Here is a 288,358-nt window from a genome sequence, read left to right as displayed (position 1 = left end):
GAGGCTGCATCAGCCCATGACTCTGTGCAAAGGGAGAGTGGATGACACACATGGGAACGTCCACATAGGAATCCATCTTCCTAATCTTCACGGTCATCCTCATCTTCTTCTGTTCCTTCTCTGGAAGGTCACTGGTCCAAGCGATCAGCAGACTCGGAACAAATGGAGAGGCTCTGGGCAGCAGTTTCCCAGCAAGGAACTGTCCTCACAGAGTTGCTGCACGAATGTTCAGCACCGCCTACCCAGTCTGTCCCTTTGGCATCCCAGGGGGCTATGAGTGCAGATTGGCAGCAGGATGACGCACTTCCCATACTTTCCGGATTTTCTGTTTGAGATCCAGTCACCCTGGGGACACCCGGCTACAGCTCTTGCTGTTTCCTGGTCTATGAATACCCTATATAGGGTACACAAAGCAGAGAAGCTGGGCCTGGCCCAGTTTCCACCAGTGGAGGCTTCTTTTGCTGCATTGGTACAGATGCGTAATTTATCGATCCTCTACAAGGACGCAATCTACCCCAACAAGCAGTGTTGGGTCCCGGAGGGGATCCTGAAGCTTGCCTATTCAGCCACTGCATTCGCCGCATGGCTGGGCAACTTAAACAGCATTCTGGTAGCCTACCAGTCACATTTGCTGAGGTCCCTCTCCGACAACCACAGGCCATCACCACAACAGCTGGATGAGTTGCGCCTGATCAATAAGACCCTGCTCCGACTTATTTCTATATCCCCATAAAAGCAGCACACAGGAAGTACCTGCTGTTTTTCTTTCAGGGAACAGTGTACGAGTTCTGGGTCTCGCCATTTGGCCTCTCTCTAGCTCCCCGTGCCTTTTGTGTGTGGAAGCTATCCTGGCCCCATTGAGACTCAGAGGCATCAGAGTACTCAATTATTTGAATGACTGGCTCATTTGTGCCCAGTATCCAGCTCAGGCAGACGCCCACACAGAACTTGTCACCGACCACCTTCTACGGTTGGGTCTTGCTGTGAATCATGCGACGAGCCAGCTCACGCCTTCTCAGACAACCTTCTATCCAGAAACTTCTGGGCTTGATGGCAGCAGCTTTTCAGCCCACATTGAACTGCAACCACCTATTGACAGTGTTTCGTCACTGTCTAAAGGCACTCTCTTGGTGGAAACAGCCTGCCTATCTACGCCTTGGCTTAGAGCTGGGAAGTGTCACCAAAAGGGAGGTCGTCAACACGGACGCGTCCAGCCTGGACTGGGGTGCTGTGTGGAATGGCAGAGGCGCACAGGGGGTGTGGAACCCCCCTTGGCAGGGACTCCACATAAAAGTCTTTGGAGCTGTATGGCAAATAACCTAGCCTTGCAGCATTTTTTGCTGAAGGTTCAAGGGAGACACGTACAGACAACACAACAGTGGTGGCTTACATCAACCACCAGGGCAGCCTCAGGTCGCCCAGTTTCCATCGCATGGCCTGCAAGCTTTTCCGCATGAGAATCTCCTCTCACTGCAAGTAGTACACCTGCCCTGGGTGACAAACTGGGTGGTGGACCGCCTCTAAAGGGGAGTCCCCAGTGCCTCAGAGGTGTTGAGCCTCATTTGGGAGAGAAGAGATAGATCTCTTTGCCTCCCAGGAATCGACCCACTGTCCACTTTGGTTCTGCATAACAGGAGGCGGGGACCCACTGGTGATAGATGCCTTGGCACACCAGTGGCAGAGACTGTTATATGCCTTCCCACCGCTCGACATGCTCCCTCTGTGTCTAGAGAAAATCAAGCAGGACTGGGGCAAGATGCTCTTAGTAGCCACTCAAAGGCCCAGGAGGATCTGGTTTTCAGCCCTGCAGCTCCTGAACAGACAACAGTGGAGACTGCCCAAGCACCATGACCTACTCAGTTAGGCGCGGGGGGACCTTATGGCATCCCGACCCATTGAGACTGCATTTTTTGTAAATAAAATGAAATACTATGTATGTACTTTAGATAGTTAATTGTTTCCTGCGGTATCTCCAACTCTTCTCAATGTCTTCACAGATAGATAGGGATTTTTGCATGGAACGCAATTGGATAATAGTCAACTAGTGATTTTGATATCTCGTTCCCGACTTCAAAACACATATTACATTACTAACACTGCCTTAGGGTATTATGACAAAGAGGTGGAACCTGAGCTGCAAATCTCAGTACAAAGGGGACGCAACAGGAGCCCTGTGATTTAGTTTGTTTATTTGTCTAGCAGAGGACTAGCGAGTCGGAAGCTGCAGCCATGGAGCCAGCATGGACCCCACAGCACGGCTAGCACGGCAGAACAAAGCACAACAGAGCACCACTACTACAACTGGAGCACTTTCCCGTACACTTCTGGATTGCTGTACTGTTATTATTTTGTGAAACATTTTTGTTTGGGACTGAAAACCCACTATTTTACCCCTATATCAGCAAAGGTATGGCAGTAAAACAGCTGGTTTTCAGTAACACAGTACAGTGATTATTATTAATTAAATTCAGACTATTTTGGTAATTATAAGACTGTTTGGACATTCACTTTGTCACTGACACCACTCACCTCCTGACAGGCATTTATATAAAGAGATCAGATTGAAAAAAAAAACAGAATAAATGGCAAACCTTTACCTACGCAGGCACGGCATGGTACTGCAAGTGTTCTTCATTTTTCATTTGACATGCATACGCCCTGGAGCTCAAGTAGTTAAAGGTCTATCTGGCAGCTGTTTCAGCTTTCCATGTTGAATTTTATTCGGTCACCCCAGGAGCTCACTTTCTGGCAGGGCAATTTTTGAAAGGTGCTTGGCTGCTTCGGCAGCCTATGAAGGATATTGTTCCTAACTAGAGGCTTAACGTGGTGCTTGAAGCACTCATGAAGCCTCCATTTGAGCCCTTGCATTCAGCCGAGCTGAAATATTATCGCTCAAATTGGCTTTCTTGATTGCTATCACCTTCGCAAAGTGGGTTAGTGAGATGCATGTTTAAGTTTTATAGAGGCCAGGACAAAGTTACTCTCGGTACCAATCCTGCCTTTTGCCGAAGGCTATCTCGGCATTCCATGTCAACCAGTCTGTGGAACTAGAGGCTTCCTTCCACCTCCTTCCAGTCTGACAGGGAGCTGCAGCACCATATGCTCTGCCCAGCGCGGGCCCTGGCATACTACGTTGACAGGACAAAAAGTTGGAGGCAGTCTGTTTTGTCTGCTCTTCAAGCCCTGTCTAAGCAGAGGCTGTCCAAATGGATAGCAGACACAGTTGTTAGGACTGCCTGTGAGCTGGCCAACTTGCCCCCTCCAGAAAGCTCACTGCCCATTCCTCCAGGGGCATGGCAACTTCGTGGGCTTTATTCTAGGGTGCATCTGTCAAGGTAATTTGCAATACATCGGTGTGTGCTACTCTCCATACCTTTACTAGGTTCTACAGACTTAGGTTGTGGATCCTCAAAACCCTGGTTTTGGTTCTATATTTAAGGGCGGCTTCTCAGTCGACCGTTATAACACAGGCATAGAGGTGAGTTTCTCCCTCAGTTTTTTAGCCCTAGCTACTTGTTACTGGGGTACCTAATGGTAACGCCTTGTAGCATCCGAGTCGTTGTGCAATCTTGCCCTTGCTACGGCTTGGGTATACTCACCCATTAGGTAATGGTTACATTTCGTACTTGAAAGGGATAGTTAGGTTATTATCATAACCCTGGTTCCCTGAAATAGAAATGAAGGAAAAATGACGATGACAGCGTCACAGGCTCTGTGAGCAGCTTTGTTATAGCTCATTCAGATTTCAGGTCTTAAATAGGTTAATACCCATTAGGTAATGGTTACATTTCTATTTCAGGGAACCAGGGTTATGATAATGACCTGGAAGTTAGCTCAGTGGCGAAATATAATTGCTCTACCCAACGGGTACCAGATATGGTGTAAGGGAGGGTGTATAGGCATTTTAAAACATCCACATTGGGTGTTTCTAAAAACCATTTGGAAGCTAATTTTTTCCTCTCATCCAGGACACAGACATTTTTTTACTGCTGTACTACCGTACCAAGGCTGTAAACTGACAATGAAAATATGTTGCAAAACTAGGTTGAAAGCTGAAGGTGAGATCTGAGTTTGGTAGTGAAGGCAGACCAGCCTGTGCAGGAGGAGCAGGTGGATAGAGCGATAGCAGTCTTGAGCTGAAGCTCAGACGAGGGCATCGGGTGTGTAAATTTGAGTGGACGTGAGGAAATTGTCTCTTTCCTTGTGTGAACAAGGAAAGAGACTTTCTTACATCACTTAGAATGTGGACAGGCTCCTAGAACGAACAGGAGACAACCCGGTAGTAGTCGCCCACATCGGTACAAACAACATTGGAAGAGACAGACCAAGATCCCTGCAAAACAAATTCAAAGAGCTAGGAAGGAGATTAAAAACACAAGACTAAAACTGGGGTATTTTCTAGGATACTGCCAGCACCTTGCAAAGTAGCATATGGACAGCTGGAAATACATAATCAAAATGCATGGCTGAAATCGTGGTGCACACAGGAAGGCGTCATCTTTCTTGAACATTGGACCACATTCTACAACAAGGACTATCTATATAGGCAGGACGGACTGCACTTAAACAAAAAGGGAACCAATCTACTAGGAGAAAGGATCCTTGAGGAGGTTCAGAAGCATTTAAACTAGAAAGGAAGGGGGGAGAAAACAAAAAAAAACAGAAGGGAGACCACATCAAAACAAGGGCAACAAGGGCAACCATTAAATGTATTTATCTAAATGCTAGAAGTCTCAGAAACAAAATGTTAGAACTTGAAGTTACTGCACTAACAAGTAACTACGATGTGATAGGTGTTACAGAAACTTGGTTGTCTGAGAGTGATGGAGACGAATATAATATTAGAGGGTACACACTGTATAGGAAAGACAGGCAGGACAGAAGAGTCAGAGGGGTAGCGCTATACATAAGAAATAGTCTTGAAGCCCAGGTGTTAAATCTGGACGAAGAAAACAATGCTGAATCAATATAGGTCAAAATAATGGACAAAAATTCAAAGGGAATAATAATAGGATCATGCTATAGACCGCCAAATTGAGACGCCAAGCAATATAATCTGTTATACAATGACATTAGAAATGCATGTAGCAAAGAAGAAGCCATACTAATAGGGGATTTCAACTTCCCCCATATAAAATGGGAAAACCCAGTGGGGAGCATGAAATTGAAATGGTGGAAATGACAAATGACTGCTTCTTAACGCAATTTGTCAAGGCACCGACTAGAGGGGAGGCATGCCTTGATTTAGTCTTTTCAAATAACAAAGACAGAATAGTAAAACAGAGGTCAGAGAACCATTGGCAAATTCAGACCACAACATGGTCTCATTTGAAGTGATCTTTAAAACCCCAAAAGTAATGACTAAAGATAAGGTTTACAATTTTAGAAAGGCAAACTATGAAGGTATGAAAGAGAGACTAACAGAAGTAAATTGGAGTAAAATAAAGAAAACATCCACAGAAAAAGGATGGCTGTTTTTTAAAAAATGTAGTACTAGAGGCGCAGAACAATTACATGCCAAAAGTAGATAAATCAAAATCTAAAACAAAATGGTTTAATAGAACCATTTTAAAAATATTCAGTGTTTAAAAGGGACCAAAAACAAAGTACACAGAAAGAGTACTTGGAACTGCAAACGCAAGTCAAAAAGGAAGTTAGAATGTTATTAGAAATAAACATTGCTAAGGGGGCTAAAACCAATTCCAAAATGTTTTTCCAATATTATAACATCAAGTGAACATTCAAATAGGAGGTTAAATGTCTAAGAGATACAAATGGCAAAATCATAGACGAAGACAAAAAAATAGCAAATATATTAAATAATTACTTTTCACAAGTTTTTATAAAGGAGGATACGGACAACATGCCCCACATGTCGACCTGTTCCTATCCTGTTTTAAATAACTTTAGCATAACCGAGGAAGAAGTGCTAAAGGGACTAGGAACTCTTAAAATAAACAAATCCCCTGGGCCGGATGAAATCCTCCCAATAGTACTCAAAGAAATGAAAGAAGTTACTTCCAAACCACTAACCAAGATCATGCAACAGTCTCTTGACACAGGGGTTGTACCGACAGACTGGAGAACTGCAAACGTAATCGATCCACAAAAAGGGTAACAAAACCGAACCAGGTAACTACAGACCAATAAGCCTGACTTCTATTATATGTAAATTTATAGAAACTATAATAAGATCCAAAATGGAAAATTACCTATATGGTAACAATATCCTGGGACACAGTCAGCATGGTTTTAGGAAAGGGAGGTCGTGTCTAACTAACCTGCTTGATTTTGTTGAGGATGCAACATTAACAATGGATAATTTCAAAGCATATGACATGGTTTATTTAGATTTCCAGAAAGCTTTTGACAAAGTCCCACATAAATGATTAATTCTCAAACTGAACGCAGTAGGGATTCAAGGAAATGCATGCACATGGATTGCACAGGGAGTGGTTAACATGTAGAAAACAGAAAGTACTAATTAGAGGAGAAACCTTAAAATGGAGCGAGGAAACCAGTGGTGTATTAGGTTCTCTGCTATTCCTAATCTACATTAATGACTTAATGATTCTGGTAAAGTAAGCAAACTTGTTAAATTTGCAGACAACACAAAAATAGGAGGAGTGGCAAACACTGTTGCAGCAGCGAAGGTCATTCAAAATTATCTAGACAGCATTCAGAACTGGGCTGCACGCAGGCAATAAAAATGTGCATTATAAATATATGGGAGTGTGGCAATGTGGTTTGCAGTGCTCAGGTGTACAGGTGATTCAGGTGCTCCAGACAAAGGATAAACACAAAGTTCACAGTTCAGGTTCTTTAATATCCTTGAAAAAGGTTTTAAATAATAAAGCTGGCTTTACCCAGCAATGGGTATTGCCAGCGAAAACTGGATTCAAATAATAAAGCTGGCTCTACCCAGCAATGGATATTGCCAGCGCCAAAATAAGGGGTTGCAGTCCTGAAATAATAATGCAAACACAAAACACGTAACACAGATACAAAAACACGTCTCCAGACTGTGTGTGCTCTGGTGCAGGTGTGGTGCTCTGAGAGGTGGTGGTTTGTGCGTTCAGGTCCAGGCTGGCTTCTGGCTGCAGCTCCCGGCTTCGTATCAGCCGTCTGGCAAAGACAAATACAGGCTTTTTATCAACGGGACAACACTTCATTCACGTTTCCCGTCCTTGTTTCCTCCCATTAACCACAACAAAGGAACCGATTACGGCGTCACGTCCCCCTAAATTATCCTAAGCCCCGTCCCCTCTGATAGCTAGTTCAATCACGTCTCCTCCAATTCATGATTGAAACTTTGCTCACCGTACTAGGGCGATGACTGCAGGTACCGTAACGCCTGAATGGCCGGCTTCCGACTGCCCCTGGAATTAACTGCCCAACCATTCAGTATGAAGCCCGCAGTTCCTGTTGTACGGTGCCCTCACCGGTCGAGAGGGATATTGTTGATTCAGATTCATTCGCTCTTCATCACAGGTAGATACAGAAATTGAAGAAGGAATCTATGAAAAAGACCTAGGAGTTTATGTTGACTCAGAAATGTCTTCATCTAGACAATGTGGGGAAGCTATAAAAAAGGCCAACAAGATGCTCGAATATATTGTGAAAAGTGTTGAATTTAAATCAAGGGAAGTAATGTTAAAACTTTACAATGCATTAGTAAGACCTCATCTACAATATTGTGTTCAGTTCTGGTCACCTCGCTACAAAAAGGATATTGCTGCTCTAGAAAGAGTGTAAAGAAGAGTGACCTGAATTATTCCAGGTTTAAAAGGCATGTCATATTCAGACAGGCTAAAATAATTGAATCTATTCAGTCTTGAACAAAGAAGACTACGCGCCGATCTGATTCAAGTATTCAAAATTCTAAAAGGTATTGACAAGTCGACTCAGGGGACTTTTTCGACCTGACTTTTTCGGCATTCAGAAAAGAAAATAGGAGGCACTTTTTTCCACAGAGAATTGTGAGGGTCTGGAACCAACTCCCCAGTAATGTTGTTGGAAGCCGACACCCTGAGAACCTTCAAGAAGCTGCTTGATGAGATTCTGGGATCAATAAGCTACTAACAACCAAACAAGTAAGATGGGCCAAATGGCCTCTATTTTGTAAACTTTCTTTTGTTCTTATGTTCTTAAATCCTGCTTGAAGGGTGCAGGGCAGATACAACCTTGCTTGCACAAGGTTGTGAAGGCATACCAGCCGAATGCATTCTGGTGACATTCATTTTGTAGTACAGAACATATTAGGGCTAAACTGCAATTTTTACCACCCAATATAGACTAGACTTACATCACACATGCAACAATGTTACCTGTACATACTGTGGCATAGCCTACTGATGTTATTGCCAGGCATTAGATTTTGCTTAAAAATACTTCTTTTGTACTGTAAAATATAATGTAACTGTATACATTAGGATCCTAAGCCGAAAGACCACCTTTTTCTGTTCTAGTATTGTTGCTGAATATTTGTTTGTAAAGGCTTAATAGCATAGGCGCTGGGCTTGTAAAAATGTTGGTGATGCCCAGGGGTCAAGGGGCAGATTCTCCTACACTTGGGGCTAATAATCTCTTTAAAGCCTTGTTTTTAAACATCTTTAATTTTTGTCCTGGGCAGCTAGAAGGGTGATACAACCAAGAGTGACAGACAGCTTGCACAGATGAATGCGGTATGCAGCGTGCTTGTACTGCGGGGGCAGGACTTCTGGTGGCTGGTTTCAGCGTTGTGCTGGATGGAGGAGACACAATGGCGTAGATGAAGTAGATTGATAACATGAAGACATATACAATATCTATGACTGCATGTATCCATGTCCTTCTTGAGTTCATTACAACTAATAAGTAGTACTCTATAGTATTTTTCTTGTGTACAATAAATGCAGACACTTAGGGTTTTTTGAATGATACCTACCTGTGTCTTATTAATTTCTGACACGTTAGTACAAAGTGACAAGGTGTTATCGGTAGAGTTTTATTTCCCAATGTATTGGAATGTATGTCTACCATGATTATTCCAGCAGCCAGGAGATCAGTGGCAAAAATCAGACCTGAAACAGTTCCTCACAGGTGGCTGATTTAATAACACCTTCAAAAATAAAATCCATGTTGTCTTTTCAGAATGCCTAGTAATGGAACATTCAATTGTATTTATTGAGTTCTGAAAACATAAAGGAAGTTAATAGTTAATAATTCCAAATATTATCTTATTCCCTACTCTAGAATTTCACAGAAATGTGACCCTTCAAGCATACGTGGTTTTGTGATATGGACTGAGAGGAAAAACATTATTTCACTCATGACGTAAGAAAACCAAAGTTTTTCAGAGGTGAAAGGCTCATGAATTTTAGAAATGTAATCAGATTGTGTTGTGATCATCTGAGGACCATGTCCATGTGCTCTGCCATACAATTAGCATTCCACTCGACCAATTTAAACTCCTCTGGGCATGAAAAGAGAGGACTTCAGAGGCAGTCTCTCTCACCCTTTCTTCTAGGCAGTGTATCTAAACAATCAGGTGTGTGACGTTGCCTAGCAACATAACACTATTTGAGGATTCATATATTGCAGGTTATTTTAATTTACAGTGTTGGGAATGTAAGGTAAAATGGGGATCTAAATTGAGCTTAAGCATGACAAAATAATAATGTAATAAACCTCCTGTCAAAGGGACCATTCCCATAATAGATTTGGAAACTAAACAGCAAATAACCAAGTAAAGTAGTCAACAATTTAGGATTGTCACTAATGTATGCCTAAATGTGAAAGTTTGGACAAGTTACATTCCTCAACAGTACAGGCTTTTCAAACAGTCTCTTTATGATCAATTCCTTCTGGTTATACATTGATAGAACAGTATCAAAAACCACAGTTACCATCAGGTTTTCTCCCCTGTGCCAGTCTGAGACCGGTACGAAACTGGAACTAAGGTAAATGCGTATTGCTTAAGGTTAGTATATTGGATTTAGTCAGATGAACCAATTTTGGTGACTCAAAGTTCTATGAATAACATGCAATGCCTATTTGCATAATTTAACTTTATCTGAATCTCCCACTATTGCATTCAAAAGAAAAATAACATGCAAGAGAATTTCATTTTCCACTGAAACCAGAATCAGAATCAATGGACAGTTGTAGCCGAGAAGACAACTGACACTACTGACAGTTTACCAACTTATATGCCACCACAGACAATTTTCTGTATTATTTTCAGGGATTCAGTGATGTGGCCTGCAGGTCCACCTAGGTTTTAAAAATGTGGAAATGATTGCAACAAGTGTGCAAGTGTCACCCCATTTAGGAGTTTGTTTACTTCATGTACAAGACGTCACAGAAAGGACAGCTATGATCGAGAACCTTCTCAAAGAGTAAAGGCATGAAGTTTCCAACCACAAAAATGTATACTTAACATGACTGCTTCTTTCCGAGAATTAGATAAAGACCTGCAGAACCAAGCCATTTTTAGAACCTGTAAAAGACTGTAAAACCAAGCCAGAAGAGTATGAGGCTATCAATCCCTGAAAACCCAAAGGTGGCGCTCCTTGACTGAAGAAAATCATGAAACATCCCTCAGCTGCAGATGCTATACAGAGAAGAAGTGGTGACAGCCTGAGAGACTAAGAGTTGTGGTGAAAGAACCAGAGAGACCATGACAGGACGAGATATATACCTGCCATATATAAAAGAGAACTACTCGGACAAACACAACTACATCTACTATACTGCAAGAGAACCACAGTTGTGGTTGAAGAATTAAACCAGAGGGAAATGCATATAAAGACTGTTTTGATCTCTTTAGGGATTGAAGAATCATCATGGGGAAGACTTCATACAATAATTCAGCAATGCAAGTTTCATAACCAAGCAGCGAATGAGTCAGTGTTGCCTGGGACTGTTGAGTATAATCTATGTTACATTCTCAACATGAAACAATCTAAATGCCTGAACTAGATGAAACAGGTGTAACGAGGACTTCAGTAAATTGTTTAACAAGGTGTTCATTGTTTCTATTAACATGGACATCTCTAGATGATAAAGCTGCGTAAAATCAAACATTACAGAGACAGATAGACACAGACACTGCCTCATAGCACGCACAGACCTTCAGGGAAGAGAATCTAGCTGTGTGCATTTTTTTCTTCTTTCTATCTCTCTACATGTTCAGGATTGCCTTTACCCTGAACATTTAACCCTTTGCAGTCCATTTATTCAGCGCGCCTCAGGTCCAATTTATTTTCACACGCGAGTTTATTTTAGACGCGCTGTTTAAAAGTATTTTTTTCACAGTAAAACAGGTTTAAAAGGCACTGCATATCAACAGGACACTCAGTACTGCATCTCCAGCCCCGCCACACCCCTTGTTCGATGTATTTTTCACATACAGTGCCTTGCGAAAGTATTCGGCCCCCTTGAACTTTGCGACCTTTTGCCACATTTCAGGCTTCAAACATAAAGATATGAAACTGTAATTTTTTGTGAAGAATCAACAACAAGTGGGACACAATCATGAAGTGGAACGAAATTTATTGGATATTTCAAACTTTTTTAACAAATAAAAAACTGAAAAATTGGGCGTGCAAAATTATTCAGCCCCCTTAAGTTAATACTTTGTAGCGCCACCTTTTGCTGCGATTACAGCTGTAAGTCGCTTGGGGTATGTCTCTATCAGTTTTGCACATCGAGAGACTGAAATTTTTGCCCATTCCTCCTTGCAAAACAGCTCGAGCTCAGTGAGGTTGGATGGAGAGCATTTGTGAACAGCAGTTTTCAGTTCTTTCCACAGATTCTCGATTGGATTCAGGTCTGGACTTTGACTTGGCCATTCTAACACCTGGATATGTTTATTTGTGAACCATTCCATTGTAGATTTTGCTTTATGTTTTGGATCATTGTCTTGTTAAAAGACAAATCTCTGTCCCAGTCTGAGGTCTTTTGCAGACTCCATCAGGTTTTCTTCCAGAATGGTCCTGTATTTGGCTCCATCCATCTTCCCATCAATTTTAACCATCTTCCCTGTCCCTGCTGAAGAAAAGCAGGCCCAAACCATGATGCTGCCACCACCATGTTTGACAGTGGGGATGGTGTGTTCAGGGTGATGAGCTGTGTTGCTTTTACGCCAAACATAACGTTTTGCATTGTTGCCCAAAAGTTCGATTTTGGTTTCATCTGACCAGAGCACCTTCTTCCACATGTTTGGTGTGTCTCCCAGGTGGCTTGTGGCAAACTGTAAACGACACTTTTTATGGATATCTTTAAGAAATGGCTTTCTTCTTGCCACTCTTCTATAAAGGCCAGATTTGTGCAGTATACGACTGATTGTTGTCCTATGGACAGAGTCTCCCACCTCAGCTGTAGATCTCTGCAGTTCATCCAGAGTGATCATGGGCCTCTTGGCTGCATCTCTGATCAGTCTTCTCCTTGTATGAGCTGAAAGTTTAGAGGGACGGCCAGGTCTTGGTAGATTTGCAGTGGTCTGATACTCCTTCCATTTCAATATTATCGCTTGCACAGTGCTCCTTGGGATGTTTAAAGCTTTGGAAATCTTTTTGTATCCAAATCCGGCTTTAAACTTCTCCACAACAGTATCTCGGACCTGCCTGGTGTGTTCCTTGTTCTTCATGATGCTCTCTGCGCTTTAAACGGACCTCTGAGACTATCACAGTGCAGGTGCATTTATACGGAGACTTGATTACACACAGGTGGATTCTATTTATCATCATTAGTCATTTAGGTCAACATTGGATCATTCAGAGATCCTCACTGAACTTCTGGAGAGAGTTTGCTGCACTGAAAGTAAAGGGGCTGAATAATTTTGCACGCCCAATTTTTCAGTTTTTTATTTGTTAAAAAAGTTTGAAATATCCAATAAATTTCGTTCCACTTCATGGTTGTGTCCCACTTGTTGTTGATTCTTCACAAAAAATTACAGTTTCATATCTTTATGTTTGAAGCCTGAAATGTGGCAAAAGGTCGCAAAGTTCAAGGGGGCCGAATACTTTCGCAAGGCACTGTACCTCTACATAGTAGTGCATACCAATAAATCATCTCCTGATCACTCGTTTTATCACCAAACTCCTCAATAATGCGATCCAAATCATTATTTTATTACTATAACATCTAAAAAAAGCTCTGCAAATGTCTGTGATATTCTTTGAGTGCTGGATGCTGAAGCAGCTATCTTGTTTGTTTATGTCAGTGTTATCTATGTGGTGTTGGGACTATCTGTATTCATGAGATACGCCCCTTTTTTTCGGCTTCTCTCGGCGCCTATCAGTCTCACTCGACCATTGAATAGTTTTCTCGGCTATTTCCGGATAAAAAACAACTAGAGACCTGTTTTTACGTCTTTTTTGATGATGTCGGACAGGGTCTGACATTGGACCGACATTGGACCGGAAAGGGAAAATTGCAATGTTGGACCAGGTCCGACATAGGACCGCAAAGGGTTAATAAAAGTTTAGCTCTGTGAGCAGTTTGCATTTTACACCATGTGTACTTGTTAAAGGGGAAACCATCAATTTGGGGTTTGGTTAATTTAAGGGTCCCTCTTCACATATTATAACAATAACTGGGTGGCATAGTCAAATAGCAAGAGTGGGTGACACTACATAGTTACATACTTTGCAGTAAGTAACTTAATGAACCATGATGAGCAACTAAAAAAGTTAGAATTACGTCATGTTATTTACATGAAGAGATTTTAAGTAAACTTGCTATTTCTAGACTAGTATATTTAGATTTGTTAGATTGATGATTTGATGCCATCGATTATCTTTGATGCATAGTACACATTTAAGTTATGTAATAATGTGTTGTTTTATTATAAAGCTGAATCTCTACTTTAATTTATATCTTTTAATAGAACAATTAGAAATTACAGAAATCACTTTCTTTGTTTTTTCTCATTTTTTTTAACTGTCCAAATACCTTTGTCTGCGACTGTGTGTGTGTGTGTGTGTGTGTGTGTGTGTATACAGTATATATAAATATATATATATATATATATATATATACACACACACACACACACGCACACATGTTAGTGCTGTTTTCCTTCAGGATTTATTCATGATTCTTTTAGGGCAAGTAACGTCACAGTCCCCCTACAATAACGGGTTTAAACCCAATATGGGTCATTCGTTTGTGCTGCGTTAGTGCTGCAAAATTAACGTTATGCTGCTTTCCTTCAATATGTATTGACACTTCTTTGATAAGAATATGTCACTCGGTAAGCGACGCTGCTTACACAAGTGAATACTAACAAAATAAATATGAATAGCAATGGAAGAAAGTCCAGTCTTTCTTTTATCACTGGCATAGCTTTATTCTGGTCAGAGCGAGACCCTAACACAATTTTTAGGAAAGTATAGAAAAAGTGTGTCCTCTTATTCACTTACTGTTACATGGTGCAATTAATCTGAAACATTACATTATTGAGGATGCATAGACAATGTTGCGATTTTTTTTTTGCTTTTTTGTGCATCTGAAATTTTCTGAAATTTTCAAGTTCTACTTAATATTATTCAGTCCTCTTGCCTTAAGTGTATGTACATTACGAACACTGATATTCCGTGAAAAAAACCCAATATGTAAGTCATTAAAAAATGGGAAATATACAGGTGGGACGATTCTGTTATTGTAAGGGGGCTGTGACGTTGTCACGCGAAAAATCGTCCGCTCTGGAAAATGGTCCCCCTGAACTTTTTTCTTAGATTATTTTATGAAAAATAGTACGGGAGGAGATGGGGGCATTTTACATAGGCTATCATGGGTTATCGTATGAACAAATGGTCCCACCGGCCAGATTAATTTTCACACACATTCCTTATGAAATGTTCCTCAATTATTATACTGAATAATTATTAGCCTTTATATAGTCTTACCAAAATACTACAGATAACTAAAAGAAACGGGTGTGATAACTGTTTCTACATCCATCATCTTATCATTGTAACACAAAGAAGACTGTTAAACTTGAAACTTTGTTTCCATTGTTTCCATTTTCTGACTGAGTGCTTAGCCTGCTGTGCCTCAGATGTCTAAATGCTTTTAAATAACACTAAAGCAAAGTGGAAACTATCTAAAAGCTTATGTTTTCTATAATAATAATAATAATAATAATAATAATAATAATAATAATAATAATAATAATATCATATTTTTCCCCATGATGATGATGATATCAATTCTATTAAAAGACAAAAATAAATGTTTGGCAACGAGACAGAGGTTTGACTATTTTTTTTTTCTGTTGTAATCGCAGCCATTACCAATGACTTCATTTTTTTAAACTTTATGCTCGTACAGTTGTGTGATTTCCTGTAACTAAATACATCATCACAGTGGCGTTTTTTCAATTATTTGCCTATAAAGTTCGTTATTAGCAACAGCAGAGCAAAAGCAATAGTTGATTTGACTTTTTAACACAACTGCAAACTAAAAGGCAGATAAAAAGAGAGGTAGGCTAGATGGGATGCGGTAGTGAAATACTTAAACCCCACATATCACATTCTGACGTGTTTCCAAATTAGCGATTCACTTCAGACTACATTTTGCCGCAACAAAGCTCGTTTTGTTGCATTCCTGGATAATTCTGTATTACGATATGCATCAAGTAGCCCATTATATTTTGCGGTGGTATACCAACATCTGTACAAACAAACACATACATATGTATTTCTCGTGTGTTGTTGCTTACTCATGACAACATAACTCCCCTACAAAATAATCGTTAATATCTTAAAAACCATAGCTGCACAAACATTTGTTTCAACGGCACAAACAAATGAGACAAATTTTGTTCAATTCCATTATCGTAGGGGGGGGCTGAGTGACGTCACTCCCCTTTCAATTAGAAGACAACCACCAATGACATTACGCATGGGATATGCATTCCCATTGGGTAGGTATCGCTGAGCTCTCTATACCAGAGCTGCCGATAGGCCCCTTCCTGGGATGATGCACTCGGTCCCGCCCACTGAGGGAATAAAACTGTCATCCCGAGGAAGCCATTTCTCTGTTTCCTTCTCAAGACGGTACAGTAAGACCTCTGAGCTGACTGTATTGATAGAAAAGAGCTCCTCGAGTCGAATCGAATCAATTGTATTTCCCTTGCATTCGTGCTGAAAGCTGGCTCGCCGCTTTCCCGAAATCAACGACTTTGAAAAGACAGAGCCTTTTTGCCTTTCTGTTTTTCAGTGGCCTCCTCGCTTCCGTTGTAGGCTGCTCTTTGTATCTATCTGTCGTGTGTGAGTGACTGCCTGTGCAGTCATCCGTGAGTGGTTGTCTATTCTGTCTGAGAGTACACAGTTCCTCCACGGGGCTAAACCTTGCCGTATCCCCGCTGTTGAGTGACTCTTCCAGCCACGTACTCCTCCACGGGGCTAGGCCTTGCCGCATCCCCGCTGTCGTAGACCCTGCCCGCTGCGTAGGCCCGCCCACCACGGTGAGTCGGGCCTAGTAAACAAACAGTGTGCTCTCCCCTATACTATCTTTCTACCATGTTCTTGCTGTCTGCTTCAACTCGCCCACCACGGCTTCGGCCTTGTGTCCCCTTGGTACACGCTATGCGCTGACCAGGTGTGTGTGACCGTACGGTTAGGGTAGGCACATTTGCATAGCGGGCCCCCCCTCAGTGCTTCGGTACAGCGCACACGCATAGCCCTTGATACTTGGGTATCTCAGTGTACAAGTGCTCAGTGCATACGGCACACGGTGCCCAGCTCCTCAGCGTCAGTGCACAGTCACAGTGCTGCATGGTACATGGTGCACATAGTGCTCTTGGTACTCGGTGCACGGTACGCACAGTGCACACGGTGCTTGGTGCCCACTGCAAAAGCGCAAGTGTACAAACGCACGGTGCTACATTGTACGTGGTGCACACAGTGCACGGTACGTGGTGCGCACGGTGCTCAGTACGCACAGTGCACACAGTGCACACAGTGCTTGGTGCCACTGCTACACTAGTGCACAGACATACGGTGCTGCACTACCTGTCCCAGGACCACCTGCTGGTTATCCCCAATGTGCAGGCCTCCCGTAGTCACTCCCCATCTCCGCAGGTGAGAAGGGTGAAGCATTCCAGGCAGGCGAGGGACACTATGGACCTCAAAGCCCAGATTGCCCAGGTCATGGATTTCTTGGCCAAACAACCACCTGCGGCCCCGGCCGCAGTCCCAGCTCTGTTGCAGCCCCAATTGCCATACCCCCCCTCCCCCAGGTGAGTTCAGGGTGGATGGGAAGAGGCGTCCCAGCTGGTGCAAGAGGACACGCTTTCTATAGCGGCCTCTGGGGAGGGGGCCTCCTTCTCCTCTGACATGCAGGTAGATGAACCCCCTGCTGAGGAAGAACCTAGCTTCGAGGAAGGCTTGAAAGCCAGTGGTCCCCAGTTGTCTAGCTCAGTTTCGGAACTTATGGGATGCGCTGAAGTCTCCCTGCAGGTCCCCTCGACGCCAGCGGCAGAACCACGCCGGTCCGTTTTCCGGACGCAGGCGATGGCTCCTCACCCTCAAAAGTTCCTGGCCTTCCCAGATTTCATGGATGAGGTACGATCCTCCTGGGATCGTCCGGCCTCAGGTCCTAGTGTGCTAAAACAGGCCACACCGCTTGCCTCTCTAGAAGGCGTGGAAAAGCTTGGCCTAGCAGGGTTCCGTCCCGGTAGACTGTACCATCGAAGCCCTGGTTAAGGCCTTTCTGGTGGGTGGGTTGGCTAGAGACCCGGCGTGCCCTAACCCTCAATGCAAGGTGACAGAAACGCATCTCAAGTGGGCATATGCAGCAGAGGCGCAAGCAGATCGCCTGTCAAACACGGCGAGTGTGCTCACAGCTTATATGGATGGTGTACTGCGCGAGGCCCTGGAGCTACGTCTCCTATCCAGCACGCTACTGCAGATCTCCGGTCTCCAAGGGCAAGCTCTTGTCCGGAGCCTGGCTAGCTTGATTGTGGCTAGTAGACAGCTGTGGTAGATAAGGCCACGCTGTGACAGATAAGGCCACGCTGCTAGACACGCCTATATCCCCAGGACATACCTTTGGGACAGCCGTGGAGGAGATCTTACAGAGATCCCACCGGGAACACGAGGGATCCGGGCAGGTGGCCGCGTTACTCCCTCCTCACGGGGGGCAGGTCGAACCGCTGGCGAGCTCCTCAGCTGCAGACTGTCACCAGGAAGGTTCCAGTCCCCACGGCTCTGCTGGGTGACCTAAGGCATTGCCTACAGGGCACATCAGCAGCAAACAACCGAGCCCATCCAGCAGGCAGAGGGAATGCAGGATGTGGCCAGCCCACACACCAGTGTCACAGGAGGCATTTCCAGGGCCAGCACCCTAAACAGCCACCCCAGACTGCCCCGCCGCACCCTCAGCAGCCCGAGCAGGGCCCCTGAAGGCTGGGAGCACAACAACTGAAGTACTGGGTACTCGCCACCGTGCAAACCAGTTACGCACTTCAGTTCTGCTTGGGACCTCCTCCCTTTCGAGGTATCAAGAATACTTTCGTGAGAGACCCTCTCCAGGCCTCAGTACTTCAGAAGAAAGTGGCCACCTTGCTGTGCAAGCGAGCCATTCGTCTCGTAGTATTATTATTATTATTATTATTATTATTATTATTATTATTATTATTATTATTATTGTTTATTTCTTACCAGACGCCCTTATCCAGGGCGACTTACAATTGTGTTACAAGATATCACATTATTTTTACATACAATTACTCATTTATACAGTTGGGTTCTTTACTGGAGCAATCTAGGTAAAGTACCTTGCTCAAGGGTACAGCAGCACTGTCCCCCACCTAGGATTTAACCCACAACCCTCCGGTCAAGAGTCCAGAGCCCTAACCACTACTCCACACTGCTGCCCCGGCCATGGAGAGGGGTACTACTCGAGGTATTTTCTGGTACCCAAAAATTCCTAGACCTGAGGCTCCTCAATGGGTTCTTAAAAGAAAGGAGGTTCCAGATGCTGACGCACCGGCACATTCTCCAGTCCGTCTGGCTGGGCAACTGGTTCACCACCGTGGACTTACAGGACGTGTACTTTCACGTTCCCATTTGTCCAGAGCACAGGAAGTATCTCCACTTCTCTTTACAAGGAAGCATTTACAAGTTTGCTGCGCTGCCATTCGGCCTCTCCCTAGCTCCTCGTATGTTTTCAAAGTGAATGGACGCTATCCTGGCCCCTCTGTGGCTGCAGGGGATCAGAGTAATAAACTATCTCGATGACTGGTTGACCTGTTCCCAGTTGCGAGAGGGAGCAGTGGCCCACACGGCGGTCGTGACAGAGCATCTGGTGAGGCTGGGCCTCACTATCAACGATGCAAAGAGTCGGCTTACACCGGTGCAGTGCACGACGTACTTGGGGCTCAGGCTGGACTCCAGTATGATGTGCGCATACCTGTCAGATGACAGAGTTGCAGCTATCCAGGGTTGCCTCTCCCTGTTTCAACAGGGATCGCAGGTCACCCTCCTATTGTGCCAGAAACTATTGGGTCTGATGGCCGCAGCCATATCGGCCATTCAGCTGGGTCTGCTTCGCATGCGCCCGCTACAAGCGTGGCTCACTGTGTTCCACCAAACACGACAGAGACTATCGGCTGACTGTGTCTCACGCGTGCTTAGCAGCCCTACGCTGGTGGAGGATGAATGGTAGTAGTGTTAAACCGCCAAGTGGTGACGATAGACGCTAAGGCAGAGGAATATGCAGATCCTGGCCGGACCGCTGGACATCCCTGCACATAAATATGCTGGAGTTGGAAGCGGTCTCCCTTGCTCGCCACCACTTCCTCCCAGTGCTAATCCGGATGGACAACATGACAGTGGTGGCATATGTCAAACACTAGAGTGGCCTACGGTCCCAGGGATTGCATCGCATCGTCTTCAGGCTATTGACATGGGCTCAGAGGAACTTGCTGTCCCTATGGGTGATACACATTCCCGGAGTGGTGAACTGGGCAGCGGACCTCCTTTCTTGGAGCGGTCCACATCAGAGTGGCGACTCCACCCTCAGATAGTGGAGCGCATTTGGGAACGGTTCGGGAAGGGTCAGGTCGATCTCTTCACCTCGGCAGAGAACGACGCATTGCCCCACGTGGCACTCCCTCCACTGCTTAGGTGGTCCACTCGGCGTAGACGCCCTAGCGCACAAATGGCCCAAAGCGTATTTGTACGCTTTCCCGCCTATACCGCTGCTCCCAGCCTTTCTCGAAAAGGTCCGGTTAGAGGAAGGGTCAGTTCTACTAGTGGCCCCTAAGTGGCCCAGGAGAATGTGGTTTTTGACCCTGTGCCAGCTGTTACACGGCCATCCCTGGGAGATCCCACTGCGCATGGATCTCCTCAGTCAGATGAGAGGTACTTTTTGGCACCTGGAACTGGGCAGGTTCATGCTATGGGTCTGGCCCCTGAAAGGGACCGCTGGTTAACCCTAGGGCTAGCAGATGCGGTTGTGGGTACGTTGCAGAGCTGGAAGATCTTGCCCTATGCCAGTCATTTTACAGTTTCTGTAAGAACTGCTTTATGCTGGTAGGTCACCTTCTACTTTGAAGGTGTATTTAGCGGCTATCTCTGCATGCCGTGCCCAAGTAGAATCGTCGTCTCCGGGTGCGCATTTCTTGGCTACCCGATTTCTTAAAAGGTGCTCGGCGGTTACGCCCTCCGAGGAGGACTGTTCTCCCCGAATGGAGCCTTCATATTGTACTGGAGGCTCTCATAAAGGCCCCGTTTGAGCCCATACACTCCATAGAGTTGAAGTACCTGTCTATGAAGACAGCCTTCCTCATGGCTATCACCTCCGCTAAGCGGGTCAGTGAGCTGCAGGTGCTGTCTGTACACAGCTCCTGCATGCGTATGTGTCTCTGTGCACCAACCCTGCTTTCCTCCCCAAGATGATCACAGCCTTCCACATTAATCAGTCTGTGGAACTGGAGTCCTTCCATCCACCTCTGTTTGCTTCAACGGAGGATGAGAGATTGAATTTACTCTGCCCAGTGCGGGCATTGAGATGCTACGTGCATAGGACTAGAGCTCTGCGTCAATCTGACCAGCGCTGGTATAGAGAGCTCAGCAATACCTACCCAATGGGCAGGCATATCCCATACGTAATGTTATTAGTGGTCGTCTTCTCTTTCAGGGAACGGGGTTACGGTAGGTAACCTAATGTTAATATCTCAGAAACCATAATAGTACAAATGTTTGTTTCAACGGCACAAACCGGCACAAACTTAGCACAAACGAATGATATATGACTCAAAGTGTGTGCTGTTTGTAGGGGGGGCCAACTTCACAGAGCTTTACATCCGTAACCTATCGTTCCCTTTCAATTTGAAGATGACCGCCAATGATACTTTTGGAAAAGTATACCATAGGAGGCAATTTCTGCCTGCAGGACGTGCACGGGTGGAAATTCAACATTTCAGTCATGTATCACCGCGGCACTGAAAAACCCAGAGGGGATCGAGTGTGCTGGGTAATGTGCCACAGGCGTCGAAGCACCAAGGCGGCGAGTCCTCGAGGCACCGAGGGTGTCAAAGCACAGAGGTACTGAGGCTATGGAGCACCAGAGGCTAGAAAGACCTCGAAACATCAAAGCGCCCTCGAAACATCAATGCGCAGAGCTGAAAAGCCTTGAGATCGTCGAAGCGCCAAGGTGTGGAGTCCTTGAGGCACAGAGGGCGTCGAAGTGCCGAGGTACCGGAGGCTCTGGGGTAGCATGGCACTGAAGGCGGCGCTGCACAGGCTCAAAAGCCTGTTGAAAAATGTTTTTTTTTTTAAACGAAACGCAGTTGTGTAGCATTAGCTCAGCCTTCAGTTGCCGAGTTTCTGATTCCGGGGAAGTGGCAAGCCTACTTACAGCAATTAATTGGAACTCACAAAACTCGAAGAAGGAGCTCTAAAAGAGTCAATCACAACTGGAAAAGGTTAGGGTTATACTCACCTACCTTACCTATCTGTCTGTGAAAGGCAAAAGAGACTGACGTCTCCACGCAGTGACTATTTATTCCCTCGGTGAGGCGGGACCGAGGATGTCACTCCACGGAGGGGCCTATCAGCAGCTTTGATATAAAATGCTCAGCAAATACCTGACAAGCAGGCATATCCCAAAAGTATTATTGGCGGCCATCTTCGACTCCTCTTCACTCCAATACTTGTTGATTTCAAAGGCATTTACGATGTGCCTTAGTTCGTGCCGTTCTTGTTTTGGTCCTTGCTTGACTACTATGTGAGCTTTTGGACCAGAAAGCAGAATAAGCTATTTGCTGAAAAAATCACATCTGTGTGTATAATCTAACCTTCGCATTGCTTTTAGAGGAATAGCATTTCTGCTTTTCCGCACAGAACTCCTGGTATAGTGAAACTGTGGAGTGCTTCCTCGTGAAAACAGGCTTCTCACTTCACTTTCCCTAGTGGCCCTAGCTGAAGTGGGACCTAAATCATTCCCAGCGACAGGGATTTGAGATCGCTGTTCCTGGTTTTCTCCCTCATCCTGCCTTCCAAAATCCAGCTTGTTTAGTGTATCTGGCTTTGACAGCAAAGTATGTATTAAGTCACACACTGCTTTTGATTGGTTGTTCATTTCTTTTTCCTATAAATAAAACATTGAATCATAAATACATTTTAACGATAATCTTAAAAATCAACAAGATAATCTTATTTCAAATAGGCCTGTGGTTCCCAACCTGGTCCATGGGAAAACAAAATAAAAATTGCCTCCTCGCATCGGCAAGTCCAATTTCACAAGGCAAATCATCTTCGCCAGAACGTAGCGCCTGCCACTGTATTACACTAGTTGCAGCGTGTGATGTGTTTAACCTGGTGACTAAATCACGTCACACGCTCCAACTCGCCGCACATTAGAAGCAACCCCACGTGCTTCATCCCGCTGTGGGAGGTATCAGCAATTGGTCACTGGATAAAAACAGAGTCTTTGAACAGGAAAGCGAGTGAAAATGAAGCAAGTGGCATTGGAGCACAGAGGCGGCTTGTCAGCTGAGGCAAGTGCGGTATGGCCTCACCAATAATTCCCAATGGCTAAAAAAACATTTCGCATATTCTTTTTTATTTAATTGAGAAACACATTTAAGCACAGTTAAGCATGCATATATTAAATAAATTTAAGGCCACAGAAGCACTTGTGACATTATTTAAAAGTCATAACTCGCTTTCACCTGTAGAGAAAGCGCAACGCCAGAAAGCTGGAACAATGTAGTACTGCTGCACTGTTGCGTGACACACAAACCTTGAGTGCCTCACAAAGCTGCTTGTTACCATGGCAACTAACCACTGGGGTCCCTTTATGAAGGTGTTGCTATGGTAACCACAGCTTGGTTAGACGGCACCTACTGGATTTGGAGTAGTTAGAATTTGTGCAATTTATTTTTTTTAAGTAATGGCTTTAGTGGAATCTTATATTATATAGAGAAAAATACGTTCTCTTTCAAGTCGTAGATGACCACCAACATTAAGTTTGGGATATTCCCTGCCCTAGAGGTAGGTAATACTGAGCTCTCTATATCAGAGCTGCCAAAGGCCCCCTCCTGTGATGACACACTCGGTCTCGCCTACCGAGGGTACAAAACCGTCACTCACCGGAAGATCTCCCTCTTTTTCCTTCTCAAGACGGTAAGGTAGGACCTCTGTGTCTAGAACTGAGCGTGTTGATAGGAAGAGCCCTCGAGTCGATTTGGGTCGGTTGTGGTTCCTAGCATTCATGCTGAGAGCTGGCTTGCCGCTTTCCTGGAATCAACGACTCTTGAAAAAGAACAAGTTTTTTGTCTTTCTGTCTTTCAGCGGCCCCCCTTGGTGGGCCGCTCTCTCTTTGCTGTCTGTTGTATGTGAGCGGCTGTCTGTGCAACCACCCGCGAGTGAGTTGTCTTTTCCTATAGAGTGCTACACAAGTATCCTCCTCAGGGCTAGGCCTGCCGTATCCCCGCTGTCGAGTGACCCAGCCGCGCTCTCTTCCTCGGGGCTAGGTACTACCGTACCCCCGTCCGAGCGGAGTCGCCGGCCGAACCTGACCGCTGCGGTGTGTCAGTTCATGTGCGTTCGGTGTGCTCTATCTCCTTTTCTTCCTTCTTATAAACTGTAATTTTTGCTTGACAAAAACTTCGACGCCAGCGTAGGAGCTTAACACACACGGTACTTGGTTCCCAGTACGCAGTGTACGCAGAACTATATTCACAGCGCAACGCGCAGGTGTTCGTTGCTCCTTCCCAAAAGTTACGCACAGAGCGCAGAGTACGCAGTTTACGCTCCCGCTGCGCAAGGCGTCTGGAACATTTGAGGCGAGCAGTGCTGTGCACGTTGCTCTCATTGCGTAGGCACTGCGCTGCTAGTGCATACCTAGTGGTACCGCACGGAACAGTGCAGGCCTAGTAACTGTTGCGCATTAGTTCCTATAAAAAAAAAAAAAAAAGGGGAACTATGCTAAACAAGAACAGACCCATGCCGGGGTTCCATGCCTGTACGGCTTGTAACGCCAGTATCCCACAAGAGGATAACCATACCCTCTGTGTGCGGTGCTTGGGTGTCCCGCATGCCACCATGGCCCTCGAGAGGGATGTGGCTTGCAGCGTCTGTGCGGCTTTTCAGCCTAGGGTGAAAGAGGCTCGTCTGGAGAGAGCCAGAAAGGAGAGCTCCGCGTCCTACGCGGCGGGGTCATCGGCGGCCTTTGGTTCCCCCAACGACGCGCCCCTGGACTCCCTGCCTGACATTCCGAGTGCGCAGCGTAACCGCTCCCCGTCTCCAGCCGCAAAGCGGGTAAAACGCTCTAAGCAGGCAAGGGACATTATGGACCTGAAGGCCCAGATGGCCCAGGTCCTGGAGCTATTGTCCAAACAGGCCACAGCATCGGCCCTGCCAAGACTCCGCTGCAGCCCCAAGCACCACATCCCCCCTCCCCGCAGTGTGCGCAAGGAGGGTGGGAAGGCTCACCCCAACTGGCACAGGAGGACGTGCTGTCCATAGCCGCCTCCGGTGATGCAGCTTCATTCTCCTCCAATATGCAGGTGGGGGACACCCTTACAGAGGAGGAACCCGGCTCTGAGTGTGTGTCAGAAGCCAATTCCACCCCGTTGCCTAGCTCGGTCTCGGCTCATATGGAACGTGCTGCAGCGTTCCTGCAGGTTCCCTGGACACCGGCAGCACAGCTGCGCCGTTCCGTGTTCCGGACGCAGGTGCTGCCTCCCCACCTGCAGTGTTTCCCAGCCTTCCCAGACTTTGTGGAGGAAGTGCGCTCCTCCTGGGATAGACCAGCTTCGGACCCTAGTATCTCCAAGCAGGCTACACCTCTCTCCTCCTCGGAGGGTGTGGATAAGCTTGGCCTGGCAGGGTTTCCACCAGTAGACTCCACTATCGCAGCCCTGGTGAGGGCCCCGCCGGTGGGGGGGCTCGCTAGAGACCTAATGTGTCCTAACCCTCAGTGCAGAGTGACAGAGACACATCTAAAGCGAGCGTACGCAGCAGGGGTGCAGGCAACCCACTTGGCTAACACAGCGAGTGTGCTGACTGCGTATTTGGATGGAGTGTTGCGCGAGGCCCCGCTCCCGGAATCGGTGGCTTCGGAGCTGCGTCTCCTGTCGGATACACTGCTGCAGATCTCTGGCCTGCAGGGGCAAGCCCTGGGCCGAAACCTGGCGGGCTTAGTTGTGGCGCGTAGACAGCTGTGGCTGTCGCAAGCCAGGGTCCCTGATGCAGATAAAGCTGCGCTGATGGATGCGCCCATATCCCCGGGGCATACGTTTGGGCCAGCTGTGGAAGAGATTCTGCAGAAATCTCTTCAAGACGAGAGGCTTCCCGTCAGGTGGCTGCGCTGCTCCCTCCCCGCGCTCCGTCGTGGAGTAGGTCGAGCCGTTGGCGGGCTCCCCAGACTCGAACTGTCACCAGAACGGTTCCAGTCCCCACAGCCACACGGGGTGACATAAGACATCGCCTTCAGGGTAACAGGGAGGACTTTAAAAAGTCATTGTGTGTCTGGAATTCAAGCTAGAAAGTGTTTTTTTTTTTAAATATAATAATTTCTATTATGTTCAGGGATCTTATAAATGGGCAATTGTATGTAAAATAATGTGATATCTTGCAACAATTGTAAGTCGCCCTGGATAAGGCCGTCTGCTAAGAAATATAATAAAAATAAGAAGAAGAAATGAACAGCAATAAAGAGATGTGCAGCATTACAATAATTAACTGATTAACTCGCTTTTCATTAGCGTTGCATATTTCAGAAAATTAAATTGTCAATCCATAACTGTTTCTTTCCAGGAATTGTCTTTATCATTAAGTAAGACAATGATAAAATGGGAATATATTTCTATTTTAATATAAACATTAGGTTTTATTAATCGAATATCAAGTATTGTACATTAAACTGTGTTTTTTCCGTAGATAAGACTTGTCTACTTTTGAAAGTGAATGAACCAATCAAATGAGAAAGGGGAGGTACCAAATTTTCAGTTGCAGCTAGTGACAGTTATAGTGCATTACACCACTATTCATGAAGGAAGCATTCAGACAGAGGGTACACATCTGCTTTGATTTTAGTTTCATACAACTATTTTTCTTACAACAGTTTGGTTATTATAAATATTAATATAAAACTGTGCATTGCTTTTTTTTCAAATTTTCAAATTTTCCATATTAATAGGTTATTGCATGCATTGTGCAAAGTCTTAGGTACATTTAACACATTTTGTTTAGACTTGGGTTTTTTTTGGGGGGGGGTAGTTTAAATACACAGATTTGTTTTAGCTATATTCTCATCTAGTTCCACTGTGTTTGTTTTCTGCTAACATTTAGCTGTTTGTGCTGTTTATTGGTTTCAAGCTATTTTTTTGGAAAATACTTGGAATCAGCAAAGCAAGTAGTAGCTGTCTTTAAGAACTATTACAGATATTCTGGGTTGGCTTGTTCACAGAAAAATAAGTTAATATATTTTTGTTTTACTAACGTTTAAGCTTAAGATTGCTGGTTTCCAATTTAAGTGATTAGAAAAAAATCACACCACAAAATAACAATAAAAGTTATATATCACATTAAAAAATCCCTCAACAGGATTATTTACATTTTACATTGTACTTTTTATTGGTGCATTTCTATAGTGTAAAGTTTGTGAAGTACTAGCGCAAAATATACAATATGACGTCTTTTAATACTCCATATATGTTCAACCAAGACAAGGATCTGTCTATGGAACAGGTGCATTGCATTCTTACTACAACAGATTATAATGATGCTAGAATCATAAATCTGCCTCCCGTGCAACCAAAGGGAGGAGAAGTGTATGTGTATTGTTCAGTATCCTCTTCTACTGAGAATGCATTTAACCAGTATAGATGGGCATCCAAAGGATCAGCACCAGCTGTGTTGAAACAGTACTATTATTTAAAAGGCAGTAAAGGAAAAGATTCAATTTTTGGTTTTCGGCGTCATAGCTACTGTTTACAAGAGTCACAAAACAGACAAATGTATGTCACACATTATTTGGGAAACAAGGCTTTGTATAAACCATCACCACATGGTTTACAAAAACATTCTGAAAAACCATTCATCCCTACCAAGAAGTCTACCCTGATGCATATTAAGGAGGCAGCAAAATCACAGGGGGAACCTCTTAAAATACTGTATATCAAAAAGTTCTCCGTACACAGTTCAACACAGGCTCTGACAACCACATAGCTGTGGATCGCCCACGAAACTTGAAGCAAGTGAAAAATGTTATTTACCAAGAAACAAAAAAACAGCGAATTTCCAATGACGACATTTTCAGCTTGTTTGAACTTGCAGCTCTTCCTCAGCTGATGTCATATGATGTTGTATCATATGACAACATTTAACCTTGGCGATTTCTACATATCACCCTTTGTAATTCACAATGTATCATTGATTGGGGATCCAGTGTTTCCAGTTGCCTTCCTGAATGGTGACAAAATACATGCCATTCCTTGTGTTAGTGACCAAGAAAGAGGAATTGTGGATTCCATTCAGCAAGGTCACCCAAACCTCCCACACATCATCTGTTCTAATCACATCATTTCAGATGCAGACAATTGTATCAAACAGCATGGAGGGTTAAAGGATGACACAAAAGTTTTAAAAGATCATGTAAAACAACTCATCAATAGCTCGTCACTGGATTATTTTCAAGAGCTGTATGGCCATTTTCGTCTGGAATGAAGCATTCCCTTTCAAGAGTATTTTGACCAACAAATCAAGGATCCCATTGCACAGCATGCTGCAAAATTTGTTACAGCGAGGTTTGCTGCCTTCCAGAACAACATGACTGCGACAAACAATATCAGTGAAAGCATGCATAACGTGATAAAGCAGCAAACTGATTGGAAAACCATGCCTGTCGACAGCATGGTACTGGCAGTGTTCTACATGCAGATGTATTACACCCATGAGTTCAGACGTGCAGACTGTGGGCTTGGAAACTCAATAAGAAGTTTCAATACCTGGGAGAGTCCTGTTTACATGTCACCACCACTGTTTTATCCTGTGGAAACAATCATTGAACAGATTAAAAGTAGTACTGCAACACAAGTGGCATGTGTGGAGAAAATACAACAGTACTGGATGTCACAAAAGTCTATGGCCAGATACTGTGTAGATTCTGGACACTTTTCATTCTGTACAAAAAAGCACTTGTAGTAAAAAGCATAGATGGAACACATTTTCATGCAGTAATCTTCTACCTGAGCCTTCTACTTGCTCTTGTCCAAGTACTGGTAAATGCTACCACATTTTGGCTGCACATATGGCAATTGGGTACAGAGAAGCTGAAGATAAGCACACATATTCTCAGTGCTGCACAATTGAAAACGTGGAAGAGCAAACCAATCTGGGGAAAAAAAAGCCCAGGAAAGATGACTGTGATTATGATGTGGAACCAGCACCAGACTCTTCAAAGGGTGCAATGAAGAGATGAAACCTAAGCAGAATAAAAATGAGTATAGGTACAGCATAGGAAATGCACTACATTCTGCTTGCTTGACTCCATGAAATGGCACTGAAATAGCTGAATGTGCATCACATACCAGCTTCTTTGGAGAAGAAACTAGACACTTTGATTTCAGTGATGAAGATGAAAATCCAGTTGTCAAACATTCCACACCAAAGTCAAGCAACAAAGTGAATAGCTTTCCATGGCACATGCCTGAAATTGAAATTAAATATCAGGGAATTCCAGAAAGTACTGACATGCAAGCATTAGACCCTGGAAATTTGCTTAATTCATCAGTTTCTGTGACTTATTGCATTATGACTTTTGTTGTATTGTATACCTTTTCAAAATAGTGTCAGTAATACCAGATTTGTGTTAAATTATTTGTTTTAACATTTGATTGTAACAAAACAATGACATGTTTCTTACAGGTACACGCCGTATGCTCCCTGTTGAGAAGGAAGGCACAGTTGTTTGTGGACATTGTACATGTAAGGCAGGCTTTTTGTCCTAGAGTCAGCAGTGCGCAATGTACAAGACGAGAGCTGTACAGATGAGCCACGGCAGTGGGGACAGACTGCTGCTATCAGACTTGGTAAAGAACTATTTGCTATGGGATCAAATATAGACTTCTCAAAACCAGCAAAAAAGCAATGTTCCAGTCCCTGTCAGCACGATAACTCCAAAAAGCAGCAATGCAGTAGCAACACTGTTCCACCAGTCAGACCAAATGAAGCAAGGGAGATCTGTGAGGCATTGGACAAGTCTGGTGTTAAGTGTGTGTTGCTCTCGGTGCTCCAAGGCTACTGCAGGAATTTCATTCCAAAATCAGTTTCTCTTAATCTTCCCAAGCCATTGACATTACAGAAAACATCAAAATAGAACCAGAACAGGTATATAGTATCAAAGCTATGATTCATTCTCATGTCTAATTAACTACTATTATTAATTATTGTTTGTTTCATTCATGATATACACATAAACATTTTACAGCAAGATAATTAACCAAAAGAATACCAGATTGCTAGTTCATTTTGTTGCTTACAGGCTACTGCTGTTGAAAGAGAGACCAGACCCCAGGTTAAGTCCAGGCTATGGCTCGACCTGAGAGCTGAAAGGATCACTGCCTCTCGCTTTATGGCCCTCATCAGACATATATGCTACCCCGATGTATTCAAGTTCTCAACAAAAGCAACAAGGTAAATATACATGTAATTAGTCTTAATATAAAAGCATGTTCTTTATTTGGCTTTGATTAATTTAAATAAAATCAACACATTGCTCGCATCTGTTTTACATTTTGTACTGTGATATGAATTATTGTACATTACTTTCTATGTTACTGAAAGACTGGTTGTATTTTATGGCAGGATGTCCTTAATGGACACATTACAAAGGTATGGTTTGTTATATGGAAGACAAATGCTAGGGCTGTATGTGTGGATACGAGCATAAATTAATGTAATTTACCTAATTCCATATTTGCTATTTTACTGTGTAACAGAAACAATGTATTTTGTGCAATACATAAAGCATTTCATGTAAACTGCATAAAATCATGCCACAAAACTTTACTTGACTAGTATGTTAATATGTACTGTTTTGAGGTGGGGATGTGACGATGAGGACACTTCTAAGCAAGCCTATGTGGAACTGGCCAAGCCACAGCACCAGGACCTCAAGGTGGAAGTTTCAGGGCTTCACATCAATCCACTCTACCCCAATCTCGGAGCATCCCCAGATAGTCTTGTGTCTGGTAGCTGCTGTGGCGATGGACTACTTGAGATACAGTGCCCTTACTGTGCGGGGGAAGGCGACCTAGTGGCAGCTTGCCAAGATAAATACATTTGTCTAAAAGCAAATGATGGTGTCATGACATGACAAAAATATAATTCTTTCTATTACCAGGTCCAGGCTCAGCTCTTTGTCACCTAGGGAGCAACACATCAGAGTTTTTTTTTTACAAAGAATTGAACCTGAAAATAAAATGTTTTTAACAGCTTTAGAGAATGTAACAGCTTTTTTTAAACTTGACATTTTACCAGAATTGTTAGCAAAGAAATACACTAGTGTACATTTTCAACATGAGCCAGTTCCAGGCACCAGTCAGACTGAACCTGGATGGTGCTACTGCAGGGCAACTTAGAAAGCACCTGTAACAGGGCAAGGAGCCCTGTACATGATTATTTGTTTATTTTTAGAAAGGGGTACCCCTCCGCCCCTGTGCGATTTATTATTTTGTACTTGTTTTGTTGTATTAATATTATTTATTTATTTATTTATTTATATATAAATGTGGTGGCGAAGCCATATGTTTTTGTTATTGTTTTCATTTAAATGTGTTCCTGCAGAGGTGAGGTCGGCAGCTCGTCCTCTGCCAGTAGTATTGAAAAACCTTGTGGTAATGTGTGGCTGTCAGCTAGTGCATTGTTAAACTATTAGGCAGTTACACGTAATTAATAAACTCGTGCAGATTGTGGCCGAGGGGTAATAGAACAATTACTAGCTAGCTAGGGAGAGCGAGAGGAGAAAGGAGAAAAGTTAAAAATTATACAGGATCAGTGACAGCATCTGCCCAGCCTGACCTGTGTGTTTTGTGTTCGTGATTTGTTTTAGTTTATCTTTTTATTTTGCTCTGTGAGCAGTGTGTTTTTTTGTTAAACCTTTTATTTTTGTTATTGTTTAAATAAACAGCGCACGCTGCGCCTTTTGCCCTGCAGTACTGCGTTTGTTTTCTTCCTGCATCTGGCCTGACGTCACCACTCAGCCATCCCTGTCACACCACCTGATATGCTTTTTTGTCAGTCTGAACAGTGCAAGATCAAATACTTCCATTTAAAATGTCTAGGACTCAAGAACATTCCTAAATGAAGTACATTTAGTACATTTCTAAATGAAAAAAAAACAACTATAATTAGCATTACAAGTTTGGTGGTTATCAAGCATGCTATTTAGTATCAATATAAGATCAAAAAACATTTAATTGGAAAAGATGGAAAGTGTGTTTACATAGTTTACATGTTTCTTAACTACCAACTACTATATGTAGCTAATGTTACGGGTATTAGTTCCCACATGCATTAAAATAGCTTTCATGTGCAGAAGATTATTTTTTAACAGAAACCATTTTATCTGAAAAGATGGAAATTGTATTTACATTGTTTACATGTTTCTTAACTACCAACTACTGATGTGTAGCTAATACGATGGCTATCAGTTTCCACATGCATTAAAATAACATTTCTATGCAGTGAATCCTTGCTCTTATTATTCATGCATGTAAAATGTATCAGTAACGTGATAATTTATAATTCATACAAGATGTTTACACTGGCCAATAATAAAAAAGGCAAAACCATGATGTAATAGAGTATAATCATTTATTGACATAACAGAACAAGATATATATTGCAATAATTAAGAAATAGTCGCACAGGAAAAATGTGATTTTGACATATGCACTTATTTTGTAAATGAACTGTATTGAATCATTTTATTACAGAAACATTACTGCATAATTACATCCCATGAGTAATTTTAATATTGTGACAAAATGCATTTACATGATTTACTGGGGTGCAAGGATGACAGCAACAAATCAATCAAATGGCACAAATGAAGCACAGGTATTGGTCAGAGCACATGCAACCCTTACAATTTTATACAAAGTTGTGAAATCAGTGTCTTCATCATTTGGGAGGAGAGTTATTAGCACAGGCCCCTGTAACATAATGTATTTCTGGCGAGCTAATCCTATTACACGTTCGACATGAATACGGACTGCTGCAAGTTGTCTCGTGTCCTCCAGCTCCACAACACCTAACTGTTTTTTCCCTTTAGTGAATGTTGGAATCTCTATTACAGACCAACCTGACCTTATATAGTAAAACCTCTGTCAGCCAGTACTAGGTCTGGGCAGCAGTGTGGAGTAGTGGTTAGGGATCTGGACTCTTGACCGGAGGGTTGTGGGTTCAGTCCCCAGTGGGGGACACTGCTGTTGTACCCTTGAGCAAGGTACTTTACCTAGATTGCTCCAGAAAAAAACCCAACTGTATAAATGGGTAATTGTATGTAAAATAATGTGATATCTGTATGATGTGAAATAATTTATATGTGATATCTTGTAATAATTGTAAGTCGCCCTGGATAAGGGCGTCTGCTAAGAAATAAATAATAATAATAATAATAATAATAATAATAATAATAATAATAATAATAATAATAATAATAATAATAATAGGTCACCCGGTAATAGATTATCCAAGAAAGCACTATTTGCTGTGATATGGGCATCTGTGGTTCGGCCTCCCCATCCTTTAGAAATAAAAGAATGACTCCCAGGGTATAATGCCAATGAGGTACTTCATTGTGTTATGGAACTTGTACTGTGAATATGTTTGTACCTTAGCTTTAAAGTCTTTGGGCTTATGTACAAAGATTTCAATCAATCAATGATACTAATATAGTTAGGACAATTTTTCCTGAACCACATTGGTAGTAAAGTCCTAATATGTTCTCTTTCAGGCCAAAGTACAGAGAGAGGAGCAAATTGTTCATTTAGCAAAGTTATAACAGTTATAACTCTGGATACATGTTCGCCAAACAAGTATGCTAAAAACTGCATTGTTAGATTAAATCTCAACCGCATACATGTTTCAACCGCAGAAATTGTTAAAAGTAATTTTGACAATATTGAAAAAGCATTACAAAATAGTTTGGCAGACCTGTAAAGGATTTAACTTTTTCGTCATTGTCCTTAAAGGTTTCTCCCTTTGAAAGATCAAGTCTAAATTAAACTTCAGTTCCAGATTTTCAGTTTGCAGGCGCTGACACGCTTCCTGCAGTGCAGAAATGTCGGTGGCAGCCATGTTTGTCTGACAGGTTTCAGTTTTCTTCATTTCAACATGGTCGTCATCAGCACTGCTTATACTACTGGTAGTTGGTTCATCCTCACTGTCAACATGCTGGTCATCATAATGTTGGGGGTCTGATGGGCCTGCAAGTGCAATAAGCGCCTTGGCTGCTACCTGCCGCTCCTCTTCTTCAGCGCTTGGCGCTTGTGAAACTTCACAAGACTGGTCACAGCCTCTCTCTTTTGAGGTGAGCTAGTGTGAGTGAATTCACTGGGCACATTGTCAGGAGACAATGGATGATCACTCTTTTCCCCAGTAACAGAAATAGACAACAGGTTATTTACACTATTATTAAAATTAGTAGAATTTGTACATAGATCATCTACCTGAGACTACTGCTACAGAAGTGTTAATAAAAAAAGCAGTCATGTAGTCTATAAACTTTGTCTTTTTTTATTAATACTGGTGAAACAACTTAGTATGAGCAATGCATGCTCATGATCGACTCATGTGACATGTGCATGCCACTGTTTATGCCACTGGTTCTCAACTCTGGTCCTGGAGGACCCCTGTGTCTGCTGGTTTTTATTCTAGCTGTGCTCTCAATTTCAAATAAAGCCCTTAATTAAACTAATAATTGGCTTTTTTAGACTTTTTAAATTATTTTAAGCTCTTAAACAGGTGGAGATAGTTCAGAAAAGTGTTCAATTATCATTTACAGAAAAGTTTACTGAGTATAACTCAATGCAAATATTTCCACAAACAAAGGAAAGCAATTTAAACCAATTGTATTGTTTTATTACATTTCCTTTCTTAACTCTGTGTGATGGAGTCAGGCTCGTAAGAGTACAGTAACTCTGGCCAGTGCTGCAGCTCTAGCTGCTGTATGCAGGTTCCCCCTCACACATTCATTCATGTGGAACCCAGACCAGGTTTTATGAGGAGCAGGAGTGCATTCATTTATTTATTTTCCCTTATACTGTAAGTATACTTTGGTCAAAATAGTACAACATATTGTACTAATAACATACTAAACCATACTATTTTGACCCAAGTATATACAAATTACCAGATTTTCCAGTGACAAAAACATATTTTGATCATGATTATGACAAATATAATGCTGAATTGGAATGATAACATAATAAACTCTTATATGATATCGGGGGGAAAAAATGAAATCTTACCTGCCACAAAGTGTTCACTACATAAACTGCTGTGAGTTGTTGGCTCCCAGCCATTCCTATCTACTGCAGAAATCCATTTTTTTCGTCTTTCAAGATCCTTTGGGAAATGATAAAGACCTGGCTTTTGGCCTTGCCTGTTGATGCATCCAACAGCACAACACGAAATAACCATCTTCAAAACTTACACCGGCAAGCACTGTGTGAATATTCCATCCAAGGCAGGCATTCCAGGGAGCTTTACAAAATTAATATAAAAAATCCTGTCTAATATATAATCCAACTATAAATAAACAGACCCAAACAAATATGTTTTCAAACAGGAGTTAAGATTCAATTATGCAAGCATTCCTGATATGAATCGGAAGCATGTTCCAAAGACCAGAGGAATTACAACTAAATAACCTGGCTCCGATAGCGTTCAAACAAATTTTAGGGACTGTCAGAAAATCAGCATTTTCCGATCTCAGGGAAGGACCAGGGACATATGGGGTCAGCAGATCTTGAAGAGATAAGAAGGTCCAAGACCATGTAAGACCTAATAAGAACTAAATAATAATAATAATAATAACAATAACAATAACAATAACAATAATAATAATAATAATAATAACATCAGCAATAAAACAAATGAATGAGATGGATGCAGTAATTGTATCAATTAAATATGTGATTAAAACCAAGATTAACTAAGATTTAAATTTGTAATCGCGAGATTAATCGTGATAGACCTAAAAAAAAAAAAAAAAAAAATACTGATCTACAGAGAGTTCTGTGGTGTAATGCTTTGCTGATATTATCTTTATTTGCTAATGTAAGCGGGTGCTCTAGAGGCTTACAGGATTGTGTTCCTCTTATAAATTACAGTTTATAACACTGAAATTAACCTAAATTAGCCTAAACCATAATTCATGCACAGATGGGTTTCCAAGTACTGCATTGAAATTAGAATTGGGGGTTGGGGATTTGTTTATAAACTACAGAATCATGAAGATGGTGATTTTAAATACTGGTGAATGCCAACATGTCTTGTTTGAAGTACATTGGAGTGTTTTAAACATATGTTTAAAATACAAAGATACAGATTCCATTATTCATTAACATTAAAACTAATATTTGAATGCACTATATACCTACAGTATATAGTTAATAAAATAAAATGAATAAGTAAATAACTTTCAAATTGCAATCCACACTTCACTTAAAATCTCCCACTCCCAGTACACCCCTGTATTGAAAACCACTGTGATCAGTGTCTAAAAACATCTGATCCCTGATTCAGATTTCCATATGGTTTTCCAGGTTTGAGTACAGGGTTCATTTCTTTATTTTCACTCTGTTATGCAAAGCATTCTGTGGGATAGTTTTACAGTTCCTATTAAACACTATTTCCTGTCTGTATTAAATGCTATTTAGATTGAAATGCTGTTAAGGGGATGTGTTTTATTTATGTATTTTCAAACTTAGATTCTGTCTGTCCCATTGCTACAACATGTAAAAAAAGGAGGGGGGAGAATGAACGGACAGGGGATTATTATATATATTTTGCATCCCATCCATCAGATACTAAACGATCAGTTGTTAACACAAAGGCTAATAAATTCCAGGGATGTGCATTTTGGTACATTTTTATGAACGTTTAAACGCAATGCTATATCATAGTTTAAACAATCTCTGTCTATGTATAGATACAGTGCCTTGCATAAGTATTCACCCCCCTTGGACTTTTCCACATTTTGTAGTGTTACAACCTGGAATTAAAGTAGATTTAATTAGGATTTTTTGTCACTGATCTACACAAAATAGTCCATAATGTCGAAGTGGGGAAAAAAAAATTCATATTTTTCAAAATTATTTACAAATAAAAAACTGAAAAGTCTTGATTGCATAAGTATTCACCCCCTTTGCTGTGACACCCCTTAATAAGTTCTGGTGCAACCAATTGCCTTCAGAAGTCACATAATTAGTTGAATGGAGTCCACCTGTGTGCAACTAAAGTGTCACATGATCTCAGATTAAATACACCTGTTTCTGGAAGGCCCCAGAGTTTGTTAGAGAGCATATCTAAACAAACAGCATCATGAAGACCAAGGAGCTATCAAAACAAGTCCGGGATAAAGTTCTGGAGAAGCACAAATCAGGGTTGGGTTATATAAAAATATCCCCCGGATGTTCAAAGAATATTGCACAACCGTGACTCTGCCTAGTGAAGGCCGTCCACCAAAACTCAGTGACCAGGTAAGGAGGGTATTAGTCAGAGAAGCAACCAAGAGGCCAATGGTAACGCTGAAGGAGCTGGAGTGATCCACAGCTGAGATGGGAGAAACTGTCAATGCGACAACTATAACCCAGACACTCCACAAAGCTGGGCTTTATGGAAGAGTGGCGAGAAGAAAGCCATTGCTGAAAAAAACCCATATCAAATCCCGTTTGGATTTTGCCAAAAGGCATGTGGGAGACACAGCAAACATGTGGAAAAAGGTTCTCTGGTCTGATGAGACCAAAATTGAGCTTTTTGGCCTTAGCGCAAAACGCTATGTGTGGCGCAAAGCCAACACTGCTCATCACCCTGAGAACACCATCCCCATGGTGAAGCAGGGAAATTCTAGAGGAAAACCTGTTTCAGTCTGCAAGAGACCTGGGACTGGGGCGGAGGTTCACCTTCCAGCAGGACAATGACCCTAAACACACAGCCAAAGCTACACTGGAGTGGTTTAAAAACAAGAACCTGAATGTCTTAGAATGGCCCAGTCAAAGCCCAGGCCTCAATCTGATTGAGAATCTGTGGCAAGACTTGAAAATTGCTGTTCACTAACGGTCCCCATCCAACTTGACAGAGCTTGAGCAATTTTGCCAAGAAGAATGGGCAAAAATTGTAGGATCCAGATGTGCAAAGCTGGTAGAGACTTACCCAAAAAGACTCACAGCTGTAATTGCTGCCAAAGGTGCTTCTACCAAGTATTGACTCAGGGGGTGAATACTTATGCAACCAACAAATGTCGTTTAATTAACTTGTGTCACAATAAAAAATATTTTGCACCTTCAAAGTGTTAAGTATGTTGTGTAAATCAAATGGTTAAAATCCCAATTAAATCCATTTTAATTCCAGGTTGTAACACTACAAAATGTGGAAAAGTCCAAGGGGGGTGAATACTTATGCAAGGTGAATACCAGTATAACAGTAGACCGTTCCCATGACAAGACGGGATTCTAAGCAGTGTTTGTTGCCTTCATCTTCATGTGTTTTCATCTTTTTCTGCATTCCAATAATAGCATCGCCATGTCTGTGTCTTTTAAATGAAGATTCTTAAAATTTTTTACATCTGCGTGTATATGCATTTTTTTCACCCAGCAGCTTTTTCACACACACTACAGTTCATCTTGCCGTCTAGATAAACAACCTATGGGTACTTCATCTCCCATTCATAATTATAAGAACGTGTTTTTGGTTTGCGTTTTTCTGAATTACTACTGCTTGCAACTGCTTTCTGTCACAGAGCTGCAGTGAATGGCAAACACACTTGATGTACACAATTTTAGGATTCACCTCACGAAACTTTGTTAGTACCGAATTATTTTTCCCACACATTGTATTGCAACCAACTGTTGTCAGACCAATGCATCTTTCCACTTCCAATTTGTTTTCTTTTAAGAATTTAAACAAGGCTGTTGCAATGCAGTGAGAATCACCGTCTGGCAAGTTAATAACCCCTGCAAACGATGTCGCGATACGTACAAGTTTTCTGCAAAGTACCTTAACACTAAACAGAACGCTTGTTTGTCTCTGCTTTCGTCCACAATTAGGGAGTATGTCTCTTTGCCGATGTCTTAAAGCATCTCCTGATGAACAGGCCCAGTGACAGATTTTATAAGTGCGGAGCATTTTGTTCTATGAACACTAATATCCTTCTGTGCAACTTCTCTGACTATGCATCCCAAATGATCTACGGTGAGGATGCTGGAATGGCAAGCAATGTGGGCTGCCAGCTTCAACGCACATATCTTAACTGAATTGTCAATTTGTAATTATCAAATAAGCTTCTTGAATTTGAAAAGGGAGCCGCATTTCTAGTATGTTTCTCTATCTTGCTGTGTGTTGGAAAACATGGAACAAATATTGAATAGCAGTTTGCTACGCATGAGGAATGACGGCTGTATTCATGTCATTTTTCTGAAAAGTGATTTAACATTGGATAGAAAAAACTGTTAGTTCCAAAAATGCAAGCACTGCTGTAATAGATGAAGGCTGGCTATATACTCTGGGTATATAGATACTTGCACTGCATTGACTCCGAGCAAGCAAGACATAATAGCAGCTTCATTGAGCAATGGATGGTAGCAGAGAGCTGAGAAAAACACCAAGTTAACATATATTTAACTATATTTAAACAACTGCACATTAGAAGTAAATTGAAGGCAATATGGTAGAGAAGTTACCCTGAAGTTATGACAACTGAAAATGATTATTTTGTGTCAAAGCAAATGACTGGCCAGCAGCACAAGGCTGTACAAACAAGTCCTTTGACCTCCAGCCCTGACATGAAAGACGTTCGGGGAGTCCACTGGGGTATAAAACTAATTCTTAGAATATACAGCTGGTTTATGAAGGGGTCATAAAGCTAGTCTTCAAGGGGACCAGAAGGGGACAGGCTCTAAGACTTCAGAGAGATCCAAAGAGTTAATGCCACTGGACTCAAAGGGTCTCAGGCAAAACGGAGAGATAGGAACAAGGAAGATGACAAAAAACAGATGTATGGACCTTTTTTGGGGCACCACCAGGGGTCTGAAGAATGCACTGAGTTCAGAGGTCGTCACACTAGATTACACACACACAGACACACACACACACACACACACACACACACACACACACACTCACACTAAATGAAATATATGGTAACAGGATAATGAGTTGTACCTTTTCTATTGGTTAAGTGTCAGAGAAAGAGGAGGTGGACCATCTATACAGAGGGGTATTTAATGTCATGCAAAAGATTGTAAGAACGAGTATTCTGTTTGTCCTGTACCTGGGACCAGGCTCCCTGCATATTTCAATAAACCTAACAACGGATTGAAGAAAAGGACTCTGTGCAGTTTCTTGAATCTACTTACTCACCATTCTTTTTTTTTAAGTTACATCACTGTGAGCTAACAGATCGCTATGATGTGCTCGGACTTCATTTACAGTACCTGCGTGCTGCTTTTGAGTCATCGCCAGGTACACTCTTTATCCATTCTTTTATCCCGTTTTCTTTCTCCCAGTGTTTGCAATATTTGTTTCTATATTTAGCCCACTTACCCTGTGGCATCTTTGGTTCAAATTCCCCCCTACTTTTTAGTGGTTTCTACTGGTTCCTTCAAATTTCTGCGCTGCTTTTCACTAAAAATCGTTAGTCTCCCTCACTTAAGTTCTCGTCATGTGCTGTGGTGGTTGTGGTCATGCTCAATGTGATTGGGACCCACAGTTTTAAATAAAGTTTGTGTGCACTGCCGCGGGTTCGCTGCAAAAGTTGTGGACAGGGATAATGTGTTCATTTAAATAGTTTTGTGATTAGGTTATTAATTTGTAATAAAGTAGATTAAACTAGCCCAAAAAACTGTGAGACTTAGAAGTAGCCCAAAAAGTAGCAACCTGCAACTCCTAAATATTTCCTAAATATTAGTAGCCCAATTCCACGGGAAAACCGCGGACCTCGCAACACTGTGCTTAAGCCAAATATAAGGTTTATTGCTGCCACCTACACGACTGGAGTGTTCCTCAAATCAAGGCTGTTATACTGCAGAACAGTTTTTTTTTTTTAAACAAGCAAGTATTTTACAGTCATTTTGCTGCAGTGTAATAAATTACCACGAATATGCATGTCTGTGTCCCTTTCCCATTCTGTACATCCCATGAATGCAAGACAAAATATTTTTCTGTCTGTGGGTGTGGGAATTCACTGGACACAAGACTGAAGTGTAGTTGGAAACATCACTTGGCGCACAGATTTATTTATGCCACAAGGTGGCACTGTAGTACTGGCTCCAGAGCACAACCAAACACCAGCAATGGTAAAAGGTTGACCGTTCACTAGCGGTGCACACGCAGGTGCTCAAAATAATAGTACAAGCAAAAGGGCGAAAGTAAAAAGGAAAATAAAACACTGTAACAAAACTACAAAATAAAAGGTGCTGCTCTTGCAGCGTTCCCCCACCGTCGCTACCCGCACGGCTCGGTTCTTCAGCCTGCTCTTTGTTATTCCCTACTATACATAGGGGGTTGCCCAGGGTTTCTCTGTTAAACTACACACGTTCTGATATACAGGTACGTGAATACAAATTATTTTATTTATATTCTTCTCCGGGTTGGCTGTCTTCCTCAACCTTGTTTGCCTGTCCTTTTCGTAGTTTTTCCAGACCCTCACGACCAGGACTGTCACTCTTATTCTTCCTAGATGGGCGAGGCTGAGGAACAAAGCACACTTTTTATAGGTCAGGTACCCCCAGAAGGCCTGCCTCCTGACCACTCAGAGAGAGGGAGAGAACACACCCTCACCCAACCTCTCTGTGTCATCGATTGACAGTTGGATCCTACAGAGCTCCCGACCCCTCCCCTACAGGATCATGCATACGCCAGATAGCCAGTACAGATCTCGCCCCGTTACACTGTCCAATGGATTTATTTTGCCTCTAGGACGCAAAATTTTGCGTTAACGCGACCTCTGTGCATGTGTGTGTGTATATATATATATATATATATATATATACACACACACACACACACACACAGTTGTATTTAAAAGTTTACATACCACAATGGAAATTTATAATTTCTAGAAATTTCTTGAAAACAAAGAATTTTAGGAAACATCTTTTGTAGCAAAAGTTTTGCTTTTGTGGATGAGGAAAAAAGTTACAAGAAATAGATTTAGATACAATTATTTATTTCAGCATTTTTTTTTGGCAAAACTCAAAAAATGCTCATTCAGAAGTATTCTTCCCCTTTGATGCTATGATCATATTGTCTACAAGGTGCTAGAAATTTCAATATGATAATGCAGAACCTAATTCTAGAAAAGTCTAGAAAATGCTGGATTGTAGGTGAACATTCTTAGAGAGTATAAAGGGTGAGGGTGATTGCTGTCATTACCAATAAGTCAATATGGGAAAAAGTATAGAGCTATCTGAAATTATTTATTGTCATAAAGCTGGAGAAGGATACAAGAAGATTTCCAAGCATTTGAGTATCCCAATTTCAACTACTGTTTCTATTATCAAGAAGTACAACACTCATGGTACTGTCACAACACTACCTTGGTCTGGAAGAAAGAAGGTTCTTTCACCAAGAATAAGTAGAAGAATTCTAAGGAAGGTTAACAATAATCCGAGATATTCAAAGTGAATTAGCTGCAAGTGGGATTGGGGTTTCCATTTCAACCATAGGTCGAGTATTGCATGGTGATGGTCTCAATGGTAGGAAAAAGCCACACTTAGGAAAACGTCACAAGGACAATCGCTTAAAGTTTGCAAAATGGCATTTGAATAATGGATATGAGTTCTGGTCAAAGGTTTTGTGGAGTGATGAAACAAAAATCTAGCTATTTGGTCACGCTGATAATCGTTATGTGGAGAAAGTCTGGTGAGGCGTACAAAGAAAAGAACACCATACCTTCTGACAAGCATGGCGGTGGTATGTGGTCGAGCAGCTGTTGCAGTGACGTGTGAGTAGTGATGTCACGGACCAGGAAGTAACAGTAAACAAAGGCAATGGATGGTGGTGGAACTGAACGCTACGGCGCTCAGCGTTTTATTAAATAATAAAAAAAAACAAAAGGTTTAAACCAACAACAAAACAACAAAGGCGTGTTGGCCAAACAAATAGAAATAAACAAATAAGCTTTCTGGTTTTACCACCAGCACGATACTTAGCAGTTGTTTTTAATTTGTTTTCTCTCTCCTCGCTCTCTCCGCTCCCCGTACTCTCCTCTGCACACTCTCCACCCTAGTGCGGACAGCTGGAGGCTTTTATATTCTGGCCGAGGGGTTAACTAGCTGTTAATTATCTTATTACCCCTCGGCCACAGTCTGCATGAGTTTAGTAAGGATGCGTGACTGTCAGCTAGTTAAATAACTAGCCTCACGAGATTTTTAAAATATAAATACAAAACAATAACAAATACGCGGCACTTTGATCTGCGCCGCAAACAAAAATACAAATAATAATACAAATATATATATATATATATATATATATATATATATATAGGGGCGGGAACTCCGCCACATGGTAATATCCTTCTATGGGGCTGTTGTTGCTCTAATGGCTCAGGAAATATAGTTCCAATACATTGTAAAATGGATTCCATAGCATACTAAAAGATATTGGGCAATCATCTGAAACCCTCTGCTACAAAACTTGGTTTAAAGCACAACTGGATTGCTTAAATAAATAAATAAATAAACTGTAAACATGTATTTCTTTTTTTATTTGATTTTTTATAAATGTAGTCATTGTCAATTGTTTTTACCCTGGTTTTCTCCCCAATTTGGAATGCCCAATTATCCCGGTTCACCACTGCAACCCCCCGGTGACTCGGGAAATGGAGGCTGAAACATACGTCCTCAAACGTGTTCCTACCAATCCGTCATTTTTCGACCTATAGTGCTGGAGGACAACACAGATCTGAATGGCTCCACTGCAGATCCACAGGCACCCTATCAGCCACAGGGGTCGCTTATGCGCAGTGAACCATGGATTGCCCTGCTAACCTAATCCCTTCCTACCCGGGCGGCGCTCAACCAATTGTGCACCGCCCCCTAGGAACCCCCAGTCACGGTCGGCAATGACATAGCCTGGATTCAAACCTGCGATCTCCATGCTATAGGGCGCATCCTGCACTCCTCGTGGAATGCCTTTACTGGATGTGCCACTCAGGAACCCTGTAAACATATATATTTTGTTTTTCCTTTCGTAGTCAATCAACAAATACAGAGTTGACTGCTGTACCGGGGACATTTTCCATGGGACCCACTGTAAATGAATAAAATAAAAAAATATGCCTATATATATATATATAACATCATCCCCTACTTTTTACATTTTATTATTACATTATATGTTCGTCCACAATACAGATTTAGAAGTACAAAAAAAGATAGCTTTTTTCTATCTGCATTTAAACTTTGTTACTATCGCACATAACAAAAAAAAATTCAGTATGAAACTGTGGCGGGATCCCCTGCCCCTGTGCGTATTTTTTTGTGTTTTGTGTTTTATGTGGCGTGTATGTATTGGTGCACGGGGTATAAACTGGGCTATGTAGCACAGGTGATTTAAAATGTATATTTGTATTTAGGCACAGGGATTGCACAAATTAGTTCACATGCCAGGATTCAAGTGAATGATTAATTAGCAATTGATTCCCGGCACAACTGTATATACAGAGGCACAAATCACTCACTCGGGGTTGTTTGCTTACCTTGTCTTCCAGGAATTCTGTTACTGCTTTACTTCCTTGGTCATTTCACCACAGCAGTGTATTCTGGGTCAAAGATTGTTACTGGCTGAAAGCATGTCAGTCACTAGTGGTAGCCAGTGATTGGTTATTGACAGGAAAGAAGTCAGTGAATGGGGTTTGGACAATTCACCTTTCAGCCTAAAAGCAAGTCTTGCAAACAGAAATTACTTTGTGTGGTACCAGATATGTTTTAAAATGAAAATACTTGTTTGCTAAATCATGTGTTTCTTTCAAAAATTCACATTTGAGACCAATATAATAAGCTGTGCATGACAGAGAGAATTTGTGGAACTATTTTGTCAGCTACAATTACTTTAATGATCCATTTGATCAAGTTTGTCTTGCTGAAATTTATCAGAAACAATATGCATGTGAATGCTTTGTCATGAAAAAGTAATCTGTTTCTATAACTAAATTACAGATGTAGAAGAAACTATTGTTCTTACTTTTCTGGTGGTTAACTATACTCGGCACAGTAGTGTAGCATGCATTTAAAATAATAAATTGAACAATAGTTAAATACAGTAAAAGATAGAATACTGGGTATAACTTATATATAATATAACTTAGGATCAAGTACTCTCCTCTCTGCATCGAATGAAAAGGATCCTGACCTGTTTATAAAAAACTAAAAAAGCCATATAAAATTGAATTCCCAGGGAAAATAAAAAGGTTGGGAGATGAAAGACAGATAAGCATTAATAGACTGTGACTGACATGATACCCTCCCCTTGTGGAATGACACAAAATGACATATTCCTTCTATAGCATGTCAGTCTTGGAATACCAAATGCCAATTAAATTTGATAGGAGGCAGAAGATTGACGTTTTGTTTATAATGTTTCTCTGAGTATGGGAAACTGTCCACACCATGTGGCAAGAAAAGAAAAGCATAGGCCCTCTGTATTATAATATAGAAAAAATAGAAACCTCACTGGGTGGTACATATTTAGATCTAATGTTACAGGGCATGATCCTACTCATTTACTTTTTTTTTTACTGCTGCCATGCTATATTAGAAGAGCTGTGACATGGTATGAAAGATCTGGGTCTGCCATGAAAGACTACCAATTTTGCAGAATTGTCAAGGTTTTGTGATGTTGTCTACTGATTTAAAGCTATATTACAGTTAGGTAGGGAGGATTGTACACACTCACAGGATTTAAAGCTGTATTACAGTTAGGTAGGGAGGATTGTAGGCTCCCGAGTGGTGCATCCAGTAAAAGCACTTTCGTAGAGTGCAGGATGCGCCCTATAGTCTGGACATCGCGAGTTTGAGTCCAGGCTATTCCTTTACCGCTCGAGGACGGGAGCTCCCAGGGGGCGGCTCTCAATTGGCCGAGCGCCGCCCGGGGGGGAGGGAGGGTTAGGTCGGTCAGGGTGTCCTCGGCTCACCGCGCACCAGCGACCCCTGTAGTCTGGCCGGGCACCTGCGGACTTGCCTGTAAGCTGCCCAAGAGCTGCGTTGTTCTCCGACGCTGTAGCTCTTGGGTGGCTGTGCAGGGGTGGTAGCGGTGAGCTGAGCATAATAAAATAATTGGCCATTCTAAATTGGGAGAAAATAATAAATTTATAAAAAAAAATAAATAAAGGATGATTGTACATGCTCACAGGATTTAACCAAATTGGTTTTCATTTTCCAGACTGAAACCCAAGCCTACAGAGACAAACAACGTCCAGAGATGAGCAACACAGTGATAGTTAAAGCTGGGACAGTCCGTTTCAGAAAGGCTTTCCCGGTGTCCCGATGCATTTATGAATATCGTGATTTTATCCTGGTTTCAAATTTTAATTTCGGACGCTGGCTGGGCTGATGGAACTATTTTCCCAGCGGAGGAATCTTGTTTTTGCTGTTCTGGACTTCCTTATGAGTACCACATGCTTCTACCAGCGTAAGTATATTTCGGTGGTTTAACACCAGCTGACTGGCACAGGAGCAGACACATATGCTACACTTGGAAAAAGAAACAAAAATTGCGATGTCTAAACGCAAGTGTGTTTTTTGTGAAGCCCAAACAGCCAGTCACAGACGAAGCTTCAACATGCACCGATAAAGAGTAGAGCAGAAGCAGGAACAAGACTATTATAATAATTTCTTGAGTATGTACCATTCACATTGCACAGAATATATAAGAGATTACCTTTCCTGGAAATCGCAGTAGTCCCTCACTAATACTGAAAAAAAAATGACTTTTATACTGACACCAAAGTCAGGACAAAAATAAACAGAAGAATAGATACAAGTAGCTACTAAATCACTAAAATGAGTTTCATGATCTAAAGAGGGCATATAAACTCATACTCTACAAAGTTTAAACTAACTGCGATCGGTTGGAGAAGGGGGTGATAAGCTTTCAGAAATACTGAAAGATGTGGACTACATTAATAAAAATTCTGAATTTTAAGTCTTTAATTGTTTTTGCAAAGAGAGTCTGACTCATACCAATAAAAAAAAAATAAAGTAGCAGGTAGGCTATGTGTTTTACTTGCAGCCACACTGTAAAATGTTCTATGTACATTTCAAAAGTGTGCAGTATATATAAGGTACTGTAGTATCATAACGTGTCAATGCTATTCCATTGTATTGTGTACTAAGTAGGCTACAGTAAAAAAGAGAATGCACTAAAATCATTTAGTTTAAATTTAAAATAATGTTGTATTATGTTTGCATCGTGCAGTAATGTGTACAATGCAGCAGCATGATTTATTTTGTGTTACCAGTAGCCCAGTGTAATAAACCCAACAATGACTTGTTCATACTGTACGTGCATGTGAGATTCAGGTTCTTTCTGCCAGCATTCAGGTTCTCTGTTGCTTTTAAGCAAGCATCTTCTCTTTTCAGAATGTCTGAAACGGTTTGTGATTTTGAATTTTTTATTTAGCTTTTTGGTAAATGTTCAGCTTTTTTGGTAAGTACACATTTTCTTTCAACTCTGTTGTGTGGATATTTAGACATTCGCTGTTCAACAACTGCGCAATTCAGAATTGGGCTGGCAAGACGTGAGTATATACGTAAATTATTACTTAGAAAAGAAAAATCACATGATCCAGTGCCGGATTGCAGAGTCAGATTTACATAGATTTTAGGCCAAAGAGACTTAAAATGCATGCCAGATTCCAGAATATACAGGTTCTGGATTGTAGAGGGTATCACACCATTCATTTCAATAGGAATTTGATTGGGAACCAAAAACCATGCCGAATTATACAAAATGGTGGTATGTAGAGGGGCTGGATTAGAGATTTTTTACTGTAAACTAAACATTTGTGGTTTTAACTATTTAATTACTAGGAGCAGATAATTAATATTAAAATATTGGAGAGTAGATTTAAAGATTTCTGTCAGTGCTACAATTTGGACTTGCGTGACTACAGATTTTGTGCAGCTTTCTTAAACTGGGTTTACAAGAAGTTTTTAGGTTGTGTTGAAGAACCGCGAGTGCAGCTTGCTTTATTTGGTGACCAAAATTGTTTAATAAAAAAGCAAGGTAAACAAATAAAAAACCCAGACATAGTGGTACACAAATACCAAGAAAAACCTACATTCCATAAGAGAAAGCTTTGCACTATCCATATATTTGCTGAACATTTTTGACTGCATATATACAGTATTTATATACATATAATTTATATACAGTATAGTGGTAGAACAGAAGCTCTGCACATGTGTTTGTGAAGTGGTGAAAATGTAGTCCCAGAGTTAAAACTAGAGTGCAAGACTACATTTCCCAATTTGCATTGGGGCTGACTGGCAATAATGAAGAGCATCTGGTCCTAATTAAGACTGGTATTTAAGAGGTCTAATGGCGTGTGGAGTGGTTTGTTCGTCTCACTGTGTGTGAGGCCGGAGGGTTTTTTGATAAGGAAGACCATGGAAAACTAAAGCAAAACTAAAAGGTAAAAAGACCTTAAAATAACGGTTTAGCCACCTGACCTGTAGATAGAACCTTTGTGTTTCAAGTTTAGTTAATACTCCAAAGAGGGAGTTAGGTTTTTGTTTTGCTCATTTTGTGTTGAATTTGTAAATAAATATCCAGGCACTGACTTTACTTTCTGTTGTGTTTGACTTACTGTCCCGAATGTGGCAAAGCAACCCACACATATATAATATATACAATGTTTCCTACAGAAGGGTAGCTTCAGTAATTCTGATCCCTATGTAGGTTCATTATCTGAAAATATCCAGTCAAAATGTTTAGTACAGTACATTTTCAAAATACTGTTCGTAAATCTACAATTGGCTACCCTACTCTCCCACATTTCTTCTAATAATAATAGATACATGAATCAAAATTTCGTAATGACAGCACAAGGGTCTGGCCAGCAGAATGTAGTTTTATTTTGTGTTACTGGAGATCCATTATAATGGTAGTCCATACAAGTTTAACAAATTCTGCAATAGACGCTAATCCACCCAGGCATTTTTGTAACTTTTTGCAACTTTGTTCTGTAAGTCTTGCAGCAAGACCCATATTTGTCTTTTTGAACAAATTTGTGGAAACCACACTTTCTTTTTCATGTTTTTTTTCTTGTGAAACAGATCTTACCTATGAATTAGACTTAAGAGATTTTACTTGAACTCAATGCAAGTTCGCTCAGGCCTGGAGCTGATGAGTTCGGTAGCCCACAGTAATAGCATACGAGACCACAGCCACAAATTCCCAGCCATACATTTTGGGGTATAGGCTTTTTTTGTTCATGGTATCCATGATAGATGGTACTTAAAACTAATAACATTATTTGCTTTCTGCTAAGGGACTGGACATTCTAAGCTTAAAGCAATGAGCTATCCAATCACCAAAAGTCAGGAGTTTAGGAGTCACCTACAAATGGCAGCAATTTGAAAGGTTGAATAAATGGTGTCAGATTTAAAATAATAATAATAATATTAATAAAACTTGCTAAATAAAGAGGTCTCTATTTTTTTAATTTGGTCAAACAAGCTTGCCAAGGCTACTTTCTGCAGATCTCTGTTGTTGTTAATAAATAATTGCTTGCTACGGCCGTTAGTTGTAGTAGAAAGTTGCACAAGATTACGTCACAAACAGTCTCTTCACTGCTGAAGTCTTGTGAACATATGGTACGGCTTTCAAACTTGTTTCCATGCAAAAAAAAATATTAGTGTGAGAAGGCAGTATACCCACCTCTGTGTGATAGGTGCGTACTACATCACATTCTCATCACAATGGAGAGAGAATTTGGAGTTTCTAAACTGCATGGAAATCAAGCCAGTGTTATGTATTACATTTTGTGCATCTGTCTATTGGTACTATTATTATGTTGCACTATTGGTTGCCATGGACTCCTATGAGACAACAAGCTTTCAGAATTGAAAGCCTTTTATGTTACAAGAAAGTTTCATGATTAAATAAAAAATAATAATAATAATAATAATAATAATAATAATAATAATAATAAAACACTTTATCAATAGTTCTCCTGTAACATAAAACCAAAAAGCTGTTTATTATTTTCTGGTCTGCCCTTTCTTTCCTATAGTATTCAGGAGAGACAAAGCTTTCCACCATGTATACCTTTATTGCACAATATAAAAAATATCCTGGATCCGTTCTATTAGTGCCTCAGGACCATAAATAGCCTTTTCAGGGCCTGCATCGGGGGGGCATGAGGGATGCGACTGCACCCGGGTCCAGCCTCTGCTGGGGCCCATACCTGTCCATACCAATCCTTTTTTACTGAAGTCAGACAAAAAAAAAAAAGTTTTTCTGGTAGTTCAAAAATAAACTGTGGCAAAGTTAAAGAAAGTGGTTAAAGAAAATGATGCTGAATTCCTGAAAAATACTGCTGGTTGCCATTTTACAGCTGCAAATTACAAGCGTAAAGTGGGATCCACAAGACCTTGGTTAGTTTGCTCTAAATCTGCAGACGCTGTATTTTGTTTTTGCTGTAAGCTTGCACATGGAGAATTACTGCAAGTGGAAACGTCTAGAAATCGGGTTACAAAATGAAACTACAATAGACAGACATTTTCAAGAAAAGCTAAACAAGGAAAAGGGACGATGGCATGCTGTGCTTTGTAGAATTCTGGACTGTGTTTTATACTTAGCATCACAAAATTTAGCCTTTCGTGGTTCAGTAGACCATCTGTACACAGAGACCAACTGAATTTTTTTTTTAATTGCTGGAACTGTTATCTAACTATGACCCTGTCATAGCTGATCATTTGCAACGCGTTTAGCAAGTCACTAATGTTCATTATTTAAGCAAGGATAGCCAAAACTAATTTTTTAAGCTGTTAACTGAGGCTGTGACTGGAAAGGTTCTGGACAAAATACAGAAAGCCCGGTACTACAGTGTGCTGATGGACTCCACTCCAGGTATTCCTCACAAGGAGCAATTATCAATACTGATTAGATACGTTTAAATTACTGGAAGCCAAGTTGAAGTGCAGGAGAGCTTTCTGGAATTTCTCCATGTTGAAAATACAACGGGGGAGGCTTTGGCTGATTTGCTACTAAACCGACTTACTCAGCATGAAATAAAAATTGAAGACTGCAGAGGGCAGTCTTACTATAACGGGGCTAACATGATAGGAGTCCATCGAGGAGTTCAAGCAAGAATACGACAGGTCAATGAACGTGCATTGTATGTGCCCTGCTGTCCCCATAACTGGAATCTTGCATTGGAACATGCAGCAGAATCGTCCATAGAAGCAAAAAATTTCTTTGGGGTACTGCAGCGTCTTTACAGGATCTTTTCAGGGTCCACTAAACGTTGGGACATCCTCGTTAAGCACCTGAAACGCTACACACTGAAGTCACTTTCAGAGACCCGCTGAAGTCGGGAAGGCAGTCTTTGAACAACTGCCAGAATTGTTTAATGCTTTGCTCAAAGTATCAGAAAGTGGCAACATTGACAGTGAAACCCTGTCTGAGCTCACAGGCCTTGTGAAACAATTATAATCGTTTTCATTTATTGTAGGTCTGGTTGTGTGGAATGAAGTACTTAGCACCATCAATCACGTGACAGTGATTTTACAGTCCCCCAATTTAAATCTAAGAAATGCAATAGACGTGGTGTCGGCAATCAAGAAACAATTGTCGGATTATCGAAAAAATGGCATCAGCAAAGAGTTGGAGGAAGCAAAGGTCCTAGCCCAAAAACTGGACATTGATCCGACTTTCAGAAAAACGCACAAGACGTCAAAAGCACCTGACAGGAGAGCTTTCTGAGGATGAACCCTGAAGTGAAGTCAGTTTTTTTAATTGCCTGTTAGATAGGATCCTGATGGAAATTGAGGAACGCTTCAATTTTTTTGCACGAATTTGAATTGCTTTTTGTTTTTTTGTTCCACAAGCAAGCGATGAGCTGGCCCGATTTCTTGGGGACATAGATGACCCAGACATGGCCAGAGAAATAGCCTTACTTGCTCATCTCTTACCTGATGATGTTAACTCTCCATTTCAAGTGCTGCAGTACCTGGTATAGAAAGACTTGAGCATAGCATTCCACAACACCCAAATTGGACTGGAAGTACTGCTTACAATTGCAATTACAGTTGCAAGCGCTGAACGGCCCTTCAGTAAACTGTCTTTGATAATTACCTGCGCTCAACAGTGTCGCAGGAGAGATTGAATCGCAATGTAATCAAAAAATTTGCTGCAGCCAAAGTTTGCCGTGTACAACACCTTTAAACGGTAAGACATACATTTTATTATTTGACATTAATGACAAACAATATTTAGTTATTGTAGCTTTTTTATGAATTTCAGTTCATAAATTGGGAATATAAATTTCTTTATAGAGTAGTACAATGTTGTTTTAACACATGATTTATATAAATTTAATCTGCACAGGTGTAATTATTCATGGTTATTTAAATTAAAGTTAAAATTGTAGGAACAAATAATTTAAATATAGCTGCTAATGACTTTCATGAGATTTATTTTAGGTTTAGTGGTTTTATTTTTTTTGTTTTTTTTGTTTTTTTTGAGAATTGGTCTATTTCACACTCTTGCACCAGGGCCCAGTAAATTCTAGCACCAGCCTTTTGGTAATAGTATTGTACTAAGGTGTTTTTTATATATTTTTTTTTGTCAAAAGCCTCACTTAATTAATCTGTCCTTAAATTACAAGAGAGAAATACAAAAACTGATTTATTTTCTAAAATGTAACTACAAGGATGGTTTAGTTTTGTTATAATATCCTTCACATTTATATTTGCACATGTTACAATCTTCAGATGTGTATCATTGTAGCTACTGATGCCAGTAATTAAGTTTTTATACTTCCTTGTTTCAACTGAGGGGTGGGGGGAGTCCACCACTGTTTCAAGGTCAAATGAGTCATCAAATATAACTTTTTTGGAAGTCATCATTAATGCTGTGACTAATTTTGAAAAACTTCAGGTTTCAGGACCAAACACATTTTAACCAGTTTGTATTGGTAGGTATATGGTGCTCTATACTGTGTCTTTTTCTGAACTGATTCCTTCATGGTTTACATTTGGTAAAACTTCTCAGCTTCCCTTCTTTGCCATGATTAAAGAAAACATAGTCACTGTACCATGGATGTTTTTTTTGTCTTTTTTTTTTTTACTTGGGAAAGAAATTTGTATTTGTCATATCAAGCCGTCTGCCTTATATAAGATTTATAATTCACCCTGCATCCTGCAGTTATCAAGCAAAAGAAACAGGACAGTCCTCTATTCATAATATATGAAGTTTGTAACGTAATACAAGTAAGTTCATTGCATCAAGATCTGTGTGAACAGAAAATAAAAGTTTGAACAAAGCAACACACTCAAAACACTAAAAATAAAGGGCACAATGGCCAAACGAACATAGACAAAACAGACTGGACGAACAGACAAATACGATGAGTCGAAATAAACAAACAAGTATCGTGCACGCAATAACAATTGGGTCACGTTTTTAATGGGGCACGAACCCAAAGGTATGGCCAGCTTGGTCGCACCACATATAACTGACAACATAAAACACACCACATACAACATAATACACACAGGTGCGGGGCACACTGCCATAGTCGTATAGTGTGAAAAAGGTACTGTGTAAAAGCCAAACCTACGTTTGGTTTATGTGCGTTTGTTTAAAAGTGTTTTTGTTTGTATGTCAGGAAAACGGCTTCGCCATCCTGCGAGTTAGTCAGGGACCTGTACATGCTGGACAAACGCCTTCACTGGTTGTTCATCTTGTCCAGGCTAGGTAAACGCCTTCACTGGACTTCCCCGACTGAAGCACCTCCAGTCGATACTCTGTGGACTGTAGCACCTCCGATCCACCACTCTCCCCTTCTACTACTGCTAGTTTCCTTTTAAACTCCAACAATCCCCGCGGACAGGTCACCTGACTTTTAACCAGCAGCATTCTAGTAGTTGAAGTCCATAGTTGTGCGGGGCTTTCTAGTATTGGACAGGCTACTTCCTTCGGCTTTGGCCATTCTGGCAGCGGCCATACTAGCAGCGACGTAGTGCACCAACAAGGAAATTTCTGGCAGTAACGCTAGCCCCTCCGGGTAGCTCTGGATAGTGGTAGCTCTTCTGCCCCCGGCGGCGGAAACTGGAGTAGCAAGTCATCTACCTTTAATTCTAGCAACTGGAGGAGATCCCCCACAGTCTCCAGGGTCCGGAGGCGATCCACACCAGTCTCCAGTGACCGAGGGAGAGCCGCACCAGTCTCCAGAGATAGAGGGGCACTACCTGCCGCTCCCACCTCCACCACTAGAGGAAGACTACCTGCCGCTCCCACCTCCACCACTAGTGAGAGACGACTGGCAGTTCCCACCTGCGCCACATAAGGGAAAAGACCCACTACCCCCAGCACAAGAGGGAGAAGCCCCAATGTCTCCAGAGCAAGAGGGAATAGCAACAGAAGGGGGAGGAGGTGAGAAGCACACCTCCACCACAGCCTCAACCACCAGCCCCACAAACCAGTCCGGTGCTTTTGGACGTGGTCCCTTGCTCCGCGCTTGTCTGTCCCCTGTCGGAATGCCCAACCCTCCCTCCACTTGACCTTGCTCCCAGGGCGCAGCACTGCCAGGCACTCCACTCCCCCTGGAGCTCCAGACATCGCTGCGCAGGTCCACAGCCACGCACTGCCTGTCATTCCTTGATCCCGGTCACCGGCCTGCGCTGCGGTCACCCTGGTCAAGCCGTCTGGGTTCCTCCTTGCCGGTTCGCGTTCCCTTGCCAGAAGCACTGGAGGGACCAGCCCATCCTCAAGCTTGCCCGCAGGAAAGGGTGAAAAATTGAATTTGTGGACTTGAGGGTGGGTGGTTATGTTTTGGGGGGGAGGTGGCCTTGGTATGGCCGGTGTCTTGAAAAGACAAGGGGGAGGATGTATGGCAGGGCAGGAGCCCTACAAAAAAATATATATATATATATATAAAAAAATTAGGGCTGTCAATTAATCGCAGTTAACTTCTGCGATTAACGGGTACATTTTTGGGGAGATTAATGTTTTGAACGCACGTTAATCACACTCCTGTTTTGTTCCTCTTTTCATACCGTTATTCATTTCCTGCAGCACCATGTTATGTCACAGAACCGCATTATGTAGCAAAGCACTCAAACTGAAGGACTTGTGAATGGGGCAATTATTTTTTAGAAGCTTTATGACGGTTCATTGGATAGAAAGAGGTTTACTTGTATCTACTGTCAAAGGGAATTCTAGTATCACAGAACTGCATCTAGTCTGCTGTACCACCTGCGTGCTAAACATGCTTTCACTTCTCAAAATACAATCTAGTAGTTTTTCTGCTACAGACAACAACAATACAACAAATGAAACCAGTCAGTTTCGACAGAGTACTGTTTTAGAAATCCAGGATTGCTGCAAACCCATGAATCAAGTTGTATTACATTGTAGTTTTGTTTTATTTCTATAACCACTTTTATTTTTAAACAATATTATTTACAATTATGGAGGATATAACTGTTACTCAGTGAATGTTTTGTTTTATTTAGGTACTTTCAAGTTATTAATAAAAGAGAATTTTAAATTATTATTATTATTTAAATGGCAGTGAAAAATATTAGTTTGAGTAAAGGAAAGTGTAAAGAAAACTGATCATTGTAAATGCAGTAAGGTGAGTAATAAACTTACTCCATTGTGATTTAGAGGTTGGTTCAAACAATTTTACAACAATGCTGGATTATAAATAAATATAAAACTATAAAGAGAATCCAGAAATAGGAAAACAGGGTTTTTATGCTGGGTTGTTTTTTGGATGATGATGATGATAATAATAATAATAATAATAATAATATTAATAATAATCTGTTCTCTTCAGAGGAGCCGGCCAGGTTCGTGAAGTGTATAAACAATGTCCAAATGCAATTTTTCCATTCAATATTCTTTATTTCCTTGGCACAGGTTTGTTGCTTTTAGTTACAGCATTAGAATACAGAGCTCACTGAAACTTGCTCTAAGTACCCTATGGTTACGATCTCTGTTCATAAGGTCTTCCAATTAAAGTTAATGGTCATGAATCCTCAAGACACTATTTTAGTGTCTCAGGAGGTATTGGCCCTGCTGCAGAAACAGGCCATTTCAATTATTCACCCTCTCAAAGTAAAAGAAGGGTTTTACTCTAGGTACTTCCTGGTGCCAAAACCGGATGGTGGCCTCAGATCGATCCTCGACCTCAGACATCTCAGTCTGTACTTGAAGGAATGAAGGTTCAAGATGCTGACCATGCAACAGCTGTTGCAGTCGATCAGGCCAGGTGACTGGTTCACTAAAGTGGAACTCAAGGACGCCTACTTTCATATCCCTGTGAGACGCGGCCACAGAAAGTACTTGATTCACCTTTCAAGGGACTGTGTACAAGTTCCGTGTACTGCCATTCGGCCTCTTTTTCTAGCTCCTCACACTTTCTCAGAGTGCATGGACGCTATACTGGCTCCTCTAAGATGCAAAGACATCAGAGTACTCAGTTACCTGGATGACTGGCTGATATGTGCCGAGTCACCAGCACAGGCAATGTTGCACATGGAGCTGGTCACCAGCCACCTCCAATGGCTAGGTGTGAGCCTTGATTCTGTGATGATGATCGACACTTTGTCGGATGACAGAATTCAGAATTTAACTGCCTGCTTGGAGCTTTTTCAGCACAATGTGATGAGGAAGGTAATGACCTTCCAGAGGCTTCTTGGCCTGATGGCAGCAGGTTCTCAGATCCTCCCCTTAGGCCTCCTACACATGCGCCCTCTCCATGCCTGGTTCAACCAAAGGGGAACGCCTGCTCACAGTGTCTCGTCACTGTATGGAGACTCTCGTGGTGGAAACATTCAGCTCATCTGTGCTTTGGCACAGCTCTGGGCAGTGTCACGTGAAGAGAAGGGGTGACCACAGATGCTTCAAATCTAGGTCGGGGCGCTGTCTGGAATGACCTGGGCGTGTGGGGAAACACCATGGGAGCTGCGGGCAGTTCATCTGGCCCTGCAGCATTTTTCCCGGGAGATACAGGGGAGACACGCATTGATCCGCATGGACAACACCACAGTGGTGTCTTATATGAACCACCAGTGCGGTGTCCGGTCTCCCAGTCTCAATCGTGTTGTCCGGAAGCTTTTGCTATGGGCTCACGAACACCTGCTTTCAGTGAGAGCAGTTCACCTGCCTGGGGTGAGGAACTGGGCAGCTGACCTCTCAAGAAGAGGCCACCACAGTTCAGAGTGGCGACTTCACCCGGAGGTTGTGAACCTCACCTGGGAGAAGTTTGGGTGCAGGAGTGCAGGCCCCATTGTCCCCCACTGGCATTCCCTACTGGAGGGCGGTCACCTGCTCGGCATAGATGCACTGGCCCACAGATGGCCCAAGACTCTGCTCTATATCTTTCCACCATTGCCACTGCTTCCATTGTGCTTGGAGAAGATCAGGTAAGACCGGGCTCGGGTGTTCCTAGTAGCCCCGAAGTGGCCCAGGAGGACCTGGTTCTTGGCACTGGCACAGCTCCTGTACGGTCAACCGCAAAAGCCTCTTTTTTTCTGCAGAGGCCAGGACTAAGGTTATGCTCTGCATCCAGGGTTGGCAGCAAACCGAGAAATTGTTTGTTTGCTTAGGGTCTAAGTTCCACGGACAAGCCCTGTCTAAGCAGCGGCTGTCGAGGTGGATTGTAGACATGGTCAGGATTGCATACAATCTAGCCAACCTGCCCCCACCCGAGAAGGTCACTGGTCACTCCACAAGAGGCCTCGCAACCTCTTGGGTGTTATTCCAGGGTGCATCTGTCTCAGCCATTTGCAACGCTGCAGTAGGGGGCCATGCCTCATACTTTTACCGGATTCTACCGACTGCTTGTCGTAGCTCAGCAGAGCCTTGGTTTTGGGACCAGTGTTAAGGGCACCTATTCACTCTGCCCTTTAACACACTTTTTCATTATGTTCCACATTAAGACCTGGGGTAGTTAGCTGTTCACCTTAATTGGACTTCTGGTGTTTGAATATTAAGATTACTCAGTTTAACATTGGAGCATATACACTGTAATGAGGGCCCCTCCCTCACTGTGCTGTGGACCATATGCCATGGACCCTCAATCGGTCTTTGGGCCAGAATGCTAAAGGCAGTTTTTAACTTCCTTTTTAGCCAATCTGCCACTGCTGCAAGTCCTTCACTTGCGACGGCTTGGTTATTGCATTTCATTCGGTAATGGTTACATTTCGTAATTGAAAAATAAATGTAACCATTACCCTTCAAGGTTGCTGCATTCACTCCAACACAGCAGGCCTGAATAGAAAATGGCACTAATACCTCTGCAAAAGTCTTTGATTTCTCCTGGGGGCGCAGTCAACGTCTGATGCAGACAGGGCTTCTTAAAGGAGTTTCTTTGATGGAAGTACTTAGGCAATTCTGGTTGCACAAAGTACATCCAATGCGGTAATGGTTCTATTTCAGGGAACCAGGGTATGATAATAACTTAATGTTTCCTTGATGTTTCTGTAACCAGTGCACTGTGTTACCATTGTTGGTATCACAGACGCTTTTCTTTTTGTAGTTGCAAAGTATTTTGTGAAAGCATGTAAATCAACCTGGTCGCCTAAGCAGCATTTCAAATAAACCTCTGTGGATCCCGATGCTCTTTCTAAACATATTTATTTAGATTTTGAATTTTTATCAGTAAATATTTTAAAATATAAAAAAATCCTATACATCTTTAATGAACTAGTTTTAAATCATTTTCAATTAAAAAAAATCATTTTTGCTAATTTAGCAATTTGTGAACATTATTGTGAAACATTTCCCTGTTAAAAAATGTCACTTGTCAGATGTAATAAAATCATACCAGGTTAATGAATCTGAGCTGAGCTTGCCTGACCTAGATATTATTCTGATTTTAGCATGGCAAGCAAGTGAGGTATGAGAGTGTGTGCTGCCACTGTGGAATGCAGGCTTTTCAGATTATGGTTGATTTTGTGATCCATCTTACTATGTGACCATTGTATCCTATATCACTGTATGTTGTACAACATTGTACTGCATTTCATTATGTATGTGTTTATTCATTGATTACAAAACCAAGGCAAAGCAACAAGATTGGAAACTTAATAAATACAAAAAAAAACATTTCAACAAGCTTCTTCAAACCACAATGACTGATTTGCTGTGGCCTATCACCATGTGCATGAGGGAATAATAAAGCTTCTTCCTCTGGAAGTATTACACTGTTAAAGCCATTTGCTACTTCTTTGTCTATTTGAGATTACAACGTTAAGTAAAACCGAATGCCTCTGTTACACGGACAAGGCATTTCTCTAATCTTTGTAGCTTTTGTTTTAATGCTTTATATGCCAAAAAAGAAGTGGAGGAGTAAAAAATGGGACTGTACTCATGCAGAAAGTTTGGTTTACATCATGAACCATGTATTGCCCAATATTTTTACAATTATGTAATTAGAACCTGTTCATTATATCCCCAAAAAATTAAAGATTAAAGATGTGGCCAGAAAGACACAACATGCATATAAAACAGTTTGCTTTGGGGCCTAATTGTAAACACAATATGGTGCAAAGGGTGTAACTATACATAAATGATGTACAGCAATGGGCATTACATGGTTAAAATACTTTCATCTTGTGATTTTGAATGACAGCTGAGTACATTTAAAGTTTTCATCCATAAAACTGCTTTGCAACCAGGGGTGGTGTGGGCTAGCCTGCCACTTTTAAGGTTGCATTAATGCTACAGCGGTATGGGGTGGGCATGGCTAAGTGAGTCCTTTGTTTATGAGAGAACCTGAGAGCATACATGCCAATAGTCCCTATATGGTAGGGACAGTCCCGATTTCCTAGCAAATGTCCCGCGTCCTGATTCATAGGAAAAAAGTCCCGATATTTACCCATAGAAAAAAAATTCTGCACAGTACAGTTAGTGACAAGCACATGCTGTGGCTTTTGGCAAATATGTGAGAGAGCCACACCAGTCATTCAAGCCTATGTATCCTTCTTTGTCGAAGCATCAGCTAATGCTGTTCGAGATTAGGTTTAGGCAACTGTAATCTCCCATTACGTTTCTCTCACATTTGCTTGGCCCAGGTTACTTAAAAAGCTATTGAATGTAATTAGCATCTTTACCACACAAACTTTTAAAGCAATTGCATACAGAGATCATTAAGGAGGAGATCGGCAAGGTTAATGGTATCTAGGAATTAGCTCAATCGCAGGATAATTACAATGATAGATTGAATTAAAGAGTATAAATGTCTGCAGTCAATTAAGTTAATAATTGTTTCTTGATTGTTTCCAGATTAGTATGGTAACAGTGTAATAGCTCTAAGAAAAAAAAAAAAAAAAAACACCACTGTTGCTGTGCAAAGTTTGCTTATGTGCAACTCATGACATTTCTTTGAGTTGTTATAACATTAAAATGCTTTAGCTTTGCAGACTTGCAGTGTATGGTGAACTTGGGGACTTTGCCAAAGGCTAAATCATAAGATCACCATACTGAACTTTACAATAAACAAAATCAGGAATGAGATAATAATCTTTCTTTTTTTAATGCATAGTCTTCAATATTATCATCTATAATACTGTAGCGTGTCCGTGGTACAATGACACAACAGAAGACATAAATTCCATTTTAGGTACCACAGCTGCACTGCCCCTGATCATCACACCATACATCAAATGATTAGCTATAATCAAGTAAGCCCAGTGCTCCTGATAAGGTTTTGGGTCATTAAGTCATTTACTCTCCAATTTAGACACTATGGGCTCACTTGGTTTCCGTGCTATTTACATGCTAAAAGAAGGGTTTACATACTCTCTGAACTGCTACGCGCTTTCTCGGCTCATTTCAGAGCTCGCGTAGAGAGGCATGTCAGGGTGTGGCGGAGTGTCCCGCCCCTATTTATTATTATTTGTATTTTTGTTTGCGGCGCGGGTAAAAGCGCCGCGTCTTTTATTATTATTTAAAAACCCCGTGAGGATGCATGGCTGATCAGCTACTGATTACTTAAATAGCTGACAGTCATGCATCCTTACCAAACGCGTGCAGACTCTGGCCGGGGGATAATAAGATAATTACCAACTAGTTAATCCCTCGGCCAGAGTATATAAACCTGCAGCTCTCTGCACTTGATGTTGGGGTGTTGGAGTAGAGAGTACGGGGAGCGGAGAGAGGAGAGAAGGAATAACGAATAACATTTAAAAACAATTGCTAATACGTGCTGGATTATCCAGCACGGCACTTACTTGTTTGTTTATTTATTCGTTTGGCCCTCGTGCCCTTTTGTTTGTATTTTGTTTAAATATTTTGTTTGTTTGTTATTAAATACGCTGAGTGCTTTTGCACTCAGTTTCACCCGCCCATCCACTGTTTTGGAGTCAGTTACTTCCTGGTCCGTGACGTCATCCACCACACCACTGCGAGCCAGACTGTCACATATGGTGTCCTGCGTGGGACAAAACAAACGCCTCCAATAGCCGGACCAGGAAAGAAAAGCTCGTTTTTTTGTTCGTTTTTTTTTTCAAAGTGTTTTTGTGTGTTTTTGGGAAAAAAAAAAAAAAAAAAAAAAAATATGGGAAGAAGCGGACGGAGGAAGCAGCAGCTACAGCAGCGTGGGGCCGGTCGCAGGTCCCACTGTAGCTCAACCATGCTGGACGTCTGCCCCACCTGCTTGAAAGGTGAGGAGTGGTGCTTCGGGGGAGGAGGGTCACATAGCACCCGACCAACCCCCTCCATGGCAGGAGAAAGAGGAGCCAGAGCGTCCAGTGAGGGAGGACCTGCATCCTCCAAAGAGGACGAATGCACTCTCCTCTGAGGGAGTCTGGGACTGGCTGGTGGAGCCGGGGAGGGATTATGAGGAAGCCCTCCCTGCAGTGATCAACCTCCTGTGGGCAAGAGATGGGGAGCGCTGGGAGGCCTGGGAACAGCAACACCACCCAGCTTCCCTCCCAGACATCGCAGCCATGGTGTTCAACTACCTGGCTGCGGATATGGGAGAGACCCTGCTGCTGCCATCTCCAGCACAAAAGGGAGAGGAGCCATCGCTACCGTCTCCACCAGCAGAGGGAGAGGAGCCATCGCTGCCGTCTCCAGCGCCAGAGGGAGAGGAGCCATCGCTGCCGTCTCCAGCGCCAGAGGGAGAGGAGCCATCGCTGCCGTCTCCAGCGCCAGAGGGAGAGGAGCCATCGCTGCCGTCTCCAGCGCCAGAGGGAGAGGAGCCATCGCTGCCGTCTCCAGCGCCAGAGGGAGAGGAGCCATCGCTGCCGTCTCCAGCGCCAGAGGGAGAGGAGCCATCGCTACCGTCTCCAGCATCAGAGGGAGAGGAGCCATCGCTGCCATCTCCAGCATCAGAGGGAGAGGAGCCATCGCTACCGTCTCCAGCATCAGAGGGAGAGGAGCCATCGCTACCGTCTCCACCAGCAGAGGGAGAATGCCTGCTGGTTTCGCCTCCACAGCCTGGGGAGGAGCCCGAACGTCCTACGCCCGAGTGGGAGGAGCCCGAACGTCCTACGCCCGAGTGGGAGGAGCCCGAACGTCCTACGCCCGAGTGGGAGGAGCCCGAACGTCCTACGCCCGAGTGGGAGGAGCCCGAACGTCCTACGCCCAAGAGGGGGGAGTCGGTGCGTCCACAGCCCAAGAGGGAGGAGTCGGCGCGTCCACAGCCCAAAGAGGGGGGAGTCGGTGCGTCCATAGCCCAAGAGGTGGAAGTCTGCGCTTCCACAGCCTTAGGACCCAAGCTGCAGTCCCAAGAGCCAGAAGGGGAGGAGTTACAGGCTCAACCCCCTGAATTTTTCTGGGGGGGAGAAGGGCAGGATGCTGGTGTTCCCCAGCAGCCTCTATTTATGCTGCTGAAGGGAGCACGGCACACACCAGCCCAGCCGCCACAGCAGAGGGAGCCAGCACCGCCACAGCCTCCCTCTGAGTGGCCAGCATCCGCCCCATCGCCTCTGCCTCCACCACCACCAGGAGCAGAGCAGCAGGAGCTGCCTCTGTCTCCACCACCACCAGGAGCAGAGCAGCAGGAGCTGCTTCTGTCTCCACCATCACCAGGAGCAGAGCAGCAAGAGCTGCCTCTGCCTCCGCCACCTCCACCAGCAGAGGGTGAATGCCTGCTGGTTCCACATCCACCGTCGTGGGAGGACTGCTTGCCCCTCCCACCTCCACCAGCAGAGGGTGAATGCCTGCTGGTTCCGCCTCCACCGTCGTGGGAGGACTGCTTGCCCCTCCCACCTCCACCAGCAGAGGGTGAATGCCTGCTGGTTCTGCCTCAACCGTCGTGGGAGGACTGCTTGCCCCTCCCACCTCCACCAGCAGAGGGTGAATACCTGCTGGTTCCGCCTCAGCCGCCGTGGGAGGACTGCTTGCCACTCCCAGCTCCACCAGCAGAGGGTAAATACCTGCTGGTTCCGTCTCAGCCGCTGTGGGAGGACTGCTTTCCCCTCCCACCATCGCCATTGCCTGGGGATGGCTGTTCTGCATCGCCTGGGGCTGCCTTTTGTTCTCCACAGGACACAGGGTACGAGGGAGAAGTGGAGCTCCCGCTGCCGCCTCCATGGCCAGGGGCTCCCCTCCCGAGTTCGCCTTTCGGGGGTCCGCTGCTGCTGCCGTCGCCTTCCGAGGGTCCGCTGCTGCTGCCGTCGCCTTCCGAGGGTCCGCTGCTGCTGCCGTCGCCTTCCGAGGGTCCGCTGCTGCTGCCGTCGCCTTCCGAGGGTCCGCTGCTGCTGCCGTCGCCTGGGGTCGTCGAGGGTCCGGCTTCGCCTAGGGTCACCGGGGATCCTGCTTCGCCTGGGGTCGTCGAGGGTCCGGCTGTGCCTGGGGTCGCCAGGGATCCTGCTTCGCCTGGGGTCGTCGAGGGTCCGGCTTCACCTGGGGTCGCCAGGGATCCTGCTTCGCCTGGGGTCGCTACACGATGGCCGGAGCTCCATGAAAGGGAGCTGCCAGAAATGAAGAAAGGGGGGGAGGTCAGGAGACCAGCTCCCCCAGCCGCACTTTCGCGGCTGGAGATCATGTGGTCGGAGCCCCACGGAGGGGAACTGCCGGCCATGAAGAAGGGGGGAGAGGTCAGGAGACCAGCTCCCCCAGCCGCACTTTCGCGGCAGGATAGAGTGTGGCGGGAGCCCCGGAAGAGGGAGCTGCCGGCCACGAAGAATGGGGGGGTGCCAGAGATTCCACCATGGCCACCCCCCAGAAGTAACTTGCTTCCCCCTCTTCCGGGACTTTAAGACTGAGGGGGGAGGTGGCCGTTGGGGCCATGTGTGCTGCGCACAAGGGGGGGCATGTGTGGCGGAGTGTCCCGCCCCTATTTATTATTATTTGTATTTTTGTTTGCGGCGCGGGTAAAAGCGCCGCGTCTTTTATTATTATTTAAAAACCCCGTGAGGATGCATGGCTGATCAGCTACTGATTACTTAAATAGCTGACAGTCATGCATCCTTACCAAACGCGTGCAGACTCTGGCCGGGGGATAATAAGATAATTACCAACTAGTTAATCCCTCGGCCAGAGTATATAAACCTGCAGCTCTCTGCACTTGATGTTGGGGTGTTGGAGTAGAGAGTACGGGGAGCGGAGAGAGGAGAGAAGGAATAACGAATAACATTTAAAAACAATTGCTAATACGTGCTGGATTATCCAGCACGGCACTTACTTGTTTGTTTATTTATTCGTTTGGCCCTCGTGCCCTTTTGTTTGTATTTTGTTTAAATATTTTGTTTGTTTGTTATTAAATACGCTGAGTGCTTTTGCACTCAGTTTCACCCGCCCATCCACTGTTTTGGAGTCAGTTACTTCCTGGTCCGTGACGTCATCCACCACACCACTGCGAGCCAGACTGTCACACAGGGTTATGCGCTTCAGAGGGAATGGCGGTGTGGTTTAGCTAAATGTGGGCATTTCCGTAAGTACATAGTATAAAAGGTGTAATAAGAGTTGCATAGAGCTTCACCCAGCCAGTGATCAATGGTAAACACATGCATTGAGGCAGTGGAAGTTTTTATTTTTCTGCGATTGTTTTTACTTACCTGTCTGTCTATCTATATCGTGTTATTATATATTGTGATGACGTTGACCACTGTACCTATTGTTCCAGATGTCCGATCACACCAGCCCAGTCTTCTTGTAACCAATAAAGCACTCACAATACAACCAAATAAAATAAACAAAACAAAACCTAACTCCTCTCCGGAGAGCTAACTAAACTTTTCTTTTAACTATGCCAGACGGCTAAGCGTTTACCGGTCTCCAAACAAAACAATTCTCTTAGTTTTATTTCACCTCTTTCTCCTTTGCTCACCCACCAACTGTGTCTCCAACCAGAACACTCACTGTGATCTTTTTATTCATCGACTTAATTAGTTGCAGCTGATAAGCATTTTATCATTATCCTTAAATCAACATATTATTCCATTTAGGAGGCCTTTACCAAGATGGCCACCTGGTCACTTTACCTTTACTAAGATGAAGTGTCCTCTCCTAACCCCCAGGGTCCTAAAGCCGCCAATTAGTGTCCAGAACATACAATCCATCACTATATATATATATATATATATATATATATATATATATATATATATATATATATATATATATATGAATTCATAAATTATTTTGTTGTAAGACTCAAAGCAACTCCATAATACGAAACCTGGCATACTATATTTAAATGGTGAAAAAATTGGATGGGTGGATGACAGATATGGTTCGGCATCCCATCATTGCTAAACAAACTTAGCTTTAATTCACAATCACAGTACATTACTAAACTGTCCTAACCAGTAATGAGTTCATCCCAGTCAAACAGCGAGGATCTTTCACCATATAATTGCTGCGTTGATCGTGGGTCTACAAAGAATTAAGATATATATATACAACATATATATATATATATATATGTACATATATATATATATATATATGTACAACATATCGAAACGTTAGGGCAGCTGGCTCTTTGAGCTAAAATATATATATATCCATTTAACATTTAGAAAAAATGTAAATACTATACATATCTTCTTTATTTTATTTAAATATTGCATTTCCATGGCATTATAAGATAATTTAGGGGCAATTGCTATGGCTTATTATTAAAGAGTAAGTTGAAAGGTTCCAAAAAAATATAGCGTTATACGTTCCAGTGTGTTGCTACAACTATTTAAATGACGTACCTGTAATTTAAATGACGTACCTGTAATTTTTCTTTTCATTGTTAACATCCTGACAACGTTTTACACTTAAGTCAAACGTCTGTTTCAAAGTTATTTTCAAGATGTCAGCTCTACTGCACTCGGGTTTCAGAAATACAACAGCTCTGGCTTTGTGTTCCATCATGGGTCCTTATTACTCTGTTACATGTTTGGCAATGTGGGCATTAATCCTTACTCTATCGCTATAATAGTAGTTATAACAATAATAATAATAATTATTGTTATCATTAATTTCTTTGTTTACTGTACAGATATGACGGTGAAAAATGCAAAACCAGGTTTCTGTTAAATATATATGCAAAACTTATAAATGCGTTCGGTTTACCTGAACATTATAGACTGAAACGCATCAGATACGGAGATTTTTTAAACGCTGCTTCAGTACCGGTAACTAAAGCAAAGTGAAGTGCTTGAACTGTTAAAAACTTCATAAAATATACAAACGTTTTTACTAGCTCTACAGCTTTTTGACATGGAAAGGACATATGCTGAAAACATTGCACATATTATTTCTGCAGGGATGGGATTTTAATGCCATCCCTGCCAAACTTACATTCAAAATATACAAACCTTTATTTATAACATTGTGACCCGGTTGGCTTGCTGTGACGTCAAACCAGGAAGAGACAGACAACAATACTGGGGTATGAAAGCGCTAATGCGCATGTTTAATAATAAAATAAAAGATTTAAACAAACAAAAACCTGCAAAAAGAAAACGGCACGGTGGCCAAAACAAACAGCCAGCACGAGTAGCAATTGTTTTTATTCTTACTTTCTTTATCTCACAAGTCACGTCACTTCTTCTCCACTCTGAACACCAACCTCATTCAGCCAAAGCTGCAGGTTTTTATACATGTGACCATCTCCAGATTACCAATAAATCAATCATCTGGAGACGGTCACATTCTGCACGAATTTAGCATGGATGGGGAATTTTAAACCCATCCATGCTGCAAAACAACAACAAAACATTGTGTTTTTAAAACACCAAACCATACATTTAAATAATAACACAACACAAATACAAAATAATACATATGCACACAGGGGCAGGGTGTACCACATCACACTTGTCCCCCTTTGTCCGTAGCACACATGGCCTCAAAGGCCACCTCCCCGCTTAAAAACCCAACAGTCTCAGTCATAGTTCTGGGCCAGGAACGGAGGCATCAATGGGCCCTCAGACGGCAATGTTGCCAGTGACAATGCTGTCAGCGGAAATGCTGACAGAAGCAAGGCTGACTTCTACAACTGGGGCAATCCTGGCAGCGGAAATGCTGCTAGTGGCACCGTTGGCCGCTACAATACTGACAGTGGCAATGTTGTCAGTGGAAATGCTGACAACAATGCTTTTACTGACAGCACACCGGCTGACTCTTTCAGCCGGGCCATCCTGGCAGTGGAAATTATGCCATTGGCAATGTTGGCAGCTGCAATGCCGTCAGCGGAAATGCTGACGGCATTTCCGCGTTGTGGTGCTCTCTGGAAGTGACGGTGGCGTGGGCAATGGTAATGCTGCCCTCAGCACGGGACACTCCAGCAGTAGCAGTGGCGCTGGGAACTCCGGCAGTGCAACTACTGCGGGTGGAGGTGGTCTCCTCACCTCTCCCCTTTCTCTGTAGCCAACGGTTCCCTTTTCTTGGGCTTCGGCCCCAGAATTTCCATACATGCATCCCCGGGCGATGGCGAACTGACCTCCCCGGGAGAAGGAGAACTGGCCTCCCCGGGCGAAGGTGAACTGGCCTCCCCGGGCGAAGAGGCGAACTGGCCTCCCCGGGTGAAGGCGAACTGGCCTCCCCGGGTGAAGGCAACTGGCCTCCCCGGGTGAAGGCGAACTGACCTCCCCGGGAGAAGGCGAACTGGCCTCCCCGGGCGAAGGTGAACTGGCCTCCCCGGGCGAAGAGGCGAACTGGCCTCCCCGGGTGAAGGCGAACTGGCGAACTGGCCTCCCCGGGTGAAGGCGAACTGGCCTCCCCGGGCGAAGGCGAACTGGCCTCCCCGGGCGAAGAGGCGAACTGGCCTCCCCGGGTGAAGGCGAACTGGCCTCCCCGGGCGATGGCGAACTGGCCTCCCCGGGCGATGGCGAACTGGCCTCCCCGGGCGATGGCGAACTGGACTCCCCAGTTGATGCGGGACAGGCCCCCTCAGACATTGCAGGCTTGACCTACCAAGGCATGGCAGGCTTAGCAGCCCTAGGTGGTGCAGGTTCGGCAGCCCTAGGTGTTGCAGGTGTTGCAGCCCATTTCATTTATATGATCGATTTTGGAGTTGATAATCCATTAGTAACCATAAGCAAAAACAAATAGTTGTTACCATGTTAGTAAGCTATGTACACAGTTAATAAACTTAAAAAGTGCCCCTTAAAATAAAGTGTGACCTTTTTGTTTTACCTGCATTTATTTATAACATTTTACGTTTATAAAATGAATAACTGCATTTTTAAATTGAGCCTTTCAGCATTTTCTTTCTGCTTTAATTTACACTGAAATACATTAATTTTGTATTTGATTGAAAAAAGTAAAACACTTTTCAAGGAACATTGCACAGCACTTAACTAACTTAGTTCTAAATTCACACCAAAAGTTGTACTCATTAAGCATTTGCATGGAAACAAAAGATTGGAATCTAATGATGTATAAATATGGTCCAAATATGTTTAATCAAATACAATAATACATGGGATTACAATTACACAGAAAACATGTGTTTTATATCATCGTCTGATGTCTCTTTTCCAGTCAGTATTCAGATCTGTTCAGGTCTATTCATTATACAAGGCCAGCACTGGTGAATGTTATAAATGACCTTTTGTAAAAATGAGTTGTGGTCATGACACTCCATTTGCTCTTCTCCCACTTGAAAGCTCTACTTCCTTAGATACAGTTGGCTATTCCATCCTTTATCCTGTCTTTAATCAAATACTGGTGTAGGTTTGTCATTTTTGTCAAATATGTTATACTCTATTTGTTAGAATAATTAATTGCAAACTGCTTTGCCAGATAGTTGTGGCGTTCAACGGGGTTCAGTCCACACTCCAATTTATAAAATGTTTTTATTTACATTATTGTCTCTAGGGAACTTTAAATCAAGACAAAATGCAATCAATATGCTGCCAGCGCTATGCTTCACTAAGACAATAAATATTAATAATGCTGAAAATTAACTAAAGGTAGATTTGTGCTATCAGAACATAGATAAAAAAAGATGTCTATTAACATTTCTTACCCTACTGTGTGTGGTTTTGGCAGGGACTATAAATACTGTGTACTTTCTCTTCCATTTGAGCAGATCAAGCATGTAAAAATTATGAGACCAGATTGAATAATTGATTGCCAATTAATCTAGTATGGCCACATATATAAAGGAGGAGTTGCGAGGATAGCTCCTCAGTGGTTAGTTTAGGGATTTGAGAGTATCAGGTGCTCCTTTGCATTTTATAAATAAAAGTGTGCATACAAGTGATTAACTGCAATCTCCTGACTCATTCCTGCTGCTCATCAGCCTTGGCCACCTTTTTACACCCTAAGAAATACTTACTTGACAGTATGGACAAAATGGTTATGAAATACACCATGTTTGAGAATTCCACCTTAAACTGAGTCACTCTCTGTGTCCAGAATAAACATTCATTGAATTTAATCATTATCCTAGTTTAACAGACAGCTGACATTAGGGAAATGTTTAAAGGCACAACTAAATGGAGAATCACCCTGGTTACTTGGTGTTGAATCACAAGAGAATGGTAAGTAAGCCCTTCTGACCCATGGCATCATGTATGGCACTACTGAGTTACTACATGTTTGACACAGTATGTGGTCCAGTACCCACTAGTAGTGTACCAACCTTAGTGTATCCCATACTGATCAAGCAGGTTTGCACATATACATGCCTTATGAAAAAGATAAGGGCGTCTGCTAAGAAATGAATAATAATAATAAGGAGGCTGTGTGGTGCAGTGGTTAAAGAAATAGGCTTGTAACCAGGAGGTCCCCGGTTAAATCCCACCTCAGTCACTGGCTCATTGTGTGATCCTGAGCAAGTCACTTACCCTCCTTGTGCTCCGTCTTTCGGGTGAGACGTAATTGTAAGCGACTTTGCAGCTGATGCATAGTTCACACACCCTAGTCTCTGTAAGTCGCCTTGGGTAAAGGCGTCTACTAAATAAACAAATAATAATATGTACTTGATTTGCATACCAATCAAATTATTATCACAAAAGGCGAATGAAATTACCCCTTTATGGAATAACTACATGTACTGTGTTTTGCATTGTGTACAGAGAGATAATCTATGTGTGGACTGGCTTTCCCAAATGATAGCTGAATAGATACAATATGCATCCAGTACCCACAATATATTTTTTATATGGCATTTGATATCCAATTGAAATATGAGCTTCTTTATAAATAAATATAGATTTTTATTTCTGTCTCATAATTTCAATTGATTGTTTAAATGTGTTGTGTTAAAAATAACTTGCCTGAATATGCCTGTTAAATGTGATTTTTCTTATTTTTTTTAATACTGTGGATAGATATATTCAATTAGTAATGAAATAAATGGTTGGTTCTCAATCATTTTTAATTAAAGTTTTAAGAAAATCAGTTTTCCTATTTTAAAAATCTGAAAAAAATGTACATTGATGCAATATTTTTTGCCACTACTTTAACACAGAAAACACACTACAATGTTTTACAGGCAATACTGCCACCTGCTGACCAAAATCAAGAAACTCTTAAACCACTCTGATTCTGCAGAAGCCCCCCTGGCACATACAGCATAATAGGCCTGACCCCACTTAACTCATGGTCAGGAATGTTTAGGGTGGTATTGCATTAGACATGAATTACTTTATTAGTACTGTACATTCCTAAGCACAGAATTTAACATCTTATTTCTTTTTTCTTTTTAAATATCACTTTGAACAAAAATACATGTATAACAAAAATTCTGCAAAGAGCTGCCTTCTCTGACTCCAATTTGCAAGGCATAAAAACCAAAAAGATGGTGCGTGCTTTAAGGCATTACAGAAGATTACCACCTGCATCATACCAGAAAGAAATCCAACAGCACATTTTATTCCTATATAGGGTTTTTGGCCATACCGTTCAAAGACAAAAACATAATCCATTTCAATATCGCCTTGTTTCAAGGTTGCTATGTTTGGTGCATTCTGGTGTTGTACAAAAAATAAAAGCCGCTGCACCTTGCGCTATTTGGACACACTGCTTTTGAGCTGCATATTCGCAAGAAATTGATAATTCTAAACATGTTTACCTAGAAGCCAAAATCGGTCATTTTAACAGGTTATTTCAATACATATTTATTTATCAATTATAGCCTATAATCCTGCCTGTCCTTTTCAATACAATCAGTCCCGTGATCAAGTGGCGTCTACTTGTCTGCATTCTGGGTCATAGGTACCCCCCTGTGTATAGCATTGCAGGTTCATTCTTACAACTATACTGATATAAACTAATATATTTAGTGGGCATACTGAGAGTGATACACCGAAAATAGAAATGGCTCAGAGACGGAGAATGACCAGAGAGCATGTTCTAAATGCTACACGCTGTGAATGAAGATGACTCTGATGCAGGGGTCATCAGTGACACTGGGAATGACAGCGGCCATTTGTGGGTTCAAGAAATGAGCCACTCTGAACAACAGTGAGGACAGTGCATACAGGGGCAATAGTGTTCACCTGGAGATCTTGTGGTTCAAGCACTGGGGATTTCCTTTTTTTCCTCATGGCACGCAATTGGTTCAGAGAAATAAAGAGATATATTCATTTTGCTGTGAAAGCAACAAGAGTCACATGCCTTCTGACTGATAAATTTGCCCTGGCATTGTACATTTGGAACGGTTTCATTACAAACAGTAGTGCCTATTACAAGCCAGGCCAAAACATCACAGTGATGAGCAGCTGTTTCCTACAAAATCACGCTGTCCATTCACCCAGCATATGGCTAACAAACCTGACAAGTTTGGCATCAAGTTCTGGCTGGCAGTGGACGTTGTTTCAAAATATCTCGTCAATGGTTTCCCCTAGCTGGGCAGGGATGACACTCGCCCTGCTGGCCAGAGACTGGGAGACAGCGTGGTGCTGAGGCTGACAGAGCTGTACTTCGACAAAGGGAGGAATGTGACCATGGACAATTTTTTCACATCACTGCATTTGGCCAGAGAATTGAAGAAAAAAAAAACCCAAACTGTAAATAAGGCGAGACGCGAACTACCCCCTTCAGCTTCAGGCATGCGAGCACCCTTGGACTCGACTACACTGTTCAGGTACAGCGACTGTGCCACCATCAGTGTTTACAAGTGCAAGAATAAAAAAAACAGTGATTATTCTCAGCCCTATGCACAAGACAGTGGCGATCGGAACCGATAGCAAAAAAGACAGTGGAATACTACAATGCCACAAAGTTATGTTATGTAAATAGTTTATTGTATTATAGTTATTTATGTTTTGAAGTAGTGCATTATATACTATTTTTGAAAAAAAGACCCTTTGATGTTATTTTTACAAATAAAAAAAACTTTTGAGTTTTAGACCATCGTTTGTCTGTCATTGTCATATTACAGCTGTTTAAAAAGCTACCGGTTAAAATGACCGGTTTGGCACTTTTAGGTAGTTCAAAATTCCGGCGCTTCTAGTGTTAAGAAACATGAATCATGTAAATATCATTTAGACAATGCAATAAAGCTGGCAATGTTAGGAAGTACAAATATTGCAACACAATTGGACGAAAGCTATCATGTCGGAATAAGTGCATAACGAGGAAGTTGAAATGAACCGGTGTAACGTAAATTTTTGCTATTTCCTCAAAATTTGCTAACGGTAGCAAAATATGACATGCACAAATGTCACATTTTGCTACCTTGTCAAAATCTGCAACCATACATGTACAAAAATGTCATCTGTAGCTATAAACATTATTTTTTTTTGGTCTAGTTAAAACAATTTATCTTGGCGGTTATATAATATTCTAAAAGTTACATAGCATAACTAAAATCATGTAATAGAATTAACATTACTTATTTTCAAACTAATATCAACAACATACAAATAGTATCAGAACTCACACAAGCCAAATATCTATAATAATAATAATAAAAATAATAATAATAATATCTTTGCAAAACAATTTTACAAATGTGTACTTGAGGTTGTTTATTATACAGCTTCAATGTAGAAAATTTGCAGTCAGCATATTGGTGCATTTTTTTTTCTTTTTTCTTTAAAAAAATGTAACTCCCTCTGTAGTACACTTTAATGTTCCTTAACAGCAGCTGTCTGTGCTTAATATAAAACCAATTAGTTACATGTGGAATAAAATGTCTACAAAACACGTATTTCATATCCAAAGACTGATAGTGGTCTTTGATGGGTGTCCTCGGTCTGCAAGGAAAAAAAATCTGGGCATGCGTAGTGCAAGGGGAAAATAGTCTGGGCATGTGCAGTACGCAAAGTAGGAACATTTGATAGGTAGCATAAATTGACATGACACCGGTACAGTCTTTGTAAATTAACTGATTGTGAGTCAACTTTGAATCCAGGAGTGTTCAGGGTCAAGTGGATTTTGTATCCAGTATAGACAATGCAATGGATAAGCATGTGAAAACTGCAACAGTGTTTAAGGGCACTTTACCAAACCATTCAGAGTGAACTGCTCCACTGTGTGCTAGTCGTGACTAGGGAGTACATTGTCCAGCAGCTGAGAAGCACCGGATATGTGGCTATACAAGCTGATGTGTCGACAAAGTGTCAGTCAGGACTGGTTTATCGGGACAGTGATGGAAACTGTAAAGATATTGAAAGGTTTTACACATTTAAAAGACTTTGCTTGATCAGCTGAATTTGGTTTTCTCTGAGCACAAACAGAAATGTATTGCTTAAGCTACAATGGTGCCAGTGTGATACATGGAGAAACTGGCAGGGTCCAAAGGAAGGTGAAGGACAGATACCAAAATGAGTATTATGTTCATTGCTATGCTCACCAGCTAAACCTAATGATGGCGCAAGATGTATCTAAAATCTCACAAGTAAGAATTTTTTTTGTGATTTGTCTGGCTTTCCTGCATTCTTTTCACGTTCTCCAAAAAAGACTGAGATTCTGAATACCATAGTAGGCAGAAGACTTCTGAGAGGGCCAGCAACGCGCTGGAACTTCAATATTCGGACAGTTAATATCGTCTATGAGCACTGAGAGAATCTCCTTGAATGCTTTAATACAGTCGAAAGTTTGGTTTCCCAGACAAGTGGCACAAGAAGCGTGTGACATAATAATGGCCAATGCAAAGGAATGCTTTGCATTCAAAAAACATCTGGTTAGTGCAAAGTTAATTGCAAAGTGACTTGTTTGAAAGACACAACCAATGCAAGAATTAACTGACACAGTGCATGTATATCCAATGCTAAACAAAGAAAGATTGCACACTGAACTTTCTGTTAGTAATTCTAATCACAACACCCATGACTATGGCACAATCAGAGATATGTTTCTCTACTCTCAAGAAGATAAAAAACGTTTTTAAGAAACACGATGAAACAGGATCGATTGAATGCATTAGCGATGCTGTATAGAAACAGCTCCATGAGATACCAGACTTCAGAGAACCATTGAGAAGTTTGATGCTCTTAAAGATCGCCAGGCAAAATCCTGTATAAGTAGGTGAGTTTATTTAATCGCTTTACTTTAAGTAATTATACATATGATGTTCCTATTTTTATTCATTAAAATATAATTTTATTAATATACATTGTGCATAGAGCTAGTGTAGATACATTTTATCTTATTAAATTGCACAGTAAACCAAATAAATAAATAAATAAATAAATAAATAAATAAATAAAAAATGAAGCCGTTGCAGTGGAGGAGCAGCATAGCGGAGGAGGAAAGGAGGACGATGGAGAATAAAGCTGCATCCACACTGGACTCGAGCGAAGTCGCCGAATGTCAATCCACACCAGACACGACTTGGAAACAATCCAAAAGACTGGAAATAAATACATGACCCCGCCCATGCATTCCTATTGGACATACTAGACATGGGCTGTCCCATTACAAAATAGGTCTTGTTTTGATAAAAGGTTACCACTCTGACCTCCAGCAGCTCCATTGTAAAATACAGGTTGGACTTGTAAAATCTATAGATCGGAGTTATTGAACATCCCTATATATCCAACAGTTTCATTGTTATCATTATTACACTTTATCACTCTTCCTTAATGTGCTTTACTTGCACTTATCTGCTCCCTATTTTACTTCATTTAATCCTGTACTTTACAGAGTACTGTACTGTAATCTGCCACTAGTGTTATTCAATCTGTAGTATTTTGCATTTAATCGTATCCTGATGTAACTATCACTGACACGGTTATCTGCTCTGATATTGATTCGTATTTTGTAATATACTTGTACTTACTAGAACTGAAGTCATTATATGTTATCTTGCTCTTAATTGTATTAATACTTGTACTGTGATTCTTGAAATGTATTTTTTGTTTACGACTGTAAGTCACCCTGGATAAGGGTGTCTGCTAAGAAATAAATAATAATAACAATAATATTAGTAGTAGTAATTGTACAGATGTAGTCATAGTATTTTTTTTTTCTTTGTGGTACCAGTCGTAGTAATCTGATTTGAAGCCTGGTACATCTCGAGCTGTCAGCAGACAATAGTTGTATATTTGAACTGATATTTTCAACAAAATTATTTTATTGTTATACATTTATATATCCAACTTGCTGAAATCTCAATTGTGTTTCTTTACAAATTCCTTCTTGAATCCTTTTTGTTTATTAACTTTAAGTATTTTAAAGTGCAACATTTTTTATTATTACTATTATTATTATTACGTTGTTGTTAAGCACTACATAATCACCATCTTTATTATTATTATTATTATTATTATTATTATTATTATTATTATTATTTATTTCTTAGCAGACGCCCTTACCCAGGGCGACTTACAGTCGTAAACAAAAATACATTTCAAGAATCACAGTACAAGTATAAATACAATTAATACAAAACATTGGGGCGAGGGGGGATTTAAAATCATAAACACAAAATACATTTTTATAAATGGAGTAAGTTTGCGTATGTAAAGACCATCTTCTTGTCACAGATTTGTGCCACAGAACAATTTAGTGAACAAAATGATATTTACCGTAAAAAACAAACAAACCAAAAAAAACCCAAAAAACTTAAAATTAGGTCACATGTTCAAGTTGTGTGAATGCGGGACCTTTTTTGTGTCATTTTTAAAAGCCTGCAAAAGTGCACATTTTTCATTAAAATGCTGGATATGTAGACTGTCCGGTTTATTTTTGCTTATTAATAAACCTATTTTTATGCAACTTGCTTAAGAACCTGCAAGCCACCCAGGCATTGTCTTTATTCAATTTGCAATCATATAATAATGGATACTGCTGCACCTTATAAAATAACTTTTCTGTTTTGAGGTGTGACGTGTTTTGAGGCATATGTTTGACATGTCAAGGATGTTAACCTTGCTTCTGATTGGTCAGTTTCATTCCAGTCGCACGACGAAAAAAAATAGAAACAGGTTCTATTTTAGCAAAGCAAAATTTTCTCAAAGTGACGTCACTCGCGTCTGGTGTGGATACTCTCATTAGACTGCAGTGACTTCTAAATTATTCGCTCGCATCGCTCACGTCCAGTGTGGATGTGGCACTCAAGGTTACAATTAAAGTTCAGTACACAGCAACTGCTACCTTTTTCTGATAGCAGAAACCAGAAATGCAAATTCTGTCCTTTGTTTTAGTGTTTGAGACCAATATAATTGCTAATTTTATATTTATAATTTAAATAAAATGTATGGGGCACTGTGGTTCTGGAGTGCATGTATCCCTTTATGGAAGCAGCTGGGACACGCAACAGGAGACGCATTGCATTGTGTCTGCCTCATTATTATTCAGTGACGACCCACACATGTAACAAACCCATGTTACATATGGTGTCAGAGTGGGATGTCACTTGTCCTGCTGAGACAAGGCAGAATAGGCACAGAGCAGTTGGCTGCTAGGATTCGCAGTCAGAAGAACCAGCCTGTGCTCCGGTCTTCCTGTCCACGCCGACTGGGTCCCCTGTCGCCATTTCTCGGGCCCTTTGAGATGGTGCCGAAGACAACCGGGGACCCAAGCCCAATCAGAAGAGGAACCAGCCGGAGGTAGCAAATGGACCGGTGATGCCATTCTGAGGGGGAGGATATATGATAAGGAGACCCTGTCACTGGTTCTTGAGTGCATGTGTGCCTTTATGGAAGTAGCTGGGACGCGCAACAAATTGCTAAGGAACAAATTGAGCAGGTAGGCTCGCCCGGTGTTGAGTTTATCGGGAGGTCCTGATTGGCTGGGAGCGTGCCCGGGGAGGCTGGGTGGAGCTAAAAAAACTCAAAAGGTGACTGCACCACCATGCTACACAATCAGGTGCTGTGTTTACAGCGAGAAGGAGAGTGTATACTGCTTGCTGGTGATCGTAAAGGCATTGCCCAGCCAAGGCTGTTTGAAAAGGCCGTGTGAAGAGGCAGGAGTCTCTGAGAAGGCTGGGACTCCAAGAGCCCAGAAGTAAGTCAGTTTAGGGGATGTTGATCCCAAAAAGTGTAGAGAGGGTTTGCATAGAGTAGTAGGTTCCTGGAGCGGGACGTTCCTTTTAGTGGGACTGGTGCGCACCTTGTGTGGCAAACCTTTATTTTTAAGCAGTGTGGAGTAGTGGTTAGGGCTTTGGACTCTTGACCGGAGGGTTGTGGGTTCAATCCCCAGTGGGGGACACTGCTGTTGTACCCTTGAGCAAGGTACTTTACCTAGATTGCTCCAGTAAAAACCCAACTGTATAAATGGGTAATTGTATGTAAAAATAATGTGATATCTTGTAACAATTGTAAGTCGCCCTGGATAAGGGCGTCTGCTAAGAAATAATTATTAATAATAATAATAATAATAATATTAAATGTAACACTAGGACTACCATTGCTGGTACTCGTGTCAGCACTTGTGTTTATTAAATCTGCGTACCTGTGAGGCGTGTCAACACCCAAGGCTCTGTGCCTGCCTCATTATTATTCAGTGATGACCCACACACATAACAAACTCCCCTGTTACAGGCACTACAAGAGGTTTATACATTTGGTTGCCTGCCCTGTAGTTATATTGGGGTATATAGTGTGGTCTAGTGAGGTGTTCTGTTCGCAAATGTAAACAATAAACCAAATGTACAGAATAAAGTTTTTATTACTCAATGAAGTTGCTCCTTTTCTGAAATTTACTTTGTTGTTCAAATTGATTTCCAGCTTTAGCTCAGTATCATATGCAGTCGTGAAGCCCTGTTTCCACACACTTGCTTGCATGACCACATTGCTCACACCTGCCTAACACTAAAACCCAAGTTATTATTTTTTTTTATTTGAAACCAAGGCTAGTCCCCCCACAAATCTACAGTATATTACTATTAATATACTATTAATATAGGCAGTGTTGGGATAAAGAACCTGTAATATACTTTATAGCATTTTGAAATAAATCTAATATTCTGATTGGCTAATGACGATATGATTTATAAAACCTTTACAAAATTAGTACAGATTTATTAATACAAACCTCTACATTACTTATAATTCCCAATATAGGTTCCCATATGTTATTCCAATTTCAACCTTAACCCTGAGAATTTGATATTTTACTTTTTGAAAAGGGATTTTTTTTGTTTTAAATGCAGTACCATTAAAAATCCAGATGGTGGCAATAGTGCTTGCATTTATAGATTAAATCTAGCTGCTACAAAAAGGATAGTCCATGTATGTCTTAGTATGACTGTGAATTATACATAAACCTAGAAAAGTAAGGTTTATGTGTTCTTATAAAAAAAAAGAATTTAAAAAAAAGAAAAAAATACATTACAACTGTTAAGCTACATGTCATGTTTTAAAGTATGTATGTCTTATTTATAAATGCCTATGGGAGTTATATGTTTTTATGACACTATTTCTATGGTATGTTATTACTATCGATAACAATTTAGTATTGTTTATTACAACCTTTATAGCATAAATGCATTGTGCATTGTTATAAAATAACAAACTATCCACATCCTCATTCAGTACTTGGGTTCACTTCAGTTAATCCAACACATTTGATTTGGCTACAATGTAGAATTCGTAACACTTCCACAAGGCTAGATTCGAGGGGGGATTGTCATAAAATGTGTTACAGTTAAGATCCAAGAATGATATTATTTAAAGAATTACAGAAAAAAAGTGTTAATAGCTACCAGTGACTGAAATGCACTCGAAATGCTGAACCTTTTACATCTTTTACAGACAGCTTGGCTCTATCCTATTGGACTGTTCTAATTATATTGAAAATAGCTGAAAATAGTTTATTATACATTTCACAGGTAATGACAAAACAGAGCAAATGTAATACTCATATTTCATGCAGAATCGCAGTTATTTGCTAGAACTAACACCTGTCATCTAATCTTAACATATTTTGACGGTGAATTCAGAAGAGTGTCAGTAGCAATCTACCTGAATGGTTATCAAATCACATTTTGTTTTGGACAGTGTACTATAATCTGCTCACTCTAATCTTCTTATTGTGTCTAGGATCAACACTACAATAGGAACATCAACTTAATTAAAGCACCCCTTAGAATATATATATATATATATATATATATATATATATATATACACACACCATAGTTTTCATATTATAACACGCAACATTTGCATATTACTGGGGAGGATGAAAAGGGATATGCACAGTGCATCAAAATGTGTTATCTATAATTTGTTTCCCAACAAACATGGCAGCACACATGATATGTGCATAGTTGTGTGCTCACACACATGTTGCAGAGCACAGCCGAGATGAAAGCAGAACAGCACACCACTAAAACTTAAATAATATTGCGTGCGAGAGCTGCTGGTAGTGGAAACCAGTATCTAATGAATGAGACTGTAGAAGAATTTCTGCACCCCCAAATAAATCTGAATGTAAACACTGAACTTGGACCCTCGTTGTCTCCAGCGTTTTGTATTGTTACATTGTAATAATGACGACAAAGTACTGTTTGAACATGCAAATGTTTGGATTTTTTTCTTAAAGTTTGCAAATGTTAGAAGCTACATAGTAATTCATAACTAAGGCTGGGTGCAAGTTGAAAGTGGCCTGGTAGCTTTTTCACTCACCAATAAAGTGTCTATGTATCAGTTTATAGTTTTTAGGGCGAGGTTTGGGGGGGCTACTTCAAGGTTCTGAAACATTCCATACTATATGAAGCTCACAGAAGACACGACATTATAATACTAAATGGGACACAAAAACTAAAGTCTGGGATGTGATGGAAGGATGATACTAAGCAAACTAATTTTGAGTGAATTTACTCAATTGAGCCAGTAAAACATGGCTATAATGGTATAAGTTTTATTGGATCTAATACTTACTGTATTGATTCTATGTATACTTATTTAACTGTTTAAGATGTGCAATGCCAGCCACCTAGTCTATATTACACGAAAGAGAAGACTGACAATTGGAGTGGAAAAACAAGTGGAAAAATGCTGACACAAATTGTGGTTAGCTGATGTATCTAAATGTTCCTGGTGTTGACCCTGATCCAGACATGCAGGCACAGCATGTTAATATAGTTAAGGATGGCCTTGATAAGAAAAAGCTTGCAATACGATGAAGCATATATGGGACACGTTAGAAAAAGCCTCAGTTCGTCGGGGCATGGACTCTACAAGGTGTCGAAAGCATTCCACAGGGATGCTGGCCCATGTTGACTCCAATGCTTCCCACAGTTGTGTCAAGTTGGCTGGTAGTGGATCTCTACTCCGAATAGCTTGTTCCATCTCATCCCACAGATGCTCAATTGGATAGAGATCTGGTGACTGGGCAGGCCACTGCAGTAAGCTGAATTCACTGTCATGTTCATGGAACCATTCCTGGACAATCCTAGCCTTGGGGAATGGGGCATTATCCTGCTGAAGAAATCCATTAGCAGATGGATACACTGCTGCCATGATGGGATGCACGTGATTGGCAATGATGTTCAGATATCCTGTGGCATTCAAACGTTGCTCCACTTTTATCAAGGGGCCCAATGTGTGCCATGAAAACACACCCCACATCATCACACCACCACCACCAGCCTGCAATGTTGACACACGGCATGATAGATGCATGTACTCATGTGGTTTTCTCCATACCCTAGTCCTCCCATCAGCATGTAACAGCAGGATCTGGGATTCATCAGACCAGGCAATGTTTTTCCAATCCTCCAGTGTCCAGTGTTTTCGTTCCTCAGCCCACTGCAACCGCAGTTTCTTGTGTTTTGCTGAAAGAAGTGGAACTCTGTTAGGTCGTCGGCTGCCATACCCCATTTGTGTCAAGGTACGACGAGTTGTGCATTCTTTTATGGGTCTTTCTTACATGTTGTACTGGACTGTCAGTTGACTAACTGTAGCCTGTCTGTTGCTCTGCACAAAGACCCCACCTGCTCTTGGTACAGCCTGTCTTTCCCATGCTACTTTCATCAATTTCCACAGGATTCGTAGAACACCAGGAGCACTCTTGATGAAGTCTTTTCCTTTTTCACAGCTTGCTATATTTCTTTCCACTTAGGTGCACAGTCCTCTATTTGGTGTTCTGGTGGATTGATAGGTGGGATGTCTGAAGGAATCAACATAGGCTCCTGCCTTTTTTAATCTGTGTGCGTTTCCTTGAGATATCTCTCCAGCTCAGACTTAGTTGCTTTTAATGTGCCATTTGTCTCCCTGGTGAATAACTTCTTTGCAAATTTGAATGGGTCTTTATAAAAGTTAGTTCTTGCACGCTCCTTCTTTTTGCAGTGTTTCCGTAGGCGCTCAGTTCTGCGCAGTGTTGCAAGCTTATCTTTTATGACCCTTTGTAATAAATTGAGTGCCTCCTTCTGTTTGTTCTGCTCTCCTTCATTGCTTCCTCAACTGCCTCCTTTCTCTAACTAAGCACTCAATCTCCTGCTGCCGTCTAGACAATACAGGAATAGTTTGTACTTTCTTGTGGCAAAGTGGCTTGTAGTGCGCAGGTGTAGAGGTGATGCAGTGCTCAAACAACGACAAAAAACAGTGTTCATGGTCCAAACAGTTTGGCACCGTTAAATAGTAATGCTGGCAACTACACAGCAATGTGTAGTTGCACAGCTAAGCATGTAACCCTGTTACATAAATAATGTTATTGTCAGAATAGGTTGGCAATGGTCGCAGGCTTTGATATAGGCTTTCTAGTAGCATGCAAAGTTAATTGAAGTCAGGTATGTTCTAAATTGCTTAATTAGCTTGAATTCACTGCAGGTGTTTGTTCCTAATTGTTTTAGGCACCAGTTTCATTTGATGAGAGCGCGGGGGGGGTGAATCTGGGTGAAATAAAATCCCTTTTTTGCTATTGGTTTATCCTACTGCCTGGGAGTGGTAAGAACATAAGAACATAAGAAAGTTTACAAATGAGGAGGCCATTCGGCCCATCTTGCTCATTTGGTTGTTAGTAGCTTATTGATCCCAGAATCTCGTCAAGCAGCATCTTGAAGGATCCCAGGGTGTCAGCTTCAACAACATTACTGGGGAGTTGGTTCCAGACCCTCACAATTCTCTGTGTAAAAAAGTGCCTCCTATTTTCTGTTCTGAATGCCCCTTTATCTAATCTCCATTTGTGACCCCTGGTCCTTGTTTCTTTTTTCAGGTCGAAAAAGTCCCCTGAGTCGACATTGTCAATACCTTTTAGAATTTTGAATGCTTGAAACAGATCACCACATAGTCTTCTTTGTTCAAGACTAAATAGATTCAATTCTTTTAGCCTGCCTGCATAAAACATTCCTTTTAAACCAAGGATAATTCTGGTCGCTCTTCTTTGCACTCTTTCTACAGCAGCAATATCCTTTTTGTAACGAGGTGACCAGAACGGAACACAATATTCTAGATGAGGTCTTACTAATGCATTTTAACATTACTTCCCTTAATTTAAATTCAACACTTTTCACAATATATCCAAGCAGTCCGAGACCAGTTGAGACTGTAGAACCAAAATGAGACTGTTAATCTCATTTTGGTTCTACATTTTGAGAGATTGTTTTCTTTACACAATGCAGAGACTGAACTTTAAAGTTATTAACTGTTGTGCTCAAAATAAATTATAAGTGGTTGGGCAAGCAACAGTGGCAATTATTTTTGGGAATATATGTGTTTCTCTGGTTATTGTTGGTTGGTTTGCTGCAGTGTCAGTATTTGTCTGTGTTTGAGAGTTCTATGTCATTTGTATGTCTGTATGTTACAATACACTTGAATTTGATGAATTTAATTTTTCCCTCTAATGTAGTTTTTTATACTTTCTAATTTGGGGAGGTTGTTACAAGCAAAACAGGGTTTCAGTCCCGAAATAATAACACAAGAATACAGGCACGGCTCTGCGTCTTTTCTCATGGTGCTTCAGTGCTGGTGGTAAATACACAGTTATTTCATGACTAGTGCAATATTTGGCTGTCTGGAACAGTGACAGCTTCCGGTTGTTAGCCATCTGCTAAATACAAATAAACAGTGATTAACAAAACAAATACAAACACTCACAGGTTTTGTTTTATGGTTCTTTCAGTGCTCGGTTTCGCAACCATAATAAAGGAACAGATTGCTTTGTCACATCCCCTGAAATACCCTTAGTCACTCCCCCACGGTAGCTAGTGCAATCACGTATCCTCCAATCCATGACTGACACATCGCTTATCGTATTAAGGCAATGACTTCTGGTATTGTGACTCCGCCCCCTTCTTGGATGGCCGATTTCTGACTGACCCTGGAATGAACTGCCAAACCATCCAGTACGGGGCACACTGCTGCTGTTATATAGCGCCCTCACAGGTCGGGAGGGAGATTGTTGACTAGGATTCATTTGCTCTGTCACATTTTCTCCTTTCTATTTTCAACTCCAAACCTCTCGCTTCCATATGCGTAGATGGTAGCAAGCATTTCATTCTCCCTTGATGAATCTTCAAACCCCTAACCGTTGTCACTTTGCTCCAGCCACAGACACAAACCTGGAGCTTCCCGTCTTTGCTAACTGTAGGTACTAATTACATTAACAAACCTGTAGTTCCTTCTTAATTAAACAAAAAGGTGTACATTAGTAATTTAGTTAGTAGGTCTACATATTTATTATGTACATTATTCATTATCCTTAAACAATGTTTTCAATACTTTTAATTCTAGGCATTGGAGGGCAAGAAGGCAGACCTGAGATTTTAGAATTTTTTTCACTTTGTTTACTGTTAATGATAAAAGATGTTATGATTTGGGGTTATATGTGCATTTTATTATTGTAAGATAATTGTATTCATAGTTTTAATATGTTATTGTAATCATGGACATTAACATTCACTTATCCACATACACTCTGTATTACATATCTATGGCCTACATATAATTAATTGGATGAAATGTACCATATACGCCAGTGATACTCAGTTAGATCCACCCGCGGGCCAATTTAGTTGACAAAAAAATAGAAACTCCCAACACGCAAAATAACTTAAACTGCAAAGATATATATTAGTTGCAAACTAAGTACAGTATTAGTGTCTATAATTTAACTAAGTTTAATAAATTGTAAATAAAATTACATTCTTACCTGTGTTTGTGTCGATCTCATGGGAGAGGTGGCATTGTCGTTCTCTGGCAAGTTTTGTGAAGACTGGTTTGTAGGAAGTTAGGGCAAGGCGCATGCACTGATGGAGATGCTCATTTGTGAGGCGACTGCGGTGTTGGTTTTTTATAATGTTCATCGAGGAAAACCCTGATTCACACAGGAACGTCGATCCAAACATCGTTAAAAGAAAGATGGCTAAGTTCTGGCTATTCTGAAATTGGTCAGCATATTGAGTCCAGAAATCACAAGGTCCCACTTCTCTGAATTTTGCTTTCAAGACGTCTGAACTCTGGAGCCTTACAATTTCTAATTGAAAGGCACCTTCATCAATTGAATGAAAAATGTTCTTCGCTTCAGAAGGGCAAGGTCCGTCAGCACAGACAACAAACGGATCCCGAACAAATAAAAGCACATCCTTTGGAATTTTAAAGTTCTCAAATCGCATTTGAAAGTTTTTGATGAGATTGTTCATGGATTCTTGCATCATTTTCATCGAGGTGTCATCTGTAGCAACAACACGCAATGTGGGAAAGTGCAACATTTTTCCTGTTAAGTCAGTGTTAAAGATTTCAAGGTTCCTCTGAAACGCGCACACCTTCTCAAACAGATCACAGACACTGCTTGCACGGCCTTGCAGCTGCAGGTTGAGGGAATTCAAGTGACCAGTAATATCACACAGAAAAGCTACCCGGGACATTGTAGGAACATCATTCATAAATTCCAGTAATTCAACAGCCTTGCTGGTCTTCTGATTTGAAAGAAATTCTATTATTTCTTTCAAACGTCACTATGCAGCAACAGATCATTGTATTCGGCTGAAACGTCCTGCAAAAGTGCTTGAAAAAGACGATGTTGCAAGCTAGAAGTTGAGCGTATGTAGTTCACTAATCTCATCATAAAATCCATTGTTTTTTTCAATTCACCAGACAACTTACCGCACAGGACAGTTTGGTGAATGATGCAGTGAAGAGTGTTTAATGAAGGGTGTATCACTGTCAAACGGGAAGCAAAGCCTTTCGCTTTCCCTGTCATGGAGGAGGCTCCGTCTGTAACAAGCAGGTTTACTTTCTGCAGATCTAATCCATGCTGATTAAAAAAGACTTTTACCTTTTCAAAAACTATCTCTCCTGTAGTGTAGGTTTCTATTGGTATTAAGCACAGAAATTTTTCCTTGAAGATTTCACCATCATAAAATCTAACAAACAACGATAGCTGGGCAGTGTCAGTAAAATCGCATGATTCGTCAACTGCAAGAGACATGTATTTGGTATTTTTCAATTCGGAAAGCAGTGCTGACAGACAATCCTCGCCAATAATCTCCACTGTTCGTGCTGCTGTGGAATCAGACAGTGGAACTTGCTTCACGTGGTTCAGAATGTCGTCTTTGTTTTTATCTCCAGCCAACAGCTTGTCCAGCAATTCCAACGTGCACTCCTTCACAAGCTCAGAGTCCAGAAAAGGCTTTTTCTTTTTAGCTAGTGCCCACATTACCCAAAGAGAAGCAGCTGTTGTTTTTTCCTGTACATTCGCTGATGTTGTGAGAATCAAATTTGACATGTGATATGAAGACTTCAGACTTTCAATTTTGTCACGTCTTAAGACACTGCCAGGAGAATAGGCCGTGTTGAAATTACTGTGCTTTGATTCAAAGTGCCGTTTCAGGTTGGCGACCTTGCAGACTGCTACAGTGGTTTGGCATATTAAACACAAAGGTTTTGCATTTAAATGAGTTGGCATAATAAACAGAAAACCTGCCGTCCAGTTTGGATTAAATGCACGGTTTTCGCTGTCAACTTTGCGACGTTTACTCCCGCTTGCACTCATTTTTGGCTCCATTTCCATCACACTAATAATGAAAAAAATGGGCGGTGTCCTAGCTGAACGTACTGTCTGATGCAATCGCGAGAGCATAAGATCCATAAGAGCAAATTGATAGGCAGCGCATTATACTGCTTGTAAACTGTATATACTTACTGCTAGACGAGACGTGAATGATGTATTATCATAGCAATTTTTTATTTTTTGTTCATTTTTAAGGTGAGCTGGCGGGCCGCGCAGGAAGCCTTGGCTGGCCGTATTTGGCCCGCGGGCCGCCTATTGAGAACCACTGATATACGCTGTCTGTCTCTTTATGGTCTATATCAGTGGTGTCAAATTTTGGTCCTGGAGGGCCGGTGTCGCACCTGGTTTTTGTCCCAACTGTGTCCTAAATTACTTAATTGGACCAATTATTGTTCTAATTAAGTACTTTAGGGCACATTTGGAACAACAACCAGGAGGGACACCAGCCCTCCAGGACCAGGATTGGACACCCCTGGTCTATATCATTATTATCATGTGACAATACTATCAAATATGATTGGCTGGTATTGAAAACGTTGCCCTCCTGTTTCCTGAAAAATAGAACATCGTCCTAAAGTGGTTGTTGCCAGGGTGTTGACCAGGGTGGTCACACGAGGCGACAAGCTGGCAACATCTGTTGCCATCGACAAAAGTCGCCATCGACAAAAGTCGCCACTTCATTAAGGGTGTAAACAGTACGTGGGGGATTAGTGCTTGGCAACAGGTCATACCATGTTGCAGGGGGACAGGTTAATGTTTACACTCTGGTGTACCTGATACACTACTTAGATTTTAGGCATGATTCTGAGCTCCAGTGAGGCAACAGGGATGCTAAAAAATATCCAGAATGTGAAGACTGAAACAGAAAATGATCTAATAATAAGGATGATCTGTTAATGTGTTTCTAGCAATTCCTAAAAAAAGCCTGTAATTAACTATTTCAGGTATCTACTGAAAGAAACAAACATGGTTATATGGGAACCATTTGTCAATTAGACATGGAATGACCCAAATAAATAATTTCATGTTCATCAGCCTGCTACTTTGCTGTAGGCCGACAAGCATGCTTGCCGGTATTTAACCAACAAGAGATATTATCACAGTTATTTTGTAAATTAATGTCTAAAAACAATTTGTTGTTGGCCAAGAGCATGTTAAGATAACATTTGAAGTTATCAATGTAGTCTAATGCGACCATTATCAAAGTAACCGACAAATTAAAATAACTTTGAAAAAACATTCTGTAACATAACTCATGAGTTATAGCATTGTGAATATTGCCCAATGCAATGTGTGATGACAGAAATCATGTGGGAAATACAGAACTAACTTTATGGGGGTCGGGGGGCAAGGGACAACTAACTGACGAGCGTAACAAGGCGATTTTTTTAAAACGATTAAGAAGCTTTGAGAAACTAAGTGTAGCAGGGTTAAGCTATCTTTGCACTTTATTTTGTATTTATCATTTAAGATGTGTCATTTTTCTATTGTACTTTGATTATTTCATATTGATGTTTTTTTAAAGCACATGTGAATGTGTGTAAGAAAATCGCGTTGTAATTGATTAATTAGTCCATTTTTTTAGCTGAATACTTTATAAAGCTTTAAGAAGAGTGAGGGAGAGCTGGGAGAACGTTCAGGATAATGTGCAGTTTGTGTGAGCATGGATGCCGGGCTGGGAAGTAGGAGCGGCGGTAGGGGTTTTGAGAAACTGCTACTTTGTGTGTGCAGTTTATGAACTGTAACGTATACTGGCGGTGGTGTGTATCCGGATATAGCAATTATAGCTTATGTGTTGGCTCCTCCTATGTGATTATTTAACCTGTAAAATGATTATTTAGTCAATGGAATACGTGCACGATAGGCTACTCGGTATCTGAACTCCATTGGAGATGAGATTGAGGACTCGCTAGGTTTTGTTTTTGTTTAGTTGGAGCACCGAGTTATTTTGATTTGAATACATTTTGTTGACTGACTGAGTCCTCAACCACATCTGCAATTCACCAATGCAATAAATTGTGGATTGTTTTATTCTGCTTAAGTGCCCTTCAGTGCTTTACAAACTGTGATGCTGACATGTTAACTACTGTGTCTAATGGGTGTATCTGATAGCTAATAAGCCTCTGTTTTTATGAAACCCTGAAAAAAGGATCCGATTGATATATTTTATTTTTGTAAATGTGAAAAGCATATTTTATCTTATAAATAAAAACAGTGACCTATTTTTTGCTTGTCCTCTACTTTCCTTGCATTGCTCCTTACCAATAAAATAATCTGTGCTGTTAAACTAGGGCAAAATGTCATGTTTAAGCACTTCTTTAATTCTCTAGTAGAATAAGGGGAGGCAAACAGGAGGACAACTCAGATTGCATAAACTCCTATAGTGCTTTGTTCGTATATTGGTTCACAGATTTTCACATACCCAGACAACAGTTAATCAAGAATAATCATACAGACTCGGTTATTCAAAGTTTAACGAATCAGAGTATATTAGTACTCCTTCAGTTATTAACGCTTAATGGTTCGGATGATCGCAGATCTACATCGAATCCTAGCTTATAGACAATCCAGGCAGTCTAGTCTAGCAAACTAATAGCATTAAGATATATTGTTACAACTCGTCCCTTACGCAGTCTAAGACACCCAATACACTTTCTAATACATACAATATAACAACATCGCTAAAGCTAAATAATAATAGTCCTATCCTAATAACATCATGCTTCAATATATGTAGTATTTCTTAAATAAATCAGGAAAAGATGAGGAGAGTCTTTCCGTACAAATGGTTTGAGTCAGCTTGCAAAGTGGTGCTCTTCAAAAGATGGATCAGCCAGCCCGAGTTACCAGGTTTGACTGATACCAAACTGTAATTCTGCTCCCATATTTATAGGGCTTTCTTCTCCTTATCGTGCGTCAAGAGGCATCAATTCCTAAGCTAAAACACCTGTTGTATCAGGGAGCTTTATCCCTGAAACTGAAACATACTTTTCTGTGCCAGGGGACTCCCTTCCTCCGAAGATAAGCATGTCCTGTGGCAGGCCGAAGTTAAAACAGGTGCAGATAATTCAAGAGGCCCTGTCACAAAGACGGCCGGAGTGGGTGGCGTCAGACCAGAAGCAGGAAGTAAACAGACAGAGACTTGGGGTTTTGGTGAGGCTGAGCGCGTGATCGCGCTCAGCATTTAATAAACAGAACAGAAAATAAAAGGTTTGAACAGACAAAAACACTGGACACGGCACTTGCGCCAAAATAAATAGACAAACAAAACGTACTAAACACTTAACAAACGGTGCACGGAGAGACAAACAAACACGGTGAGTACAAACACTTCTAGATTATTTCACTTTATATTTACTTTCCTCCTTCTCCTCACCCGTTCTCCACTCTCGAACACCCAACCCCGACTGAATGAAAATGTGCATCTATATATACTGTTGTGCTGGGATTCAATTACTAATTAATTATTCACTTGAATCCCAGCACGTGAATTCATTACGTGCAACCCCGTGCCACACATTATACACATTTTATCTGCACGTGAAGTAATGTGCCATCCTCATGCCTAAATATAATTATACACTTTAAACACACGTGAAACACAGACCCGTTTATATCCCGTGTACCAATCTATACACCAACATTAACACACGCAACATACAACACATAACACACAAAATACACACAGGGGCGGGCACTTTGCCACATATACCCCCCCCCCTGTGCAAAGCACACATGGCCTCAACGGCCACCTCCCCCCTTAAATACCCAGCAGTCCAGGCCAAAGTCTCGGGCTGGGAAGGGAGGCTTCAGTGGGCCCATGGCTGGAAATGCTGTCAGCTCCCCTGCCGGTAGTGGCACGGCTGACAGCATGCTGGTCCCGTCCTGCAGCGAAAAAGCTGCGGGGGCAGGTGGTCCCCCGACCTCCCCCTTCTTCGTAGCCGGCAGCTCCCTCCTGTGGGGCTCCGGCCACAAGAACTCCTGCAGCGAAACTGCTGCTGGGGAAAGTGGTCTCAAGACCTCGTCCCCCTTCTTCGTGGCCGGCAGCTCCCCTTTCTGGGGCTCCGGCCACCGTACTCCCTGTGGAGGTACGGGCAGCAGAGGCAGCTCCTGCTCCTCTGCTCCGGGCGGAGGGCGGAAGCAGAGGCAGCTCCAGCTCCTCTGCTCCTGGCGGTGGTGGAGGCAGAGGCAGCTCCAGCTCCTCTGCTCCTGGCGGTGGTGGAGGCAGAGGCAGCTCCAGCTCCTCTGCTCCTGGCGGTGGTGGAGGCAGAGGCAGCTCCAGCTCCTCTGCTCCTGGCGGCGCTGGCTCCCTCCGCTGTGGCGGCTGGGCTGGTGCGCGCCGTGCTGCCCTCATCAGCATGAATAGAGGCTGCTGGGGGACACCAGCCTCCTGCCCCTCTCCCCCCCAAAAATTTTCAGGGGGTTGAGCCTGTAACTCCTCCCCTTCCGGCTCTTGGGGCTGAACCAGCAGGCATTTTCCCTCTGCTGGTGGCTTGGGTCCCAGGGCTGTGGAAGCCCCGACTTGCCTCCCTTTGGGCTGTGGACGCACCGACTCCTCCCTTTTGGGCTGTGGATGCACCGACTCCTCCCTTTTGGGCTGTGGACGTTCGGGCTCCCCCCACTCAGGCCTAGGACGTTCGGGCTCCTCCCACTCAGGTGTAGGACATTCGGGCTCCTTCCACTCAGGCGTAGGACGTTCAGGCTCCTTCCGCTTGGGCTGTGGACGCTCAGGCTCCTCCCGTTTGGGCTGTGGACGCTCAGGCTCCTCCCGCTTGGGCTGTGGACGCTCAGGCTCCTCCCACTTGGGCTGTGGACGCTCAGGCTCCTCCCGCTTGGGCTGTGGACGCTCAGGCTCCTCCCGTTTGGGCTGTGGACGCTCAGGCTCCTCCCATTTGGGCTGTGGACGCTCAGGCTCCTCCCGCTTGGGCTGTGGATGCTCAGGCTCCTCCCATTTGGGCTGTGGACGCTCAGGCTCCTCCCGCTTGGGCTGTGGACGCTCGGGCTCCTCCCGCTTGGGCTGTGGACGCTCTGGCTCCTCCCCATAACTGCGGAAGGGACAGTGGGCGAACAGGTGATCCTGGTCGCAGAGGAGGCACCCCGGCGATGGCTTGTTACATCGCCGTGGATGCCTGGCCCTTAGGCGGCACTCCTCCTCCCTGTCCTTCACCTCTTTATCTTTCTGTGCCTCCCGCTTGGGCTGTGGAGGCAAAACCAGCAGGCATTCACCCTCTGCTGGTGGAGATGGGGACAGCAGGTACTCCTCTGCTGGTGGTCCTGCTACCTGGGCTGCTGTTCCGTTTATGGTTGCCTCCAGGTAGCTGAGGACAAACTCCACACCTTCCTCCAAGGTGTTTGGGGTGTGTTCCTGCTGATATGCCTCCCATCTCTCACTGTCCATCATCCACAGGGCGCGGACGACTATGGGCAGAGACTGGGCCTCCAGCCCAGCATTCTCCAGGAACCAGTCCCGCCACTTTGTGGCGTCTTCTGCCATTATATTATTTATTTATTTATTTTTTTTTATATATTTTATTTTTATTTTTTTATTTTTTTTTTTTTTAAACAAAACCCCTCCTGGTCTGACGCTTGGAGGCGCGGCTATCCCACGATGACACCACGTGTCACAAAGACGGCCGGAGTGGGTGGCGTCAGACCAGAAGCAGGAAGTAAACAGACAGAGACTTGGGGTTTTGGTGAGGCTGAGCGCGTGATCGCGCTCAGCATTTAATAAACAGAACAGAAAATAAAAGGTTTGAACAGACAAAAACACTGGACACGGCACTTGCGCCAAAATAAATAGACAAACAAAACGTACTAAACACTTAACAAACGGTGCACGGAGAGACAAACAAACACGGTGAGTACAAACACTTCTAGATTATTTCACTTTATATTTACTTTCCTCCTTCTCCTCACCCGTTCTCCACTCTCGAACACCCAACCCCGACTGAATGAAAATGTGCATCTATATATACTGTTGTGCTGGGATTCAATTACTAATTAATTATTCACTTGAATCCCAGCACGTGACTTCATTACGTGCAACCCCGTGCCACACATTATACACATTTTATCTGCACGTGAAGTGATGTGCCATCCTCGTGCCTAAATATAATTATACACTTTAAAACACACGTGAAACACAGACCCGTTTATATCCCGTGTACCAATCTATACACCAACATTAACACACGCAACATACAACACATAACACACAAAATACACACAGGGGCGGGCACTTTGCCACAGGCCCCTATAGGGTATTTAATTATGTCAGCTCTTTTTCAGTTTTAATCATTCTCTAAATTAACAGTGTTTCAAAATAACATTCTTGCTTCTGAAAGTTACTTTTCCTTCAGTGTTCTCCTGACCATAGTACAGTGCTCCCCCTTTATAACACTGTAGTCAGGATCCATAGTTAAGAGACCGTGCTATTTCTGTACTGTCTTATAACAAGAATACTAGTGTTAGTGTAATGGCATTATGGGGCAAATGGGAGCCATGACTGTAACGCCTTATAACCTGTTCCGCAGTATAACGGGCCGCATTATAAAGGGGGAGCACTGTACTGTTTGCTTCCAGGAGACTGGAGGGCACGTGAAGTGCCTTGTGATACCTTTCTGAAATACCTTTTTGCAGTTTCCTGGCAATGGGTTAGGGATCCAAAGCTGAGCATCACAAGTGTGTTTTACTAAATCAGTTACCTGGTATCTACAGGATACCTTAACCCTTGTACCAGGTTTCCCATATTTACATTCTAGTTTTCCCAAATGAGCCCATTTAACCTCCTCATATCTTCTGGTTCAACATTTAAATGAGAAAAGGATAATCCTTGTGGGTCATTAGGGGCATATTCAAACATTATTCTACAATGCTTTACCATGTGAGAGCATGCAGGGCAAGGCACCGGTTGCTTGTGGCAGCCCAGTTCTACACTTTTGACATCCACACATTCATCTGGGCAAAATTCACTATTTTTCTTATCAGAGGCTTCCCAAGCCTCAGTCTCTTCTTTATCATTGGTGGGGAACCCCGTGAGAGATTAAGTTGTTTCCACCAAAGGACCACACTCCAGCATTCCCTCTGATACGCACATTTTTCGCAGTAACTGGCAACAACCTTCGCACTCAGTTTACTAACTTTTGCAAGTTATTATCATAAATATCAACCTCAATCAAGACTCCAGCCTCTCGAGGTAAACCTATTATTTTGAGACCATTCTTACAAAGCATTAACATAAGCATATTTGTGTCTGTCTTGCAGCTGATTCTCTGATTTCCGTCTGTAAAAATGCACGTCACATTAGTGCAGAGCTCGCTCGGGCGCCAGCGAATCTACTGGGACAGGGTGGGCGAAGCAGGCAAGTGGTGGAAGTGGTGTACTGAGTGCAGCTGCCACCCAGGGGACAGATAGTGGTGCTGCACCGTGACCGACTCGCCCCATACAGAGGGTGGAACAGTTACCTCCCCGACCCTGAAGTGTCCATCTCTTCCTTGCCCGAGAGCACTTCACTGGTCGGACTCGACAGCCCTCAGCCTGAGGGAACTGTCAACCCTGGGGCTACCCTTCCTGCATGCCCTCAGCGCCAATGCTGCTTGCCCTGCTGTTTTCGGGACTTTCTTTGCCCCCTCTGGGACAAGGAGGACTAAGGGGGGGGGGGCTGTGTAACAACGAGGCAGATGAACCTCTCACACGACAGCCAGCCCAGGTTATTGAGTTAAATGTCCCCTTCTCGTGGACAACGGGACTGCAGCCAATCGCAGACATGCATTTGCAGGAGAGCCCCCATGGGGATTGATGGACTATGTGGGTGCATTGAGATAATGGGTGGGGGGACGGGAATGCATGCCTGCAATTGGGGTGGGGTGGGGTGGGGTGGGGTGGGGGTGGGGGTGGGGGCGGGGCTATTTAAGCCTGGCAGAGGGAGGTGCTGGGTGGAGATTGTGAGTGTTACAGCTGTGGGAGATAACCTGTTGTTTTGAGTTAGAGTCAGACACGCAGAGACTGTTAGCTTTGTGTGTGTTACCTGCCTGTTTGTTAAACCCTTTTATTTATCAAGTGTTCGTTATTGTTTATTGCATTTATTTTATTGAACTGCTCGTTCTTGTAAATAAAACGTGCATTTGAGAACAGAACACCTGCCTGGATTGCTTCCTTTACCTCCACGTTACAATATTATCCTGTACACTGTACAACATGTCTGAGCATTTTATTTTTGGAAGTATCTAATTAGTAATGTAATGACACATCTTTCACTCATTTATCTACACATGTATTGACTCATAGGCAGTTTTTTTTTTTTCTTTGCATAATACTATTGTAATTACCACTTAATTAAAATCCAGGTTATTCATTACATTATTTATGAACTAAGTGACACAATGGTTTATATAACCCTTTCATGAATAATTTGAATATACTATATAAACATTTTTGTTTTTGCTGTAGGATATTTTTTAATGAAAAAAAAACAAACAAACATGAATGCAGTCATTGGGGACAACTAAGGTGCCCTTTATTTTACCAGACAATTAATAAAAACGTTTTTACTTTAATTCTATTTTGACAAAACAGTTACATGTGTCCAGTAGTTAAATAAATAATTGTGGTACACCGATGGGAATTAAACAGCAGCTCTCCTCGTAGAGACGAAGGAACAGCGCTGCAGACCTGACCCTTCTCCCGGCACTTTGTGTGTGGCAGTAAAAACGGCATGCTTGGGAGCACTAAAGAGGAGGAACCAGAGAAACTGATTATGCAAAGAAATTGATTGCGATTGGCTGTAGCTGTCTTGTACCCAGAAAGAGGCAGAAGGATGAAAAAAGGGGGGTGTTGTGTGCAGCGCAATACTGTATTAGGATCTGTTGTTTGTGCAGGAATATAGTGCGTCAATGGCTATAGGCTTTGTGCGGCGTTACTACACCTAGCCATGAGAGTCACGTTTGGGATATAAGATGGCCAGTGGAGTATGATTCACACACAGGTGATATTGTTCCAGGTAATGTACTTTAGCTATGCATGTATTTTTATAATTATACTAAAATCTGAATGGGAATACATCGTCCCCTGTAGTGCAGTGTAGCGATAGCACCAGGTACATTAATTCATCACTCTCAGCTGCGGCAAGCGCAAGATTCAGTTCTTTGTGTGTTTATGTGGAAGTTGGATTTTATAATACAAGTATTCATACGTCCGTCAGCCAGTAAACTATATAATATTTATGAGTCGGATATCCTATGTTTTTGTCTTTGTACTATGCTTTTGATACCTCTAATCCTGTTGAAGAAATTGCTCCTCTTGGTGTGTTTAAATGGTTCATAAAAAAATGCAATGATGAGTCGGGCTGTAATAATATTTGCAGATATATTCACGCGCACACAGCATATATATATATATATATATATATATATATATATATATATATATATATATATATATATATATATATACACACAAACATGCCATAAAATGTATTTGATGCCTGTTAATGTTAGAAACACTGTAGAATAATAAAATACAATTCCCATCTTCAGTGCTATATGTGAAACAGCAGTATAATATAAAGTAATGCTAGGAACTGCAGTAGTGCTTTTCTGCTGCGTTCAGCAAGTGCTGCTTTTGTGGACTGTACTGTCCACTAATGGAATAAATGCAGGCTGGAGCCCCCACAGCACCACCCCCAGCCTACCCTACCCTTACCCCTATTCCCCAGCAACATCCAATACAGAAGGGACTGCATTGTTCATCAGCGCTTTAATTGTGTTGCTGATAATTCAGTAAGACAAACCATTCTGAAAGAGACAGCAATTACACAAATCTAGTGAAGCACTTTTGATGTCACATAGCAGGTGGCTAGTTGACTCATTCAGATCAAGGTGGGATTGCAGTTATTGTAGCTACTGGTCTTAGCTGGGAAATTGCTTTTTATATTCATTTATTTTCAGTAAGAAGGGATTATCATCATTCCCCTGAACTTTGTAGTACATCTCTCTCTCCCTTATAGGATTGTTTTTGATCTGAAATTCAATATGGAATTCTCCCATGTCTGTTCTGTTTTCTGTTTCTTGAAATTATGAATAAAAAGTTAATTTAAGCTTAGTTTAGGAAGAATAAATATCTACCATACTGTAGCGTAGACCTTGTCTTAATAGTTTGGTTATATGGGAGTCCTAGGAATACAATGTTTCTTTTCTTTTTATATTGTAATTTGTTCAGACTCCATCGTAACCTCCTAAACTAGTTAAACTGACACTATACCTATACACCATGCTTTAAGTCTTGCCTATTTCCACTTGCCTCATTTAAATGTGATGAAGAAGAGGTTTCAAGAATACTGTACCTGTTGGAAATGTAATTTGTAGAATAGGGATAGAGTAGACTTCTTGTTCTTAAGGTGCTCATAAATACTGGCAACCTCATGATGACAAAAACAAACATGGTTTTCTTTTCATTAAAGCACATTCTAATACAAACAGATAATTTCAGTGTTTGCTTAATACACTGTAAATGTATATTCCATGCATTCAGATGTTTTTTGGAACTTTTAAGCTTTATATTGACTTTCCACTGGACTTGGCCACAGAGATTTTTCCAGCTCTATTGAGCACGTAAACTGCATAAAACCATTTCAATACGTGCAGTACACATATATTTTATACTAGATTTTCCAATACCCCACTTTCTTAAATACAGTAAGTGTATATCTTTTTCAAAAGTGATACTGTTAAAGAATAGGAAAATGTGTCTTCTAAATCTGGTATGTAAATCTGTTATTTCTTACATAAAACTGATTAAAACTTAAGTTGCAAACAACCAAAAGAGAACCAGACATGCACTACACAAATCCAGTGAAATCGTAATGCAGCTTGATCTGACTGACATTATAATTTTTTGTTTTGTTAAGACATCCTACCTAGAAATAAACCACAGAAGGCTTGCAGTAAATAGCAGTACATGTATTTTTTTCTCGAAAAAATTACTAGGAAGCTTGTCCAGATGTAAATGCCTAATGAATAAGACTAATTCATATGTACTGTAGATAGTGTTTCTGAATTTGTTCCTTATATATTTGTGTTGCTTAATATAATATAATATAATATACCATTAGCCAAAACACAATAGTGGTAGAATAGCCTGCTGTAGTACACCAGATGTCCAGGCTTGTTTAATTGTGTCTGGGTAACTAGCTTGTGTGTCTGCTCTGTAATGTAATGTGTGTTTTGCTAAATAACTACAGTCAAGTCTAAATGTGTAAAAATTGAATTGAAACTTTGTAAGTGTTATTTTTAATCTCCTAGTTCTTCAGTATCTCTGTATTGTGTAATTTGGTCTACGGCATGTCTTTGTATGGAGTTATGTTTAAAACATCACTATGAGGCAGCAATTTAAGTGTGTTTGCGAGCTGAGACAACATAGAATCTAGAAAATGGTGTTCTATATTTTTGTAAGTTTCTGTCATGTTTAATTAATTATGTATCGCTTGATGGCATTGCAACAGGAACAACAGAAGCCTGAAAACAACACACAGGTATTGCTGCATAGTGTTGTGGTTTATCTGACGTGGTCTGGAAACTATATTGTGAACCCTACCTACACTCACACCAGCTATATAGTAGTATTATTATTTATTTCTTAGCAGACGCCCTTATCCTGGGCGACTTACAGTTGTTACAAGATATCACCTTATTTTTACATAAAATTACATTATTTTTTTACACATTATTTTTACATACAATTATCCATTCATACAGTTGTTTTTTTACTGGAGCAATCTAGGTAAAGTACCTTGCTCAAGGGTACAGCAGCAGTGTCCCCCACCTGGGATTGAACCCACGACCCTACGGTCAAGAGTCTTGAATCTTGGTAGAGAGCTTTTGTTATTCAAGCCCCCTATCTGTGTGTTTCTTCAGTGATTTCAGAAAATTTGGCCTTTTTGGCACAATTTCAATGTATTGTCTAGTTTTTTGCAGTAAAACATTCTGCTACTCCTAAAGTGCTTCCAACTGAATTTGCAGAGCTCCTACAAAATTTGTGTTGCTATGGCAACAAGATAAACATTATAATCCCTTAAGAAATGTCAACTTGGTCACACATAAACTTATTAAAAAATATAATATATATTTTTTAATGCATACCAATTTCATAGTGACTTTAAAAAATGTTGATCTTATTAATGATTGCAAAAATAAGACATTTCTCAATTCTGCCTAGAAATGTTTAGAATTTAATTAATTCAATTTTTTCTGTATTTTTGTTTTTATTTTACAATTTAATCATATGACCAAGTTGACAATACCGTCACCAAGTTGGCATTAAGACACAGAAGCTAGTGTGCAAGAGTTTTTTCAGGAGGATTGCTTAGTAAGTACTGAGTATGAAGATTTATTAGAGTATCTTGTAATGTCACTTGCTGTTGTTATCCTTCTTCCTTGTTATGGTGTTATTTTTGTCAGTGGTGATCCATTAGTTTTGTTCCAGAAACATTTTTCCAGCAGCTTCATTCTTGTAGATTTTTTTACATGTAGTTCGATCTCATAACCTTACTTTTCAGCCCAATTTCTTGAGGTTTTTTCATCACTTTACAGGATCTTTTCTTCTATCTTGTTTTTTTGAAGTCCATCAATCTTCAATTCTTTAGTAAGATATTTATGGTAAATTAGAGTTATTACAACTTGTGGATTCTTTATTTTACTCCCTTTCAGCAGCATCTTAGTTGATGATGTTGAAGAGTTGAGATGTTCTCTTAGTTGATAGAGAGTTGAGATGCTCTCTTAGTTGATAAAGAGTTGAGATGCTCTCTTAGTTGATAATGTTGGAGAGTTGAGATGCTATCTTAGTTGAGATGTTGGAGAGTTGAGATGTTCTCTTAGTTGATGATGGTGGAGAGTTGAGATTATTATTATTTTATTTATTTATTTATTAGCAGACACCCTTATTCAGGGCGACTTACGATTGTTACAAGATATCACATTATTTTTACATACAATTACATTATTTTTTACACACAATTACCCTTTTATACAGTTGGTTGGTTTTTACTGGAGCAATCTAGATAAAGTACCTTGCTCAAGGGTACAGCAGCAGTGTCGCCCACCTGGAATTGAACCCACGACCCTCTGGTCAAGAGTCCAGAGCACTAACCACTACTTCAAACTGCTGCCCTAGATGCTCTCTTACTTAATGATGAAGAGTTGAGATGCTTTCTTAGTTGATGATGTTGAAGAGTTGAGATGCTCTCTTAGTTGATGATGTTGAAGAGTTGAGATGCTCTCTTAGTTGATGATGAAGAGTTGAGATGCTCTCTTAGTTGATATGTTGGAGAGTTGAGATGCTGTCATAGTTGATTATGAAGAGTTGAGATGCTCTCTTAGTTGATCATGAAGAGTTGAGGTGCTCTCTTAGTTGATAGAGAATTGAGATGCTCTCTTAGTTGATAATGTTTGAGAGTTGAGATACTTTCTTAGTTGATGATGTTGGAGAGTTGAGATGCTCACATTTGTTTTGTTGGATCTTTTCCAGTACTTTTTTTGGCTGTTTCTTATCTCAAGTTTCCCATTTTATGTTTATTTTTATTTCTTATTTTTTCTCCTGGAGTTTTTTGTCTTGGTGGTGCACATCCAAAGCATCTGGTGTTGAGAAGGTATTTACCAATACCTGAGGTATTGCTTGGAGCGCATTAGAATTTTCTGGGCTTTCTGGTGGTGATATAGGTAATACATTGTTCTGTTTCCTTTTTCTCCTGGATTCTTGTTGTTTTAGTTTTCAATATTGTTGCTTAGAACTGACTTTCCTAATTGTGACAGACTTCTTTATCTTTCCTTCTAACATATCATTTCTCCATTGTTCTCGGTTTCATATGCTGCTTTTCTGATTTTTGCCCATCTTTATCGTTCTGTGTCTTCTTTTTTGCTCAATTGATGTTTTTCTTATTTATTGTATTGCCTTCAAAAACAAATAATTAATAGAATTATTGTTTAGTTTACAATGATTTTAAAAAAACATAACTTAAGCTTTTCTGGGGTGTGGGGAGGTCTAACAGTCGGCATACCTGCACAATTGCATTGTATATGCACAACACAAGATTACAGGAGTTAATTGAATGCTCCTTAAACTCTTAGGCTACCCTTCTGCTCCCCCTCTAGAAATGTTTAAGGCTTCTGGAACAGTAAACTTTCTCCCCCGTTCTTCAAGCTCCCCAAAACATACTTCCCTCACCTCCCTTCACCCCACTGTTGCTTTACACTTACTAATATTTCATGTACTAATTGCATAAATACATGTAAATCCATGTGCAAGACTAATTCCTTAATAACTGATATGGTTTAATTAAGAGAAGTTAGAACAGGTCAACGTGGTTACAAGGCATGTCAACCTGGTCACACAGATTTGCATGATGAGCTGTGATCAAGTTGACATTTTTAAAGTTTCCCGCCAAAAAATGCTGATTGCAGGAAAGATTCCACATTGCTGTAATTCCAGGTCAGAATATACAGATAACCTTTCACTTTTTCTGTACACTGAATATTAAAAAGATTCTGGTCATGTGCCAAGTTGACATGTTATGGCTATCAATACCACCTACATTACATAGACATAAAAAAAAAAAACATACCAAACCTGTTTCACCTTCATACTGTCAGCAGGAAGGTAGGACCCCTCTGAGGACCCCAAGAATATACCTGTCTTCTTAAATGCATTACTTAAATTGGTGAAAATCATAAACAGTGACTAAGTTGACAATTTTGTGGCACATGATATTTTTCAAATTTAGATGCATTTATATCTAATTTAAAGTTTATTTTTAATTTTGGATTATTGGTAATTTAAATCATATACAAATGTATCATCAGGGAGGTTTAATTGCCTAACAACCTCTAGAATTGCATTTTTATAAGATTTTGAAATGTAAGCATTCTAGCTTGGGTCATATCATTTTAGCCATGTTGTGACTTTGGTGCAAATTTCTACAAATGAGAATTGTATTTTTTTCAAAATAATCTTAGATAATATGTCATACATTGATCATAGTTTAAAGTAGAAACAGTGAATTAAATGTCAATTTTGGATGGAATGAGACATTTTTTATTTAAATGTTAAGGACAGCAAAAGTCCCCATTTTCTGAAATCACTGTCCTGAGACTTGTCTAGATGGACCAGCTTTAAGCAAGGAGTCCATGATTTGTCAAAATCAATTGTAACTGTATATAGCACTGTTGATGTTTTTGTATTTTTTAATTTATTTGATTGTCATTTGTTTATGATTGATTGAGATGTACATCTCAGTGGGCTTTCCTCCTGGTTAAATAATAAATAATTAATTTGAAAGGAATTACTCAGTGAACAAATTCAACTTCTTAGGAGAAATTCAAAGCATATGGTTGCTGTCATTCCCCTTGGCTGCCAGACACAGAAGGACATGTTTGAACACCCCCATGCATTAACAAAGATCTCAGTATGTAATGTTAATATTCAGTAACTCACTGTTTTGAATACTGGCTATGTTTCCATTCGACCAATATAATGCCATTTTAAAGTGCGGAATTTCAATTGGCTCCCCATTTTAGTAAATGTACATCACAATTGTTTTTGTATGTTTTTTGTTTTTTTTCATAGGGTAGCACTACTGAGCTATAGATTAGATAACACAACTATTCTTATTTAAAATTGTAAGGCTTTTTTCAAAGTGGCATATACATTATGCATTTGAGAGTTGTATAATGCAAAGAACTAATGTGAAATAAACAACACTAGTAAAATGATTTTACACAAGACTTTAGTAGGATATAAACCACTCAGCTGACCTTGTAATTCATCCAAATAAACCAATATTCTGCAGGTTCTTCAGGTGTTTCATAATTCACACAGTACTTCCTATTTTATAATATCACATTTTTTGGTAATCCTGATGATCATCTGCATCACCATTATAGATATATTATCTAATATCACACACAATCAAAGAAAGGCAATAGTGAACAAGTCTTTGTTCTATCCCACTACACTGCATGATGATGCACAGTGCTGTGCCAGGCCCATAGCAACAAGCTTGCACGTTTCTCTTTTTCATCTTGAAGCATGTAATATCTAAAACAAAACTGCAGTGAATTAATTCACCACATGTTGAAATATTTGCAGTTGCAAAATATGAATACAATGTCAATAATCTGTCAGGTAGACAGATATTTGAATGTCTGCCAAGTTTCTTAAGCTTTTACGATTTGAATATTCAAAGTGGTGGATAAATTGTTTTGTGATTTGGAAACTTGCTGCATTCTATTCCTTTTTTGGACTTGTAGCACAAGAGGCTCAACTCACATGCATTCTGAGTGCCTCAGGCCTTTCACTTCTCGGAAAACACATGGGCAACCATGATGTGAATAAGAGCGAATGTATTAGGAGAATATTCTTGCCACAGTGTGTAATAGGTGTTTATTAATATTAATGTGGGGGCTGTATTTAGACTATAGTACATAATATACTTCACATGCTTCTGAGAGCATATCTAGTTATGATTTAAAAACAGATCTATAAAGAATCTGAGCACTGGTTCCTTGATGGTGTCAAATGCTGACAAAATGTCAGCCTTAATAGCCAAGGCAACTTTCTAGTCTCGTATGCCAATGTGTACAAAGCTCTTTATAGATTAGTGTTGGCACCAAAAGGAATCAGATTGTGTTTGTCTGTTCAATCAGTGTTTTTTTTTTTGTTTTTTTTTATTGAAACAGAAAGTGCATATAGTAGGTAGGGGGTGACATTTTTGTGGAGTGAATTATGTCACACATCAAGAACCAGATATTTATTTGACAAAGTTATTGGAGACTTATTCTCAAAAAAACAATGCTGGTTCCAGGTCCCACACCTAAGATAATAAACATCTTAACAAACAATAATAAAAGTCATTGCTTAGGATTCTGAGTGTCACATTGGCTCTGGCGCTTCCGTGGGTTAGGGATGCAAAACTGTCAGGGACTGTTTTGAGCCCAGTGAGCTCAAAAGTGGACATTTGCAGGGCTGGCCTTCCATAGGTCGGTAGCTCGCTGACACCCGCTCTCGAATTCCTAGGTGTAAAAGAGGAAGCTGGCTCGGCCATGGGATCGGAAGATTAAAATAGGGGTAAAATAACTGGGCACACTAAATAAAACAATTAAAATAAAAAAAGGAAAAGTATAGGGCTGCAACGAATTATACGTTTTGACCTTCGAAGGTTCGGAACACATTACCGAAGGAAGGTTCGAACTTCGATGGTACTCATTTGCATAATTTACTGGTGACGTCACCATAGCTACTTGTTTATTTTATAGGTAATCCATATAAATGGAATAAACATTCACATGTAGCTTAAAAATACGTTATATAGAACAGTAGTCATGTTTTTATAATTTAAATAAAAATACACATAGTTTATTTACACATAATTCATGCTGCTAGCGATATATACAGTAAGCTTGTATTGCAGAAGCACTAACTGCAGCAGAGCTTTATTTAACAGTCGCCGTTCCAAGCAGGTTATCAGTCACAGTCACATTTTACTACTAGTAAAAATAAAAATAATTACAATAATATGAGCTTACGCTTGTCAAGTGACCCTGGAGATTGGATGTGCCTCCATGATACATCAACAGTCGCTTGCACAGTTTGCAGTCAACTTTTTTTTTGGTCTTTGGGGATTTAACAAAAAAATACCCAAACAGCAGGTGGGTTTCGAGACATTTCTTTCAATACAGCTTACGCTATACAACGCTTTGCTGTCGAGATGGCGATTGAAAAAATGAAAGGTTTGCCTCTGGATAACACGAGATGGAGGGGGGAGGGGCGAACGGTGCTCAGTTTTAGAAATTAAAATTATTAGTGTTACCGTATATTTTGTGTGTTTTAAACATATTCTACCATAGCACTTATCTTACACTGTCTTGTACACTAGGCATTCAGTACATATTTTATTGAAGCACTACAACCGCTATAGGTACCCCCCAGTGCTTTGACATATGCCCAGCTCCATACACACATACACGGCAACAGCACCATATAGAGTTGCTATGTATAACGATTTGGTAGTGGATTTTAATACAACAACTTTTGTTTAAGTAATATGAATTATAGAAATCAAAAGATCAAATTTTGCATGTGAGTGACATTTACTGTATGATTTATAGTATTCACACATTGTCAAACGGTTTCTGTTAACAGAAAAAAAACCAAAAACCACAAAAAAAATACATACAGTGCGTGAATGTCACCTGACGAACCTTCAGAGGTTTAAAACTATCTTCGAATTCCTAGCTAGCGAATGAACATTCGAACACAGCCTTAGAAAAGTAACAGATTGGGACCCAAGTGGCTCGTCTGGTAAGAGCACAGCTGCGTGGTGTGCAGAGTGAGTCATACAGCAAGGGGAGATTTGCATTCTGGCTGAGTGAAGTCATTGGTTTTTGATTGGGAATTCCAGAGGAATTGTCTCCCTGGCACTCCCATAAGCTAGGGTGGCAAAACCAGCAGGGACTACTTCTTCTCTTCCCGATACAGCTGACCCTGCTGGCCAGACACCTGGTTAGCTCAAATGGACACCTGCAGGATTGGCTTTTGTCCTCTGGTAACTTGCTGACATCTGCTCTCAAGTTCCTAGGTGTAAAAAGGCATTTGGCTGGTTGTGGGATCAGAGGACAAACCTTCAGTTCTCCTGAGCTGTTGTGGGGAATTGCTGCAGTAAGGGAATGTAATTGGACATTCTAAATTGGAGAGACAATCACATATAAAATAATTGGGCACACAAAATGTATAATAAAAAAAGCAGTTTGTACCAGTTTTTTATCATTGTGTTTGCACCTTTTAATAGTGTCGCCTTGTTTACAAACTTCTTTTAAGGGAAAGTGTGAGAGGGGAGGACGATGCTGACTGTCAGGCACATTTAAATCAACTGCAGCGCTCTGTCGGAGCCGATGTAAACAAACTGCGTGAGAATGCAAGGAGCATGTGTGATTTTTTATAATACAATTACAGTTGTGACTTTGTGTGTTTTTGAGTAGGCAACAAGGTCAATAAAGCGGAAAAAAGAAAAAAAAAAGATAATACATTATTTTCTTTCTGTGTGTCTTGCAGTTAAAACCTATAACTTTCCCATAGTAAAAGCAAAGTGTAATAAAGCATAGCGAAACTGGAAAACAGTAAGTAAACACTGTAAAGCCCAGAGAGGTAGGTAATGGATGTTAAAAAACATGGCGAACCAAACTATGGTAAACACCATTACCATGGGAAAACTGCAAATTACTGTGCAAATACTTCTCTTTATTTTGTGTGTCATAAATACACCTCCACAGTAATATGTGTCTTTCAGTCATCCACATGCATTAAGGATTATAGGTTGTTTGATTTTCTGTTCCTACAGTTTTCTATATTTGTATATTTGTTTACCTAGGAGTATTGTACTTCACTTGCTGTAAAGAAGTAAGTTCTCGTAGCAATCCGCTGGACACAAGGCTTGAAACAGCTGCACGTGTAATTCAGATGACAAGTTTAAATGTAATGGCCTATCGTATCTTGGTTTGTTGAAATGTTAATCTTTTGGTAATGTCTGATCTTTACTGATTTTGGAATTGCAGATGCTACTGCCTTAATTTCTAATCAGTTATTTGTAGGGTGATAGGTGGGGGGTGTGGAGAAAATATATACTGTATGCAGCAAACTGCAGTCTCTTTTACAATACTTTTCACCAGAGTGAACAGGAAAATGTATTTCGCTACCCCAGATTTACTGTACTGTGGCTGAATTATTTCAATATAACTGCTTCTGTGTCTCGCGCTTTATTACAAAAATCCATGGTTGTATTGTATTATTGATGTGCAGCGTACTATTCCTGCATCCTTTATGGGTCTGTAGAATCCAAACTGGGCTGATTCATTGACTTCTCCAATGCATGATTGCTTTTTTTTATACAGGTTATTTATGAGTAACTGGATTTTTCCTACTAAGATTTGCGGAAGCTAGTGCAGACTCATTCTTGCATTTCAAGAGATTTGGTTGAGGAAACTGGAACTGTTTGAATGATCAATAGGGAGTAAACCAGAAGCACAATGCATTAACCTCTTGCGAGATCTTTATGTGCTTGTTTGACCTATACATTTTAAGAGCATGCATCCAGGAAATGGAATGCTGTACATTTCCTTCAGCTGTATCTGCTGTCTTGATAACACACATGCTCGCTGTGGCACAGGTTCAGAGGAGTGGAAACAGGTTTATAAATATGCAGGACAAGCTGCATATAATCACAGCATCTGCTTTACAGACCCCAGTCCGGCTACAGCGAAGATGCAAGATCAGCCATATAATGTTTATGTTTGTGCTCAAAATGTGTATAAGACGTTGGCAGTGAAATCTGCTGCCAGTCTAAACGCTGTTGTGTTGCTTAGCATGTAAAGTTCTCAATTAAGGTTTATTACTGTTTCTTATTCCACCCTAATCCACCAAAATAAAAGATTTATTTAGTTGTTGCCATTATATGGGGCTTGTTATGCATATTCATAAACCTGTTCCCGCCGCTCTGAACCGGTGGTGGAGCAAGCAATCAAAATGCTGAACATTGTGAGAGACGATGGGAACCAATGAAATGTTTCTGATTCGATTGAAGAAAACGATATTGCAGGAACACGTAGCAAAAAGGAAATACCTTAGAGATTCTGTGAACTGCCAGCTCTGTCAGTTCACCGCTAGCTCAGAGGACATTTTAATTTTGATGACACAAACGTGAGATGAGGATATTGACACTTTGTAAATGTTAATGCTGAGCATTTAGAGTGAGTCACTTGTAAATGAGTAAAGTTGCTTTCATGCTATGGTCACAATTTAAAGATTTAATAAAATACCAGAATGAGCTGTCTGAAGCTGGCTTTGCTGACCTAATTATTAAGTAAGTAACTGTGTTGCCATTTCTGCTGTTCTACGTGCTTCATATGTCCATTTTCTTTGGTCTTACAGATGGTTTAGGTTTGTTTCTTCAGTAGTGTCCATGATGACTTTTGCCATGTTAAGTCTGTATTAAAAATTCTTGGGCTACCTATGATATTCATTGTTTTGTTAATGTACATTATAATATGCCCAAATTCAATTTAGCATAGTAAGTAAATAAGGGTATTGTGGATTGAATGAATTAGTCCATTCAGTAAATGTTACAAATTAAGTGTGCCATGTGTGTGTACAGGTGCATCCACTATATCCAGTTGATACCCTTTAAAATAACACCTGCATTTCGTCTGGGAGCTACCTGTATGTGTATATGTGTATTGCAATTGCAAGTTATTTAATTTGTAGTAGATAAAATGCAATGTCGTTTTCCATGTGTGTTTATATTATAGACGGCAACTGCTAAAACAACATAAGCACTGAAACCCAGTGATTGTACTGCATGACACTATAACGTTAATTTACAGCTAAAAAGGCTCAGAATAGAAATTATTATGTGCAGAACAATATGAATAAGGTTTCCCTTTTTCCCCAAAGGATTGTGAATAATTATACATGACAGCCATGGAAGGATTAGTGCTTTGCATCGTCTCCTGAGATTCTGTGCATCTGAAACCGGATTTGTAACCTTTCTCAATGTATGAGCTCTACTTAAGGAACTGCCCTGGTAAAATTGTCTTATTTTCTGCTCCTATCAATAAACTAAAGTATGGCTTTGGCGTGTTTATAAAATTATTTTTTGTGCTAGGACCAATATCCGAATATCTGAATGAAGGTTTATTTGCATGTATTTGAAGGCAAAAAACATGTTTGTGTCTTCCAGAAATTATACAATGAATAGAAATGAGAAATATGTATCACAACATGTTTGGCCTTGCACCAATTTACCAGTGTTTATACAATTTTATACAATAGCCTATTGTATAAAATCAATCTGTGGAGAATGGTTGATCGTGAGAGAATCAGTCGACGGACCCACTCAGGACTCTGGCAAGAAGTAAAATAGCTCAGTCTGTTTGAGAAAAAATGATCTGTAAATACACGTGAAGTTCCTGGTGTCTCTTCAGTTCATCGGGGGTGTTTCTGTCTACCAGATCAGGTACACTACTACACAAGGCCTCACATTTTCCAGTACTGGCCCAAAAGATAGGTCTCATATAGTAATCAGCGTTTTGTTTTTCTTTTATGATGCAATCCTACTGCCTGTTATGTGGATTGCAATTAAAGAAAAACAAAACAGTAAGTAATTTGCTTTATTGTACAATGCCCCCTTTTCTACATTTATTTGATTTGAAGTGTTTATCCAAGCAAAAATGAATTGTCTACTTTATGCACAGTTTTTACCTGAAACACACACAAGATATTTGCTTTAACTATAACTACTGTATGACATCCTTTTTTGCCGTTAATTCACTAGGGTAAAGTAAGGGCTTCACAACCTATTATTACTTTTGCGATATTTTTTCAACTTTGATACATTGTTACATATAATGGCTTTATTGATAAAGTTTTACAAATGCACACATATTCAAATACCTATCTGAATCGGGAATTGATATCCAAACATGAAAACACCATGTCTGTTCCAGAACTCATTATTTTGGTTCACAGTTATCTTAAAATAATTCTTCATAATTTGTTCTTCTATCAAGAAAAAAAAAAACAGAATTGAATCAACCTGTGGTAACCAGTAAATTGGTGGAAATGGTTACATTATAAATATAGTTCAATAAAGAGGAGATGCTTTTCTTAACTGGAAATCAAACCCCAATTTAGAAATGATTGTTATAATATATTGATATCATTGGTCAGTTAAAGCACTGTGAATCGAAAAGTGCAGTGCCGGAAATCACATTTGAAATTTACTCTTCATTCATTGTTAGTTGTTATTATTTATTTATTTATTTATTTAGTAGACTCCTTTATCCAAGACATATAGAGACTAGGGTGTGTGAACTATGCATCAGCTGCAGAGTCACTTACAACAACATCTCACCTGAAAGACAGAGCACAAGGCTAAGTGACTTGCTCAGGGTCACACAATCAGTCATAGTGAGTGAGCCGGGATTTGAACCGGGGACCTTCTGGTTACAAGCCCTTTTCTTTAACCACTGGACGACTCTGGTGAAATGTGCGTGCATACTTTTTTTCTGTAATACTTTTTTTTTACTGTTTCATCTGAAAACCTCTGACTCCTAATCTGAATTGCATTGACATTAACTGTCAGGCAACTGACCATGTTTACTGCTCTTTAAACCAAACACAACAGAAAATGTAACTACTATATAGTAAAAAAATGAATTTGTCATGTTTGTCTCGTGGATTATATCCACATCAGATGATATTAGCTGGGCCCTTGTCTGCAGGGTTCAATAATTTGGTAACATCTGTTTCTCAGGATAGCAGATGACAAACAGTGATTGGCTTGACAGTAATAACAGAAGTTGTCTGTTGATCCTCAGTCCTGATTGGTAAGTGGGATGCATTTGGCATTTTAACAAACAAATACATTTAAAAGGCAGAGATCATACCCGTATCTATAACTAGTCACCTGCATCACAGGTATATTATTCTCTTCTTCGCATTCTTAAAAGGCTATTTTTAAATCATTTTTGTTACTGATGAATATGCCGTTGTACAGTATGGGTGTTATTTTCTTTACTGTGTAAAGGTGAAGAAAGCTTAAACCAACATCCTAAACACCTACAAAAGTTTTGAAAGCTACAGTACTAAATCATGTAGAATCAGTGGAATAGCTCAGTCATGTATATTACAATTACACTTCTATAATAAAACAGTGACCTGGAACAGACTAGTGCATTCCATTCCTCTGTTGACTATCCATGTCAGCTACCTCATTTCAAAAGAATATTTGCTGTATTCAAGTACTGTACTGTATTTATTTATAGATGACTTTTACAAATATTAGGAGATAATATCCCTAGCATGAAGGGTGCAAAATGTTTTGTCACTACACATTACTTACAGTATTAATCAATTCTTTTTTTTTATTTCACCTAATATAAATCCAAGTGACAACTTTTGATAACCAAAAAAAAGTTTTTCAGTGATGGCTTTTGAAGCTTTTAAATAGAACTGCTGGTTGTTTCCAATAAATACATGTTTGTCCTGCACTTCAATAAAGAAGTTCAACAATGTATTTAGTGTAATCTCATTTCTGTTTAAAAAGTCTGAAGGTTGTGGGCCTGTTGGTGGTGACTGAATTCCTCAAAGAGAGAAAACCGTTCTTTATATTGCACACCGGTGAGCACAACTGAAGCAGTTTATAGGGTCATTTCATACCAACTCAACCCAGAGCCGTTCCCCGACCGTCTTAGATTTTGCTAGAAAAATTCACCTGGGGGTTTTCAGGCCCGCTGAGTTCATTTTTTTATTTCCCCTTTGAACTGTGACCTGGCAAAGGTCAACCACAAGTGAAAAAGCGACCCTGACTACAAAAATCACCCTGGGCTCAACTTAGATGCTATCGTCATGTGTAGCACCTCATTCGACTCTTAATGAATAGGGCTTTCGAGAAAAAATACCAGGAGCACCTAACTCTTTACCCTGTAGGGGATGCAGGTCCTAAAATGTTAGTATTGCTGTAAGAACCTTAGGGACCACTTTTCCAAATTTTGTGAGACACTTTTAGTTTCAAGTCCCCTGACTGGTCATTAACCCCCTCTGAAATTTGAATTTTTGGTATTTCTACCAAGTTTAGGCAGAAATAACTTGCGTGAGGGGGCTCCAAAGATATTTTTGGATAGATGTTGATGAGATCTACAAGAATCAAGCAAAACATTTTGGTATCCATGGATTTTGGAATTTTGGCAGATTTCTTAAGTTGCATTTGTCATGCATTAGAGCACTGCTTATGGCCACTTTGGTGAGGCTAAAGTACCACATAGTCCTAACCAAACTGGTGTTATTCTTCAGTTTTGCCTTGTCTGGTGTTAGATCTAGAGTAAAAAGTGACAGGGTGTGCTTCCAGTGGCACTAGCTTGGAGCTGAGGGGTTTTTAACTTGCGTATGGAACTTAGATTTTGTTGTTACAGTGACACATTTGAAACTACCAAAACCTCACTTAGGTGCGTTTTAAAAACTTCCTGAGGTGCCTGAAAGAAGACCTGAAAGAGGACCATGCCATGTGTCTGCTCAATTTTGCAGAAAATTATGTTTTGTGATCCAAGACGCTGCCCAAGGATTTCATTGGGACAATTCTCAGGCAACATGCCACCCGTTTATGTTCTACTTCCGTCGCAACAGTGAACTTAAGCACATGAATGTTGCAGTGATGAGTAATGAAATGCAACACTCCACGTTGACATTGTAGGCATTTCAGAAGGAGGTCATTCCTTTGATCAAGAGGGAGGTCCCTAAACTTCCGGTTGAGCCCTTCTAAGATGGTGGCGTAAAGCTTTTTGTGCACGCACTCGTTCCCATTATTATTAAAATATTATACTGTTGCACTAACTCAACAACAGATTAATTGCCTTTATATATACATGGAAACACCGGAGAAAAGACTGGCGTCAAATATGGACCCACAGACCCCTTCTCCCATGAGCAAGACCAAGAGGAAAAAAATCAAAAAGCAACTCATCCCGGACCCTGAACCACGTGCAGACACTGCTTTGGTATTGTATGACTCTCAGTTACTAACGCTCAAAAGTTTTTTTCCCGAAGCTGTACAAGAGTTTAAGAATGCATTATCTGAGCTTACTAACAAAGTTAAGGCAATTCGGGCAGACATGAAACTCGTTAAGTCTAGACTTCAGGAGACAGATGACTAAATGTCCACCCTCTCGTCAACTACTCAAACTCTCATTAAACATCGATATCTTACAAGCAGCGGAAAGGCAAAATAGACCCTCCATCAAAGACTCAGCTTCAGATATTACATCTTTCCAAACTCGTCTGGCACAATTAGAAGACAGAAATAGACTCTCCAATGTACGCATTGTTGGATTACCTCAAAATGCAGAGGGGGGAGACGCGATCGCTTTCTTACAGGCACAGCTCCCGATTTGGTTTCCTTCGATCTCCAGCATCCAGTTGAGGCCGAGAGAGCACATCGGATATATAGCGGATCCAAGGTACAGGAAGACAGGCCCTGCATGTTTATTTTTAAAACTTCTTTGCTATGGGGACAAACTAGCAATTCTAAAAGCCTCCAGACAACCAGAAGCAAGTATCCTGCATGGAAATGCCAAGCTCCGCTTTTTTGCTCAGACTACTCAGACTTTACAGCACAAAACAGGAAAGCCTTTGCTCCGGCTCAGTCCTTACTTCTCCAAAAGGGAATTCAGAATTTTTTGATCTACCAAGCAAAGCTATGAGTTATTTAGAAAGGTGAGTCTTTGATGTTCAGCTCTCCCCAGGCGGCAAGTAAATGCTTTGCTAATGAGACCGGCTGAGCGATGCTTACTTTCCCCAGCTATGCATGGATCCTTGCCTAAGTTACCTTATTTTAGTGTTCTGTTTTGTTCTACAGTTGTCTATTTGGAACTACACTGTCCGATTACTAAATACTAGTATGTATATATGTACATATATGTATGTGTGTGTGTGTGTGTGTATGTATGTATATATATATATATGTGTGACCTCGTTCCCTGCTCATAACACTGACTGGATGGGCTTCCCCTCCTGTAACTGTCCTATTTTGACCTTCTCCTATTTATTTCAATTTATTCTTGTATTTTTCTCTATCAATGGATCACAGCAAACGCATGTGTTCATTGGACTATGCTGCAGTTGCAGAAGCAGGGACTCTTGTTGGTCTACAGAACGGAAGTTATCTGTTCGGACAAAAACTGCAAGTACACTCTTTTCAAGCAGTTCTGTCCCTTGTTTTCTTTATATACAGTCTATTCTTTCTTTATAAACAATCTATTGAAATATGACTACACATAAAAAATTCTGTTTTATTTTTCAAAGGGATGTGATTATTATAAGTGACTTAAATCAGGACATTTTTTATACTTTGATACGGTATTGTTATCATTTGTGTATATACAGTACTTGCCCTGAGTGTTTTTTTTCCCTCTCTTTCAGGGTGACTCTTAATCATTTATAGCAATATAACTATAATTCATTTTCTTATTTGCAAGTTCACGATATAAACAAGTGCGTGTATGTTCGCCAATTTAGTTTAAACGCAACTGAAGCTAGTACGTTTTTTGCCAGTTAAATCAAGGTAATAGCGCATGCCTCTGCTGTATCCTCGGCTACTGGTTGACAAGTCTCTTCATGTTTTTATATTTGTGTTTTTATTTTATTTTTGTTTTCCTTATCACTGAACGTCTTTATTTTTAGGTAATAAGTTAGGGTTTCGTGCGCTTACTCTCTTGCGCTCTCCCAAAACAGTCAGTGTATTTATTAATAATAATTATAATAATAATAATAATAATAATAATAATAATAATAATAATAATAATACAAATAATCCGCCCCTTTACCAACAGTGGTATTGGGGGGTACACGGCAGGTTTTCAGTCCACAAACAAAATTAAACAAACGGGACTTTGTCCATCCCCCCATCCTCTGTGCACGGCAGTGTGCGCGCTCTGGTCCTGGGAAGCGTAGGGCCAGTGAGTGTGGTGCGGTGTGGTGCTGTGCTGTGCAGGGAAATGCTCGTGTCTGCCAGTCCGCGGCTCACTCCTCCTTTGGTACAAAAAAAACACAAACCACAAAACAAAAGGTAAACAGTAGAGGCTCCGGCCATCTGTACACGTCAGTGCAAGGCGATGTACTGACGTAGCTGCTTCCCCTTTGTACCCACAAAGCCCTCCCTGCAATCAACTCGTCGCCATGGTTTCTCCAATAGAGGGCCGTCCCGCATCTGATTGCAATAGAGTCTTTCCGGGTACGTGCAAATATGCGCTCCCCCTAATATGGTCAGCTTCCAGTTTCCGCCTACCGTCAAGGCAGTCCATCTAGGAGGCAGCATACCACCATCCATACACAGCGTCCTTTCTGATCGGGATGGAGATTTACATCGATCCTTTCTCTCTTTATCACAGGCTACCAGCATTATCTTTATCTGTCTGTGCAGAATTATATCCATTTTATTACGCTGGATTTCTTCATTCACACTGATGTATGCTGTTGTCTACTATAGTTTTGTTTCTGTGATATCTATTGCCTTGTGGATTTTCACCGCTCCGTGTTTCCAGTTGCTCTGTTCCTTGATGTTGCAGTATATAAGGGGCGATTGCTTGGGGAGTGAATCGGCCTACGTTTTAAATTTACTTATCCTTCATGATTAATGCGAATATTGTGTCATGGAACGTGCGACATAATACTCCTATCAAGAGAGCATAATGCCTTGATTTTCTGCACCGCAAACTTGTAGCGATTGCTCTCGTACAGGAAACTCACCTAAGATCCGGTGATATACATTGATTTCAAAATAAACATTTTAAAATTATTTCCCACTCATGTGCCTCAACTAAGATGAAAGGGGTGATTATTTTAGCTGAAAGGAAACTAACTATTACCATTGAAGGACACGGGGGCGACTCAGAGGGTAGATTCTGTTTTCACTCCTGATAGGGGGAGACTTTAAAGCACCTTATAGTAGACTTATAGTACAGCCACCGCTTTATCTTCTGCATCCAGATCTCGTCAGAAATTCACACAAGAATTGAATCTATGGGATCCATGGCGAATCAATAACCCGAGAGTCAAAGACTTTACTTTTTTCTCTCACAGACACAAAACGTACTCCCGCATTGACTACATGTTTATTTCTCCAAATATATTTCAATTTATTAATTCTACCGATATTCTACCAATACTGATCTCATTTTTCCAATTATGTATTCATTTAATTTGACCCCTAATGCAACCGGGGCCACAAGGTCATGCTTCAGTACCTATTTATTACAGAATGATGGTATCTTAAAACATTTGTCTACAGGGCTAAAAGATTTCTTAGAATGTAATTCTAAACCTGATGTAAATCCACATTCCTTATGGGAAGTTACTTAGTGTTTCATTAGAAGGAGCGGCACTCCCTTTGCTTCCAATATAAATAGACAACAAACAAAAAATAGTGTAACAAACAGATGTCTCAATTAGAGACTAGCGTACTGCGGTTGGAGATGGAGCAAAAAAATGATTACTCGGAAACCAGGTCCAGACAGCTTGCTGCTTTAAAAGCTGATCATAAAAATGTATCCTGAACTAAAGCTGAGTTCCTGCTGCATAGATCCAGGCACTTCTACTACGAACACGCAGAAAGGCCCAGTACACTATTGGCTCTAAGACTCAAACAGTCTGAAAGCTTGGCCTCTATAAATGCAATGAATGACTAGTGGCATAATTTTTTCCAGCCCCAACCAGATCAATACAGTTTTAAAAAGCTTTTATTCTCAACTTTATCAGTCTGAGGCTACTACAGATCCAAACAAAATCTCTGAATTCTTGAATACGGTAGAGCTGCCCAGTCTTACGGCAGAACAAGGAGAATTACTACTTTATAGAAGCTGAAATCTGCTGCAATTGCCATGCAAAAGCTTAAATCTCCCGGCTTAGATGGCATACCCCCTGAATTATTGTTGGCAGTATGGGATCAAATCAGCCCCATATTACTAGATTCCATCAGTTATTCGTTAAAAATTGGCTCACCAGTACACACCATGTGCAGTTTTTTCTCTGGATGCAGAGAAGGCCTTTGACCGCCTGGAATGGAACTATCTGTGGGCAGTTTTAGAGCGTTTTGGTTTTGGCCATTCAATATCAATATGATTCGTACTCTGTACAATAATCCTACTGCATGTGTTCAAACCGGTTCTGTTATATCCTCTCAGATTCCGCTTGAAAGAGGAACACGGCAAGGGTGTCCTCTCTCCCCTTTATTGTTTGCCATCTTGGAGCCGTTTGCTCAGGCCATCAGACAAAGTACTGACATAACTCCCATCGACATACAGGGATCTAAACACCATATTTCCCTTTATGCTGACGATATACTGATGTTCATCACAAAATCGCTTCCCCAAGCCCTCAAGCCGTTCAATCGCCGGTTATAAAGTAAATCTGTTTCATTGTCTTTGAATTCTGCATTGAAAACTCTTCATCTCCCCCTCTTATCCCTCTCCAACCTCAGTCTGCTGGCTTCACATATCTGGGAATTAAGATATATCACGATATCCAATAGATTCGCAAAGACAATTTTTTAGGTGCTCTAACCAAGATTAAATCTGATTTGACTAGATGGTCTCCCCTACAGCTCACCCTCCATGGTAGAATATCGGTAATAAAAATTAATGTTTTCCCTTGTATCATTTTTTTATATCTCTTCCCCCAAAATACTTGGAAGGACTTAATTCTATGTGCTCTTTCATCATTTGGAATAATAAGCGCCCAGGAATCAGGCTAAAGACACTGCAATGTCCCAAAAAGCTTGGTGGCTTAGCATTGCCTAACTTTAAATTATATTATTGGACCTTCCAATTAAGAACACTTAAGACATGACTGAACCCAGAGACTTTGGTCTCTTGCCTTCCCATCGAAGAATCCTGAGTTAAACCGATCCGACTTCAAGACCTCCTGTTCTGTGGCCTCAAACAACCTGCCCTCTCTCTTCGCATGGGTGCCATTATTGCAAATACAATAGATATATGGAGGAAAGCAAGCAAATTCCTAGGTATATCTCTCAACTTCCACAAACTTTCCCCTATTTGGAACAATTCGCTCCTGCTATCAGATTCTCAACCATTTACATACCCACCCTGGTCCACAAATAATATTCATATTCTTGATGATGTTTACGCTGATAAGGGCCTACGCACGTTCCAGGACCTCAGAGAGGTTATTCACTCCCTGGGTTTTCCGGCTCCGTTCAGCTCTTTGTGCTTATGGTGTCCCATGGGATACTGCTCTGACCACTCACCACTGTGTCCCGGGCATCTCCTACTTGCTGATGACTCCCAACTGGCCCTTTCTTTGCAATCAAGGTGACTCTTCCTAGCGGGACTGACAGCAGCCAAAAAAAACAATTTTGAGGGGCTGGGTAGAGCCTGGTCTGACTGTAGAGCCTGGTCTTTCCAACAGAATTATTGTCTGATATAATTCTGTTGGAAAGATTCACAGCGAGGCTCCACCTTGCTAGCCCAGCCACATTAAGTGCTTGGTCAACAGCAGCAAATACTGTAAATGCTTTTATTCTTAATGAGAAACCCTGCACTTTGTAATTATCATATCACAGCCATTTTGCTATTATAATATATTTCTTTTCTTTTCTTAGGCATTTCATTATTATTATTATTATTATTATTATTATTATTATTATTATTATTATTATTATTATTATTATTATGACTCTGCTATTTACTTAAATAAATGTTTTTATAATTTATTTTTATTTGTTTGTTTACACTGTTATAGATTCTTCTTTTTCCTTTTATGTTTCTGTTATATTATTATAACTAAAATATAATGTAATTGTTCACAAAAAAAAGAGGGAGGTCCCTGACTTGAAACAGATACATTACTTCAGTGACGGAGCTGCAAGGCAGTACAAGAATCGCAAAAACTTTGCCAACCTTAGCTAGCAGCACGAGCTAGTCTTCAAGGCAACATCCTTCTTACCCCTTACCAGCTGTATGAATGGGCGAAAGGACACATAACCGGTGTGCAGGTCATGTTCATCTCTCAAGAACAGGTTGAAGAGAACCACCCTCTCCTTAATGCCAGGTATGATGATGCCCTAGCCATCACCGGCTCCAGGGAAGCACACCACTTTGTACCTGATACCCCAGGCAAGATAAAGGTCTCATTTACCAGTCAAAGTACAGAATTACATGTGGTGACAGTGTTGAAAGGCGCAGTTGTCCAGGAAGGTTCAGCTCAGCTACGTCTACAAGTTGGTGACTGGATGAAGGTGTTGTATGATAATAAAATGTCCCCTGGAGAAGTTGAGAACGTTTCTGATGATGGAGCACAAGTGAAGGTTATTCATCCTGCTGGGCCGAACACCTTCAAGTGGACCTTCTGAGGACAGACTGTTCTATGAATGGAAGAACATTGTGAAGAAAATCTCGCTCCCTGTTTCAGTTCACACCTGCAATAATTTTAAATTTGATGATTACTGAACTTTGTGATGTGTGGTTTCTATAGCAGTTGCTAACCAACCACATTCTGCATGCAACTTTTAAAATGTTTAAGATCCTTTCCTTTTTTGAGTAGTTATATACTTCATCGATTTTTAGTTTGATTCCAATAGCAGTAGACGTAGTGATTCTGGAAGTTGTTAACCCCTCAAGTTCCTTTAGTTTACCATGGTAATCTATTTTTTGTGTTTTCTGTTAGTTTGTGGTTTTTAAAACACAACTAATTGAGGTTTTGGAAGTTTCAAATGTGTCACTGTAACAACGAAATCTAAGTTCAACATGCAAGTTCATAACCCCTCAGCTCCAAGCTAATGCCACTGGAAGCATACCCTGTCACTTTTTACTCTAGATCTAACCCCAGAGAATGCAAAATTGAAGAGTAACACCAGTTCGGTTAGGACTATGTGATACTATAGCCTCGCCAAAGTGGCCATAAGCAATGCTCGACTGGATGACAAATGAAACTTAAAAAATCTGCCAAAAATCCATGGATACCAAAAAGTTTGATTCTTGTACATCTCATCAACATCTATCCAAAAATATCTTTGGATGATATTTCGGACCCCCCCCCCCACGTGAGTTATTTCGGCCTAAACTTGGTAGAAATACCCCTCATCTGGCAACTTGCCAAAAGTAAGTTAGGTGCTCCTGGTATTTGTTTCTCGAAAGCCCTATTCATTACGAGTTGAACGAGGTGCTGCACATGATGGTAGCGTCTAAGTTGAACCCAGGGTGATTTTTCCAGTCAGGGTCACTTTTTCACTTTAGGTTGACCTTTGCCAGGTCACAGCTCAAAGGGGAAATAAAAAAAAAATGATTAGCATTTCTGAACTCGGTGGGCCCGAAAACCCCCAGGCGAATTTTTCTAGCAAAATCTGAGACGGTCGGGCAACAAAATGCCCCTTTTCTGGTTGAGTTGGCTTGGAATGACCCTATTTTATTGTTTCTATTCCAATTTTTGTTTACGACTGTAAGTCGCCCTGGATAAGGGCGTCTGCTAAGAAATAAATAATAATAACTGAATCTGTTATTCCAGCTGGTGGTTGAGTACAGTGTAAAAAAAGATGGCTGATCATTGAACTGATTTATTTACTTAAAAAAATGAAAGGATGTTGGTTTAATAGGATACATTGTGTTTCCCAAATTTAACTTAAATCTTTTTGACTGGCGGCCTGATAGACCATTCAGTTAGTAGTTAGAGACCCAATGGCTATTGTAAATATCAAACAAAATGTTTATTCAAACACATTAAAAGCAATATATTGTCATATTTCATTGTGTAACAAGAACCCCATGTATTGTTCCAGAACCATTGGTCTGCTTGACCTCAGTCCACCAATACAGTATATTCTTGATTAAGAACATAAGAACATAAGAAAGTTTACAAACGAGAGGAGCCCATTCAGCCCATCTTGCTCATTTGGTTGTTAGTAGCTTATTGATCCCAGAATCTCATCAAGCAGCTTCTTGAAGGATCCCAGGGTGTCAGCTTCAACAACATTACCTGGGGAGTTGGTTCCAGACCCTCACAACTCTCTGTGTAAAAAAGTGTCTCCTATTTTCTGTTCTGAATGCCCCTTTATCTAATTTCCATTTGTGACCCCTGGTCCTTGTTTCTTTTTTCAGGTCGAAAAAGTCCCCTGGGTCGACATTGTCTATACCTTTTAGGATTTTGAATGTTTGAATCAGATCGCAGCGTAGTCTTCTTTGTTCAAGACTGAATAGATTCAATTCTTTTAGCCTGTCTGCATACGACATGCCTTTTAAACCCGGGATAATTCTAGTTGCTCTTCTTTGCACTCTTTCTAGAGCAGCAATATCCTTTTTGTAATGAGGTGACCAGAACTGAACACAATATTCTAGGTGAGGTCTTACTAATGCATTGTAAAGTTCTAACATTACTTCCCTTAATTTAAATTCAACACTTCTCACAATATATCCGAGCATCTTGTTGGCCTTTTTTATAGCTTCCCCACATTGTCTAGATGAAGACATTTTTGAGTCAACATAAACTCCTAGGTCTTTTTCATAGTTCCCTTCTTCAATTTCAGTATCTCCCATATGATATTTATAATGCACATTTTTATTTCCTGCATGCAATACTTTACACTTTTCTCTATTAAATTTCATTTGCCATGTGTCTGCCCAGTTCTGAATGCTGTCTAAATCATTTTGAATGACCTTTGCTGCTGCAACAGTGTTTGCCACTCCTCCTATTTTTGTTTCATCTGCAAATTTAACGAGTTTGCTTACTATACCAGAATTTAAATCATTAATGTAGATTAGGAATACCTAGGAGGACCGAATACATTAGGAGGACCTAATACTGATCCCTGTGGTACACCACTGGTTACCTCGCTCCATTTTGAGGTTTCTCCTCTAATCAGTACTTTCTGTTTTCTACCTGTTAACCACTCCCTAATCCATGTGCATGCATTTCCTTGAATCCCTACTGCGTTCAGTTTGAGAATTAATCTTTTATGCGGGACTTTGTCAAAAGCTTTCTGGAAATCTACATAAACCATGTCGTATGCTTTGCAATTATCCATTTTCAATGTTGCATCCTCAAAAAAGTCAAGCAGGTTAGTTAGACACGATCTCCCTTTCCTAAAACCATGCTGACTGTCTCCCAGGATATTGTTACCATATTGGTAATTTTCCATTTTGGATCTTATTATAGTTTCCATAAGTTTACATATAATAGAAGTCAGACTTATTGGTCTGTAGTTACCTGGTTCGGTTTTGTCTCCCTTTTTGTGGATCGGTATTACGTTTGCTATTCTCCAGTTTGTCGGTACAACCCCTGTGTCAAGAGACTGTTGCATGATCTTGGTTAGCAGTTTGTAAATAACTTATTTAATTTCTTTGAGTACTATTGGGAGGATCTCATCCGGCCCAGGGGATTTATTTATTTTAAGAGCTCCTAGTCCCTTTAACACTTCTGCCTCTGTTATGCTAAAGTTATTTAAAACTGGATAGGAACAGGTCGACATGTGGGGCATGTTGTCTGTGTCCTCCTTTGTAAAAACCTGTGAAAAGTAATCATTTAATATATTTGCTGTTTTTTTTTTCTTCATCTATGATTTTGCCAGTTGTGTCTCTTAGACATTTAACCTCCTCTTTGAATGTTCTCTTGCTGTTATAATATTGGAAAAACATTTTAGAATTGGTTTTAGCCCCCTTAGCAATACTGATTTCTATCTCTCTCTTGGCCTTTCTAACTTCCTTTTTGACTTGTGTTTGCAGTTCCAAGTACTCTTTTGGTCCCTTTTAAACACTCTGTAAAGTGCCTTTTTTCTCTGAATATTTTTTTTAATTGATCTATTAAACCATTTTAGCCATTTTGTTTTAGATTTAGATTTGTCTCCTTTTGGGATGTAATTGTTTTGCGCCTCTAGTACTACATTTTTAAAAAACAGCCATCCTTTTTCTGTGGATGTTTTCTCTGTTCTGTGGATGTTTTCTCTCAATATGGAGTCCCCAACAATCATGACCTCCCTTCTTTTTGCTGCCTGGCCAGCAATGTTTACAGGGTCTTGGATGTTGTTTCTTTCATTCTTTTGATGTTGGTTTTGGTCATCTAAATGTTGAAGTGGTGCAAATTTGTTGGATGTCTGGATTTCTGGTGGTTGTGTTTGATGAAGTTTCTTTTTTTCCCTGCTTCTGCCTATCTGAACCCAGCTGTTTCGACTCTCTTCCATCTCCCTGGTGGCTTTCAGTCTGCTAGGGGTACAGACTTCCATGAATTGTGAGTTTGTCAGCTCCTCAAGCTCCTGTTGCTGTCTCATTTCCTCTAGCTCCTTTTCTAGCAGGCTTACTCGTTGAAGCAAGTCCTGGATCGTGAGGCACTTTACACAAACTTGGTTGAGCTCTGTTGGGTTCTCTCGGATTTCCCACATCATGCAGTTGTCACAGATTACTGGCTTGAAGACCATTTTTGTTTTTGTTTTTTGGAAGTTTAGTTTAGCTTCTGCAGCTGTCAACCTACTTTCAAACTGCTTCTAACTGCGTTGTACTTGTCCACAACCGTACTTCTCCCACGATGTCGCTTCCACACTTTTGTTTGTTTGTGCTGCGGGCTCCGCCCCTCCCCCGTGTCTCAGAACGCCGCGGAATTTGAATCAGCAGCTCCGAGTTTCAGCTTGTTACCAGAAAAATACACGCAGCTGTAAGGCTTTAAGCTGCAGTGTTTTCTGATTAAAGCAACTCCAGATTTAAATATGTATTCCTCCTTTCTGCTTCTAACTGCGTTGTACTTGTCCACGACTGTACTTCTCCCACGATGTCGCTTCCACACGCTGTCGCTGGGAAGACTGCCTGCCTTTTTGGAAGACTGTCTGCCTTTTTCTTTGCTGTGTGTTCGTTTACAATTAGGCCTAATATGTCAAGCTGTGTTGCCAGATATGGTAAATACTAAAACATTGTATAGTGTTTAATTATCATGCTTTTTTACAATTAGGTCACATGTATTTTCCTGTTGTTGTGCTACTGTATTAAATAGTAGGGATAACATAATATAGCAACATGTTTTCCTCAAACAACGGTACATATACCACAAGTTTGGGCATATCTAGCGTGGGATACATTTTTGTTATGTGTCATTTGTGTCTTTGTTTACGTTCCAATCCAGTGGTATGCTGCTGAAATTCAGGACAGAGCTGCACTTGCGTAGTTCAAACAATACTGCCACCGATACGTGTTTTATAACAATTTTAAAATGTCTGAAATAATTGCAGATGTCTATTGTTGTTTTGATATGGACTCCAATTTCCTTGAGAATGTGTTTAGTCAAAAAATGCCAGTTACCGATCCTGCGTCTGACTTGCCCGAACACCGGTAACGGTAGAAAACAACAGGGAGGCTGCTAATTGACAGACTGATGAGCTCAAGGTTCTGTCTAAAAAGACAGTTGCGAAGAGGCCATAAACAGGGATTGAAATTAATCCGCGTTGAAGCATACAGTAGTCTGTTGACAATGAAAATAAATATCCGGCAAGTAAAATGTATACATGTTATTGCTGTTTATTTGAAAAATATACTATTGAATGATCGTTCTTGATATACAGTTTTTATTCACCTTATTACGAGGATGTCCTTACATAAACCACTCACCCCTGTTGGGATATCCTCTATATCAATATTTTGTATGAGAAAGGGACACAATTCATAATATTATGAAATCATTCAAAACATTAATATTTGACCAAAAAATACAATACATTCACAGAGGATTCAGCTGCATCTGATGTGAATGTGACATTGGTGGAGTTTACATGTGTGTACTAATTTAACTCGAGACAGTTTGCTCAAGCCAAAGAAGAAATGACCCTATCCCTCTTGCGGTTTACATGGGCTCCGTATATTTTACTCGACAAGAGTAGCTGTCAACCCGACGTCATACAAATGAAGGGGAAAGGACGGAGTTCATATGCAAATTAGCCATGCTCACAGTTCTTGTGCTGTTTCGCATGGAAATGCCAGAAAAGGTGGTTTACATGCACAGAGAACATGAACACGAGATAATCTCATTGCAAAATCCATGGTTGTGTGCCATTTGACATCTTGTTTTAAAAGTGTTAAATTAGTGTGATAAAGCTGTGGTTTGAATATAATTTAAAATACTTTATCTCCCGTTTCATTAATTGAAAATATAATTAGAGAATTAACTTGGAGGTGTATAAAATTAAGCTGTCCACAAACCTGATTCTCCCGAGTTTTCCTCCCAAACTTGCACGCGCATCACTACTTCACGTGTCAATAATAACACATGTAAACTCAGCTAAATGAACACATATGCTGGTTCAGTTGCACGAGGTAATAATACATTTTCTGAGGGGATTTTCTTTTTCATTCATTTTTACTGTTGTTACATGCTTGTCAAAGGCTTTCTGCTGCTAGTTCCAAGACTCTATATACCTATATCAATAGCCAACTGAATTTATTTTGAGATTTTCCAAGAACATGAATTGGATAGTGCTGTATTTCTAACATAATTACATTTTTTAAACTTTTCTTGAAAAACTCACATAAAGGGTGAAGCAAGTCAAACTGTTCAGCACAAGTTATTCTGCACGTCTGTCTGTCAAACTTTTCTATGCATACAATGGATGTAAAAGTGACTGAACATGTCTGCAGGGGACTGGGTCAGCTGGAAGTTGCGTCACTGCTAAATTGAATCAGAAGATTTAGTTTTGTTATTCAGTTGCTTTAGGTCAGTCACATGAGGGCACAAATGGGTTTGGTTTAGGATCTGTTGCTGCAAGGGGCTGTGTCTGTGACCCCATTCAATTTTAGACAAGTAGAATAAAAAGTACTAACTAATATGTAATAGAAAAAAAAATAGAAATAGATACTGGTACTAGTTCCCTCTAACAGTAGAAACATGTTGGTGGTGGTGCCATTGTATACAGTAAATTAAAGGATAGTAGGAATCTTATAAAATATCACAATGGTGTGTCTTATGATATTTAATTACCTTGAAATTCCAGCAAGGTGTAAAAACTAAAGTAATGAAGGTATAAACCGTGTTGTTCAGTGGAGTGCCTCTCTTCATTTGTAGTTGAAAGACGAGCTCTTGAGGAGTCCATTGCTCGGTTATTGATATGCTTTGTCACCGCTGCACTGCAATAACAACCAGGAACGGTGACTTGAATGGCAAACAGTAAACAGCCTCATGCACTGTTGCAATGCGATGCATCTGAATGCACTCTGTGTGCCCAATTGTTTTGCCCTCAAATGTTGCTATATTAACAGGTAAGTACTTAGATTGAAAAAGTATGAGGATGCAAGAATACTTCTAGTATGACAGAATGAAGTGCACACAAACTGCAACATTCAGAATCGGTTGTAAAATCCCATTATAAATATGAATAGTTGCTTATTCACTGTATTTGATCTGTCTTTGCTGCCTCTTAAAATATTATTTATTTTAATAATATTGCTGAACTGGATAGGAGAATTAAATATCTCACTGTAATCTCATGCTTTTTTTTTCCCTAAAACATGCCTTATAATAATTCAGAATTATAAAAAATGGATAATGGGTTTTATATGATGCTGTAATGCTTCAAATATAATATAGCTGAGGCAATAAAAGTCTTTCTTGATCAGGAATTAAATACAAGTTTGACTACTTGCAGTACAATACATTATCTACCTACCCTCATTTTTGGTGCCATGTTCTGTAACCAGAAACCTTTTTTTATTTTTTATTTGACCTTACAATACTAGATATAAACTGTCAAACTGTTTGTCATACATGTGTGGCCAATTTTACACAACTGAAAATAAAGCATAGATACTTAAATAGAGCATAGACATTCAACTTCACTGTGGCCGCCCTACATTGTAGATTGATATAATGACACTGAGTGCATCTGCAATATGCAATACATTGATGTATTCTATGCATGGCCATGTCTAAAAGCTTTTTGAGTGATTGAATTGGTTCTAGGGATGGTATTTGCTTTGAATAATTGGTCTCTAGTCTGTGGATTTAGGTCTGAATAGTCTATCCTTGGAGTGCTTTGTCTATTAAACACAAGTGCTGAAAAAAGCCGTTTTTAGTCCCATACATTTCTTTTAAATCATGATGTGGACTGCACAAAAACAGTGCTCATCAATAAGAACAACTTCAGATCAAATAAAAACTAATAAAACAACAGCTTAAAGGTGTGGTCAACCATACTTTGTTGTCTGTAATATGCTCACATTATAAGAATAAAAAGCCTTTTAAATCTTTTTTTTTCATGAGTGTGAGATTATGTATGTAATTTGTAACGTTGTGATGTCTTTGGACATGTATTACTTTTATTTTAAAATGTAACTACACAAAGAATAAAGCTGTGACAACATTAGAAAAGTCAAAGACAATTATGATATTGAAAACAAACAGTTGAAAAAATGATGAATGGATACCTACTTTTAGGGAACTGGCAGGGCAGAAGCCATGGGAATCTACATGTAAATGTATATAGTTGGCAGGGACAGGGTTAAGAAAAACTACCCCTAGTAGTAGGTTGTCTTCAGTTCTTATCACTTAGAACTGGGGAACCATCTAACCTCCAGGAACAAGTTTTTTTTTTTTTTTTTTTTTTTAACCCTGTTGCAATTGGTCTCACTCAAATTGATTGGCCAGTTAGGCCCCAGTTTCACATGGGGACTTTTAACATCTACCAAATATTTGTTACAGTATGTGCACAGTTTTTGCTCTTGGTCACAAACATATTCATTGGAGGTTCTGTATACAGTGGTTTGCAGAAGTATTCACCCCCTATCAATAATGTCACATTTTGTTGAATTACAAATAATTTATGCACAGATTTTCAAACAAACTTTTTTTTATTCAATGCTGTAGTGGTTAAACTGAACACTGTTATACGAGGAGGAGGTTAAATGTCAGCAAAACTTGCAAAAAAAATGTACAAAATGAAATTTACTGGTTGCATAAGTATTCAGCCCCTTAAGTCAGTACTTGGTAGAAGCACCTTTTGCAGCAATTACTGCTATGAGTCTTTTTTATTATTATTATTATTATTATTATTTATTTCTTAGCAGACGCCCTTATCCAGAGCGACTTACAATCGTAAGCAAATACATTTCAAGTGTTACAATACAAGTAATACAATAAGAGCAAGAAATACAATAACTTTTGTTCAAGCAAAGTACAAGTGTGACAAACCACAATTCAATAATACAGCAGATAATAGTGATAGTTACATCAGGATATGATTAAATAGTGATAGTTACATCAGGATATGATTAAATACAAAGTACTACAGGTTAAACACTTGGCAGATTACAGTATTCTGAAGTACAGGATTAAATGCAGTAAAATAGGGGGCAGATAAGAGCGAAATAAAGCACATTTAAATGAAGGGTGATAGTGTCCCAGGATACAAACAGAGGAGTTCTACAGGTGCTGTTTGAAGAGGTGAGTCTTAAGGAGGCGCCGGAATGTGGTCAGGGACTGGGCAGTCCTGACATCTGTAGGAAGGTCATTCCACCACTGCGGAGCAAGGGTGGAGAAGGAGCGGGCTCTGGAGGCAGGGGAGCATAGCGGAGGTAAAGCTAGTCTTCTAGTGTAGGCAGAGCGGAGAGGTCGAGTGGGGGTGTAGGGAGAGATGAGGGTCTGGAGGTAGCTGGGTGCAGTCTGGTCAAGGCATCTGTAGGCTAGTACAAGAGTCTTGAACTGGATGCGAGCGGTGATCGGGAGCCAGTGGAGCGAGCGGAGTAGTGGAGTAGCGTGGGCAAAGCAAGGCAGAGAGAACAGCAGGCGGGCAGCAGAATTCTGGATGAGCTGGAGCGGACGGGTGGCGGACGCAGGGAGGCCAGCCAGGAGGGAGTTGCAGTAGTCTAGGCGGGAGAGTACCAGGGCCTGGACCAGGAGCTGGGTAGCATAGTTTTTGGATAGGTCTACTACATTTACACAGTAAGATGGTGAAATTTTTGCCCATTCTTCACTGGAAATTTTCCCCAGTTGTGATAAGTTTGTTGGGGATTGTCGATGGACTGCAATCTTCAAGTCTCGCCATAAATGTTCTATTGGATTCAAGTCAGGACTTTGACTGGGCCACTCAAGAACATTAATTCTCTTCTTGTTCAACCACTCAAGTGTGGCTTTGGCTTGTGCTTCGGGTCATTGTCCTGCTGAAATGTGAATTTCCTCCCCAGTTTCAGAGTCATGGCTGACTCAAACAGGTTTTCCTCAAGGATTCGCCTGTACTTTGCACCATCCGTTCTCCCCTCTATCCTGACAAGCTTCCCAGTCCCTGCTGAAGAGAAGCATCCCCATAACATGATGCTGCCACCACCATGCTTGACAGTTGGGATGGTGTTGACTGGGTGGTGTACAGTGTTGGGCTTGCACCAGACGTAACGCTTGGAATTTAGACCATAAAGTTCAATTTTTGTATCGTCTGACCACAACACTTTTGTCTTTTTTGCAAACTCCATACGTGCTTTAAGATGAGGCTTTTTGAGTAATGGCTTCTTTCTTGCCTACCGTCCATACAGGCCAGCTTTATGTAGGGACCGGCTTATTGTTGATGTGTGAACACTGACTCCCATCTCAGACACAGAACTTTGCAGATCTCTAAAGGTCATTGTTGGCTTCAGAGTGACATCCTGAACCAGTTTCCTGCTTGTCTGGCTGCTCAGTTTGGGAGGGCGACCTGATCTGGGTAGTGTCTGGGTGGTATGATGCATCTTTTACTTCTTAATGATGGACTTCACTGTGCTGAGAGGGATATATATATATATATATATACATATATATATCAGTTAACTCAAGGATATATATATATATACATATACATATGCACAGTATATATATATATATATATATATACATATACACAGTATATATATATATATATATATATATATATATATATATATATATATATATATATATATATATAATTTGCCCCCTGTCTGATTTTCTGCATTTTTGCATATTTTTGACACTGAATGTTATCAGATCTTCAACCAAAACCTAATATTAGATAAAAGGGACCCTGAGTGAACAAATAACACAAAAATGTGATACATATTTCATTTATTTATTAAAGAAAGTTATGCAACACCCAGTGCCCCCGTGTGAAAAAGTAATCGCCCCCTTAGACTCAATAACTGGTTACGCCACCTTTAGCAGCAATAACTGCAACCAAACGCTTCTTGTAGTTATTGATTAGTCTCTCACAGCACCGTGGAGGAATTTTGGCCCACTCCTCCATGCAGAACTGCTTCAACTCGGTGACATTTGTGGGTTTTCGAGCATGAACTGCTCGTTTCAGGTCCTACCACAACATCTCAATGGGGTAGGGGTCTGGAGTTTGACTAGGCCATTCCAAAACCTTAAATTTCTTGTTCTTCAACCATTCTGATGTAGACTTGATTGTGTGTTTGGGGTCATTGTCTTGCTGCATGACCCAGCTGCGCTTCATGGACTGATGGCCTGACATTCTCCTGTAGAATTCTCTGATACAGAGCAGAATTCATGGGTTCCTTCAATGATGGCAAGGCGTCCAGGTCCTGATGCAGCAAACCATCCCCAAACCATGACACTACCACCACCATGCTTGACCGTTGGTATGAGGTTCTTACTGTGGAATGCAGTGTTTGGTTTTCGCCAGACATAACAGGGCCCAGTTGGCCAAAATGTTCCACTCTTGACTCATCTGTCCATAGAACATTGTTCCAGAACTCTTGAGGATCATGCAGGTGCTTTTTGGCAAACTTGAGATGAGCATTCATGTTCTTCTTAGTGAGCAATGGTTTCCGCCTTGCTACTCTGCCATGAATCCCATTTTTGCCCAGTGTTTTTCTGATGGTGGAGTCATGAACACTGACCTTAGCCGAGGCGAGAGAGGCCTGCAGATCCCTGGATGTTGTTCTAGGGTTCTTTGTGACTTCCTGGACGATTTTACGCCTTGCTGTTGGAGAGATTTTGGCAGGACGGCCACTCCTGGGAAGATTCACTACTGTCCCAAACTTTCTCCATTCGGTGGAGCCCCAGAGCCTTAGAAATGGCTTTGTAACCCTTTCCAGACTGATAGGCATCAACAACTTTTTTCTGGAGGTCTTCAGGAATTTCTTTTGTGCGTGGCATGATGTGCCTCTAGAACCTATGTGCTGACAACTTCACTCTGATGGTAAGGGCCAAAGTTAGTCAGATTTATATTGGGCAGGGCTGGCCCAAATCAGGCCTGGTTGTTAACCAAAGTACTCAAACAGTTGACCCTAATTATTTCTTTAATTGGGTTGAGTTAACTAGGGGGGGCAATAACTTTTTCACACCTGAAGATTGCATGTTTGATTACCTTGCACACCAAACAAATGAAAGAAGCACCAAACTTTGGTGTCATTTATTCTCTCAGACTCCCTCTATATACTACTACAACCCACAAAAAAATCTGACCAAATACAATGTGAAAAATGTGCAAAAATGCAGAAAATCAGACAGGGGGCAAATACTTTTTCACAGCACTGTATATATATATATATATATATTTTATATTAGTGCTGGGACAAATCTCAGAATATTCAAACAAATAAAGTATTCGGATACAAAAGAATGATGTCCGTATTCTCTAAAAATACCTTGCACTTATTTACCATCTCACCAGAAATTGTGCAACAGTTTAAAAAATGGCAAATGTAAAATAGCTCTGTGTGATATGTGATCAACACAACAGCTCAAGCCTCTATTTAAAAGTTTTAGACAGCAAAAAGTAAACAAACCAGATTATGCGCATGCACACATAGTGATCTTTATGGAAAGCCATCAGGGTCAAAAAAGCATTGTGCTGCTTTAGAGCGAGTCAGAATCTCATGCGACTGAAAAAAGGCAAACACGTAATTCTGAAATGCCTAGCTTAAACAGTGCCCAACTTGCTGGAAATGTTGTGTAGTGATTTTTATATCGATTGTATATATTATATATTTTTTTGTTGTGACTTTCTGTTATGTGGAATGTAATAAACGAGAACCAAAACGGTGAGTTTTTTCCCCCTTCCTTTTACAACGTCATTTCCATGTTTGTTTTATTTGAAGTGTTTAAAGTAAAATGTCAGTTTGTGTTTGTTTGTTCAGCTACAAAAAGGCACAAGTAAACCTCATATTATTACATTATGAAAACGTGTCTATGGCCACTGTTTACTGTAAAGAAACTGCAATGGCAAGGAACTAGAAAAAGTAAAAAATAAACAAAATGTGGTGTAACTTTATGTGCTATTTATTTTGGGAATAAACAAAACAACGTTTAACTTGAACTGCTATTTAGTATCCTTTGTTTTTTAGTTAATTCACTGGGGTAAAGTAAGGCCTACACAACATATTGTTTACTCCTGGGATATTTTTTTTTAATTTACCGTGTTACATTGTGTAAAGTCTTGCTATAAAATAAAGTAACACACACGGGCCACGACCCCCTGGCCCTGCTGCTATGCTGTCTCTTCCTGCGTTCTGAGCAACCTTTTGAAAACAAACATATATCCAAGCAAATATTTATATTATGAGCGAATATCCGAACATGAAAATCCTGTGTTCATCCCAGAACTAATATATATTATTATTATTAGAGGTCGGCATGGGTACCCGTTGGGTTTTAAATTACCTGACCTGAACCGGGTCTCTTTTTACTACCCGGGTTCATTTGAGAATTTAAAGAAAATGTAGCAAATATGACAATGCGGTTGTAACGCGGGTCTCTGGCCGACATAATAAAGACAATGTTAAAACAAGCTTTGCATTAGCGGCAAGTACACCTCAATAATAATAACTGCAGTGACTATTCTTCTTAGAAACTAAATTGGAAAGAAAACAACATAACAGCATCCTTTGTTAGTGATAATTATCCATAAAATAATAATCGTGTGGCTTCCAATACAGAATGCTTTATCTACATTTATTGCACAGGTATAGTTTCTTACCAAAAACCTGATGCGCGTCACTTAATCCAACTCATATAATTTATAAAACTATACTTGATAGGATAATCATTCAAAGAGGTATGTCTTCCTGACACACAGCACTAACCAATAATGTACATTTTTGTCAATTGGTAGGCGGTTACGGCTTCGAAATACCTCCTCGAAATATTTAAATGATTTTTTTTTATTGTTTTGTGTGCCTGAGTTTTTGTACGTGTAATATGAAGTGGGCCATGCATGTGGCCAGGTCAGAATAGGGAGACCAAAACTGAAAATGGCGGTGCAGCAGATGTGAGTCCCAAAATTGACTGTGACGCTTGTCTAAAAAACTGTTATATCATAAAAATCACTTGAGCCGAATGTAACTCTGTTTGTCAGTGATGCTGCTCTGTTTTCCAGCAGACCTCTACACTCTAGACATTCAGTCCATGTTGCATATATAACACATGTACATAAACTGGTTGAAAATAAGCCCAGATAAAACTGAGGTTTTGTTAATTGGTTCTCAATGTCACATCTTCTCCTGTTTTGTTGGCTTAAAACCTGTAATATAAAATATATTTGTTTATTTACTGATTTGTTTATTTTATTTATTTAATTTCTGTGACACACAAATGCTAGCCTATATTGGGAATAATATAATATTAATCATGTCACAGTGATAAATAATTCCATAAATCTTGCCTTTTGCATTTCCAATCATTTTATTTGTCTCCAATATGCAAATGTAATAATGTGTTATAGTAAATTAAAATATTTTAAAACATGATATCTGGTACTACACTAGCTAAAATAGATACATGGAGGGTGACATTTTCCCCACCCTTTCAATGTCTTTTTTCTTATCATTAACCAACCAGCTGCTTCCCTTACTGACTGACATGCTTTCACCCTGTTAGATGCTTTGATCAAGAAGACACTGAGGTGAAATGACCCAGGAAGTGCAAATGTAACAGATTTCCTGAGAATAAGGCATAGAAACTGAGAACTTATTTTACCTAAATTAGTACCAGATATCATGTTTCAAAATGACAATACAGTGTGGTATAACATTTCTTTCTTTAGAACCTGTTTAGCTAATGGCAGCGCACAACAGATCAGGGTTATGGATTTTTTACAAGACAATTTTTATGATATTCTGTTTTATGATGTCCCACTATACACTACAATGTATGCTATATTTGTTAATACTGTGTCAAACTGTCTTTAAGCTGTGTTGGAGTAATTTGATTAACTCTTTCTTAGGAATTGATGTGCTTTCAATTGACGGGTCAATATGCTGCTGCACCTGTGCAGTGTTAAGGTCAGTCCTTCTTCTAAATTCTAAAATCACCCATCCCATTCCATTAGAAAATCATAGCCATTTGTGATGGAATGTAGCTTTGTAAGCAGACTATAGTGCACCTTTTACACCATGGGCCTGATTTCTTAAGGTCATTATACTGCATGCAGTTTTTTCTAAAGGTCCCTGAGTTCAATGTCCTGGCTGTGCACAATATTGGTGATCTTTGCTGGGGATTCCACAGGAAGCAATGCATTAGCTCTGGCAATCCCGCTGGTTAGGGAGGCACAATTGGCAGTGATGTTTCACCTCATTGCACTACAGCGGACCCTAATAGACAGGCACCCAATGAGCTGAAGCACACTTGCAGGGCTGGGCTTTGTCCCCACTGACATCCACTCTTGAATTTCTGGGACACCCACTGACCTTCAATTCTCTGAAACTGTTGCGGTGAGGGACCGTAATTGGATATTCTAAATTGAGAAAATTAGGGCTAAAATAATAATTAAAAAATGTTACAAAACTAAAAACAAACAATGTACAGTAGGCGATTTACATCTGATTTGTGAACACCTCTGGAGTCATAAAGTATATTGGGTTTTGGACAAAACTGGGAAGTGGGCTATGACAAGAACAAGTCTTAACCCTTTGCGGTCCATTTATTCAGTGCCTGTCAGGCGTGTCAGGTCTAATTTATTTTCACACAAGCTGTTTATTTTACATGCGTTGTTTAAAAGTAATTTTATTCACAGTAAAACAGGTTTAAAAGGCACTGCATATCAACCTGACACTCAGTATTGCATCTCCAGCCCTGCCCCACTCCTTGTTCGCTGTATTTATCATATATCTCTTCATAGTTGTTTATACTGATAAATCATCTCCTGATCACTCGATCTATCACCAAACTCCTCAACAATGCTCTCCAAATCATTATTTTATTATTATAACGTCTCAAAAAGCTTGGCAAATGTCTGCGATTTTCTTTTTTTTCAGCTTCTCTCTACCTCCCTTTACCATAGTGATCACTTAACAAAATGGTTGCTTACAAAATTTACAACCCAGTTTTCCTTTTAAAATCTCCATCAGGAATCCATTTGTAAATCTGTGATTTTTCTCAACACAACCCATTACATCACACAACCAAAGGCTTAAGATTGGCTCAGTGGTTGTTTTCTTTAAGGACCCCCAATCACTGACTGGTGTGAGCCATCGACAAACATCGAATTATATTTCCTTTTCTACAGCAGCTAAATAGTAAGCCTTTAACCTAGGCTCGAAAGAAGGTCACATACAATATTATTTCATCCGATTCTTGTAGATATCAAAATGTTGTTATCGTTTAGTATATATATATATATATATATATATATATATATATATATATAAAAGATCATTAGTTACAGTACAATTTATGATGCACCTGGTTGTTTTAAACCTTCCACCCCCAAAGATCACTTAAAGCTAACATGCAAATAAGACCACACCCCTTAAGTTATGCCGACCACTGGCACTAATGCAGACGGAAAAGGACAATGCAAAGTATGTCACCAAAATCGCATCAAAATTAGGGGCAAGTGCATTTTGCCCTTACATTAGAGGGTTGCCCCGTCATTAAAATCAGGCTCTTTGACTTTTTGTGATCAAGTTAGTACAGTATTGAAAATCTCTAGCAGTAACTTTTCATATTAACAAATTTGCATTTCAATTTTATTGGATATGTTTAGAGGAAACATATGTTACTTAGACTAAAACCTGATGGTGGTTTACTGTTTCTGCAGATGCATAGTAAAGTACATACAGTGCAGAAATGTTGGGAGTATCTCAGGAATAAATGCCAATTTTCAGCACAATACATTTTATTATTTACAGTTGTAGCAAGTGCAATGTCATAGACAGAATAACTGGTTTATATTAACTGTTTAAAGTTGTAAACATTTGGACTTTCAGTGCTATTGGTAGGAAACATTTTTGATGTAATTTGCATTCACATTCATTCTCCAGATGGTCACTACAAATTCCAGTACCAACCTAACATTCTAATGCAATCCTTTGATTGAGAGACTAGGTACTTTAAATGCACTGTGCACCTCAGTGCCATCACATCATGTGGGAACAAATCATTTAGTTTTTCATCTGCCGACTCACCTTAAATAAAATACATATATTTCCACACCTATATATTTTTTTCTAAACTCCTCTACATACTATATCTTGACAAAGTATCATCATTTGTTCATTTATTTCACTACATGCTATATATGTGTGCATTTTGAACAAGTTATTATACATTTCCTAGGAAATTAAACTGAAAATATTGCATCTGTGACTTTTTTTTAAGACATTGAGCCCCCCTTTTCTTTAGCTCAATGTGGTTAAAAATTAAGGTCAAAGGTCAATACATCAAGACATTTTTGTAAAAATTAAAAGTCATGAATATATATAGTTTTTCTTTTTTTGTAATTACATTTTTATTAAACAAGTTTATACAAGTATTGAAGAGAGCAAACACTGTCCCATCCCATCCCTGAAGTCATCATTCAAGAGAAAGAAGGCAGGGTCCTGCGGGAAATGTCTCCCGATAAGAGAGGCAAGGGTGTCAACTACCTGTACCCAAAAACTGCACGTCCGGACAGTCCCACAGCACATGTATCAAAGTTCTGGGTATCCCCAGGTTACACAGATCAATAAAGGGATGGAGGGCTAGCCCAAAACAATGTCTCTTGTGAGGCATCATGTAGGTTCTGTGATAGATTTTGTAGGGTATAAACTGATGGTTAGGATTCTTTGACGCTCCAAAAATATGTAGAATTATTCCATATGGGTGAGCGTCTGTGCCATTTAACCTTGAGACCCAAGAATTTTTCCACTACAAGAAATGTTTGCAAAGTATACGTGATTATGGGCCCAAAGAGCAGAGAGCACTTTCTGTAAGTGAGACCAGAGAACAATACACCTTGTAGTCTAATGGGTGATGTTAATCCCTGCTCTATTTCTTTCCATGAAGAATGCACAGTTGAGTTCATCCAATAGTTTAGTGCCTGTAATTGAAAAGACCAGTAGTATAATTTTATAAAGTTTGGGCAAGCCCAACCGCCTTATGGCTTCTTACATTGTAATACAGACCATTTAATATGAGAGTTTGTCATTCCAGACAAACTTTCTCAATAAAGAGTCAAGTTTTAACCAATAGTTCCCCAGATGAGGCAGTGGGAGCATTGAGCTAATAAAATTAATACACAGGAGGATATTCATTTTAATCATTATTATTATTATTTATTTATTAGCATTTCTTATTTCTAATTGAGGCAATACGGGCAGGAACCGATGCTGGTTGTAACATCCATCTGCTTAAGTCACTCTCAATTTTTTTTAGTACGTTCGTATAATTATTTTTGGCAATTGCAGAAATACAGGGACGTATCTCAATACCCAAATAGGTCACTTGCGGTGCGATCAGAATAATTGGAGGGATATTAATTCTGACTGCCTCAGCATTGAGTAACATTAACATCGATTTTCAGGATCTAAACGTTTCGTTAATATCTTTTGGGTTGGAAATAAGACCCTTTACAGGGGAGTTAATCGATTGGATATTGAGTCTACTTTCCTGACGGCTTGATTGACTGCCATCAGAATAATACTTACGTTTAGTGATATGCATAAGAAACTCAACTCGCTGTCTTAATAGATTGTTCAATTCCGTCTTTTCCGCTTTTAGTTTAAGTTCGGCATCTCTACTGCAATTAGATTTCAGAGCCTGTTCCAGTTTACTGCAACTCAGCTCTAACTGGGAGACCAAATTCTATTGTCATGCACAAAACCTTTGACCACGACCCAAAACAGTGGTGGATCCGACACCGAATCCTTGTTAATATTAATGAATTCTGTCAGTTTTGTTTTAAGCTGTGAGAGAAATTCATTGTTCTGGAGAAGCATAGTATTGAACCTCCACCTGGATGGTTTGCCCTGGATAGTAGATAAGTTAAGTACAGCTAAAATTGCATTATGATCTGAGAGAAACTCTACATTCCCTGCCGAAAAGTTTAGCTCAAGGGAAGAAAGGATATAATCACTCCTTGAAAATGTTTTATGGTGTGGTGAAAAATATGTATAGACCCTGGCAGTTGGATTTTGTGTACGCCATAGATCAATCAAATTTAGACCCTTAGAAAAATGTCGGAGTGCTTTAGAGGCTGAAGTTTGTGCATTAGTGATACACATGTTGGATATATCTAGTATACAATCAAAGCATGTGTTCATATCAGCCCCAATAACCAGTATATACTTTGTCAACAACAATAACTTTTTGGTTAGCCATTGAAAGAATACAGGGTTGAATATGGTGGGTGCGTATATACTAACAAACGCAACATTTTTACCTTGAATGGAGGCTCAGCAGAAAGTCAGTCTTCCAGTTTGATCAGAGCTGACTCTCTCTCAATTGTTAAATTTATATTATTTTTCATCGGTATGAACACTCCCTTTGTTCGTGAGCCATCCCCAGAAGCAACAATTAGTTTATAACGATTATTTTGAAGTCAGAGCGCATCCTTGGGCATTAAATGTGTCTCCTGTAGTGACGCTACATCAATATTTTTCCTGTGCAGGAGATCCAGGACCCGTGCACGTTTATGTGGTGAATTCAACCCTATAACATTAAGGGACAATACCTTAATATTAGCCATTATCAAAACACCCCAAGCACAGTGAGAGAATCTGAAATATTCGAACCCAGGCACAGCATGAGATGAGAGTTTCCAAGTATGTAAAAGCACAAGGACATTTAAGGTCAAACAAGAAAAAACCAAAGGCCCATGTATCTACCCTAGTTATACGTCCAGTAATGTTGTATTATTAATAAACAAGACTGATAGAAGTGGTATTGTTAAAGCAGAAAATAGAAAATAAAGTTACATGACCTGTAGAATTATGGTATTGATTAACAGCAAGTACTATACAATACTAGTCCCCTTTTGAGTTCAATATAGCACGGTTGATGATGCTGCAAATGCAGAAGGAAAGTTACATGCCCTGCATAGTCTTTCTCAGAGACAGTAGGTTGAAATTGGATAGACTTTCTAGCAGATGTCACCAGCGCCAAGGAATCCAATCCAGACAAAAAGTTCTCCACTTCTCCAGGGGAATCAAAAGAAAGCTTCTCACCCACATGAGAAACCTTCAAGACTGCCTGGTAAATTAAGAAGGATTCCATGTCCTTCTGCCGAAGTTTGGCTCAAACCGCCATAAAGGCCTTCCTGCTCTGGGCTGTTACCGGGCAGTAGTCAGTGTAGAAGCCCAAGCGACGGCCCCCTGCAAGGGTTGGTTATACTTGCCAAGCCCCCAGAACAACATGGTGCGGGGTCTATCTGAGCTGTTTGAGGGACTTGAATAGACTCGATGGGCTCTGTTGACCTCAATATTAGCCATGGAAATTGAAGCGAGGGCTGAGATCCAGCGAGGTAGCATTTTTTGTAGGAAACCGATGGGGTCATCACCTTCAAGGCGTAATGGTGAGTTTACCAATCTAATATTGTTTTATGGTGGGATCTGTTTTCCAGGTGGTTAATTTTAGATTGGAATTTGTCAATCAGAGTAAGACAATGGTTAGTGTCTTTTTTTATTTGGCGCACATTGCCTTGCAAAGTATCCACTTTAGCAGTCACCTTCTCCATAGTTTTAACATGGGCTTTGAGATCCTCCTTAAGTGATCGAAGCATGGTTCAATTTTCAGCGATGTAATCCCTGATCGGGCCTAGCGCTGTTCCCAAAGCCTCTGATAACATGTCGGAAACCATACTGCTATCACCGGGGCTAGATCAACAAGCATATTGGAGGATTTAAAACGTTTGCCCTCGGGAGTTTTTAAAGGGGACACTGAATTCTTTTTGTGCGCTGCCATCGGTATAAAGGGATTAGACAATGTAGTAAACGCAGATAAGCAAATCACTTACAAAATGAACTAAAGTAGGGGGTAACAGACAGGAGCCTAGTGTAGTATGACCATCTCAGATTTAATTTTCTTGATTTAATGTAAATTGCATATTTTTTCCTAGATTTAACCATCCAGATTTTTTTCCTAGATTTAACAGTCCAGATTTAGCTGAATACATAAATGTTTGAAAATTGATCTTATTGTCATAGAGAAATACTGTCCTCCAAAGAGGGAGTTCATGACAGAAAACCCTCCAATCTGTATGAAATGAACACCGCTCGCAACCCCCCCGCCGACTCGGGAAACGGCGGCTGGAACACGCGCCCTCCGAAACGTGCTCCTGCCAAGCCGTCATTTTTCGCACTGCAGATCCACAGCAATGCCATCAGACCTATAGTGCCGGAGGACAACACAGATCTGGCGGCTCCACTGCAGAACCACAGGCGCCCTATCGGCCACAGGGGTCGCTGATGCGCGGTGAGCCGTGGATTCCCCTGCCGACCTAAGCCCTCTCTACCCGGGCAGCGCTCAGCCAATTGTGCGCCACCCCCTAGGAACTCCCGGTCATGGTCGGCTGTGACATAGCCTGGATTCGTACCTGCGATCTCCAGGCTATAAGGCACAACCTGCACTCCACACGGAGCGCCTTTTACTGGATGTGCCACTCGGGAGCCCGAACATTTATTTTTAACATCATTACTATCCCCAGCTACAAAACCTGTTCTCTTCAATTTTGAAACCAAGGTTACGCCACTGGCCTCAACTAATTTGTTAACAGGCAACCAAAAAAAGCAGAGCTATTATTGACGTAAAATTTGAGGCTAGCAGTCTGGTATAGCTACATGTTCTAAACTAATGTTAATGAGTCTGTTGTGGATTGAAATACTGTGGCATCACTATTCCAAACAAAGCCCAGTTAAAGTGTGTGGTTTAGATCTTAGCTCTTGACATTCATCATTCTGTATTCTGTTATGATCACTTAGATTTTCAAACTCCATCCTGTTTTGAAAACTAAACATGAATTTTCCCATCTTTTTTGTTTCAGAACTTGTACCAAAACAGGTTTCTAGGCCTGGCTGCTATGGCATCACCATCCAGGAGTTCTCAGAACAGACGTCGATGTAAAGAGCCAATGCGATATAGCTACAACCCTGAGCAGTTTCATAATGTTGGTGTCCGGAATCAAACCCATGAAGCCATCACCATGCCAAGATCTAACAGTGACACAGACCTGGTTACCTCAGATAGCCGCTCAACGCTGATGGTCAGCAATTCTTACTATGCCATTGGGCAGTCTCAGAACATTGTAATTTGTTGGGACATTAAAGAAGAGGTAGATGCCGGAGACTGGATCGGAATGTATCTCGTAGGTGAGTGTTACTGTGAATGTTGCCATTTATTGGTATTTAATTCCTCAACAGCTTTTTTTTAGTTAATTTTGTTAAGTTCTTTACAATACAGAATAGTATGCTTATGTTCTTGTGATTTGTAGTTGTCTTTTGTTACATGCATTGTTCATCAATAAAATGTGTTTTGCTCAGACAGCAGATTGAAAATGTTCTCCAGGGTTAGAAACTTTAAAGTCTTCGTGAAGTTCCTGAGTCAGAAGCAACAACAGCTGTTGGCATCCTTAAAATATTAGGCTTATTTTTTATTTTCCTAAAAAAATGAACACTTATAAATTTAGATTTTCTTTTACTGTATTTAAAAAAACCCAGATACAATAAACATTAATCCTCATTCCCAGATACATTGATTGGGTTTTTGGATCTGCCTTCCCCAAATTCCGAACCCCAATAAAGTCTGTGTGGACAGTACCGTTGACAGCATACTTCACATAGCATATCACTGCTTCAGTAATGGAACTATCTGTAGAACCATCCAAGATAACTGACAAATATTTAGCAGAGCCATTCTGGTTAACTGGGCTGGACGCTGGGTCCTTGCAATAGCGTGTATACACTCCTGTGCCTGTTTAGAATTATTATTTTATTTTATTATTTTATTTTAAATTTAGTCGTCGCCAATGGGTTTTACCCTGGTTGTTTTCTCTCCAATGTATTGTTTTTATCCCGGTTCAATTGTGTGCCGCCCCCTTTGAACCCCCGGTCACGGTCGGCAATGACATAGCCAGGATTCAAACCTGCGATCTCCAGGCTATAGGTCGCATCCTGTACTCCACGAGGAGCACCTTTACTGGATGCGCCACTCAGGAACCCCCTAGAATTTCTATAGGTTTTCCCCACATTTAATCCTTTTGCCTCATCCCAGTCACACCTCCATTCAAAATCAGAATACGGTCGTGCTTGCTTTGAAAGGGTGTGAGGTGTTCTAAAAAGCACTTTTAGCTTTAAAATCACAGAGGTGTTTATGGTGTGTAGTAATTGTTACACTTTTGATGTGCCTTGTTTGGCAGTCTTTGCCTTCATCAGTTTCACACAGTTATAATGATTACTTGATTTTTCATGCACTTTTTTTTTCTTTTGTGGTGGGTGGTCGCAACCCGGTATAAATCGCCACATTTTTGTAAAATTACTTTACACTTACTTCAAAGATTCAGTATTATAAACTAAATCTACTTTTTAGACATCAAAACAGTATAAAAACGTTAAAACACAAAATAGCTCAAGTGAATAGCCATTTCCTCACATATTCGCATATCTCAAAATAATGAAAAATTTGGCATGACAAGGGGAGATGAAGGGATATTTCAGTTCTGAGTGACTTTTTGTAAGTATTAGGAATGTTTGTTCACCACTGCTACACCCCGTTAGAAAACTGACTTTACCTGCATTTTACAAACGCAAGCCTGTGGAGTATATCTGTACACTTTTTAAAGCACTTGTCCATAGGACTACTGAGACACTGACATCAACTAGTCCTCATCAGTTTTAATTCGCCTCAGGCCAACGGGCGAGTGTTAGTTTCTAACCCTGTTCTCAAATGAAAAATCTGGATTTCAGATATGGTTTTAGATATATAATTGTTGGGTCACAGTGTCAAGGGTTATGATAATAACCTAACATGTTCTATATACTTAAAGAAAAACTGACAAAAACTGAAAAATTTGACATTTCGAAATCTAACATGAAATACTGTACTACTATTATGAATAGTAATCCATGACATGTCTGTATATAAGATAGTTTTTTTTTTTTTTTTTTTCGTTTGACGTCACTGAGAGGGGCATTTAGTGTCTAAAGGGCGGAGAAAGTTTTGGCAACGCACATGACAGCCTGCTTCAGAGAAACTTGTAAGAAAGACATGGAAAAACGCTGTAAATCCAATGTATCTGACATAGTTATATTAGAACATTTATTCCATCTCATGTTTTATTATATAGATGTATATGTTTTTACAACATTTATAAATATCAAGAAAGAGATGAGCAGATACTATTTCATTAACTAAATGTGTCAGGTATCTTTTTTGATTATTGATAATAATGGAATGAATAACTAATATTTTATTTATACATATTTATTTTGAGAAAATAATCGAGAGTAGTGTCCATTGTTGCTTATGAAGACCCTGAGAATAAACGTGTATTATGTCATTGCAATCTCTCAGGTGAAACAATGTCTTCTGATTTGCAATATTTTTCAACAAAACTTTCAGGAAGTATTGTAAGGTCCCTCCGTTCATAGACTAACCTGTTTTTATACATGTATCTCTAAGCAGAATACATTATATATATATATATATATATATATATATATATATATATATATATATATATATATATATATATATATATATTGTGTTGAAAAAAAAACCAAAAAGTTTGTATGGTTTCTGAAGTACTTTATAATGTTCCCCAGAGTGTTCTGAAAAAAGGACACAATTTCTAAGATGCTATTATAAGAAATAGATTTTTAGTGATTTTTTATAGCAATAGAGTCAACTACAGCCAAAAAAGCGCCTGGTCCTGGGGGAGCATCCCACTGAAAAATGCTTGGTCCTGAAAGGGTTAAACAAAACAGAACTTGAACTTGCTTACTGACATTCATGAAACTTTTAATAACTTACTGTTATTTTTTCTATAGTGTTAGCAGAACATACACTTTGAATTATCTTTAACAGCTGAGAAATGTAGCAAACTACATTTATTACATTAAAAAATGCTTTAAAAGACATTATTTATGTACAGCACAAGTTCAGTTCCAGTCAGCTCTCTGCTTCACATATACAGGCTTTTAGCTACATAAACATTATATCAAAGTGAGTTAAGTAATACCGTACGAAAGTAAGAAAGATAATTAATGTCAAAATAATCAGTACATTAGGTTTAGCAATGGATAATATTCAGTTAATAGCAAACACTCATCAATCATCTATATTTGCCTTTCTATAATAATAGCAATGTTCTTAAATCAATAAGCAAATCATAAAAATATAGTATATCAGTAGGATAACTGTTTGAATATATATGAGTCAGGAAAATATAAAAATACAAACTCAGTAAATTCTAATTAATAGGATATTACGAAATCACTATTAGTTCATTAGCAATCTGTTGTTTAATTATATATCCCTTAATTAGAATCTACAGCACCTAAATTTAACACCCCTTGCATTTGTTCTTATTCATTCTATATTTACAGCACCAGTTACTCAGTTAAGTAGATCGCTTCAATGAATGCACTCTGATTGTTAAATTGTTTCCAGCAGATCTTACACTGGCTCCTGGTTTATATAGTACAGAAACTTAAGGCCACACCCTGTTATACTTTATAACTCCATGACACATGTGCATGACATGAGCTTTCCTAGCATAACAGTCAGTTGTGCAGAATTGCAGATGTTCAATGGCATAACACAGTCTTTTGCAAGGGAGCAAGGGGTGATGGGCTGGCATTAGCATCCACAGTAACATGGATAGGGGGAATGGGAGCACTTTAAGAACAGGACACCCATGCGACAGACGTAAGACACAATGATATTGTCACCTGCAAAATTTGAAGTGTATGAGGTACGCTGTTATGAAACTGTGTTTACAATGGCGAGTGGAATGTGCTGTGTCATGTCAGTTGGAGAGGGCAGCACCAACAACATGGATCAACCAAGAGTTTTTCAGTGTCATATTGGATGAGCAACAGAATACAGTTTAATGGGAGGGATGTATACATTGGGCTGTAATACCAGTATGTTCTGCAACTATATATATATATATTTTTATTTTATTATATTTTATTATTTATGTCTTAATCCTAAAATTTTAGTTGACTTTTGGCCTTACCTGCAGTGCATGACTGCTCGGTTATGCACATTTTAGAATTGTGTTTTCTTTTGCTATTATAATAAAAACCCTTTATGTGATACACAGGTTAATCAAGAGGTATTTTCTTAGTAGTATCCAAGGTGATTTATCAAATATTTGTTGCTTTGTTTGATCCTACATGAGAAAGACAAACCAGTAAAGTTGAGGCAGTAGCTACTTTAGGTCTGTTAGAAAAGAATGCAGAATTGTCCTTTTTTTTACGTTTTATACCATGGGATTGCTGGGTGTGACAGGGATGGCTGTGTGGTGACGTCAGGCCAGATGCAGGAAGAAAACAAAGAAGCAAGTACTGCCGGGCAAAGGCGCTTGCGTCGTTTTATTTTAACACAAAATAAAATAAAAGATTCAACAAAAACACTTTGCTCACAGAGCGAAATGAAAGGATCAAACAAAAACAAGTCACGAACACAAAATACAACACGATCCTAGGTCAGGCTGGGCAGTTGCTTGCACTGTTCCTAGAATGGTTGATTTTACTTTTGATTTCCTTTGTCCTCTCGCTCTCCCGTACTCTCCTCTGTACTCCCACCATGAGTGCAGAGAGCTGAAAGGCTTATATGCAGGTGACCATCTCCCGATTAGCAACAATTAAACAATTAATTAACTCAAAAATGTGGTAAATAGGGGCAGGACACAGCCCTGCTTGTGATAAATGTATTGTGGTGATTTGTCTTGAATGTATGGTAGGATTTAAATGCGATATTTTGGGTTTATTTAAAAGAATGGGTTGCTGGTGTTGTATTTAAATGTATTTTGTCTTTATTTAAAAACGTGATATTTTTGTATTTTTTTGTTTGTTATTGTTTGGCAGCGTGGATGGGGTTAACGCCCCATCCCTCTAAACTCATGTGGAATGTGACCATCTCCGGATTTATTAATTTATTGCTAATCCGGAGATGGTCACATGTATTAAAACCCACAGCTTTTGTTGTTAAAGGTGGGTGTTTGGAAGGAAGAACGTGTGTAAGAGAGAGACGGGAAAAAAAGATAGCAATTGCTACGTGCTTGTTTGGCAGAGGTCTATTATTTTGTTGTGTGCTAGACTGTTTTGTTACATCTTTTTATTTTGCTCGGTGAGCGTTGTTTTTGTTTAATTATTTTATTTTGAATAAAAACACATTGCAGCGTATTAACCCGCAAGTACCTGCCTGTCTGTATCTGTGTCAAATTCCTGGTCTGGGTACGTCACGACTCGAGCCAACCTGTCACAGCCTGCTAAGTAGATTCAGGGATGTAATTATGACTTTATGTTAAACGTTTAAACTATGTATGAAGAAATATAAAACATGTTATATTTAGAATATATATTTAGCCAAAAGTTGCAGTAAATACACCAATGTATGCCCTGCTGTAATACTTTTTGAAATTACACCTGTTGGAAAACACGGAACAAGTATTGAACAGCAGTTTGCTACGCATGAGGAATGACGGCTGTATTCATGTTATTTTTCTGAAAAGTGATTTAACATTGGATAGAAAAAACTGTTAGTTCCAAAAATGCAAGCACTGCTGTAATAGATGAAGGCTGGTTATATACTCTGGGTATATAGATACTTGCACTGCATTGACTCCGAGCAAGCAAGAAATAATAGCAGCTTCATTGAGCAATGGATGGTAGCAGAGAGCTGAGAAAAACACCAAGTTAACGTATATTTAACTATATTTAAACAACTGCACATTAGAAGTAAATTGAAGGCAATATGGTAGAGAAGTTACCCTGAAGTTATGACAACTGAAAAGGATTCTTTTGTGTCAAAGCAAATGACTGGCCAGCAGCACAAGGTTGTACAAACAAGTCATTTGACCTCCAGCCCTGACATGAACGACGTTTGCCCTTCGGGGAGTCCACTGTGGGGTATAAAACTAATTAAACAGGTTTTTGCTTAGAATATACAGCTGGTTTATGAGGGGGTCATAAAGCTAGTCTTCAGGGGGATCTGGAAGGAGCCAGACACTTCAGAGGGGCTGATAAGAGATTTGTAGATTTGTATAAACTAATCAAGAGAAACTTGTTTTTTCCTGATTGGAGTGCACACGGTACATAGTGACCGGAATAATGCATTGTCCCTTTGCCATTGGTTGAGTGTTATAGGAAGAGGAGGAGAGAGACACCTATGCAGAAGGGTATTTAATGTCATGTAAAAGATGTAACAACTGGTAATCGGTTCTATACTTGGACTGGTTTCCCTGCATGTATGAAATAAACTTAACACTGATTAAGAAATGGCGTCTGTGCAGTTTCTTAAGAAACATCGATACTCACGTTTTAAGTTACATCAACACCTGATTCACATAATCTTTTTAATAATGTTAAGGTATTAAACTACATTTATTTTCATTTTGTGCTTCCATAATCTGGGCAGTTTAATTTAATTAAACAAAGAAGAACATTGGACATATCTAGTGTGAAAGATTGCACCACTTACGGGTTTGTGCCCTTTTAAAATTACGACCCAAGACAGAGAAATTGAGTTTTAAGCGCGGTTGCGCTACTTTTAATTCAACACAAAAACAAACAAATACAAAACAAAAACCTAACTCAGTTTGGAGCGCTTACTAAACAGGTACTTTCCCTGACTAACTTGCAGGACAGCTATGCCGTTTACCTGGCACCACACACAAAACAAACCACGCAGGTCTCCAGCACTTACTTTTATATGACTGCTCGGAAGCAGAGCACCTCTCTTCTGCTTCCTTCTACTCAGCAGTTTTCAGCAGACTGACTGCTCCTCTTAAATACCCTGCACCTGGTCCCAATTCTCAATTACTGCCCAGGTGCAGGGGATAATTAAATAATAAAACAGTTAAATTAAACAAAAGAACACTTAACAAAACTGATTAACTGAAAAACAAAACAATTAAATACATAAGGTGCATTTTTTTTTTCTTTTTTCTTCTTCAGGGAGGTTTTAACCCCCTCCCTGCTGTCTCACACAACATGCTGCCTTACACTAGTTAAGATGAAAAATCCAGTCCTAAGTATAAAATTATTTAGAAAGAAAAAATGTATCAACGACGGCTCAAACACCAGTGTGTTTCGTCACAAACTAGAAACTAGATGACTAAAAGCAAACATTATTTTCTTGCTGTATTTAGAATGCTGCTCAAAGACGGCACGTTTTCGGTGAGTACATGCTATAGACAACAATAGTATGTATACAATATAGTGACTATTTTAGTGTTCCTATATACAATGTTGTTATTGTAATTATGCCTGGGTGCTGTAACTAGCATTTAATAATTTAAACTATAGGTGCACAAAAAGTATAAACAAATTCATACTTAAACTACACTGAGTGTACAAAACATTAGGAACACCTGTTCTTTCCATGAAATAGACTGACGAGGTGAATCCAGGTGAAAGCTATGATCCCTTATTGATGTAACCTGTTAAATCCACTTCAATCAGTGTAGATGAAGGGGAGACAGGTTAAAGAAGGATTTTAAAGCCTTGACACAATTGAGACATGGATTGTGTATGTGTGCCATTCAGAGGGTAAATGGGCAAGACAAAAGAGTTAAGTGCCTTTGAACGGGGTATGGTAGTAGGTGCCAGGCGTGCCGGTCTGAGTGTGTCAAGAACTGCAACGCTGCTGGGTTTTTCACGCTCAACAGTTTCCCGTGTGTATCAGGGATGGTCCACCACCCAAAGGACCTCCAGCCAATGGCGAAAACGGCTCATTGATGAAAGAGGCCAAAGGAGGCTGACACGATTTGTGCAGAGCAACAGACGGGCTACAGTTAGTCAACTGACAGTCCAGTACAACATTGGTGCCGAAAGACCCATAAAAGAATGCACAACTCGTCGTACCTTGACATGAATGGGGTATGGCAGCCGACGACCTAACAGAGCTTCTTTCAGCAAAACACAAGAAATTGCATGAAAACACTGGACACTGGAGGATTGGAAAAACATTGCCTGGTCTGATGAATCCCGGTTCCTGCTGTTTCACGCTGATGGGAGGACTAGGGTATGGAGAAAACCACATGAGTACATGCATCCATCATGCCGCGTGTCAACATTGCAGGCTGGTGGTGGTGGTGTGATGATGTGGGGTGTGTTTTCATGGCACACATTGGGCCCCTTGATAAAAGTGGAGCAACGTTTGAATGCCACAGGATATCTGAACATTATTGCCAATCAGGTGCATCCCTTCATGGCAGCAGTGTATCCATCTGCTAATGGATTTCTTCAGCAGGATAATGCCCCATGCCACAAGGCTAGGATTGTCCAGGAATGGTTCCACGAACATGATAGTGAATTCAGCTTACTGCAGTGGCCTGCCCAGTCACCAGATCTCTATCCAATTGAGCATCTGTGGGATGAGATGGAACAAGCTATTCGGAATAGAGATCCACTACCAGCCAACTTGACACAACTGTGGGAAGCATTGGAGTCAACATGGGCCAGCATCCCTGTGGAACGCTTTCGACACCTTTTAGAGTCCATGCCCTGAAGAATTGAGGCTGTTCTGAGGGCAAAAGGGGGTGCAACTCAATATTAGGAAGGTGTTCCTAATGTTTTATACACTCAGTGTATATTGACATGCCTAATGTAATTGTATTGGCATTCCAAGTGTAAATTCAGATCTTGGAACATTTTTAGATTTCTGCACTGGGTCTGAATACCACCTGTGTAAAACCAAACAGAACAATACAATACATCAGAGCTTATTGAGTCTTTTACTGTCTGGAAAACCTGGCCAGAGTTGGGAATCACTGGTTTCGATTAATAGAATATACCACATTGGAACTGGCCATCTGAAGATGTTTGGAGGATAGTGTATAATCTTAAAGCTTGCTGTTCTCAGTATGGTCAATGCTCTGCGCCTTCTATGCAATCTGTCAATAGCTGTATCACTGAATACTGCCACCCATTAACACGTACAATAAGATGTGTATCTATGGATAGGTGGAACATGGCTGCAAGAGGAGCTCTGACATATCAGTTATCTAATGGTATCTGCAATAATCCAAGAATGTACTTCTGCTGTCAGGTTTATCTTCCGTAAAGGTTAATGAGAGCTTGTGAATCATGCATTATAAATCTTTTGCCAATTTCATTCAACAAACTTGTAAGCCACTCTTTTACTGAAGGCAATTGTAAACCATGATAAGATTAATGTTTGTTTTTTAGTTTGTAGATAGTGCAATTTAAATCACTGTGGTATAAACTATTAAATGCATTTAATGGAAGGGGTGAAAAGCACATTCAACTGATTTTATAGGCAACATATTGTTTGTGTAAGAAATTATTTGTGGAAAAGATTAATTGAATTAAGCAAGACAAAAAATAGAAGCATATGGATTTCTGAATTCATGGTGGGGACGACAACAAGCGGTGAAGCTTTTGACAGCTTATACACTGTATGAAGATTTACTAGGACTGCTATTTGTATTTTCAATCCCAAAAGACAATAAAAAGGCATGGCTATTGACAATATCTACAAAGAATGTTATCTGGTAAGATACCAATGAGCTGATCCTTTGTACTAAACGAAAAGACTACTAAACAGAACCCAATAACAACAATAAAAAAAACATTATCTTGTTTTTGCAGATGAGGTGCTTTCTGAAAACTTTCTGGACTATAAGAACCGAGGAGTCAATGGCTCCCACAAAGGTCAGATTGTCTGGAAAATTGTTGCCAGCTCGTACTTTGTGGAACGTAAGTACTCCTGTTTAAATATTGATAATTATTCAGATATTGAGAGAATTGAGGATCCGTTTGTGTATTGAACAACAAGAAAACAAAAACAAATCTATATTTTATTACTTGACGCATTTTGCATTAGTAAAATTCCCTAGCTTTGGACAGTTGGAAGCAAACACGTCTGAATTTTATAATTTACAGCAATGTCTCATTGGTATGAGAGAAAATATTAACCTCCGAGTCCACCAAACCCTGTCCATATGGTGCCCAAAATCATTTTAGACATCATGTGGACATCTGCCCTCTAGTATCTGAACTGTATAATGAAATGTCATTTCAATACTTATTATTATTATTATTATTTGTTTATTTAGCAGACGCCTTTATCCAAGGCGACTTACAGAGACTAGGGTGTGTGAACTATGCATCAGCTGCAGAGTCACTTACAATTACGTCTCACCCGAAAGACGGAGCACAAGGAGGTTAAGTGACTTGCTCAGGGTCACACAATGAGTCAGTGGCTGAGCTGGGATTTGAACCGGGGACCTCCTGGTTATAAGCCCTTTTCTTTAACCACTGGACCACACAGCCTAATACTTGCTAATTGGTTTGATGTTATCAGGCTAAAGAGATTGTGATTCCCTTGGAGCAGATGTTGCAGTGTAGATACACAGATAAAATCAAAACTGTGAACTTTATTGGTAGTGATTTCAAAAGTCAACTGGCTTGAGCAGTTTGTCAGAGGAAAAAAAAGCACACATTATTATTATTATTATTATTATTATTATTATTATTATTATTATTTATTTCTTAGCAGACGCCCTTATCCAGGGCGACTTACAATTGTTACAAGATATCACATTATTTTTTACACACAATTACCCATTTATACAGTTGGGTTTTTACTGGAGCAATCTAGGTAAAGTACCTTGCTCAAGGGTACAGCAGCACTCCGGTCAAGAGTCCAGAGCCCTAACCACTGCTCCACACTGCTGCCCCACACTGTTTTACAATTAAGTTCAAATAACATTGGGATTGCCTTTCTTAAGTCTCAGGGGTGTGCAATTTTTGAAAAAAACTTCTTGTCCAAGGGACAAAATGCTAGAAAACTCTACATGTCCTTCTTAAAAATCTACTTACCCCCTCCCCGTCGCACAAAACACACACAAAAAAGTAGAATGATAACTTGAAGGATTTTGGTAGGATTTTTATTTAACAGTGAACAATCACAATCACAACCCCACCTCACCTCAACAAATGTATAACATACTTTATAGAAATGTTCCTTTCAGTGCAGTTTGGAACATATTTGCTAGTAAATTTAAGTAACATACCAAGAGTACAACTATAATAAGCAATAATTGGGAGTTATTCAAATATAAAAATAGCTTATGTCTGTTTTTTTTTTCCCACTCTCTCTGAAAGCTGAATCCAACTCCTAATATACAGATGTTTTAGTTTGTTGCATCCCAGATACGAAATCATTGCCAACTATTATTGCTGCTTTGTGGAATTCTGATTTTTCTTGACGTTTGCCGCGGAGGCCGGTCTGCAATGTGGTTCTTTGCACACGTACAGTGAGAGCAGCTGCTGGCCTCAGCAGCACTGCGCAGGACCAAGATAAATGCTTCGGGTGTTGATTGCTTGCAGTCTCATCCACAGTATCTTCATGCCGTTTTGGTAACTGCTTTTAGCATCACCATTACGAAGGCTGTTAGTACAGTCTAACAAGCAGGCTTCTCGTGTGTGTACTGACAGTGGTTTTGCTAGTGGCTTGCACAGGGGGGCATCCCTGTACGTTGCTACCCGTGGAGACTGCGAACCAGAACCGAGGTTACCACACCAGTGCTGACCTGGTACCGTGCCCGTACTGTACCATACCGTACCGACCCGGTGCTAAAGTCCCTGAACCATCCAGTATCGTCCAGGTTCCAACCTGCTACCATACTGTACCAACCCCGTGCTAAAGTCACCGATCCGGTACCATCCCGGTTTCTACCCGGTCCTACACGGCCCACTACTGACTGGTGCTCACGCCCCCAGTTCCCTGCCAAACCGGTCTTGTTCAGGTCTTGACCCGCCTGGTTGCTATTTATAAGCAGATTCAGGCAGCACCTGTACATCTGTTTACTGTACACTGCATTGCTTGCTTCTTGCATCATGCCTGGGTTTTATCCCTGTGAGACATGCAAGGCCAGTCTACCTATTGAGGACAAGCATGACGGATGCTCTTCCTGCCTGGGTCCAGAGCACGCCAAGGAGGCACTGGTGAACCGCAGTTTCTATGAGTTTTGTGCACATTTCTATAAGCGCACCCTGGCAAAACGTCTATCCTGTAGCTCTACAGCGCGCTCTGTGTCCCTTACTCCTGCACAGCGCTCTTTTGCCACCACCCTCTGTTAAAGAGGTGAATGCATCTTCACCCCATGGCTCTGTGCCAGGGGAGACCGGACGACACATCCGGGAAAGTAGCCCATGCAGGTAATTGTCTTCACAGTCTTCCTCATCTTCCTCTACTCCTTCTCCTCCCCTGAGGAAGAAGAATAGTCGCCGTTCCAAGCGGTGGACTCAGAGCAGATGGAAAAGCTCTGGGCAGCTGTTTCCCACCAAGGAACGGTTCTAGCAGAATTACTGCGTGAACGTTCGGTACACCTGCCCCGTCTGTCCCCAGGGGGCCACAGGAGGACATACTGTCCATCGCTGCCTCTGAGGACTTGGAGTCCAACGGCACGTCCCCTGCGGTTAAGCTCTCCCTGTTGGCAAAGCTTATACTGCTGATCAAGAGGGCCACTGCAATATTGCAGCTGCCCTGGCCTGCAGAAGGCAAAACAAGGCAGTCCATCTTTGATGATGAGCCTACCATCTCTCCCGTATGGAAATACAAAAGAGCTTTCTTTTGATTTCCCTATTAATTCTGTTATCAAAATAGCTTTTTATCATTCGAGAAATGTTGCCAAATTAAAATCTATATTGGATGTGAGGGATTCTGAGATGTTGATACATGCATTTATAACTTCTTGTCTTGATTATTGCAATTCTTTGTTTGCTGGTATACCTGCCACTAAACTCGGAAGGCTTCAGCTTGTTCAGAACGCAGCTGCCAGACTGCTTTCTCATACTCATTGTTCTCAACACATTACTCCAAGAACTACTAACTATGTATGTTCCTAGTCATTCTTTTGAGATCAGAAAATGCAGAACTTTTAATTGTTCCAAAAAGTTGTCTTAAAACAGCTGGAGCCAGAGCTTTGTGCTGTTGTGCTCCTTGGTTGTGGAACTCTATTCTGATTACCATTAGGCAGGCTGAAACTCTGGAATCTAAATTGATAACATACTTTTTTTAATGTGCTTTTAAATAATTGGCTGTAACTGGAGTGTATTGTAAACATGAGCTATTTTGTTTTATTTTTAACTTTGTACAGAGCTCTGGGATGCCTTGGCATGAAGCGCCCTACATAAAAATACATTTGTATTGTATTGTATTGTATTGTATTGTATTGTGTCGTATTGTATTGTATTGTGTCCCCCCAAGTGCACCCAGATTTTTTTTTTTAAATCCAGTCGTCCTGGGAACATCTGGCTAAAACTCCTGCTGTTTCTGATGGACGCCCTCTACAGGGTGCATGATGCAAAGAATCTAGGCCTGGTCAATTGCCATCTTGGTACAGGTGCCTAATTTAGTCCTCCTGTCCAAAGACACTACCTGCCTCAACAAGCAGTGCAGGGTCGGAGGTGAACCTCAAGTGTACATATTCAGCCAGTGTGTTCACCGCATGCCTAGTCAATTATAATAGTATTCTGCAAAGGTTTGGTCCAGAGATGGACTAGATGCTGCAGCGCTCTTACCGCGGGAATCCACGAAGGAGCTGGTTCCCTTGCTTCCCAAGCAACCACCTCCAGTGTGTAAACCAGAGGCTCCCAGCAGCCTCAAAGACCAACACAGCTGGCTGTGTCTGCTGCCAGAAGGCCACAAGCCAAGCAGCAGCCCTAGGAGTTTCAGGGAACCCCATGGAGTATTGGCATCAGTGCACCACAGACATCTGGATGCTTACTTCAGACCGGCTACTCGCTGCACTTCAAGCACGGTCGTCTGCCCGTTCACCCCCCCCCCCCACACACCTTTTCGGGGTGTGACTACATTAGTCACAGAACCACAGGATGCCGTGGTGGTGTCTCAGGAGGCTGCAAAAACAGGCTATTCGCGTGATAGACCCCCTCTATGGTTCTACTCCAGGTACTTCCTAGTGCCCAAGCGGGATAGTGGCCTCAGACCGATCCTCAACCTCAGAGAATTAGGCCAGGCGACTGGTTCACCATGATGGACCTCAAAGACGCCTATTTCCACATCCCCACAAAATCAGCGCGCAGAAAGTACCTGCGGTTCGCTTTTCAGGGAACAGCGTACAAGTTCCTTATCTTGGCATTTGGCCTCTCCCTAGCCCCCCGTGCCTTCTCGAAGTGCATGGAAGCTATCCTGGCTCCTTTTGAGACTGAAAGACATCAGAGTGCCCAATTATCTGGATGATTGGCTCATTTGTGCCCAGTCTCCAGCACAGGCAGAGGCCCACACAGAACTTGTCACCAGCCACCTTCAACGGTTGGGCCTTACAGTGAATAATGCTAAGAGCCAGCTCACGCCTTCTCAGACAGCCTATCTATGAGTGTGCTTGGACTCCTGCTCCATGCTGTCCACTCAGAGAATAGAACCTGTTTAGAGCTCTGTCAGCTCAACAGAGCTCACAGTTGTGACATTCCAGAGACTTCTGGACTTGATGGCAGCAGCTTCCCAGACCCTTCCATTGGGTCTCTTGCGCATGCGCCCTCTACAGACCTGGCTCAACAGCAGGGTTTTTTTAGCCCGCGTTGAACCACGACCGTCTATTGACAGTGTTCACTGTCTAAATGCAGTCTCTTGGTGGAAACAACCTGCCTGTCTATGCCTCTGCGTAGCGCTGGGCAGTGTCACCACGGATGCGTCCAGCCTGGGCTGGGGTGCTTTGAGGAATGGCAGTGGAGCGGAAGGTGTGTGGAACCCCCCATGGCAGGTTCTCTACATCAGTGTTTTGGAGCTGCAGGCAGTTTACCTGGCCTTGCAGAATTTTTTGCAGGTCGTTCAAGGGAGACAAGTGCTTGTCCGTACAGACAACACAACAGTGGTGGCTTACATCAGCCAGAGAGATATATTATAAAGACAGATATATTGCAAGTACATGTACAAAGAAAACCTATAATATAAAGTAGCCAGCGATTAAATATAATCTTTGTAAACTACGTAGCCTAAAGTTAACCTGTTATTAAATAATAATATGAAAAACATGTTACTATTACAACAGCGTGTTTTCGATTTTTACCACATATAATGTAGCTTTTGATAAAGATCCTGACAACATTAAAAACAATGTACTAGACACATTGGAAAGATCGTAATAACAGTCTGTTATGAATTAAAGTTCACAGACAGAAAATGGTGACGGCTTAACCTTGCCTTTAAGTTCCAAGTGTTAAGTTATTTCCTGTGACACCGTAACACTGGCATTATTAATATTTTGTTTAAATACCCTAGTAGTATTATTGAATTTGTATCACTATACTACCATTATTTTCATCTGCGCTTATAGTATACTGCAAATTCTGGTTACCATACAGTGTTTCAATTGAATTACATTGCATTATATATGGGTTATTACTGAATTTGGGGCTTGTATTTATTTGTCCTGGGTAATTGCTATAGGGCACTGTGACAGGGTGACTGAGCGGTGACGTCACGGCAGAAGCAGGAACAAAAACTGACACCAGGGCAAGTACTGCAGTTAAGGTGGCGTTTGCCGTTTTTATTAAGCAAACAAAAAATAAATAAAATATTTAAACCAAAAACACACTGTGCTCACCGAGCAAAATAAAAGGGTTAAACAAAACAAACTCACGAACACAAAATAAATAACAAAACCCAGGTCAGGCTGAGCAAATGCCCTCACTGTTCCTGGAGTTAAGTTTCGTTTCATTTACGCTCTTCAATCGCCGTCTCTCTCCTTCCAACACCCACCTCGAGTGCCGAGAGCTGCAGTCTTTTTATATTCAGGTGACCTTCTCCCGATTAGCAACAAAATTAATCACTTAACTAATTCGGGAGATGGCCACCTTCTGCACGAGTTTATCAATTACTGTGGATGGGGTTTCCCATCCACGCTACTAACCAAAATAAACAAACATTCGGCTACGCCGTCATTTAAACAAAACAATAACAAAACATACGGCGCTCGCCGTCATATAAATACAATAAAATAAACAATACAAAATAACACAGGGGCGGAGGGGGGCCCCATTCTAAAATAAAACAAACAAATCAATGTACAGGGCTGCTCGTCCTGTTACAGGCACCTTTGGTAAGTGTGTTGGCATCATCCAGGTGGAGGCATCGCATCAAAAGAACCAATTCATTTAATTGAAAACAACATCAATAGGTTACGCAAAGGAGCTTTCAGCCAGTTCAGCATTCTACAGCTGAGAACCAGGATCATCTTGTTTAACTTTATCAACCTATTTAACACTGGGGTAGTTTACAAGCAAAAACTGAAACGTGTGACAACAGATCTCTCGCGCTTTTTTGGTCATGACAGTTCTGCTTCCAAGTTTACATGAGAGTTTATTTTAGAGAGAGAATTTAGTCATCCAAATGCAAACAACCTCATTAATAATAAAATAATGGGAGGGTTTATTTAAAAATCACCAAACGCGTTGAAAAGAGATGCTGCGCGATAAAGGATATCGTTCAAATAATGCATAGGGGTTCTCCTTCAGTCCCATGCAATGGGTTTGCAGGAAAGGAATCGTGCATCTATTGCTTTCTTATCTAGAGCTTTCTTTCCAGCAGACACCCTCATCCACTTCGTCCTTATGTACAGACCTCTATTTTTGTATCGGCAGGATAGATGAATGTGGGCGCTTCATCGTCCCTCTGTTTGGTGGGAGGAGGCTGTGCTTCACGAGTCTTTCTCTGACAAACAATGGATTGAAATATTTCGGGTAATCCGAGCTACGTTTGACCAACTGGTGGAACTTGTACGGGTGGACATGGAGCCGTCACCAATACATGTCCGTACACCTGTGCGCTGCAGAAGCGAGTGGGTATTGTTCTGTACAAACTTGTCGGACCGCTGATTCAGCAGCACTGCGCACAGTAGCACGGGTGCCCATCTCAGCGAGAGCTGGGGTAGGCACCTGCAGTTCTCTTGTTATTGTGTGCAGAAATTCGGCGTGCAACGCAACCACCTCTTGGTGCTGTTGATCAGCGTGGTCCAGCCTTTCCAAAAGGTGGCTGTATTGCCGATCCTGCCTGGCAGCGGTGCGTGCAATCAGACGATACATCCTTCTGTACTCCAGGCGCATCAGACGATGCTCCTGGATCAGCAGCTACAGCGTTCAAACCAACTTTAATTTAAAGAAGACCAGTTGTGAATTGCTTCACAGCTTTTGTCTGACATGCGTAAAATGGCTTGATATCCCCAACCATTTGTTTTTTCACAAATTATTATTAGGATTCCCATGTAAAACAGAAGTTGTGAAGCAATTCACAACTGGTCTTCTTTAAATTAAAGTTGGTTTGAACGCTGTAGCTGCTGATCCAGGAGCATCGTCTGATGCGCCTGGAGTACAGAAGGATGTACCGTCTGTACATTTCACAACAGGTCTTCTTTAAATTAAAGTTGTTTTGAAAATGCTACCTGCTGTGGTTGGGGATATCAAACACTTTTAATTGACGCTGGGACGGTGGTGTGTATATGCGATATGTTATCGTATTCACAAATTATTCTTGGGCTTCACAGGTAAAACACAGACTGTGAAACAATTCACATTTGGCATCCTTTAAATTAAAGTTGGTTTGAGCGATGTAGCTGATGTGGTTGAGGAGATAAGTCAATTTTACGCATGTCAGGTAGGCTGTGTGCGTATATGCGGTATGTTATTGTTTTTCACAATTTATTTGTTTGATTCACATATAAAGGAGAGCTTGTGAAACAATTCACAATTGGTCTTCTTCACATAAAGTTGCTTTGGACGCTCTAGCTACTGTGGTTGGGGAGATAAAGCCCTTTTACGTGTGGCTGAGGCTAACTGTGCGTATGTGCGGTATGTTATTATTTTCCAGAAATTATTCTTAGGATTCACATGTTAAACAGAGACTGTGAAACAATTCACAATTGGTCAATCTGGTGTTGCGTGCTGTCAGAAGGGGAGGAAGCTTGAAACCTCCTGCGGGAAAAAAGCTACATTATTCGTAGTATTATTATTATGATAATAATGCTGGTCATAACGATCTAGTAGTTTTCATGCATCATTCATAATATGCTGAAATGAATAAATAATGGTATAAATCAACATCTCTATATGCAATTTATATATAATTTAGCCACGACCCTCATCAGGAGAAGCGGATTGATAATAATGGATGGATGGATATTTAATTGATTTGTATTAGTAAAACTGGGATAAGGAAAATCTTATGCTACAGAGGAGGACAGAAAGACTGTATCCCAGAGAAGAGCGTTCTTTTACATAGGGGAAGTGGAGGAGGTATCGTTTTATTTCATGAAAGTCTATCGTTAAGTATTTTGCACGACTGTGGAGTTTGTTGCTATGGGACTAATTAGGCCAATTAGCGCACACTTTACCGTGCTTTACCAAAGTGTAATGACACTTGAGTCACACACTTTTTTTGCCGTGCACTTTTTGAACGAGCACAATCATGCGTCATTTGTGCATGACACGTCATGAATGCACTATAGTAGCGCGATTAAAACTTGCATGTAAACACCGCCATTCAGTGTTAATTCCCATTCAATTACATCTGGACTGCAGCAAACAAATTAATTTTAGGCCTTGTTTGTCTGTGCTCTGCAGGCAGAGCGACCAGGGTGGGGTTACATATATATATATGGTACATATATGGTACATTGAAATTTCGTTCTGTTTGATATTTTATTTTAAAACACTGAAACTCAAAATCAATTATTGTAAGGGCACACTGGTTTTATGTTGGGAAATATTTTTAAGAAAAATAAAAAACTGAAATATCTTGCTTGCATAAGTATTCAACCCCTGTGCTGTGGAAGCTCCCAGTTTACACCGATGAAAGAAATTGCCCTAACGAGGACACAATTACCTTACCATTGGCCTCCACCTGTGAACCATTAAAGTTGCTGTCACATTTTCTGGATAAAAACCCCACTGTTGAAGGATCATTGGTCAGGCTGTGAATCTGAAGGAAAATGAAGACCAAAGAGCATTCTACAGAAGTTAGAGATAAAGTGATACAAATGCATAGATTAGGGAAAGGGTACAAAATAATATCCAAGTGTTTGGATATCCCAGTGAGCACAGTTGGATCAATAATCAGGAAGTGTAAGCTGCATCACACCACCCAGGCACTACCAAGAAAAGGCCGTCCCTCAAAACTCAGCGCTCAAACAAGAAGGAAACTTGTGAGAGAAGCCACAGAGAGGCCAACAATCACTTTGAAGGAGCTACAGAGGTCAGTGGCTGGGAGTGGAGTAATGGTGCACCAGTCAACCATATCAAGAGCTCTGCATAACACTGGCCTGTATGGGAGGGTGGCAAGAAAGAAGCCGTTACTCAAAAAGTACCATCTGAAAGCACGTCTGGGGTTTGCCAGAAAGCATGAGAGTGACCCAACTGCGATGTGGGAGAAGGTTTTCTGGTCAGATGAGACCAAGATAGAGCTTTTTGGCCAAAACTCAAAGCGCTATGTGTGGCGCAAACCTAACACTGCCCATGCCTCAAGACACACCATCCCTACAGTGAAGTATGGTGGTGGCAGCATCATGCTGTAGGGATGCTTCTCATCAGCAGGGACTGGGCATCTTGTTAAAATTGAAGGAAGAATGGATGGAGCAAAATACAGGGCAATACTGCAAGAGAACCTGCTTCAGTCCGCTAAAAAACTGAAGCTTGGGAGGAAATTCACCTTTCAGCAGGACAATGATCCCAAGCACAAGGCCAAAGCAACATTGGAGTGGCTCAAGAACAAAAAGGTGAATGTCCTACAGTGGCTCAGTCAAAGTCCTGATCTCAATCCCATTGAGAATCTGTGGCACTATTTGAAAATTGTGGTCCACAAGCGTCGTCCAACCAACCTGAACAACCTGGAGCAAATCTGCCAAGAAGAATGGGCCAAAATCACTCCGACACTGTGTGCAAAGCTGGTACATACTTACCCCAAAAGACTTAAAGCTGTTATTACAGCGAAAGGTGGCTCTACCAAATATTAATGTGTGGGGGTTGAATACTTATGCAAGCAAGATATTTCAGTTTTTTATTTTTCTTAAAAATATTTCCCAACATAAAACCAATGTCACCTTACAATAATTGATTTTGAGTTTCAGTGTTTTAAAATAAAATATCAAACAGAACGAAATTTCAATGTACCATTTGTAATTCAGTAATATGAGAGAATTGGTCAGGGGTCTGAATACTTTTGCAAGGCACTGTATATATATGTATAAATAAATAAATAAAGCAACATACCTAAAGAAAATCAAACAACCCTCTGGTGGCCAAGGTGCGTCACAAAGATAATTCTTCCTTTGCATATGATTCTCCACGTACCTTACAGGTTTTGCGATTCTCTGACAATGTTGTATAAATTATGAATCATGTACCTATTTCCCTGGTCTCTCTCATTCATTTTACATTGTGAGAATATTCCTAATGGCTCCTGCACAACCGGTAAAAACTAAAATAGCTTTGTCTGCTGGTGGTTTCTCACAGCTAAAACATAAGCATAATACAACTCGCCAGACACAGCAACACAAATAGAAGGATATCCTATTTATTGATTTTGTTTAAAGATTTAAAAATGTTTTAAAAATGTGAAGAAATCTTTTTTTTTATACAAATTCTAGATGTAATAATCATTTGTAAAAGCAATGGAAGCTTACTTGTGCGATGTCATGTGAAGTGTAGACATAAATCTTAAAATAGCTCATGCCTTCTAATAATACAGTGGGGCACTTAAGCTCTTAACTGAGACCTGGAACACCCTGTAACTAAACTAATTACTGGAAGTGTTCAGTGCTGGAAGAAATACAGTTATTGATGAAGCACAGGCTAAGGAAAGCAATTGATTGTTTCTTGACTACTAGAGATTAAAAGGTTGCATGTGCTACTAAAGCTTAACCACAGAGATGAAAGCATTTTCATTTTCCACCCTGACTTGATAGAAAGAATTACGTTATCCTGCATGAGAACATCAAGAAATAGGCTTCTGTACAAGGAATTGAGGTATGGAATCGGAATTGCCTGCTGACCCCAGAGACACATAGCTCTTAAAGTATTTTGCTGCTGGGTTCTCTTTCACTAAATCTGCAGCACACCAACGAGGCCATTTTTGGCTCTACCAAATATTAATGTGTGGGGGTTGAATACTTATGCAAGCAAGATATTTCAGTTTTTTATTTTTCTTAAAAATATTTCCCAACATAAAACCAATGTCACCTTACAATAATTGATTTTGAGTTTCAGTGTTTTAAAATAAAATATTAAACAGAACGAAATTTCAGTGTACCATTTGTAATTCAGTAATATGAGAGAATTGGTCAGGGGTCTGAATACTTTTGCAAGGCACTGTATATATATATATATACAGTATATATATATATATATATATATATAGAATATTGCAGGTTATATTCAAAATAAAAACATGTATTGTAAAAGGCAGTCAAGATGAATGCTTTGGCAGTTCTAGGTGGGCGGGATTATAACTATTTTCATGATCCTGCCTTTCAAACGCCGTTAGTATTTAATATATGTGTTTTGGAAAAGTCGTAAACGGACAACCGTGTAACTTTCAGACACGCAGAGTAATTTAAACTTGAAAACCTCAAACCGTAAAAATGACTGCCATGGCGGTTCTAGTGTTAATGCACTCATGAAGCCTCCATTTGAGCCGATGCATTCAACTGAGCTGAAATTTTTATCGATCAAAGCGGCTTTCTTGGTTGTTTTCACTGCAAAGTGGGTGAGATGCAGGCATTTCAGGACAAAGGTTACGCTCCATATCAATCCTGCTTTTTTGCCGAAGACTATCTCGGCATTTCATGTCAACCAGTCTGTGGAATTGGAGGCTTTCCATCCACCTCCTTTCCAGTTTGACAGAGAGCGGCAGCTTCATACTCTCTGTCCAGTGCGGGCCCTGACAGGACAGAGGCAGTCTGAACAATTTTTGGTCTGCTATGGGGACAAGTCCCATGGTCAAGCCTTGTCTAAGCAGAGGCTGTCCAAATGGATAGCAGACAGAGTCAGGACTGCCTATGAGCGAGCCAACTTGACCCCTCCAGAAAAGATCACTGCCCATTCCACCAGGGGCATGGCAACGTCATGGGCTTTATTCCAGGGTGCATCTGTCATTGACATTTGTAATGCAGCGGTGTGGGCTACTCCCCATACCTTTACTAGGTTCTACAGACTTAATGTCGTGGATCCTCAAAACCCTAGTTTTGGAACTAGAGTGTTAAGGGTGGCTTCTCAGTCGACCCTTACAACACAGGCATAGAGGTAAGTTTCTCCCTCAATTTTTTAGCCCTAGCTTTGTTACTGGGGTTCCTAATGGTAACGCACAGGGCTGCCTCGGTCTAGCCTTGTAACATTCCGGTCGTGCAGCAATCTTGCCCTTGCGACGATTTGAGTATACTGACCCATTCGGTAATGGTTACATTTCATACTTGAAAGGGAACATTGGGTTATTATCATAACCCTGGTTCCCTGAAATAGAAATGTAACGTTTTGAGCTATTCTTAAAATGCAGTCTAAAGAGTGGTTCAGAAGTATGGAACCAAAGGCCAAGAAAATACTGAAAAATATATACAAACATAAAGTCTTTTATTTGATTGGAAAAGTATTGGGAATGTTCAGAAAACAATTACTGATGCTTCCTCTTTAAATGTGTGTTTCTTAATTGTAATTGTAATGTTTTTTATTACTTTGTGCATAGTGCATGCATAATTATTTAAAGGGAATTGTTGTTACTGTTAAAAGGAAAGTAAAATCCTCTATCATGATTAAACCTAGCAGACTATGGTACCTTTCATACTGGCATGCTCCACCTGGGTGGCAACCTGGTGTTATGCGGGTTGGCTACGCAATTTCACAGTGCTTTGTGAAGAAGCAGGGTTGATCTGGGTGACAGAAGCAAGTACACAATGTGCATATGCAATGCCCTGGAAGCAGCAATGTTCACATGACCACCCTTTAATCTCTTCAGGCTTTCAAGATGGCGTGCTTGTTACGGACGCTTCCATCCAAGCTTCTCTGGATTGAAACGTCGGCCAAAGTGTTGATTAGAGCAAATGTTTCTTCATCGCTACACACCATCCCTGCGCATTCTGAATCTGGCTCATGGTGTGTCTCAATCAACATATGGCTCGAAATATGGCTTGCAATTTCCCCTGGGAAGTGAAACCTTCACACAGGTGTGGCTGTTACTTCGTATGCTTACGAATGGCCATCATGCATTTTGTCTCGCTCGACCCGGGTCAAAGCGTGTTGTGCCACATCTTGAGGTGGGTCATTGCTGACCTGTGGTTTCACACTACGTGGGATTACCCTTATACCCTTGATAATGCACAAAAAAGCATCCTGAAAAACATTGGATTTGTACCTAGTGTGTTTTATTCGCCAAAGGTTTTTGAATGTAACATTCAAGAATTAAAAGAAATTCTGTAAGCCTGTGAAGGAATTAGAATTGTAGTGGATGAAACTACTGATGCTGAAGACAGGTATGTGCTTAATATTCTTACTGTAACGCTAACATCATGCACCAATGATGCTGCCGCTACTTGTACTGCAGAAGACAAACACAACAAGCTGGATGTTTTTTGTTAAGCAGTGAATTTTAAAGCCAGGAAATACAGGAAACTATTGAGGCATTTTGAAATACCATTTGATCGTATACAGCATTTGTGACAGATAATGTTGCGTAAATGGGAAAGGCTTGGGCCCAAGGTTTGAAACTTTATTTTTTAAATGTTGTCTACCTGACATACATGGCACATCTGCTTAACCTTGTTGGCGATTTGTGGAGAAAATGACTTTAAGTAAACAAAGTGTTTGTGGCTATAAAACACTTTCACTGCATACCCCGCCATAAAAGCACGATTCCATATGTCTCTACAAGAAAGAGGGAAAAAACAGATAAGACCAGTTAGTCATCTCTTTTAACTTAAAAAGTTTGCCCTTAATTGAACTGGTTCCATAGCGTGATTACCTTAAATGAAAAACTACAAACGTGCTTTTCTGACATTTAAGATTCATGTGATGCATTATTTTAGTAACCAGCCAATTCTTTGACCAGAAATATAATTAAGCAATGTTGAAATTGAGGACAGTGGGTCATAACTGTTGTAATTCGCTCATGAAACTCTAACTTGAACTTAATCTTTTTTTTCTCTCTCTTTCCTTTTTGTAGCGGAAACAAAAATCTGCTTTAAGTATTATCACGGAGTGAGTGGAGCTCTACGGGCCACAACTCCCAGTGTGACTGTGAAGAACCCCTCTGCTCCTGTGAGTTACTTGATTTTCTTAAGACTTCTTGTATTATTATTATTATTATTATTATTATTATTATTATTATTATTATTATTATTATTATTATTATTATTATTATTATTATTTATTTCTTAGCAGACACCCTTATCCAGGGCGACTTACAATTGTTACAAGATATAACGATATTTTCACATATGTATTCCGTACTTTCCTGGGTCAACCTGTCCTAATATACAAGAGGTGCTGATATAAAGATACAGGAAATTATGGATATTCAAGGAGCGTGATAATTGTGTTAAATATATAAAAAGCTGTACAAAATGTATCCAATAGTTAAGAACATGATGGTCTGCCACTCTTGAAGGTAACAATATAAATGTAATTTCAAGTTGTGTTAAAGTTGGATATATTGTATTCTATGGTTAAGAATAGCTAGGTCTTAAAATAACTTTTGTAGATCAAGATTTTTTTGAAAAGTAAAACAAATACATTATTGCTTAAACTTCCACTGGTGGCAAAATACATCATACACTCCCAGGTGTTTTTGTTTTGTTTTTATTTACTGTATCTGACATTTCATTTGCATTTAATAAAAATGTATACAATAATACATAATATATTTTTATACCGGTATTCACAAAATAATGTAACCACTACATAGTAACTGCCTGCTGTGCTACGATCATATACTATAGTAATTCCATATCCCTACCACAAAAGTGCACACATATAAACACTTTTAATTTTGTGAATATATATATATATATATATATATATATATATATATATATGTATATATATATACACAGTAGTGTATAAAAGTTTTACGCAGGTGTGAAAAAATGCTGTAAAGTAAGAATGCTTTCAAAAATAGACATGTTAATAGTTTATATTTATCAATTAACAAAATGCAAAGTGAGTGAACAGAAGAAAAATCTACATCAAATCAATATTTGGTGTGACCACCCTTTGCCTTCAAAACAGCATCAATTCTTCTAGGCAGAACAGCTGTAAGTTGTTAACCCATTTGAAAAAGGCCTTTTTGTATAACTCTGAAATGTACATTATTTTTCAGTTTTTGGTAACCTAAACTTTTTTTTTTTAACCTCTGGCAGTTTACTACTTACCTTTGTACCATTTCAGGTTATTCACTGGACTTGAACTGCTTAAATTTCAATAAAAACTGGAAAAATTGGGGTGTTCTAAAACTTTTGACCGGTAGTGTATGTATATATACCTATATAACTATTTCGTAGCCTATTTGATATGTGTTACACACACAGCGCATTTAAATCAACGTGGGTTTTATTTCACAGGGAGATTCAGGTCACTCATCATGGTAATTTTTTCCTCATAGCTTTCTCAGATCAGGTGGCACAGGTTGAAACGTCATTAAAGAAAATAGTGGGTTATGGCAAAGATGTAAAGGTAAACTGTTCTGTATTTTGACGTTTCTGTTGTGGGGCGAGGGGGCTAGCAGTAAACTGTGTAAGTTTCAAACTGAAATCTTATTCAGGGATATGTTTCCATTCAGTAATAAAAATACTATTAACTAAAAGGCTCAAAACTATCGATTGTGCATGTCCCTTGTTAGTAGCTGCCAGTCTGTTTTTCATTCAACAGTTTCCTTCAGTTTTCTTGACGGTTTTGTAGATTCGGTATTCGGTTCGGTATTTGGACGAATCTTTTGAGATGGATTTGGTATTCGGCCCAATCCCAAAAACTTGGATTCGGTGCGTCCCTAGTTGAAACGCATACCCAGCCTGGCTGGGAATAATCCAGAAGGAAATAGCCTGTGCCGTTCCACTGAGACACCACCACCCATAACACAATACTTTCGCCATCATTCTTCTATTTTTAATAATCTACCTCTTATCTCATTAGTTTTACTGTGATGTTAAGGGGTTGCTTAACTGTTTTGTGAGAGAAATATTTAAATGGGGTGTAATTAAACACCCTTGTTCACTAAAGGTGCATGTGAATCGTGTCCTTTTACCCAAACCTTGAAACTGAGACCAAATGAGTAATGTTTCATTTCAGAGTTGTATGCTGTGAATTTCAATTTTAAGGGGTCACTTGAGGTATAATTTCAGGAAACACAGTGCTTATTTTAAGGATATAGTAGATGTGTTTATACATACAAACTCAAACAAAAAAGATCTGCCTGTTGAAACAAACAATTCTACTTAGTGATAAAGTAGTGTTCACAGAAGGATAACTTCTGGAACACTGGAAGACTAAGTAAACAGAAGGATGTTGGGCCAGGGATGGATTAATGATTGAATAGTTAAATTAATTAACTGTTTAATCTATTGCTTCATCAGAATTTTTATTTATTTATTTACATGTGATTGTTGTTTAGATAAACATTAACAAATACGATATGATGCAAGTTATTGAATTCAACACAGTAGTGTTGGCATGAATGGATTGATGACATGTAATCCACCTTTGCATATGGGTTGAGGGTTTGGTTGTACAGCGACATAGTAAATTATAGTCAATAGATGGCGCTGTAGTACAGTAGAGAGAAATGACACACTGTACTTAATCACAATGGATTGCTGTAATTACAGGGTTATCAGGTGTTGAGAGGAAGCCCAGTAAACACGTTTCAAGCTCTTATTTAAATATGATGCTGTTCTACAAGTCTAATGGCATTATTGTGACATAGGATAGTACAGCAGAAGGCAATGTACAGTATAAGGACCACATATTTATTTATTTTTTTTTTAAATTTGTCGTCGCCAATTTTTTACCCTGGTTTTCTCCCCAATTTAGTATGCCCAATTATTATCTGTATCCTCGGCTCACCGCTCGCAACCCCCCCCCCCCCCCGTCGACTGGAACACGCGTCCTCCGAAACATGCTCCTGCCAAACCGTCATTTTTCGCACTGCAGATCCACATCGATGCCACCAGACCTATAGTGCCGGAGCACAACACAGATCTGGCGGCTCCGCTGCAGAGCCACAGGCGCCCTATCGGCCACAGGGGTCGCTGATGCGCGGTGAGCAGTGGATTCCCCTGCCGACCTAAGCCCTCCCTACCCGGGCAGCGCTCAGCCAATTGTGCGCCGCCCCCTAGGAACTCCCGGTCACGGTCGGCTGTAGGGCACATCCTGCACTCCGCGCGGAGTGCCTTTACTGGATGCGCAAGGAGAGGAACAGAGTCACAAAGAAGACGGGTGGGGGGGAACTACATGTAGAACTGGATCTTTATCTTTTCATCATCCACAAAATCCACTCAGGCACACAAAGCAAACCCTATTAGTCTTGCTCTTTCGCAGCATCCTGTGTCTGTGGAAATGTTCTACTGCCAAATAGTGCAATTTTTACGTTCTGTGAACAAATCTGCTTGGGTAAGCAAACATGCTGCATGTTTTTTCCATCAGGTTCATTTCCAAGAGATGATAGACATTAGAAATACTTACAAATATGCATTATAATATAACGAAATAAACACCAGAAAAAAGATAACAATGATAATTTCATGTGTCACTTCATAATGAGTGTCCATTTATTAGAATACAAATTTGAATGCTGTTTTAATATTTTATAATATTGTGACAAGATGGCGCAAGGGATGAGGCCCAGAGACAGACTGCAGTTCAAACAAAATACTTTTATTAAATAAAAGACACAAAATAAACAAGCACAAGGGCCAAACAAAAAGGTTCTTAAACACAAACAATAAACACAAAGTAAAACTTTGTAAAGGCTTCTAGGCTGAGCTTTGCCTTCACTAGATTGCAAGATTTCCAAAAAATTGGCACACAATGAAAAATCACACTTGCTTCCTCGGCTACCTCTCTCTACTGAGGAGCTGAGGCCTCCTTTTATGTCAGGTGACTGGGTGTTAATTGATTGCTAATTATTCCCACCTGACACAATAAACCTTGGCAGGGAGGTGAATTTAACCCCATCATTGCCAATATTTCCAAGGGCAGAGCCGTGCTCTGCCACAAATATAAATGAGGTTTTTCATTTTCAGTGTTTATTTTTGATGATGTTTAATATGTGAGTTGCTGGGTTTCTTTTACTTTATTTTTGAGGAATGCACAACATTAGAGCTGCAGCAGAATTTGAACAGCCTCGAACAATCCTTTTGGAGCTTGTACAATGTTTTCGTGCTTTTGGACTGTTCGTAAAAAAAAAAGTCTTGGATGGAGCTTGCATCTCAAATTAAAACATTTTATTTTTCTACATCCAGGACGTTTTAGATTGGTTTAAGCTTGTTGTCATGGTAACCATCTTATTTCGAATGGGGGGCCAATGGAAGCAGCATTGTTTTCATTATGGCCCGTTGAACCAATACAAACAGAAACAAATTTAATAAAATAAATAAATAAATAAAACTAACAAAAAACAATGAAAGAAAATATAAGTGTGTATTTTGTATATAGACACAAGTAGATCCTGTAAACACACATTAACATGTGTTTATTTTAGTTTTCTTGATAGCAAACTCAAGTGACTTATTTCTCTAAAATACTGGCAAAGAATTAGGCTTCTTAACGTTTTATAGGCACGTTTTCAACTTTGCTTTATGTCAGTGCCGTTTTAATAAATAAAAAAGATATTGTCTCAGATTAAATGGATTACATCTATGTTGTGTATGAAGATATTTAGGTTGAAATGCATGACGACTGTCAAGGTATAAAAAAGGTTTTGTAGTATTTTTTCATTATTCCTCACAAGTGTAAAATAATAAGTGAGTTGTGTGGTATTCAGTAGATTTTTTATTTAAGTAGGCTTAAGTAACTTCACCTCTGTTAGCAATGGAAACAGTTTGTGGTTAGGGCGACAAGTGGTATTGGTTAGTTGTATGTTGTAACTTGTATGCAGTGAGAAAAGTAGTCGTTATGGAGTTGGAGGCGCTGAAAAACACTGCAGTGGAAAGAATGGTGCAGGTGCTTTTTGTCTGTTTTGTCTGTTTGTGAATGGTATCAAGCTTTTTAGGTTTTGTTGTCTGAAAGAGCACCTGCTCAAAGAAATGCCAGTTATACATAATAATTTGTCAGTGTAGCATTGATTGTATCTATGTCTATTTAATGCTAACTTAAATGGCTGCTGATTGTGTGAAACAGAAAACTGATAGTCCATCTATTTTAAGTAGGCTATGTCCTTGTGGATGCTGCCACAATGTGTTAGTACAGTAAACACGCTGTAGCAGCATGCATGTGCCAAGTATGTGGCAAGTGAATTCATTCCTAATACAGATAGAGATGCCAAACTTTGGACCTCTCAAAGGTACTGCAACAGTGCGAACAATTCAGATTTAGCAAGGGGCATATTTATAATTACATTTACGAACCATGAATATTAAGCGAAAAGACGACAGATGTGAAAGTATCAATTCCTTCACTGCGCATACACAATGCAAGATCGTACACAAATAAGTAACACGAAGTGAGGTATTTATGAACAGAAAACTTTTAGAAAGCCCATTGTCCTAATGTTTGGTACGTAACTGTGTTTTCTTTGTTAAGTTCCATTATCAGTATTGTCTACTGAAAACTAACCATTTCACTGACCCCTCTGGTTATCAGTGATAAAGACCTCACACTTTCTACTGTCTTTAACGTTGGCATGGAGCTGTTTTGTATAATTCTATCAGTTAGTTCTATTACAGGTGTTGTCGAGGAAAATTAACTGTTTCACTGCTACATTATTTTAACCTCAGGACATCGACAATACAGTGTTTTTATAATCCTTTCGATCTTATATGAAATAATGAAAAGTGTATTCTATGATAAGACACTTACAGCAAGAAAAGATGTATGATATGATTATTCATGGATGACTGACCTAGTTATTTTAAGAAGAACTGGATGATAAATAACCTAAAATGCTATGTTCTGGGAAACATATTTTTGGCTTTTTGGATTGGCACTCCTGGGAAACCAATATGTAAAAAAAAATTATTTAACTTCTGGATGCACTGTAGCTAAAAGTGACCTTTCTGGGAAGCTCACAGCATAGACGTAGAGCTCACAACATAGAAAAGTTTGAAAAGTATGAGGTGTAGCTTTTACTCTTGTAATTGTTTTCTGTGGTATGCCATGGCACTATGCATAGCAAAGTGTAGGAGCAGAAGCATTACAACTAAACAGGTGACCACGATGCACAGTATATGCATTGGTGAAGAATGGTAAACTGAAAAACCACTTTGCAAATGCACTATGCTAAATCATTATCAGGGAAATGTAAATGTTATTTTTTCAGGAATTGCATACTGGTTTGCAAACAAAAATGGCCTCGTTGCTGTGCTGCAGATTTAGTGAAAGAGAACCCAGCAGCAAAATACTTTAAGAGCTATGTGTCTCTGGGGTCAGCAGGCAATTCCGATTCCATACCTCAATTCCTTGTACAGAAGCCTATTTCTTGATGTTCTCATGCAGGATAACGTAATTCTTTCTATCAAGTCAGGGTGGAAAATGAAAATGCTTTCATCTCTGTGGTTAAGCTTTAGTAGCACATGCAACCTTTTAATCTCTAGTAGTCAAGAAACAATCAATTGCTTTCCTTAGCCTGTGCTTCATCAATAACTGTATTTCTTCCAGCACTGAACACTTCCAGTAATTAGTTTAGTTACAGGGTGTTCCAGGTCTCAGTTAAGAGCTTAAGTGCCCCACTGTATTATTAGAAGGCATGAGCTATTTTAAGATTTATGTCTACACTTCACATGACATCGCACAAGTAAGCTTCCATTGCTTTTACAAATGATTATTACATCTAGAATTTGTATAAAAAAAAAAAGATTTCTTCACATTTTTAAAACATTTTTAAATCTTTAAACAAAATCAATAAATAGGATATCCTTCTATTTGTGTTGCTGTGTCTGGCGAGTTGTATTATGCTTATGTTTTAGCTGTGAGAAACCACTAGCAGACAAAGCTATTTTAGTTTTTACCGGTTATGCAGGAGCCATTAGGAATATTCTCACAATGTAAAATGAATGAGAGAGACCAGGGAAATAGATACATGATTCATAATTTATACAACATTGTCAGAGAATCGCAAAACCTGTAAGGTACGTGGAGAATCATATGCAAAGGAAGAATTATCTTTGTGACGCACCTTGGCCACCAGAGGGTTGTTTGATTTTCTTTAGGTATGTTGCTTTATTTATTTATTTATCTATATTATATATATATATATATATATATATATATATATATATATATATATATATATATATATATACAGTGCCTTGCAAAAGTATTCAGACCCCTGACCAATTCTCTCATATTACTGAATTACAAATGGTACATTGAAATTTCGTTCTGTTTGATATTTTATTTTAAAACACTGAAACTCAAAATCAATTTTTGTAAGGTGACATTGGCTTTATGTTGGGAAATATTTTTAAGAAAAATAAAACGACGGCGACGGCTTTGGTACACTCACACATTCGGTAATGGTTACATTTCGTACTTCATAGGGAACGTTGGGTTATTATCATAACCATGGTTCTCTGAAATAAAATTGGAATCATTAACCTTCAGTCCTCTTAGGCTCTCATAAGAACATAAGAAAACGAGAGGTGGCCATTCGGCCCATCTTGCTTGTTTGGTTGTTAGTAGCTTATTGATCCCAGAATCTCAGCAGCTTCTTGAAGCATTTTACACGAGACATTTTTCTCGAACTAAAAAAAAAACATGCATGGAATCCACCCCTGAAAAAAGAAACAAGGACCAGGGGTCACAAACTGACGGTATGCATTTGGCTTTAGATTCCTGATAATATGATAATACTGATGACACTTGTTTTGCTTGTGCCTTCAAATTCATATTAACAGGAATTGACTGTATTTTATGTTTATAAGAAAATCTAATCGATGGCAATAAAATATATCAATGCAAAAAAAAAAAAAAACAGACAAATAAAAACACAAGTATACCTGAGCTGTTTTGAAAGAATAACAGTTTGATTTTCCTTTAACCAAAAATTAGCAAAGTGCATTTTGGTGTAAATACCTTGATAAATACAGCTCTATGTCATTTTGCCTATTGACAGAATGTACAACATCTATTAATCTTTATCTTTATTGAACATAAATGTTACTGAATTTTTAGATCCAGTCTGTAAGTCTGCTAAATGAACAAATAATAATAGATGTGTTTTGTGCAATATAAGTCAATATATTGGACAGACTTAACTAATTATACACTAAAGATTAAAGCATGAGTTTTGCTTCACACGTGTTTATGTGAACATGATCTTACTTATAAAGGTAAGAAAGAGTCTCCACTTGTCCATGAGTAAAGGCATACTTTATGCATGCGGACAGAGTGAGCTTACAGTTTGATGGATTCCCCTTATCTTCGTTCCAGAAATATATGCAAAATATAATTGTTGAGTGGTGTGCAAGCTCAAACCAGTTGTGTTCTTTCTGTGCCAGAGGTTACTGCTCTTTACTGTTTGCTCAGTGATTCTGTTGTACAGTTTATGTAAAGTGCTGTGTGAAGGTGCAATACAAATACAATTTCTAAATTCACTGGGAGACATTCAGAAAGTAATTGGACCTTTTTGTCTAATTCCCTGCTCCATCTCAAATAGGCCGTCAACGTAACCTAGATGTAATTGAGTGGTGTCCCCAACAGGGAATTTTGAAATCAATAAATAAGTAGTTGAACACTCAAGCATACCTTTTTTTTAATTAATCAAAAAATAAATAAATTAAATAAAAGCCTTTTAAAAAAGCAAATTAAAAGCAAAAGGACTACATTTGTAAACAGATTCCACAGAGCAGTGAGTTGTAAATAACAGTAATATGTTTCAGTCTCTAGTGATCTGTAAGGGATTCCTGGGCCAGATGTGATTTACAGTGCTGCTGCGTAAGCTCTAAATCTGTTGAGCTCCAGGGTGTGGATGCCAGCAACAGCCAGTATCTGCACTGCAGCGAGATGCAAGAGGCTCTAAAATTAACTGAAACATTAATCTAATTCATTTATATTTTTGCTTTAAGTGCAAATCATAAATCTGATTCTGACAGATGTCATTGGTTACAGACCAATCTGTATTCCAGCCAGTATCACAATTTCAAGGAAAAGCAACCCTTTTTACGTGTGATAAACTCTGTTTTAAAAAAATCTATGATGTTTTCTACAGTTTTGTTTCACAAGTCATCATCTTTGATATTGCAAAATGCCTAGTCTGCATGCTCAATATCACTGAGGCCTGGAAAATTCTCAAGTGTATACAAATTGCTGACATACCAACTATGTAAAGGGACATAGCTGTGTAATGGAACATGATTAACCAAGTGTGGAAAATAAGAACTGCTATGCAAAATGATTGGGACTATATGAAATAGTTCAAGGATATCGATTGGTTCACAAAGGTGTATATATATATATATATATATATATATATATATATATATATATATATATATAATGTGACACAGTAACTCCTATAGTATTACATAGAAGACATTCTCTAAAATAGCTTTGCTTAATTATTTCTTGAACAGCTTTTAACTAACATTACACAGAAAGATATTTGTTGTCTAATCACATGCACATATATATTTCAACTCAATATCATGGCTTACCTCTCTTTTTATGTAGCCTTAATATGCATTAATCGTATGCAATACTTGCAGGAAGTTTCTGTGTGTAGTTAGTCTCATTTTAGGTAAAGCAGTAAGGACTCACAGCAAATCCTGAAAAATGTTATGTCGGCTTAGCTGAGGCTCACTATTTAGGTTATGTGGTGGGTAATGGTTTAGCAAACCCCAAATAAATCAAGTCAAGGCCATTAGGAACTGACCCCGACCTGTTAACAAAAAACAGGTGCAGGCTTTTTTAGGTATCGTAGGATACTACAGAAGATTAATTCCAGCTTTCGCCACAATAGCTTCCCCCCTAACAGAACTGATCCGTAATAAAAAGCCAAATACGGTTAGGTGGACAGAGCAAGCTGAACAAGCCTTCAGGACTCTCGGTAACATTTTGTGTAGTGACCCGGTGTTAATTGTGCCTGACTTTAAAGACAAGTTTGTTCTACAGATGGATCCCTTTTACATCGGCATAGGGGCAGACCTGTCACAAGTAGTTGAAGGGGAGGAGCACCCAGTGGTTCCTTTCGTTGTAGCCGTACATGTTCACCATTGAACACCACAGTGGTAAAAAACAATGGGAATGCGGACGGATTGTCCAGGGTACATGCTGGATAAACTGTTACGCTCCAACCCGTGGTTAAAAGCAGAGGGGAGGGGTATGTGGTGAAGTGGTTCAAAATGCATACATAAGTTTAAGAATGAAAAGAGCTCTGTTTCCTGACTGGGTAAATGGGTTCTAAGTATAATGTTCTGTTTCTCCACTAGATGCCACTAACTCCAGTTAATCTGGGTGTGCGTAAAAGTACTTGTTTACCTAATGAGACAATGATCAATTGTAATCAGATGTTAAATAAATCTGGGATGGTTTAATTGCTTGTTAAGTCGATTGACATCTGTGTAAAAAGGGCTGGTATGTGAGCCTCATAGAGGGTGTAGTGCAGGGGTGGGGAACCCATGTTCCTGGAGGGTCGGTGTCCCTCCTGGTTTTTGTTCCAACTGTGCCCTAAATACTTAATTAGACCAAGAATTGGTTAATAATTGGTCCAATTAAGTAATTTAGGGCACAGTTGGAACAAAAAGCAGGAGGGACACCAGCCCTCCAGGACCAGGGTTCCCCACCCCTGGTGTAGTGGAAGCGTGTTTGACATCGCTGAAGAGAGTTGAAACGAACGAGTAAGACCTGTGTTCTACACATACACTGTGTAATACCATCTGTCGGGGATTACTGTGTGTGTCACGACCACTGTGAAATTGTTTTCTTGTCAGGTAAACCCTTAGCCGTCCTGTAGGCAGGAACAAGAAAAAACATAGTTAGGTTTAAAAAGCGCTAGGTTTATTTTGTTTGTTTATTCATTTATTTTGGTATTTGTTTCTTTACTCCTGTGTGGGGAAAATAAAAGGAACCGCTTGATTTGCAAATGCAAACAGAGTCTCCAGCCTGTTTCTTCACTGCAAGCTGGTCACACTATCACAAATCCACTCACAATCTGAAAGTGAATGATAGGTTTACACTTTTACCATTAATACAATTTGTACATTGTTTCAAATATGATCATAGCAATTGCGTTATATGGCTAACACAGTCACATGTTGTTATTTTTTCAATGCTGCAGTCGTGCTGTGCATTCTTAAGGAGAGGAGGCTGCTATCTGTATTGTCAGTTAATAATCAATTACGTTTACTGTAGATCCCCACGTAACTTGAGTCACTTCTGACCTCTCTTTACAGCATGTTTTGTGCACACACATTAGGAGGATACGGCATAAAGTGCTGATGTAATGCTTTTGGACTGCTTTAGGTGAGAAAGTGAATGAGTGCATGTACATTCATATAAATTGAAAGTTTATTGGATTATAGCCAGATTCAATCCGAAACATCCAATATAAGACTATAGACACCCAGGAAGCCCACAAGTTTATATTATCTATAACATATTCTGTAAGGTACTGTATGATACAAGCTGATATCAACCCCAGTCTCAGAGTGACAAATACATTTGTGGGGTTTCTGGTTCTCTGACCTTTAGGGTGAAAAGCTTACCCAGGATATTCACACAAAAATACAGTATTGTTTTTTAGGCAGTATTTTCCCATTGTAACACATAGTGAGGTCTTTCAAAATGATTGAAATACCCCACTGAGATTATATAAATGTGTGTACCACAGTTTAAAATTCAATATCTACCAATCCAGTACTGCATCTCTGTCACAATATATCATTTGTCAGTGTGGCGGAGTGTCCTGCCCCTATATATTTATTTATTATTATTTGTATTTTTGTTTGCAGCACAGATAAAAGCGCTGCGTATTTGTTATTGTTTTTATAATTTAAAACCTTGTGAGGATGCGTGACTGATCAGCTACTGATTATTTAACTAGCTGACAGTCATGCATCCTTACTAAACTCGTGCAGACTGTGGCCGAGGGGTAATAAGATAATTAACAGCTAGTTAACCCCTCGGCCAGAGTATAAGAACCTGCAGCTGTCCGTGCTGCGGGGTTGAGTGTACAGAGGAGAGTACGGGGAGCGGAGCGAGCGAGGCGAATAAGAGAAACAACTGCTAAATATCTGCCGATTTGTTTATTTTTATTTGTTTGGCCAATGTGCCCTTTTGTTTTGTGGTGTTTTGTTTGTTTAAATATTTTGGTTTATGATTTAATAAAAGCAGCTGAACGCCGTAGCGTTTCAGCTTTCACCCGCCCATCCACTGTTTTGGTTCTGTTACTTCCTGGTCCGTGACGTCACCACACCTCACCACTGCAAGCCATCCTGCCACAGTCAGGGAGGGTTTTTTTTAGTGAGTTAAAGGACTACAGTATTTAGATCTGCCACAATCTACTGAATACTATATATCCCAGATGTTACAACAAGCAGCGTTTACACTCTAGATGGTAACATTTTTCTGTTAAATAGAATTCCTGCAAGTGATTCATCTAATATTACACTATGTAACACAATTTTTGTTCCTGGGTAGTAAGTGTTATTTCCTAATTGCTTATGTCTCAAAAGTATAGAAAATGGCTATTATTCCCCACAAACTTTGCTTTTGTGACCAGGACAGTGATATTTTGAAATGTACCTATTTCCAATGAGAAAACGGGCGAATTTGTGTCTTTTCGTTCACATAAAGTCAGAAAAAAACAACATATGAATCCAAATTAACATGTATTTATACTAAAGTAATACAAAAATGACTACAGAAGATTTAGAAGTGAGTAGTTTTTCGAGATTTACGATTATACTGTAAATCACTTTCACGAATCAGCCCCCAAATGTAGTCTCCCATCATGTTCTCGTTATACTGTCCTTGGTAGCGGTGTTCAAAGTCCAGTATATCCTGGTGGAAGCGCTCGCCTTGCTCCTCCGAGTACGCTCCCATGTTCTCCTTGAATTTATCAAGATGAGCATCAAGGATATGGACTTTGAGGGACATCTTACAGCCCATTGTGCCGTAGTTCTTCACCAGAGTCTCAACCAGCTCCACATAGTTTTCGGCCTTGTGATTGCCCAGGAAGCCCCGAACCACTGCGACAAAGCTGTTCCAAGCCGCTTTCTCCTTACTAGTGAGCTTCTTCGGGAATTCATTGCACTCCAGGATCTTCTTTATCTGTGGTCCGACGAAGACACCGGCTTTGACCTTTGCCTCAGACAGCTTAGGGAAGAAGTCTTGAAGGCTCCCACTTGACGTTGTTCCTCCCCACAGAGAACTCGGTCCGCTGTGGCCAGTCCCGCCTGTGGTAGTGCGCCTTGGTGTCCCTGCTGTCCCAAAGGCAAAGATAGCAGGGAAACTTGGTAAAACCGCCTCGGAGACCCATCAGGAATGCCACCATTTTTAAGTCTCCTATGACCTTGATGCCATCTCAGAAAAATGCAGATATGTATCTACTTAGGCAGCTGGAACTAAACTGAACTGGTGGGCTTAAGGCCCCTGTATTTATACTACTATTTATATTACTGGAAAGTTCTAGAAGTTACTCCAAGTTTACTCAGCACTGAATCTATCTGGAATGTTCTGGAAAATAGGTAAATTTCAAAATATCGCTGTCCTGGTCACAAAAGCAAAGTTTGTGGGGAATAATAGCCATTTTCTATACTTTTGAGGCATAAGCAATTAGGAAATAACACTTACTACCCAGGAACAAAAAAATAATAATAATTGTTACACTGTGTTATCGTAGCCTGGTTTACTTTTTTTAAATACATTAACACGATCATAGTATTCAGGTAACAAAGAGAGGTTATTTGCTGAATCTTCTTTGTGTACAGAGCATTATTCCACGAATAGTAACCTCCCTTAGCACTGATTGGGTTGTTTAAGACCTCCGGCTCATAAGTGGTAGATCTGTCTCTACGGCCAGCTGTAGGAGTTGAAAATTGGAATGTTATGATGAAACAGATGGAAGTAGTTCTTTTTTTTTTGCAAATGTAGACTAGTATTTTTTTTTAATGCTATACTGAGAAAGATGCACATTTTTTTAGCTGTAGAAATGTTCAGTAGTGGTATAAAAGAAGATACAGAATAACTGGGTTTCTTGTGGTACAGCTACTGAAGCAAATACATTGCTGCTGTTGTTAATTTCAAAAACACTCGTATTGATAGTGCTGAAAATGCAATCACCAGCACATCTGTCTGGCTTGTCTTTCATTGCAAGGTTGTATCATGAATACAAGATGTTGCAATCTGCAAGTATGTTTTCAACGCATCACATAAGCGTTTAATTGCTTCCGGATAATAATGTGTCGATCTTACAGTGTAAGCCTTGTAAATGGAAGTGTAAATCTAAAAATGTGCAAGATGCCCTCTTAAAAATGTTGTGTCATTCACCATTTGTAATTCCATAACCATTCCAACATGATGCTTATATGCACAGGGAGAAAGCAGCACATTTATTGCACTTAAAGAATCTGAAAGCTCTGAAAGCAAAGTGCTAAGATGGCTCTGGGGAAGATTAAGCTGGTAAAAGCCTTTTCCAAATAATGTTTTTGATTAGATTAACAAAAAAACATACAGATTTTTTCAATATGGGTAGTAACAGAATTATGTGACAAGTGATGTTAAATCTGTATGGGACAAGACACCTTTACCAATATTGGTATTTTTGAACCATCTATAACAGGGGTATGCACACATGCTGCCCCCCCAACGGTCAGCCTGTGGTCCCTATATATAACCCATCCTACAGTGATGCCTTATTGGGCAAACAGGGAAGATAAGATTGTTTAGTTTCTGCTTATGTTTAAAAGAAAAATATGAAAATAGCAAATGTATTATCAAAATACAAGATTTTCAACTTTTTATTGTCAAGCTGTGTAATAAGGATTAAGGTCACCATATTCAAATAATTACCATATTCCTTTGTATTTAAAACACACTTTTTAAACCATTGTTTTCTTCTCAAAAATAGCCTGCGTCTTAAATTCGAGTACAGTATAGTGACGTGTGTATTAAAATCGTCAACAAAAGACGTGACTACCTGAGTACACAAACAGCAACGTGACTTACTGCCGATAAAAGACGAACAAAGCCGTCACTGCCCGAATACACAAGCAGCAACGTGACTTACTGCCGAGAAAAGACGAACAAAGCCATCACTGCCTGAATACACAAGCAGCAACGTGACTTACTGCCGAGAAAAGACGAACAAAGCCATCACTGCCCTAATACACAAGCAGCAACGTGACTTACTGCCAAGAAAAGACGAACAAAGCCGTCACTGCCCAAATACACAAGCAGCAATGTGACTTACTGCTGAGAAAATACGAACAAAGCCGTCACTGCCCGAATACACAAGCAGCAACGTGACTTACTGCTGAGAAAAGACGAACAAAGCCATCACTGCCCTAATACACAAGCAGCAACGTGACTTACTGCTGAGAAAAGACGAACAAAGCCGTCACTGCCCGAATACACAAGCAGCAACGTGACTTACTGCCCAGAAAAGATGAACAAAGCGTTACTGCCCAATTTCAAATCATTCTTGACATGCAGGCAGCCATTTTCAAAGAAGCGTCATTAGCTTCCTGAGGAATTCAAAGAGAAAGTTTTACAATTTCAGCGTTTCTAACAAACAGCACCAGCTCGGACATATTGGAAATGCTGATCAGACCCCCATATTTTTCGACATTGCAAGCAATACCACAGTTCACAAATTGGGAGAAAACTATAATGCTCTTTGTGATAGCAGACGGCCCCAAACTGCCTCCGTATGCGTAACTGAGGTTGTATCTTTATTTGATGATTTATTTTTTCCTCAAATTGAGGGTGGGAAATTTGGGCTGCGTCTTAAATTCGAGGGCATCTTAAATTTGAAGAAATACACGGTAGATTACATTTTCAGGTTATGTTACTAGAAGTAAATAACTTTGTGATTTTATTTTAAATAACCAATGGATTAAAGGTGAATCTTTCACATTTGTACAAACACACTTCTTAATAATATATATATAAAACATACTACTCCTGTCTCACAAGACATTTGATCAATTATTTAAACAAGCACCTTCTTTCTGTACGAGAGCTTTTGAGCATTATCTTTCTAATTGCCCTCTAAAGTAGATGACACGTTAGTACTTTTTATAGAAGGGACTTCCAATTACTAAGATCCACTGACGCATACAGTAAATACATTCATTCAACTTTGTTAATTGAATAGATCATAAGCATAAATATGTTCTCCATTAGAGGGCATTATTATTTAAACACTGGAGTGTTTTGAGGTACTTCTGTCTACCTGCTGATAATTCTCTTTACAATATGGTCATTTATAAGCCTCAGTTAAAGATTACAAACTCCTTTGTAAAATAATCTGTCCTTATGTAGCATTTTTATACCCAATCCAAACATGGATTTTGATTTATGTATACAAGTAATCAAAAAGAAAGGAGATCTGCATGGCTGGGTTTCTGTTATTTTTGAAAAACAAGCGATTTGCATCTAATTTTTTTGCAGCTAATTTGAACAATCCTGATCACTGAACTGCGCTGTAAAAATGGCACATGCTGCTTACTTGTTTCTGTTGATTAATTCATTAATAGCAATTTAAGCCTTCGTTAAAATATTCTCTGCTTTTGCAAAAAAAAAAAGGACATGATGAAATCAACTACCAAAAGGTGCTCCTGGGGGGAGGATCCAGTTCTTCAGCAAGGCCATTTCCTGTATGTTTTGATCAATAGTGCTCTAATGGATGCATGGTATTGATTCAGGCATTTGCTGTATGACCGTAATGGATTCTTATGTACTTGTTTGGAGAGGGAGGCATCTCATAAGCCAAACTGATATTCTCCCTTTTCTATGCAGGTCTTTAAACCCATCACCAGTGAAGAAGTGGCACAGAGTCAAGGGAGTCGAAGACTGATCAGTTTTTCTCTGTCAGGTAAGCACACTGCAGGATGTTTCATTAAACAGATATCTGCATGTATCTTATTATGGCTGAAATTTGTATGATTTATTGTAATCTGTTATGCTGTCTGTGTACTGATGTGTCTAAAGATGATTCAGAAGCTAGACCCTTCTTTTGGCTATGCAATGTGTTTTTGTGGAATTTAGTGGTAATTAATCATTTTTTAGCAATTAGTCTAATATTTAGCAGCTTTTTTAATTTTTTTTTTTTCATTTAAATGTGTTTTGTGTTTTAACATCCTTGCAATTTAGGCAGTAAATATAGAACATTACGAAAATACACCCTTATTTTAAGTCCCCTACAGTAGTATCTGTTGCATCCACTCTATCGTGAATCAGCCGTGGAGCATCTCACCATGGGCACCTTCATTGCAGGGCACGGCAGAAATCACAACTGGAGCACAGGCTTGGTTCTCTACTCTTCCCGAGCAGGCCAAATGAGAGAGCACCCCGACCAGAACTAATGCAATCCCATGCCACACCCTGATAATGTATATTTGCTGTCGTCTACTCTAAAACTCTCTCCCCTGCCATGCTCCAGTATAACTCCTAAACTCCCTCCTCTTGACTAATGTCAGAAATTATTTCTTACATTATGATAATATGTATTGTTTATTTGCTTTCAGAGGAGGGACAGTTTATTTTCATTCTGTCCTAAATAAAATAAACTGCAACTAAAAACCAAAACAGTACAAATTATGAATTACTAAATGGGAATAAATATCAATTGTGCCAGCAGTGGTGTATTTAATGTGTTTTCAGATTCAAACACTGCCAACTGTTTTCAACAGACACCTACTGTTTGTTTTATATGTCATGTCAAGTATTTATTGAACTCAAGGAAAATGTCATGCTTTTCAACTAGCAATTAGGTTTGTTTTTATTTAGTTTTTTGAATTATGGATCAATAGCAGTGTTCTATGTACCATAACCCGCTGTCAGGTACTGGGTACATCCCTGAAGAAAGGAGGCATCTTAAGAGAGACTGATGCTATTGTTCACCCTTTTCAGTTTTTAAATATATTCTAGAATGATGCATTGCTCTGACTTTTTCAATGTAAAGGACTAAGCATTTAATTACACCATATCAATGTTCAACATTAACCATGGTCTGGCGGCCCAGGGCCAGTAGAGATCGCAGTTTGGCCTGTTGTTACACATGGCTTCCGTTTCATGAATCCAGGAAAATGGGCCAGTGTGCCAAAAAGCTGAAAACTAATTTACAAACCATTTTTTAAAAACATAACTACAAACTAATCCTAACTTTCCCGCCACACGTCATATTTGTACAGTCAGAATCTGAGACTAAGCACCAAAGTGCTGTGTTGGTGGTTCCTGTGACATGGCAAATCTTTTACAAATTAGGTTTTCTACAACTAAGCAACCAATGAGCCAAAAGGAAAGCGCTGAAATCAATAAATCATAAAGAAAGTAATTATGAAAGAAAATGAAGACGAACATTTAGAGTGGAGGCTTCATGTGGCTCTATTATGACAGTGAAAAAAAAGTAATGTTCTGCCTTGTTTGGCGTCAATTTCCCAGACTTGCAGATAAAACAGCAGCTATATTTGTTGTGAATTCAACATTTCGTTTACATCATGTCCAGTCTCACAGTAAGATGTCCCAATCGACACCCAGATACGCGATCGAATTGTCTAACTTTTTGATCTGGGATCCGATGAGTTCAGGTCAAAAATGCCATTCACAATTTTTCCAGGACTCGTTGGTATCACTCATCAAGATTGCCGCTGATTTGGAAGAGGCTACACAAGCGACAACGCTCGGAGAAGGATTGTCATTATTTAGTATTATGAATATTGTTTTAATAGTATTTATTATCAGGATTAGGGATGGGAATTTTGAATAGTTTCCTATTTGAATACACAGGGTGCAACATTTTTGTGTATTTGATTACCTGAACTCTGGTCCCTTACGCTCCCAAGAATAAAAGGCAAATGCGTGTGTAACTAGCCATCAAGTACTGACATCAGATGAGGCTTAGTCATGTTACTTTGTTTATTCAATAACCTGTAAATAATTCAAAACAAGGATACCTGGTTGTACTTTTAATGGTCAATGCAAATGTTGACTCCATCCATTCACAGAATGTCAGCAGTAGATGTTTTACATTGTACTGCAGTCCAGAGTTAAAAAATAACTCCTTTCCAACTCCAAGTATTTTGCCTTTTCTTATTAGTCACTGCGTTGTTCTGTTTAACATTTATATGTCTTTATATTCATCATAACGTTGTATTACCTTTCTAATTTCAATGTTACCCAGTTTGGATTACTTCTTTTAGCACTTACTATATACATTATTTTATTTTATTTCAGTTCACACATTCAAAGTTCGCCAGTGCAATGCTCCCAGAAGCTGTTTCACGACTGGCTAGCAACAGCTGCAGAAGCTGCTGTGTACAGTCATTACAGAGTAACTCAAGCAGGGATCTGGTAACATTAGCTAAAAACAAGGCAATAAAATTGGCAACAATTTCAAACAGAATACGATTACTGTAGAATCTTGCTATTACAAGCATTGCATAATTAATTAGGGTCCTTACGTTTAATATGCAAATAACAAAGGGTTTAAGACGGACATAACATTTGTTAAGCATCAGCATTAAAAAATAAATGAAAGAAAGACGCGTTTGCTTCTACTAGTAGCTAATGTATTTGTTTTTTTAATTGTTTTATTTTTGTGTAGTCGTGTATTCGACTACACTGACCCACCCCTAATTTGGATTATTATAATTCAGTTTTAGTGTTGCTGTGACCATATGGTAACGGCTCGGTTACATGTTTACTTGTGAAAAAAAATGAGTATCATTTGTACACATACATTTTCAAATCTTAATAGTATTTTCATTTTCTGACAAGCACACAAATGTGTGCATGTTAAATGGCTGAAGTAACATATATTGAAAGGCTTTGTTTAGCCACTTTCTTTTGAGACTTGGGCTTTGGTTACCATACACTGTTAGAAACATACTGAAAATAAAAACCATCATGAAAAAATATATAAATATATTGGGCCAGATAAAATTGCATCCGGGCCACTAAAAACAGTAGCTCAGTGGCACAAGGGGCCAGTAGTTTAAAATCTAAACGTAGAGCCCTGCATATTCTGAATATGCCGCCAAATAAGATGCTGACCTTGGTATTGTATGTTATGTGCTAGTGCTAACATGTTCACGCATAGGTTTTTTAAGTGCTACAATAAGGGTGCACCATACATCACTGGGCTAATTGTACCAATCTGTATCCTTCACAGCAACGCTCCAGTTGTCTAGGCTGTCAGTGATTTAAAGTCCTGTACTGACAATGTGTTTTAGTAGACCTGGGAGGCAATTGTTCTTCCTGTGCTGGTGGTCCTGTCTAATAAACTGCATTTGCTACAGGCATGTGGCTCTTTGGCATTAGATTTTTCATTCAAATACATTTCCTATTGTGCCTTTCAGTGGGTATGTCAAAGCTAGATTTAAGGACTTTGTTTAACCCTTAACTGTTTTTTTTACCACCCACTGTACCAAAACCTGTGTAAATGTCATTATTCAAAATACAGCACAAGTTATTAACTGTGTCAAATAATACTTGTTTTTCTTTCATATGTAATTTATCAGTCTAAAACAACAATGACAAGTATCACCTCTTGGTTGTGTCAGACAAGTTCTGAAAGTGTGTGTGGGGGGGGGGGGGGGTCATACAACTTTAATAAAACGTGAGAATGATGAGAAAACTATTCTGGAAATTGACCACTTTATTCTGCATTCAGCAAACATTTGTGTTAATAATTGTCAAATCTAACTTATCTTCCTTTTTAATATTTGGTTTTAAGTGGTGAATAGTCTGCAATATATTGTCCTTTTATGACTAAGCAAAATAAAATAATGATTCACCAATAATATAGAAAGTAAAATTACCAACCCATTGGTAACAAGTTTTCATGTTCCTATATCCTTAACTTAGGGTTTTAAACCCCTATTTATAAACTGGATATTGCCTGAGAATTGAACGAAGCAATTACTGAACAGTCCATGTACAATGGAGTCTGAACTGCTTGTTATTGCAGCGTCATTTTAGCTCAGAGGGAGTGGATTGGCTGGTGCGGTAGTGACAGGAACAGGATTCACTGCTTGATTGGTTGGTTTTGAGTCTTGTTTAGAGAATTCAGCCGAGGATAGTATTGTAGACCAATGGTGTTTTTGCTGAACATTTGCTGAATCTAGCGACTTTAAGGCCTGACTTGTCGACACTTTTTGTCAAAAGCGACTAGCTACAAATCCAGTGATTTCAAGGACATTGGAGAATTGCAGAGATATAAAATAGCAAAAATGTTTAGATTATCCTGTATTAGCAACATCCTTTTAGTATCATTGTCAGTTCTTTTAGAATCATTGTCAGGGTTATTAAAATGAAATCCAATAATACCCTGCCCCATTTGAATACGCAAGGAAAGTCAATGCGTCTAGGGTTGCCACCCCGCCGGTATTTTACCGGACTGTCTGGTATTTTTACTTTGACCCCCTGTCTGTTTTTTTTTTTTTTTTGGAAGATGTCCGGTAATTCTAAGCATTCTAATCTATTGGATATGTTCTTAAAAAATGTGTTACAATAAACAATTTAGTATAACATGTTGTGTTTGTATGAGTGAAATTCAAATACTATAACACAGCGGTGTGTAAATGCACCAGAAAGAATCGAGGTAACAACGTAAGCCACCAAAACCCTGTACCATTATGTTTTTCTTGTGTGCTCACTGCTGTGTTATCTGGTATGAGCGTGTGCGCTACTCTTAAGTTTGTCAGCCCTTTGAATGAAGAAGCGTGAAACTATTAAGTAGCATACTGTAACGTTAGTCACAATGGCAGAGACAAATGAAGAAATAGACAATAGGAGGGGATGGGGCGTCCGGTATTTTCGTATCTCAAAGGTGGCAACCCTAAATGCGTCATTTGTTTAGCACTGAGCTTAACATCTACGAACCTGGTTCTAAACAAACCAACATGGCGTCGCCAGTGGTAAAGTTGCTTTGAAATTCGATATTCATTCGATATTCGCAACCATATCACCTAGATGTTTCAAACCAACTTTAAGTATGAAACTGAGTGTTTAACCTTTCCTTTAACTGTAAATCATATAAATAATAATGATTAAAATGTAATTTTGTAAAGCTAAATATTTCTTTTCAATGTATGAAATTTAGTCCGGGCTGAGGGAGCAATTTCACATAACACTGGCACACTCGCTCTCTATCACCCACCCCTAGCGTTCCGGTACTTTTAGATTTAGGACTACACCACTGCATACTATGTGTAGTTGTTGGTGTGTCTATGTACTATGATTGTTTGGAGACTTTTGCTTTAAAATAGCAACTTTCTAAAGCCGATCTGGCAACTTTCAGATTTGAAAAGTTGGCAACACTGGTTTGCAGGCAGCTCTCGCAGACCACCTCTGCCACAACGGGCAAAGTGTAACTGTATATTAAACCTTAATACAGAAGCCTCCTTGGTTCACTGATATTTAAGATGCCAGATGATTTAAGTTTCTCTAGATTAGATTTCGAAATAAATTCATGCTTTTCAGATTTGTCTTTCCCTTCCCAGCACATTTTAAATCAATCTGATAAAAACGATAAATTGTTTGAAGTAAAATCAGTATTGTGCAAGGTATTTATGTTTCTACTGTGAGGAGTATTATTAAGATGCCTATTTATGCAAGCTCTGATATAGATGTAACTTTGCACATTGTACTTGTTTCTTTTTGCATTTCTTACAGAGGCATACAACTGTCTAAGTCGCTTGTTCAGTACATTCGCACTAGCAGTTTCAAATTCTGTATCAAAATGCTTTTCAGTTAACCAATTCTTAAAAACAGATACTGGGGGGCTCCTGTGTGGCACATCCAGTAAAAGCATTTGCGTAGAGTGCAGGATGCTCCCTATAGTCTGGACATCGCCGGTTCGAGTCCAGGCTATTCCATTGCTGACCGAGGACCTGGAGCTCCCAGGGGGCGGCGCACAATTGGCTGAGCGCCGCCTGGGGAGGGAGGGCTAGGCCGGCCAGGGTGTCCTCAGCTCACCGCGCACCAGCAACCCCTGTGGTCTGGCCGGGCGCCTGCAGGCTTGCATGTAAGCTGCCCAGGGCTGCGTTGTCCTCCGACACTGTAGCTCTGGGTGGCTGCATATAAGTCTGCAGTGTGTAAAAAAAGCGGGGAGAAAATAATAAAAAACTAATTAGCCACTATTTAAAAAAAAAAAAAAAAGATACTAACCATTTGGTTTGTTGCCTTGTTCTTGGTTCATTTCTTTGCAGTTCTAGGTTTTCAAGCTAATTTGCCGCGTTTATATGCCTTTCTGTATTATTACTCGTAGTACTAGGGTTTTGCAGCAGATTTTGGATAGGGTGTTATAGGTGAGGATGGTAAATTTACCGTATTGATACATGCCAAATAAATCAATTTACATAAATACACTCAGAGTTTAGGTAGTTTGTCATGTTGTCAATTTAGCTATACGCAGGAATGTAATTTTAAAAAAGCCGATATCCATGCGAATTGTTTTTAAATTTGATTCACAGTTGGTGAGACGTTCCAGCGGGCATCTACCGTCTGTTAGAAGCCGCTAGAGCTGGAAGCTGATTGCCTGACGGTACTGAATCGTTTTCTATAATTAATAGTTAATAAACATAATATGGAGAAAGTGGTGATTTTTCCTAAAGATAAATATTAAAATTAAGCTTCTGTGTGCTGTTTTTGGGAGGAAATTATTAATGGTAGTCATTTATTTTAAATATCATAGTTTTAATGTGATTTTTTTTTCCCTACTCTAGTCATAATCTGCACTAATTCTGTTGCTATCGCAGCAGCACTAGTGGACCTCAATGGAACTGCCTCCGGGTATCGCATTGCATAATCTTCCACTACTAATATATGCGTATACCCAGAGTCAGAAGGTAGCAAAGAGCCCACTATGTCCATTGCAATGCGTTCAAAAGGAGTGGAAATAATCGGCAGTGGAACCAAAGGGGCGGGACGCACTCGACCCGGCGCTACTCGCTGGCAGTCTGGGCATGCGGCTACATATTTCAGTACATCAGTATGAAGACCTACCCAATAGAATTTAGCCAATATCCGCTCCCTTGTCTTGTCAGCTCCAAGGCGCCCCGCAAAAGGGATATCATGCGCCAGCCTCATGACCTCGGTCCGACAAGACGGGGGAACCAATAATTGTGTTACAGGCTGTCCTGCGCCCGCTGCTAGGTTTACCCTATATAGTAATTGCCTCTTGATACTGAAGTATGGATATACTAGCGCCCCAGCGCCATCAACATCCTTGCCTTCAATAGACCGTACCTGCCCCCAAGCGTGCACTAGTGACGGGTCATTATGTTGGTCCCACACTATGTCCGCGCTTGAGTACCACATGTCCGGTATATTGAGAGGGGCGGGAGTAGCATCTGCCCTAGATGGCCCAGTAACCTCGCCCTCTCGGTCACACTGTGTTCCGACTCCTTTTGACTGGCATTTGTTACCATCCGAGCGCTTTCTGACTGGACCCCAGCTTTGTCTTAGTGATGCTCCCTCCCATTTTGCAGTACTTCTCTCTTTATTCGATTTTCTAGGACGGAAAATGGGGGAAAACATTTTGGCTTGAAAAGGAAACACTTCACCAATTCGTTCCTTTTCCTTTTTGTCTGCCACGTTTACATGTGCGGTCAAGACTGCCATTAATTTAACCAATTCTCTATAATTTGGCCAGTCTCGACCCAGAATTATTGGGTATGGTAGCCTTTCCGCCACACCAACTACTAGGTCACGTTTTATCGGTCCTACCGATAAATATACTTTTAGGGTGGGGCATGGAGGCAGGAGATCGTCGCCTGGCCTTGTGGCTGCCACGACACACCGGCCAAGAGAGATGCTTTAATCAAGGTCTGCTCACAGCCGGTGTCCACTAATGCGTGGGTTGTCACCTTGCCTAAAACTGAATTAACAATACAAGGCCCCTCCCAACCATTTTCCCCATGCTTACCCGCTCCAGATGCCCAATTGCACGCCGCCACGTCACACTCCATTGCTGATGGGCATGACCTGGCCTGGTGCTCCTGTTGGTTCCATCTAAAACAGATAGGGGAGAAGGAGGGAACATTGGTTAAATTCATGTCTTGTTGCTGGTATGGCAATGAGGCCGGGGTAGCAGCTATACCCCCGCTGGGGGTCAACCTTGTTCTCCATGGAGAGGAGGCAAGGTTACCCATAGGGGCCAGAGATATGGGAGGTCTGCATTCCGGTGTTGAGGGTGGTGGTGGTGACGGAGGAGAGAGAGGAGGGCCTTGACTGCTCCGAAGAGCGGGCACCGACAGTATCCCTGTCCAGGCGGAGACCAGGGAGTCCTCATAATCCTCGGCCAGTTTCACGACGCCTTCCAGGGTGTGGGGGTTGCAGCACCGTATCCAAGCTTGGGTATCAGTGCCAACCACATGGCAGAATTGCTCCACAACCACTGCTCCCCCCATTTGCAGGTTGGTTTTCTTCTCGGGGGTCAGTGAGTGTACCATGTGGTCACGCAACTGCTCCGCAACCACCCTGGGGCGTGTCTCCGGGGATCTTCGGTACTCCCTGAACCGTACCCGGTGAGTCTCTGCCGTAATTTTGAGGCGACAGAGAATGGCCAGCTTGACCAGGTCGTAACTGGCGGCGTTGAGGTCACTCATAGCCTGGTAGGTTGCCTGAGCCTCCCCAATCAGGCAGGGTCCCACCTGGCTTGCCCAGAACTCCCGCGGCTGTGACACGGTGGTGGCCATCTGCTCAAACACAACCAGTCTACCTGTTCAATGAGCGCAGTGTAGTTCTCCTCCCTCTTTCTCTCCTCTGTCTCCCGCCTGCTATCCAGCGCCTCCAGCAGCTCTGCCAGTGCGTTGCGGTCCATGATCCTATTATATGACACCACGTGCGGCAAAGTGGTTTATTGTAGACAGGTGCAGGGGTGATGCAGTGCGTGAAAGAAGTAGACAGAGATAATTGTAATCCAGTGTTTAGAAATGTGTTTTATTTTATTTCCAGGTCTGGGGACCAAACAATAGTTCCCTGGCAGTACACGCCAATGTGTACAGCCCAGGGTATATAATAACAGACTATAAACCAAATTATAAACAATATCCGTCCCACAATAATACCTACACTGTCACCAGTCCTGGGTGTGTGCAGTAGTGCTTGTGGTGGGTGATTGAGGTTTATATTTGTGACAATGTGCCACTTCGCTCCAAATATGGCTCATCTGTGTTTGAAGCATTTCTTACTACTGTTAATTAACTGAAATCATTGAGGACTTAGCTTCAAATTTTGTGGTTTGGGTATTTTAAAAGGGTAATAACCAAGGCTAAAATGACACCTCTTATGCAGCCTTAAAAGTATGAGATTGAGATGCTGATGCTGTCACAAAGCTGCACAAATAACATTTGGAAAACTAAATGATTCACTGCTACTATAAATAATAAGATTTTTTAATGTCTGTATATTGCATCTTTAAGAGTAGATGTATTTAATTATAGCTGTGTAATGTGTGTTTTTTGTGAAGACATCGTTTTCTAGTGTTGTGTAGAGATATTGAGGTCTTGTATTGATATTCTTTTTTTGCTCTCGGGGATAAAGCTCTTGAAAAGCAATGTTTTATTGACAAGGGGTTACACAGAAATATCTGACATAGCCAAAGAGCTAGAAATATGTATTTAAAATGTTTAACCAGGTAAATCCTGTTGAGAAGCAACTTGTAAATATAAGCCTGCTATTCTTATGTTGAAAAAAAAATAAAAACCACTGTCAGCAGGACTATTGCAATTAAACTGTCATGGGAAGAAAATGAAAGTGCAGTTATTGCACAGCAGCCCTTTTCACACAGATGAGTTATTACAGCTCAAGCATTGAAGCGGCATGTTGGGCTATGTGAATTGCCTACACCGGCACAGAGCCGACATATTTAATGACATCTCCGAACCACCTCGCATGGCAGTTCAGAAACGGCACAGACCCGTCTTAATGGCTTACAAGACAACATCCCAGGCATACATATAGAGGATACTGTGTGACAAATCATGACATATCTTGTTTATACCACAAATGCTGACATCAATAAAAGCATTCTGAATATACACATTTAATTTTGTTTTAAACACATGCCATTGCACTAATTAGTTATTTATTGTGGTTATATTAGCACTTCCAGGACATACGAGAGGCCAGGGAGTCTGGATCATTATCAGATTTGCCAAGAGGTCTTCCTTTGCAGCAAAGGTGTTCAGGCTTACTGCTTACACTGGTGTTATTTTTGTTTAGATCCTGATTACCTTGATTACGTATCTGTCAGTATTGTTAAAACAAGACAATATGATGTACAGGAATATTGCCCAAACAATGAATGTATTGAAGTGTGAGCTTTTAGTAATGGGTGCACAGAAATGTATTGCAAAGGATTTTCCCCAGCAACAATTACAACTTATTGGTGTCTTGTTTACGCCACAAATGTATTGTTATATCAGTAACAATACTGTTGCTCCCTGAACTCATCTGAAGGTACTATACAGTAATCTGTCACTTTTTACACAAGGCAATAGTACATAGTAGGCATTATAAAACGGATTGTTACAATGCTGCATGCTGATTGGCCAATCAGTGGTTCTAAATCGTGATATAATCCCCGGTATAGTAACTGTTGGGTAAATCACTAGACCCGTATCACTATTATATATATTTAAAAAAAAAAAAAAAAAAAAACTGTCAAAATACCTGACAGTCATGGAATATACCACTGAAGGCATCGCTTTTGAGCTGTTTGCACCGACGACAATCAATAAATGGGTAGAAATAGAAGCTGCATCGGCTCATATTTGCAAGTCTCCCAAAAGCGAAAAGTTAAACCGTCACCGAGGTACAGAACTCTAACATTGATGTGCTAGAAAAAACTAGAAATGAATACCACCAAACAAACCAGTTGGGCTGTTAAATGCTTTAATGACTGGCTGTCTGAAAAAAAAATACATATTGAATTCACACAACTAACAAAAGAAGAACTAAATAATATCCTTAGAGATTTTTATTGCACAGTCCGAAACTGTAAAGGTGAGCAATACGGAATCAGCAGCTATGTTGGGCTCGGTGCTGGACTGAACAGGCATTTAAATGACCCCCCGTTAAGTTTATCCTGGTGTCTAATGAGCGACACAATTCACAAGTTCAAACAACGTGTTTGTGGGTACAATTAAAAAACTTAGACGAGAAGGCCGGGATAAAACACAACATCATCATGCAATAACTGAAATATATTTTCAAATAATCAAACATTCTAAAGCCCTGAACCCTGACACAGCTGTTGGTCTTGTGAGTAAAGTTTGGTGTGACATCCAGTTACATTTTGGACGCAGTGGAAAAGAAGGAAACAGATTCTTTTATTATAAAAACAGATGAAAACAGAGTTAAGAATGCCACCATGACCTTTAATGAAAGTACAAAAAAATCACAAAAATCCCTACACAGAACAAAGAATGTCACTGCAGATTCATGTTTGAAGTGCCCGGAAATCACTTGTGTCCAGTAGCATCACTAGAGAAGTACTTGTCAAAACTTCCAGCAAATCCACCTGCCTTTAATCTTCACCCTAACAAAGGAAAACAAAACACGTTTAATTATCGCGGTGTATGGTATAGTGTAGAGCCAATGGGAGTGAATTACCTAGCAACAATGTTGCCCAGAATATGCAGAAAGGCAGGCACCAAACAAATATTCACCAATCATTGCAAGCGAGAGAAAATGTCTGTCAGCAGTCACAGATCGGAGAGCTCCCTGCAGAGTTATTGGGAACCGTTGTTAGAAAATTGAAAGCTCTGGAGCAACATCTTGATGGAGGAAAACTCCACAGCATCGCCAAACAAAAAAATAAGATCAGATGTCAGATGCCTGCACTTCAATGTCAATTGACAGTCACTTTAAGAATTGTACAGTTAACAGCAACATTCAAATTAATGTCTATGAACACAAAATTGCAACTCAAATAAAGAAAAATCTTACCTGAGTATCAATAGTTCATAGGAACTCTTTTCTGTTGCGGAAGGTTACCCTTCAAATTTCTATCTATTTCTCTTGTATTTGTTTATTTACGTTAGTAAATCCGTTTTATAGAAGCATTAAGCTACTTGAGGGTGTGGGTTGCCATGGATATTGTCACTGCTTGGTTGGTTGCACCAAGCAGTGATAATATCCACGATAACCCACGCCCTCTGGTACCTTAATGCTTAAGTATAGAACATGTTCCTTCAGACTGGTGGGCTGAGTGTAGAGAAGACCTGTTGTCTTTTTTTTAATTCCTCTCTTAAAATAACTTTGTAAGTAAAAAAATAGATTACCTCCATCTTAAAATATTTTGTGATTATTAGTGTTTTGTAAACAGTGTTGTTTTTAAATGATCTGCAATATGCTTAGCAATAGAATGTATTTGCGGTGCAGTGTGTCACAATGAAAAAAAATAAAGGAAAAAAAGATCTGGTCACTAACTTTTAATGAGATATCATAAAAACCACATCAGTGGTATAAATAAAAATACATTACCCTGTTAGCATTCGATCCCTTAGCCAAGTCGAGCATCCTTTTATGTAAAGCAAATAGCCACAATATTCTGCTGTTGCCTGAACAGCTGGAATCTCTCTTGTTTTTAATGATACTGTATCGCCTTCTTTGGGGAAAAAAATGCAAGACCTACAGCTGTGGCCAAACGTTTTGCATCACCCTAGAATTACCTAATTTTGCTTCAGAAAATTGAATGAAACCTGCTGAACCATGGTAGGTTAACATATTAAATTAAATTACCGCTTTGTAGTTTTCCATATAAATGAGAAACTGAAAAAAATTGAAAAATGTGACATTTCTAAATCTAACATGAAAACACATGATTTCCAAAAAGATGTCACAAATCTAGACATGTGTTGCTCAATTTTGTGCTGTGTGAATGGGTCTTTTGTAAGAATTTTTTAGACTTCTCCAAGATGGCTCAGTACCGGCATTTGTGTATGAAAATGGCTCACTTTATATGATCTTAGCTTTCCTGATGAATGATTTAAAAGCGTAGCTTATCCTGCAAACTACAAACCACAGCTATTACCCAACATGTCCCTGCTGCTGTTGTCAACAAAGTGATCTCTCACCCACTATAGTGAAATAAAATGTGTCACACAACATGCATCTGTGGCGCTAAATTTTTTATGAGTAACGCACATAGTTTTGTTTCATGGGGGATATCTAAAGATAATAAGCTCTCAGGGGATTTTCATTCTACATACCATACGTTTCCTCTGCCTTACACAGTAGCCTATTGCCAAATACACTTAAAATCATCCCCCAAGTACCAGTAGGATCAATTGAATGTATTATTTGCTCAAATGTTTTCTCTGACATTATCAATTTCTCCAAAAAAGGAGGACTTCATATTAAACAGTAATAAACCTCTGGTGTGTTGCATTAGCTTAATTTTTAGACAGCCTTCCACTTGATGCATCAACATCTCGGACAGTTCAAGGACAGATCCTTTTATTGTTTCCATAGCTGTAATCCTTAAGATCTACATAATACTATATTCAATCTAATTAATTTTTATTATTTTTTTGGTTTTGTTTGTTTTCTTTTTGCAAACACAAAAGTCCAAGTTTATTAGGTATTTTAGGGTGCCCTGATTTCCAAAGCTCAGAACCGGGACACATATTTAATATAGTTTTAAAACTCAACAGTGTTTCTTTAAGAAGGCTTCTTATTTCTTCTTAGTGTTTTTATCACTATTATTGTTTTCAAATAAATCTAACAAAAAACAACAACCCCTGACTGCTGCACAAACACTGCACCCCCCCTTTCCAATTCATGGCCATGTTTATATATTGTGGGGCAGTGAGGGCTAATAAGTATGTCAGTCTGAGGCTGACAAGATCTATGTTCCCCTGTTAAGGTGAAAAACTTGTAGTTCATGATAGGCGTCATGGCCGAAGTAGCTGGGGAAACTACATTTCCCAGAAGCCTTTAGGGCTGATGGTATTCAGCCAGAAAAGGGAAACACCTGGCTAATTGGGTAGATAGGGTGTTGATTGTCTGAGTGTTTGCAATTATCTGTGCTATATAAACTGTCCTTTTGTTCTTAGTGTAAGAAGGAGGTGGCAGGAGTGTTGAATGTGGAGAACGTAAGTGCAGAGTGATTAAAATAATTGATAAACTAGATTTAAGACAGGGAAACAGCTTAGCTGTCCTGTGTGAGTTAGGGACTTCAATATAGTGAAGTTAGTATCTTCAAGTGAAGATAGGCTTTTGGTTTGTTCTGTTTGTAAAAGGGTTTATAGTATTTTGGTTCAAATATTTACTTTGTTCCTGTGTTTTGTTTTATTTGGTGAGAATAAAAGTGCGCCAAGGCGCTGAACAATAACTCTGTCTGTGGGTGTTTGCTGTTCCTGCCGCTAGTCAGTCTTGACTGCCCGCCACGCTACCACAATATATATATATATATATATATATATATATATATATATATATATATATATATATATATATATATATATATAGTTATTTGTACCCTTTGACTTTATCATTTACATACTTTTTATTTAGTAAAGTAATCCATATGAAAAATATTATTCTGGAACATATCATTTTACTGTTTTCTTTAATGAGAATTAAATTAAACAGGATTGGTGGCACACAGTCGATAGGATTTATAGCATTTTGGTTAAATATGACAGCGTCAAGAACAGACTGTACACATTATTTCCAGAAGTAGTGTTAATAGAATTTCCTTTTGGCATATAATCTTGTGAGATATTAAACCCGGCTGAATAAACCCATATAATAACATGGAGCTGAAATCGATCATTCACACTACAGTACAGTTCACAAGTCAAGCTACAAATATAGCCTCTTTTTGTTTCACATTAACTTCTGTTACTATATGCAGCTAACCTCCAAAAACGTATGGAATCAATAGGTCTATTCCTATATCCCTAGCAACACTGTAGCACATATATTATATCGTTGAAAATGAAAAGTACTAAAATTGTGTTTTTTATGTTTATTTTATTGTTTTATTTAGTGTTTCCAACAGAGTTTATTCAATGCAGTGCGCTATTTTCATGTGGAGCAAAAAGGCTGGGACAGCCAGATTACATTTTTCCCTGAACAATGAACACAAGCAGTAAAATAAGCACAGATTACAAAGATGTGCATTTACATAAATGCTAGATGTAATTTTTTTTTTAATAATGCTGGCTATAAAAAAGAAGTCTGTAATTTGGACAAGACAAATGTGCCTTCATAATGTGTAATTTATTTAGCTAGTATTTGTTTCTCATTAGAAATCTGTTTCAGTTAATGGTGGCTTTGAAGGCGATGCTTGGTATTGCATCCAAGGGAGCTGTAATATATATATTGTATTGTATAAATTTATACACACCTGTAATAAAAGAAAACAGATAAAGGGGAAAAATGCAGATTGCATACATATCTTATAATTATATATGACGTGGTTGAAGCTTTTTGTTGCTTAGTATCACAATGTGTGATTGTGTAGAAATTGTTTTTTGCAAGAACTGCATAACAGAATTTGGGGAGTTGTTTGCGGACCTCCTGGTGTTTGCTCACGGAACCATGGCCTAAGGTATTTCCCCAGTGCAAACTTTAGATAAAATGAAAGCATTTTCTTTTTTTTAATTTTGAGGAGTCAGTGCCCAGAGGGTTCCTTCAAACTGAATGAAGGAAAAACCTGTCAACTTCCTGATGTATACCTACAGCTTTCCCTGCCTCTTGTACAGAAGAACGATAAAAGTTAGTCCATATGGCCCTCAAGGAAATAATAACTCAACCTACTTCATATAGACAGAAATGGGTGGAGTTATTGTAATAACCTTTTTCATCGCTTATTTAAAAAAAAAGAAACATTGTGTAATGAGTTTTGTAACTTTAGTTCTGTACCAATAAAAAAATAATAGCACCACAGCATGAATTTTGTCATTTAATTCTGCTATCTTCAGCTAACCAAAATGGAAAGCTCTGTTACTCAGCTCTGTTGCATGTTGTTTACAGATTTTCAAGCTGTGGGACTGAAAAAGGGAATGTTCTTCAATCCAGACCCTTACCTGAAGATTGCCATCCAGCCTGGGAAACACAGCATCTTCCCAGCTTTGCCTCACCACGGACAAGAGAAGAGATCTGGGATAGTCTACAACACCATCAACCCTGTCTGGCAAGGACAGGTACATTGCATTGCAAGGCAGTCCAATTTACAGTTTTAGAAAAAATATTTCAAAGTGTTATACTGTGTATACAGGATATACTGCCATTAACAGGAACTCATGTTTTGTGATTTTGGACCGCAAATTCGAACGGTCTCTGCTCAGATAACAGGCTTTGAAACTTCCAGCAGGTGTGTCAAGCTTCAAGCTAGTGATCCAACCTGAAAAATCTTCACCACTACCACATTTTTTTTATAAAGCTGTAAACTACTGTAACGCCCCTGCTAGCCTATTCAAAGGTGTGCTTTGTGCTTACCTGGGTCCGGGTTCATCTGCAGGCCCAAGCAAGCTTATTGCCTCGTCTATTATTTTTGGACTCACTGGTAGTAATGTATGCAGTGCCTCTACCTAGCTGTGTGTTACCCAATAGTAATTTGCCTCTCACTAGGAATATTTTATTTATTTTTACTTATTTACATTTTTATAGCGCCTTTAGCCAATGCACTTTACAAATTTATAACAAAAATGGTACAATCAGGAAAAGTGGGTGAAGAAAGAGGGTACGTTTATTGGGCTAGGGTGGTGTGATATATGTAAGTTATACTCCATTTAAATAACCTGCACGACATAACAACACTTGACTACTGGTAAATTTAAAAGTAAGATGCTTTCTTTGAATTAGTTTAGAGTTACCAAGAAATAAGGATTTACAATAATAACAATAATGTGTGACAAAATCCAGTAGTACTCACGAGCAGCTCTGTCCTAGCGTCTCTCCTACAAACGGTGCAGTCAGTTAAGTTTCGTTCTTACTTTCACGTAGTTTTGCTTTAGTCCTTTTTTCTTTTTTTCAGTCTGGTTAAGGCCATAGGTCCTGAGAGCATTAGCTCTACGTGCTGTCTGGTTGAAATCCTCTTCTGGAAACAGTGTATTTTAACACTATGAAAAGCTTATACTAACTTCTCCTTTCCTTCACTAGAATGTACACGGCATACCTAAACATACACCCATGTAGTTGTGTACTAAATAGTTCCTTAAATCATATTACAGCAGATTTTTCTCCCAGTCCTTCTAGAGTCAGTTGATCAGACTAAAACGTACTATTAATTAAATTGGTTTGATTTGATAATGCTATTGTTAGGGGTTTCCTAATTTATTGCATCTCCTCTTACATCTTGTTTCTCAGACCCCTCGCGCTCCTCTCTCCTAGTCCCTCCCCAACCTCCAGCATTAAATCCCTGATTGGAGAACAGTAACATTCAAATAATGGGTGGGGCCTACTCCAGAAAAAATACAGTTATATTAAAAAAACAAAGTACTTCTCTACTAAGCAGTACACAATGCACTCTTTGCATGAACATATGAACATAAATCAGTTATTTAATGGAAAGTTATTTGCACATGTATGTAGTGGTGTACAGAGTATTCTGATAAACACATGGCTAATTTGCATCGACCACAGTGTTAAACACACAAAGTGCAGGCTCTTAATGATCATCTGCCATTCTGCAAATCTGCACAACACAAGCAAACTGACACTTAAACAGCTATAAACACACATGTTTTAAATAAAACTCATTTAGATTCACAAACAAGGGCCCTTTGCATTATAATGGGATTGTATCATGAAAGGTGGGCTTTTTATTTCGTCATTTGAATCAACAACGTTTAATTAAACTTCACTTACCTTTTTCCTGCAGCAGCTCTTGTTCCAAATAGAAAGGAGAAATAAATCATTCCTTTAAATTTATTGACGTTTGCAATGCAATATAAAAAAAAAAAAACATTTGAATTTGTATTGAAAAAAGCAACAAAATTATTTGATTGCAATTAGGGTAATAAGAACCACAGACAGAGTTTAGAGGAATAAACGTATTAAATCAAGAATCTATTGATGAAAGTTATGATGTGTCTAGATGTTTAGCTATGTTAACAGCATTGTGAATTAATTTGATGTTGGTTATGATAAATTACATGCTGTTTCAGTGTGGCTTCAAGCAGATTGTTCATGTGAAAAAGATCAAGACCTGAAGGTATTTTGCCACACTTCTTTCTGCAGCCTGGTTGCTTTTTTGCTCACAGAGTTATCATTTAAGCTACCTAATTAACATAACAATCTTGGTAACAAGTTAAAATTTGGTACATGCTCACAAAAGTTGCAACAACAAAGTTACAAATGTATCATGAAGGTGTATCACTCATTTTATTTCATTACTGTTAACAGCCTCAGATTAATTACATGGTGAATTTGTGATCAAGAAAATGGTGATACATTTGTATTTGAAATTTGGAAATGTACATTAAAAACTTTCAAGACCACATAAGTGCCCTTTTCAGTTGAATACAAGAAGTAGTACAGATACAATACTTACAACTCTATTGCAAATTCATAGTTTAATCAACACAGTTCTGATGCCATAGGCGTTTTGAGACATAGCAGATGAAGTTACATAACATTAAACGCATATTTTAAGAACAGGTTTGTGCATGTACAATAAATGGTGGACTGCAAAATCTTTTAGACAATGTATCAAGGCTTTTTTTCGCAAGCTAATTCCATCATCCTCTTTATCATTTTATTGCTTGAGGTCTCAAAACTTCCAGCAAGGGAGCAGCAAGGTTATATGGCACTTGAAGTCTTCAGCTGTATGCAAGGTCTGCCTAATACAGCTCCATAAAGAGTGTGTCAGTTTTAGTTACATCAGGTCACACCCCAGAAACAGGGGAAATTATTATAGGCATTTTAGTACAATATAGTGTATTACAAATGTATTTTAAATATAACCACAAGATTCATTTTATAGAAATATGATATATTTTTTATTTTATTAGACCACTTTTAATCAACATTAGGGGCTTTAATCATAATTCTACAGAATATGCAAATCATAGTGGTCCAAAATAAGCCCACTATTTTAAGTTTGTTCTGTTGCAGTGTACAAGATAGAATTTTGCAGATGCCAAGTCCTGGCTTAAAGTGGCTTCTGACCAAGGGTTTGCCAGAATTACATGCTATCAGTTTTGTAGGAACTCATACGATGTTATTCATGAATCTGCACTATAAGAGTTCCTAATGCAACTGAGAAACTGGGTCAGAAAGCTACAGCGAAAAATGTGAAACAGATTCTGCTGGTGATTGTGTGTACTCAGGTGTGTTTGATTCCATTGCTGATTCCATTCAATATAGTTTGCTTCCAGTTTAAATAGTTTTTAGCCCCTCTGAGGATGGTGAAGAATTAACAGATGAAGGATTGCAGAAACTCTATTAAAGGCAGTTGACAGGTTTTTGTTGACAGGTTTTAAGTTATAAAGACTCAGCTGTTGTCAAATGACTAAAAATCAAATATATGCAAGTGAAATTAGTTTATTTTGGTAATTTAAAAAGAGGTCTCATAAGGCCTAATAAACAGCCTAGGCAGATGTCACAGTCTTGTGTTTACTGGGAGGTTGTCAAAGTGTTTCAGGTATTGGTTACTATCTGATGACATCACCAGTTGCCTGTAAGAAGGAAGATGTAAAGGGGACTCTGTTGCAGTGCTGCCTCACTGACTTCCCCCTTGCCTTGTGGTGTTTAGGGCTTCTTGTTTGCTGTGGCGCTGGGCTCTGAATTGTACTACCTGTCACAGCGGTGGCTGTGACCCAGTTTTGGAAATGTATAAAAGCTTTGAAGGGGAAGATACTTGTCACTGATTCGGTTTTGGATTATATTGTAGCATGGCAGTGCAGCATCCTCCCATGAACGATATTGTTCCAATAGACATGTGCATCCTTTGTTTTGAGTGTTCCAAAAGCAAAAGTTGTATTAGTTTTTCACACAATTTTTTATTATTATTATTCTTGTTATACTGAAACAAGTCATCTGTTATTATTTGTAATATAGAAGTCATACACTATCTGGCCACTTTATTAGGACCTGCCTACCCAATTATTTATTTATTTATTTATTTATTTATTTATTTATTTATTTATTTATTTGCAGATGCCCTTAGCCAGGGTGACTTACAGTTGTTACAAAATATCACATTATAGAATATCATGTTACAGATAAGAGCAGTTATAAAGTACAGTAAAATTGTAGAAAATAAGATCAAATTCAAATAAGAGCAAAATAAAGAATACAGTAAATAATGACATTTAAGAGTGAATTCGACTAAGAGCAGTTAGTTATAGTAAAAATATTTGCTTATACAAGTAAAGTGCATTAAGAGAACGTAGTTAGTATGATACATGGTTTCAAACAAAAAACATGAATACGGATACCTATAAGAGTAAAATCAATAGATACAGGAAATAGTTAGTTATAATTAAGAGCAGTAGTAGAATACAGCAAGGTTTGGAGCAGTTCAGCACAAGTACAAGCAGATGCAATAACTGGTACAATTGGGTGCCATATAGTCCAGTATAGTCGAGAGTTTAGGTTTACAGATGCTGTTTAAACAGGTGTGTCTTGAGGAGGTGCCGGAAGGTGGTCAGGGACTGCGCAGTCCTGATGTCCATGGGTAGGTCGTTCCACCACTGAGGGGGTGGAAAAGGAACGGGCTCTGGAAGCGGCATTGCCCTAGTGTGGGGCATGTCCTCCTGCAAGACATTGGATCCATTGATCTGGAAGGCCAAACCACGATGGTGATGGCTACTTTCAAGAAAATAATGTGACCATCCATTGTGCCATAATTGTGTGCAAGGGGTTTTTGGAGCAGGACAAAAACTTCTGTGGTCCCACAATCCCTGGATTTCTAGAGCATTTTTCTCTAGTAGCATAACAATCATTAAAACTACTGTCATTTCCTTCCCCAATAAATATAAAATACCCTTTTTCAGTATAAACATTTTCTCAATGAGATTAAACATATATTTTAATAGAATACAAAACTGACCATAAGCAATCTCTATTACTAAATATAGTAAGTAGTCAGACAACTTGTTTTGGTTTTTCATTCAGTTAAAAAATGCTTTACAAATACTGTTTGATATAACTGCCTGTTGTGATGTAGTTTATAAATCTAGCAACACAACTGCTCTGGCTAGGTTTAGTGTAGCATAACAATAAATGGTCGTCTTTTGCTTTGATGCAGTAAACAATAACAGCATTGAGAACTCTCCTGTAAGTAAGACCCTACATACAAATGCTGAGTTCTTCTTGAGCAGGTATCCTAATCAAACCCACTCCAGAGCAAACTAGAACTACACTGTCATTGAGCCTAGATTAAACACATACATGGGGCAGTTGTACTATTTTCTATAGGCAGCTGTGGTGTATCAAGCCAGAACTCGCATAATAGGCAAGCTGTCACATGACTCACATCTCCCGCACAACTCTCTGAATCAGCCAGTAGTCCTCTTGATGCATCTATTACGAACTGCTCCTTTAAGAAGGCTAGAAATGCTGACGAAGATGACAACAACAGCGCGTCGACTACGACTCTGGACCCAAACACAAAGAAAGCCACTGACACACAGACACGTAAATAAAGTAAAGCATTCTGATAAGATAGTGAAGACACTGTGAAATACTTGTCAAAATTGGATAAATACTTTACCCGTTGTAAAATGTGAATTTGTTTAATAATGCTTGTTTTTAAGAATAGTATGTTCGCAATGCAGTCCCCCTTGTGATATACATTTCAGGATTTCTAAACCTCCACTGTTGCCATAGTAACACTAGCCATGTCTGCAGCCAAACAGGGTTGGGGGAAATGCATTAGGTAAGAGCTCACGCTTTAGATCATAAACATTACTGACACAGGAAAATTCCACTTGAGAGCTGTACATTTACCAGAGTAATATGGATCCAAAGCTTTTGTAATTAGGAATAGGTTCCAAGCAATACCTGGCAGGGGTATGCTCTCATGCTAAAGTACAGTATTATCTTATTTTGTAAAATGCTCTATTATTGTAGTTCTTAGATTTTTTTAAATGTTCTGCCATACCATTTAAAACAACAAATGTGGAATGTACTATAGCAACAACAACATATAATTGACTGATGCTATAATATAATTAGTGACCTTTTAATGGGAAAGTGAAACTGGTCTTAAAGATTAAAGCTTAATGCTGGCTAAGTACATTGTGCCAGATAAGTGGGAGTGGAGGGGATGACTTTTACTGTTACCCCTTTTATTACAGCTCTAGGTGCCATCTGCTGCAAACAGCATACAACCTCACTCTCCCACTGGCGTATTGGCTCGTGTGGGGTCAGGTTGCAGAACTAGTTACCAGTTAGCTCCAGGATTGACATTCCTGGTGTGATGTAGACCTCTGTCCAGCCTTGACTGGGCCAAATCTCACTGAGTTTCTCTAACTGTTTTGCAACCCACTCCACAACTGTGCTGTGTAGCAAGTCTGATAAAAGGCAAAGGTATGAGAATTGTATCCATATATATAATTCAATATTTGGAGAAGCTGATTTTAATCAAACAGGACGTCTCTGCACAGTACAGGCCAGAACACTGGGCACTCTCTGCTGTGGTCCCCACTCTGATAAAATACATTTAGCAATACCAATATTAGTAAGGGCAATTTTTGTCAACTAAAAAAGGGGGCCTCTCAATAGATCTTAAACTGTATTAGCATCAACAGTCAAACTGAGAAACAGAGAGCTGAACTAAACTGTAACCCATGAAACAATGCTGTTTAATGTTCTGAAAATAAGGAAGCTGAGCCAACAGAAAGCAAGGAAAGAGCAAAAGCTAAAACTAAATTATTATAATAAAATAGACAATGAATAAAAGATAAGACATTTTGCCGAAGAGTTCCCTTTTCTATTCACAATTACTATGTTTACAGGAATCAAAACTTTTTTTATTGATTGCATCGGAAAACAAATATGCAGAAGATACGAGACAAACTCAGTAGGGTTCTGAAGAATCAATGCTTCTGAACTCATGTGCTTGAATCTGAAGAATCTGGTATACATACAGGACAAATAGAAGATTTTGGAATTGGTTCTTCAAATAGGCAGAGCTTGAATCCGATTAGATTGTGCATATGGACAGGCAACTTACTTTAAAGAACTAGGGAGTCGTTTTTCCTTTTCAAATTGCCTTTCATAATAACATTTATTGTACATGAAGCATATGCAAAAATGACATACCTTGTTGTAAAGTGTTATACAATTTAGCGTTCACATTAAACAAAAACAAAAAAAAGCAGGGACCTGGACTGACTGACCTGGAATTTCCAAACAAATATATCAAAAGGGCCTTACAAAACATCTGAGTAGTTTAGCAACGAAATATTCTGGAAGCAAACCTCCAGTGCAACACTGCACTAATATCTGCACTACAAACAGATTAGCTTTTTTCATAAGCTTTGCTGCCATGAGTAATGTTTTAGCAGATAAGGCTAGAACACAGGAGGCGACGTGTGGATAATCACACTTTCGTGCTGCTGCAGCTCTGTATAGCAACTGTCATCTGTGCTGAAATGTGGTAAAAGAAAATAGCCTTTTTTGCTAATCTTTTGTGTTGAGATACACGGTTGCACTACAGAAGATGAAATAGGTGTGCTCATGAGATTAATGGGCAATTATATGCATCAAAGCAACATTGCATTGTATTTGTTAAGGTTAACATTATCAACATGTTTTATTTTATTCTAAAGAAAAAAGATATTTTGTTTTTTTCAGCAGTCGAAATGGAATCATTTAGTGTGGACTGGTGAATCTAGGGGTCAATAATGTCTTCATATACATAATTTAGGCCATATAACACAATAATAACACAATATTGATTGAGTTTGACAATAGGTATATGTTGTCATTAATTGCAAATCCTGCTGCCAAAAGCACCTGCAGTTTACCCAATATAAAATATAAAATGGCACAGGTAATAGTCAATCCTTTATCAGGGTGCATCAGTATTGCTGGGGAATCCAACTGCACATTTAGCTCTACAAGCAGAGAAAAAGGGAGAAGGTCTTGAAGAATACATTTTGGATCACAGTTGCTCGCTACAAATGAGCACTTGACTATTGGTGCAGAAGGAAGAAACAGAAGTTGAAGCAAGTTAATAAAAAAGGATTACAGTTAGGGAGGGAGAGTTAACTGCTCCAATGACTCATAGACTTACCCCAGGAGAAAAACAGAAAACCCTGCGATTTCTGAATTCTGACTGGTATACATTAGGGCTTTTACAGCTGCTACTGCCTTAAGCATATGAAAGTGTGTGACCGGGTCTTCCGTCACGTGCGTGGGTCACCACTGTTTAAACAACACAGAGAGACATTGGGGGTGGTGTTGAAACGCCGGCACAGGCGCGCAGGATTTATTAATACAAACAGAAATGAAAGTAAAAGGTGGTCATGTGACGTTACCAGCCATGGTAACGCACAGAGGACACATACAGCAAGCTGTACAAAAGGCAAAATAAAACACAGTACAAAAACTACAAATAAAAGGTGCCCCAGAGAGCGAGCGCTAGCCTTATAAACGAGGCGTCCCGCTCCAGGAACCGGTTACACTACGTAACCCTCTGTATACATCACATGGGATCACTATCCCCTAACTAACCTACTCATGAGCCGGTATTCATACAACGACTCGTGCTGCTTCATACGGCCTTGGCTGGGCATTACCTTCACAAGCACCGCTTGCAGTCTCAGGGTTGCGTAGCTGTCGTTCCTGCAGAGCGGACCCTCTCCTCCCGAGTATACGCCGCTCCCCTCTGGCATGGCGTTACAGTCGCCTCGAACCATCTCCCGCGGATGCTTTTGAACTGACGGACACTCGATCAAGACCCGCCCACCTGCTGATTGAGGTCAAGCACAGCCAAGCCCTTCCCCTCAACCAAGCCTAGCAAGCAGCAAGTCTCAATCGAGCGCCCGTCTGTAAAACAATAATTCAATTAAATAAAATCAACTCCATAATGACACACAACAAACCAATTTCCCCATACAAATGATACCAACACTAAATACACACATGCAGGGCAATCGCCCTGCTACAAAGTGTAATATTTAATTTGAGTTTGACACCCTGAGGCTGGCAAACAGTTGTTGATGTGTGTAGTTCCTAGTTCTGACAGCTTTAAATCTGAAGGCCTGTAATTTTAATTTAAAGGGAACCTACAAAGAAAATCATTCAGAAATGATGTACTCAGTATGTAGCTCAACTCAGATAGCTTCTCATTTCTAGATGATAACCTCCATGTCCACTTATTTTCAAGGAATTATTGTCATTGATTGCCCTCAAGGTTATACATGACTCAAAAGCTGTGTCTGTATTTTGTACCAGAATTTGCATTCACTTAAAAATAACAAACCATTAGCATTAATTTGATCAAGTTTCAGTAACTCTGTATATTATGAATAACATATTCTCAGATATTTTTTACTGATTTAGTATATAAACTGTTTACAATCTGTCATATATTCAAAGATTTCAGCAATACAGTTAGTAAGGGCCTGCACTTACTGCTGAACGTTTCTAATGATAAAGTATTTAACTGCACAGCCAGTAGTCAAAACAGATGCTGTAAAGCCATAAATATTTGCAACCAAAATATTTGGCGAATCCCACCCATAAAACCCATTTTGTTTCATAAATGTTGGCGATCTGTTGCAATATACAAAGTATGTATTGTTTGAGGAATTTGATGTTTGTGCCAAAAATGTTTGCGTTTTTTTTTTTCATTCGCAAAAAACGCTTAATAAAAGGTTCGCAAATATTTATGGCTTTACAGCATACCTTCGATCTGTAGAGTACAGAGTGCCTATTTAATGAGCTGTTGAGGTGAAGACACACTACAGGAACATATTGTGTTACTGCCCTTGCTTGGTCTAAGACTGCAAGTGCATTATTGATTCACACATGCAAGACAAATAAGAAACGGCAGTCATTCCCTCGCTGAAAATGTCCTTCACATGCAGAGTTTAGCCAAGAGGCTGGGTGCTGGGTGATGCAGTGAATGTGGTAAATGTATTTCATTTAACCCCACAGACCATGATATAAAATGTTACTTACTGTACATTATTGGATATCCTATTCCTTCTTATTGGATATCCTATCCCTTCTTCTCCCTTATCCCTTCACAGTTTTATTGTAAGCAGATATTTAAAAAATGTTTTTGTGTCATTCATATAATAAATGTTAGAATTTACAACATTTATATTACAAAATCTTAATATTTACAAAAACAAAGCAAAACAAAACAAATGCTATGTTTATCAATAGCTTTATGACCACTAATTACCAACTGTGTGACAGTTTGTTTGTTTTTTTATTATAATTTTAATCCAGCAATATCCACTACCTGTAGATAACAAAATCAAAAACATTCCTACCAAGGCTTCAAATAAACTTTTTATTAATATTTTTAAGGCCATGTGGTCCAGTGGTTAAAGTCCAGGGCATGTAACCAGAAGGTCAAGCGGTTCAAATCCCACCTCTGCCACTGACTGACTCATTGTGTGACCCTGAGCAAGCCACTTAACCTCCTTGTGCTCCATCCTGCGGATGAGATGTTAAATCAGTGTCCTGTTTTAAGTAACTCTGCATATTATGCACAGTTCACAGCCTACCTCTGTAAAGCGCTTTGTGATGGTGGTCCACTATGAAAGGCACTATAGAAAAATAAAGATATTATTATTATTATTATTATTATTATTATTATTATTAACCATACTTTTTTTTTACATGATTGCAGAGTAGTTGTCTATGCCATTGCTACAATATTAAGCAGATTTTGATCAGATAACATGGGTAAAGTTATTTGAGCTGTTTTGAAGAGCCAACCTACAAAATCATAATTGAGTATCGTTATTGTTTGCATGAAAGATATATATTTTATTTTCTTTTTTTTTTTTTTTAATTTAGTCGTTGCCAATTATTTTTATTATTTTCTCCCAATTTGGAATGGCCAATTATTTTTAGGCTCAGCTCACCGCTACCACCCCTGCGGTGACTCTGGAGGGCGAAGACGAACACACGCTGTCCTTCGAAGCGTGTGCTGTCAGCTGACCGCTTTTTTCACACTACGGACTCACCATCCAGCCACCAAAGAGCTACAGTGTCGGAGGACAACGCAGCTCTGGGCTCTGTGGAATAGCCTGGACTCGAACTAGCGACGTCCAGGCTATAGAGCGCATCCTGCACTCCACGTAACATTGAAAATGTTACTTTGACTTTGTTTTATCGAAAGTGGAGCATCAGCAATTTTTGAAGCTGATTTCTTTCTGTAATATTTTGTATTTAATTGTTGCTATTGTAACACTACCTTTATACCTTCTAATATTTACTTTCCTGTACAATCTGACCAATTCTTGTTGTACTTGTTAGTTCATATAAATCGGTTAACTGACAGAATCGGATGGTCTTTGGAACATCACTGCTTTGTCAAAGTTTTAAATCAAACTTTCCAGCAAATTACAGGGATGCTTTAGGTGGCCATGGAAATAGTCTCCAAACAAAAATATAAAATGATGAAAACACTTTAGCCAGGCAAAAATGTATAATGAGCAACTGCACTCAGAAAAAATCTGAACCAAATGTACTGAGAGAGAAGAAATTTCTGAGCGCTCAATTGAGGCAGCAGGGGTTCTTTAAACTGCATGTTTTAGTCACTAGGGTGTTATGATCTAAAAAAGAAAAATATGCAAAATAATTCTTAACAATACATTAGCTGAGATAACTGATACACTATTCTATACCCATACGAAGTTGCTCATTAAGTCATGTCAGCCAGGTCCATCCCATGATAGAGTATTGAGGAGCTTTTCTTTTTTAAATATTTTAATCCCATTGGTGCCACACATCTAACTAATCTACCTAAAGTGGAAGATATTATACTAATATTATAATTACTTAGGTAGACCCTAAGGCCTTCTCCATTTCATTAAATCCATTAATGATTTCTATCTATGCATCACCTATTTTTTTAACTTATGTGATGTTAGTCTTGGGGTTTATGACATATACATTTTAAGGCAATGATTTTTATCCCTGTAGCCATGTTTCTTGTTTCTTAGTGCTCAATTCAACTCTTTTTAAATAACTTTTTAGATGGGAAACTATGCTTTGGGAAAATATATATTCATACAACAAATGTGAAGCAGTATTTATTCTAATGGTTTTGTTACCTCATAAAGTCATGCAAAATGTATTATAATTTGCATGAGAAAGTGCCTTGTTGTTTCCCCAGGCGGCTTTCTTCGCGTCCTTATTTTGGTGTACATCCTGGTACAATGTATTTAAATAAATACTCAGAGGTTATATAGTGAAGGACGGCTTTGTGGTGATGTTGGGTACGACCAGGAAGCTGACAGAGACACACCAGTACTACGGGTTGATGCGCTGGTGTGCGTTCTTATTCAAAAATAAAACAATTAAACAAAAACAACGCTCAAAATAAAAGTGCATACAAAAAACAATCTCGAACACAAGCAAAAATACCTCCACCAAACAAATACCGTGCTGCTTCTTCCAGCACAATCAGCAATTCTTATTTTTACCTTTTGTTTTTGTTTCTTTCTCCCGTCTCTCACACACATGTTCCTCATCTTGAACACCCCCACCCCCACCCGACCAGCACAAGCTGTGGGTTTTTATACATGTGACCATCTCCGGATTAGCAATAAATTAATAAATTCGGAGATGGTCACATTCCACATGAGTTTAGAGGGACGAGGCGTTAACCCCATCCACGCTGCCAAACAATAACAAACAAACCATTGTGTTTTAAATAAACACAAAACACATTTAAACACCACACCAATAACATGACCCATTTAAATTACTACCAAACAATTCCTTTAAAACATTTTATTTAAAACATTTCTTTTAAATAATAATATCATAAACCACAATATTATATGCTGGGCTCTCTTCTGCCCTGCCACATTTTATAATCTCCTGAGAGAGCACAACCTGGACCTTCAAAATGTTAATTACGGTAATGAAGACTAGCAAGGGGTCTCCAAAGAAGCCTTGTTTGATAATATATTCTCCTTGTTATTCATTCCTTTCTCTTATGAGTATAGCTTCACAAATGTATGAGCTTGTACAGTGTAATTATTAAAGGTTGCTTCAACATCCCCTCAAAAAGAATACTGTAATACATCCACTTATGGTCAGAATTTCTACTAAGTATGGTAAAATCAATAATTATTCATTTCTCAGTTTAAGAGAAATAATACGCCCAAAATTCATTGAAAATGTAGTTTTTTATTCATATATTCAAGCATTGCAGTGTGTCAGGAGGCACCAAGTTTACCCAGAATCAGGCTTCAATATTTAGCATAAAGAACAATGCTAACAATGCTAATGATTTCTGTGTGCAGGGGGTTATTTTTATAGTGCTGTTTTTTCTTTTCACAATTTCTTCTAGCTTTAAAAATTATTTTATTTTAGTCACTTATTTTAAGTGTATTTACAGTATAATGCCTGCTGAGAAATGTATTAGAATTAATATGAACATGTATCTTACATATGTAATGTTTTGCTACTATTTTAGACAGAGATGTGCAAAACATATTTTACCTAATGTTTTGTGCAGATTCTAGAGCTGGACATAAGGCCTATTAATTTATCAGTTTGTAAAAATTCTACAGGATCTTTGTTCTTTATATAAAATGGACAAGCAAAGAATACAGCATAGTTGACCTCCAACCTATATATCCACAGCACTAATAAAAAGCAGGGCACAGGCAAACACTGTATAGATCCTTTACATTCTTGATTGATACGTTTGAGGTCAGACAGGGGACTTAATCCTGTGAAGTCAACATGGAAAGTTGCCAATTCCTAATCTCATTTGTTTTAAAAGGAAGAAGGTAACAAGAAGGAGTGAGTGTCTCTAGAAATTAAATATGTTTTTCTATGAAGCCTGAGCATGTTGCTAAATGAGCATAGATTGGAGGGCTGCAGTTCAACCCACCCTATACGTTGTTGCTTTTAACCATGATGTGGATGCCTACAGTAAATGCATTAAATAATTGAATCCTATAATATCACATGTAGATTTCAAATAATTTCAAAAAAAGAGTGCAGATGCAATGTCAGACCACTTAAAAAATAGATAAATCTCCACTTACCCTTGTCCTTTGCTTTCTAAGTTCAAAATGCATCACTTGTGAGTGTACTTAGTTTCATAAGCCTGGGTACATGAAATGTATTATTATTATTATTATTATTTATTTCTTAGCACACGCCCTTAACCAGGGCGACTTACAGTCGTAAACAAAAATACATTTCAAGAATCACAGTACAAGTATTAATACAATTAAGAGCAAGATAAAATACAATGACTTTGGTTCTAGCAAGTACAAGTATATGACAAAATACGATTCAATAACGGAGCAGATAACAGTGGCAGTGATAGTTACATCAGGATATAATTAAATACAAAATACTGCAGATTAAATGACACTTGACAGATTACAGTACTCTAAAGTACAGGATTAAATGCAGTAAAATAGGGAGCAGATCAGAGCAAGTAAAGCGCATTTAAGGAAGAGTGATAAGTATCCAGAGGGAAAAGAGGAGTTCTACAGGTGCTGTCTGAAGAGGTGAGTCTTGAGGACGCGCCGGAAGATGGTCAGGGACTGGGCAGTCCTGACATCTGTAGGAAGGTCATTCCACCACTGCGGGGTGAGGGTGGAGAAGGAGCGGGCTCTGGAGGCAGGGGAGCGTAGAGGAGGTAGAGACAGTCTTCTAGTGCAGGAGGAGCGGAGAGGTCGAGTGGGGGTGTAAGGAGAGATGAGGGTCTGGAGGTAGCTGGGTGCAGTCTGGTCAAGGCATCTGTAGGCTAGTACAGGAGTCTTGAACGGTAGTGTGCACTCAGGTGATACTGTATATCCTGTGAGTAATATTATGTCCATAATATTATAAGCAGAAATATGTTAATAAATACAGCCATACACTGTAAGTCCATAAACAAATACATGTACCCAAACTCTTATTACCTGGAAGGGGAGCTTACAGTACAGTAGTCTCTACGTATAGGGACACCTCCGAAGAGAACACTTCGCCTAAGGGAATCTGAAAAAGATTTTACCCATTGTAAATTCTCCGGCTAAAAGAACAGAAACTTCGCTTAAAGGAACACCTTTTTGGCAGCGATAGTGATTTGTTCACAACAGAATGCAGTAGTTTTGTAACCTGATAACTCTTCATTTTCAAACTTAAGTCGCCAAGCAATTTGGTGTTTCCCGTTCTGTTAAATAATGTGCATGTCTTTGCATATTGCTGCTGCATTTTCTAACATGTAGGGGTGCTGTGTTAATTTAGTTTGACAGTTTATTAACGTTAGTTTGTCTGTTACTTTATTATTATAGTTTATTAACATACACTTGCCTTTTTCTTTTCTTTTACTTATTCAGTTAATTTCTATGTTGATGCACGTGTGTCATGACAAGTAATACATATGTATTTATTTATTGATTCTTATTGTCTGATGGGTAACTCCATCTTAGAGAACACTTAGGCTATAAGAACACTTCTCTTGCTTCCCAAGGGGTGTTCTCTTAGCCGGGGACTGCTGTATACGTAATTTGCCATTCTGACGCCGTTACAGTGCTGCTATCTCAAACTAGATGGCAACGATGTGCAAGCATACTGTTCTAGACTGCAGTCTAAACCAGCAACAGTCAGTACGTTTACATACAGGCTAATATTCGATTATTATTCCATGAGTATTCAGAAAAAGTATTCTAGTCATGTAAACAGCATATTCAGAATAAGGTAATCAGTATTCAGAATAAGATATGTGGAAAATTGAGAAATATTAGTTCACGTCAACACCGTATTCCAAATACTTGCCATCCTCTATCCCTGAACATACTGTATGCGAGTCTGTAGTTAGGGATTTTGAAAACCCCTGTATTAATCAGTGTATTTTGGTGTATTTTGGCATTTGTTTACCTGGCTAGGGACCCAGTATAAACAATGTGTGTTTCATGAGCTGACCGGTTGATGTTCTGGATATTCCTGTCTGTGAAACAATAGTGGAATATTACATTCCACTTCCATGTGAACAGATTATCCAGAATACTTATTTGGTATACTGAAGTATTTGAGTAAACAAAGTTCAAAACTGACAATCAACTACTAACTTTCTCTTAAACCGTTAAAAAAAAGGTTTTGTGAAAAGTAAACTTCAATGAAATAATAATAATAGGCCTTACAAAGTCCTTAAGAAAACATTTCTTAAAGTTTGGTAAATCAATGGTTTTCATTGAAGTTCCCTTATCAGCATTGCTGCCACACTGTTTTACTGCCACATAGTTTGAACCTCTGGCCATATCAATGAAACAGAGCACACACTTTGATAATCCCGTTTATACACCAGGTAAACCGCTGTTTTCTATCATTCTTTCAGTCAGGTTCCTTTACCATTGTTGTCCAGTAAAAACGAAAATTTCACTGCCACTTTGTTTTAACTAGGGTTGCCGCAAGTATCATTTACTATGGTATTTTTGATATTGTATTGCTACGATACTACTAATCGTATTGATTTTAAAATACCGTAGAATACGATAAAAATCGAACCATTTGATAATTGCGATAATGGGAAATTAACTAGTCACATTGCCAATAGCAAAGTGAACCGCAGATGAAAAAAATAAAATAGAACACAGAATCTATCATGTCCACATTTTCCACCTCTATATATGCACGATTTCGATTGAGTCGATTTCCACTCTGATAGGTGAAGATGGCGATTGTGCCTACAGAGAGCACTCTGTGCTGCTCATGATCTTTGCTGTTTTCAACTTGTATCGGTGAAGAACAATGTGCATTTTTTAGACGTCTAAATGCTCCGGTAAACATAAATAATAGTCACAATACTCATACTTTGACGTTTTTTGTTGTATTTATTCCCACGGCTGCATTTTAGTAACAGCTATATGTTTTCGGTGTTTGAAATGGATACATTTCTTACTTGTAAAACAAAAACGAAGGAAGAAAACACAAGAGTCTACAGAAAGTGCAAAGCGACAGAAAGTTATACAGAGACCATTTGGATAATGTTTATGCTGGCTTAAATAATAATAAAAAAAGTTTATCATTGTTATTATAGTTTAATCTTGAGGTTAATGTTTTTGATACTGGAAACATTTGAAATAACACACATAATTATACTGAGGTGGGAAGTAAATGGTAAAGTGATAAACATTTACAGTGTAGACTGTTTTGTATTATTTATAATGACTTTGCCGAATAGAAAGTGAATACGAGTGTTTCCAAAGACATTTCTAAATACTGTCTTTTAATTCTGTGCATCCAAAGACATGTAATTAGGTTTTAAGAAGGAAGCCTACTGGTTGGTATGCTAAACCAGCTGTGAAAATATATATATTAAATAAAACGGAAAGAAAAATGTTAATCAGATTATTCTGGCTTTTATTGCAACTGGTACCATTCAGTGAGCGAAAATTGTAAAACCTCCCAACAGAAGGGGCACAGGATCAAAAAAGGTTGAAAACCCTTGCTTTAGGCCTATACCACTAGCTGTTTACTGATTTGGTATTACAGTTTATAATCCAATTATGAGTGAAAACAATTAAATAGGATGGGAAGTTGTTAGTTTGGCTGTAGAAATGTGATTGGTACTGTTGAAAGTTAAGTGTACAATAAAGGTAAATGTTTTTCAATCAGGATTGTCAGTCATTCACATCAGAATGTTTCTATCTAAATACATAAGATAATTTAAAACACTTTAAAACAAACAGAGTTGTACCTGTTAACTTGAATTTATAGTAAATTATTTCAAACCACTTACACAAATAGAAACAAATTACTACCATTTGTAATACTAAAAATGGTGTAAACTACTTTAAATATCATATTGTAGATATCGAAAATTCAGTAATCATAGAATAAAAATGGTTCAATAATCGAAAAACTGTAATTTTGATATCGTGGCAACCCTAGTTTTAACAAATGCCGATATTTCTGCTGCATATCTTTTGTACTTCATGTTTAAAACTATTCTATCAGAAATGCTATTCCCCTTAAAAAATGTATTACATTATTTTTCCATGGTATTTTTGCAGTTTTCCCATGCTTATACTACGCATTCATCATAGTTTACCATAGTTTTCCATGTTTTTTTAATCTACTTTTAAAACCTCCTGCTTACCCATGCTTTACCATGCTTTATTACATTTTCTTATGCTTCTTTACATATAAGAGTCCCCTTTCTTGATCCCACCAGATATGCTTTGTTTTCAAGTTTTCTTTTTGTTCTCCACTAATAACAGCAGTTCAGTTTCGTCTCCGTGCCCACGGATGTGTTGGAGATTGAAGTGAAGGACAAGTTTGCCAAAAGCCGGCCGATCATAAAACGCTTCCTGGGAAAGCTCTCTATGCCAGTGCAAAGGCTTCTGGAGAGACATGCTATAGGGTATGTGCTGCTAAGTGTTTACTATGATAAAGAGGGTTGTGTGTCTTTAAAACGTAAAATTAATTTATTTTTTGATTAGTCTAGTGACTGAATGATTCAATCATTTATGCCATAATTTATCACCCTGATGTCTGTATCTTCTTTTCAACTAGTCTAGCAGTAGACAGTAAATAATTTGCCAAATATACAAAGAAAGTGTGGATTACAAGTGTAGTTATTTTATACAGTCATTATAGATGCATAGAAGATGATGTAACATGTATAGTATAGTATATGTATATGTATAGTATTTGTAATCTAAGGTAACACAGTCTACAACTATAAATATGAATATTTGTACTTTCTCGGGTTGCATGTGACCCAATTCCCAAATACATTTTCTTTCTGAGTTGGGTGGACCCCACACTTAATACGCCCCTGGTCTTAGTGTGCAAGCCCTCTTCATCCTAGTGCAAGCATAATAAGAGTGCATCAAGATCTACAGCTGAACTGAGTGTGTGATTAGAAGATATAGCCAGAACAGAACATGACTTCCCTGAGTGAAGTATGCAGAGGATTTGTTAAACTGGTGTCTAAATATTTTATTTTTGGTAGCAGCCACAATTTGTCATGTTGCCTACAATAATTCTAGAATCAAAGCCTATTATTATTATTACTGTAGTATTTATTTGTTAGCATTTATTTTACTGTAACTTATTAAAAATTTAATTATTTTTCAAATTCCAACCTTGCGGTAATGGCTTATATAACATTCTCAAAATGTAACCTGTTATAGAACAAATATGTATTAATAGGACACACACAGTAACGGTACAATGTATAGATAAGTGCATTATGTAACCAGTATAGTGGAAGTATGCGACAGGTTTTATAACGCAGTCATGTTTCAGAATATATGCACCTCAAACATGATCTGAAGAAACAAAACTGCAACTAGGTCCCTCCCAAGTAGTAATGCCAATTGTGCTACATTAACTGCAAGTCTGTGCTGTGGATTAGTAAATTGAGATTCCGAAACTCATTGTAAATGTGACCTTAGTGGCGACAAGGCCTGTGGTGGTGAACAAATGCAAGTATGCATGACACACTTCAGAGTGTAGAATTTTGATGAAACCCGTTTAGGAAATTATTTACCTCAGTTTTTACGAGCAAGAGAGTCTGGGTTTATGCAGAGGTGCCTGTCTTTTTGTATGTATGGATGTTAGTCATGGTAAGCTACATTTTCATGATTTCTGTACAGCCATGACAATAAATGTGAATTCATAACATACTGTTTTTACAGTCCTGTTAAACTTGTCAGACTTGCAATGGGGATTCTTTTTGAAGTGTGTTGGAAGAAGCAGCTATTAACATGTCTGGCTATATCAGTGTTATAATCCCTTTACTGTACCTTTCATTAGTGCTGATTTCATAAACAGCAATTCCTGTGTGATATCACATTGATGTTCTCTTTTACAGGGACAGAGTCTTGAGCTACACCCTGGGCAGGAGGCTGCCAACAGATCATGTCAGTGGGCAGCTGCAGTTCAGATTCGATATAACATCTTCCATTCATCAAGGTGATTCTTATTTCAACATTCACTCAGCTGTGTAAAATCAGACCGTGCCAGATTAAGTTGCTGGATTTAGGTTATTTTCAAAAATATGATGTTTAAGGTAGGGTGACTTTGTTTGTTTGGGATTACTCTAAACTCATCTGAAGTAATGTTTTTGACTGAAAGCGTAAAAAGTGTACTGTATGTTTCATAAGAAAAGGTGGAAACAATCAAAGCAAGTGCATCCTATTATTCCAGAATTGTGTTTCTATTCCTGACTAGGTTTCAGTGTTAGTCTCACCTCTTTAGTCAAGTTTCCATTGACCTACCAAGAGAGAAGTATTACTTGTGGATGAACTGTGTGTCTAACATATCCATTGCCTCTGGATTCTTCATATACTGTAATACATATTGGACATTTGTTCTGGAACAAAAGGGATGGCAGATGGAAACAGCAATATTTATGCTATGAATAATTTGCAAAGGGGTTTGATTTAATACTGTATAGATTAATATGCTGCTTTCCATGAATACATTCCAGAACACAGATTAATAGTGTTGATGCTTTTGAGATGTAGGAGTAATAGCTTAGCTAACACTGGAGCGACACAAAATAGTGATTAAAAGAAATGCTAAGCAGGTACCTTAAGAATGAGTCTAAAGGAATCTTGTGAAGTAAGCACTAGAATCATAATGAGACAATGTACCCCAGGATTGCAAGTTTGAAAGTTAAAAGTCAAACGCAAGGTTCTGGTGGAGTTATATTTATGCAGCATAGTTTAGACAGAACACTAGAAAAATGATTTGAAGGACAAAAAGGATGGAGAGAGGAAACAAAAACAAAAATAAACATTAGTCATTGATTTTTCAGAGTAATAAGCTGACGGGCAAGTAATGAGAGATCATCTACTCCTTCGCATTATGCAGCAATACTTTGATGAGATGTGTCAAATACTTCAAATGACTCACTACAGTTTTTTCTCTTTACCCAGTTCTAACAAGCAGTAAATAATATACTTTCTTTCTCTTGACAGATGATGAAGAGGTCTCAATTAGCACTGAACCTGAAACAGCAGCTGCCCAGGAGGATCAGGTAGAGGACTTGGATGCAGATCCTTGCTGCGAACCTCAAGCAGCTCATAGTGTCATCATGGAGCCTGCAGCGCCAGAGCAGATAAATGGTTGTGATGAAGCCTCTCTGAATACAGGTTCCAGCAGTCCTGAGGCTGCAACTTCAATTAATGAAATCAGCCATCTGGCTATTAGTGAAGTCCAGAGTGAAGAAAAGGAAGAAAGTGAACCAAAAGCAGAAGAGACAGGTATTAGGGATCTTACACCAAATGAAGAGCAACCACCGTCAGTCCCTCAAACAGTATCAGAAGACCAAGATGTATGTGTCAACTTACAGGTGGAAAATGAAACAGATGAAGGTAATACTCATAGAGAGGAATTGGGGGAAGCCCCTTCAGAACCTCCAGCTGATATGGACAATTCAGACAGCACAGTAAGCGAAGCGGCAGTAGAGGACAAAGAGGCATCAGTTGAACAAATGGGAGGCACTTTGGAGCAGGAAGAGGAAGAGGACGAGGGCTGTTCACTGCGGATGAGGACAGCCCTAAAACGGAAAAACAGGCCTTGCTCGCTGCCTGTCTCCGAACTGGAGACAGTCATAGCCTCTGCCTGCGGGGAACCCGAAACACCGCGCACTCACTACATCCGCATTCACCATTTGCTTCACAGCTTGCCCTCGGCCCAAATGAGTGACGATACTGAGGAGGACATTGCCAACCCTGATTCAGAGGATGTGACACTGAAGCCAACAGAAGAGAAGGACCTAACAGATCGAACAGAAGATAGTTCCTCTGAGACTCAGTCCCACAGCATCACCTTGGACTCAGACAATTGTGGACGAAGGACTTTACCCCGCAGCTTGTCCATTGAGCGCCTCTCAGACTTGAACCAGCTGCTGGAAAGTGAGCAGCCGAGGATGGAGAGTGAGAGCGATTCAAGTCTGAGGCCGCCAGGGGAGAATGACTGTGACATGTGTGACACCTCCTGTTACAGCACCTCCTGCTACAGCACGTCTTGTTACAGCACCTCCTGCTACAGCAACTCGGGCTACGAGGGTGCCAGCCGCTTCTCAAGCCATACCCGTTTCTCTTCGGTGGACAGCGCTCGCATTTCCGAGAGCACAGTCTTTTCCTCGCAAGACGACGAAGAAGAAGAGAACAGTGCCTTTGAATCAGTTCCTGATTCAGCACAGAGCCTGGACCCCAACGATCGGGAGACAGGTCACAGCACCACCCAGTGGCCAGAAGACCAGATTGCGCAAGATGGGAGTCCACAGAGTAACACTGAAAGTGGCGAATCTCCAGTGGCAGGACCAAGCAATAGAACGGAAGGTAAGTGGAACTTAAATTAATATTATTAGTTTAGTTGTTATTTAATCAATGGTCATTTGGATGTATTTAACAGAAATGTACATTTATCTTTCTAGTGAAAAACCAAAAAGAATATTTTCAGAAAGGGTTGTGGTATCCAAGCTTTGCATAATGGCAAAGGGTTAAAACCTAAACTGTAGATGGCATTAATGTGCAGTAAGATGTCCTCACAGATGTCAGAAACGTCAGAAAACTTGAGTTCTCAGTGAAATATGAAACCATCTTCTCATATGTTCTGTACACGAGAATTTGTTCAGTCCCACTGTCAAGTATTTTTTTTACATCTGTTCAGTAGTGTTTTGGACTGCATACACAATTTTGTTAAGGAAACTAATAAGATCTTACTCAGCCCACTTAAGAAAATTGTACACAATAAGAGTATCCTTTCTGGAATTGATCCTGTGTACTTACACTACAGAATGATGATAAATATTAATTAATAAAATGGACAGTTGTTACTGGCACTGTTGGCTAAAATGTACAAAATATAAAGATATTTATTTCAACAAAGGGCAAGATATCAAACTGCTTCTCAAAGAAAAGAAAATCCTTCAACTAGTACATGCTGAAGTCAACAACAAACAATAAAATTGGAAAGTATGTTCTAAAACTAGACTATATGTAACATCAGCGTGTATGATTAATATACAATTTTAGCTTGCATTAGCAGGACAATTTTATAAATAGATGAACTTGTTTCTTTGCTTTCAGCTTCACACAGTAGCAGTAATCATTTTCAGTCCTCTTTTATGAACAAAGCCATTTTCTTTTAACCCAGGCATCCAGTCTGGCAGACGATTTCCAAGATACCAAATTTGTGGTTTCAACCATCCCAGTTTAAAAGTTAAATAACTAAATTCCATTAGTTCCCGTTTAAGTCATGAAATCATTTTTTTCCCCTCATCTTTGTAGGCGATTGCCCCTTGCCATCCAGTCATCCACCAGTCAGCCAAGTGCCTGCTTTGCGACCTGATCCCCACCATTACCCAACTATTGATGAACTGTTGCCACCAAGTAAGCTTTCCTTTGTGCCCAGTTTACATTTGGGAACCATTATCATTTCCTTGTCAGCAGGCACACAAGCCATAAAGAAAAATAGTCTGCATTGATTTTGTATAGAACAATTGGCTGGGTTCCTTGTCTTGCAGATTAATACTTTTTAGCTAATCACATCTAGTTTCACACTTTTGTTAGTTTCTCAGATTATCACATATGCTATTTTTCTAAAGCACTGACACCCACCTAAACATTAGCGTGCCGTGCAACCTGAAGGCATTACAAGTATGAGATGGCTTTATATACTTTTACAAGTGTTCGATATTATATGAATGAGTAGAGACCGTTTGGCCCATCAAGGTTCTTATAGGGATCTTTACTGTATGTCAAATATTAAAATCGCATCAGACTGATAAAAAAAAATCTTCTGTTTTTATTACCTTCTTTAGATAGAGACTGCTTTTATTGTTCACGAAGTACAAGCCTTATAGGGCCCCTATTTACAAAACTTTTACTTTTGTGTTATTTAAACTCTTTTTATTAATAAAATAAGTGTGATATGTGTGAAATTGTTCTATTGACCATGCACGGAATTAAAATGAATAGACAATAGAATAGTCTTTTTTTGTAACAATTTAATTGGTTTAAAAGCAAACAACATTATCCATAAACTAATGTTAACAGAAAATAAATATAAAAAGAGAATTTCGACGAAAGCTGCCGGGAAGCACTGTCGCTGCTGATTGCTTGTTTCTACGCGCTTTGAAAAAGGAGTCTCGTCTTCCAGAATATCACTTACAATGTGCGCCATCAAAAATAAAAATAAAGTTTCTGAAGAAGATGATTTCAGCAACCTAAAACACCACACGAACAATTGTCATGTGACACTTTCTATATTGGCTTGCTAGCTTGCAATTGGCTGTTGGTCCGTGGCGGTGCGGCACTGAGCGCTGGTTTAACATGTTACAGGTGTTATACACTGAGCGCTGGTTTAACATGTTACAGGTGTTATACACCAGCGCCAGTAGGCTCTGAGCGCTTTTCACCTCCAGCGACAGTGTGTCACTGACGCTGGCATGTGTATCGGCTGCATTATATCTGTTTTCTTGTAAAAAATTACGTCAAAAATAGTACTATATAACATTATATAAGACAATTACAGGTACAGCTATGGCCAAAAGTTTTGCATCACCCAATAGAATTTAATAATTTTGCTTCATAAAGTCAAATGAAACTTGCTGAATAACATATTGAATTACATACCGCTTTGTAGTTTTCCATATACTTAATGAAAAACTGTATCGTCGTATCATTGTGTCGTTTTGTATTCTGATTCCTGCGAGTGCACCCCATCGCTACAAAATGGCATGTAAACAAACGGTAATAAGCTGTTTCTCTTGTTGCAAAAAGTTGGAAATTGTTGGAGCTCCTGAAAAAAACCTGAATCAAACACAACTTGCCTAGCAATTTGGCGTTTTCCGTTCTGTTAAATAATGTTGTGCATGTCTTGAATATTGCTCCTGTACCAGTATTGATCATTAATCTAGAGCTCCTGCTGCATTTTAACTTGTTTTGTGGTTCTGTGTTAATTTAGTTTGACAGTTTATTAATGTTAGTTTGTCTGTTACTTTATTATTATAGTTTATTAACATACACTTGCCTCTTCCTTTTGTCTTACTTAGTCTATTAATTTCATATGTTGATGCACGTGTCATGATAAGTAATGGTGGTCAACTCTGTCTTAAAGAACACTTCGCTTGCTTCTTGAGGGGTGTTCTCTTAGCCAGAGACTACTGTACTATTACGGCTTCTGGTAGACTTTAGTTGTATCATTTGTGGTGTCTTTGATTACATGATGTTAAATAAAATATCTAATTTATGTTCATATAGTTTTTTTTTTTTTGTTTTTTAATTATGTCTCAATCCTAAAATTGTAGGTGATGCAAAATGTTTGGTCACAGCTGTAGCTTTTCCAGTCTCTGAACAGGAACAAGGCCATTGTCACTAACAACGTTGCTCTTTCCTAAATTTAAAACAAGTACCTATTTTACAGTTTGCTTTACTGGGAGTGAACCAGGCGCTTTCCTTTGGGGTACTTTACAATACAGCATCCAATAAATGTATACACAACAACTCATTACGAATCTGGTTAGAATAAGCAATATTAAGTGGTGCCAAATTCAAACAAGCTTGCCAGTTAGTGGTGCTGTTTGACCACTCTCCATAAAACTTGTTGGAGAAAACTGAAAGCTTTGCTATTTGCCAAATTCATATTCAAGTGACTTCTTAAAATGAATTGTCAAAAAACAAGTAAAAGATCAGTGTGGATTTTTATTTTTTAAATTCCTTCCTTTCCTGCTAAATGCTACAATATTATGAATTCATTAATTTGGTGCCATGTGAGCCCTGTGTGTAAATATTTACAGCATGGATGGGGTTAAAATTCCCCATCCAGCTAAACACTTGCATAATGTGACCATCTCCAAATTAAGTAAGTGATTACCAATTTGGAGATGGCCGCATATATATATATATATATATATATATATATATATATATATATATATATATATATATATATATATATATATATATATATATGAGCAGATCAGCTGCTCATGGTTGTTCAGAGAGGAGGAACAGAAGAAGTAAGAGATAAAAAAAAAAATACAATTGCTACTTGTTCTGGATTGCAACCAGGACGGTGTTTTTTTTTTTTTTCGTTTGAAGCAGTGTGTCTGCTTATTTTGACCACTGTGCTGTTTTCTTGTATTGCTTGTTGTCTGCCCTGATTTACATTCTGTATAATCAGATATACAGTTTACAAATTAAAATATAATAAAACATATTGTTTCTTCTCGACTTTGCCCTCCATTAAGTCTGTTGTCTTTGAGGATTTGCATGCAGTCCTCTGAATTTTTAAATAAAGAGAATTCACATGTTCTGTTAATTTGAAGTTCTCTTCTCTCTCATGCCTGAGACCTAGTTTCCTTGGTTACTTGCTGTTGAGAGGCAGAAAAGGGACTGCAGTCTAAATTTAAAACAACAGAGCAATCTAGGATTTCTACCCAATGTATTTTTAACATGCATTACTGTTGAATCCAGCCATCAATATGTTGTGATACAAATTTGTATTTTTTCGAGTGCTAGTGCAAAAATCTCCAGGAATGTTGAAGAAATGATATGTAAGGTTTCTGAGCCAATTAAAATTTTCTTGCAATTTATTTGTTTTTCTGTTTTCAGATTGGGAAGCGAGAATTGACAGCCACGGAAGAGTGTTTTACGTGGATCATATAAACCGAACAACAACCTGGAAACAGCCCACAACAGCAGCCACTCAAGATGGGATCCGGCGGTCAAGTTCTGTACATCAAATGGAACAGCTGAACAGGAGGTGAGTGACACACAGGGATACGACTGTTTATATATCTATTTGCAATATGTGGCAAAGAGGATTAACTAGCTTGTCACAGTCTGAAAGCCTGGGTTACAGTCTGGAATTGGTCAGAGGTGAAATGAGTTTGGTGGTTTCAACGTAACACCTTTGGTAGTTGTTGGTAGTCCATATTACAAAACTCAACACAATTGGTGCAGGGCACCTTTGCTGTCTGTTTTTATAAAGAGAGCTAAGGGATTGGACAGACCTGGATCATACATACTGTGCAAAGCAGAGGCTCTGCACATGGGTGCACATGTGTTTGGGTGTCTAGTGATGAAAATTGTGTTTAATTGTTGAGGAGTGTTTGTTTGGGTAGTGGGAGTGTGGATGGTGTGGTTTGTAAGTACAGTGGGATTAAAACATGTTTTGTAAACGGCTTAGCTGTCCTGTGTGAGTTAGGGACCACCTGTAAAGTGAAGTTAGTATCTTAAAGTGAAGATAGGCTTTTGTTTTGTTTTGTGTGTTAAAGAGTTTATTTTGTTCTTGTATTTTGTTTATTTTGTGTTAATAAAAATCCTGAACTGCAGGACTGTCTCTGGGTGTTTTCTAAGTCTGCCGCTGGCCAGCCTTGACCACCAGTCACATTACCACAATTCATATAGATAGTGAATGATCATTCGAGGTATACAGGTTTTATTCACCACAGGAGGATCTCCCAGTTTATGTCAGGACATCCTCCAGAGGCGAATTAAAATTCGATATTCTGTTTATACCACAAGTATATTTTTAAAATACATAGCAATACATTTGTACATTTTTTTTATATTAAATCAATTCATTCAGGATTATTTTACCCGGCAGATCTTAACGTTTATTTTCAACAGACAATGCTTCAACACGGATTCATTTCAAACCCTGCTTATGGGCTCTTTGCAATCTTGAAGCTGATCTCTGTTGTGTCCTACGATTATAGTGTTAATGAAGGGGGCTACAGGCTGTTTGGATAAGTCACACACAAGCAGACTGGTAACTGGCATTTCTTGACTAAACACAAAATCAAATCAAAACAACAGCAGAAATCTGAAATTCAGACATTTTGTAAAGTTGTAAAAACGCGTATAAAACACTTCTGAATTGGAATGTAAGCAAAGGCACATTCGAAACTAGTCCTGAAGGCATGTTATTCCACTTATGTTATTCTACTTATGTTATCCCACTTAGGTGAGACAACAAAAATGTATCTTTAATCGAAATGGTTTATAACTGGTCTAAAATAAACCACTAAATGGATCTTGTTAAACCAATTACCGGTAATTGATTTAAGTGTTTGGTATGTTGGAATAGGGTTTAATTTAAACCAATTTAATGGTTTAACTGGGGTTGAACCAAGCCCCAATTTAGTACTAAGATAATGTTCTAAGTATGTGTTACGTTGCATGACTCTGTGGATAAAGCCTTTACACTTGATTTCAATCGATACGCCAATAGAATTCAGCAACAACGTAATCAGATAAACAAAACTGTTTTCAACACATGCACAGTAAATTAAGCTACCTCAATAAAACATAAACTGACCTGCTCACAGAAGCATCTACATTAAGGCATCTTCCAAATATTTGCACCCAGACTCCATGCGGTAAGGCTACAACGCCCCTTTCAATAACTATCCCTTTTGCTTGTTTTGCAGCTTCGCCCGGTTCACTGCTTACAGTTTCACAATGGTTTCGTCAGTTAAGCATCATTATTTCATTTGTGTTGGGTCTACACAGAGTCATTTAACAGACAGGACTTACACAACAAAAACTTACAGCTTCAGCTTTTCACTTCTTCGGATGCATTTTTTTTAAAAAAGCTTTAAGTTAAGGTAAGGCTGAGGCTTGCTTATGCCTGCTAGTACTAGCACCAGCACTGTTCTAGAAACTTAAAAAAAAACAGACTAAGTATGAAGCTGTGATTACCCCTATTAATGAACAAATGGAAGTCTTGTCATAACTTTATGTTATGTTACCATATTTAAATATTTAAATTATTAAGGGATGTTAATACGAACCGTTTACATGCACACAATTGTGCGAAGAACTCCCGTAAATGCTGTGGGCTTAGTGATGAGACTGCCGACACTTTTTAATTGCCTAACATTTCGTTTTCAGTTCTTTTGTTGGTATTATTCAGATTGGACTTTTATGAAAATGATGGTTTTAGTTGGGTTTCAGATTGGGAAAATCATAATCGTTGCATCCCGAATTGGATTAACTCATGAGTTTCAAACAGAGGGCTGAACAGAAATCTCAAATTCCAATGCGTAGGGTGGTTCATTTTAAGCCTTGGATCTGTAGAATGGGCCAGGCATTCCAGATGGACAGGTGGTTTCCATTTCACACACAGGGGTAGGATATTGATTACTGGTTCTATTTAGATAACATGAAAACTTTGCAACAACCAGGTTTATATCTGATACTGTAAGGGACCAATTTTAAATAACATCACTAGATTATGGATCATCAATACTGTGGTATTGATTAATGTATGAAGTTGCTATTGCTACCTTGTTAACTGAATGAAAAGCTAATATAGTGCATGTGCATATCTGTAGAACTTAGCCTAAACACAAAGAAAACAATCTTCAGGCAAAACTACATGTAACTATAATACAGCGGAGATGTATCTTTCAAAACCTTCTTGTCGACATCTGACATTACTGTATGTTTAGGGTAACAGAATGTGTTATTTTTGTAAACCCAGTAAACCCATAATTAAGTGCAGACATTTAAGGTGATCCTCATTACAGTAAGCGGTCAGGAACAAAAAAAACCTGCATGTTTTAAAAGTGGACATTCACTACAAACTTGTACTATACTGGCACCCAGAGGCTAAAAGCAGAATGTTACCTGGTTATTCCTGAATATCTTTGCCACTATACATATGTTTGTCTATTCCTGTGCCACTGATCAGTTTAGAGGCCCTGCAGTTTACAGGCCCTTATCATACTGTGTTTAACTTGGTCTACTTTTGTTGTCTTAACTCAAGCTAATAGACTGAGTGACTGACAGGGGATCTGATGCCCCACATCTGAAGGTTCCAGTGGTAACCAGTTAACCATTAAATAATGTGTGGCAAGAAATAAGCGTGTGAGCCAGAGCTTGGATTCCAGAGCTAGTGTTCTTTTGTACTGTGTAGGAAAGGCAGCATTTTGTTAACATTTCTCACAAAGTAGCAGCTTCAGGGCACATACCTTAAAGCAAAAGCTAATTGTTTAGCTAAATTGTTCAGGGACTCTTCTTAATAGATATTACTCGGGAGGAAGTAAAAGGATTTTGCATTGGTACCACATCTCTCGCTGGAATCCCTGGTGGAGGATAAGCACATTAGGTGGTATTTGTGGAATCTTTCTCCTGTCTCAGTAAAAAAAAAGAAAACCAGTTAATTCTTTAATCTCTGACATAGAGATGTCATTAAGGCAGGCCATTGAAAGGAATGTAGGTTCCTCCTGGGGCTCCAGCTCTCAGTGGTCGGTTAAATTTCAGTATTTAATGTCTTTTGAGTTTTTAATATTGCCCAGAATTCCACAGAGGATTAGAGTGTTCACCTCTCCCCTGTGATAGGGGATTAGAGCATGGCTTCTGCACAATTACTTGAAATGTAAGTAACCAGTCTTGGTTGCCAATTAGAAACATACTAACAGTTAAAGATATCCCATTGCAACCATAGATAGTTCTATAGAAAAAAAAAAAATTATTGTGATGGTGCCCTATAACAGTGGCGTGCCGTGACAAAATGGACTGGGGTAGCAGAGTCGTCGCACCCCCCCCCCCCCCCTCCTTTTTTTAAGTGACAGCTACCTAAGAAGCCACAGATACCTTTCATAATTTGAATTCTGAAAGTGCCAAGTATATCCTTTCCCTTCCTGTGTCAGCTCGGGGATCTGTGGTGTATATCGCCCTTTTTTTTAACATTCTCCAATTTTTCAGAGAAAGTTCTCAGTTTTCTCACATTTTTTTTATTTTAGTGTAAAATAAAATTAAAAATAATTGGCTGTTGTAAAGGTATTTGTATTTATCAATGTATATTTATAAGCAATATCATGCAAAATCTATCCTCCTAACTGCAGTGCTAACCAAGGAATATTCATGTTTTGGAGTTGCTCACTAATGATTGGTCAGCTGTCAGAGCTTTGACTTTCCCATTGGTTGCTAAAGCAGGCCTTCAAGTGAGGCAGAGAATACCCTGGGATATTTATGGCCCGCCTCTGCTCACTCCTGATTGGTCGCCTGTCTAAAAAAAAGGACATTCTTCGACTTGCCTATTGGTTAAACTCACTCAAGCCCTTCAACTGAAACGGAGAATACCCTCAACTGTTTTTTTTCTAGCGTTTGGTCGTTGTTTTAGACTTATGCGGGGGAAATGCAGATCTCTTAGTGGCTGATCACATCCCCTTCAGGAAACCCCTAGACCAGGGGTGCCCAATCCTGGTCCTGGAGGGCCGATGCCCTCCTGGTTTTTGTTCAAACTGTACACTAAATTGATTAATTGGACCAATTAAGCTTCTAATAGGGGCTTGATTGGCACAGGAGGGACAATTTAGCCAGGAGGGACATCGGCCCTCCAGGACCAAGATTGGGCACCCCTGCCCTAGACTCTTAAAAAACCTCTAGTAAACCCTGTAAGTCATCTTGGATAAAGGCGTCAGACAAAAGAACAAATAATAATTAGAGTAGTATGTTTCATAGTATAAGCAAGCACACTGTACGCAAGTGAGTGAGGCAACGTAATGTCATTTGACTGACAGTTTACTTGGCACTGTCTGGTCAGCAGAGAATACCTTGAAGGTCCTGACGGCACGCCACTGCCCTATAAACACAATGCAAACTCTTGATTATATTGGAGCTTATTCCATTATTCCACAAGCCAGAACCAGCATGACCATGAGTATTCATCACTATTCAGACAATCAATTGCAAAAACTTTCCGTGACTGGGTGGCAGCATGTTGTCAGAAATACCTATTATAGAGCAAGCTTGGATGCACCTGAAGCTTGGGTGACACAGGCTGACCACCTCAACAGCAATCTACCTGGCAACCACTACCTGGGCTTCTAAGACATATAGTTATCACATTTGTAATAAACTGACAGAGGAAAGGAGCTGAGATGCATTTCCAGATTGCATTTGTGAAAGTTGTAACATCTTTTTAAGTCTCAGATGCAATTCAGTACAAGTATACTAAATAAAATGAAGTATTCTCTCTGTAAAATGTGTCCACTTAAGCAAATCGATTTTTATAATGTCTTCTCGTTATGTTTATCATGCCCAGAAAATGTAACTTTTATTTTGCAGCCTATAATAAGGGGGATCTGTTTCATTCATAATAGGTACCAGAACATTCAGAGGACTATTGCAACAGAGAGAACAGAGGATGAGGCAAGCAGTCAGAGCAGCGAAAGACCAGGGACAACTGAAACTGATTCAGATTGCCCACTGCAAACCACAGGTATGCTAGTCCTAATATGTGGAAGATGTCTGATAGCTTTTTCAGGGATAGGATGTTTATTTGTCTATAGCCTTCTTGCCTAGCAGAAATTGTACCTTGACTTGTATGCCATAAAATGGTATGCCCCAGGCTTCAAAATTATATGAGACATATTTAACAACGTCAGCATCAAAAGATTTGTTCCTTTTTTGTCTTATTTTTGTTTTAGAAACAAGAAGAGAAGGGCCCTCATCTCCTGTCAATAGTCAGAAGATCACCCTGTTACTGCAGTCCCCAGCTGTCAAGTTTATCACACACCCCGAGTTCTTCACAGTGCTCCATGCAAACTATGTAAGTAGGACCAAGCTAATAAATACAGTATGCATGTTGCTGTTTCTTACTTGGTGTAATTACCAAAATCCTTAGCCAACCCCACACAAGCTGCCTTAAAGAAAGTGGTGCATCAAAACTAATAATATCAGCATTTCATGCATTGTGTGTCTATGTTCTTGTTGGCAGGGTTTGGTGATGTATACTATGGCCAGTGTTGTTGCTGTCTGGCTGTTACTGATGAATTACAGTTTGCTCTGTCAGCAGACTCCCCCTACCATAAGTCTCCTTAACAGATGCACGGTTTTTTGGCTCCAAGCCATGTTGTCTCCCAGAAAAGCCACGTGGTTGTTGCATTTCATAAGCTTTAGTTGGTCCAGAGCCAAGGTTTCTAGAGTGTTGATCATCTCTCCTTTCCTCATTATGACTGCACAGATTTGTATGCAGCATAATACCTAGGAGATCTTCGACCATCTGTCAAATGTCTGCCAGCTCCATCACCATGTTCCTAATATAACAGTGTATAACATACATGGTGCAAAGGAGTGACCTTTAAACCAAGGCTACATCATCAGTGGTCCCTGTTTCATTGTGTTGAATTAAACTATAATGTGGGATATACTGTATGAGATCTTCTACTATCTTGCAAATATTTCAAATGCAGTGCTATTGTTAAAAAAACAACATGATCTGATTGGAGTGAGGTGATATAGTACTGTATTTTAAATGCATGCAAACTCCAAATTACAGTATGAAACACAACAAAGAGCAGAAATATATGTAACACGTAATGGGAGACCAGTCATAATGCAATAATAGGTAGGACACTGATTTTAAAAACTTGTTTAACAAACAGACCACCGTCGACCAAAAACAAGTCTTGCGATGTTTTCCAGTAGAATTATAGCTACTTTTAATTTTTTTTTTGTTCACCTCCTCCCTAGGCTGCCTATCGCTTGTTTACGAGCAGTACTTGCCTGAAGCACATGATTCTGAAGGTCCGCAGGGATGCTCGCAACTTTGAGCGCTATCAGCACAACAGGGACCTGGTGACATTCCTCAACAAGTTTGCTGACACTCAACTGGAGCTGCCACGGGGCTGGGAGATCAAAACTGACCAGCAAGGCAAGGTAGAAAACTCTGCTGCTAGCGCATGCTTTATTTTCCTCCTAAAAAAAATGGCTGTTGCCCAGGTATAGCAGTCAGGTACCATACTACTCAGTCCTCATTTAAAAAAAGATGATACCTTTTCATAGTAGAATGCAAATAGGTTTCTGACAGCTCGTCTTCCCATTTGCTAAGGGAAATATAATTTCTATCCTATACCATTAATAAAAAAAATAAAGGAAATGGTTCTGCATGATAGGCACATATTCACAATAATATTATGTTGCGTTTAAACTCAGGATTCTTGTATGGGAGTCTGGTAGGTAAGGTGTCAAGCACACACACACATAGAAAAGAAAACTGCTGAATTATAGTCAAGTTTGGTGTATAACAAGAATGGTATAATAAATTGTGCAGGAGGCCTACCAGCTCACCCATAGGTGGCAGCCTTTTTTGGGTCCATGGAGACCATTATCTTTATTGCATTGTGACAGGAATGACGAGTGGTCTGACGTCAGGCAGAAGCAGGAACAAAAATACTGACACCAGGGCAAGTACTGCAGTTCAAGTGGCTTGCGCCGTTTTAATTAAAAAATAAATAAAATATTTAAACACAAACACTTGCTCACAGAGCGAAAATAAAAGGTTTAAACAAAAACAAATCACGGACACAAAATAAATCAAACACAGGTCAGGCTGGGCAGATTGCCTTCACTGTTCCTATGTTATTTTCTTTTAGTTTCGTTTTTAATCTCCGTCTCGCTCTCTCCGCACCTACAACACCCACCCTGAGCTAGAGAGCTGCAGGCTTTTTATAACAGGTGACCATCTCCCGATTAGCACGAAATTAAATCACTTAATTAATTCGGGAGATGGCCACCTTCTACACGAGTTTTTAAATGCTGTGTGGATGGGGCTTCCCATCCACGCTACTAAATAATAACACAAAACGGCTATGCCGTCAAAATACAAAACAATAACACATACGGCACTCGCCGACAAATATAATAATTCATCAAAATAAACAAATACAAAATAACACAGGGGCGGAGGGGGAACCCTCGTTCTAAAATAAAATAAACAATCAATATACAGGGCTGCTCGCCCTGTTACATATCCCCCCCTTTTGCAACGCACACATGGCCCCAATGGCCACCTCCCCCCTCAGTCTCAAAGTCCCGGAAGAGGGGGAAGCAAGTTGTTTCTTGGGGGTGGCCATGGTGGAATCTCTGGCACCCCCCAATTCTTCGTGGCCGGCAGCTCCCTCTTCCGGGGCTCCCGCCACACTCTATCCTGCCGCGAAATTGCGGCTGGGGGATCTGGTCTCCTGACCTTCCCCCTCCTCTTCATGGCCAGCAGTTCCCCTCCGTGGGGCTCCGACCACACAATCTCCTGCCGCGAAAGTGCGGCTGGGGGAGCTGGTCTCCTGACCTCCCCCCCTTCTTCATGGCCGGCAGTTCCCCTCCGTGGGGCTCCGACCACATGATCTCCGGCCGCGAAAGTGCGGCTGGGGGAGCTGGTCTCCTGACCTCCCCCCCCTTCTTCATGGCCGGCAGTTCCCCTCCGTGGGGCTTCGACCACATGATCTCCGGCCGCGAAAGTGCGGCTGGGGGAGCTGGTCTCCTGGCCTCCCCCCCCTTCTTCATGGCCGGCAGCTCCCCTCCGTGGGGCTCCGACCACAGTGTAGTGCCCCCAGGCGAAGCAGGATCCCTGGCGACCCCAGGCAAAGCAGGATCCCTGGCGACCCCAGGCGAAGCAGGATCCCTGGCGACCCCAGGCGACGGCAGCGGACCCTCGGGAGGCGACAGCAGCGGCAGCGGACCCTCGGGAGGCGACGGCAGCGGCAGCGGACCCTCGGGAGGCGACGGCAGCGGCAACGGACCCTAGGAGACGCAAGGGAGACACAGGCGACCCCAGGCAATGCCAACGGCGGGAGGGGAGCCCCTGGCCATGAAGGCGGCAGCAGGAGCTCCACTTCTCCCAATGGTGGTGGTGGTGGAGGTAGAGGTAGCTCCTGCTCCTCTCCTCTTGACGGTAAAGGCGGCAGGGGCTCCTCCTCTTCTGGCAGCCAAGGCGGCAGGGGCTCCTCCTCTTCTGGCGGCCAAGGCGGCAGGGCCTCCTCCCCTTCAGGCTGCGCAGGCGGCAGGGCCTCCTCCCCTTCAGGCTGCGCAGGCGGCAGGGCCTCCTCCCCTTCAGGCTGTGAAGGCGGCAGGGGCTCCTCCCCTTCAGGCTGCGAAGGCGAAGGCGGCTCCTCCCCTTCTGGCAGCGAAGGCGGCTCCTCCCCTTCTGGCAGCGAAGGCGGCTCCTCCCCTTCTGGCAGCGAAGGCGGCTCCTCCCCTTCTGGCTGCAACAGGGAAACCAGCAGGCATGTTCCCTCTGCTGGCGGTGGTGGAAGCGACAAATCGTCCTCCCATGGAGGTGGAGGTGGCACCAGCAGGAACTCTCCCTCTGCTGGCGGAGGCGGGAGCGACACACAGTCCTCCCAGGGCGGTGGAGGTGGAACCAGCAGGAACTCACCCTGCTGGCGGAGGCGGGAGCGACACACAGTCCTCCCAGGGCGGTGGAGGTGGAACCAGCAGGAACTCACCCTGCTGGCGGAGGCGGGAGCGACACACAGTCCTCCCAGGGCGGTGGAGGTGGAACCAGCAGGAACTCACCCTCTGCTGGCGGAGGTGGGAGCGACACACAGTCCTCCCAGGGCGGTGGAGGTGGAACCAGCAGGAACTCACCCTCTGCTGGCGGAGGTGGGAGCGACACACAGTCCTCCCAGGGCGGTGGAGGTGGAACCAGCAGGAACTCTCCCTCTGCTGGCGGAGGCGGGAGCGACACACAGTCCTCCCAGGGCGGTGGAGGTGGAACCAGCAGGAACTCACCCTGCTGGCGGAGGCGGGAGCGACACACAGTCCTCCCAGGGCGGTGGAGGTGGAACCAGCAGGAACTCACCCTGCTGGCGGAGGTGGGAGCGACACACAGTCCTCCCAGGGCGGTGGAGGTGGAACCAGCAGGAACTCACCCTCTGCTGGCGGAGGTGGGAGCGACACACAGTCCTCCCAGGGCGGTGGAGGTGGAACCAGCAGGAACTCACCCTCTGCTGGCGGAGGTGGGAGCGACACACAGTCCTCCCAGGGCGGTGGAGGTGGAACCAGCAGGAACTCACTCTCTGCTGGTGGTGGTGGGAGCGACACGTCGTCCTCCCATGGAGGTGGAGGTGGAACCAGCAGGTATTCTCCCTCTGCTGGCAGGTACCTGGGCTGTGGACGTTCGGCCTCCCCCCTCTTGGGCTGTGGACGCACCGGCTCCTCCCTCTTGGGCTGTGGACGCTCGGCCTCCTCCCTTTTGGGCTGTGGACGCACCGACTCCCTCTCCAGGTCCATGTCCCCTCTCTGCCTCCTTCTCACCTTTTCTCCCTTGGCCTGTCGAGGTGATGGGGTCTGCTGCTCCAGCAGCCAAAACCACCCTGATGCACAGGACACCTTCCCCATGGTGTAGGCTTCCCAGAAGCAGGGGTCTTCATAAGGGCAGTCCTCCTGGTCATGCCCAAACTCCCTGCAGATGACACACAGGGGGGCCCCTTCAGCTCTCCACTGCTCCTGTTCCACGTTCCAGTAAGGGGGTCCCAGTTGGGTGGGGTCCCGTGACCACCATCTCCTCACACCACTCTCCTGCTGCTGCTTCTGGCAGCTCTTCCTCCTCTTTCCTCTCATCCTTCTTCCTCCACACACTATAATCGAAAAAACGAAAAAAAAAAAAACGAAAAAGCTGCAGTACCCACTTCTGCCTGCGTCCTGGAGGCTCTACTATCCCACGCAGGACACCATGTGTGACAGGGATGACGAGTGGTCTGACGTCAGGCAGAAGCAGGAACAAAAATACTGACACCAGGGCAAGTACTGCAGTTCAAGTGGCTTGCATCGTTTTAATTCAAAAATAAATAAAATAATTAAACACAAACACTTGCTCACAGAGCGAAAATAAAAGGTTTAAACAAAAACAAATCACGGACACAAAATAAATCAAACACAGGTCAGGCTGGGCAGATTGCCTTCACTGTTCCTATGTTATTTTCTTTTAGTTTCGTTTTTAATCTCCGTCTCACTCTCTCTGCACCTACAACACCCACCCCGAGCTAGAGAGCTGCAGGCTTTTTATAACAGGTGACCATCTCCCGATTAGCACGAAATTAAATCACTTAATTAATTCGGGAGATGGCCACCTTCTGCACGAGTTTTTAAATACTGTGTGGATGGGGCTTCCCATCCACGCTACTAAATAATAACACAAAACGGCTATGCCGTCAAAATACAAAACAATAACACATACGGCATTCGCCGACAAATATAATAATTCATCAAAATAAACAAATACAAAATAACACAGGGGCGGAGGGGGAACCCTCGTTCTAAAATAAAATAAACAAACAATATACAGGGCTGCTCGCCCTGTTACATGCATATTTAAACAACATCACATTATATTGCAACTCATACATTTTGGTTAAAGGAATGAATGCTCAAACTCAGTACAAACATGTTCATCATATCCATTTTGAGTATATTACAGCTGGAGTAAAGGTTTATGGAAATAAGGAAACTACCAAGAAGCGTTATATTTTAAGATTTTTTATTAAGTAAGTTAAACAGTATTTTAAATACATTTAAAATAAATAAATAAATGTCAGGTGCCAGTACCATATTTTGAAAGTATTGGTTTCTTCACTCTGACACTGACACTTTCATCAGACCAGCCTTCTCGTCTTTGGGCCTGGTTCCTCCTCTTCACCTGCTTTGCACTTCTTAGATGTCTTTCCCTGGTAGCTGCTCATGGACTCTGGGGTTTGGTCACGGACACTCTTCTGGTTTTCATTTCAGATGCTCTTTTCCCACATGTACTTCAGCTTCTGTTAGAAAACCCTGCAGCTGAACCCCTTTCTCCAGCCCTGCTCCACGTGTACCTGCAGAGACGCCAGACTCCTGTAGCGTTGAAGGCAGCCGGCACACTTGTACTGGCTTTTATTATCTACCCATTCCTTGTTGGAGTGGCAGATCATCTGATTCCTTATCTTCCACAACCATCTCCATGCTGCTGATAAGACTGTCTGAGAGAGAATCTCTGGTCTCTTTTTCTGCGGCTATGCTAAGGAAGAAGTGCAAAGAATGAAATCTGTCACCATCTTCATCAAAGTAATGAGAAAGACTTAATTGAGGCGTATATAGTATGGAGTGCTGGGGGAATTTCATCAGCTCCCTGAGGAAGGAACTTGCCAGAGTATTGTGTAACAATGTCACTAGCAGGTTGAATGCCAAATATTCCTCTGGATTCATCAACTCAAGTAGACTGTCAGTAACCCAGTTCTCTAAGGTCAGATTTTCTGCAGAGGAGTGAAAGGAATCAGTGGCTTCTTGAGTTTCCTTGATTTCCTTTGTCACAGGAGCAGGGCAGGGGATTGAAGAGGAGGGGATTGTAGTACAGGAGGAATCTATAGATAAGTAGGGGTTGGGAGGTAGAACAATGGTCCAAAGTGAGTTGACAGGGTTTAATCCTGGAGGGGCAAGTCTGTTAAGAGGCGTGGCTAGAGTGTTCAGAGTTGCCCTCGGACCCGCACAGCAATCCATGGAGCCCAGGAGCGCTCATAGAGAGAGCATTGAACCGTCTGGAGTGGTTTTGAAGCGGAACGGAGGCTGGATAATTATCAGGCACAAGGGAGTTCTCAAAGTCATGGCTGTAACCTTCAAATTCAGATCCTGGTAGAAAAAAAATGTATCTTAAATGTATGTCCTAAAAACTGTAAAGCTAGACACATAACCTTCTATATAAAAAATAAGCACTGTTATCTGTTCTTGTCAAACCCCCATTTTTGGCATCATCTTCAGCTTTTTTGAAACAGAAAAGATGTAATGATGTCACAATGCTGCTAAAGAAATTAGAAAAAATAATTCAAACAGTCAGACCCTTCAAATATGCTATCACCTGTTATTGCAGGTAAATTTGATTTCAAGGGACAAAAAGAAAAAGTCTTATCAGGAATTATTCTTATTCTTATTATTCTTATCAGGAGTCTATTCCAAATAGTCATGCCAGCATGTGCAATGATATCACTGCAGATACAGTATCCACTGAACTAAAAATTAAATGTATATTGTACATAAAACACATAAACTACTGGATTAAGAAAAAAATATCAGATTACATTACCAGTACTGTATTTTAAAATAAACAGAAAAGCACCTTGTTCAAATTTGTATTCAGTGGAAATCTGTGTTATTCAAGTTCATTTAAATGAAAATGTACATTAATGTGGACAATTCTTCTTCTTATTTTTTTTTTTTATTATTATTATTATTATTATTATTATTATTATTATTATTATTATTTATTTCTTAGCAGATGCCCTTATCCAGGGCGACTTACAGTCGTCAACAATTACATTTCAAGAATCACAGTGCAAGTAATAATACAATTAAGAGCAAGATAAATACAATGATGAATACAATGACTTTGGTACAATTAAACTATCGGAATTATGCTATATCATCCTTAACTATTAAACGATCAATAGTGCTGAACTTAAAAATACTAAAAGAAGCATTCAATGACAAATGTTTCAATTAGAAGTCTTTAATTATGCTATAAGAATTAGTTTAAACCAAGCATATGTGTCGAAATACCACAGCCATACACAAGTAACACTCTGGGTGGGGGTGGGGGTCGGGGGGGGGGAGCTGTTCAGCTGAATGGGATAAATACATTTTAGAAATACAGAGGACCATGCTACTGTTTCTCTTTTATTACATATGACTCAAACTGTGCTTTTTTCTCATTGCAGTCCTTTTTTGTTGACCACAACAGTCGGGCCACAACCTTCATCGATCCCAGAATTCCTCTTCAAAATGGCCGCTTGCCGAACCATTTGACACACAGGCAGCATCTGCAGAGACTTCGCAGTTACAGTGCTGGAGAGGTAAGGATGAGCCACACACAGTCATACTCATCCCACTTATACAAAATTACAATTACATTTTTAAAATTGCAATATAGCTCATAAAATAACATTGACAGATATACATAACTGTCCTGGCTGACCATGTTAGTCCATGGTGGTCCTACATCAGGGTTAGACTCCTACAGAAAATAGTGGATGGCAGGTTGAAGGTTACCCAATGTGGAGCAACGATGTGCATCTTCATATGCGCAAGGGATCTTGGGACCCTTCAGGCCTCCGGTGGGATGCAGCAGCAAAGGCCCTAAGGAATTTTTCACATTTACAGTGCCAGTGAAGTCAATTTTACACCTAAGAAGTTAAAAAAATGGATTTATGAAAAATCATATTGTTAGTTGGAATAAAAAATATATATATATTTGCATGTTAATAATTATATGTAGTGAAGACTGGAACTAAGTTTTAGGCTACCAATAATCAGTATAATTATAGTAAAAAATGCTGAACTGGAAAATGCTGCCAATCTCACTGTTGGGTAGAATTTCTATGGAAGGTTCCAGCCCAGAATAAAGAAAAGGAGACTCTCACTCTCTAAACTAGGAGGGCTATCCTTCCCTGTTCTTGTGAAATATTATTTGGTTGCAAGGCTATATCCGGTGCAGTACTAGATTTTCAAAAATGTTTGTCATATGTACCGACATGAAACCATTAGGAAAACAATATGACTATTCACATCTCCTATCTGGTCCCAAAAAAATGTGTTTAAATATTTTAAATAAAAAACAGGTATGTTACATACACTAAATGTCTGGTGTAATGTATAAAAAATGTTAGGATTAGACAATGATTGTTTAAAACTGGAGAACAAAGATATTTTGTCCACAAAATAGAAAAGGCTTGGTATCAACACAGCAGATCATCTCTCAAAATGGCACACTATCCTTTGACACAGCACAGTCAGTCACAATACAATATAGCAAAGGAACTCTTTCAGTTCTTTCAAATAAGACAAGTCCTCAAAATGACCACAATATAGCCAATACACTAATAGAATACAATCGAAGAAATATTGTTGCTGCATGCTAAACCGTAAAAAAAAATGACCATGCAACTGCAGGTCGCAAATAAAAACTAAAGCATAACAAATTGGTGAATATTAGTCCAACATTATACTAGTTTTCACTTAGTTTATTTTAGAAATGTCTTATTATTATGTGATAACATTCTTTAAAAAAAAATTAAATGTAATCACCCTAAAAACCAGTTGTCACGTCAATTTCAGTTCTTGATGCAGACTTATCAATTTCAGTACAAGACTCGAGTGACTGTTTAGCCAGAGAGCACATGCAGACGCACTATAAGGAAAGGTTGCGTTAGGAACATTAAACAATGAAGTATTGGGGAGAAATAAAATAGGCTACTATTAAAGATAAATAACAATGAAGGTGGAGTGTGAAAAATGACATTTCACCAAAAATAATGGGTGATTTGAGTCCACCCTTACAAAAAAGTGAGTGGATGGCGTTCACCCATGTCCACCTCTGTGTCTAACACTGTCCTACATCATATTAACAGGATTATGCCTTTTCTAAAATAATATATTTAAATACTGGAGTATACCTGATATATTTTGGACTGAGCATCAGCTGTTCAAATAGACTACCAGACAGTAGATTTCTGATTTAATAAATCAAAAACGACTGCTTTTGTTTTATCAAACAGACATGGTCTTATTCAAGTGACAGGAAACAAATGGGAACATTTCTTCCAGGAGGAGGGATGCCATTGTGATGTGTTCCGGCTCAGTCTAATCCCTAGTGCTCTTTATGATTACTGTTACTAAGAGAACATTTCCAACATTTCCTGTTGTACCTGAACTAAGAACAATTACCCCCCCTTACAAATGCAAGGGCCTCATTGTTTTAGTCATCATGGTTTAATGTGATTATCATCTTTGAACAAACAAGAGTTTCTTTCAGTTGTTGGGTAGGTCAGTTGTGAGGGAAAACCCATTTCTATAAAATGTTTGTAGAATATGTCATTCACATAAATTGAACCAACCTGGTATTGAAATGTGGCAGGCTGGCTTGCAGTGGTGAGGTGTGGTGACGTCACAGACCAGGAAGTAACTGAATCAAAACAACGGATGGGCGGGTGAAACTGAACGCAACAGCGTTCAGCTGAATTTATTAACAAACAAAACAAAAGATTTAAACAAAACAACAAAACAGAAACTAAAGGGCACGAGGGCCAAACAAATAAACAGACAAACAATTAAGTGTCGTGCTGGCTAATCCAGCACGTTTTAGCAATTGTTATTTTCTGTCTCCTCTCTATCTCCCCGTACCTCCTCTCTGTACACCCACCGCCGCAGCACGGACAGCTGCAGGTTCTTATACTCTGGCCGAGGGGTTAACTAGCTATTAATTATCTTATTACCCCTCGGCCACAGTCTGCACACATTTGGTAAGGATGGGCGACTGTCAGCTAGTTAAATAATCAGTAGCTGATCAGCCACGCATCCTCACAGGGTTTTAAATTATAAATAATAACAAAAGACGCGGCGCTTTTAACTGCGCCGCAAACAAAAATACAAATAATAATAAATAGGGGCGGGACACTCCGCCACATGAAACTATAGATATTTTAGTCTTTCTCGTTTTAATAAAATTGCTAATATTTAATTTTAAAAAAGTCTGTTTTTATCAATAAAATGAAGCTTGATAATCATGTACCTGTTCTAGAATATTCTTAAAAAAGCCAACAACTTTGTACAATAGTTCCATGAATATCAAAGCATATTTAATTCATAGAAATAAACTTTGAAAATATATTCTTTAAAAAACAGGAGCTTAATGCTTTGTGAAAAGGTATCTGGAAATAATTACAGAATAATCTTTGCTTCCTTATATGCTGTAGGGTCTTTTTACACATTGTTAAAAATACATAATTAAACAATAATGAGGTAGATCTTTTCAACAGAAATATTTCAATTCCATTTGAAGAAATATATTATTATTCCATATAACACATTTTATATGACAATCTAACATACTACAGAGCAATAAATTAACATAAACAGTCTGAAACAATGAAGTGATAGTAATAGGCTGAGAGAGATTCTGGGATAATTTAACAAGCAAATGTAAAACGTACAACAACTTCCAGCTATGATCTGTCCCCTCTTCTGTATCACTTAAACTGGTTAAAATTGTAATACTAGATGTTTATGACATAGACCCAGTTCACACTACTGTGCTTTCCCACATTTGCGTTTTTAAGGCGCCTTTGCGCATTCACATATGTGACTAAAAAGCAGGTCTAAAATGTGGTGAATTGCCTTTTTTTAATGTAACGATAGCCTATGCTCAGAATGGAACCGCTAATTTTTTTTTATTTAATATTTTTTAATTAAAGTTGCACAATGTCGAAATAATTACCATTCAATATTGATCCACTGCCGTCTTGCCTAGCACAGTATTCACCTTTCACACACGTGGGAATATTGGAGTACTGAGCTACATAACCAAATTGGTCATGTGATACGAAAAGGCGGCCCTAAGTCTGCTTTGTGTTCATATATATGTAATTGCAGGCCTAACTCTAGGCCGGCCCTGGGCTGTTTTTTCTTTTTTTTGGAGCGTTCACATATGAGAAAAGGTGGCCTTGACACTTAAATCGCAAGTGTGAATGGGGTCATAGTTACTTGTTCTCATAGACATACAAATGCAGATCTAAACTAGTGTCATCAAAACCACAATCCCTTGGATTTAGTCTTGTGTCTTTTATTAGCTCTGTTTGCTCTTTTGTTTATTGTGTTTGTTACCATGTGCTTTGTAGGCATCCGAGGTGTCCAGAAGTCGAGGGGCGTCTTTGTTAGCAAGACCTGGCAATAGCCTGGTAGCGGCAATCAGGAACCAAAATCACCATGATGCAGTACCATTAGGTATGTAACCAAATACATTGTTCTTAGTAGTCATAGTCTTAGTAGAAGGCGTCAGTGGAGTTGTAGCAGGCGTAGTCGTACTAGTGTTTCTGCACCCTCCTCTATTTCAAATTGTTATTTTCTTTTTCACCTATCACATCCATCTTTGACCTGTCACATCAAAAAAGCATCATTACTCCAACACTCATTTGACATCAGCATTCAGTAATGCTATAATAATAATAATAATAATAATATTTGGTAAGGACAGGGCACCATTTTGGGGAGGACAGGACAGGTTCTTGACATTGCAAATTGATTTACAGACTAGGTCATCCTCAGTTCAGCAGCCTGTATTTTACTTCTCTACAAGCACTCCATCCACATTATACTGACACAACTTCAGTGGCTTTCTGACTTGATTTAAAGACTTAGCATTAAACATAAATGATCGTCCTTGCCATGACCCATGTCTAGCCTGGCTGTCTGATTTATTTACCTGGTATGTACCAGGCCACAAGATTATATGTATTTTCACGCTGGGTTTGACCCTCATAAAGCATTGTGGCTGTGTTACATGGGCAGAGCACAAAGATTTGAGTCACCGTGCCCACGTTATGGAATTCCCATCCCAGTGGCATTCATGACTGACGCCTTTTCTAAATTTAAAATAAAAACTCAAGTAATTCCTGCTTCCCAGACCTTCTAATTAGGTTGACTACTATGTAAAGAGCCATGAGATGCCAAATGGTAATGCAGTATATAGTGTATTTTAATAGTAGGCTTCTACAAAGAAACTGAGCTCCAGTCACAAAAAGATAACTGTTAAATCAGTAATTTTATACAGCATGTTATCCCACAAAGTTAGGACAAGGTATGCATTTTCTAGTTGTTTATATTACACACAGAACTCTGAATGCAGAGCAGGTGGTACTGGGTGATGGACAAAATTAGTAATTGTGCGCATGTTTTTATACAGTGTATTTTCTGTGCTTAAACAGAAGTAAAATGATGTTCAAAGGCCTTTAATACAAAATGTTTGCAGCTTGGTGACAATCCACACATCTCTGATTGATACAGCTTGCTAACTACTTGACTGCAGTGTTTGGGTTAATGTGTTTATTAAATTACACCTATCCAATGCCACCAGCCTCCATATCCCCTTTCAAGCTCTGAAAAATATCTGCTTTCGTCCAACTCACTAACTGATCTAGGCCTATACTGCTTACTCCACAGTCCCCTTACACCTAATTTGTTTCAGTTCACTTGCATAGAATAGCATCAGGATATGACTACCTTTATTTATTTCAAAGTGTATGCCAAGTAAAGTGTACATGTGTACCTTGAAATGCAAATATAAAATAAATGGTTTAATTTCAGTAAGCATTGTACACATCACTAATAAACTTGCTCCACTTCAATGCTAAATGTGTTACATGATCTAATGAGCAGTAGTTACTATAGTTTCCATAATAAAACAGGCATATTGAGTTGTATGTGTTACTAATGTGTGAGCCATTAACTGCATGAATTCCAATTGAGTAACACCCATAGGACCTTGTATATATTGTATATATTGCTATATTAAAAGTCTCCAGATAGGATATTTGCTGTCTACTAAACAAGCACAGAAGCAAAGTGTGATTTGCTTCAATGATAAAAAGGTTTGCTTTTTTTGTTTGGTTTACTGTTCTGTTAAAATATATATTGTTTTAAATTTCTTTTGATGTTTAATTAAAACTACTTTGGAGTAGTGTTCATGAAAATATAATGGATTACAAACCAAAGTAGTTTTCCATAAATGGACAGCTTGTGAGCACATTCAAACCCTTAGACAGACAGTTTATTGGCCAAATCAAAAAGCATCTGCTCTTACACTAATGTATTCCTGTATTAAAAAAAAAAAAAGTAATATAAAAATAATAAAAATAATATGTGGCGACTATTCTCAGGAATTGTTTGCGACTAAAAATCTGCTTGTGCGAACGTAAATTTTAATTTGTGCCACTAGAAACTCCTAAAGGTTGACTATAAAAAATAAACATTCTTTTTTTTTAGCTAACAGTATAAAACAAAAACAAAACAAAAAACACTGATCTAAACTCTTATAGCTCAATTGTAATGTGGGAATGTAGTTTATTGGTGTCCACTGCCCACCTTTACAAGAAATGAGCAATGAAGGTATTTTATTATTATTAACTGCCATTTACAAATGCAAGGGACTACTTTGTTTTATTCTCCCGCGTACTGTGTATATACAGACGTGCTCAAATTTGTTGGTACCCCTCCACAAAAAACAAAGAATGCACAATTTTCTCTGAAATAACTTGAAACTGACAAAAGTAATTGGCATCCACCATTGTTTATTCCATATTTAATAGAAATCAGACTTTGCTTTTGATTTTTTATTCAACATAATATTGTAAATAAGAAAACAAATGAAAATGGCATGGACAAAAATGATGGGACCGCTAACCTAATATTTTGTTGCACAACCTTTCGAGGCAATCACTGCAATCAAACGTTTTCTGTAGCTCTCAATAAGACTTCTGCACCTGTTAACAGGTAGTTTGGCCCACTCTTCCTGAGCAAACTGCTCCAGCTGTCTCAGGTTTGATGGGTGCCTTCTCCAGACTGCAAGTTTCAGCTCTTTCCATAGATGTTCGATAGGATTCAGATCAGGACTCATAGAAGGCCACTTCAGAATAGTCCAATGTTTTGTTCTCATCCATTCTTGGGTGCTTTTAGCTGTGTGTTTTGGGTCATTATCCTGTTGGAGGACCCATGACCTGCGACTGAGACAGAGCTTTCTGACACTGGGCAGTACGTTTCGCTCCAGAATGGCTTGATAGTCTTGAGATTTCATTATGCCCTGCACAGATTCAAGGCACCCTGTGCCAGGCGCAGCAAAGCAGCCCCAAAACATAACCGAGCCTCCTCCATGTTTCACTGTAGGTATGGTGTTCTTTTCTTTGAAAGCTTCATTTTTTCGTCTGTGAACATAGAGCTGATGCGACTTGCCAAAAAGCTCCAGTTTTGACTCATCTGTCCAAAGGACATTCTCCCAGAAGGATTGTGGCTTGTCAATATGCATTTTAGCAAATTCCAGTCTGGCTTTTTTATGTTTTTCTGTCAAAAGTGGAGTCCTCCTGGGTCTTCTTCCATGGAGCCCACTTTCGCTCAAAAAGCGACGGATGGTGCGATCAGAAACTGATGTACCTTCACCTTGGAGTTCAGCTTGTATCTCTTTGGCAGTTATCCTTGGTTCTTTTTCTACCATTCGCACTATCCTTCTGTTCAATCTGGGATCGATTTTCCTCTTGCGGCCGCACCCAGGAAGGTTGGCTACAGTTCCATGGACCTTAAACTTCTTAATAATATTTGCAACTGTTGTCACAGGAACATCAAGCTGCTTGGAGATGGTCTTGTAGCCTTTACCTTTACCATGCTTGTCCATTATTTTCTTTCTGATCTCCTCAGACAACTCTCTCCTTTGCTTTCTCTGGTCCATGTTCAGAGTGGTGCACACAATGATACCAAACAGCACAGTGACTACTTTTCTCCATTTAAATAGGCTGAATGACTGATTACAAGATTGGAGACATGTGTGATACTAATTAAAGAAACTAATTAGTTTGAAATATCACTATAATCCAATTATAAGCAAAGAAGTTGTGAAAAGAGATGAATTATTGCTTATTCTACAAAGATATTCTAAAATGGCCTGGACACATTTGTTGGTACCCCTTAGAAAAGATAATAAAGAATTGGATTATAGTGATATTTCAAAACTGGAGCTTTCTGGCAAGTCACATCAGCTCTATGTTCACAGACGAAAAAATGAAGCTTTCAAAGAAAAGAACACCATACCTACAGTGAAACATGGAGGAGGCTCGGTTATGTTTTGGGGCTGCTTTGCTGCGCCTGGCACAGGGTGCCTTGAATCTGTGCAGGGCACAATGAAATCTCAAGACTATCAAGGCATTCTGGAGCGAAACGTACTGCCCAGTGTCAGAAAGCTCTGTCTCAGTCGCAGGTCATGGGTCCTCCAACAGGATAATGACCCAAAACACACAGCTAAAAGCACCCTAGAATGGATAAGAACAAAACATTGGACTATTCTGAAGTGGCCTTCTATGAGTCCTGATCTGAATCCTATCGAACATCTATGGAAAGAGCTGAAACTTGCAGTCTGGAGAAGGCACCCATCAAACCTGAGACAGCTGGAGCAGTTTGCTCAGGAAGAGTGGGCCAAACTACCTGTTAACAGGTGCAGAAGTTTCATTAAGAGCTACAGAAAACGTTTGATTGCAGTGATTGCCTCTAAAGGTTGTGCAACAAAATATTAGGTTAGCGGTCCCATCATTTTTGTCCATGCCATTTTCATTTGTTTTATTATTTACAATATTATGTTGAATAAAAAATCAAAAGCAAAGTCTGATTTCTATTAAATATGGAATAAACAATGGTGGATGCCAATTACTTTTGTCAGTTTCAAGTTATTTCAGAGAAAATTGTGCATTCTTTGTTTTTTGTGGAGGGGTACCAACAAATTTGAGCACGTCTGTATATATATATATATATATATATATATATATATATATATATATATATATATATATATATATATAGCTCTGGAAAAAATTAAGAGACCACTGCAAAATTATCAGTTTCTCTGGTTTTACTATTTATAGGTATGTGTTTGGGTAAAATGAACATTTTTGTTTTATTCTATAAACTACTGACAACATTTCTCCCAAATTCCAAATAATAATATTGTCATTTAGAGCATTTATTTGCAGAAAATGACAACTGGTCAAAATAACAAAAAAGATGCAGTGTTGTCAGACCTCGAATAATGCAAAGCAAATAAGTTCATATTCATTTTTAAACAACACAATACTAATGTTTTAACTTGGGAAGAGTTCAGAAATCAATATTTGGTGGAATAACCCTGATTTTGAAGCACAGCTTTCATGCGTCTTGGCATGCTCTCCACCAGTCTTTCACATTGATGTTGGGTGACTTTATGCCACTCCTGGCGCAAAAATTCAAGCAGCTCGGCTTTGTTTGATGGCTTAATTTTGGATAGGTCTCTACTAGCTTTGCACAGTAAGATGTTGACATTTTTGCCAATTTTTCATGGGAAAATTGCTCCAGTTCTGATAAGTTTGTTGGGGATCGTCGATGGTCTGCAATCTTCAAGTCTTGCCATAAATTTTCGATTGGATTCAAGTCAGGACTTTGACTGGGCCACTCAAGAACATTAATTCTCTTCTTGTTCAACCACTTGAATGTGGCTTTGGCTTTGTGCTTCAGGTCATTGTCCTGCTGAAATGTGAATTTCCTCCCCAGTTTCAGTCTTGGCTAACTCAAACAGGTTTTCCTCAAGGATTTGTCTGTACTTTGCAACATCCATTCTCCCCTCCATCCTGACAAGCTTCCCAGTCCCTGCTGAATAGAAGCATCCACATAACATGATTCTGCCACCACCATGCTTGACAGTTGGGATGGTGTTGACTGGCTGATGTGCAGTGTTGGGCTTGCGCCAGATGTAACGCTTGGAATTTAGACCGATAAGTTCAATTTTTGTCTCGTCTGACCACAAAACCTTTTTCCACATGTCTGCAGTATCATCTACGTGCTTTAAGATGAGGCTTTTTGAGTAATTGCTTCTTTATTGCCACTGTATATATATATAATGATGGAGTGAACCTGGACTCTCCTATCAAAATTATGGAGGCTTTAGGACCCTGGGGGTTTAGGAGAGGACACTCCATCCTAGTAAAACTGAAGTTACCAGGAAGCCATCTTGCTAAAGGTCTCCTACATTAGTTAATTTATTGAATAATGAATGAGAATGAGAAAATGATAATCACCTGCGACTGATCACGGTAATGAATAAAACAGGCAACAGTTGAGTGTTTTGGTGGTTGGGGGTTGGAGAAAGAGTTTGTGTGTGGAGTGTGAACAAAGGAAAAGAGGTGAAATAAAACTAGAAGAGAATTGTTTGGTTTGGAGACCGGTAAACTGCTTAGCCATCCGGTAAAGACTTGGGGAAAAGTTTAGAGGACTTAGGTTTTGTTTTGTTTATATTGTTTCGATGTAATCAGAAATAAACACACTGGCTTTGTCCTGTTTCAACTGAAAGTAATTGTGTCAGTGTTTTATTTGTAACAAGAAAACTGGGCTGGTGAGAGCTTACACCTGGGACACTAATTAGAAGAGTCAACTTTGTGAAAATATACTTACAAAGCCCAATTTAGATAACTACTACAGTATCAGTTTTTCAAAGATAAATTATAGGTATACTGGTTGAACACATCAATCAATCAATCAATCAATCAATCAATCTTTATTTTATATAGCGCCTTTCATAGTGGACCACCATCACAAAGCGCTTTACAAGATGCAGCAACAGCAAGAAATCCATAATACTTTAAATACAGAGAGTATTAAAAACACATCAGTATTAAAAGAGCATAATTGCTTCATATAAAATGTGTGTGTGGAATTATGTACAATACATTATTGTATATTTAATTATTTTGTAATTACAGGCTATAATGACAAGATAGTAGCTTTCCTTCGCCAACCGAACATTTTTGAGATACTTCAGGAGAGACAGCCAAGCCTGGCTAGAAACCATGCACTGAGGTATGTACTCAACTGCACTGCACTGGTCCTCCACTCGCAAAACTGTTTTGTTGGCAACATGAAAATGTTATACCTAATAGGAACGCCTAAAGGGTTTTAAAAGAGGCCACTGTTCAGTATCTACTGGTACTATTTTGTTGTTTTTTGAGAAGTAAAAACATCTACACAACATCTACTCCCTAATTATTTTGCTATCTGACTTGCACATTAGATGTCGAAATCTGGGAGTTTGTGAAGGGCCCTTGTATAGCTAGGTAGGTAGATATATACTAGTTTTACAATGCTTTTCTACATCAGAATTGAAAAGATCTAGATTTGTAATTGTCATATTTAACTACTTACCTTACCTCTCTATCCCTCTTATAGCTTTGTTACATCATATTAAAGAATCTGTATAGATACTGTGTGTGGTGTTTCTAAACATTCTTTTGGCCACAGAGCAAAGTTTTATTTCGTCTGAATTTCTATTCCTGAAGTTCTATACCATTTCCACTGTGAAAGACCATTGAGGAAGTCATTTTTGTTGAGATTGCTCTTCTAATTGTAGACTCCCTCCCTTCTGCAAGTCTGTTTAATTCAACATTAGAGAGAATGGTAATGAAGGATTCCTAAAGTGAAACAAACACGCACCTGCAGAGGTCAAAATGGGATATCTGTTGCTGTCATTATCCCATCACATCCTATATATTTCATGTAATTTCACACTGATTTCTTCAAAGTAGGAATGTCATCCAAGCTCCATCAGAGCAGCACTCAGCATAAATGGAAGTGTGGTATTAGCACTGAAGAAAGTTGTGTGCACCGTTGCATTTTTAATACAGGGTATACAAGTAGAGGCGGCCCCCATATATTTTTGCAAGTAATGGATTGAGGCACGTCATGGTGATCTACTTTTCCATGATACTGATATGGTTCTTTACAGCTAAGAATGTTGTCTTTACAGCCATGGCAGAGGGGTTAGGTTACTAACATACTTGCTGTCCTCTTGTCCTGGATACTTTGTTTCAAGGGAGAAGATTCATTACATAAGAACAGAAGGCACTCACGGAGTAGAAAAGTTATCGTGTGATGCAGACCTAGTCATTTTGTTAAGGTAAGACATTTACAGTAGGTATCTGTCTGATGAAGTTTCTGTGTTTAAATCATTAACACTCTACACTCTATCATTAATACTACTATTCAATTCATATTTTAGCTGGAACTGTTACCAGACGTTAAATATATATATATATTTAACGTTACACATATCACGTATTGCTAAAGAAATGATACCAACGATGGTACTTGCCGAAACGTTTCTCTACTTGACCAAGTTTTTACCTGAACATCTAGAGAACCGTGCTACAGATACATAGCAAAATTGTTACATATGTCAAAAGAGCAGCTTGTGATGAATCTTGACTCCATCGTCCACAAGTTATTGGGAATGTTACTGTCCATATTAATGTACATTACACTTACATTTGGATGTAGTATGCAGAAGGAACATTGGCTTTTGAACAAATTGGTTTGTCATTCTTTTGAAAATTCAAACCAGAAATATGTTAATGTGTGAAGATATAAAAGCTTGACGTATTGGTATTCAAGACTCCTTTTTGTTTTAAATATTCAAGAGTGAAAAAGTTAGTCAGTGTTTTACAAAACTATTTTGGTTCTTGGTGCAATACCAAATTATGACACAAACAAGGATCACAACATGCCATTGAAAACCCTAACTGGATTACAATCCTGCTTAACTCTTTGATCTCCTTGGGGGTAGTATTTCTTCTCTCTTTGCAAAACAGTCTTCAAAGCAGAGATTAACCATTCTGAGCACTGGGAAATTCCCAAAAGGAGTTCCCAAAGCCTATATAATCCAATTACGTGTTATCACGTAAATAAAATCACACTGGCCCAGCCAAAGAAAATATGCATCTCTTTGATAATGTGTGTTTCTTACTGTTTGTCACTACACAACTGTGGCCAGAGAACATAACTGTCATGTAAGTGTACACTTCAGAATCATATTACAAAATATTAAGGATAGCTTCCAATGGCAAAACAAAAAGTTTATAGTTTGTACTACTATTCTAATGTAGAAACATTTATAAAGGCATTTTTGCGTTGGAGCTATCAGCCAAATTTACTAAACAAGTCTGAATGGGCGTGTTGAATGTTTTTTTAAATATTTATACTTTACTATGTATAAATATTCTTGTATTCTGTCACATGAAAGATCGTTTTGCATCATCGTCATATTATATTTCTACAAATGGTCAAATAATACAATATGTTTATCTTTTTGTTCTGTCCAAAAAAAAGTAATGTGTACATTCAAAGAAAGTTAAACTACTTGCTCAGTGTGTCACGTATGTATACAGTATAGTTACTGTATATGGGTGTTTCTCAATCAAAAAACAATGACTTAAGAGCAGTAAATGTGTTTTTTTCCAAGACTTCTCTCGATGTATTTGTGTGACATATACAACAATAAGTAAAGGTCCTTAATAAGCACTTAGGTGTAGTTTTATGTGAAACATGTAAATGTTAACAATTTTAGGGGCAGACAATGTATTAAGTGATAGATTTAACTGCTTTGTATTAAATGGCTTTTGTAACAAAATCGAAACTGTACACTTTCATCACCATCAGTCTCAGTTTTCTCAGCCGTGGGACCTTGAGGTGTACCGTAGGTTTACTGAAAGTCTCTAAATCCAGAATATAACAGGTAAATCTCCTGTGAGGGCTGATCTTCACACTAGCCTGACATGTGATTTGTTTCTGCCCCCACTAACCTGTCATACTTTGTTCTCTTACAGCCTCTTCGAAGAAGAGATCATGTCGTACGTCCCGCCACATTCCTCATTTCACCCCGGCTTCAGCTTCTCTCCCCGCTGCTCTCCTGGGTCCTCACCTCAGAACTCCCCAGGTCACTGTTTTTGAAGGAAGGTTAATCTTAGAGTTGCCTGCTTAACACAGAAAATATACATTCAAGAATTCCTATTGCAGGGAGCTAATAGCCAAGGTCAATAGACAAAACAACAAAACAAATTTGTGAATTCCATTTGGTCAAGCAGTATGCATGTCTGAGATTTTGTGAATGCCTGTGTTCTCTAGGGATGTATCGCATACTTAGCTAAACCGAACTATTTGCCATTTAGGAAGTGAATGCTTTATGAGTAGCTGTTTTCTATGTAAATTCATGAAATATCTCTCTAAGGAATAATATATGACAGGACGACAATAAATTGCTGTCACTGTGGCTGTCAAATATGAATATATACATATACAGGGTGGGCCAAAAGATGCACAACATAGGTAATGCTTCAATTGACGCCCTTGTTCCTGTAAAAAGCTCTGAGCATGCCCAAAACTTGATCATTAATCACTTTCAAAGTATTAACATTTTACTTATTTCTGAATGGCTACTAAATCATATTGCAGATATTCCACATTATGATAACCCTGTACGAAAAAGGACACCTGCTCATATTATTGTTGTCCTGGAAAGGGAGACTCTTCTAACAAGCAACAGGGCTGGACGAGTGTTTAGCCTGGGCCCAATTTAGTTTTGCTCAGATGCACACACTAACATGGTGTATCATCGGTGTATCTCCAAAATAAAATAATAACATGATACTTTAAATAGCCTGTTTTGTGCTTTCAAAAACCTATTTAATGTTAAAAATACATGACTGTAAATCAGAGCTCCTGCTGCTTCCTATGATGCATCATTTTAAGTAATAATTCTATTTTCTACTTGTTATAATCACAGCAGAAGTGCTTAATATAGTACAAAAAGTATAACAAAATATAATCTAGTGTGACAGTCCTTACAGATTTTAAGACTAAGAAATGCTTTGTAATAAACATTTAAATCTGTTAAATGATTTGCCTTGCAGATTGTCATTGAAATTAATCACAAAGGATAAGAGCAAAACTAGGAAATAGCCTGGCCATTGAAGAGCAGGTTTTACTGCCAAACATGTACTAATTAAAGTAAAGCATTTATCCACATTTCTTATATTTCTTATATGTTCAAAGTAAGAGTGTGTAAGGATGATAAATGCAACGGGGTCAGAAGCTATAAAATATCTTGGTTTTATGTGTTCTCTGCAGAAGATTTAAAAACAAGTCATCTCTCGTTCAAGCCATAGGTGCCATTTAAAACTGACCTCCCAAAACATTGATGAGTCGGTAGTTTGTCTGATACTTTGTGGACACACCGAGTGCTAAGAATGGTTTGTTTGTCTTGGCAGGATTGCAGAGAGCTGGTGCCAGGGCTCCTGCACCGTACCGCAGAGATTTTGAAGCAAAGCTCCGCAACTTTTATAGAAAGCTGGAGGCAAAGGGCTATGGACAAGGGCCAGGAAAAATCAAGTAAGTTGCCTTCATGTTAGAACAGCAGCCTTGAAACGGTTTGCACAACCCAAATGAGATTTCATTATTAAAATGAGATTGTAGCATTGGGTCCAGAATAATGGACATTGAATTTGGTGGTTGAACCAGTATTATTGTGTTATTCATCAAAACCTGCTTTAATGTTTATAATAAGATGTGCTTGAATTATTTTCATTTGTGTCATCATACTTTTTCAGTACACTATACGGCATAATGTAAAATATGTTTTATTAAAGAGGCCTCCTGCTTGTTAACTGTTGGCTGAAGGTTGCAAAAGTCACAACATCGATATATAATGCTTTGGATATTACAGTAATCTGCAACAAATGTTTTTTTTTTTTGGTAATACCGTTTAACAGGGTCAGCTGAATATGTACATGTTAAAATGAAATTAGTGTCAGCTTCTTAAATTTTCACAAATTAGAATCTTCCGGTTCAGCAAATACATCTTGTGAGGAAATTTACTGAATATCCAGCTCAGTTTTACCAGCTCATATATCCTGCTGTTTTTCGAAATGTCACCTTCATTTAAGAAACTTTATTTTAGTATGAGATTATCCACACCAGTCATTCTGACACCTAATTAGCTTCTGTGGGATCCAGAGCCCTGCTTCTGTGTCCTGTAACAGAATAGCCAATGATTAGAACAATAAAACACAATCATTGTTATGCCTAAATGCATTGACCCTTGGCCATCTGTGCCCTCAAATTAAGTCCATGTTGGGGGTTAAAGTCATGAAGAGAATGCCACACTATCTAACTTATGTACTACCATACCTTATTGTAGTTAAAATAACCTTCATAACTAAAAATACATTTATGTTTCTGGTGCACAGGGCATGCAATAGGCTTAGAAGTAAAGAGGTTGAATAAATAATTAATTGTTTAACAAATGGTCTCGAAGGGTATATAGTGATTTGAAAAATACATTCAAATATCAGCCACTTTCTTATAATATGGACTATATTTATATGATCACTGTTTAAAATAATCCCTTCTGAAAATCTTTAAAAGTATGTAAAATGTCTGTTTCTATTTTTAATATTTAAGCAGTATAGCTCCCTCACTGTTAAAGTCAATTGAATAGACCCATAATGATTTTTTTTACATCTCTTGTGCTAAAAGCATCTACCCATTAATACAGACATTCCTAGCAGTCTTTGTTTGCGATGAACTCCAAGTCTGACATGTGGCACTGAGAACCCACATGCTTAACTCAGTGTAAAGCCCGCTGCACACAGCCTGACTCAAGCCGTCCCGACTCATCTCATCTGAGTTTGCATAGATTCTGCGATCAGTTGTGCTCAGTTTTGGTTTGACGTCACAATTGAGTTTTTTCTGACTGGGTGTTGCACACTGGTAAGACTGAATTACTGACCACAAATAAATACTGGTGATTACTATGTATGCAAATTTAATTAACACTGCCCTGTACACATTTTTGTATTAACTTAGCCCAACATAGCGACCCTCATATTATGCATGTCATCGTATGCTGATTAGACGGCGGAGACAGCGCCGCGAGGCAACCAAAAGAAGCGCTTAGCCTATTAATTAATTGACCATTTACACCGTGCAAACGTTTCAGTCAGTGTTTGACTTTTTGTATAGTTTGTCTACTACACTTTAGCATGTGGTAAATAAAATCCAACCTGGCGTTTTTTTCTCAGTGTGTGGATCTAGGGGCTTGTGATTTGTGACCTATTGGAGTTCGACACACCGGTTACTTCTGTTTTAGCGCAGTAAGAAAATATAGGCTGCCTGTAGATTGATAACACTATGTAAAACAATTTTTGTTCCTGGGTAGTAAGTGTTATTTCCTAATTGCTTATGCCTCAAAAGTATAGAAAATGGCTATTATTCCCCACAAACTTTGCTTTTGTGACCAGGAGTGATATTTTGAAATGTACCTATTTCCAATGAGAAAATGGGCGAATTTGTGTCTTTTCGTTCACATAAAGTCAGGAAAAAACAACATATGAATCCAAATTAACATGCATTTATACTAAAGTAATACAAAAATGACTGCAAAAGATTTAGAAGTGAGTAGTTTTTCGAGATTTACGATTATACTGTAAATCACTTTCACGAATCAGCCCCCAAATGTGGTCTCCCATCATGTTCTCGTTATACTGTCCTGACAGCTCATCCAGGAGCCTCAAAGCCGTGCTGCTCCATAATGGTAACAAGTACCCGTCTCTTCCCCTGGCTCACTCGGTGCACCTCAAAGAGGATTACAACAGCATCAAGACCTTGCTGGACGCCTTGAAGTATGATGAGTATGGCTGGGACCCCCGGAAGGTGCTGATGCCACCACTGCACATCAAATTGGGCCTTATGAAACAATTTGTCAGAGCTCTAGATAAGGAGTCGGCAGCCTTCAAGTACCTTCAAGACTTCTTCCCTAAGCTGTCTGAGGCAAAGGTCAAAGCCGGTGTCTTCGTCGGACCACAGATAAAGAAGATCCTGGAGTGCAATGAATTCCCCAAGAAGCTCACTAGTAAGGAGAAAGCGGCTTGGAACAGCTTTGTCGCAGTGGTTCGGGGCTTCCTCGGCAATCACAAGGCCGAAAACTATGTGGAGCTGGTTGAGACTCTGGTGAAGAACTACGGCACAATGGGCTGTAGGATGTCCCTCAAAGTCCATATCCTTGATGCTCATCTTGATAAATTCAAGAAGAACATGGGAGCGTACTCAGAGGAGCAAGGCGAGCGCTTCCACCAGGATATACTGGACTTTGAACGCCGCTACCAAGGACAGTATAACGAGAACATGATGGGAGACTACATTTGGGGGCTGATTCGAGAAAGTGATTTACAGTATAATCGTAAATCTCGAAAAACTACTCTCTTCTAAATCTTTTGTAGTCATTTTTGTATTACTTTAGTATAAATACATGTTAATTTGGATTCATATGTTGTTTTTTTCTGACTTTATGTGAACGAAAAGACACAAATTCGCCCGTTTTCTCATTGGAAATAGGTAAATTTCAAAATATCACTCCTGGTCACAAAAGCAAAGTTTGTGGGGAATAATAGACATTTTCTATACTTTTGAGGCATAAGCAATTAGGAAATAACACTTACTACCCAGGAACCAAAAAAAAAAAAAAATTGTTACACGGTGTAATAAAAAGGTCAATTGATCATTTACCTTTGATTAGAAAACACCTAAAAAAACTATTCAAATGTGCATATATCTGGTATTTTTTAATTCGGGACACTCAGAGCAATTCAAGACTAATGTATTTTTGCCTGTGGAACTAAAGCTGTCAATAATCCGCCATCTTGTATGACAAGTTACATGACAAGCTACGTCATTTAAATCTGCTTCACCATTGGTTGACACCCATATGACTAATCGGTCTCGGTCAGTCTTGGTCGACAACTGCTGCACGTCTGAAAAAGATTCAACATGTTCAGTCTTCAAATCTGAAGACATCCCGACTGAAATCTGCATAATCTTGGTTTTAAGGGCACGCACACTGATACGATTCATCCAGACTCTGTACGGCCAGTTGAGATGAGATGAATCGGGACGGCTTGAGTCGGGCTGTGTGCGGCAGGCTTTAGACATCCACACTGTATAAAGGATATATTCCCTCTGTCAGTAAAAGATATGCAATAATAGTTTTAAAGCTTTTCTAAAACTGTTTTACAGATACAATTTAACAAGGATTTATTAGGGCTTCGTTTTAGTGGAACTGTGTGTCCTGATTTGCAGTTGTCACAGTTTAAGCGTTCAGTGTATCAGACATAGATTTTGTGAATGAATCTGTACTTACTTGCAGTCTCCATTGCTCTTGGTCTCTTACAGATTGATTATCCGTCGAGATCACCTACTGGAGGGCACTTTTAATCAGGTGATGGCCTACTCACGCAAGGAACTCCAGAGAAACAAGCTCTATGTCTCATTCGTGGGTGAGGAAGGGTAAGGCTCCATGTTGCTGCTGACAGGCAATTCTAAGCTTACTCACAGTTCCACTACATAACATAGATTGAAGTGAGGTGAAGTGTTTTGCCTCAGGTTCACACAGTGAGCCAATTGTGGCGACTAACAAAAACTGTAATAATTTGCACAATGAAATTAGCTGTAAGTCATCATAAGTAGATACTGTCAAACATACTGTATATCTGTATCAACGGTGACAGAGCCTTTCTAAATGTGGGGGGGGGGGGGGGGGGAGGAGTGTGTATCCAGGTGGGGGGGAGAAGTTGAGAGTGTGTAACATGACCATTAGAAAATGTTTGCTAATTTATGAAAACTACACAACAGCGGAAGAGTACCACACAGAAAAAAAAATGAAGGCAGTTAAAAAAATAGATTTTATGTACAGATCTGAACAGTGGTGGATCTCCATACACCTATTTAATTGAAATACTGTAGATAATTTTGTTTACCATGGTTATCAAAATCCAATATACAACAATGCTTGTTTGTTTTTGTAAGTACAAATATGTAAATCACCTGGGAGGATCCTATTTTAATGATTTAAACGGCGGTGGTTGTTGGATCCAGCATCGTTTATTTCAGTTGAATAGACCTCCTTGTCTTGTGTACAGGGAGCTGATCCTTTCACCTTCTTTTTAAACAGCTTGGACTACAGTGGACCCTCAAGAGAATTCTTCTTCCTGCTTTCCCAAGAACTGTTCAACCCCTACTATGGCTTGTTTGAGTACTCTGCCAATGACACGTACACAGTGCAGATCAGCCCCATGTCAGCATTTGTCGAAAATCATCTGGAATGGTAAACTAGTCTTTGTTTTCATCTGTAGTTGTATTTTTCTCCTTTCTTTTTCTTTCCCTGCTAAAACAACACAAGGCTCATAAATCAAGAAATTCTTGGGCTAGGGTGGGCTGTAGGTAACTTTGTGGTTATTGCCTTTCAAGGTCAGTTCCTAATTACCTACAGCCTGCTTCAATCAATCAGTCTTACCATTCTTTTGTCATTACTAAACCTTTTAAGCAAGCAGCATTTTTACATAGTTCAAACACATTTTTTGTTAGCACTGTATGATTTTTGTCTGTAGTGGAACAGGTTCCCATAACACTGACGTACAAGCTGAACTAAATCCTTAGCCTCTGGTTTATAGGGGGCTTCCTTAGAATTCTAAAAAGGAAGTAACTCCCTGTCTAAAGTTGATAGTTGCATAATATTTCACTAACATCTGGCATGTCCCTTACCCATATTCCAGTGCCGTGCTCACAAGCAGGTTGAGTCAGTGTTGGCAACACATGAAGTAATTGTGGGTCTATCAGAGTTTACAGCACTTCAGGCACTGATGCCTTTTTTCCACTGTACAACCGAGCCAAGCCCTCACGGTGCGTTTAAGGAGAGCCTTGGTTGTTTTTCCACTACAGAGCAGAGCCATGCTACTGACGTCACACGCAACGAAAGACAGTTGTTATTAATGATTGTTATTAATTAACTCAGATGTGCAAACAAATGGTTCTCTTGATGTTGGTTTTGATCATCTAAATTGTTGGATGTTTTGATTTCTGGTGGTTGTGTTTGACAAAGTTTCTTTTTTTTCCCTGCTTCTGCCTACTTGAACCCAGCTGTTTTGACCCTCTTCTATCTCCCTAGTGGCTTTCAGTCTGCTAGGGGTGCTGACTTCCATGAATTGCATGAATTGTAGGTGTGCCAGCTCCTCAAGCTCCTGTTGCTGTCTCATTTCCTGCAGCTCCATTTCTAGCATACTTACTAGTTTAAGCAAGTCCTGGATCGTGCGGCAGTTTACACACACTTGGTTTAGCTCTGCTGGGTTTTCTCGGATTTCCCACATCATGCAGGTGTCACAGATTACTGGCTTGAAGACCTGGCTTGAAATGTTAATTTTTTTCTTTTTTTTTTTTTAAGTTTAGTTTAGCTTCTGCAGCTGTCAACCTGCTTTCAAACTGCTTCTAACTGCTCTGTACTTTTCCATGACTGTACTTCTCCCACGCTGTTGCTTCCACACCCTGTCGCTGGGAAGCCTGCCTGGCTTTTGTTTGTATCTGTTGTGCTGCTGGCTCCGCCCCTCCCCCGTGTCTCAGAACGACGGCCAATTTGAATCGGCTGCTCTGAGCTTCAGCTTATTATCAGAAAAAGACGCGCAGTTGTTAGACTTTAAGCTGCAGTGTTTTCTGATTTAGTTCTATTGAAGGGGAAAAAAGAAGGTTTTAAAAATATAATTTGCCCATTTTAAGGATAGTTGTTTTTTTCTACAGTTGTTTTTTGTTTGGCGCAACGAGAGCCGTAGTTGTATGTATGGTACAGCTGTATTTTGTTTTACTATATTTTTGTAAATAAGTTTAGAATTGTTTTATTTTCCACATTTTTTTTCTTTATATTAATATAATAAAGGTCAAGGATGAGACTTTTGTGTTTTGTTTTTGAGGTGTGAGTTAAGTGTACCGTACCCGCGGTTTATGTCCATTTGCTTCAAATCGTCATTCAACTTTCTCATTTTTGATGCAAGACTCCAGATCTTTTTGAACTCTTCTATCTGCCAACATATAAACTAGAGCTAGCACTTCCTCAGTGTCCCAAGGCTGTACTTTTCTCTCATCACACTCACTGCCCGCGTGTTGTTTGTTGTTTGTCTTTCTGGAGTGTACTGACTGATGCAACGTAATAACGAAAATCCTTAACTGCAAAGCATACGACATGGTTTATTTAGATTTCCAGAAAGCTTTTGACAAAGTCCCGCATAAAAGATTAATTCTCAAACTGAACGCAGTAGGGATTCAAGGAAATGCATGCACATGGATTAGGGAGTGGTTAACAGGTAGAAAACAGAAAGTACTGATCAGAGGAGAAACCTCAAAATGGAGTGAGGTAACCAGTGGTGTACCACAGGGATCAGTATTAGGTCCTCTGCTATTCCTAATCTACATTAATGATTTAGACTCTGATATAGTAAGCAAACTCGTTAAATTTGCAGACGACACAAAAATAGGAGGAGTGGCAGACACTGTTGAAGCAGCAAAGGTCATTCAAAATGATCTAGACAGCATTCAAAATTGGGCAGACACATGGCAAATGAAATTTAATAGAGATTTAATAAAGTGTAAAGTATTGCATGCGGGCAGTAAAAATGTGCATTATAAATATCATATGGGAGATAGTGAAATTGAAGAAGGGAACTATGAAAAAGACCTAGGAGTTTATGTTGACTCAGAAATGTCTTCATCTAGACAATGTGGGGAAGCTATAAAAAAGGCTAACAAGATGCTTGGATATATTGTGAGAAGTGTTGAATTTAAATCAAGGGAAGTAATGTTAAAACTCTACAATGCATTAGTAAGACCTCACCTAGAATATTGTGTTCAGTTCTGGTCACCTCGTTACAAAAAGGATATTGCTGCTCTAGAAAGAGTGCAAAGAAGAGCAACCAGAATTATCCCAGGTTTAAAAGGCATGTCGTATGCAGACAGGCTAAAAGAACTGAATCTATTCAGTCTTGAACAAAGAAGACTACGCGGCGATCTGATTCAAACATTCAAAATCCTAAAAGGTATAGACAATGTCAACCCGGGGGACTTCTTTGACTTGAAAAAAGAAAAAAGGACCAGGGGTCATAAATGGAGATTAGATAAAGGGGCATTCAGAACAGAAAATAGGAGGCACTTTTTTACACAGAGAATTGTGAGGGTCTGGAACCAACTCCCCAGTAATGTTGTTGAAGCTGACACCCTGGGATCCTTCAAGAAGCTGCTTGATGAGATTCTGGGATCAATAAGCTACTAACAACCAAACGAGCAAGATGGGCTGAATGGCCTCCTCTCGTTTGTAAACTTTCTTATGTTCTTATTCTTATGTACCGAGCCCTCATGGGTTGGATGTGCCAGTGGAGAATTCAGAGTATTCAGTATATTATTTTTCCACTATAACCCATATTCAGATTTATGGTAGTGTGTTTGTAATGAAAGGCTTTACACCAGCACTGATTAATGATTGACTGGTTTGGGGATTGCAACAGGGCAATCAGAGAAAACAGTCTAATTTGTTTATAGTTAAGAGTCTACTGAAACCGCAGAGAATTTACATAATTTTCCTGAGTAGGTTATGGAATAAAATTAGTATTTTGTTGACATTTCGCAGACCTGTTTAAACATTAAATTAAACCTAAGTAGATAATAAAAGCCTTAAAAGCACTATAAAAGCCTAAAAATAGTGGTACTTGCTTCCTTACTAAAACGGAGTGCTGTCATTTGTTTAAGGCAAGCATGCAGTTGCTGCCGACATTCTCTTGCCTCTGTGTTGTGAAGACTTGCCCATACATTGAGACTGCATGTTCTGCATCCACTGAATTGGTTGGAAGTGTAAGACAACACTTTGCCAAGTTATACAGATGTGGAAATCGATCAGAAACAATATAAAAAACTTGGTTACCCAAGGGCATCTGGCATTCTTTAATAAAGGCCATATGCAGCACGTTCATTGTCATGTTTGTCCCATCCAGGAATTTGTTTTATTAGTAAAAGAATGAAAATGTGCCTATTCAGGGCTGAAACTTTAACTGCGTTTAAAAAGTAAGCAGCGGGTTGTTTGAAGCGAAGTGGCTGTGCTAGATCATACCTGTAGGGTGACCACCTTTTCAAATTGCAAAAACGGGACACCGGCCATTTCTAATGTTGGGGTATATTTACATATGTTTTTAAAACTTTTTTTTTGCTGTTCTCCCCGAAGAGCGAGAGAGTGGGGGGGGAGGGGTAGTAGGTAGTGTGCTGAATCAAGATACATTTTTTTATTGTTTCAACTGGCGAGTGGGCAAGCAAGTGTAAGGCATTGCAAAATAATACAGCATTGGGGGTGCTGTGATGTGTTATAAACAGATATGCTATGGTTTGACTGTGGCTCTAAACTGTAAGATTGCACTGTGTCTACAAATTCGGAACAACTGTCTCTCTTGACAAACACTGACCTGAGTACCATCAATTTCATAATAAAACACACACCTGCATGATGGGTTACATCTTGTATTAAGCACAGTTCTTGTATACAACCCTATCAAAAACACTATGGTATACTATATAGAAGAATATTACTTGCAAATAATAGTTATTTTCCGAACAGGGGGTGTTATGTTCCTACATTTCTGTTACACTTATAGAATACTTTTGAATAGTCAAGCTCTAATCCCACAGGTTGTTTCAGATAGATTTTATTAATATGAGATAGCCCAATACAATATATTTATTTTCATTCACACTGTTCCTCTGTGTTCTCTTACCTGTAGTTTACATCTAGTTCACCAAAGGTAATTTCCCCAAACCCACTTGTGAAATTAAATGAGGATCCCCTGACTATTAATCACAAGTACAACCATATTGCCTCTTTTCCCACTCAGACTGTGTCAGGTTTTCATAATCTGTACCTTTTTTATATTTTGGATTAAAGCAAGTATCTATGCCTTAAGAAAAACACAAGATAAAATGTCTCTTGAATATATCTTGTTTTACCACTAGTTATGCTGTTGGTATGTTAGTCACCTGTCAAAGGCATATAAGTTTCTCAAGTGGCAGTAGTTGTCTCTCCAGCGTCAAAGCAAGACTGAGTAGCTAGTGACACATCATTTTGACTGTGCAGCTCTGGAGCACACATGAAGAGAGACTTCAGTAATGTATAACAATTCTCTTTTTTTACTAGAATAGAAACAGCTGTAACAGCTAAACAATATCTCAACTGTTACTAGAAGGCCATTGGCCTGTTCCTTACACAAAACGAATATTACACAGAAACCATTTTAAAAAACAAAACACAAAACATGTGACCCTAAATAAATGTTGTACCTTGGCAGAATGTATTTTCCTTATTCAACATGTAATACTGTAATAGCTGGATCATCTATTTAAAAGAGATATCTCTTAAATGACTATTTAAAATACCTTGTGTAAGTTTCAGAAGTGTTTCTTTAAGTTCATATGACTGCAGTAATTGTATTCAAGGTCCTTGAGGCTTTGACATGATATCCTGTATAATCATGCACAATAAATAATATAGGAACTGGTCCTCTAAGTCTAAGAAATGGCAGAGACACAAGTTTAATGATATTCTGTGAGCTTGTATGCATTTCTTCATGAATCAAGCTCAAGGTTTGTTTTACTCTGAAGCTTATGAGTGTAAAGCATAGATCTTTATGTCAGGCAGGGTTTTCAGTTGAGCTGACAGCGTTGGCAGACAGTGGGTGCAGGAAAACCCAAGGTTATTCAAGCCCTGCCTTTTTCTACTGGCATTGCTGTGAAGAACAGGGTGGATCTCCTTCAAATTGATCAGGGAAAATGATGCCACACTGTTTGTTTTGTTTAGTATGAGATGACTGTCTAAAGCCAACTCCTTTCCTGTGCTCTGATCCAAAGGTTCAGGTTCAGTGGCCGTATCCTTGGCCTGGCGCTGATTCACCAGTATCTGCTGGATGCTTTTTTTACAAGACCTTTCTACAAGGCTCTGCTGAGACTGTAAGTATTTGTTTGGGATGCTCTGAACTAATTGATTGGGAAACAGGGATTGATGAAAATCTATCTTTTGAAGAAATAAGCTAGACCAAAAATACATTACTTGCAAGGACATATTCTCATTAAACCTATGTCGGGCCTTAGTTGTTTTTTGGGGATACTAACCTCCTCAGAGCAACTAACATCACTGACTAGGCCTACCTTCACTAAGGTTCAGAGATCCAATAAGATCACAGTGTAATGTGGTATCTGCTGGCAGACTTTGAAGAGATGAACTATATATAGTAAACATGGTTGTGTGTTTTTTTTGGAAAATAAAACAGGCTTGCGAAAGCAGGTGATTTTGTTAACACCATTCATCTGATGTTAAAAAAAACTTGCATAACAGAGCCATGACGCCATTATGTTTCACAGAGCTCTTTCTGTATTGCAGACCGTGTGACCTGAGTGATCTAGAGTACCTTGATGAGGAGTTCCATCAGAGTTTACAGTGGATGAAGGACAATGACATCACTGACATCTTGGACTTAACCTTTACTGTAAACGAGGAGGTGTTTGGACAGGTATGTTGAATTTTACAACTGCTAGTGTATGCAAGCAGGCTCACAAAACTGCAGCATACCTGACTGACATAGTACTGTACATCAAGCCAAAGATTTAGTCTCAGCCCTGAGATGGTGCAGGCCGTTGTATGTACAGTATGTCACGCTTCACGTTTTTGTATGTATCTGAAGAACCACTTATCCAGTTGTTATGAAACTTGGTATTAACATTATTTAGCACAAGTTACTGAGATGGTAAGATTCTGGGGATGTAGGGAGTCTGTCTGTTCAGTCATCCATCCATCCATCTGTATGTCACACTTGCCTATATCTGGAGAATTCTTTCAAATTGTGATTCAATATTTAATTGCCAAGTCTTACGCTGTACTATTCTGTACATACTGTCTATCATACTGATAGCTCTTATTTTGAATTAACATCTATGGTGTGGAATTTATGTTACTGACATAATTCTTTTAAGTTGACAGTGCTTAAAAAAAGTCTGCATTGAGTTTAAAAAGCCCAGAAGTATACTTTGAAAAAACTGTAAGTCTTACGTGTCATTACATACCAACTCAACCAGAGCCGTTGCCTGACCGTCTCAGATTTTGCTAGAAAAATTCACCTGGGGGTTTTCGGGCCCGCTGAGTTCAGAAATGCTATTCTTTTTTTTGTTTTTTAATTTGCCCTTCGAGCTGTGACCTGGTAAAGGTCAACCTAAAGTGAAAAAGTGATCCTGACCAAAAAAATCCCCTTTACCCTGTAGGGATGCAGATCCTAAAATGTTAGTATTGCTGTAAGAACCTTAGGGACCACTCTTCCACATTTTGTGAAACACTTTTGGTTTCAAGTCCCCCCATTGGTCATTAACCCCCTCTGAAATTTGAATTGTTGGTATTTCTACCAAGTTTAGACTGAAATAACTCATGTGGTGGGGGGGGGGGGGTGCTCCAAAAAAATCACCCAAAGATATTTTTGGATAGATGTTGATGAGATCTGCAAGAATCATTTTGGTATCTGCAGATTTTGGATTTTTAGCAGATTTTTGAAGTTGCATTTGACATGCATTCAACCATTGCTTATGGCCACTTTGGTGAGGCTAAAGTACTGCATAGTCCTAACCGAACTGGTGTTATTCTTCAATTTTGCATTGTCTGGGGTTAGATCTAGAGTAAAAAGTGACAGGGTGTGCTTCCAGTGTCACTAGCTTTGCGAAACTACCAAAACCTCAATTAGTTGCGTTTTAAAAACTACAAACCTGATAGATAATCAGCCACCTGTCTGCTTGATTTTGCAGAAAATTATAATTTTGTGATCCAAGACACTGCTCAAGGATTTCACTGGGACAGTCCTCAGGCAACACTCCATCCGTTTGTGTTCTACTTCTGTCGGGGCGGTGAACTTAAGCACATGAGTGTTGCAGTGATGAGTAATGAAACGCAACACTCCACGTCGACAGTGTATGCGTTTCAGAAGGAGGTCATTCCTTTGATCAAGAGGGAGGTCCCTGACTTGAAACATATACATTACTTCAGTGATGGAGCTGCTAGGCACCACTTTGTACCCGATACCCCAGGCAAGATAAAGGTCTCATTTACCAGTCAAAGTACAGAATTCCATGTGGTGACAGTGTTGAAAGGTGCAGTTGTCCAGGAGGGTTCAGCTCAGCTGCGTTTACAAGTTGGTGACTGGCTGAAGGTGTTGTATGACAATAAAATGTTCTCTGGAGAAGTTGAGAATGTTTCTGATGATCAAGTGAAGGTTATTCATCCTGCTGGGCCGAACACCTTCAAGTGGCCCTTCTGAGGACAGACTGTTCTATGAATGGAAGAACATTGTTCAAGAAAATCTCGCTCCCCGTTTCAGTTCACGCCTGCAATAATTTTAAATTCGATGATTGCTTTGTGATGTGTGTTTTCTATACCAGTTGTTAACCAACCACATTAATGCAACTTTTAAAATGTTTAAGATCCTTTTTGCGTAGTTATATACTTGTCAGAAGAACTGAGATTTTTAGTTTGATTCCAGTAGCAGTAGACGTGAAGTTCTAGTGATGCCGGAAGTTGTTAACCCCTCAAGTTCCTTAAGTTTACCATGGTAAACTATCTTTTGTGTTTTATATCAGTTTGTCGTTTTTTAAAATGCAACTAATTGAGGTTTTGGTAGTTTCAAATGTGTCACTGTAACAAAGAAATCTGTTCCACTCGCAAGTTCATAACTCCTCAGCTCCAAGCTAGTGCCACTGGAAGCACACCCTGTCACTTTTTACTCTATATCTAACCCCAGACAATGCGAAATTGAAGAATAACGCCAGTTCGGTTAGGACTATGTGGTACTTTGGCCTCACCAAAGTGGCCATAAGCAATGCTCGAATGAATGACAAATGAAACTTCAAAAATGTGTCCAAAATCCGTGGATAACAAAATGTTTTGCTTGATTCTTGTAGATCTCATCAACATCTATCCAAAAATATCTTTGTGTGATTTGGAGCCCCCCCCCACGCCCCAGAGTGGGTTAATGACCAGTGGGGGTACTTGAAACCAAAAGTGTTTCACAGAATTTGGAAGAGTGGTCCTTAAGGTTCTTACAGCAATACTAATATTTTAGGATCCGCATCCCCTACAGGGTAAAGGGTTAGGCTGAATTTCAAATAAAACTCGTAACTTACTGCTCACCTGGCAACTTGCCAAAAGTGGGTTAGGTGCTCCTGGTATTTTGTTCTCGAAAGCTGTACTCATTACGAGTCAAAAGTGGTGCCAGCTCTAAGTTGAGCCCTGGGTGATTTTTCTGGTCAGGGTCACTTTAGGTTGACCTTTGCCAGGTCATAGCTCCAAGGGGAAATTTAAAAAAAAATTGATTAGCATTTCTGAACTCAGCGGGCCTGTAAAACCCCACGTTTTTCTAGCAAAATCTGAGACGGTCGGGCAACAAAATGACCCTTTTCTGGTTGAGTTGGCTTGGAATGACCCTTATCCAAACTGACTGAATATATCAGGCTTGGTAGTCCAGTGGTTAAAGAAAGGGGCTTGTTACCAGGAGGTTCCGGGTTCAATCCTAGCTCAGCTCTGACTCACTGTGTGTGACACTGAGCAGCAGCAGTTATGATGCATAGTTTACCCCCAAGTCTCTGTAAGTCACTTTGGATAAAAGCGTCTGCTAAATTACTAAATAATAAAAATAATATTAATAATATCAACACGTTTCAACTCTTTTTTTTTTTTTTTTACTGTTTGTCTAGTACTGAAGCAATCTACTAAAATATAAACATTGTAAATTAATCTGTAGTTTGATATATAAAAAAAAAAACATTAAATATGGGTTGACTTCAACATTTATGTGTATGTATGTGGGTATATGTGTTTAACATATACGTGTGTTTGTGTTGTATTTGTTCTTGTCAATTGAACTTTAAATACAAAAAAACGATCCCACAGAGTAAGAGTTGCAATTATCATTAAGATAACTTGGGGCTTCTGACTCTTGCTGTAACGCAATTTGTTTTGAATAGGTTACAGAAAGGGAGTTAAAATCTGGTGGCGCCAATCTGCAAGTGTCGGAGAAAAACAAAAAGGAGTACATAGAGCGAATGGGGAAATGGCGAGTGGAACGAGGAGTGGTTCAGCAGACAGAAGCTTTGGTTAGAGGCTTCTATGAGGTAGGCAATGCAAAAGATCTGTAGATACACACATTACCTTCATTCTGATTCATTTTCGTTTTACTGGAAATATGATGGTTCTGCAAAGGTAAGGCAAAAATAATCAGTTTGTGAAAAAAAAAGCATATCAGGACTTTCCAACTCAGAACTTCAACCTCCACTTGCTACGTCTTCGATTTCTCATTGATTTATTTTTGCTTTACCAATTGAGAAGTATGTGAGTATAGAATGTTCACTTCAGGTATGTCCAGCCATATCTACATAACCGTGAAATAGCCAGACAAATACACCATTACAAATGGAGGGAATATCAAAATTTACATGGATGTTAGATTATGTATTAACAAAGTAATGGGAACCCTTGTTTAGCACCTCCACCATCGCAGTGACCCATAACACAGTGTTTAGGGGAGACATTATTTACTATTTACTAAACAGTACAAATTTGTTTAATTCACGCATTCCAGCATTAACACACACCGTTTCTTAATTATTGCCTTCGAATAAATAAACAGCTTTTAAGACATGTGCTGAGGTATATAGCCTGGTTTTGCTGCAGGTTGTGGATTCAAGGCTAGTGTCGGTTTTTGACGCCCGGGAACTGGAGCTCGTTATAGCCGGCACCGCTGAGATTGATTTGAATGACTGGCGAAATAACACTGAGTACCGGGGAGGTGAGTATTAAATAAATTGCCTGACACACATCTCTAACAGAGTGGTTAGGCACACTAAATATTACATGGAGAAGAATGTATTGAATTACTGCTTCCCATATCAATGTTAACAATGGTAAACATCTATGGTATAATGTAATCATTTTGTATTTGTGTTTTCTAACACATTAGCATTCCTTTTTCTATTCTTTCATTGTGTGTTTCATAGCATTAACTGCGTGTACAAAGGTTCATAGATGTAGTCACATTGTGAGTGGAATCTTGGAATCCTTATTATAGAAACACATTATTATATATTAAAAAGTATTAATAGATTAGATAATATAGAAAAGGTTACCTTTTTGTAGATGTGTACACTGTAATCAACTCAACTCTTACTGTACTTTCAGTTTATACTCAGAAAATAATTGATTGTGCCAAAATTGCAAATAAATACAAACTAGAGACCCTTACACAATGAAGGAAAAATAAAGCTTTTTATGGCTTCAAATATACATTACTAAAAAGGTAATATTCTAAATGAACTGTTTGAGTAATAATGAAGCAACAAAAAGAACCCAATTTAAGGAATTGAATCGCTGGTGTCTGATACATGTTTTAAACATTTTTGGAATAGCTATTTGTTTATCAGTAGTGTACATGTTATATATTGTATCCCCCTTAGACTGAGAATTTGCACAGCCATATATTGTTGATTATCGTATACCCTTTTTTTTAGGTTACCATGATGGTCACATTGTAATCCGGTGGTTCTGGGGAACGGTGGAGCGTTTTAACAATGAGCAGAGGCTGCGGCTGCTGCAGTTCGTCACCGGCACCTCCAGTGTACCCTACGAGGGGTTTGCCGCTCTCAGAGGAAGTAATGGACTCAGGAGATTCTGCATAGAGAAGTGGGGCAAAATTACTTCTCTTCCCAGGTACTCCCTGCCATTAATCTCAACAGAGAAAGCCTTGCATAAAGTAATATATATATATATATATATATATATATATATATATATATATATATATATATATATACAAATATCATAAATATATTGGTAAATAAAAATGTCATACAAAAAAATTATGCTTGTTAGACATATTATGTATATGGCAATGGAATATTTACAATATATATTTATTTTTTTACTTTAAATCAAATAAATATATATGACCGACTTTTAAAAATATGGAATTCAGATTCCAGGTGTGCTTGATCTACGATCGAAATGCAGAACTGAAAATAAATAGCACATAGAGAGGTGTTTCAACTCTATGGAATGTATAGGCTGAAACGGGGCCTTAGCGAGAGCCTCCAGTACATGAGCTAGACTCCACTCGGGGATGACGTCCCTTCTAGGTGGACGTAACGAGCGCCTGGGGACACCGAGTCAACGGGGACATGGCATGCAGATATGGCTGCCAGGTACGCCTTCAGCGTAGAGGGGATTTACCCACTTCCAGCAGTTCTTGCAGGAATTGCAGAATAATTGCTATAGGGCAAGATATGGGGTCATGACCCCGGGTCAGACACCAATCTTGAAAATTCCTCCATTTGTTAGCGTACAGCGACCTTGTGGAGGAAGTCCTAGCATTTTGCAGTGTACCTACGACCACGCCTGAGAGCCCTAAAGCGGACAGACAGTCCCGTTCAGGGGCCAGACCCATAATTGGAGTCTGCCCGGTTCTGGGTGTCAGAGAGTGCCTCTCGCATGACTGAGGAGATCCAGGCTGGCCTTGCAGTAGCTAGCAGACGGTCGAAAACTAGCTTCTCCTGGGCCATCGGGAGGCCACCAGGAGAACTGTCGCCTTCTCTCTCCGGACATTCTCTAGGAAGGCTGGGAGCAACAGTTTTGGCGGGATTGTGTACAAGAGCTTCTGGGCCACTCGTTGGCTAGTATGTCGACGCCTAGTGGACCACCGAAGAGGTGGAGGGAGAACCATAGGGGGCAGTGAGTCGATTCCACCATGGCAAAGAGATCGACTCGATCCTGATGGGTGAGGAACCTCCTTCGAGAGGAGGGCCGCCGCTCGATTCACCACTCCAATGTAACCCTGGGGACAGATCTCACAAAAAGGAAGCACTGGGGCTCTGAGGCCCCGAGGGCGCTGAAAGCACAGAGAGCGTCAATCACCTACTCCATCTAACGCCAGAGCATCGCGGCACCAAGGCCACCGAGGCTCTGAGGTGTCGAAGCACGGAGGGCTTCTAAACACTGGAGTGCTCAGGCACAGAGCAGTGTCTAAATAATGGAGTACCGAGGGTGCCGAAGCACTGAGGACACGTGTGCACCGAGGCTCTGAAGCCCCGAGGGTGCCAAAGCACCGAGGGGTGACGAGTGCAGATGGTGTCTAACTCTGAAGTGCCAGGGCACCGCATGCTCTTAATTAATGCTCCTTATACAGGAGAGATTGGAATTTGCATCTCATTATAATTAGATTCGCAACAGCGAAATTCAAGATTTAGAACTTCTTCTGGCAAAGATAAATGAGTAGTATAGTGAACAGGAAGAAGTAGTAGGCAAATATAATAGGATTGAGCTATTGCTTCTGCAGACTCCGACCTTGATGCAACTATGGCACCAGCCAAAAAGAGAAGGAAAACAAATTTCCACAAAGACGACTGTAAAGGGGCGAGGTACCCTGTATATTCATTTGTTTATTTATTTTCAGAACGGGGGTTCCCCCTCTGCCCCTGTGTTATTTTGTGTTTGTTTATGTATTTAATATTTGTGACGGCGAAGCGCCACAGGGTTTGTTATTGTTTTGTATTTTGACGGCGTAGCCAATTATTTTGTAGCGTGGATGGGTACTCCCATCCACAGCAGTAATTTAATAAACTCGTGCAGATTGTGGCCGAGGGGTAATAGACTAATTACTAGGCAGTTAAACCCCTCGGCCACGGTATAAAAAGCCTGCAGCTCTCCAGCTCGGGGTGGGTATTAGAGAGGAGAGCGCGAGCGGAGCGAGAGAAAAAAAAAAAAAAAAACTAAACTAAAAATTAAACATAGGGACAGTGAAGGCAATCTGCCCAGCCTGACCTGTGTTGTGTTATATTTTGTGTTCGAGATTTGTTTTGTTTAAACCTTTTATTTTGCTCTGCGAGCACACAGTGTGTTTTTGTTTAAATATTTTATTTATTTTTGTTTTGCTTAATAAAAACGGCGGCCAGCCACGTCTTACTTTAAAACTGCAGTGCCTGGTGTCAGTGTTTTTCCCGTCCAGCCTGTCACAACGACATTAACTTATTAATTAGTGAAATGGAAAAAAAAAATCATGAACTATTATTTACCACTTCTCAGGGCCAAAAAACATTAAGAAACGAAACATGGAAAGAAATAACTAACAAAATAAATTCACTGAGACCAGTGCCAGCAGTAGGATGAGGTGAAGTAAACCCACCCTCAAAAAAAAAAAGAAAAGAAAAAAATGCAGAGTGCTGCTGCAGCACAACCTAAAGAAAACCTTTTGAAAATAAATACATCAGCAGCAAAATCTGAACCGGTCAAAAACATATTCTAAGACAGAAATCAATCAAATAACAGTACAGTGGAACGTCGCAGATCCGACCGTCACATGACCGCCCTGATCAATCAACTGCCTCGCTAAATAATTAATTAAATAAAGAAAGAAATAAAGAAATATTTAAATTAGGCTACGAGAGTAATGGTATTGGCAGCAAGTGCAGCGTCCGCGATTGAAACAGAAAGAAAGCGTTATAGCAATCAGCCTTTTGGTGCATTCCCCTTTGAGAGGCGGGCTGTGTGCATGTGTCAGGCAGCTGTGTGTAGCATTGACGTTTCAATACACCAGTTGAGAAAGCTTTGTGTTTGTGTTTTACTCTTTTTTTGTGCAATGTTTTTATATGATGGAGCGCAAGGTTGCAGATATTGGCAGCGTGTTGTTGTAGATTTTAAATGCATTTTAATTAAATAAAGCAAGCTTCATAAACGCAATGCTTACCGGCCGTTTGTTTAAAATAGCAGAAGCAATATTCAAACCGAGCTGCTTATCGGATGTTGGCAATATCAAAAGAGTGCAAAGTACCGTGACAGAGATATTAAGAAAGCAGAACCAGGGAGGCAGGGACTTCTAGAGTTAAGAAAGAAGCCATCAGTTGCAGGTTATTGTACATTTACCGTTTTATTTTGTATTTTTTTTAAAAAGCTTTGTGTGGAGATGGCTTATAATAAACCGCATAGCAACACTGTGTATGTGTAGCCTAATTAACCTAGTTTACGTATGCTTACTTTTAAAGCAAAAAATGTCCCCATGTTTAAAGCAGTTTGTATGTTGTTTTTGTTCACTAACCTATTTATGGATGTGTAAATGCCTTTTTCTATAGATGTTCGCAATTCCAACTTTTTCACATATCTGCCTATACCCCAGTCCATAGGGGGTCGGATATGCGATGTTGTACTGTATATCCAAACATTTTAATATCAAATATGTAGCAAGGTTAATCAATTTGATTAATAACTCAATTCAGTTAATAATATTGAATCATATTAATATCCACAAGTAGAAGAAAACACTAGAATGTAATAGGACTTTTTGTGATTGAAGTTTTCTACAAGGGAATCCTTTTTTGTCCTAATGTGAAAACTTCATGTGCTTCATTACCCCGTGTTGTCACATGGCTACAAAAAATGCTTGGAGCAGTGTTGTGTGATTCTGCGGTTTATATATAAACATGTGGAGACTTCATATTTTTCGTGTTTTATGTTGACACATCGTGTGTTTGTGGCTAAGGAAAGAAGATTAGCTAGAATACTGGAAATAAATGCACAACTGAAAATAGAGACTGCATTATGAAACCACAACTATTCAACAATATCATAATTATGGTAAACCAAAACAAAAGGTTAACATACTGTTTTGGTAACATAAAAGCGTTACACAAAAAAATACAGTATAGATTGTCAGTCAGTGGCCCTAAATCCCTCTGCATATCTGTGGGATTTGCTGGACATAAAATGATCCCCTTTCAGCCTGGCAGTACATCTGACAGTATTTAATAGAAGCTTTAGGATATCAAATAATGTACAAAATATGTATGTTTCCTAAAAAACTTTCTGAAAAGTTATAATTATAAATCACGTGTAAAACTAATTGATCCCCAATAAGGATTTGTCAAAATTTCAGTACGTTTTTGTGATTTATAATAAAATATGTCATGTGTTGGGTGTAATTATAACAAAAATAGTTTTGCACAGTTTGAGCAGCCATAACTATTCAGCTTCCCTTAAACTGCACATACCAATAAGAGACGCCATACACACCGCATTTTCATTTATAACAGATGATAATCTCTGCCGATTGCCATTCCAACTTCCCTGAAGGAATTGTAATTGCTAATCACTGAAGAATGGATATACTGTACAGCACATCCATAATAATTTAGACTCATCACATCAAATATATGCCATCCTGACTGCCCAAGACAGGTGTTTTGTCCAACGCATGTTTCTTGATCCACTTTACGGTATATCTTGGCAATTGGTGCCATCCTGAACACAAATAGCATGTTGAGCCTAAAATACTACCCCTTTAGTAATAAGGCATTCAATTTATATATTAATGAGACAGTTGTATTTATTATTTTATAGGGCTATCAAGCAATTAACATTTTTTATCTTAATCTTGGTTTTAATTGATAGAATTACTGCATCCATGGCTGGGAAGTCTATTGTTATTGCTGGGATTATTATTAGGTGTCCAAGCAAGTTGTGTCAGAGCGAAAACAAAGGTCATAGGTCACATGGTGTGGCAGCCATATTGAATTTTTTGCAAAAATTGGCCAATTTTCAAAATCTTCTCCGAAATCGCAAAGATCTGAAACTTGGAGCACATACTCCCCTCATGGCCTACATTCAGATCTGTTCACGAGAAGAAAATCTGTAGCATAGTTTGGCGGCCATATTTTATATATATATATATATATATATATAATATATATATGAATGCGCTGACATTTCAGTACACCAGTTGAGAAATATATATATATACAGTGCCATGAAAAAGTATTTTTTAATAAAGGGATAATTAGGGTCAGCAGTACTTTGGTTAACAACCAGGCCTGATTTGGGCCAGCTCTGCCCAATATAAATCTGACTAACTCTGGCCCTTACCATCAGAGTGAAATTGTCAGCACACAGGTTCTAGAGGCACATCATGCCACGAACAAAAGTAATTTCTGAAGACCTCCGGAAAAAAGTTGTTGATGCCTATCAGTTTGGAAAGGATTACAAAGCCATTTCTAAGGCTCTTGGGCTCCGCCGAACCACAGTCAGAGCCATATTGTCCAAATGGAGAAAGTTTGGGACAGCAGGTGTTGTGGCAGGACCTGAAACGAGCAGTTCATGCTCGAAAACCCACAAATGTCACTGAGTTGAAGCAGTTCTGCGTGGAGCAGTGGGCCAAAATTCCTCCACGGCGCTGTGAGAGACTAATCAATAACTACAGGAAGCGTTTGGTTGCAGTTATTGCTGCTAAAGGTGGCGTAACCAGTTATTGAGTCTAAGGGGGGCGATTACTTTTTCACACGGGGGCATTGGGTGTTGCATAACTTTCTTTAATAAATAAATTAAATATGTATCAACTTTTTGTGTTATTTGTTCACTCAGGGTCCCTTTTGTCTAATACTAGGTTTTGGTTGAAGATCTGATAACATTCAGTGTCAAAAATCAAAAATATGCAAAAATGCAGAAAATCAGACAGGGGCAAATACTTTTTCACTATATATATGGACCTTCTTATCTTCAAGTTCTGCTGACCCCATATGTCCCTGGTCATTCCCTGAGATTGGAAATCGAAAATCTTCTGACAGTCACTAAAATTTGTTTGAACTCTGTCGGAGCCAGGGCATTTAATTGCCCCTCATCTTTCGAACTTGCTCCCAATTCATATCAGGAATGCTAGCATCTTTTAAATGCTGTTTGAAAACAATCCATCAATCTTTTAAATGCTGTTTGAAAACAAATTTGTTTGGGTCTGTTTATTTGTAGCTGGATTATATATTAAACACAGGATTTTTTATATTTCTTTTGTAAAGCGCCCAGGAGTGATTGCATGAAGAGTGCTATACAAGTGAAATTTGTATTGCATTGTCGTTTTATTATTATTATTATTATTATTATTATTATTATTATTATTATTATTATTATTATTATTATTATCCAAAAAACAACCCAGCATATAAAAAAACCTGTTGTCCTATTTCTGGATTAATATTGTTGTCCCTTCTTTATAGTTTTATATTTATTTACACAGAATTATACAGAAAACCTCCAGCATTTGCTGTTAAATTGTTTGAACCAACTTCTAGATCACAATAGAGTCTGTTTATTACTCACCTCAATGCATTTCAAATGACCGTATATTTTCTTATAAGTATTCTCTTTTATTAATAACTTAAAATTGTGTACATAAAACAAAGCGTTCACTGAGTAACGGTTATATTCTATAATACTACTCTAGTATTATACTTTTAGTACTTTGCTCCATAATGCAGTTACATGACTAACTTTCTATGCAAACACTGACTGCACTCATTGCGTTGCAGGCACTCGAGTAGTACTGTATATTAAAATGGTGCTGCAGAGAATGAATTACGGTATGCTAAGAGGGTCAAAATAGAACAGTGCGATTAACGCTTGTTAAAAAAAATATCTCCAAAGAAATTTACGCTTTAATCGCAGAAGTTAACTGCGATTAATTGACAGGCCTATTTTATGAAACCTATGTTTAGATTAATGTGGAGTAGGTATGTTAAATATAATAACAGTTTTCTTAAAACAAACTAACCAACACTAGAGTGTTATCATTACAATGCCTACTATTTTGGGCATATTTGTTTATCATACACAAATTATTATGTCAGTCTCTGAAATGTTACAAAGTTTCATCCATATCCTTCAATAGTCAATATTGTTTTCAAGTAGACGGCAGATTACACAGGCACATTTAAACCCTTGCCAAGGAGTCTCAAACCATTCAAATGCACTTTATTTGTTATTCCTGGTGCATGAGAACTCTATACACTCCAGAAATAATAACCCTGCAAAGCCAGAAGGAATGCTGTAGGTTTAATTGCCTCCATATGTTGTTTTCTATGGAGAACTGGCAAATTGAAGGGTTGAGCAGAAGAAGCTGTTGTTAAAGCATTGCTAACCCATAGCAAGGCCTGGCCCAGTCCAATGACCCAAGGCAATGTTTGTTTTGCTTCCTCTGCTTTATACACACATTTTAAAAAGCACTGGCTAAGTTAACGTTGGACTCCCTAATAATTGCTCTTGTTTTAATGAAGTGTAAACAAAAAAACAAATTGGGTGGCGGGTAGCCACTGTTTTCCATTTTATTGCTCTTGTGCAATTTCTATACTTTGAATAACATTTGTTTGAGAGGGAAACAAATGTATTGTCGCCTCCTTTTCTCCATGGCCAGATAATGCACTAGCAATGTTTTTAGTTCTCAGAACTTTATGCACAGTATAGCAGTGAAAGTTAAACAATAGGGATTGACCATCATTTTCTTTTACATTACGGAACATCTAAAAATATAAAAGCTTACATTTTTTAAAAGAAGTAGTAACCTTTGACTTTTTAGAAAAATGGCGCCCGCAGCCGTTCAGTATGCACGTTACACACTGGTTTGCAAAGTGTCGGCATCAGGTGTGGACTCAAGTGATCTTGCGCGATCGGTTGAAGCGAAACAGACTTCTTAATTATTTGTATTATTGAGCTTATTGATTTGCACTGTTTATTTAGTGATAGTAATGGGCAAATTGAAGCAGGTAAGATCCAAAATGCTAGAGGGGTGATGGTGGAGTTTTAAGCACTGTAAAGGAGTTGGCGGCATTGAATGATAGTACAGTACTGCATTACCTGGAGTAATGCAGGATATTGGCCTCGTAAGTGTAGACTTTGATGCAACAGGAACCTGAGAGTCGTGCTGCTCTTCCAGGATTGAGCACGGTAAGTGCATATTTAAAGTTGCACAATACATTGCATGGAGCTGCACGATTTCTTTAAAATGTCTTCAACGAAAGACACCATCTGCATTAAAGATTGGAAATATTTCTGCTAAGATCACGCTGTCCAGTACAAGAAGGGGACATTTCACATGTCTGTTGTTGTTTTTACTTTCATTTATGTTTTTATTATGTTTGCTAATTCACTGATAGTGAAAATAGAATCTCTTTAAAAGGTGGACATAAAAAATTCAATATTTCTACAATTTTAGCATTTACTGTTTTTTAGGTAAGCGTTTAAATATTTAGGATGTTTCTTGTATAATAACTAGAGAAAATTATCTATTTTGAATGTGACAACGCTATATCTTTCTGCTGTAAAAATATTAATCATGAAATATCTTGAAGACTGTGAAATGCTGTGAAATAATTAATTTTACCATTAAAAATACAGACCAGATAATGTTACATCAGTTGTAATGATTGTAAGAGTAATGATTAGAAATGGAACCAACATACAAGGTTTGTGAGGTAGTTTTTCCCCTAGTTTAAGACTATTTTAAATAGATTTATGTGTATCTTTTATTGTTGTTGTGGTCTATTTGTCATGCCTGTCACTGTAGTTGCTTTTCTGTCTCAATGGCAGTACTCAGTGTTTATTCATTTGAAGGAAGGGAAACGGTGATGCAATTTGATTGTAATTTTCTAATGTGACAGTTTAGGTGCTGTGAAACAGGAAAGAACAAAAATGCAGCACTCTGATTGGCTGAAACCCTTTACCACATGGTTATACAGTCGTTATTGGCATGAGGTGGGATATCAATATGGTGCATTTTTCCGTGCCATGTGAAATATTTCTGGGGTGGTGCCCCTGGGAAGAGCAATCACATTTTTTTTCATATTCACATTGCATGGTACAAAAGGCATAATAAGTGCAGTGTAAGTCCAGTGTATATCGTTACCAATTCTCTACTAATGGTTGCTGTTTCCCATGTTATAGATAGAAGGCCTGAACCATAGAAAGTTACAGTCAGCGCCGCTTAATACCCCAAATAAGCAGCTGTCCCAATTAAAGGAGAGGCAGTTGAGACGACCTTAATCACACTTTTTTTATTCTTAATGAAAAGAAAAATAATAAAATCACATCACATTATGATTAAATGTTAAATACATAATATAAAATACAAGTCAATGTTTATTTTTATTCCTAAACAAAATTATTCACACCTGTGATGTTGACATGCCAACTTTGTTTGCAACAGCAGCCTGAGAAACCAAAGGAGACTCCTCCTTCTTCAAGAGTGCAATGTGGTTTACACAATTTACGCAAGTCACAGGGTAATTGCACTGTGCTATGCGAACCTGTCTTGCTCTGAAAAGCAATCTCTGTTCACCATTTGTAAATACTGTATGCCAATTAAACGAAGTGACATCCCAATTAAACGATATAATTAGCATTGGAAAGAACTGTCTCCCAGAGTTATTTCCCATTTAAGCAGCAATCCCGATTATCAGTATCCTGATTAGGTGACGCCGACTGTGCTATTGTCATATGTATGCTTATCTTACGCAAAACAGTTTAAAGGCCAGGGAGATTCAAATTTAAATACAGCACAGTGTTGAAAGTTTATGTAAGCTGTATTGTTTAGCTTCTTCCCTAGCTAGAAGAGAAATTTAGAACACCAGAGCAGGCTTCAGCAGATAATCAAAAGCAATACCTGTGGGAGGAACTTACAGCTGCTCCAGGCCTAACTCTCCCAGAAGATGTCACTGTTGCTGTTGTTTCATCTTAACATCCAAAACATTATAGTGGATTACCCTGCATTGGGAGTGTAGCGTGCTGAAAAGGAAAGTTATTTTTTAAATGGAAATGCATTGAATGGCAAATGAAAAAGATTAAAAAAAGAAAAATGTCCTACCCAATGTAATATCATCTGCTAGAATTTTATGAGTAATCATTTACAAATCAATTCATATTGGGCCAATAGAAAGATCTGCTTCAAATTAGCATGGAAGAAAAACAGCTTTTACTAGACCAACTAGAAAATGCTCAGGTCGACACTGTAACGAGAGTGCACCCTTTTTAAAGCTTGGACTCGGCTTCTCTGCTTAATCTTTTGACTACGAGATGGTCCTTCAGCTGATTTAATAGGTGGAAATCACTAGGGATAAGGAGAACAGCATGAGCTTTTTGGCATGACACACTTGGTGGCAAACAAGTTTTGAGACTGATGAGATTCATCCAGACACCGATTTGATCCTGTCAGTAGCAACCACTGATCTAATGACTGTTGTCTTGTTTTTAAAATTAAAACAATCCCTATTTTACTGGTAACAGATGTAAACAGAAAACTTTGAGTTAAAAATACTAGCCTCTTCAGTTAAGGACATTTATGGTAGTTTGTATCATAAATATTTTAAATCAAAAGAAAGCTGTAGATCATTTGCAGTAAGAAAACAAGTATCCGATTCAATTTCAAACATATTTATTGGCTTTGTAAATCTTTTCTTTAGATACTGTGTTATTTTGTTGCAATATGACTTAATATCTTTATACAAGTCACAGAATAACTCTTATTGTTTTGAAAGTACTATCTGATTTGCTTAGCAGGCCTTACATACAAAGAATGCACAAGCACCATGCCCTCTTAAAATGATGAGGCAGCCCGGCGACACAAAGATTTATTATTATTATTATTATTATTATTATTATTATTATTATTATTATTATTATTATTATTGTTATTATTATTAATGCCTATGAGTCAGCGCATACATCTGACTTATAACATTGTGTGCTTTTATTTGTCTATTCCAGGGCACACACGTGTTTCAACCGCCTTGATCTCCCTCCCTATCCATCCTACACAATGCTATATGAGAAGCTGCTGATCGCCGTGGAGGAAACCAGCACGTTTGGGCTGGAGTGAAGACCAGAGACTGATGTCCAATTCAATGGTTGCTGACATTACCCTTTTCATATTATTTAATTTTAAGAAGACAATATCGTCTTTTTTTTCTTCTTTTTTTTCAAATAAATATGGAATTATAAATCAGGACTGAAAAGAACCTCTGCATGTATAAATCACCAGATATAATGTAACCGCCCTGGGGGCTTGCAAAAACCAACATAAGTTGTATATGCAATAGCAAATAACTGTCTCCAGCCTTCTCAAAGCCTTGGCGTAACCCCCATCGATACAATCACACAGGTTTTACTACAAAGCAAACACAGCTGCCCTTCACCGTCCCCTTCATTGCACCAGAACAATGCAAGAATTGACATAAAACCCATTGTCTTCTGCCAGGTTTTGCCTTTTGGGTCAAAGGTAGATTGTTACAAGGTAACACTATCCACCATTGCTCATCTCTGACCAACCCATTGTTGCATCACTCTTACTTCTGAAGACTTTTGCAGATTGACTGGAGGAAAAAAAAATGACTGTGGAATTATTTTGTACATTACATTTAAAATCTTTTGCAAAAAAAGAAATGGAAGATTATTATTTTTTTTTTTATATAAACTATTGCTTTACACACCAAGAGGTCATGTTACTTATTAGCGTATACAGTATGTACCCTTTCTACCATGCAAGGAAGTGTAGTTTGCTCTTCGGCAGTCCAGAAGGCATCTTTGTGTTTGCTGCAGTAGAAGCATAAGATCTGCAAATCCAGGAAGCAGTCTCATTCATGGGGTTTCCATGCAAGTTTTTTTTTTTAACTCAAGATAATTACACGAGAAAAATGTCTCATGTAAAATGCTTTTTTGGGTTTCCATTCGCTCAGTTTATTTTACTCGAGTAAACCGGGCTTTTCACCCGACGTCATGCAAATGAATGGGTGGGGGTTGATATGTAAATTAACTATGCGTAATGTACTTGTGCTGTTTTTGAAGATTACTAGTGACATTTTGTGAAAATGTGGTTTCCATGCGCAGAGAACTGGTACACGAGTGAATCTAAGCTGCTGTAATAAAGCAAAATACCCTGTGCCTGCTTGGTTAATAATGTGCTTAACTGCTCTTGACCAAATTGTTTTTCAATTTGAGGAGGCTCGTGGTGTCAGAGATGCTCTCCTTTCTTTTAAGTTGAGTTGGATTTACTGCTGTGTTAAATATTAATGATGCAAACAAATAAAACACAATCAATACGTTAATTTGCAATTTTATTTGGTCAGTTCTGAGAGGACATCAACAACTTGGATGTTGTTGCGTTGTTTTGGGCGATTGAGCTGGCTCATGACATCCAGTTCACAAACTATTTATTAATGTGGAGGGCAGACACGCATTGTCTTTGGACATAGCTGGGATCAAAAAAAGAATGGGAATAAATTCAGTTAAGCAGGTCACTTTCTCTTCGTGTTTAACTTTAGCTTAGTTTTTACAGCTAGGGTATTCTCAAACAGCTGCTTTAATACTATAACAAATGCATAACGCAGTTTGTGGTAAGTGGTTTTATACAAAACTGTAAACCCACAAGATATATACAACTTAACAGACCAGACACAGCAAAAAACAATAATAAAAAAAGGCTGCCCGCATTAGTATTAAGGTGAACTACACCACTGCTAACCATAAAACCACCCATCAGCCACTACTTTCTGCCGTCTTGGAATCCACAGTAACAACTGACCTGATTCCTTGCATTTACACGTGAAATGCAGGTTTCCATGCGAAACTGGGCGTGTGTTTCGTCATTTACACAAGTAAATGAGATTTACCCTATCCCTATCTTTGGCTGTTTTTTTTGGCCACAAACCTGATTTACACGAGTAATTCTCCCAAACGTGCACGCACATCGCCATTTCACGTGTAAATTGACCCGCATGGAAACCCCATGATTGTCAAACATTATGGACAAATGCTTATATATGATAATAATGTTGCAATTTGGTTATTAGGATTTATTTTATTTATTTATTTATTTGTGTGTTTCCTTCCTTTTCCTGCAAAACTTCTGACTGAAAACGTCTTATTAAATATCAGAATCTATTTTTGGATTATTTATTATTGCCAGGGATGTAGATTTTTATTTGTGTTTTTACTGATGGGTTCTGAGTTCATGTCTTCGTAGTGGCTGCAGAATTTAACAGTTAAAGAAATAGAGATCCTGCTGAAATAAAAAGACGGATGAGCAATCCTCATTTTTAGTAACATATCCCAAATGAGTTATATTCAATTGAAACAGTTGCAGATCTAATTGTGTACTACGATATACAAACAAATATTGTAGTGTATTTTATCTATGTTAACAGAGAAGGAGGACACCTTGTACAGGACACTAAGGCAACAAGGAGGCCTAGTCACTACAGAATGCAGCTTTTTTCCTTATTTTTCTGTGAGCTTGACAGGGCTAAAGTTTGCTTAAAGAAGACAATTTTGTTGTAAGGGAATCTGAAATTGAATAACGCTAAGCCTTAAGTCTACAGAAGTCTACTGAAAGATAAATGAGTTAAAGAGAGAGATTGATGTGTTTCTTTAGAATAATTGAATACATCTGGGGAGAAAGCAGGAGCATGTCTTTCATACAATGCCATCAGTCCTTATCAAGTTGGCCAAATGGCCTCTTATGCCTATACAGACCAGGGAGCAATGCAAAAAAAAAAGAAATGCTCTTGGTCACGTGGGATTAAGCCAGCTGTACTTCCTCTTACAGTAGGAAGTGTCAAGTTTGATTTGTGATGTGCAACCTTTTCAGTTAAAAAGTTGCCAAATGTTAATAGATCCTTAATAAGAAAAACAAAACAGTATATGTAACAGTTTTTTTTTTAAATACATTGAATGAACATTTCAGTACATACAACCCCCATATAATGTGCAAATTTGAGTACTAAATAAGCGACCCACACAATAATAGTAGGTCACCAGCTGTTCTGCCCTTAATAGACCCATCTATTAATATCCTTTTAATGGAAGCGATTATTAAAACAAATAGTATTTGTGTTGAAAGAATGATCTCCCTTTAATGTACAGAAGCTATTTTTCGATTTCAGCCTGTTCAGTTTTATTTAACTATAGTACTGTCAGCAGGCCATTGCTGTATTCCATGTGGTGGTGCCAGACAGACTAGAGGCCGGCTGATGTCCGTGCCCAGGTGAAAACTGTAAATTGAATAATTGTTTTGTAAATTATGCTAATTCTGTAACAAAGAAATTGGCATTCTTTAGCCAAAAAAAATAACCTGAATAATTTCATGTTGGGGTTATCGTTAATTCTATGTTGGTTTACCCAACAATGTTAAAAATTATGCTGTTTGGCAAGAAAAGCTTTCATCTGCACTAGGAGGTGAAATCTAAAGAAAAGTCAAAGGAAAATGACTCAAGAAAAAAGAATTAGCTACATTTGTTTGGCTATGTGACAGTTTATAAATCTATAAACGATTACATTTATAAACCGGGGATATAGATTACACATAAATATTTAATGAATCCATCACCATATCTGCTTGTTTGTGGCATTGAAAATGAGGACATATGGGAACATAAAAAAAGGTTGGATCTTGGGGCCTCGCTACAAAAATATTAGCCACGTCAAACAATGACATGAAGGCCTAAGAATAGTTCCAGTATTAAAGTGAAAAACGTTCTCCTTAGATAAAAAATAATCCCAGTGTCAAACAACTAAGCATTAGAAAAACTGAATATAAAATATCCACCCAAACTTGTTGCCATAGAGTTTTTGTTATATTTATTTATTTATGTCTTTGTTTGTTTATTTGTTGATTAATTAATTTATCTGTTCGTTCATGTGACTGTTTTGCCACTGATATTCTCCTTTCATCCACATTACACACATGTAAATAACAATAAGAAAATTAATAATATTTCAATCAAGTTCCTGCAGAGTTGTTGTAGAATGTAACGTACAAGTATTTTTTATTGAAGTTGTGTTTAAAAGATATCCTAAAAGGAGAATTCATTTTTTTCCTCCATCCCCTTTTCACCTGCATAGTGTGTAAACCATGTCTAGATAAGGTACTGTTTTCAGAAGAACTGGTGCATTATCCAAAATGAGCTTCAGGTTCAGTGTTAAACGACAGATTTAAATTGACTTGTAGATGTCCACATTTGATTAGTTTATGAGATTACTCACACTGGTCTCTTAACAAGGGTGAACTCATGTAATGGCTGATTTGCTTTGTTTTAATAACAGGTCACTTAATTCTCAGGCTGTGCTTTCTGTTGAATCATATCACTGTAGAGGAATGTCAATAAATGTCAATCACTTTGTTATGCACTGGTGTGTTGTTAGTATTTATTACAAAACATAGGTTGTGAAGTCTCCTGAAATTCTTGTGACTGAAAACATCTACCACCTGTACTCTGTTTAAAGTTAGGCATTTACCCCACATTATACACAATGAACCCTAAAGTACTTTCCCAACTTTCTTGGCTACTGGTATAATATAGATCCAATGTACAGTAGACCTTTCATAACTAATTTCTCTCATCTTTACACTGTTCAAACATTTATTGTAGTGTACACCATAAACCCTACAATTTACTCATATTATCTTAAGTTCTCTTGTAAGTAAGTGGCTTAAACAGTACCAGTAAGCAAAGGACGTATTCAAATATACACATTTCCGAGTTTATAAAAAAATATGGATTCATGAAGTACTTCTGGTGGTTATAATTCAAGCTTCATGTATGAATTAGGGTTAAAGAAGTGGATGCCTCTAAATGGCAAATTTACCTTGTTGAAATATAGTTCTCAGATAACATCTGTGTCTCTCTTCAGTGGTAGCAGTGCACACAGATGCTGGAGCACATAAAACATTACTGATCCTCTTAAGCAAAAACAAATATGAGCCAATAAAAACGTGGTTGGATATCAGTTCTGAATTAACAGAATTAAAACATTTTTTTTGTGTGTGATAAAATTGATAGAATTCTTCATGTCGGTATAAAACATTTTAGCTATAACAAATCACTTTTTGCCATGTTATTAAGTAGAAACATTACAATTACATATTCTGATCGCAATGTAATCACAGCTCCAGTACAAGCAAATGATATGGTTAAACCCAGGTTTTCATCCAGAGCTATGAAATAGTGGGAAGAGATGTAGAAATACTAATAAGAAGTCTTTATTTATGTCTTCTTATGAATACAGTTTCAACATTGATTAAAAAAAAACAACATAAGCCCCATTTTACACAAGATTTTATATTGTTTAAAAGCTATACACAGATAGCAGTAAAAGAATGGCGGCATTGTGATACCATTCAATTACATTAAAAATAAACATAATGCATGTGTTTAATCACAAAGTCACTGATGCAATTCAATCTGGATCTCATAGCAGAGCACAAAACTGTTTATGATCCCAATACTAAGACAGACCATACATTAATGATTTTCCGTACCATATCATTACCCTTATAGATAAGCAGCACTGTTAAGCACCTAGCACTCTGATGACAAAATCTATACTGCCTATAGTCAGTCGTCTGTATAGCCTGATCACCCTGTACCTGCACTTTTTAGTACCAATAATCTGTCTATCTTAGATCTAGCCTAACATTTCCTTGAAAATCTTAGAAACATTGTGGGCAAGGAACTCAAAAGATGTATTTTTAGCGGGTGTATTTTAATTTTCTTATTCAGAACCTCCTATTTTCCTTCTTCTACAACTCTTGCATACATATTAAAGGGTGTCTTCCTCCTGCTTGACAGAAACATACAGGGAAAGGATGCTTACAATTGTGGTGCCCTGTAAAGCTCCTCCATAGGTCTTGCCCCATTGAGATATCTATCTATCTATTGACTTGTCCCCTCGAAAGGCCCATGCATTTGATTAATTCTTAATGAACGCCATATTTGACCAATATTGTGAATCAATATTTATTCATTATTCAGGTCAATTGTTATTTCACCGGAACAGCCTTTTCACTTAAAGTATATTGATTTTCAGATACAACCTCTTCTTGTCATCTTGTGCTGATAGAAACCTCAGTGTTTATTTCCTTTGGTTTGGTTCCAAAATCCTCAATAGAATGCACACAGGCCTTGTCCATTACTAAATGTACATGTATTGTGAGCTGTGTTTCTTTCCACTTCTCCACAAATCATAAGAAGGGGGTTGCAGGCACATTGTAACCAAATGACCCATCCTTGTAGTGCAGAACAACACAACAAACACAAACCTCTCAGTGTTTTTAACATGGCTCTATGGTTGCACATTTCTTTCACTGCAAGCCAGCGATAGCAATTGCAGCTTTAATAAACCTGCAATCTTACACTTCATTTTTTTCTTTATTTCCAGAAACTTTAGCAGGTTGTAAACTTATGCAGTGTCTTAACTAATTATATTACAAACCTCGTGGAACAAAACTGTAGCTACTGTACATGACCCACAACATTTTTTTCCACAGTAACCTACATTGCAAAACTAAAGCTGTTGTACCCTTAGAAGAAGGTAAAATGTAACAGTCCCTGTCCCTTGACAACCTTGGTTTTATGACCAACACTGTTATTCGAATGCTCCTCTGCTCTATTATCATACATGTGTTAACTCTGTGTCATTTACTGTATTGTACATCAAATTTGAATTGCAATTACAGTAAATCAATTGCAATTACGTGTGTAGGTTTCTGGATTTGGAAAACCACTAACAGTCATTATAGTCAAAATTTGCAACCCAACGAAATTGATTTTATAACAGCTTTTCTTTAGGAGTTGAATTAGATTAGCTACTAACTGGCATCTCTGGGTACACTGTATTTAAAGAAAGCTATTGTGTCAATTAATGGCTATATAAGTTGGGAACTGTGGTTTTGTAGTCAGTTTATATTGCAGGCCATAAAGAGACATATTAAGTCTTGTAGAAAAGAACAATAAACCAGCAGTTCTGTCATGTACAACAATGGACATGTACAAGTACTGTAATTACAGGACCTTCAGCATTAGTAATAATACACAAATAAATGTCTACCAAAATACACTTCATCAGCATGCAAAGAATAGTGAATTATAGAATCAGGACTGTGCGTGACAGTAGGCCTGTAATATCCTCTGTTAACAGCAGAGGTCACTATGTCCCGCTCATAAAACCACACCATGGAAATGCTGTCCTAAAATCAAGTCAGCCACATCAACTCCCCCCTCCCCAACCATCCTCTGTAAAAAGAGGTTTTGGTCTTTACATCCGGTATACTGTAAGTTCTTTTGTAGGGAAATGTGGCAAACTTCAGTCTGAAAATGTATCTGGCTTCTACAATGTGATAATAATAGTTTGGAAAAGGCAAAATAAAAACATGACTGAAATGTACCCCATGCTAAAAATATCAAATTATTTTTTTTTCTGTAATGTGATGCACACCCTAATGTGGAACACACAGTGGGGGGTGGGGTGGGGGGGTGGGGGTTTAGTGGTTTGACATACTGTACAATGTGTGAATTTCTAATTACAGTAGTTTATCGTTAGGCCAACCTAAAAATGAACTGCTGGGTACTGTTCCTGAGTTTTTGGAGTAGTCTTTTGTCAATAAATGTAGCAACATAAACATATGCACTTATA

The 288,358-nt window shown here is 39.6% G+C and overlaps 1 protein-coding gene and 1 long non-coding RNA gene across 4 annotated transcripts; one reads left to right on the top strand and one right to left on the bottom strand.

Moving 5' to 3' along the window:
• The first annotated feature begins 95,527 nt into the window (after positions 1-95,527).
• LOC117435482 (E3 ubiquitin-protein ligase HECW1) lies at positions 95,528-285,062 on the top strand. 3 transcript variants are annotated; one of them, XM_034058677.3, is made up of 29 exons: positions 95,535-95,658; positions 133,408-133,465; positions 140,422-140,746; positions 150,218-150,325; positions 164,793-164,887; positions 181,739-181,814; positions 197,936-198,105; positions 216,280-216,422; positions 217,881-217,981; positions 218,992-220,359; positions 221,311-221,412; positions 224,638-224,788; positions 230,142-230,260; positions 230,469-230,590; positions 231,514-231,699; positions 238,500-238,634; positions 242,454-242,559; positions 249,099-249,195; positions 250,205-250,288; positions 251,994-252,103; positions 253,434-253,554; positions 257,392-257,505; positions 258,170-258,322; positions 263,920-264,018; positions 264,449-264,578; positions 268,066-268,212; positions 268,772-268,886; positions 269,605-269,803; positions 280,658-285,062. In XM_034058677.3, exons 2-29 carry the CDS (start codon positions 133,439-133,441, stop codon positions 280,767-280,769), a joined length of 4,815 nt encoding a protein of 1,604 aa, XP_033914568.2. In that variant the 5' UTR covers positions 95,535-95,658; positions 133,408-133,438; the 3' UTR covers positions 280,770-285,062. The 3 variants fall into 3 exon arrangements, with proteins under 3 accessions (XP_058870481.1, XP_058870494.1, XP_033914568.2); XM_059014498.1 differs by lacking the exon at positions 133,408-133,465 and having other exon boundaries at positions 95,528-95,658; XM_059014511.1 differs by lacking the exons at positions 133,408-133,465; positions 221,311-221,412 and having other exon boundaries at positions 95,528-95,658.
• LOC131721187 (uncharacterized) lies at positions 192,834-199,275 on the bottom strand. Its single transcript, XR_009319883.1, has 3 exons — positions 198,837-199,275; positions 197,989-198,092; positions 192,834-193,487 (listed from the first exon to the last, which is right to left on the bottom strand). It is a non-coding gene; the product is annotated as an uncharacterized LOC131721187 (long non-coding RNA).
• Positions 285,063-288,358: the final 3,296 nt, after the last annotated feature.

Source organism: Acipenser ruthenus, chromosome 3, assembly GCF_902713425.1.
Source record: "Acipenser ruthenus chromosome 3, fAciRut3.2 maternal haplotype, whole genome shotgun sequence".
Taxonomy (NCBI): domain Eukaryota; kingdom Metazoa; phylum Chordata; class Actinopteri; order Acipenseriformes; family Acipenseridae; genus Acipenser; species Acipenser ruthenus.
Note: the sequence above shows the minus strand (reverse complement) of the source record. Positions and strands in the feature narration are given on the sequence as shown.

What these genes read in the sequence shown, in the direction of transcription:
- LOC117435482 (XM_059014498.1), top strand. Translation starts at nt 95,629, where the DNA reads ATGATTCACACACAGGTGATATTGTTCCAG. An exon ending in CAGCTCGTACTTTGTGGAAC is followed by an intron (nt 150,326 to 164,792) that starts GTAAGTACTCCT and finishes TCCTTTTTGTAG; the next exon opens with CGGAAACAAAAATCTGCTTT. An exon ending in TTGCCCACTGCAAACCACAG is followed by an intron (nt 230,261 to 230,468) that starts GTATGCTAGTCC and finishes TTTTTGTTTTAG; the next exon opens with AAACAAGAAGAGAAGGGCCC.